Source organism: Homo sapiens, chromosome 1 (assembly GCF_000001405.40).
Source record: "Homo sapiens chromosome 1, GRCh38.p14 Primary Assembly".
NCBI lineage: Eukaryota > Metazoa > Chordata > Mammalia > Primates > Hominidae > Homo > Homo sapiens.
Genome location: NC_000001.11, coordinates 225,807,196 through 226,029,964, shown reverse-complemented (window position 1 = coordinate 226,029,964; position 222,769 = coordinate 225,807,196). Strand labels below are relative to the sequence as shown.

General features: G+C 48.8%; 6 protein-coding genes, 1 non-coding gene and 1 pseudogene across 30 annotated transcripts, besides 54 other annotated features; 6 read left to right on the top strand and 2 right to left on the bottom strand.

The window, feature by feature from the left end:
* Positions 29,738-29,787: an enhancer, noted in NCBI's record as "active region_2643". NCBI's record gives its function as "activates an Ori minimal core promoter by ATAC-STARR-seq in GM12878 lymphoblastoid cells {active_cell/tissue: GM12878}" and the evidence as "EXISTENCE:reporter gene assay evidence [ECO:0000049][PMID:35858748]".
* Positions 29,868-29,967: an enhancer, noted in NCBI's record as "active region_2642". NCBI's record gives its function as "activates an Ori minimal core promoter by ATAC-STARR-seq in GM12878 lymphoblastoid cells {active_cell/tissue: GM12878}" and the evidence as "EXISTENCE:reporter gene assay evidence [ECO:0000049][PMID:35858748]".
* Positions 29,988-30,137: an enhancer, noted in NCBI's record as "active region_2641". NCBI's record gives its function as "activates an Ori minimal core promoter by ATAC-STARR-seq in GM12878 lymphoblastoid cells {active_cell/tissue: GM12878}" and the evidence as "EXISTENCE:reporter gene assay evidence [ECO:0000049][PMID:35858748]".
* Positions 30,318-30,597: a silencer, noted in NCBI's record as "silent region_1868". NCBI's record gives its function as "represses an Ori minimal core promoter by ATAC-STARR-seq in GM12878 lymphoblastoid cells {active_cell/tissue: GM12878}" and the evidence as "EXISTENCE:reporter gene assay evidence [ECO:0000049][PMID:35858748]".
* SDE2 (spliceosome associated SDE2) lies at positions 30,622-47,263 on the top strand. Its single transcript, NM_152608.4, has 7 exons — positions 30,622-30,772; positions 34,582-34,699; positions 36,963-37,074; positions 37,398-37,567; positions 38,602-38,722; positions 41,577-42,069; positions 44,442-47,263. Exons 1-7 carry the CDS (start codon positions 30,653-30,655, stop codon positions 44,661-44,663), a joined length of 1,356 nt encoding a protein of 451 aa, NP_689821.3. The 5' UTR covers positions 30,622-30,652; the 3' UTR covers positions 44,664-47,263.
* Positions 30,658-30,767: an enhancer, noted in NCBI's record as "active region_2640". NCBI's record gives its function as "activates an Ori minimal core promoter by ATAC-STARR-seq in GM12878 lymphoblastoid cells {active_cell/tissue: GM12878}" and the evidence as "EXISTENCE:reporter gene assay evidence [ECO:0000049][PMID:35858748]".
* Positions 32,781-32,870: an enhancer, noted in NCBI's record as "active region_2639". NCBI's record gives its function as "activates an Ori minimal core promoter by ATAC-STARR-seq in GM12878 lymphoblastoid cells {active_cell/tissue: GM12878}" and the evidence as "EXISTENCE:reporter gene assay evidence [ECO:0000049][PMID:35858748]".
* Positions 32,891-32,940: an enhancer, noted in NCBI's record as "active region_2638". NCBI's record gives its function as "activates an Ori minimal core promoter by ATAC-STARR-seq in GM12878 lymphoblastoid cells {active_cell/tissue: GM12878}" and the evidence as "EXISTENCE:reporter gene assay evidence [ECO:0000049][PMID:35858748]".
* On the bottom strand, positions 65,471-65,796 carry NDUFA3P3 (NADH:ubiquinone oxidoreductase subunit A3 pseudogene 3; annotated as a pseudogene).
* Positions 70,548-70,718: a silencer, noted in NCBI's record as "fragment chr1:226146947-226147117 (GRCh37/hg19 assembly coordinates)". NCBI's record gives its function as "represses an EF-1alpha promoter that drives an FKBP-Casp9 reporter gene in an ReSE screen in K562 erythroleukemia cells {active_cell/tissue: K562}" and the evidence as "EXISTENCE:reporter gene assay evidence [ECO:0000049][PMID:32094911]".
* Positions 78,479-79,016: an enhancer, noted in NCBI's record as "H3K27ac-H3K4me1 hESC enhancer chr1:226138649-226139186 (GRCh37/hg19 assembly coordinates)". NCBI's record gives its function as "activates a minimal SCP1, AML or CMV promoter by ChIP-STARR-seq in primed H9 embryonic stem cells {active_cell/tissue: H9 hESC(primed)}" and the evidence as "EXISTENCE:reporter gene assay evidence [ECO:0000049][PMID:30033119]".
* Positions 83,735-84,314: an enhancer, noted in NCBI's record as "OCT4-NANOG-H3K27ac-H3K4me1 hESC enhancer chr1:226133351-226133930 (GRCh37/hg19 assembly coordinates)". NCBI's record gives its function as "activates a minimal SCP1, AML or CMV promoter by ChIP-STARR-seq in naive and primed H9 embryonic stem cells {active_cell/tissue: H9 hESC(naive and primed)}" and the evidence as "EXISTENCE:reporter gene assay evidence [ECO:0000049][PMID:30033119]".
* Positions 86,051-86,630: an enhancer, noted in NCBI's record as "H3K27ac-H3K4me1 hESC enhancer chr1:226131035-226131614 (GRCh37/hg19 assembly coordinates)". NCBI's record gives its function as "activates a minimal SCP1, AML or CMV promoter by ChIP-STARR-seq in naive H9 embryonic stem cells {active_cell/tissue: H9 hESC(naive)}" and the evidence as "EXISTENCE:reporter gene assay evidence [ECO:0000049][PMID:30033119]".
* Positions 87,167-87,226: a silencer, noted in NCBI's record as "silent region_1867". NCBI's record gives its function as "represses an Ori minimal core promoter by ATAC-STARR-seq in GM12878 lymphoblastoid cells {active_cell/tissue: GM12878}" and the evidence as "EXISTENCE:reporter gene assay evidence [ECO:0000049][PMID:35858748]".
* On the top strand, positions 88,745-93,362 carry LEFTY2 (left-right determination factor 2). Of its 3 annotated transcripts, NM_001172425.3 has the most exons (5): positions 88,745-89,074; positions 89,963-89,991; positions 90,094-90,209; positions 90,365-90,604; positions 92,161-93,362. In NM_001172425.3, the coding sequence occupies exons 1-5, from the start codon at positions 88,825-88,827 to the stop codon at positions 92,522-92,524; spliced, it is 999 nt and encodes a 332-aa protein (NP_001165896.1). In that variant the 5' UTR covers positions 88,745-88,824; the 3' UTR covers positions 92,525-93,362. The 3 variants fall into 3 exon arrangements, with proteins under 3 accessions (NP_001165896.1, NP_003231.2, XP_011542568.1); NM_003240.5 differs by having other exon boundaries at positions 89,963-90,209; XM_011544266.2 differs by having other exon boundaries at positions 89,963-90,209; positions 92,005-93,362.
* Positions 90,103-90,680: an enhancer, noted in NCBI's record as "H3K27ac-H3K4me1 hESC enhancer chr1:226126985-226127562 (GRCh37/hg19 assembly coordinates)". NCBI's record gives its function as "activates a minimal SCP1, AML or CMV promoter by ChIP-STARR-seq in naive H9 embryonic stem cells {active_cell/tissue: H9 hESC(naive)}" and the evidence as "EXISTENCE:reporter gene assay evidence [ECO:0000049][PMID:30033119]".
* Positions 101,075-101,727: a transcriptional cis regulatory region, noted in NCBI's record as "candidate enhancer chr1.11973 targeted for multiplex CRISPR interference". NCBI's record gives its function as "positively regulates PYCR2 gene expression with high confidence in K562 cells {active_cell/tissue: K562}" and the evidence as "EXISTENCE:mutant phenotype evidence [ECO:0000015][PMID:30612741]".
* Positions 105,169-105,818: an enhancer, noted in NCBI's record as "H3K27ac-H3K4me1 hESC enhancer chr1:226111847-226112496 (GRCh37/hg19 assembly coordinates)". NCBI's record gives its function as "activates a minimal SCP1, AML or CMV promoter by ChIP-STARR-seq in naive and primed H9 embryonic stem cells {active_cell/tissue: H9 hESC(naive and primed)}" and the evidence as "EXISTENCE:reporter gene assay evidence [ECO:0000049][PMID:30033119]".
* Positions 105,369-105,448: a silencer, noted in NCBI's record as "silent region_1866". NCBI's record gives its function as "represses an Ori minimal core promoter by ATAC-STARR-seq in GM12878 lymphoblastoid cells {active_cell/tissue: GM12878}" and the evidence as "EXISTENCE:reporter gene assay evidence [ECO:0000049][PMID:35858748]".
* Positions 105,589-105,678: a silencer, noted in NCBI's record as "silent region_1865". NCBI's record gives its function as "represses an Ori minimal core promoter by ATAC-STARR-seq in GM12878 lymphoblastoid cells {active_cell/tissue: GM12878}" and the evidence as "EXISTENCE:reporter gene assay evidence [ECO:0000049][PMID:35858748]".
* Positions 105,715-110,087, top strand: PYCR2 (pyrroline-5-carboxylate reductase 2). Of its 2 annotated transcripts, NM_013328.4 has the most exons (7): positions 105,715-105,921; positions 106,194-106,264; positions 107,582-107,761; positions 107,886-108,107; positions 108,321-108,413; positions 108,594-108,757; positions 109,345-110,087. In NM_013328.4, the coding sequence occupies exons 1-7, from the start codon at positions 105,855-105,857 to the stop codon at positions 109,508-109,510; spliced, it is 963 nt and encodes a 320-aa protein (NP_037460.2). In that variant the 5' UTR covers positions 105,715-105,854; the 3' UTR covers positions 109,511-110,087. The 2 variants fall into 2 exon arrangements, with proteins under 2 accessions (NP_037460.2, NP_001258610.1); NM_001271681.2 differs by lacking the exon at positions 107,886-108,107.
* Positions 105,989-106,118: a silencer, noted in NCBI's record as "silent region_1864". NCBI's record gives its function as "represses an Ori minimal core promoter by ATAC-STARR-seq in GM12878 lymphoblastoid cells {active_cell/tissue: GM12878}" and the evidence as "EXISTENCE:reporter gene assay evidence [ECO:0000049][PMID:35858748]".
* On the top strand, positions 107,823-107,885 carry MIR6741 (microRNA 6741). Its single transcript, NR_106799.1, has one exon. It is a non-coding gene; the product is annotated as a microRNA 6741 (primary transcript).
* Positions 112,784-113,726: an enhancer, noted in NCBI's record as "H3K27ac-H3K4me1 hESC enhancer chr1:226103939-226104881 (GRCh37/hg19 assembly coordinates)". NCBI's record gives its function as "activates a minimal SCP1, AML or CMV promoter by ChIP-STARR-seq in primed H9 embryonic stem cells {active_cell/tissue: H9 hESC(primed)}" and the evidence as "EXISTENCE:reporter gene assay evidence [ECO:0000049][PMID:30033119]".
* Positions 113,727-114,671: an enhancer, noted in NCBI's record as "H3K27ac-H3K4me1 hESC enhancer chr1:226102994-226103938 (GRCh37/hg19 assembly coordinates)". NCBI's record gives its function as "activates a minimal SCP1, AML or CMV promoter by ChIP-STARR-seq in primed H9 embryonic stem cells {active_cell/tissue: H9 hESC(primed)}" and the evidence as "EXISTENCE:reporter gene assay evidence [ECO:0000049][PMID:30033119]".
* Positions 118,351-118,540: a silencer, noted in NCBI's record as "silent region_1863". NCBI's record gives its function as "represses an Ori minimal core promoter by ATAC-STARR-seq in GM12878 lymphoblastoid cells {active_cell/tissue: GM12878}" and the evidence as "EXISTENCE:reporter gene assay evidence [ECO:0000049][PMID:35858748]".
* Positions 118,681-118,730: an enhancer, noted in NCBI's record as "active region_2637". NCBI's record gives its function as "activates an Ori minimal core promoter by ATAC-STARR-seq in GM12878 lymphoblastoid cells {active_cell/tissue: GM12878}" and the evidence as "EXISTENCE:reporter gene assay evidence [ECO:0000049][PMID:35858748]".
* Positions 118,741-118,800: an enhancer, noted in NCBI's record as "active region_2636". NCBI's record gives its function as "activates an Ori minimal core promoter by ATAC-STARR-seq in GM12878 lymphoblastoid cells {active_cell/tissue: GM12878}" and the evidence as "EXISTENCE:reporter gene assay evidence [ECO:0000049][PMID:35858748]".
* Positions 122,756-123,529: an enhancer, noted in NCBI's record as "H3K4me1 hESC enhancer chr1:226094136-226094909 (GRCh37/hg19 assembly coordinates)". NCBI's record gives its function as "activates a minimal SCP1, AML or CMV promoter by ChIP-STARR-seq in primed H9 embryonic stem cells {active_cell/tissue: H9 hESC(primed)}" and the evidence as "EXISTENCE:reporter gene assay evidence [ECO:0000049][PMID:30033119]".
* Positions 129,120-129,882: an enhancer, noted in NCBI's record as "H3K27ac hESC enhancer chr1:226087783-226088545 (GRCh37/hg19 assembly coordinates)". NCBI's record gives its function as "activates a minimal SCP1, AML or CMV promoter by ChIP-STARR-seq in primed H9 embryonic stem cells {active_cell/tissue: H9 hESC(primed)}" and the evidence as "EXISTENCE:reporter gene assay evidence [ECO:0000049][PMID:30033119]".
* Positions 129,883-130,645: an enhancer, noted in NCBI's record as "OCT4-NANOG-H3K27ac-H3K4me1 hESC enhancer chr1:226087020-226087782 (GRCh37/hg19 assembly coordinates)". NCBI's record gives its function as "activates a minimal SCP1, AML or CMV promoter by ChIP-STARR-seq in primed H9 embryonic stem cells {active_cell/tissue: H9 hESC(primed)}" and the evidence as "EXISTENCE:reporter gene assay evidence [ECO:0000049][PMID:30033119]".
* Positions 132,532-132,641: an enhancer, noted in NCBI's record as "active region_2635". NCBI's record gives its function as "activates an Ori minimal core promoter by ATAC-STARR-seq in GM12878 lymphoblastoid cells {active_cell/tissue: GM12878}" and the evidence as "EXISTENCE:reporter gene assay evidence [ECO:0000049][PMID:35858748]".
* Positions 132,782-132,991: an enhancer, noted in NCBI's record as "active region_2634". NCBI's record gives its function as "activates an Ori minimal core promoter by ATAC-STARR-seq in GM12878 lymphoblastoid cells {active_cell/tissue: GM12878}" and the evidence as "EXISTENCE:reporter gene assay evidence [ECO:0000049][PMID:35858748]".
* Positions 132,782-133,698: a biological region, named in NCBI's record as "H3K27ac-H3K4me1 hESC enhancer GRCh37_chr1:226083967-226084730".
* Positions 132,935-133,698: an enhancer, noted in NCBI's record as "H3K27ac-H3K4me1 hESC enhancer chr1:226083967-226084730 (GRCh37/hg19 assembly coordinates)". NCBI's record gives its function as "activates a minimal SCP1, AML or CMV promoter by ChIP-STARR-seq in primed H9 embryonic stem cells {active_cell/tissue: H9 hESC(primed)}" and the evidence as "EXISTENCE:reporter gene assay evidence [ECO:0000049][PMID:30033119]".
* Positions 137,799-138,514: an enhancer, noted in NCBI's record as "H3K27ac-H3K4me1 hESC enhancer chr1:226079151-226079866 (GRCh37/hg19 assembly coordinates)". NCBI's record gives its function as "activates a minimal SCP1, AML or CMV promoter by ChIP-STARR-seq in naive H9 embryonic stem cells {active_cell/tissue: H9 hESC(naive)}" and the evidence as "EXISTENCE:reporter gene assay evidence [ECO:0000049][PMID:30033119]".
* Positions 137,799-139,232: a biological region, named in NCBI's record as "H3K27ac-H3K4me1 hESC enhancers GRCh37_chr1:226078433-226079150 and GRCh37_chr1:226079151-226079866".
* Positions 138,482-138,776: a silencer, noted in NCBI's record as "tiled region #2218; K562 Repressive non-DNase unmatched - State 8:EnhW". NCBI's record gives its function as "represses a minimal TATA promoter and a strong SV40 promoter by Sharpr-MPRA in K562 cells {active_cell/tissue: K562}" and the evidence as "EXISTENCE:reporter gene assay evidence [ECO:0000049][PMID:27701403]".
* Positions 138,515-139,232: an enhancer, noted in NCBI's record as "H3K27ac-H3K4me1 hESC enhancer chr1:226078433-226079150 (GRCh37/hg19 assembly coordinates)". NCBI's record gives its function as "activates a minimal SCP1, AML or CMV promoter by ChIP-STARR-seq in primed H9 embryonic stem cells {active_cell/tissue: H9 hESC(primed)}" and the evidence as "EXISTENCE:reporter gene assay evidence [ECO:0000049][PMID:30033119]".
* Positions 139,233-139,950: an enhancer, noted in NCBI's record as "OCT4-NANOG-H3K27ac-H3K4me1 hESC enhancer chr1:226077715-226078432 (GRCh37/hg19 assembly coordinates)". NCBI's record gives its function as "activates a minimal SCP1, AML or CMV promoter by ChIP-STARR-seq in primed H9 embryonic stem cells {active_cell/tissue: H9 hESC(primed)}" and the evidence as "EXISTENCE:reporter gene assay evidence [ECO:0000049][PMID:30033119]".
* Positions 140,819-143,683, top strand: LEFTY1 (left-right determination factor 1). Its single transcript, NM_020997.4, has 4 exons — positions 140,819-141,148; positions 141,933-142,179; positions 142,327-142,566; positions 142,875-143,683. The coding sequence occupies exons 1-4, from the start codon at positions 140,899-140,901 to the stop codon at positions 143,236-143,238; spliced, it is 1,101 nt and encodes a 366-aa protein (NP_066277.1). The 5' UTR covers positions 140,819-140,898; the 3' UTR covers positions 143,239-143,683.
* Positions 142,104-142,820: an enhancer, noted in NCBI's record as "H3K27ac-H3K4me1 hESC enhancer chr1:226074845-226075561 (GRCh37/hg19 assembly coordinates)". NCBI's record gives its function as "activates a minimal SCP1, AML or CMV promoter by ChIP-STARR-seq in naive H9 embryonic stem cells {active_cell/tissue: H9 hESC(naive)}" and the evidence as "EXISTENCE:reporter gene assay evidence [ECO:0000049][PMID:30033119]".
* Positions 146,667-146,716: an enhancer, noted in NCBI's record as "active region_2633". NCBI's record gives its function as "activates an Ori minimal core promoter by ATAC-STARR-seq in GM12878 lymphoblastoid cells {active_cell/tissue: GM12878}" and the evidence as "EXISTENCE:reporter gene assay evidence [ECO:0000049][PMID:35858748]".
* Positions 146,777-146,826: an enhancer, noted in NCBI's record as "active region_2632". NCBI's record gives its function as "activates an Ori minimal core promoter by ATAC-STARR-seq in GM12878 lymphoblastoid cells {active_cell/tissue: GM12878}" and the evidence as "EXISTENCE:reporter gene assay evidence [ECO:0000049][PMID:35858748]".
* Positions 147,337-147,496: a silencer, noted in NCBI's record as "silent region_1862". NCBI's record gives its function as "represses an Ori minimal core promoter by ATAC-STARR-seq in GM12878 lymphoblastoid cells {active_cell/tissue: GM12878}" and the evidence as "EXISTENCE:reporter gene assay evidence [ECO:0000049][PMID:35858748]".
* Positions 147,585-189,409, top strand: TMEM63A (transmembrane protein 63A). 8 transcript variants are annotated; one of them, NM_014698.3, is made up of 25 exons: positions 147,585-147,661; positions 150,555-150,745; positions 152,371-152,570; positions 155,598-155,677; positions 157,912-157,978; positions 158,852-158,889; positions 161,935-162,077; positions 162,802-162,853; positions 163,283-163,391; positions 163,998-164,068; positions 167,114-167,194; positions 167,387-167,510; positions 167,614-167,747; positions 168,968-169,105; positions 170,616-170,769; positions 172,948-173,054; positions 173,227-173,313; positions 174,025-174,087; positions 176,174-176,336; positions 177,196-177,301; positions 179,886-180,053; positions 180,953-181,068; positions 181,411-181,473; positions 182,752-182,931; positions 183,033-184,429. In NM_014698.3, the coding sequence occupies exons 3-24, from the start codon at positions 152,385-152,387 to the stop codon at positions 182,923-182,925; spliced, it is 2,424 nt and encodes an 807-aa protein (NP_055513.2). In that variant the 5' UTR covers positions 147,585-147,661; positions 150,555-150,745; positions 152,371-152,384; the 3' UTR covers positions 182,926-182,931; positions 183,033-184,429. The 8 variants fall into 8 exon arrangements, 6 of the variants coding, with proteins under 6 accessions (NP_055513.2, XP_011542632.1, XP_047291100.1 ...); XM_011544330.4 differs by lacking the exon at positions 150,555-150,745; XR_949163.4 differs by lacking the exons at positions 147,585-147,661; positions 150,555-150,745 and adding an exon at positions 188,778-189,409 and having other exon boundaries at positions 183,033-183,127.
* Positions 148,057-148,176: a silencer, noted in NCBI's record as "silent region_1861". NCBI's record gives its function as "represses an Ori minimal core promoter by ATAC-STARR-seq in GM12878 lymphoblastoid cells {active_cell/tissue: GM12878}" and the evidence as "EXISTENCE:reporter gene assay evidence [ECO:0000049][PMID:35858748]".
* Positions 149,029-149,979: an enhancer, noted in NCBI's record as "H3K4me1 hESC enhancer chr1:226067686-226068636 (GRCh37/hg19 assembly coordinates)". NCBI's record gives its function as "activates a minimal SCP1, AML or CMV promoter by ChIP-STARR-seq in naive H9 embryonic stem cells {active_cell/tissue: H9 hESC(naive)}" and the evidence as "EXISTENCE:reporter gene assay evidence [ECO:0000049][PMID:30033119]".
* Positions 165,250-165,450: a silencer, noted in NCBI's record as "peak732 fragment used in MPRA reporter construct". NCBI's record gives its function as "represses an SCP1 promoter by STARR-seq MPRAs in K562 erythroleukemia cells {active_cell/tissue: K562}" and the evidence as "EXISTENCE:reporter gene assay evidence [ECO:0000049][PMID:32103011]".
* Positions 165,589-165,789: a silencer, noted in NCBI's record as "peak731 fragment used in MPRA reporter construct". NCBI's record gives its function as "represses an SCP1 promoter by STARR-seq MPRAs in K562 erythroleukemia cells {active_cell/tissue: K562}" and the evidence as "EXISTENCE:reporter gene assay evidence [ECO:0000049][PMID:32103011]".
* Positions 177,755-177,804: an enhancer, noted in NCBI's record as "active region_2631". NCBI's record gives its function as "activates an Ori minimal core promoter by ATAC-STARR-seq in GM12878 lymphoblastoid cells {active_cell/tissue: GM12878}" and the evidence as "EXISTENCE:reporter gene assay evidence [ECO:0000049][PMID:35858748]".
* Positions 177,895-177,944: a silencer, noted in NCBI's record as "silent region_1860". NCBI's record gives its function as "represses an Ori minimal core promoter by ATAC-STARR-seq in GM12878 lymphoblastoid cells {active_cell/tissue: GM12878}" and the evidence as "EXISTENCE:reporter gene assay evidence [ECO:0000049][PMID:35858748]".
* Positions 179,189-179,735: an enhancer, noted in NCBI's record as "NANOG-H3K4me1 hESC enhancer chr1:226037931-226038477 (GRCh37/hg19 assembly coordinates)". NCBI's record gives its function as "activates a minimal SCP1, AML or CMV promoter by ChIP-STARR-seq in naive H9 embryonic stem cells {active_cell/tissue: H9 hESC(naive)}" and the evidence as "EXISTENCE:reporter gene assay evidence [ECO:0000049][PMID:30033119]".
* Positions 181,564-181,613: an enhancer, noted in NCBI's record as "active region_2630". NCBI's record gives its function as "activates an Ori minimal core promoter by ATAC-STARR-seq in GM12878 lymphoblastoid cells {active_cell/tissue: GM12878}" and the evidence as "EXISTENCE:reporter gene assay evidence [ECO:0000049][PMID:35858748]".
* Positions 183,249-184,059: an enhancer, noted in NCBI's record as "H3K27ac-H3K4me1 hESC enhancer chr1:226033607-226034417 (GRCh37/hg19 assembly coordinates)". NCBI's record gives its function as "activates a minimal SCP1, AML or CMV promoter by ChIP-STARR-seq in naive and primed H9 embryonic stem cells {active_cell/tissue: H9 hESC(naive and primed)}" and the evidence as "EXISTENCE:reporter gene assay evidence [ECO:0000049][PMID:30033119]".
* EPHX1 (epoxide hydrolase 1) lies at positions 184,402-219,841 on the bottom strand. Of its 14 annotated transcripts, NM_001378426.1 has the most exons (10): positions 219,796-219,841; positions 219,350-219,553; positions 201,053-201,240; positions 198,006-198,186; positions 191,084-191,311; positions 190,619-190,748; positions 189,928-190,136; positions 187,491-187,599; positions 185,342-185,467; positions 184,402-184,819 (listed from the first exon to the last, which is right to left on the bottom strand). In NM_001378426.1, the coding sequence occupies exons 3-10, from the start codon at positions 201,233-201,235 to the stop codon at positions 184,618-184,620; spliced, it is 1,368 nt and encodes a 455-aa protein (NP_001365355.1). In that variant the 5' UTR covers positions 201,236-201,240; positions 219,350-219,553; positions 219,796-219,841; the 3' UTR covers positions 184,402-184,617. The 14 variants fall into 14 exon arrangements, 10 of the variants coding, with proteins under 10 accessions (NP_001365355.1, NP_001278092.1, NP_001129490.1 ...); NR_165625.1 differs by lacking the exon at positions 219,350-219,553 and having other exon boundaries at positions 189,928-190,060; NR_165627.1 differs by lacking the exons at positions 219,350-219,553; positions 219,796-219,841 and adding an exon at positions 204,421-204,611 and having other exon boundaries at positions 189,928-190,060.
* Positions 201,544-202,397: an enhancer, noted in NCBI's record as "H3K4me1 hESC enhancer chr1:226015269-226016122 (GRCh37/hg19 assembly coordinates)". NCBI's record gives its function as "activates a minimal SCP1, AML or CMV promoter by ChIP-STARR-seq in naive H9 embryonic stem cells {active_cell/tissue: H9 hESC(naive)}" and the evidence as "EXISTENCE:reporter gene assay evidence [ECO:0000049][PMID:30033119]".
* Positions 204,407-205,083: an enhancer, noted in NCBI's record as "H3K4me1 hESC enhancer chr1:226012583-226013259 (GRCh37/hg19 assembly coordinates)". NCBI's record gives its function as "activates a minimal SCP1, AML or CMV promoter by ChIP-STARR-seq in naive H9 embryonic stem cells {active_cell/tissue: H9 hESC(naive)}" and the evidence as "EXISTENCE:reporter gene assay evidence [ECO:0000049][PMID:30033119]".
* Positions 204,574-204,760: a silencer, noted in NCBI's record as "fragment chr1:226012906-226013092 (GRCh37/hg19 assembly coordinates)". NCBI's record gives its function as "represses an EF-1alpha promoter that drives an FKBP-Casp9 reporter gene in an ReSE screen in K562 erythroleukemia cells {active_cell/tissue: K562}" and the evidence as "EXISTENCE:reporter gene assay evidence [ECO:0000049][PMID:32094911]".
* Positions 211,334-212,160: an enhancer, noted in NCBI's record as "H3K27ac-H3K4me1 hESC enhancer chr1:226005507-226006333 (GRCh37/hg19 assembly coordinates)". NCBI's record gives its function as "activates a minimal SCP1, AML or CMV promoter by ChIP-STARR-seq in naive H9 embryonic stem cells {active_cell/tissue: H9 hESC(naive)}" and the evidence as "EXISTENCE:reporter gene assay evidence [ECO:0000049][PMID:30033119]".
* Positions 212,161-212,988: an enhancer, noted in NCBI's record as "H3K27ac-H3K4me1 hESC enhancer chr1:226004679-226005506 (GRCh37/hg19 assembly coordinates)". NCBI's record gives its function as "activates a minimal SCP1, AML or CMV promoter by ChIP-STARR-seq in naive H9 embryonic stem cells {active_cell/tissue: H9 hESC(naive)}" and the evidence as "EXISTENCE:reporter gene assay evidence [ECO:0000049][PMID:30033119]".
* Positions 219,664-219,883: a silencer, noted in NCBI's record as "silent region_1859". NCBI's record gives its function as "represses an Ori minimal core promoter by ATAC-STARR-seq in GM12878 lymphoblastoid cells {active_cell/tissue: GM12878}" and the evidence as "EXISTENCE:reporter gene assay evidence [ECO:0000049][PMID:35858748]".

Here is a 222,769-nt window from a genome sequence, read left to right as displayed (position 1 = left end):
TCCATCAGAGAATATCAAAGCAGAAGCACATAATGTTTTGGCACCTGTGGGCTTACCTGGTGGCATCATAAGCATCTAACACCAGCCCTGAGAGTTGAACATTTTAAAAATAGGTAAAAATACAGTGGATGAACAGGTGGCCTCAAGTTTCTGTGCCGCCTGGTCCTGGAGACATGGTGCTGTGCTCAGGTTGGCTTCCAGCCTACTTCCAGTCTGCTCCCTGTCTGCTTGAGCCATGTGGCCCTGCTGCTGGAGGCTTGGCATCTGAAGATGTGAAGCTTTTGGTTAAGAGGCTCAAAGTGCCTCTCAGTTGTTACATGGAATTAATAAGGGTGAGTAAGTGCCCGCGGCCTTCTCTGGGACACTTTCCCCTCTTTGGTTTGTTACAGAAGATAAGGCTAAATAAATTTTATATTGATTGCTTCCAGACACAAAGGAGGACATCAAAGAGGAGTAAACTCCTTTCTTTCCAAGTGATAGCGCCAGCCAATCTGTCTAGTCTAGATTGAGAATTATACCTTGCCGTGACAAAGGGTCCAAAGAACATAGTCAACTCATCATCCTTGGCCAGGAATAAAGTTATTGCTTCTTAAGGGGCGGAGAACTCTCTGGCCTCATATCGTTAACATACTTGCCACCTCTAACTAGACCCAGTCAGGCCCAATGAGCTCCATTAGAGTGAAACTCAGAACCTGCTAATACCGAAGTGTCAATGGACAACAGTATTTGTTTATGTGTAAAACTGGTACTTTTTTTTTTTTTTGGTGGAAAATGAGGAAGTGAAAAGAACGTGACCTTTGGAGTCACACAGACCTGGGTTTCTCTCCTGGCACCGCCTCTGACCTGCTGTGTCACATGAGCTTTCTGAGCTTTAGTTTCCACTTCTATGACACAAGGAGAAAATTCCCATCTTATAGGGAGAATTTAGTGAAAGGACTGAGCATTTTTTCTGGGAGATGATTGGATCCCTTCATCTGATTTTTTTTTTTTTTTTTGAGACAGAGTCTTGCTCTGTTACCCAGGCTGGGGTGCAGTGGCCCGATCTCAGCTCACCACAACCTCCACCTCCCAGGTTCAAGTGATTCTTGTGCCTCAGCCTCCCAAGTAGCTGGGATTACAGGCACGCACCACCATGCCCGGCTAATTTTTGTATTTTTAGCATGGACGGGGTTTTGCCATGTTGGCCAGGCTGGTCTCGAACTCCTGACCTCAAGTGATCTGCCTGCCTTGGCCTTCCAAAGTGCTAGGATTATGGGCGTGAGCCACTGCACCCGATCCCTTCATCTGAATTTGGAGAGGGCAAAAGTTTGAACTCTGGGTTGTGCCTGGGAAAGGTGGATATGAGGTGAAGATCAGATTCGGGCAACCACAGGAGTTGACAGAGTCTGCTGGCCCTGCCATCATTTAGTGACTGGTAGAAGGCTGCTGCGGTGAGAGCTGGCTTTGCTTCGATCCTGTTAAGTAAACCACCAGGATGCTTCAGTGTTTGGAGCGGCCTTCTTTGGTCACCCACTGTGACCTGGGGCAGAAAGCTTCCAATCTCGTTCCCACGGGAGTGTTAGAGTGTTATCCATGTTAGGAAAGAGAGTGGTTTTCATTTTCAGAAGAACACGAACACATTGGCCTCCAGATGAATATGCAGCTTCAAAGCTTCTAAAATAGCTGGCTATCCCTTGTCCTGAGTTTTTGCTCAAGGTTTATGACACTGCTGTCGGATGTCTGTTGCCCCATATTGGCTAGACCGGAAAAGTGGAATCTCTTCTCCCTCTCCACATCTGAAAGAGCAACACTGTCTGCTGTCCTACAGAGCCTGTCATTGATCTATGATTTGGCCTCTCACCTTAGACTGTTCTCAATAGGTAGAACAGCGCTCCACCTTCGCCCATGTGTAACATTAGGCTGTATAAACACTACCAAAGGAAACATACATTATTCAGGGAATGTGAGTGTGTAGGTCCCACGCCCACAGTGTGTCATGGACTCACCAAAGAGATGTGTTGCAAATAATGAGTGGCATCTTGTTTCAAACAATGCAAAGCCAACAATAATAGGAAAAATGACACTTCTCTGGATTCTCCAGCTAAGAAAACACAAAGCAGTTTTGGTGGATGGAGTTCAAGCCAATGACTTTTCTACCTAAATTATTCTTTTAGTTCTTTCAAGCTGGTTTTGCAAGGTTTTAAGGAAGCCACCCAGTTGTGGGTGGAGCATTTTCTTCTGGGAGCTACTCCCAGGTACATGAAATATCATTCAGAAATGAGCAAGACATGTTCACAAGGCCAAGGGCTTCTTTGGGGCCATAGTTACACTTCACTATGTGCTGTTCACACATGGATTTTTGGTTTGACTTGTAAACCCTAGCCTGTTGTTGGCAGGCATTAAAAAATATGTGTCAGCCAGGCGTGGGGTCTCACGCCTGTAATCCCAGCACTTTGGGATGCCGAGTTGGGAGGATCACTTGAACTCAGGAGTTTGAGACCAGCCTAGACAACAGGGCAAAACCCCATCTCTACACAAAATACAAAAAATTAGCCGGGTGTAGTGTCATGTGCCTGTAGTCTCAGCTACTGGGGGGCTGAGGCAGGAGAATCTCTTCAGTCTGAGAGGCCAAGGCTGCAGTGAGCTGTGATCGTCCCATTGTACTCCAGCCTGGGTGACTAAGTGAGACCCTGTCTCAAAGAAAAAAGAAAGAAGGAAAGAAAATATGTGTTAATGATGGGGAATCTGATCATTAAAAATATGCATATATGTGGAATAATAAAGTATATGATATTTATCCTTCCTTTGTTTGTTATGACAGTATTTCCCCAGAGCTTAGGTGGCAGGTATCAGAGTGTTTTACATGTAGTCCACATCTTGTATTACATGCTCATTCTCGGAGTTGGGCTTTGGCAGAGATGCTAAACACACAGATGCCAATTAGGAAACTAAAATCCAGTCATTACCCAGAGATTAAATATTTCAACACAGTGTCTCAAACTATAATTAAAGGCAGTGAGCTTTGTTACTGGGAGAACAAAAACAGAGAGAGGCAGACAACTATTTTTGGAATTGTCCTTATCTTCAACACGATCTACTCTATACATTTATCAAGTTGTTTACTGTACTTGCAACTTTACAAATCAGTCTAAATAAAACATCATAAAATGACATGTTTGCTGGCCGAGTGCAGTGGCTCATGCCTGTAATCCCAGCACTTTGGGAGGCTGAGGCAGGAGGATCACTTTTTTCTTTTTCTTATTTTTTTGAGACAGAGTCTCTCTCTGTCACCCAGGCTGGAGTGCAGTGGCATGATCTCAGCTCACTGCAATCTTTGCCTCCCGGGTTCAAGCAATTCTCCTGTCTCAGCCTCCCGAGTAGCTGGGACTACAGGCGGCCACCACCATGCCTGGCTAATTTTTGTATTTTTAGTAGAGACAGGGTTTTACCATGTTAACCAGGCTGGTCTTGAACTTCTGACCTCAGGTGATAGGAGGATCACTTAAAGCCAGAATTTCAAGACCAGCCTGGGCAACAAAGTGAAACCCCATCCCTACAAAATATTTGGTGACACACATCTGTAGTCCCAGCTACTCGGGGAGGCTGAGGTGGGAGGATCACTTGAGCCCAGGAGGTTGAGGCTGCAGTGAGCTAAGATTACGCCACCGCACTCCAGCCTGGGTGACAGAGTGAGACTCTATCTCTAAAAATAAATAAGCAGGGCCAGGCGCAGTGGCTCACGCCTGTAATCCTAGCACTCTGGGAGGCAGAGGTGGGCAGATCACTTGAGGTCAGGAGTTGGAGACCAGCATGGCCAACATCATGAAACCCCCGCCTGGGCGCGGTAGCTCACGCCTGTAATCCCAGCACTTTGGGAGGCCAAGGCGGGCGGATCACGAGGTCAGGAGATCGAGACCATCCTGACTAACACGGTGAAACCCTGTCTCTACTAAAAATACAAAAAAATTAGCCGGGCGTGGTGGCAGGTGCCTGTAGTCCCAGCTACTCGGGAGGCTGAGGCAGGAGAATGGCGTGAACCCGGGAGGTGGAGCTTGCAGTGAGCCGAGATCACGCCACTGCACTCCAGTCTAGGCGACAGAGAGAGACTCCGTCTAAAAAAAAAAGAAGAAAAAAAAAGAAAGAAACCTCCTCTCTGCTAAAAATACAAAAATTAGCTGCGCATGGTGGTGGGCACTAGTAACCGCAGCTACTCCAAAGGCTGAGGAGGCAGGAGACCGGAAGGCGGAGGTTGCAGTGAGCCGAGATTGCGCCACTACAGCCCGGGAGAAAGAGTGAGACTCCGTCTCGAAAAATAAATAAATAAACAAACAAACAAATAAGTGATGCAGCTGTGAAGTGGCCTAGGGAGAAGTAGGGAGGAAACAGGCAAAAGAAGAGATGGTAGGAATAAGAGACAGAGAGAGACAGACCTCCTCCCTGCCACCCCCAGAAAGGTTAAGAAAGAAAATTAAAAAAAAAAAAAAAAAAAAGCCAGGCACAGTGGCTCACACCTGTAATCCCAGCACTTTGAGAGGCCGAGGTAGGCGGATCACTTGAAGTCAGGAGTTCGAAACCAGCCTGGCCAACATAGTGAAACTCTGTCTCTACTAAAAATACAAAAACTTGGCTGTGTGTGGTGGCGGGCACCTGTAATCCCAGCTACTTGGGAGGCTGAGGCAGGAGAATTGCTTGAACCTGGGAGGCGGAGGTTGCAGTGAGTGGAGATAGCACCACTGCACTCCAGCCTGGGCGACAGAGTGACACTCCTTCTCAAAAAAATAAAAAATAAAATAAAATCAATCAATTAAAATCCGTAGTCTTTGCACCACATTTTAAGTGGTAGTACAGTTCAATTTTGCCCTAAATTTACTATTTGTATTTTGTTATATCTTCTAAATCAAAGTATAATTGCAAGAGTATAAAGTACACATACACTATGTGCATGTCTTGAGCATATACTAATAAAATTATTTACTTTTTTTTTTTTTTTGAGACGGAGTCTTGCTCAGTCGCCCAGGCTGGAGTGCAATGGCGGGATCTCGGCTCACTGCAAGCTCCGCCTCCCGGGTTCACGCCATTCTCCTGCCTTAGTCTCCTGAGTAGCTGGGACTACGGGCGTCCGCCACCACGCCTGGCTAATTTTTTTGCATTTTTAGTAGAGACGGGGTTTCACCGTGTTAGCAAGGATGGTCTCGATCTCCTGACTCGTGATCCGCCCGTCTCGGCCTCACAAAGTGCTGGGATTACAGGCGTGAGCCACTGAGCCCGGCCAAAATTATTTACTTTATAAATATCAAAGTTTATCATTGTAGAAATGACAGGTCATATATAACAGTATTTATCTATCTATCCAAGTCAGAAAAAATTACTTGCTGAAAGAATTAAGTTTAAAAAACCATTTCCTACTACCTAAACATTTGGTCAGCTAGCTTATGATTTCATTTGTCTGTTTTTATCCTGTTGTTTTTGCATCATGTAAGTACATTCTTAATGGCTTTTTAAACAAACTAAATGAGTAAATGTGGATAAAAGGCTTAAGAGTGCTATATAAATGTGTACATTATTATTATTTCTGACTCTGGAAATTAACAGAGCTAAGAATATTTTTAAGGTGCTGAGAACATTTTACTATATTTTTACTTATTTTTTTTTTTTGAGATGGAGTCTTGCTCTGTCACCCAGGCCGGAGTGCAGTGGCACGATCTCTGCTTTCTGGGTTCAAGCAATTCTCCTGCCTCAGTGTCCCGAGTAGCTGGGATTACAGGCGCCCGTCACCACACCCAGCTAATTTTTTTGTATGTTTAGTAGAGACGGGGTTTCGTCATGTTGGACAGGCTGGTCTCGAACTCCTGACCTCAAGGCCTGCCTTGGCCTCCCAAAGTGGTAGGATTACAGGCGTGAGCCACCGTGCCCAGCCCCATTTTACCACATTTTCTATACCCATTTTGGGATAATAACAGAACAGGTATTTCCAAGGCAATGTCAGGAAACACCACACATTTCCCTAACACTTTTTGCTGACTACACAGAGAATGGGGCAGATAACTATTGACATGTGGCAGGGAGATGTACTTACAACTACGATTTATCTGATTAATTACATTTTCTGACAACTAGCATGACGACGTCACAGTATCCAAAATGGAAACTCATGTTACAGATAATATCCAATCCATAGATAATAAAGAAGGACACCCCCTCCCCCATCCAGATACTTCTAAACTTGTTTATGTCTAAAAGGATTTTTTTTTTTTTTTTTTTTTTTTTTTAGACAGAGTCTCACTCTGTCGCCCAGCCTGGAGTGCAATGGTGCGATCTCCACTCACTGCAACCTCCACCTCCTGGGCTCTATTGATTCTCCTGTCTCAGCCTCCCAGATAACTGAGATTACAGGCACCGGCCACCATGCCTGGCTAATTTTTGTATTTTTAGTAGAGACGGGGTTTCAGCATGTTGGCCAGGCTGGTCTCGAACTCCTGACCTCAAGTGATCCACCCGCCTTGGCCTCCCAAAGTGCGGGATTACAGGCATGAGCCACCATGTCCAGCCAGGAATATTCTTTTTAAAAGACATTTTACAAAGAAAAAAAATCTCTAAAGTTTTTTCCATCTTAGTATTCTCTAATTTTATTAAGTGTGTATCACAGAAAATAGCCAAGTACAATAGAATTAAATAGGCTGCACTTTAATGATCAGAGATATTTGATTATAGTTTGGGTATTAGGTGAAAATAGGAAGTATTGTTCATCCTGTTAGGTGTGAAATTGACATTATGGTCAAACAAGAACATATGCACATTTTTAAGAGACACATACTGAAATATATATGGGTGAATTGAAATTTTAAAAAATTTTATTTATTTATTTATTAACCATGGGGTCTCGCTATGTTGACTAGCCTCCCAAAGTGCTAGGGTTGCAGGCATGAGCCATCATGCCTGGGCAATTGAAATAATTTCTAGGATTAAAACAAAAAATCACAGAGAGAGAAAGTGATAACGTGGCAACATCTTGATAATTGTTAAATCTGATGATGGGTATATGAAGGTTTATTGTTCTGTCTACTTTTGTGTAGGTTTAAAATGTTTATATAAAAAGGGTTTGTTTATTTTATTTTAAAATTTAATCTATGTGTTTATTTATTTTGAGACCAGGTTATGAGACTGGCTAATTTTTGTATTTTGGGTAGAGGTGTGGTTTTGCTGTGTTACCTAAGCTGGTCTTGAACTCCTTGGCTCAAGTGATCCAACCACCTCAGCCTCTCAAAGTGGTGGGATTACAGGCGTGAATCACCACCCCCGGCCAACAAAAAAAGTTTTAAAAATGATTCAAATAATTGGTTTAACAGTTTTGTTTTTTCATATGTAGAACATAAATTGGATAGAGAGAATTCTGCTACACTGTTTATCTGCTAAAAGGATTATTTATCTAGTTCACTAGTTCTCAAACTTGAGTGTGCTGTTTAAAACTCAGATCGCTGAGTCCAGCCCCAGAGTTTCTGATAATAAGTCTTGCAGGGGCCCAGCAATTTGCATTTCCAACAAGTTCCTAGTTGATGCTGATGCTCCAGTCCAGGGACCACGCCGTGAGAATTACTTCTCTAGGTAAACCATCTCTTCTAAGCTATCCTTCTTCATTCTTTCTGCAGCCAATTCCATTCCTTTACTATTTCACGTCAAGCATGAGCTTTACCTGTCCTTATGGGCCAGTTTCTTATCTTAATTTATTCTGGAATATACTGAGAGTCAAAATCTTGAGAATTTGATAATTAAGCCTCCTCATTGTTTGGTTCTGACTTACCCAACTTTTCAATCTTTTCTTCCTTTATTCCCCTGACTCCAGCAATATCAGGATATTTGTACTCTAAGTGAGTCATACATATTCCTACCTCAGTACCTTTACCCATTGCCACCATCCCCTCCTGAAATGCATACATTGCATTCACACACACACACACACACACACACACACACAAAATGAGTAACCAAAAGGTCCAGTCCAAATCTCCCCTTCTCTGTGAAGCTATCAGCATCCATGATGATCCTTCCCACTGAAAACTTCTCACTTTACACTAGTCATACCATCATGTAATAATTTATATTTTTTTATATTCGTGCTTTTTTTTTTTTTTGGCTTTTTGAGATGGGGTTTTGCTCTGTCACCCAGGCTGGAGTGCAGCGGCACAGTCTCAGCTCACTGTAGGCTCGACCTTCTGAGTTCAAGCAATCCTCCAACCTTAGTCTGCCTGGGACACAGGCATGCACCACCACGCCTGGCTAATTTTTGTATTTTTTGTAGAGACAGCGTTTTGCCATGTTGCCCAGGCTGGGTATTCATGCTCCTTATCTCCTCAATAGACTTGTCAGTTCCTTGAGAGCAGAGACCTTGCCTTACACAGAACTTCTTTGTGCAGCCCACAGACTTTGGCCCAGAGCTGTGTTCTTAATAGGCACTTTCATTTTCCCTGCAAACTGGGGGAAATATGTTTTTTCTAATAATGGATGGAACCTGAAGTCTACAGATATAGATAAGCACCAGGGAAAGGCTCATAGAATCCTATCATCTATGCACATCCAAGCAGTGCTATGAGAATAATTAATGATTATGCAGGTCTTTGAGATCTTCAGATGAAAGGGGCTTTAAAAGAGTCCAGAATTATGATGATGATCCATGTCACCCTTTTTTTTTTTTTTCTGAGACAGAGTTTCGCTCTTATTGCCCAGGCTGGAGTGCAATGGTGCGATCTCGGCTCACCACAACCTCCACCTCCCAGGTTCAAGCGATTCTCTTGCCTCAGCCTCCTGAGTAGCTAGGATTACAGGCATGAGCCACCATGTCCAGCTAATTTTTGTATTTTTAGTAGAGATGGGGTTTCTCCATGTTGGTCAGGCTGGTCTTGAACCCCCAACCTCAGGTGCTCCACCTGCCTCAGCCTCCCAGAGTGTTGGGATTACAGGCATGAGCCACCATGCCCGGCCCATGTCACCCTTTCAAAGCCTGAAACCAAATTTCACAGCATCCCTCAGGTTTCCTCAGACTGGGAAGAGTTCAGGGCTACTCCTCCAAGGGTGGCTAAAAAGTGACTTCTCAACACCCACCACTCAGGATTTTCAGGAAAGACAAACTTTAAAATAAGGCTGGAGATAGCAAAAGTCCCAACAAAACAAACTCTTGGCTTCCTGAGAAAAAGTGAAACCGAGATACTATGTGTTGTCCTCCAGCAGGGACAGTTGGACTCCAGACCAGTCATCTGCACCTGTCTTCCTATCTTGTCCTCTTGGCTAGTGGCACTCACAGGCTTTCGGGTGTTGGGATCTGCCTGCAGTCACCTGGATCAGAACCTGCATGTTCAGGCCAGGCATGGTGGCTCACACCTGTAATCCCAGCACTTTGGGAGGCCGAGGCAGACGGATCACTTGAGGCCAGGTGTTCGAGGCCAGCCTGGCCAACATGGCAAAACCCTGTCTCCACTAAAAATACAAAAAGTAGTTGGATGTGGTGGTGGGCACCTGTAATCCCAGCTACTCAGGAAGCTGAGGCAGGAGAATTGCTTGAACTCAAGAGGCGGAGGTTGCAGTGAGCCAAGATCATGACGCCATTACACTCCAGCCTGGGCAACAGAGCCAGACTTGGTCTCAAAAAAAAAAAAAAAAAAAAAAGGACCTGCACGTTCAAGTTGTTATTTTTGTTCTGAGTATATAAATTTTGGCCTGAGTTCAGCTTTCATGAAGCACTACGAATCAATCTCTCTCTCTCTTTCCCTCCCTCTCACTCATGGCATGGGTGAAGCCATCTCTTGATTACCACTTGAAAATCTGTTATGACCCAAGCTCGGGAATATTGCTTCAACATCGAAGCTTAGATTTTCTTCAACTTCCATTTTCCTTGATAGCAAGTTTCCTCTCTCTGTTCTCTTTGCTTTATTCCTGCATCCTTGTTTTAGTTGACTTGGGTTGGTACCACTTTACCAATAATTCACTAAACATAAAAAATGTCTTCTCTGAGTCTGTAGCTATGACTGCCTATGTTAGATGGAACTAAAAGAGCTTCAATACTTTTGCAGGCCCAGGCAAACATGGATACAGTTATAATTAAGCAGTAAATCACAACAAGATGCTGTTAGAGCATGTCTCAGATGTGTTGGCGAAAGTTGAATGTCCTCACCTGCCAGCAGGAAAGAAAAAAAAAGAATGAAAAGCCCAGCCAAGCTTAACCAGACAGGGCTTATACCCAGTATGATCATAAAGCCACTCCTGGCTTATATTTCCAGGAATGAAAAATCCATTGTACAAAGAGCCAGGGTTATATTACATACCAAATGCTAATTCCCTCTTTAGCAGATCAGGTTAAATCATTTCCTGGTTTGCAAGGGGCAACTTTGATTAGACTAATTGTGAGATTAGAAGAACCCAGACCTCTATGACTGGCATGCCAAAAAAGTACAATTTATTTAAAACAATGACCAGAAAATTACATATAAAGACTTAATTCCAGACCCTAAATTAGAAGGTGTAGGGTTTTTTTTTTTTTTGTATTTTTTTTTTTTTTTTTGAGACAGAGTTTCGCTCTTGTTGCCCAGGCTGGAGTACAATGGTGCAATCCCCACTCACTGCAACCTCTGCCTCCTAGGTTCTAGTGATTCTCCTGCCTCAGCCTCCCGAGTAGCTGGGATTACAGGCATGCACCACCATGCCCGGTTAATTTTTTGTATTTTTAGTAGAGACAGGGTTTCTCCATGTTGGTCAGGCTGGTCTCAAACTCCCAACCTCAGGTGATCCGCCCGCCTTGGCCTCCCAAAGTGCTGGGATTACAGGCATGAGCCACCACGCCCAGCTAGAAGGTGTAGGGTTTTAACCTGGATCTGCCATCAACTAATGGAGTAATTTGGCCTCATTGTACCTTGCTCTGGCCTCGGAGGCTCATTGTTGGTTTTGGTCCCTACACAGCTAATGTCAGTGTGGACATTCCTTGATTTCCAACTCAGACTTGGAAAACAAGCAAACGAGTACTGGAGGAGGCACCGACTCTCAGTCTCTAACTACCCTTTGAGCCCAATTCAGGATATGCTTTCGTGGAAGAAGGAGGTCTTTCTTCTGGGCAAATATATATATATACATGTGTGTGTGAATATATATATATATAACATATATATATATACATGTACATATATATATACACACACATATATATTCTATAATATATATAATATGTAATTTTTTAGAATGAGTCTCACTCTGTTGCCCAGACTGGAGTGCAGTGGCGTGATCTTGGCTCACTGCAACCTCCACCTCCCGGGTTCAAGCAATTCTCCTGCCTCAGCCTCTTGAGTAGCTGGGATTACGGGCCCCCGCCACCATGCCCGGCTAATTTTTGTATTTTTTAGTAGAGATAGGGTTTCACCATGTTGGTCAGGCTGGTCTCGAACTCCTGACCTCAGGTGATCCACCTGCCTCGGCCTCCCAAAGTGCTGGGATTACAGGTGTGAGCCACCACACCTGGCCCTAATATTTGTATTTTTAGTAGAGATGGAGTTTCTCCACGTTGGCCAGGCTGGTCTCAAACTCCTGACCTCAAGTGATCTACCTGCCTCGGCCTCCCGAAATGCTGGGATTACAGGCATGAGCCACCATGCCCAGCAAATATATCTGAACGATGTATCTTGGGCAAATATATCTGAATAACTTGATGGTGCCTCCTCCCCAGGCCCCTCCCTAGCACAAACAGTGGCTTCTACTGAGGCTCAGCTGTTAGCAGCCCCTTAAGCCGGAAGAAGAGATGCAACGAACCAGAGGGAAAAGAGAATCTTTAGTAAGTTATAGTTGAAACAATACTATAAATTCATGTAAACCATGGGCTAAATGGCTTTTTGTGATTTGGACTGGGACCTTCAACCACTACCTGTAACCATATTTTTGCAGGAAAATGTTTCCTGAGGTGTACACAACTGGCTTATTGACTTTGGGATACAAATTCCTCAGTAAATTGCTGACTGTGCCCTCACAATAGAATCTGATTCTGGAAGAGACCTTAGAGACCATACAGTTGAACTCCAGATTTTCTAATGCCTTCCTTTAGATTGTTCTAAGGCATGGGATCAAAAGATTTGTCACAACTATATTGCTCATAATCTGTAACATGTTCTCTAAGTGTGGTCCCCGACTATCTGGCAACGACAGCATCACCTGAGAGCTTGTTATAAATGCAGATTCTCAGGCCTCTCTCCAGACTTACAGAATCAGAGGCTCTGGGAATGGGGCCCAGCAATCGGTTTTAACAACTCCTCTGTGTGGTACTAGTTTGAGAATCACCGGTCTATAGGAAAAACGTATTTATCAAGGGAGAAAGTTGTGGGGAGATGCTTTATTGTCTACCTTGAGTGTGCTTAATATTAAATATGTGTGTAAGTAGCCATTTTTGTCCTGTCTTTGCAACCTGCTTTTTGCATGTGAAAAACAGAAATGACCTCATTTTGCCCCCTCCATCAAAAGCGGGTTGACGATGTTATAGTTGAACATTCTCTCTCTACCTGTCTTTGATCTCACGATGGAGCCAAGATTCTGCTCAGAGAAAGGTGCTCCTGCCAGTACCAGGCCTCTGAGCCCTGGAGGTCACCAGGCAAGGTGCTTCCCATACAATTCAGAAGCAGGCTGGCAAGCTGAGGTAAGGGATTTGACGGCTTGGCCACCACCTGACAGGGAGGAAATCAGCTCGCGCACTCGAGTCCTGCCTGGTCCTGCTGGGGAGCTCCCCAACTCGGGAAACACCTGGTCCACATATGGTCAGAGAGCTGAGGGCCAGGGCCTCACAAAGCAAGGACAAACATCCTCAATAACCTTCCATGGGCTGTTATCAGAATTAATGGCAAGGCAGGGGCACCCACAGGGCTCTGAGCCCTTTCAGAGAAAGCCATAGTATGAAGACTTTTCACAGAAATGCGTGTTTGTTACGTGTGGGTGACTTTTTCCTATTTATCTCTCTGCTGGACACAAATTCAACTGGGAGTTCTTGAGGAAAGGGCCATCGCCTCACTTAATATTATATTGCTAAGATTCAACCATATTGTTATCTGTAGCTGTAGTTCATTTGTTTTTTGTTTGTTTATTTTTTTCAGAGCCCACTGAAAGAATAGTTCATTTGTTTTAACTGCTGAATCACATTCCATTGTAGGAATAAAACACAACTTACTCATCTTCTCTCCTCTTGATGGGCATTTGGATTGTTTTGGGGTTTTTGTTACTGTAAACAGGAGACAAGATGTTCCTGTCTGGAAAAAGATCAGTAAGGAGCAACTTAACCTATTGATAACAAAACCCATTATGAAATATAATAATTAAAGCAATGCAGTACTGGCCTGGGGAGAGACAAACTGACCAATGGAATAGAATGGAATGGTGTGGAACTTTGGCATATGCCAGAGGTGGCATATAAAACCAGTGGGAGGGCCAGGTATTGTGGCTCATGCCTGTAATCCCAGCACTTTGGGAGGCTGAGGCAGGAGAATCACTTGAACCTGGGAGGCAGAGGTTGCAGTGAGACAAGATTGTGCCATTGCACTCCAGCCTGGGCAACAAGGGTGGAACTCCATCTCCAAAAAAAAAAAAAAAAGAAAAGAAAAGAAAAGAAAGAACATATAGGTGAATCTTTCAGACTTTGAAGTTGGAAAAGACTTCTTAAATAATACCTAAACAGTATTTAACTGAAAAGGAAAGACTGATAAATTTGACTATATTAAATGTAAGAACATTTTTCACACATAGATTTTTCTGCAAAAAAATTTCCAAGAATAAAGATTATTCTGCTACTCTTAACCACTCCCCAGTAATAAACTTTTTATAATTTGAGATTAGATTTGAATATAAATACAATTGCAGGCTGGGCGTGGTGGCACATGTCTGTAATCCCAGCACTTTGGGAGGCCAAGTCAGGAGAGTCACTTGAACCTGGGAGGCAGAGGCTGCAGTGAGGCAAGACTGTGCCACTGTACTCCAGCCCGGGCAACAGAGCAAGACACCATCTCAAAAAATAATAATAATAAATAAATACAATTGCAGTTGACTCCATAGTCTTTTTTTTTTTTTTTTTGAGACAGAGTCTCATTCTGTTGCCCGTGCTGGAGTGCAATGGCATGATCTTGGCTCACTGCAACCTCAATCTCCTGATCTCCCAGGCTCAGGTGATCCTCCCACCTTAGCCTCCCGAGTAGCTGGGACTACAGGTATGCACCATCACACTCAGCTAATTTTTTTTTTTTGAGACGGAGTCTCGCCCTGTCTCTCAGGCTGGAGTGCAATGGCATGATATCAGCTCACTGCAACCTCTGCCTCCTGGATTCAAGAGATTCTCCTGCCTCAGCCTCCCAAGTAGTTGGGATTACAGGCCAAGCCACCATGCCTGGCCAATTTTTTGTATCTTTAGTAGAGATGGGGTTTTATCATGTTGGCCAGGCTGGTCTCAAACTCCTGACCTCGTGATCTGCCCGCCTCAGCCTCCCAAAGTGCTGGGATTACAGGCGTGAGCCACTGTGCCCGGCCTCGGCGAATTTTTGTATCTTTTGCAGAGATGGGTTTTCACCATGTTGTCTGGGTTTCATAGTCTTAAAGGGAATCATTCTTTCCCCCAAACTGCAGTAACATTATTGGTGCCAAATCACCCTCTTCCCTTGACCTGGTTCATCTTAACCAAGTGTTCCCTTCTTGCTTCCTGCTTCCTCTTTCACCCCACTTAGAATAGAAACATCAGAGCCTTTACTAGCTGGAAACCATAATGGGAGAGAAAGGTCAAAATATGCTGAATTAAAACATAAGTGGGATATTATCCTCACCCAAAGATAAAAATTTGAAGTTACCAACAATAAAGAAGCTAATGGAAATTAATTAATATTCCTTCCTCAAATATTTATTTGAGCATTAACTCTCTCTTAGACACTGTGCTAGAAGCTAGAAATAGAAATATGAGATGCAGCCAGGCACGGTGGCTCAGCCACCGTGATTACTCCCAGCACTCTGGGAGGCTGAAGTGGGTGGATCATTGAGGTCAGGAGTTCGAGACCAGCCTGGCCAACATGGTGAAACCCCCGTCTCTACTAAAAATACAAAAATTATCCAGGCATGGTGGCGCGTGCCTGTAATCCTAGCTACTGGGGAGGCTGAGGCAGGAGAATCACTTGAATCTAGGAGGCAGAGGGTGCAGTGAACTGACATTGTGCCATTGCACTCCAGCCTGGGAGACAAGAGCGAAACTGTCTCAGAAAAAGAAAAGAAAAGAAAAAAAAAGGAAACATAAGATCCAGTCTCTGTTCTAAAGGAAGACAAGGAGATGCTAGGGCCAGTGTGCTTGGCACTATGTTAGAGTTCTGTAAGCTCCCAGCAGAGCACACAGGAAGGAATGGGCGGTGATAGCAGGGAGAGTGGGGAAGGTTGGGGAAAGGCAGGGATAGGAGAAGCTTGAAAGGTCCAATTTGAGCAAGGACATGAAGGTGTGAATAAGCAGCTGAACACAGAGAAGCACAGGTAGTCAGCATGGCTGAAGCACAGGGTCCCAGTGGGGAGACTGCTTGAGAACCAAGGCACAGCATGAGGCAGAGGCCAGTTTGGGTGTTTGAACTTTCTTCAGAAGCTAGAGGTGCCACTGAAGAGTTTCAAACACAGGAGTGGCATTATTATTATTATTGAGACAGTTTCGCTCTTGTTGCCCAGGCAGGGGTGCAGTGGTGCAATCTCGGCTCACTGCAACCTCCACCTCCCAGGTTCAAACAATCCTCCTGCCTCAGCCTCCCAAGTAGCTGGGATTACTGGCATGTGCCATCATGCCCAGCTAATTTTGTACTTTTAGTAGAGACAGGCTTTCACCATGTTGGCCAGGCTGGTCTCGAACTCCTGACCTCAGGTAATCCATCCACCTCAGCTTCCCAAAGTGTTGGGATTACAGGCGTGAGCCACCGTGCCCAACCAGGAGTGACATAATTATATTTGGTTTCAGGGAGATCACTATGGCTGCAGTGTGCAGTGCGGGCGGAAGGGTTTGAGGATGGTGGTAGGAAGTTCACCCAGACCGGAGCCCATGGTGGCTGAAACACAGAGTTAGCATTGGGAGAGGAAGGGCACTGAGAGAGAAGTGAAGCAATTGGATGTTGACTAGATTTGGGAGATGACAAAGCATGGGATCTAGGATGACTCTGTTTTAGATGCCCAGGTGGATAGATGGTGGTACCACTCACTGAATTACAGAATACAAAAGCTAAAGCAAGTTTACGGGGAAGATAATTAATCTTGAGATACATATGGGACATCCAGATGGCAGAGCCAGAGAGCTAAGAGGCCCACCATGGCATGCTGCAGAGCCAGGGCAAGGAAAGGGGCAGGGCAAGCCCAGAGAAACCTCTGCAGAACCTGGCTGGGAGGGGCGGATTGACAGTGGAAGAGACAAAGGGCACACGGTGGAAGAGGGTGTTTTTTTGGGGGGTTAGGACAGGGTCTTGCTCTGTCATCAGAGTTGGAATACAGTGGTGTGATCATAACTCACTGTAGCCTCAAACTCTGGGGCTCAAGGAATCCTCCCACCTTAGCCTCCCAAGTAGCTGGGACCACAGATGCATGCCACGATGCCTGGCTAATTTTGTAATTTTTTGTAGACATGCGGACTTGCTCTATGCCCAGGCTGATTTAGAACTCCTGGCCTCAAGTGATCTTCCAGCCTCAGCCTCCCAAAGTGGTAGGATTATAGGCACGAGCTACCATGCCCAGCCAAGGCTGGTTTTTAAGTTTAAGACATGTGAAACATAAATATGTATCCAGATTGTGAAAAAGAAGCCAGTAGAACTGGAATATTTGATGGAGAAATCCCATCTTTATGTCTTACATCTTGTGGATATTGAACTTTCAAAGAAAAGGTAATGATATCTGTAAGAAGCCACTCTTACTCTAAAATAAATCCTAGACAGTGTCAGAATTATAGCATAGTCCCTCTTGCCTCATCGACAGCAAACAATAATTTTGATGCACAAACAAGATATATATCCAAAATTGCAAGAATCACGCAAAGGAACGTAACTCAGAATGGCAGGCGCAGGCCTAATATCTTCATCTGCATCTGTGTTCCACCAATATCCTAACAGCATCCAGCCCTTCTCATTGGACTTTTCTATTTCGGTGGGATCTGTGATACAATCACATAGGCATTTTCCAGATTTATGCAGATAATACAGAATATCATTATAAATTCATGACATAGACATTGACGGGCTGTACATGGAACCCAGCTATAGAAAGGGAAAGGCAAAGAAAAAGAACCTGGCTAGGAGTACATTGAAGATGAAGACACACTGGAAATATTCCCACCCAAGCCTTCCGACTCGGCACTCAGTAGTGAGTGATCATGAAGGTTTCTGGCAGGAAGAGGACACTCAAGGAGATTGATCAAATGTCTCTTTTTTCCTCCTCCCTGATCTTCTACCTTCTGGACTGTGCTTTGTCTTTTTTTTTTTTTGAGACGGCTGTCGCCCAGGCTGGAGTGCAATGGCGCGATCTCGGCTCATTGCAAACTCCGCCTTCTGGGTTCACGCCATTCTCCTGCCTCAGCCTCCTGGGTAGCTGGGACTACAGGTGCCTGCCACCACGCCCGGCTAATTTTTTTGTATTTTTAGTAGAGATGGGGTTTCACCGTGTTAGCCAGGATGGTCTCGATCTCCTGACCTCGTGATCCACCCACCTCGGCCTCCCAAAGTGCTGGGATTATAGGCGTGAGCCACCGCGCCCAGCCTGTGCTTTGTCTTTGAGGACACCAGATTCCCATGAGTAAAGAGGGAGCCATTTAGTCAATTCTGCTTCCTCAGGGTCTCCTCCATTTTCCTTCGTTCGGTGCCCTTGTCTGCAGGCCTTCATCCCCTCTGGACCTTGGCAGAAGCCTGACTGGTCTTTATGCTGTGGAATCACTCAGACCCGAGTTGAAATCTTGGTTCTGATACCTTATGGCTGTGTGACCTAGGTTAAGTCACTTCACCTTTCTGAGTCTGTTTCCACACTTGTAAAACAGAGATGGCTACTCAATAAATGGTGACTAGTATTGTTGTTATTTATGCCTTCAATCTCTATCCAGGGTTCTTTTTCTTTTCTTTTTTATTTTTTTGAGACGGAGTTTCAATCTTCTCACCTAGGCTGGAGTGCAATGGTGTGATCTTGGCTCCCTGCAACCTCCACCTCCCAGGTTCAAGTGATTCTCCTGCCTCGGCCTCCCGAGTAGCTGGGATTAAAGACATGCCCAGCTAATTTTTGTATTTTTGTAGAGATGGGGTTTCACCATGTTGGTCAGGCTGGTCTTGAACTCCTGACCTCAAGTAATCTGCCCGCCTTTGCCTCCCAAAGTGCTAGGATTACAGACGTGAACCAAGTAATCTGCCTGCCTCTGCCTCCCCAAGTGCTAGGATTACAGACGTGAGCCACCACACCTGGCTCCTAGGGTTATTTTTCTAAAGCATGGATCTGACCATGTCTCCTTTCTGTTCAAAACCTGCTGTGGTCTCTCCTTCCTTATGGAGTGAGGTCCAGATGTCTCAGCCAGGTGTTAAAAGCCCAGTCTGCCTCTTCAGCCATTATCCTCCACGCTTTCACCCTTTCCCCTGCTATGTATGCTCTTGCAATAACTTCTTTCCATTCCTTGAATGAACCGCGTGCTCCTCCTCAGTGCCTTTCTATTAAGTGCATCTGTGTGTTTGTCATCAATGCTTTTATTTTTTAACCTGATCAGCCTATCCAATGCATACCCATTCAAAACCCCAATTCTTTGTCTCTCTGTCTCACCTAAGTGCCTTTGGGATGTAGCTTGTGTGTGTCTGTGGGTCTGTTACAGCATTTACTGGTCTGAGACATTTCAAGAATGATTTTTTATTTATTATGGTTTTAGAACATCTGGAGAGTAGGCCCTTACCTTTTTTATCCTGGTGTCTCTCTGTCAAGTTCCCTCCCTCTCATCCCTCTTTTCCTGCACTTAGGAGGTAAGAAATAAATGGTTGTTAAATTGAATTGAACAAGCCACTCATACTGCAGGTCTCTAAATCTTTAGAGTGAGCTGTGATGATACAGAGTTTCATCTTTACACAGCGAATTCCTTTGTGGTTATTGGCTCTGCACGTGAGCATAAAGAGGACACACAGGGTAGCTGTGTTCAGTAATTACCTTATCCTCCAAGTGGAAGAAGGTGGGGAGACTTAGCTCATCACGTCAGTCTTAACAACTAGAAAAAAAGATACAGTAAAGTGGATTTTGATGGTGTGTGGAGAAAAAAGAGTGTGGGTGTTTATGAATTAAAATGAAATGAGCTCTGGCCGGGCATGGTGGCTCATGCCTGTTATCCCAGCACTTTGGGAGGCGGAGGTGGGCGGATCACCTGAGGTCAGGAGTTCAAGACCAGCCTGGCCAACATGGTGAAACCCCGTCTCTACAAAAATACAAAAATTAGCTGGGTATGATGGCAGGTGCCTGTAATCCCAGCTAGTTGGGAGGCTGAGGCAGGAGAGTCGCTTGAACCTGGGAGGCAGAGGTTGCTGTGAGCTGAGATCTCACCATTGTACCCTAGACTGGTGACAGAGTGAGACTCCATCTCAAAAAAAAAAAAAAAAAAGAAAAGAAAAGAACTGAGCTCTATAATATCCTGAGGAATCGAAGGCAGTGCCTCTGTAATCTGCATCTCTGGTTTTTTGTGTAGAAACTCTTTAGTTAACTTATAGTTCCTTACTTCAATCTCAGACTTCTTTGAATACCAATCTTAGGGCATACTATTAGGTGTGACTTGAAAAGAAGTTCCATAGTCAATTAAGTTTGCAAAATACTGGATTAAACAAACAAAATAAAATTTCTCAGGGCTTTTACTATGTTAATAAATTTTGTGAATCTCTAAAAGAGGGCACATGGTATAGGAGTTGTTACAGAATGAATGTTTGTGTCTCTGCCAAACTCAGTTTTTTTTAAGAGATGGGGTCTCACTCTATTGTCCAGGCTGGAGTGCAGTGGCACCATCATAACTCACTGCAGCCTCAAACTCCTGGCCTCAAGCAATCCTCCTGCCTTAGCCTCCTGGGATTACAGGCTCAAGCCACCATGCTTGGTTCAAATTCACATATTGAAGCCCTAACCCCCAGTGCGACGGTACTAGGAGAGGCAGCCTTTGGGAGGTAATTAGGGTTAGAGAGGTTAGGATGTAGCGCTCATTATGGGATTAGTGCCCTTATCAGAAGAGGAACAGACTGCATCTTGCTCTCGCTCTCTCTCTCTCCCATCTGGACATGCCAGCAAAAAGGCATCTGTCTATAAGCCGTAAGAGGGCCCTCACCAAGAACTGAATCTGCCAGCACCTAGATCGTGGGACTTCCCAGCCTCTAGAACTATGAGAAATAAATATCTGTTGTGTAAGTTACCTGGTATGTTTTTCTTTCTTTCTTTCTTTTCTTTTCTGAGACAGTCTCGCTCTGTCGCCCAGGCTGGAGTGCAGTGACACGATCTCGGCTCACTGCAACCTCCACTTCCTGGGTTCCAGTGATTCTCCTGCCTCAGCCTCCCAAGTAGCTGGGATTACAGGCAGGCGCCATCACACCCTGCTAATTTTTGTATTTTTAGTAGAGACAGGGTTTCACCATGTTGGCCAGGATGGTCTCGAACTCCTGACCTCACGTGATCCTCCCACCTCGGCCTCCCACATTTCTGGGATTACAGGCGTTAGCCATTGCTCCCGGCCTGGTATGGTATTTTGTTACAGCAGCCCAAGTCAGACTAAGACAGGAGTGTTCTCAAATGTATCTGAAAATGGAATTCTTTTATAACAGCGCATTGTGGTCTAGGGTTTTCTGGAGTGCACTTTGGGAGATGCCGCTCTGATTTAACCTTCATAGAATCTGGAGCCTGTATATAGATTTGTTTCATCTCCTAACAGCAGCACATGATGCGCATTATGCCTTTCCTTCTATCAATGTCCAGAGGACTTCGACAGTGACTATGCATTTCATGTTCTTTATGAATCCTTTACACAGCCCAAATACATGGATTCTAGATTTCTGGTAAATATTCTAAGGAAAACCTTCTACTAATTTATGGAAAATGAGAGAATTTTTGTATCGTTCCTATCCTTACCTTCTTATTCAGAATGATGTAGGTTGTCTGTATTCAAAGGCTACAGGTAATTAAAAAGAAAAGTGAGGTATTTAATTAAATGTCACATTACACTAACAAGGAGGAAATTGTTTTTTGTACATAAAGCAGCTTGTCTTACCCTCTGTCTGAAATACATTAGAATATAAAAATTATCGGCTGGGCACAGTGGCTCACGCCTGTAATTCCAGCACTTTGAGAGGCTGAGGTGGGTGGATCACTTGAGGTCAGGAGTTTGAGATCAGCCTGGCCAACATAGTGAAACCCTGAATCTACTAAAAATACAAAAAATTAGCAGGGCGTGGTGGTGCTCACCTGTAATCCCAGCTACTTGGGAGGCTGAGGCAGGAGAATCACATGAACGCACGAGACAGAGGTTGCAGTGAGCTGAGATCAAGCCATTCCACTCCAGCCTGGATGACAGAGCAAGACTCCATCTCAAATAAATAAATAAAATAAAAATAAAAATTATTTGGAGGAGTGCCTAAATAGCTAAGACCTTCACTGTCTGGAACTTTTAGAAAACCTGCTGTTCTGGATAGCTGAGGTTCCCTGATTGTTAGGGTTTAACCCATAAATTCACGAATATTCAAAATTCTTCCCTTTCTAGAGAACTTTTTCTTCTTCTTCTTCTTTTTTTTTTTTTTTTTGAGACAAAGTCTCGCTCTTGTCCCCCAGGCTGGAGTGCGATGGCGCGATCTCGGCTCACTGCGACCTCCGCCTCCCGGGTTCAAGCAATTCTCCTGCCTCAGCCCCCCGAGTAGCTGGGATTACAGGCACGCCACCACGCCCGGCTAATTTTTGTATTTTTAGTTGAGACGGGGTTTCACCATGTTGGCCAGGCTGGTCTCGAACTCCTGACCTCAGGTGATCCACCCACCTCGGCCTCCCAAAGTGCTGGGATTACAGGCATGAGCCACTATGCCCAGCCGACTTTTTCTAAAATGTGTTTTGTGCTGCCTTGCCATCATAACTAGAAAACACTGAACATAACTGAGCCTTTGCATTAGACTCGGGATATGGAAAATCCCTTTAGGGCCTATTGTCGTGTGTCACATTGTTTGACCCAATACAATCTTTTCCCCAATGGTGGTGATTTGGAGTTTCTTCTCTGTGTTGATTTTTTTTTTCTTCCTTCCTTCCTTCCTTTCTTTCTCTCTCTTTCTTTCCTTTTCCTTTCTTTTCTTCTTCTTCTTCTTTTCTTTTTTTCTTTTTGAGACAGGGCCTCACTTTTTCACCCAGGCTGGAGTGCAGTGGCATGATCATGGCTCACTGCAGCCTTGACCTCCCAGGCTCAAGCGATCCTCCCACCTCAGCCTCTGGAGTAGCTGGGACTATGGGCATGCATCACCACACCCAGCTAGTTTTTTGTATTTTTAATAGAGACAGAGTTTCGCCATGTTGGTCAGGCTGGTCTCAAACTCCTGGTCTAGGATTACAGGCGTGGGCCACCACACCGGCCTGATTTTTGTCTTTAAATACAGGCGGTGGCTCACTCCTGTAATCCTAGCACTGTGGGAGGCTGAGGCAGGCGGGTCACTTGAGGTCAGGAGTTCAAGACTAGTCTGGCCAACGTGGTGAAACTCCATCTCTACTAAAAATACAAAAGTTAGCTGGGCGTGGTGGCGGGTGCCTCTAATCCCAGCTACTCAGGAGGCTGAGGCAGGAGAATCACTTGAACCTGGGAGGTGGAGGTTGCAGTGAGCCAAGATTGCGCCACTGCACTCCAGCCTGGGTGACATAGAGAGACTCAGTCTCAAAAAAAAAAAAATCACTCTGGTAGGCAGCCCTTATTTCTCATTCTTGTCCCCATGCCAGCCTCTTGCAGCCCCCATTTTGCTCTCTTCTCTTCCTGTCTCCTCACTAATTTTCTGCAGGCTGTTAAGCAGAGCACAATAGAATCTATTTTAGAATCTGTTTTATTTTATTTTATTTTATTGGAGACAGGGTCTTGCTCTGTCACCAAGGTTGGAGTGCAGTGATGCAATCCTGTCTCACTGCAACCTCAACCTCTCAAGCTCAAGTGATCCTCCCACCTCAGCCTCCTGAGTACCTGGGACTACAGGCATGTGCCACCTTGCCCAGCTAATTTTTGTATTTTTTGTAGAGGCAAGGCTTTGCCATATTGTCCAGGCTGGTCTTGAACTTCTGGACTCAAGTGATTATCCCACCTCAGCCTCCCAAAGTGCTGAGATTACAGGTATGAGCCACCACGCATGGCCTAGAATATTTTTTAAAACAAGAAGGGCCTAGAATTCTACAAGAAAATTATACAGACATTAACTGTTCAGAAGCCATTGCACTTATTTCTATTTTTAGTTTTTAAAAGTGTTTTTCAGGGTGCTACAGTGGCTCATGCCTGTAATCCCAACACTTTGGGAGGCTGAGGTGGGAAGATCACTTGAAGCAAGGAATTCAAGACCAACCTCTACAAAAAACCTCTACAAAAAATGTTTTTAAAATTTACAAAGCAAGACCTTGTCTCTACCAAAAAAAAAAATTAAAAATTAAAAAGGTAGCTGGGTGTGGTAGTATACACCTGTGGTCCTGGCTACTTGGGAGACTAAGGCAGGAGGTTTGCTTGAGGCTAGGAGTTTGAGGCTGAGTGAGCTAAGATTGGGCCACTGCCCACTCCAGCCTGGGTGGCAGAGTGAGACTCTGTTTCTTTTCTTTTCTTTCTTTCTTTTTTTTTTTTTGAGACAGAGTCTGGCTCTGTCACCCACACTGGAATGCAGTAGTGCGTCTAAGCTCACTGCAACCTCAGCCTTAGGCTCTCCTGCCTCAGGCTACCGAGTAGCTGGGACTACAGATGTGCACCACCACGCCCGGCTAATTTTTGTATTTTTAGTAGAGATGGAGCTTAGCCAAGTTGTCCAGGCTGGTCGTGAACTCCTGACCTCAAGTGATCCACCCACCTTGGTCTCCCAACGTGCTGGGATTACAGACATGAGTGACCACGCCTGGCCAAGAACCTGTTTCAAAAAAACAAAAATGTATTCCAGATAGGTGAGTTACAGAATGTTGGGTTTTTCAAATAAATTCAGTAAACTTATTCAAAGCTGAATCCTAATTCAATTGCCCAATGACCCCGGACCTTTTATATTATTTTATTTAAAAATTTTTTTTCAGAAACAGTGTTTTGCTATATTGCTCAGGCTGGACTTGAACTCCTGGGCTCAAGTGATCCTCCTACTTCAGCTTCCGCCCCTGACTTTTTATTTTTATTTATTTATTTATTTATTTATTTTTGAGATGGAGTCTTGCTGTGTCACCAGGTTGGAGTAGAGTGGCATGATCTTGGCTCAATGCAACCTCCGCCTCCTGAGTTCAAGCAATTCTCCTGCCTCAGCCTCCCGAGTAGCTGGGACCACAGGTGTACACCACCACGCCCAGCTAATTTTTGTATTTTTAGGAGAGACGGGGTTTCACTATGTTGGCCAGGATGGTCTCAATCTCTTGACCTCCTGATCCACCCATCTCGACCTCCCAAAGTGCTGAGATTACAGGTGCGAGCCACCGCGCCCGGCATTTTTATTTTGAGATGGAGTTTTGCTCTTGTTGCCCAGGCTGAAGTGCAATGGCGCGATCTCAGCTCACTGCAACCTCCACCTCCTGGGTTCAAGCGATTCTCCTGCCTCAGCCTCCCAAGTAGCTAGGATTACAGGCGTGCACCACCATACCCAGCTAATTTTGTGTTTTTAGTAGAGATAGGGTCACCACGTTGGCCAGGCTGGTCTCGAACTCCTGACCTCAAGTGATCCAACTGCCTCGGCCTCCCAAAGTGCTGGCATTACAGGTGTGAGCCACTGTGCCCGGCCAGCACCTGACTTTTTAATTGATAGGGCACAACACCTTCTATTTTAGAAATCTCAAAGAAGGCTGGGAGTGGTGGCTCACGCCTGTAATCTCAGCATTTTGGGAGGCCAAGGCAGGTGGATCATCTGAGGTTGAGAGTTCAAGACCAGCCTGGCCAACATGGTAAACCCCATCTTTACTGAAAATACAAAAATTAGCCAGATGTGGTGGCACATGTCTGTAATCCCAGCTATTTGGGAGGCTGAGGCAGGAGAATAGCTTGAACTCGGGATGCAGAGGTTGCAGTAAGTCGAGATAGCACCACTGCACTACAGCCTGGGTGACAGAGCTAGACTCTGTCTCACAAAAAAAAGAAAAGAAAAGAAAAGAAATCTCAAAGGATTCACAATCTGGAAGTCTGGCCACATCCTGTGGTAGATAGGTAAATTCTACCAATAGTCATAGTCGTAACTCTTCAACCATTCAGAAACAAATGTGTAAAATAGTCAGATGAGCTTCCTGAGTTCACACAGCAAAACATCTAGGGAATAAGAGACATTTGACTTTCAGTCAGTCTCTCTCTATTTGCCAAATAACATTTCCTCTTCGGTTGCACAGCTAAATTTAAATAAAATAATGAAGGTTATTTATTTGAGACAGAGTCTTGCTCTGTTGCCCAGGCTGGAATGCAGTGGTGTGATCTCGGCTCACTGCAACCTCTGCCCACCGGGTTCAAGCGATTCTCGTGCCTCAGCCTCCCGAGTAGCTGGGACTACAGGCATGCACCACCATGCCTGGCTAATTTTTGTATTTTTAGTAGAAGGGGATTTCACCATGTTGGCCAGGCTTGAACTCTTGACCTCAAGTGATCTGCCTGCCTCAGCCTCCCAAAGTGCTGGGATTACAGACGTGAGCCACCGTGCCCAGCCAAAGGTTATTTATTTATCAAAGATATTCAGTTAGTGGATATGATGGTTAATTTTATGTCAACTTGCTTGGGCCATCATGTGCCCAGATGTTTGGTCAAACATGATTCTGGGTGTTCCTTTGGGGTGTTTTTGGATGAGGTTAACATTTGAATCAGTAGACTGAGTAAGGCAGGTTGCCTCCCCTAATGTGGGTGGACCACATCCAATCAGTTGAAGGCCTGAATAGAACAAAATGGTTGACACTTGCCCCAGTAAAGGAGAACTCCTCCTGCCTGACTCCTTTTGAACTGAGACATCAGCTTTTCCCTGCCTTTGGACTTGAGGACTTGAACTAAAACACAGACTCTTTCTTAGTTCTCCAGTCTGCTGGCCTTCTTGTGGGAACTACACCATTAGCTCTCCTGGGTCTCCAGCTTGCCGACTCACCCTGCAGATCTTGGGACTTGTCAGCCTCCATAATCATGTGAGCCAATTCCTTATTATCTATCTATGTATTTATTGATCTATCTGTCTATTCATCCATCCATTCATCCTATTGGTTCTGTTTCTCTGGAAAACCCTAATAGAGTAGACATACACCAATGTCAACTAATTAAACTACCCCCAAAGGCCTATCACTTCTCCAGCAAGAAAATCCCTCTTTGAAATGCTTGGCTATACAGAATTCAAACAGGATCATGGATTTTTATTGACCAGAGAGAAATCAAGTTCAATGTTGAAAAAAATTCTAGTACTGAGATACTAAATTTCTGGAAGATAGGCACTATGCTAGTTTTGCTTTATAGTTTTAGTACAGTGAATAATATAGAAATTTTATTTTTTAAATGAAACAGCATTGTTTGATGGTGATGATAAGAGTAATGATAACCAGTAGGGCTTTGTAAGCTAGTGTTGTCATGATAATGCAAACAAGGTAATATCTAGAGCAACTGGGAGTGATAGAATTTATTGGCGGAAGTCCACTCTGAAGGACGGTCCTTTTGTCTTGCTGATACTACAAAGAGGTGGGCTTCTACACTCAGCACTGACTGTGAGGCCAACTTTTTATCTCTGCTCTGCACCTCTACCCTAGTGTTCTTTTCTGCCCTCTCATGCTCCTTTCCAGTGTCAGTGCTGAACACAACCCTTCTCTGCCTCTCAACTCCACCTCACCATTGTCCTGTTTTCTTCCATCCAATAAGGAAGGAGGGCGGGGCTGTGCCTTCCCTGACAGCCAGCATCTTGGGACTTGCTTCAGGCTCCACCTCCCACACCATCCACCACCCGCTGTGGACTACACAGCTCTCACCCAGATGCTGTTTTTCCATCCTAGGAGCTGACCTCATTGTCCCTGGGGCTGGAGCCATCTATAAGGCAACACTTGCCAATTTGGGGGTTTATGGCATTTTTGCATTTCTGGCACAGAAGGAGTCAGCCTGTCCCATTGTCTTTTGTCATAAATAAGGTATTAGCAACCACCTTTCCTCTCTGCGCACAAACATGGCTGAAAACACAGAAGTGCGACTTGCATGTCACACATGGATATCGATTCACTAGTTTAGGAGCGTGGCTGCTGTTTATGGAAATTGCCAGCATACAGTTCTGCTTCCTGTTCTTGCAGACCAGCATGACATTTGGCTCGATTGAGCCCCTGTCATGGGTTGCCACACAAACATTGTCTGTCTGGTGCTGTCATTTCCTGGCAGTGAACAATTATTCCACATTGCCTCAAGATGCCCTCCCAGTGTCCCTCTCACGGCAGCAGAACCAGTCCTCAAAAGGCAAATGTGTGGCCAGAGCATTCTTCTGGAGAACATAGGCAGGAACAAAGCCAGTGTGGTTTACTGGAAAGCACACCAAATATAGTCTGAGGAGCATGGCCACACTATGTAGACAATAGAGGAACTGGCCCCCCTCCCACTCACCATTTAGTTGTCACAACCACACACGTGCCTTCCTGTGCCTTCCCTGACGTCATGAGGTGGGAAAGGTAGCAGCAGTTGGCTCTTTTCCATAATCACTGATCAGCCCCGCCACATAGCACTGTCAACTGGAAGCTACCACACACCCATAGTAACCCAGCTAATAGCTGTCTTTCTAGATTTTTTTTTTTTCACTGATGTGCACTGTGTTCTTGGCCATAGCCCTAACTTTACATGCTTCAATTTCCTCATTCTTTAAAGGAATTTAATAGCAATCCAAGTTAAATTCTGCATCCTTACAATAGATTGTTATATTAGTGCAAAATATATTTCATCATATGTACATTGAGAATAATTAACTTCTACCTTAGTAATCCATCAAGTATCCAACTAATATTTACTTAATATCTACTCTGTACATGTCATGGTACTACACGCTCATTTTGAAGTTTTAACAACAAATTATATATTACTTGGAAATTTGTGTCTTTCAAAAGCTAATATCAATGGTTATTTCATATTTTAAATGACAAATACCTATTCAATACTTGGGATTCTTTAAATAATAGGAATTTAAATGCAACAGAGGGATAAAAAGCGAAAAATTCCATTCAGACATCAGGTTTTATGAGGACTAAATATAATGTTAGTAATAAATGATGTGGAGTTTCCTTACTGGAAAGTACTACTTATGCCAGGCACGGCAGGTCACGCCTGTAATCCCAGCACTTTGGGAGGCTGAGGCGGGAGGATCTTTTGAGCCCAAGAGTTCAAGACCAGCCTGGGCAACTTAGCGAAAAACTCGTCTTTACAAAAAATTTAAAAATTAGCCAGGTGTGGTGGCATGCACCTGTAATCCATCTGGAGTCTGTGGCAGATCACTTGAGCCCAGGAGTTCAAGGCTGCGTGTGCTATGATTGCGCCACTACACTCCAGCCCAGGTGGCAGAGCGAGTGTCTCAAAAAAGAAAGAAAGAAAGAAAAAAAAGACTAATCATAATAATTCCTCACAAGACACGAAGCATTATCCCGACACAAAAAATGTTTTGGAAACCCAAACTGACCTTTATACAGTTACTTGTAGGATCTCAGACCTTTGAAATGGTCATTTAAAAAAATTATTTATTTATTTGAAATAGTCATTTTTGATCACCAGAAGGAAGAAATCACAAATAAAAAAAGAAGAGGCTTAAGGCTCAGATCTGTAGATTACTTTTTCAGGAACCTGGAGGACAGAGAGCTGGGGAGCAGACTGCAGAGGGACTTGAGGTTTCTGGAGTTTGGACGGCTTACATGTAACCTGGCGACACCTTCACGCCCCAGGGTTGCCATGGCACCACCTTTCCGAAATACTGCTTCCTAGGTACAATATATCTTTTTTTTCTGAAACGGAGACTCTCTCTGTCGCCCAGGCTGGAGTGCGATGGCACGATCTCAGCTCACTGCAACCTCTGCCTCCCGGGTTCAAGCGATTCTCCTGCCTCAGCCTCCTGAATAGCTGGGATTACAGACGCGCACCACCACGCCCGGCTAATTATTGTATTTTTAGTAGAGATGGGGTTTCACCATGTTGGTGAGGCTGGTTTCGAACTCCTGACCTCGAGATCCGCCCGCCTCAGTCTCCCAAAGTGCTGGATTACAGGCATGAGCCACCGCGCCCGGCCAGTACAATCTATCTTTATTATTTTTTTTTTTGTAATTTTTATTTATCTACTGGCATCCCCATGGAGGCCCTTTCTCTCCCCAACTTTCCCTCGTGTGTGAAATAAAGACCACTGAATCTATTAACTTCCCAGGCCTTGAAATTCCATTTTCGCACATACTGCCACCGCTAAACGATTTCTGAATTTTTTGTTGTTACCCCCTCAGCTAGGAGTTCCATTTGCCAAGCATTTTAACAGCAGAGAAGGCAATTCTGTGGGCCGATGCATTTGTGTTTAGCAGGCACAGATATCTCCAAATAACCTTCCTATCTTCACACTGGTGGCTTTTGAATTGTTCAGGGTTTTAGAAATACCATAATCTCATTCTGTTAAATATTAAGGGACTCTTTCGGATTCCCTGAGCCTTAAGGTTACGTTATGCAAATCTGTCCGAGTGTGTTTCCATGGTGCAGAATAAAAGTTATGGTAGGGTTTTTTGAAGCAGCATGACTATAAACGTCACTCCTGTCACTGCCTTTCACAAGAGCCCACTTGCTGTGAAATATTTTGAAAACAGAGCTGAAGTGGAGATAACGCAGTGCACAAACAGGCGGAAATAAGAATAAACCGTGCGTGGCAGGCAGAAACCCGGAGGTTGGCTGTTTCTGGAGGGGAAGAGAAGGCTCTGTAAAGCTGGAGGAGAAACCACGCCGGCCACTGTTTAGGGGCCTCCTGGGGGTCGTTTCCCTTGCCCCCTCGGGTTGGGGAGCTCCTCTAGGCCAAGGAAGCGGCCCCCTAAAACCGCTTCCGGGACTGCAGCTTCTCTCCCCACACTCTCAAGGAGCAGAGCCTTCTCGGGCCACAATTCTCCGCGACCCAAAAATAACTACACAGATGTGAGGAAAAGGGCCAAAGCCTACAGCACAAGGTGGTTCTCAGTTAAAGCCTTATCGCTTACGGCCAGGAAGCTCGAAACCTAACCCAGCGCCAGCCTTTTATAGCCGGTCCCTCGAGCCCCGCCCTAGCAACTTCTCCTAGCAACGCCTCGCCCCGTGCTCTGCCGCCTTATCTGCCTCCGCCAGGCCTTTCCTGTTCCCCTCCCCCAGCCCGCACCGCCCCGCCGCCCGGCTCACTTGACCCGCCCCAGGGGAGGGGAGGGGTGAACGGAAGCGTGAGGGGCGGGGCGTTGGAAGATGCTCGCGTCATCAAGAGGCGCCGGGCGAGTTGCGGCGCCTGGTGTCTCAGAGAGGCTTGAGGTTCGGGTAGTCGGTGACATGGCGGAGGCCGCGGCGCTGGTGTGGATTCGCGGCCCTGGCTTCGGGTGCAAGGCGGTGCGGTGTGCCTCGGGTCGGTGCACCGTCCGGGATTTTATCCACCGGCACTGCCAAGATCAGGTGAGGATTTCGGTTCCTGTTAGGAAGGAGAAAGAGGCAGACAGGTGGCAGCGCTGGGTGCGGAGTAGGTCTGTCCGGGGCGGGGGTACGTTTATTCTCTGGGGTTTTCACTCGTTGAGGCTGAGAGTTCCTCAGTGTTAAGGTGCTTCGAATTGTTACTGAGACCTTCCTTTGCTTTTCTTTTGTGGTGGTGGTTTTGCCTTCCCACCAAGAGGGAGAAAAAAACTGTTACAGGCACTTAGTCCCGCTCACAGTTACAAATACTTTGTTTCTCTTTCTTTATCCGTAAATATAATGGTCTTCTGGCAGTTGGGCCGGCTGATTTTTAAGGCTCCAGTCTTCACCTTCTTACTATGGTTATGTGACGTGTATTTTGTCCACTCATCACACAGCCTTGTTAGCCCCAGCCTAGAGAAGTATGTCATATCCAAACCCAGGCCAAAGGATGATTGGGAAGGAAAATTGATTCTTCTGGTCAGTCGTTGTGACCAAGCATTCACACGTGTGTCCTGTTGAGGGCCTGGGTTCTTAGGGCCTGTTACGTAGAAGTGTTCACTATTAATTTGATGGTCTCATTTGTCCGTGCATATTTGTGAAAACCTACCAGGGACTTCCAGAGTTACACGTGAGCTTTTACTGAACTTTCAAGTAAGTAAGCTTTTACCAGCTATAAGATATTAAACCTGTTCAGTTGTCAAAAGAATTTAGTGGTTTCCCTGAATCTAATTTTAATGTTGGCACTTGATCTAGAACTCTGTTCTTTCCGCACCTCATCCGTGCTTTCCTCGGCTATTTCCTCTGCTTACTATTTATAAGCTTAACAAATGTTAACACTGCAGTCTAGACCAAAATTTTAAGAGACTTGGATCGATTCCGTGAAGAAGCAATGTGTGTTTGCAAATAATACGGTTTTTCACTTTCCATGTTTTCCTTCCTGCTCTGTAATCCAGTCTAAAAACTGTAAGCACAACTGTTTTTGACCATGAAAATAATTGCATTCTAATTCCTTTGAAAATAATTCTTATTTCATGAGTACAGTGTTCTTTTCTCCCCCTCCCCCACCCCCGACGGAGTTTGACTCCCGTTGCCCGGGCTGGAGTGCAATGGCGTGATCTCGGCCCACTGCAACCTCCGCCTCGCTGAGTTCAAGCGGTTCTCCTGCCTCAGCCTCCCAAATAGCTGGGATTGCAGTCGCCCGCCACCATGCCTGGCTAATTTTTGTATTTTTAGTAGAGACGGGGTTTCACCACGTTGGCCAGGTCTTGAACTCCTGACCTCGGGTGATCCGCCCACCTCAGCCTCACAAAGTGCTGGGATTACAGGCTTGAGCCACTCCTCCCGGCCTATGAGTACAGTTTTCAAACTTGCTGACAATTGATCCAAAGTGAAACCAGAAAAAATAGGATCTTAATCATGAGGTATGTTGGAAAAAAGAATTTTTAAATCGGAAGCAAGAAATATAGGCCAGGCGTGGTGGCTCACGCCTGTAATTCCAACACTTAGGGAGGTCGAGGCGGGCAGATCACCTGAGGTCAGAAGTTCGAGACCAGCTTGGCAACATGGTGAAACCCCATCTCTCCTAAAAATACACAAAAATTAGCCAGGCGTGGCGGCAGACGCCTGTAATCCCAGCTACCCAGGAGGCTGAAGCAGAAGAATCATTTGAACCTGAGAGGTGGAGGTTGCAGTGAGCCGAGATTGAGCCATTGCACTCCAAACTGGGTGACAGAGCAAGACTCGGTCTGAAAAAGTATATATAAAGAAATATAAATGAGTGGATTCAGTCAGAAACTTAAGGAACATGACCATAGCAAATATGAATAGAAACACAAAAGAATATTAGTTGAGATACTGGAACAAGTAAGAATAGCTCAAGTTCACACCTATGTTTTTAAAAACAAAACTATTCTGAGACATGATGAAGTTAGTGTTAACTCCCACTGAGAAAATAAAAATCTGCCCTGCTTTTCATCAGGCTGGGATAACAGACACAGATAAAGCCAGCTGCAAAGTTTTTGTTTTTTGTTTTTGTTTCCCCCACACTACACCGATGTACAGCTGCAGAGTTAACAGGAAATGGTGATGTGTCATAATGTCATAACGACCCCCACGAAGGTCTGCTGCTTTCTTATTCACTGAGAAACCTTGGTCTCAAAAACCATAGAATATATAAGAAATTTTGCTGTTTAAAGTTCTCTCAATAAGAGGGAACCTTCCCACTCTTGCCTTGTAGAGAAGCATTCTTGATTTCCAACCCAGGTCAGAGCTTCCCATTAAGGGTTTCTGGACACAACTTTCCACATTTATCTTAAATTTGTAGTTTCCAAGGAAAGAGGAGCCTTCACAATCCAGATCTGATGTTGACGTTTTTATATACAGTCCTGCTTTATTTTGAACCTTTTTAAACACTGCTTGATGTAAATTTCACCTCAACTCCACCCTAGCCCCAAATCTTGTAATGACACTCCTTTCTTTGGGTTGGTGAGATACCCATGACTCCTGGTGTGCAGTTCCCCTCGTTGCAGTGAATCAGTAAGTTTGACAGGTTTATCTCTGATAGCCTTAGGCTGGTTGTGCTAAAACACACATGATAATTTGTGTTTGAAGCACTTTACAATGCACAAATGGTTAAAAGCAGTTAAATTGAGTCTAAATGTTGTATCCTTTTTTCTGCTTGTGACTTCATTGACAAGAATCTTAAGTAGAAAATGCAATTTTGTTGATCAGTTGTTTTGTTTAATAAGCCATTCTGTTTGGAAATGAAGTATACATCATTTTCATGGTGTATACTTTCTGCCTTCATATTAATATCTTTTAAAATTATTTAGAAATACCATACCCATTAGACATACAAAAGGCTTCTAATGTGTAAACATTAAACAGATACAAAATGTATTACATATCTCATTTAATGTTTACAACAGCTCTTTGAGGTAGACAGTATTTTAAAGACAAGAATAGTCGTTCATGTTACCTCATTGCAGATAGCCTGAGCTCCCTTGCTCCTCTCTCCCGCCATTATATTTGTCTGGGAGAACCCCAGACAGCATAAATCCATCTCTCCACCTGTTCTGCCCTGGCATCTGGGCAGTGACTGTGATAGAGAACTATAATCACATAGCTCAGTCTCCATACATCCACCAGCCTGGTGCTGCTTGGTAATTCTGTATTTCCTTGGTCCAGAGTGGGCTTTTACTGGGTTACAGGACTGCTTAGAGTATTGATTCATGTAGGCTCTGGGGCAGCTACACAGAATCTGGGGCTGCCCAGCATCTTAGGCTATCTTCAGCAACTTTGCTCATTTTTGCTCATTTTTCATGTATTTATGTCTCCTATGGTGTACTTATATAGGTGTATTAAAAACCACACTCTTGACTCCTTCCTTCTCTACTTCTTATTCCTACCTGCACTTTTTAGGATTGAGGACTACTTTTGATGTTCAATTTAATTTTACCTGTTTAAGAAAGTCAGAAAATGGGACCTCCACAGTTATTTAATCTGAGTCCTGCATAGTCTTCTACCTTGACTCAGATTACCTATCAGAGAAGAAGAAGCAGTTTTTGTTGTCACCGCAAAGACTGAAGTTTCTTCTATATGTGATGATTAGGTAATATTGGGAAAAAATTATACCCAAAATGCATCATGTGAAATGACTTTTTCTCCTAGTAGTTTACATTTTCAATTCAACAAATATTAATTGAACACCCTCTGTTGTAACCAGAGTAATAAAAAGACAGCTAGGTCCCTTCTTGTAACAAACTTAGATTATTATCTCATAAAAGGCATTAAAAAAACAAATTTGTCTCTAGAATGTTCCAGTGGAAAACTTCTTTGTGAAATGCAATGGAGCACTCATTAACACCAGTGACACAGTGCAGCATGGAGCTGTTTATAGTTTGGAACCCAGACTTTGCGGTGGAAAAGGAGGTAGGACCTGAACATTGACTACTTAGTTGTAACACATTTGCAGTCTTTATTCATTTATTTTCATATTCTGCTGCTGACATTTGCTGTCTTTAGCCATGGTATTAAATTAACAACCTTCTTAGTCTCTTTAGTATGCCAATATTGTTTTACCTTATGAATTCTTTTATTTACTTAACCTGATTTTGGACATTTTCTCTCTTATTCTTTTGTTTTCTTTCTTTTGAGACACTGCCTTGTTTTGTCGCCCAGGCTGGAGTACAGTGGTACGATCACGGCTCACTGCAGCTTTGACCTCCTGAACTCAAGCAATACTCCCACCTCAGTTTCCCCAGTAGCTGGGACTATAGGCACATGCCACCATGCGCAGCTAATTTTTGTATTTTTTGTAGAGATGGGGTTTCGCCATGTTGCCCAGGCTGTCTTTTATTTTGGTCGAGGAAGAAATATTGTGTGATACAATTCCCACTTTGTTCAGCTGGATAGCTCTTAGGGAACCTAGGCTCTAAAACTTTGGGGGAAAATTAGATGAAGAGAGATGGCCATTATTCTGTTCAATTTGCTGAATAAAGAGTTTTTTTTCTAAATCTCCTTCTGCTTTAATCAGGATTTTGTCTCGTTTTTGTAGTTCCAAAGGAAGTCTAAAGTTACCTTAGGAAACACAATTGTTTATAAGTTGAGGCAGATTAAGGTTTTGTTTGTTTAACACAACTACTAGGAAAGATAACAAAGAGCGAAAACAATATAAACAGTTGTTGGTATTTCTCCTAATGTAGTAACATGTGATCCCTAAGCTTTCTCAAAATCTACAGTGATTTGGTTTGGTTTTCAGAGAGCTGACATCTCAGACTATATCCAGCTGTTTGAAATTGTATGATTAAGAATGAAGCGTGGGCTGGGCACGGTGGCTCACGCCTGTAATCCCAGCACTTTGGGAGGCCAAGGCGGGCGGATCACCTAGGTCAGGAGTTCGAGACCAGGCTAGCCAACATGGCAAAACCCCGTCTCTACTAGAGATATAAAAATTAGCCAGGTGTGGTGTTAGGAGCCTGTAATCTCAGCTACTTGGGAGGCTGAGGCAGGAGAATCACTTGAACCTTGGAGGTGGAGGCTGCAGTGAGCCGAGATTGTGCCACTGCACTACAGCCTGGGCGACACAGTGAGACTCTCTCAAAAAAAAAAAAAAAGAATGAAGCATGTGGCCAGGCATGGTGGCTCATGCCTGTAATCCCAACACTTTGAGAGTCCAAGGTGGGAGGACAGTTTGAACCCAGGAGTTTGAGACTAGCCTGGGCAAGATGGTGAGACCTTGGTCTCTACAAAAAAAAAAAAATAGCTAGCTGCATCGGTACACGCCTGTAATCCTAGCAACTTGGGAGGCTGTGGTAAGAGGATCCATTGAGCCCAGGAGTTCAAGGCTGCAGTGAGCTTTGATTACATCAAGCCATTGCCCTCTAGCCTGGATGACAGAGCAAGGCCCCATCTCTTAGGGGGGATAAAAAGAATGAATGAATGAAGCATGTTATATCAGCCAGTGGAGCTTAAAATTGCCTTTCCTTCTAAACTCATTGAAAAATCTCACTATATACTTTTTAAGTTCTTAATCTGAGAATCTTGGGATCTCTGTGATTGTGTAAAGCTTCTTTTTTTTTTTTTTGAGACAGAGCCTGGCTCTGTTTCCCAGGCTGGAGTGCAGTGGCACGAGCTCAGCTCACTGCAAGCTCTGCCTCCTGGGTTCACGCCATTCTCCTGCCTCAGCCTCCTGAGTAGCTGGGACTACAGGCGCCCGCCACCACGCCTGGCTAATTTTTTGTATTTTTTAGTAGAGACGGGGTTTCACTGTGTTAGCCAGGATGGTCTTGATCTCCTGACCTCATGATCTGCCCGCCTCAGCCTCCCAAAGTGCTGGGATTACAGGCGTGAGCCACTGCACCTGGCCTGGGTAAAGCTTTTTAAATATTCTAGCTGTACAGGTATTATACCGGTATGCAAATAACTAACACAAGGATAAATAATTAGGTTTGGGAAGGCTAGGTATTTTATCTCAGAACTATAAAATGAAAGGTGAAAGGCATGAGGTTAAATCAGTCTTTTTACTTTCGCTGCCTGAATTAGAACCTTGATGTTCATCTTTTCTTAAAAAAAAAAAAAAAGAAAGAAAGTAGAGATCATTGTTAATCTTGTGATACAGATTGTTTTCACAAATTCTGCTTTTATCCATCCTTGAACACATTTTAACCTGCTTTCTCCAAATACATCTGCTCAGGTTTTGGATCTATGCTCCGAGCACTTGGTGCTCAGATTGAGAAGACAACCAATCGAGAAGCTTGTCGGGATCTCAGTGGAAGGAGACTACGCGATGTCAATCATGAAAAAGCGTAAGATGCCCACCTTTTTTTGTGTTTTTGAGGAGAGACATATACTTTCCTATTAGTAGTGATTATACATATGCCACGCATATTGGAAATGGAAACTTAAAATATTTACATCCAAATTTATTATCAGATTTAACCTTTTCCATAATTTAATAATCATCTTTGGGATTAAGTTCAGTACCATATGCTAGTAGTAAGCATGGCTCACCTTTCTAAGAGAATATCACAGTATGAACAAGTGCATTAATTCGTCAGAGACATTTTATATATAAAAGTGTATATGTAATATATCTATTCAGTTATATCTCTTCCTCCCTCATCCCCAGAATGGCTGAATGGGTAAAACAACAAGCCGAGCGAGAGGCTGAAAAGGAGCAGAAGCGGCTGGAGCGACTGCAGCGGAAGCTTGTAGAACCCAAGCACTGCTTCACCAGCCCCGACTACCAGCAGCAGTGCCATGAGATGGCTGAGCGTCTGGAGGATTCCGTCCTCAAAGGTGAGAATGAGGATTCCTTAGTGTGTTCAGCTGGCACCCCTGAAGCCAGCTGTTCAGACTGCTCTACACTACGCACAAAGAGCAGTTCTTAAGCTTTTTTTAGGTTACAGATGTCTGAGAATCTGATGAAAACCTTGGCACTTTTATCCTCAAAAATGAACACAGTATTTTTTTAAAAAAGAACACATATACAACATTTGGCTTTTTTTTTTCCCCCCAAAACGGAGTCTTGGTCTGTTGCCCAGAGCTGGAGTGCAGTGGTGTGATCTCGGCTCACTGCAACGTCTGCCTCCTGGGTTCGAGCAATTCTCCCGCCTTAGCCTCCAGAGTAGCTGGGATTACAGGCACACGCCACCACGCCTGGCTAATTTTCATATTTTTAGTACAGTCAGGGTTTCACCATGTTGGCCAGGCTGGTCTCAAACTCCTAACCTCGTGCTTGGGATTACAGGCATGAGCCCAGCCAACATTTGGCATATTTAACCCCTGAATTCCATGGGGCCATGGGCCCCAGGTAAGAAAATTTTTTGTTTGTGTTTAGGGATAAGCTAAGTCTTCAGAAGATGTCTAGACCTCAAAGAATTTGCTGCCAGTTTTAAGTCAGTTTTTAATGTGAATGATTCTCATTAACTTTTGTTTTTAGCATCCAAAACATGGCAGGCCTAGTATGGGAACAATCGAATAAGAAACAATCTTTTTGCATCAAAAAGGTTATGACATAACAGGAAAAAGACAAGTGTATGCAAATAACTAACGCAGGGATAAATAATTAGGTTTGGGGAGGGCTGGGTATGAACTTGTCAGTCTCAAGGTTACAAATTGTGCAGTGGTGCTTTAAAAAATCTGCTCCTAGACTAGAATGTTTATCATTTTAAATCTGTGTAAATTTGAGATTAACTGTATAAAATGTTGGTATCTTAAGAAATTTAAATCTGGAGCTGTAGATTGCAGCTCTTTTTGCAATCCATGTTATTTATGATTTCTTTAAACTTAGTCCCTATAGTAGAAACTGAGTTGTTAAAATTTCTGGTTAGGTATGCAGGCTGCCTCCAGCAAGATGGTTTCAGCAGAAATCAGTGAGAATCGGAAACGGCAATGGCCTACTAAATCTCAAACAGACAGAGGAGCCAGTGCGGGAAAGAGGAGATGCTTCTGGTAAGTGTTTCACTTTCGTTCCCAATTGATCTTTGAGGACTGACTTGAGACATTTCCTCCTTGTTTATCTGGCATAAACACATTTTTGTGTAGTGTTTGGTGGGAGCTCAGAAAATTTCCAGAGTGCTTCAAGCTTTAGGTTTCAGTGATTGTCACATTGTACTGGTAATGGTTTCTGCTGTGAATGCCATTAATTGAATGTAAAGGATGAATTTTTTCCTTACACTGAAACATAAAAATAGCTTTATATTTGAATTACTTTTTTGGTGTTGAAGGGGTTTAACTTTTAGAAATTCTAGGTGGAAATCAAGCTGTACTTTCCAGGTGGTTGTCTGTGGTTTTTCACAGTCATCATTGAGGTCTTTGGTCACTTTGCCAGACTTCTCTTCACCACTTTCGCACTTGAGGGTAAAAAGCACAGCAGTACTTTTTCTTGTCCATTTTTCTGATAGTTCTCTTGTCCCTCTAGTTGGTCCTCTTGTTGCCAGTGACTTCCCTTGGGCCAAGTTCTTGAAAATAAGTTTATCCCCTTTGGGGATAAACAGATAATTATTAATCAAAGATCATATAACACTATGAGTTCAGCATACAATGTTTGTTCTTTCTGAAATGGGAATTAAGTGTTCCTGAGAGAAAGGGTGGTGACACTACCTGTGGTTTGTATTTTTTTAATGAGGTTTATTGAGGTATAATTTATATATAGCAAAATTCACCCTTTTTGGTTGATTGGTTCTACGACTTTTGAAAAATGTATATGTACTATATAGTCACGTTACCATCACCACAATCTAGATAGAGTGTATTTTAATGACCTGAAATAGTTCCCACGTGCCCTTTTGCAGTTAAGTCCCTTTTCCCCACCTCTAGACCCTGGCAACCATTGGTCACCAGTGTGATATTTGTTACTATGATTTAGTCTTTTCTAGGATGTCATATAGCCTTTAGTGTCTGGCTTCTCTCACTTAATATAAAGCTTTAGAGATTCATCCATGGTAGTGTATGTATCAGTAGTTCATTCTTTTTTATCACTCCGTATCGTTTCATGGTGTGAATGTACCACAGTTTGTTTATCCAGTCTCCATTTGGTAGACATTTGGGTAATTTCTGGGTTTGAGTAATTATTAATAAAGCATGGGTGTTTTTTTTGTGTGTGTTTTTTTTTTTTTTGAGACAGGTTCCTCACTCTGTTGCTGAGGTTGGAGTGCAGTGGCGCGATCTCGGCTCACTGAAGCCTTGACCTCCCAGGTTTAAGCTATCTTCCCATCTCAGCCTCCTGAGTAGCTGGGGCTAGGGTACATACCACCATGCCCAGCTGATTTTTTTTATTTTTTTGTGAAGACAGGGTTTTGCCATGTTGCCTAGGCTGGTCTCAAACTCCTGAGCAGGTGATCCTCGCGCCTCAGCCTCGCAAAGTGCTGGGATTATAGGCGTGAGCCACCGCGTCCAGCCCAAGCATAGGATTTATAAATGTGTGTGTGTGTGTATTAATATTTATTATTGGGAAACACCTCTGTAAAACAGAATAATTGTTCCTAGGATTTTCTTTATATATTTTTTCACCAATCAAATCAAGGGGCGGCACCGAATAATTTTCCTTCTTTTTTTTTTTTTTTTGAGACAGAATCTTGCTCTGTCGCCCAAGCTGGAGTGCAATGGCACAATCTCGGCTTACTGCAACCTCTGCCTCCCAGATTCAAGCAATTCTCCTGCCTCAGCCTCCCCAGTAGTTGGAACTACAGCCATGTGCCACCACACCCGGCTAATTTTTGTATTTTTAGTAGAGATGGTGTTTCACCATGTTGGCCAGGCTAGTCTTGAACTCCTAACCTCAAGTGATCCACCCACCTCAACCTCCCAAAGTGCTGGGATTACAGGCGTTAGCCACCATGCCCGGATGGATTTTCTTTATAACTATTTATTATTATTATTATTATTTTTTTTTTTTTTTTGAGACAGTCTTGCTCTGTCCCCCAGGCTGGAGTGCAGTGGTGCGATGATGGCTTACTGTAACCTCTGCCTCCTGGTTCAAGTGATTCTCCTGCCTCAGCCTCTCGAGTAGCAGGGACTACAGGCACCTGCCACCAGGCCTGGCTAATTTTTGTATTTTTAGTAGAGACGGGATTTCACCATATTGGCCAGGCTGATCTTGAACTCCTGACCTTGTGATCCACCCACCTCGGCCTCCCAATGTGCTGGGATTACAGGCATGAGCCACCACGCCCGGCCAACTATTTATTATTTTATCTAATTTCCAACCGTCGAAGGTAATGTAATGCGGGGGAAGAAAGCTTTAAGCAAAATCAATTTTGCTTTTAGAGATTCAGGACTTTAGAAAGGAGATCCTCTTGGATCTTTGGGACAGTTGGTCCCAGTCTCATTGAAATGTTTTTTCCTTCTGTTTATAAGCTCTAGAATATCTTTTTCCGAAATTTGCCTGTTCTCCATCTCAAGCTAGCAGAAACAGATTCTGTTTCCTGAACAAACTATAACTCTTTGCTTTATTTATTTATTTTTGAGACGGAGTCTCACTCTGTCACCCAGGCTGGAGTACAATGGCGCGATCTCGTCTCACCGCAACCTCTGCCCCCCAGGTTCAGGTGATTCTCCTGCCTCAGCCTCCTGAGTAGCTGGGACTATAGGTGCATGCCACCACATCTGGCTAATTTTTGTATTTTTAGTAGAGATGGGGTTTCACTGTGTTGGCCAGGCTGATCTCAAACTACTGACTTCGTGATCTGCCTGCCTTGGCCTCCCAAAGTCCTGGGATTACAGGCCTGAGCCACTGCGCCCAGCCAACTCTTTGCTTTAAATAGAAGCTACAAACGCTGTTAAACCTTTCTGTTGCTTCTGACAGGTTGGGCATGGAGGGACTAGAGACTGCAGAAGGGTCCAACTCTGAGAGTTCAGATGATGACAGTGAAGAAGCACCAAGCACTTCAGGAATGGGTTTCCATGCTCCAAAAATTGGTAGCAATGGTGTCGAGATGGCAGCCAAATTTCCCAGTGGTTCTCAGAGGGCGAGAGTAGTGAATACAGACCATGGATCACCAGAACAACTGCAGATCCCGGTGACTGACTCTGGGAGGCATATTTTAGAAGACTCATGTGCTGAGCTGGGGGAGTCCAAAGAGCACATGGAAAGCAGGATGGTTACAGAAACAGAAGAGACCCAGGAGAAGAAGGCAGAGAGTAAAGAACCCATAGAAGAGGAGCCCACTGGGGCTGGACTGAATAAGGATAAAGAGACAGAAGAAAGGACTGATGGGGAAAGAGTTGCTGAGGTAGCACCTGAAGAAAGGGAAAACGTTGCCGTTGCCAAACTGCAGGAAAGCCAGCCAGGAAACGCAGTAAGTATGTTTTGGGGTTGATACCTAGAGCCAAATCAGTTTAATCTCCACAATAAGTCATTAAAATGAAAATGTGCTTTTGCCCCTCAGCTGCTTAGTGAAAGGCTTATTTGATTTTAAGAAGTACAGATTATGGTGAAGCTTGCCTTATTCCCCAAAAACTTTTTAAGTTCTGGCATTTATACTATGTTGCCACTAGGTGGTGTCCTTGATTCCATATTGCATCAATTGTAAGATGCATGTTTTCCACATTTTAGCATGTCTAAAATGAGATGTGTATAACATATTATAACTTAATTGGTATTGTTTATTCTTAGTAATACATGAATGAGGGTATATTATGATAGATGGCATTTTAGATTTGATGAAATGTGCTCATTTTTCCCGTCACTAAATTGCTACTCAGCTTTTTCTAATGTGAGGATAGCTTGAACAATAGTTTCAGCTGAATGTGAAGACCTCTTCTATAGAAGAGGAACCTCCTTTTAAATTTATCATTAAATCTTAAGTACCCACAGTCAGCCTTTTAAAAAAGGCATCTTCAGCCAGGTGCGGTGGCTCACGCCTGTAATCCCAGCACTTTGGGAAGCTGAGGTGGGCAGATCACCTGAGGTCAGGAGCTTGACACCAGCCTGGCCAGCATGGTGAAACCCTGTCTCTATTAAAAATACAACAACAACAAAAATTAGCCGGGCATGGTGGTGCACGCCTGTAATCCCAGCTACTCAGGAGGTTGAGCCACGAGAATGGCTTGTGCCCTGGGAGGTGGAGGTTGCAGTGAGATGAGATTGTACCACTGTACTCCAGCCTGGGCGACAGAGTGAGACTCCATCTCAAAAAATAATAATAAAAAGGCATTTTCATAGTACATTCTCTCAAAAAGTTGGTTTTTCACTATCTACAATGGACTGGCTTCCAGCAAAAATCTCTGTGCTTTGATCTAATGGTTTGCTTTTTAGAATAGGTGAAACCTAAACTACTTAATTTCCTTCGATAAACACAAAACCTACCATTTGTTTAGCCAGCACCTTCCCCTGCCCCCAGTAAGTAAGTAAAAATGCATAAATTGCCCTTTCTGGTGAGACTATTGGAATTTTTTTATGCTAAGGTCCTTACAATCTCTGAATTTGTAAGCATGTAATTTTTGTGTTATGTGTATACAGGTAAGAGCTTTATCCTGACTGAAGTCTTAGAAAAATAAAAAAGGAATCATAGGATAAAACCTGATATTTTTCAGTGTTAGCCATGGAGTTTTGTTCTTGATGTTGTAGTAATAGCTGTTGTATTCCTAACAACCAAGTGTGATTCTTTAAACACACATAAGTGGCATTTTAGAATTTGGTCATAAATAAGCCAAGGTTAACTCCCAGAAATCTAACAAAACAGCTTTTTTAAGAAAACAAAGATCAACTAGAAAGATAGAGTATGTCTCCAGAGCTCTTTAATATTTTAAAACTGTGAAAGTTATTCTTTGAATATAAAAAATCACTCAAAGATAGACATTTTCATTCTTTTCAAGGTATCATTAGCAGTATTTAATTTTGTCTTTTTTTTTTTTTTAATGACAGAGTCTCACTCTGTTGCTCAGGCTGGAGTGCAGTGGTGTGATTTCTGCTCTACCTCCCAGGTTCAAGTGATTCTCCTGCCTCAGTCTCCCAAGTAGCTGAGACTACAGGCACGCTGAGACTACAGGCACGCACCACCACACCCGGCTAATTTTTGTATTTTTAGTAGAGACGGGGTTTCACCATGTTGACCAAGCTGGTTTCGGACTCCTAATCTCAAGTGTTCCGCCTGCCTCCACCTCCCAAAGGGCTGGGATTACAGGCTAATTTTGTCTTAAAGTCTATAAAGGCACTTGGTGGGTAGAACAGTTGCAAGTCTATTGAACAGCATTTGAGTTTGTTGAGTTATATAAGGGAGAGGTCTGACAATTAGTTTTAATTACTCAATTAGAATAGAAAGCATTAAGATTATGGAATTAGTAGATTCAGAGGCATGGGATTCTCATTAAGCTTTTAGGAGTGCCTGCTCTTTCTGTGGGAATAGTGTGGGGATAGGCTGGCTATATTTTACTGTTTAGATGTTTACTAGAAAAATCGGAAAAGAAAGCAATATTAAAAATCTGTTTGGGAATGCTATACTTCTGTTACTGTTCTGAATGCTTGTTTCTAAATGTATAGATGAAAAATTAGTTATTATGTGTGTTGAGAATACTTATGGAATAACATGTGGATGGATGATGATTAAAATTCAGTTGCAAGGTATGGCAAATTAAATGAAAATTTCTCAAGAAATGTAGTTGACAGTTAAAGAGTCTTTATTCAGAGGAAGGAGCCTGTTTTAAATATTTTCTTATTTTTTTCCCTCAGGTTATTGATAAGGAAACTATAGATTTATTGGCGTTCACCTCTGTTGCAGAACTGGAGTTGCTGGGTTTGGAGAAGCTCAAATGTGAACTGATGGCCCTTGGACTGAAATGTGGGGGCACTCTGCAGGAGCGGGCAGCAAGACTCTTCTCTGTCAGAGGACTGGCAAAGGAGCAAATTGACCCGGCTTTATTTGCCAAGCCTTTGAAAGGGAAGAAAAAATGAGTATCATCAGAGCTGATTCCTATTTGTTTATAGTGTCTACCATTTACAACCTGCATAATGTGGACTCTTGACCAGTATTCCTGTTGATATTAAAAGCTAACTTTTTAGTAACCCAATTCTAACTATCCCCTTTTTCCTTGTCAGGGCTGTAGAATTAATGTCTGAAACCATCTGGGCCTTAAATTTTCTTTGTCTGGTTTTCTATAGTGTATTTAATAAATATAGGGCTATTCACATTTTTTGGTTTGATCTTGGTGTCATTTAGGTAATGAATCTATCCAAGAAATCTATCCTTTTGACCCAGGTTATCAAATTTGTAGACATAAGGTTATTTATAATGGTCCCTTCTTACCCTTTTAATGTCTTTAGGAGCTGTGTTGATAATTTCCTTTTCATTATGATACTGGTAATTTCTGTTCTCACTTTCCTAATCAGGTTGGGTAGGGGTTTATCAGTTTTACTGATCTGACTTTTTATTTTATTTTATTTTTTTTGAGACAGTCTTACACTGTCTCCCAGGCTGGAGTGCAGTGGCGCGATCTCGGCTTACTGCAAGCTCTGCCTTCCGGGTTCATGCCATTCTCCTGCCTCAGCCTCCCCAGTAGCTGGGACTACAGGCTCCCACCACCACGCCCGGCTAATTTTTTATATTTTTAGTGGAGACTGGGTTTCACTGTGTTAGCCAGGATGGTCTCGATCTCTTTACCTCGTGGTCCACCCGCCTCAGCCTCCCAGAGTGCTGGGATTACAGGCGTGAGCCACCGTGCCTGGCCGACGATATAACTTTTAAAGAACCAACCTTTGGTTTTATTTTTCTCAATTGTTTATATAATTAATTTCTGTTATTTTCTTTCTTCTATTTAGCTTGAGTCTCCTTTGATCTTTTTTCTTTAGTTCCTTAAGATAAGCCTTAGGTCATTGATCTTAGACGTTATTTAAAATACATATTTAAAGCTATACATTTTCTTTTAAGCATTACTTTAGTTGCGACTTTACAATTTTATTATGTCGTATTTTTATTATTCAGTTCTAATTTTCTTTTTTTTTTCTTTTTGAGATGGAATTTCGCTTTTGTTGCCCAGGCTAGAGTGCAATGGTACGATCTCAGCTCACTGCAACCTCTGCCTCCTGGGTTCAAGCGATTCTCCTGCCTCAGCCTCCTCAGTAGCTGGGATTACAGGCTCCAGCCACCATACCTGGCTGATTTTTGTATTTTTAGTAGAGATGGGGTTTCACCACATTGGCCAGGCTGGTCTCGAACTCCTGACCTCAGGTGATCCACCCACTTTGGCCTCCCAAAGTGCTGGGATTACAGGTGTGAGCCACCATGCCCAGCCTCTGATTATTTTCTAATTTCCTCCCTCAGTTCTTCTTTGACCCATGGATTATCAGAAGTGGGTTGTCTGATCAGCAAACATTTGTTTTTTTTCCTCTTAATATCTTCTTGTTGCTGATTTCTACTTTAATTCCATTGAGGTCAGAAAATATCCTCTTTATGATTTCAATCCTCTTAGTTTTATTGAGACTCGTTTTATGACCCAATATGTTGTCTGTCATGGTGAGTGTACCATACACAGTTTAAAAGAATGCGTATTTTAGGCCAGGTGTGGTGGCTCATGCCTGTAATCCAGCATGAGATTACATGCTGAGATTACAGCTGTAATCTGTAATTTGAGAGGCTGAGGTGGGAGGATCATTTCGAGACCAGCCTGGGCAATGTATAGTGAGACCATGTCTCTAAGAAAAACAATATGTAATTTGAATTGTTGGGTTAATATGTTTTGTAATATCGATGAGATTAAGTGGTTGATAGTATTGTTCAGATCTTCTATGTCTTTACTGATCCTTTTGTTTATTTCTATCAGGTGCTGAGAAAGGATGTTAAAATCTTCAATTATGATTGTGGAATTGTCTATTTCTTAAATTCTACCAGTTTTTGTATGAAGCTCTAATAACTTATGTCTTCCTAATGTATTGACCATTTTATCATTATGAAATTTCCCTCTGTCTCTGGTAATTTGGGTTTGAAATCTACTTTATCTTATGTGAATATAGCCACTGCAGCCTTCTTAAGCTTAGTGTTTGCACAGTATACCTCTTTCTATTAATTTACTTTGTGCTTCTGTGCCTATTTAAAGTAGTTTCTTTAAACAACATATACTTGAGACTTGCATTTTTATCTGTTCTCTCTGTATCTTTTAATAAGTTTAACATTAAATGTAATTATTAATAGGTTTCTAATTTACATGTTTCCTGTTTAGATAAGATTATTTTATAATTGTATTTTAATTTATTGGCTCTTTAGCTATACTGTTTTAATAATTTTTTTAAGTTGGATGTTCTAGTGATTACAATATACATTCTTAATTTTTCAGTCTACCTAGAGTTGATGTGCCACTTCACATAAAATGTAGAAATCTTGTAAGTATGTACATCCATTTATCATACCTGTCTTTTATGCTGTAGTTGTCATACATATTAAATCTACATATTTAAATATTGTAAGTCCTGTCATAAGTTACAATTTCTGCTTTAAATAATGATATGTATTTTAAAGAAATTAAGAGGAAAAAATAAAATCTTTTGTATTTATTCACATATTTACCATTTCTAATATTCTTCATTTCTTCTTAAAGATCTAATAGCCTTTCCCTTAAGACGGAAGAACTTTCTATAGCATTTTTTGTGTCTCCTGGCAACAAATTAGTTTTCTTTTTCTTTTTCCCTTTTTTTTTTTTTTTTTGAGATGGAGTTTCGCTCTCATTGCCCAGGCTGGAGTGCAATGACACAATCTCGGCTCACTGCATCCACCATCTCCTGGGTTCAAGCAATTCTCCTACCTCAGCCTCCCAAGTAACTGGGATTACAGACATGTGCCACCACACCTGGCTCATTTTGTATTTTTAGTAGAGATGGGGTTTCTCCATGTTGGTCAGGCTGGTCTCAACTCCTGACCTTGTGAACCACCCACCTCGGCCTCCCAAAGTGCTGGGATTACCACCGTGCCTGGCCAGTTTTCTCTTTTTTAAAAAGAATCTCTTCGCTAGGTGCAGTGGCTCAGGCCTGTAATCCCAGCACTTTGGGAGGCTGAGGCGGGCAGATCATTTGAGGTCAGGAGTTCAAGACCAGTCTGGCCTTCATGATGAAATGCTGTCTCTACTAAAAATACAAAAAAATGAGCCAGGTGTGGCAGTGCGTGCCTGTAATCCCAGCTACTTGAGAGGCTTAGGCATGAGAATTGCTTGAACCCAGGAGGCGGAGGTTGCAATGAGCCAAGATCATGCCACTGCACCCCAGCCTGGGTGACAGAGTGAGACCCTGTCTCAAAAAATAAAAAGAATCTCTTTACAGATCTTGTTCCACTGTCTTCTGGCCTTCATTGTTTCTGATGACAAATCAGTGGGTATTCAAATAGTTTTTCCCTTTATAGAATGCGTCTTTCTCTTTGGCAGCTTTCAGGTGTGGTTTTCTATGTATTTATCTTGGGAGTTTGATGAATTTCTTGGCTCTCTAAATTTATGCCATTTAATCAAATATAGGAAAGTGTCAGCCATTATTTCCTCAGATCTTTTTCCTGACCCATGTTTTCTCTTTCCTGGGACTTCAGTTATAAATATACTAAGCTTCGGTCTCAGTCTCCGAGTCTCTGTCTTTTTTTTTTTTTTTTTCCACCAAACGCTTCTCTCTGTTCTTCAGATGATTTCTGTAATATAGCTAAGTTGATGGAGAGTCTTCAAGCCAAAGTTGCCTTTTGGAGGAGTTGGCATCTTGCCAGAATGGGCCTGCCTTAGTACCTGTACTGTGCACGTTGGCTATAAAGAGTCCCCAGAAAGTGTGGCCTGAGTGTGAACCCGGTGGCCCCAGAGCATCACTGAGTGATGCTCCCCACAGCAGGAGATCTGAGAGGCGTATTTTCGTGGCTGCCACAGTATGTTCTGTTGCTTAGGGAGGATTATTTTTCTAGCTTGGGTAGTTGGAAACAGTTTTCTTCAAATTATGTGGGTGCCTGTTCAGATCTTAAAAAGCACACCCAAAGGGAGAAGGGAAACATTTAGATTTAGTGAAGGTTTACTTTTTAAAATTTTTTTATTTTATTTTATTTTTAGATGGAGTCTTGCTCTGTCGCCCAGGCTGGAGTGCAGTGGCGCCATCTTGGCTCACTGCAAGTTCCACCTCCCGGGTTCACGCCATTATCCTGCCTCAGCCTCCCAAGTAGCTGGGACTACAGGCACGTGCCACCACACCCGGCTAATTTTTTTGTATTTTTAGTAGAGACGGGGTTTCACTGTATTAGTCAGGATGGTCTCGATTTCCTGACCTGGGGATCCGCCCACCTTGGCCTCCTAAAGTGCAGGGATTACAGGCCTGAGCCACCGCGCCCAGCATAGTGAAGGTTTACTTTACAAGATCAGGGTTCATCTTTGAGAGACTCAGGCAGCCATGCCCAAAGAATTTCTTTCTTTTGTGGCAGCATGAAGCTGGCTGGGCCAGTGCCCCTTTCCTAATTGGCCTGGTTATCCTCTTCAGGTTGCCAGAGCACTAGCTGGGCCCTGCTTTATTTAGCATGGGAGTGTGAGCAGCTGTTGCCCTGCTCCCTGCAGGCAAATAGACCTTGACTGGCAAAATGAAAAGACTATAGAGTTTTCTAATTGCCCCCTCTCTTGTAGCATTAAAGGCTAAAAGTAAGGAGGCTGCTGATGAGCAGAAACTGACCATCTAGCCTCTCTTCCTAGGTGGCTGTAGTTCTTCCAGCCCTCGCTGATCTGTGCGTGGGGATGTTAATGGGCTTTTGCTGTGGGTCCATTTCACTCACCCACACATTTTGTTTTGGAGATAGCTACCTTCCTCCTTCCTCTTCTAGTACTCGTACCGCAAGCTTCCTCATTATATTCCTTTTGTCAGTTCAAATGGGAGTTTGCAAGAGGGAATTAAACAAATATGCTCAGATTACCATCTTGAGCCAGCACCTGTTAGTGATTTTCAAGGTGAAAAGTACCCCCCCCCGAGAAAGTCTAGGAACACCAGGTGTTAATTCTAGGCTGGTTCTGATCAAAATCTTAAAAATGTTGACTTAAACTTTATGGCCTTATTTGTGTGCCTGAACTAGAATACAGGAAAAGATATTATGGACTCCAGGTGGCCCTGTGCCACCCACACTGTTGCTGCAAGTCACCTGCCTATTGGCCTGTTTCTGGGAGGGATCTCTGATTCAGTCAGTGCCAGTCTCATCTCTGGTATGTTTGGTACTACTTTTTCTTTGCATTCACCTTCATGAGATTTCCTTTGAGAAAAACTAAATTAATGATGCTCTATAAAGTAAGCCTACACTCAAACCATTCATAGGTCATTGATTCAGGATGGCCCCCACATAATACTGCTGAGCTGAAGGAAAGAATGTGCATGGTCATACTTCGGTTTTCCCTGGAATACAGGCCATGTGGTGTGGTGGGCCTTAGGGCAAGGGTTTTAGGGTTACTGATCTGGGTCTAAAATCCTGATTTTCCTCCTTTCTAATAGTGTTTCCTCAGACAAGCTCCATAGCCTTTCTGAGCATCAGTTTTCTGCTCCTGCTATTAAATGGGGTCATATCTACTTTTAGGGATGTTAGGGTTAAATAAAGTAGTATGTAAGGTTCCTAGCACAGTGCTTAGCAAATTTGTAGTTGCTCAGTAAATGGAAGCTATTGGAATACTCTACAGCACCATTGTCCAATAGAAATGTAACATGAGCCAGATAATGTAATTTTACATTTTCTTTCAGTCATTAAAAAGTACAAAGAATTAGCCAGGTGTGGTTGTGCGTGCCTATAGTTCCAGCTACTTGGGAGGCTGAGGTGGGAGGATTGCTTGAGTCCAGGAGTTGGAGGCTGCAGTGAAATTTTTTTTTTTTTTTTTTTGAGATGGAATCTCACTCTGCTGCCCAGGCTGGAGTGCAGTGGCATGATCTTGGCTCACTGCAACCTCCGCCTCTCGAGTTCAAGTGATTCTCCTGCCTCAGCCTCCTGAGTAACTGGACTTACAGGCACGTGCCACAACGCCCAGCTAATTTTTGTATTTTTTTTGTAGAGATAGAGTTTCACCATGTTGGCCAGGCTGGTATTGAACTCCTGACCTCAGGTGATCTGCATGCCTCAGCCTCCCAGAGTGCTGGGATTATAGGCATGAGCCACCACGCCCGGCCAATGATACAGTGAACTTTGAAGGCGTCACTGCAACTCCAGCCTGGGCGACAGAGTGAGACCTCATCTCAAAAAAAAAAAAAAAAAAAAAAAAAAAAAATTACAAAGAAGCAGGTGAAATTAATTTTAGCAATATATTTTATTTAACCCAAAAATATTCAAAATATTTCAATAATAGAAAATTATTGAGATAGTTTACATTTTTGTGCTAAGTCTGAAATCTGGTGTGTATTTTATACTTACAGCACTTTTCAATTCACAGTGGCTACATTCCAGGTGCTTAATAGCCCCGTGTGACTTTGAGCTCCTGTATTAGGCAGTGCCCCTCTAGAACACATCTTAAGGCAAGGCAGTGAGCACAGCAGAACTGTCCACCTTAATCCAAACACACGTGTACAGAGCTGAATCAAAGCCACATGAGGCTGGGAGGACTTGGGGCTTTTAGCACGCTCTGCCCTTCCCTCAGCCACCCTTGTGATAAGTGGAATATATGTAAAATAAAAGCGTTATGACCAGTCAGATGTCTTTCCTGTGGGGACTCCTTACATGCCAGGCTGGCAGAGGTGCAGAAACAAGTGCGAGAGCTGTGGTCTGTGAGTCCTAACCTTGGCCTTGCTGGTGTGGGGCTGGGTGACCTCATCTGGCAAACTGCGGTATCTGTTTAATTTTATGAATTGAGCTGTGAGGCATAGCTGAAATTTGCATGGGGGTGACAAACATACTTTAAAGCATCTTGCAAAAAAGTAGTAAGAATTAGGAGTTGTAGACAAATGCTCAATGAAAACAGGAGTGTGATACTGGGTATTGCACCATACCGTAGTGCTGGATCCCTCAGTTTACTAAGTAGATCTTTTGGTCCAATTACGGGGTAGTGTAGGAATGGCGATTAGCCTGGTATGTCCCATCTCTCCTTGTTGAAGTTCTGCTTTTTTTTTTTTTGAGATGAGGTCTCGCTATGTAACTCATGCTGGAGTGTAGTGGCACAATCACAGTTCACTGCAGCCTCCACCGCTCGGGCTGGGACCACAGGCATGTGCCACCTTGCCCGGCTAATCTTTTAAAAATTACTTGCAGAGACAAGGTCTCACTGTGTTGCCAGGCTGGTACTTAACTTCGAAGACGGCTCACAGGCTGCCTCTTCCAACTGCGAGCCTCAGTGAGGAAACAGTGGGCTTGTTGTGGAGTTTATTCTGCAGCCCTCCAGCCTGCAAACATTAATTGTGCATGTCTGATTAGTAAAACATTTGGGGGTGCACCCCACATGATGTCACTCATCTGTCAGAGCCCTCCATCGGCCTTGGAGTACAAGCCCACGCACTTGCAGTGGCCAGCAATCCCCTCTCAGGCTGCACGCCTCTCCCCTCTCTGACCTCATCTACTCCTCCTCACTCCACCACAGCCCCCGGGGCCTCCTTGCTGTTTCCTGAACCAACCAAACACACTGTGCTCCCCTGGCGTGGCACAGACTGTCCCTCCTTCCAGAACAGTCTTTTTCCAGACGTCCCCAGGGAAGACTCTCTCACCTTTCACTCGGTTTAAAATGGCAACCCCCACCCCCATCACTTTCTTTCCTGACTGGTTGGTTGTTTTGTTTTTTTGAGACAGCCTCGCTGTGTCGCCCAGGCTGGAGTGCAGTGGTGCCGTCTCAGCTCACTGCAATCTGTGCCTCCGGAGTTCAAGCAATTCTGCCTCAGCCTCCCAAGTAATTGAGACTACAGGTGTGCGCTACCACGCCCAGCTATTGATTGATTGATTGTATTTTTAGTAGAGACGGGGTTTTGCTGTGTTGGCCAGGCTGGTCTCAAACTCCTGACCTCAGGTGATCTGCCCATCTCGGCCTCCCACCGCGCCTGGCCGACAGTTTTATTTTTTTGAGATGGAGCCTTGCTCTGTCGCCCAGGCTGGAGTGCAGTGGCGCGATCTCGGCTCACTGCAAGCTCCGCCTCCTGGCTTCAAGCAATTCTCCTGCCTGAGCCTCCTGAGTAGCTAAGACTACAGGTGCGTGCCACCACGCCTGGCTAATTTTTGTATTTTTAGTAGAGACATGGTTTCACTGTGTTGGTCAGGCTGGTCTTGAACTCCTGACCTCGTGATCCGCCCGCCTCGGCGTCCCAAAGTCCTGGGATTACAAGCGTGAGCCACCGTGCCAGGTCCTGACAGGTTTTGTTTTGTTTTGTTTTGTTTTAATAGTACTTATTACCCCTTATCATATTTTTTTTTTTTAGTTAAATGTCCCTCTCCCCTCAGAAAATAAGCTCTGCCAGGGCAGAGAGTTGATCTGTTTTATTAGTGCCGGATACCTAAAATGTGCTCCATGAATATCTATTGAATGAATCCAGTGTACTAACATATTTATAAAACAACAAACAGAATTCCAAATAAATTCATCATCTCTCAACAGACCACATGACATGTCCACTGGGGTGTATGTACCTGCTTTGAAACATTTGCTTGTAGAAATGTGTGTCTTTTAGCCCGGGCGCGGTGGCTCACGCCTGTAATCCCAGCACTTTGGGAGGCTGAAGAGGGTGGATCACGAAGTCAAGAGATTGAGACCAGCCTGGCCAACATGGTGAAACCCCGTCTCTTCTAAAAATACAAAAAAATTAGCCAGGCGTGGTGGCAGGCGCCTGTAGTCCCAGCTACTCGGGAGGCTGAGGCAGGAGAATCACTTGAACCTGGGAGGCAGAGGTTGCAGTGAGCCGAGAACGCGCCACTGCACTCCAGCCTGGTGACAGAGAGAGACTCCTCCTCAAAAAAAAAAAAAAGAAAGAAATGGGTGTCTTTGAAGGTGGTTGAGGAAAATGACTGGGACTTACTGTTTTACCAAAATCTGAGAGCAACTGAAGTGAGTGCATGAGTGGCAATTCTGTAGAAAGGGATTCTGTTGAGTCGCTCAACACCAGCCAACCATTAAAAAGGTTACCTATTTCTGAGGAAGAGTCTTCCTGTAACCACTAGAGGGCGCTGTGCACTAACAAATGCCAGCCAAAGCCGTCAGGGAGAGACTGCTGGGGAAGGTGGGGAGGAGGTGGCGCGGCAGTGTTGCCTGGCAGTGGGGTAGCAGGTAGCAGGATGGCCAAATCCTGTGAGACCCACCTTTCCCCGTCCCTACACTCCCCTACACACCATAAGTGGCAGACTGATGATTAGGTGCAGCTGGCCTGGGGTGGACTAGGCCCTGTTCTTTTTTTATTTATTTTTTCTTTTTTTTGAGGCGGAATCTTGCTCTGTCGCCCAGGCTGGATTGCAGTGGCAGGATCTCGGCTCACTGCAAGTTCCGCCTCCGGGGTTCACGCCATTCTCCTGCCTCAGCTTCCCGTGTAGCTGGGACCACAGGCGCCCGCCGCCACCACGCCCGGCTAATTTTTTGTATTTTTAGTAGAGACGGGGTTTCACCGTGTTAGCCAGGATGGTCTCCATTTCCTGACCTCGTGATCCGCCTGCCTCGGCCTCCCAAAGTCCTGGGATTACGGACGTGAGCCACCGCGCCCGGCGCCCTGTTCTTTCTGATTCCTTAATTCTCAGATTTAGCTTCAGTTTTCACTGTACAGGTGGTGAATAAATCATTTAGTCTTGCTGAATATCCCATAACATTATTACTTCTGTCCTCAACAAACAACGTTATCTTTAATCATTTGCTGTTGTTTTCCGCTAGAGGAATTTCAGTGTCTGTGTATACAACCATGTCTTTATTTTTGTGTTATCAAAAATAAATCTGGGGCCGGGTGCGGTGGCTCATGCCTGTAATCCCAGCACTTTAGGAGGCCGGGGTGAGCGGATCGCCTGAGGTCAGGAGTTTGAGACCAGCCCGGCCGACACGGCGAAACTCCATCTCTACTAAAAATACAAAAATTAGCCAGGCATGCTGGTGGGTGCCTGTAATCCCAGCTACTCAGGAGGCTGAGGCATGAGAATTGCTTGAACCCAGGAGGCAGAGGTTGTGGTGAACCGAGATCACACCACTGCACTCCAGCCTGGACAACAGAGCCAGACTCCATCTCAAAAATAAAATAAAATAAAAATAAAATAAATAAATAAATCTGGGGGTATATATAGCTGTGTTGTGTATAGCTCTGACATATTTATTTGTGACTGGCCCCTGCATTTCTCCTTGGTGGGAAATGTACGTGTTGACATTAGGATTCAACTCAGTTATTACACCCAACCTGAGCTGCTCTTAGACCAGGCAGGCAAAAGAGGCCTCTGCCCAGAGTCTGCATCTAGAAAAGACAGAAACACAAGGCTAGGGGAAGAGGAGGACAAAATCCCAGCCCACACCCTGGAAATTCAGAGAAAAAGTGGCTGCTTTTGATCTAGGTTCATCTCCCCAGGTCATCCTTAGTTGGTGTTCAGGCAGACGGGGTCCAGGAGGTGCCCTTCCTCCCCAGCTCCATTCACGTGGGTGTAGTTAGTGGGGCTGCTAGAACTGCCTGGAAGTCCTGAGTGGGCACAGCAAGGTGTGGGGAGGGGACTCGTCCGCCCAGCTTCCGAGGAGTTGACAGATCCTTCAGGCCAGGCCCGGTACTGTGGCAGCGCTATTTCACGGGCTGTGTTTCTGTGGTTGCTCAGGACGATGAGGCTGTAAGGTGGGCCTCCCCGGCTCCAGGCTCCAGTTTTGTCTTCATGTGAAGAGCCTCAGGGCACATACTGACCAACATGACCAAAGTGAGCATCAAGCCTTACACTCAGAAAGTATATTTATTTGAATAAAATATCACTGTTAGACACTTTGGGAGGCTGAGGCAGGAGGATCTTTTGAGTCTGGAAGTTCGAGACCAGTCTGGGCAACGTAGTGAGACCTCATCTCTATTAAAAATATGGATAGATAAATAGATAGATAATTACTGTTATATTTTTGTATATTGGAGTTCTATGTAAGATTCTATTTACAAAAGCATTCACTGATAAAATTGAAAGTTTGCAGGCATTAATTTTTATATCACTATACAGAAATATGGATTTTGGAAAAATGGATAGCTCTTAACTGAGTAAAGTGGGAAAAAAGATGAAAAATGATTCTGAGATATAAGAATGAAATATTGCACCTGTTGTCATGTTAGAAGAGGAAGGACATAAAATTTTTGTAGAGATTGCAAAATCATTAATGCAAAAACAAAGATTATGCCTAGGAAAAAATGACAAGAAGGAAAATACAGGTTAATGTTTCCCAAAATTTTCCTTGGGGATATAAAGGTGGATTGTTTTCCCTTCTTCCCAATCTTTTATGTTATTCTAAGCTTTCTATGTTCACATTTTTTTTTTTTGAGACGGAGTCTCGCTCTGTCACCCAGGCTGGAGTGCAGTGGTGTGATCTCAGTCTCAGCTCACTGCAACCTCTGCTTCCTAGGTTCAAGCAATTCTTCTGCCTTAGCCTCCCAAGTAGCTGGAATTACAAGCATGCACCACCAGGCTCAGCTAATTTTTGTATTTTTAGTAGAGATGGGGTTTCACCATGTTGGCCAGGCTGGTCTCGAACTCCTGACCTCAGGTGATCCACCTGCCTCGGCCTCCCAAAGTGCTGGGATTACAGGTGTGAGCCACTGCACCTGGCCCAGATATACTTTTATAATAGTAAAAAAAAAAAAAAAGTTAGGGCTTTTTTGTTAGAATATGTATATCATGATGATTTAGTTCAATTTTATTCAACAAGTGCCTGCTGAGCACCTGCTCTGTGCTCTGCTCTGTACCAGCCCGGGATGCCTCCCTCACCGAGAGAACTCAAATCTAGCAAGAGCAGGTGGCTATGATGTGATTACAGTTGTTGTATACACACAGCGTACAGTAATGAAGTGCAGTCATCCGGGGAGTGGATGGAGGTGTGGCATTCCATCTGGTGGAGTGAGGCGAGGTCACTGGGGAGGTGAATTGAGCCCTGGGTTTTAAAAGCTATCTCCCAACCCAGGCAAAACATGGAGACCAAATGAGAAGGCTCTTAAGAGGAAATAGCATTTCCATGCCACAGAGCGATAAATAAATCCTCTCCTACTGAGAGGCAGTGCCCAGGGCTGGCTTAGGTGGGGAAGTTTCGCTGCTGCCTTCCCCTCATAATCTCCCTCAGACCCTCCCAAGCCTCCTCCAACACACAGTCTGAATAAAACACTGCTCAAATGCCTTATCTCATTTGCTTCACACTACAACCCTTCAACGTAGATACTGTTATCATCCCCATTTTACAGGTGAGGAAACCGAGGCTGACAAATATTAAATAAGCAGCCCAAGGGCACGCAGCACAGAGAGGGCAGAGCCGGGGCAAGGCCGAGGACTTCCAACTCTGAGTCCACGAGCTTCCGTTCCGCCTGTGGCCTCCTCGCCGCTGACCCTGCTCTGGTCCAAGCTGGCGTCAGTGGGGCTCCCCTTCTGAAGGGTGGTCCTAAAGTCCTACCGAGACCAGCTTCTCCAGACAATGCCTGTAGTGCACCATGCTCTCAGCCGGTCAGGCCCAGCCCTATCCCCAGAGAAGGAACCAGAAAGAGCCCTGTCCTCAGGACCTCTGTTTCCCCCTCTGCCTCTGTTGGCCCCAGGGGGGTTCTGGATGGGACTCCTTTCCTGAGCCTCCTCCCACCCCTTGGGAAATGAGAGCTTCTCCCCACTGTGGACTGGTAGCTTTGTGTTCAGCCCACCTGCTATCAGAGTCCACCTTGTGCCCACCCCGGGGCACAGCAGCATGGGCTGACCACTGGGACCTAGCTACAGAGAGCAGAGGCTCACAGCCCATTCAGTCTCTCCAAGCCTCAGCTCCCTTATTTGTAATCTATGGGACACAGGTCCTGCCTCATACGGTAGTTTCTGGAACGCTGCAGATGATTTCCCTAAAGCACCCATCATGGTGCCTTCCCATGCTCAGGGACTGGAATGTCGCCCTCTACCATTAGACAACCCCCCTGGGAGTCAGGAAAGAATGGAGCTCGCTGAGCCAGCCTCCACTGGAATGAGAGCCGCAGGGTCATGAGGTCTGAGGCCAGGCACCCCACACCCTGACATATGCTGGGCTTGGGGACTTGCAGTGGCCTTGCCTATTGGTTTTTATTTTTTTTGAGACAGAGTCTTGCTCTGTCATCCAGGCTGGAATGCAGAGGTGCCATCATAGTTCCTTGCAGCCTCAAACTCCTAGACTCAAGTGATCCTCCCGCCTCAGCCTCCTGAGTAGCTGGGACTACAGACGTGCACCACCATACCTGGCTAATATTTATTTATTTTTTGTAGAGATGGAGTCTTGATATGTTTCCCAGGATGGTCTTGAACTCCTGGCCTCAAACGATCTACCCACCTTCACCTCCCAAAGTGCTGGGATTACAGGCATGAGCCACTGCACCCTGCTTTGTTTTCCTGTGGGTTTTAAAATCTTGTTGTTGAAACAAATGATGTATCTTTTGTTTTGAGACGGGTCTCACTCTGTTGCCCAGGCTGGAGTGCAGTGGCAGGATCTCAGCTCACTGCAACCTCTGCCCCCTGGGTTCAAGTGATTCTCCTGCCTCAGCCTCCAGAGTAGCTGGGACTACAGGAGCGCTACCACACCCAGCTAATTTTTATATTTTTAGTAGAGATGGGGTTTCATCATCTTGGCCAGGCTGATCTTGAACTCCTGACCTCATGATCCACCTGCCTTGGCCTCCCAAAGTGCTGGTATTACAGGCGTGAGCCACCGCGCCTGGCCTAATTTCTGTATTTTTAGTAGAGACAGGGTTTCACCATGTTGGCCAGGCTGGTCTCAAACTCCTGAACTTGTGATCCACCCACCTTGGCCTCCCAAAGTGCTGGGATTACAGGTGTGAGCCACCGCGCCGGGCAAGAATTTCCTTTCTTTTTAAGGCTGAATAATATTCCATTGTATGAATAGACTCCATTTTGTTTATCCATTTGATTTGTTTGTTTTGAGATGGATTCTCACTGTCACCCAGGTTGTGGGTCCGGAATTGGTGGGTTCTTGGTCTCACTGACTTCAAGAATGAAGCCACGGACCCTGGAGGTGAGTGTTACAGCTCTTAAGGTGGTGCGTCTGGAGTTTGTTCCTTCTGATGTTTGGATGTGTTGGGAGTTTCTTCCTTCTGATGGGTTCGTGGTCTCGCTGGCTCAGGAGTGAAGCTGCAGATCTTCGCGGTGAGTGTTAGAGCTCTTAAGGCAGCGCATCTGGAGTTCTTCGTTCCTCCCGGTGGGCTCATGGTCTCGCTGGCTTCAGAAGTGAAGCTGCAGACCTTCGCGGTGAGTGTTATGGCTCATAAAAGCAGTGTGGACCCAAAGAGTGAGCAATTACAAGATTTATTGCAAAGAGCGAAAGAACGAAGCTTCCACAGTGTGGAAGGGGACCCGAGCAGGTTGCAGCTGCTGACTCAGCTGCCTGCTTTTATTCTCTTATCTGGGCCCACCCACATCCTGCTGATTGGTAGAGCCGAGTGGTCTGTTTTGACAGGGTGCTGATTGGTGCGTTTACAATCCCTGAGCTAGACACAAAGGTTCTCCACCTACCCACTAGAGTAGCTAGATACAGAGTGTCCACACAAAGGTTCTCCACCTACCCACCAGAGTAGCTAGATACAGAGTGTCCACACAAAGGTTCTCCAAGGCCCCACCAGAGTAGCTAGATACAGAGTGTCGATTGGTGCATTCACAAACCCTGAGCTAGACACAGGGTGCTGATTGGTGTGTTTACAAACCTTGAGCTAGATACAGAGTGCTGATTGGTGTATTTACAATCCCTGAGCTAGACATAAAGGTTCTCCAAGGCCCCACCAGAGTAGCTAGATACAGTGTCAATTGGTGCATTCACAAACCCTGATTAGACACAGGGTGCTGATTGGTGTGTTTACAAACCTTGAGCTAGATACAGAGTGCTGATTGGTGTATTTACAATCCCTGAGCTAGACATAAAGGTTCTCCACGTCCCCACCAGACTCAGGAGCCCAGCTGGCTTCACCCAGTGGATCCCGCACTGGTGCTGCAGATGGAGCTGCCTGCCAGTCCCGGTGCTGTGCGCCTGCACTCCTCAGCTGTTGGGTGGTTGATGGGACTGGGCGCCATGGAGCAGGGGTGGCGCTCGTCAGGGAGGCTCGGGCTGCACAGGAGCCCATGGAGGGGGTGGGAGGCTCAGGCATGGCGGGCTGCAGGACCCGAGCCCTGCCCCGCCGGAAGGTAGCTAAGGCCGGGTGAGAAATCAAGCGCAGCGCCGGTGGGCTGGCACTGCTGGGGGACCCAGTACACCCTCCGCAGCCGCTGGCCCGGGTGCTAAGCCCCTCATTGCCCAGGGCCAGCCCTGCCGGCTGCTCCCAGTGCAGGGCCCGCCAAGCCCACGCCCACCCGGAACTCCAGCTGGCCCGCAAGCGCCGCGCGTAGCCCCGGTGCCCGATCGCGCCTCTCCCTCCACACCTCCCTGCAAGCTGAGGGAGCCGGCTCTGGCCTTGGCCAGCCCAGAAAGGGGCTCCCACAGTGCAGCGGTGGGCTGAAGGGCTCCTCAAGTGCCGCCAAAGTGGGAGCCCAGGCAGAGGAGGCGCCGAGAGCGAGCGAGGGCTGTGAGGACTGCCAGCACGCTGTCACCTCTCAGCTGGAGTGCAGTGGCGCAATCCCAGCTCACTGCAACCTCCGCCTCCCGGGTTCAAGCAATTCTCCTGCCTCAGCCTCCCGAGTAGCTGGGATTACAGTTCCACACCACTATGCCTGGCTAATTTTTGTATTTTTAGTGGAGATGGGATTTCACCATGTTGGCCAGGCTGGTCTCGAACTCCTGACCTCAGGTGATCGGCCTGCCTCGGCCTCACAAAATGCTGAGATTACAGGCGTGAGCCACCGCACCTGGTCTGATTTTTTTTTTAAATGCAAATCAGACTATGTCACTCTTTTGCTTGAAGCTCCTCAGTGGCTGCCTATGGCTGTCAGGGTCAGAGCCTCACCACGGCCTGGGTTTCCTCCTGTGGCCCCTGGCTTTCGCCTCCTGCTCTATTCTTATCCTGAACTACGCCAAGCCCTTTCTCAACCCCGCCCCTTGCTCCCTCTGTCTGGAACTACCTTCCCAGGCCTTTTTGTGCCGTTCATTCTCAAGTCACCTCCTCAGCGAGCCCTCCTTAGTCACTCCCTTTCATCACCCTGTTTGCTTCCTTCCCATTATCTGGTTTCCCTGGAGGCTTATGTCTGTCTCCCCTCAGTGGAATGTGGGCCTCATGGCACAGGCCCATCGGGGTCACTGCTGTGTTCAGGGCTCAGTAAGGATGCCTCGGTGCGCTTGGATGTGGCGCTGGCCGGCTGGCTGGGGGTGCCACCTGGCGTGATTTGTTGTCACTTGCTCACTTGTCCTAGATGCTGTTTATAAAAGTACTAATAGAACCAGGCACGGTGGTTTATGCCTGTAATCCCAGCATTTTGGAAGCCCAAGGTAGGCGAATCCCTTGAGCCCAGGTGTTTGAGACCAGCTTGGGCAGCAGGGCAAAACCCTGTCTCTACTAAAAAAAAAAAAAAAAAAAAAAAAAAAAAAATTAGCCAGGCATGGTGGTGCGTGTGTAGTCCCAGCTACTTAGGAGGCTGAGTGGGAGGATCACTTGAGCCTGGGGAGGTTGAGGCCGCAGTGAGCTATAATCGCGTCACTGCGCTCCAGCCTGGGTAACAGAGTGAGACCCCGTCTCAAAAATAAATAAATAAATGATACTAATAGTAGAAGGTGATGTATGGCCTTGGAAAAGGCTGAGTTCGACGGCTAGGAAGCCTAGTTTTCCCCTCTCTTCCTCTTCCTTGCACTATACCCTGCAGATCATGGAGCTGGACTGAAGGTCTCAGTTTCTTCTTACGTCACATCAAGGAGGGTGATGCTGACAGCAGGCATCCTCTCGTGAGTTGCCAGCAGTTTTGTGAAGGTGTGGGGAGAGGCCAGTCACGGTGACTCACACCTGTAATCCCAGCACTTTGGGAGGCCGAGGTGGGTGGATCATCTAAGGTCAGGAGTTCAAGACCAGCCTGGCCAACATGGTGAAACCCCGTCTCTACTAAAAATACAAAAATTAGCTGGGCATGGTGGCGAGTGCCTGTAACCCCAGCTACTGGAGAGGCTGAGGCAAGAGAATCACTGAACCCAGGAGGCGGAGGTTGCAGTGAGCCGAGATCGCACCATTGCACTCCAGCCTGGGCGACAAAGCAAGACTGTCTCAGAAAAAAAAAAAAAAAAAAAAAAGAAGAAGATGTAGGGAGAGAGGGAAACGAAGAATGTGGGGGGGGAAATGAAGAGCTTAAAAAATAAAACTACAAAATCTTTTAGCCAAAGGGGGAAGAAAACAAGGGCAACATAAATAATTTGAAATTTTTCTCCAGAGAAATAGCAAAAGTTCCACTCATCTCCATTTAGAAGTTTGTAATGGGGAGAAACATATTCCATAAATCAAAAAGAGTAATTTATTTTCAAATTATATATGTCTGTAGAAACACATAAAATTCATAGAGAAAGATGAAGAGATCATAAGAAAAAAAAGCCCTTAATTTTTTTTTTTTTTTTTGAGACGGAGTCTCAACTCTGTTGCCCAGGCTGGAGTGCAGTGGTGTGATCTTGGCTCACTGCAACCTCTGCCTCCAGGGTTCAAGCAATTCTCATGGCTCAGCCTCCCAAGAAACTGTGACTACAGTTGCGCGCCACCATGCCTGGCTATTTTTTTTTTGTATTTTTAGTAGAGACAGGGTTTCACTCTGTTGGCCAGGCTGGTCTTGAACTCCTGGCCTCAGGTGATCTGTCCATCTTGGCCTCTCAAAGTGCTGGGATTATAGACATGAGCCACCGCGCCTGGCCCCTTACTTAATTTAGAGTAAAGGCAAAGACCTAAGTGATATTTTTATGTGTTGCAAATGTCTCCTCCTACTCTCAGCTTTCCATTTCCTTAATGGTGTCTTAAAAATTGTGTTATTGAATATAACATACAAACAGTATGAACAATGAATAAATCAGAATGTACAACGTGAATTTTTTTTTTTACAAATGAACTCTGTAACCAGCATCCAGATCAAGAAACAGAACATTATAAGAACTCCAAAGCCCTGGAGACCCCTTCTGGTCACTACCTTCCAAGGGTACCATTATCCTGACTTGTATAAATGGAATCTGAGAGAAGGCAAGTTTTCTTTTACATGTATGATGTATGTGGGATTCCCTATACGGTTTCATTCATTCATGAGTAGTGGTCATTCATTCATGTTCGTTGCTTTATAGTATTCTAGTGTGCAGCAATTCATCCACTCTACTATTGATGGATATTTGGATAATTCCCAGTTTGGGGGTATTATTAATGGTGCTGCTATGTGAAGGGGTGGCCTTCCCCTCCACACCTGTGGGTATTTCTAGTCAGGTGGGATGAGAGACTGAGAAAAGAAATAAGACACAGAGACAAAGTATAGAGAAACAACCGTGGGCCCAGGGGACTGGCACTCAGCATACCAAGGACCTGCACCGGCACCAGTCTCTGAGTTCCCTCAGTTTTTATTGATTATTATTTTTATTATTTTAGTAAAAAGGAATGTAGTAGGAGAGCAGGGTGATAATAAGGAGAAGGTCAGCAACAAACATGTGAGCAATAGAATCTATGTCATAATGAAGTTCAAGGGAAGGTACTATGACTGGACGTGCACGTAAGTCAGATTTATGTTTCTCTCCACCAAAACATCTCAGCAGAGTAAAGAATAACAAGGCAGCATTGCTGTAAACATGTCTTGCCTCCCACCATAGGGCGGTTTTTCTCCTATCTCAGAATTGAACAAATGTACAGTCGGGTTTTATACTGAGACATTCAGTTCCCAGGGGCAGGCAGGAGACAGTGGCCTTCCTCTATCTCAACTGCAAGAGGCTTTCCTCTTTTACTAATCCACCTCAGCATAGACCCTTTATGGGTGTCGGGCTGGGGGATGGTAAGGTCTTTCTCATCCCACAAGGCCATATTTCAGACTATCACATGGGGAGAAACCTTGGACAATACCCAGCTTTCCAGGGCAGAGGTCCCTGCGGCTTTCCGCAGTGCATTGTGCCCCTGGTTTATTGAGACTAGAGAATGGCGATGACTTTTACCAAGTATACTGCTTGTAAACATGTTGTTAACAAGGCACGTCCTGCACAGCCCTAGATCCCTTAAACTTTGATTTCGTACAACACATGTTTTTGTGAGCTCCAGGTTGGGTCAAAGTGGCTGGGGCAAAGCTACAAATTAACAACATCTCAGCAAAGCAACTGTTTAAAGTACAGGTCTTTTTCAAAATGGAGTCTCTTATGTCTTTCCTTTCTACATAGACACAGTAACAGTCTGATCTCTCTTTCTTTTCCCTACACTATGGAACATTCTCTCTCTCTCTCTCTCTCTCTCTCTCTCTCTCTCTCTCTCTGTAGCAATTTTACTGAACTGGTGCTGCTCCTTTTGTAGGAGGACTAACCCATAGGCACTGTGCCCAGAGTCAGCCTGAACATTCTAGAACTTGCTTTTGATCAACACCTTGTATTAGGGACAGAACTAAAGGGACAGAACTAATAGGATGTATGTATATATGAAAGGAAGTTTATTAAGGAGAATTGACTCACAAGATCACAAGGTAAAGTCCAACGATAGACTCTCTGCAAGCTCAGGAGCAAGGAAGCCAGTAGTGGCTTAGTCTGAGTCTCAAAACCTCAAAAGTCGGGAAGCTGACAGTGCAGCCTTCAGTCTGTGGCCAAAGGCCCGAGAGCCCCTGGCAAACCACCAGTGTAAGTCCAAGAGTCCAAAAACCAAAGAACTTGGAGTCTGATGTTCCAGGGCAGGAAGCATCGAGCACGGGAGAAAGATGAAGGCCTGAAGACTCAGCAACTCTGCCCTTCCATCTCCTGCCTGCTATTTCTAGCCATGCTGCCTCTCCCAGTCCACTGCCTCAAATGTTAATCTCCTCTGCTACCACTGTCACAAAAAAACACCCAGAAACAATACTTTGCATCCTTCAATCCAATCAGGTTGACACTTTTTTTTTTTTTGAGACAGAGTCATGCTCTGTCGCCCAGGCTGGGGTGCAGTGGCGCAATCTTGGCTCACTGCAACCTTTGCCTCCCTGGTTCAAGCAATTCTCCTGCCTCAGTCTCCTGAGTAGCTGGGACTACAGGTGCGCGCCATCATGCCTGGCTAATTTTTGTATTTTTAGTAGAGACGGGGTTTGCCATGTTGACCAGGCTGGTCTTGAACTTTTGGCCTCAAGTGATCTGCCAGCCTCAGCCTCCTCCCAAAGTGCTGGGATTACAGGTGTGAGCCACCACGCCCGGCCACAATCAAGTTGACACTTAATATTAACCATCACACACATGAACATATTTCTGTTGATTATATACCTATGCTGGTCACAGGATGTGTAAATATTCAGCTTTAGGAGATATTGGGAGAAATAGCAACACTTGATATACATATATATACACATATATATATACATATATATACACACATATATATACATATATATACATATATATACACACATATATACATATATATACATATATACATATATACATATATATACATATATACACGCATATATATACATATATATACATATATATATACACATATATATGTGTGTATATATATACATATATATATACACATATATATGTGTGTGTGTATATATATATATATATATATATATATATATATATAAAGTTGTTGGTTTTCACATTTTTATTGGGAGCCATGCGAGGGGCCTCTTCTGTCAGTGGAGGTGCTCACACTTTCTTCAGCCACTCCAAGCTGGGGCCCTGGGGGCCCTGGGGGTGGCTGCACATGTCCGCATGTTCCCATCATCGTGGACGGGCACTGGATAGTTGTAGGGTGTGGCCTCATTGATCATGATGGAATACTTGGTGTAGGGGCTGAGTGGGGGCAGAATTACAGTGAGGCTCCCGATGACGAAGGAGACCACCAGCACTGGCTCCTTGGCCCAGGAGTTCTTGAGGAAGGCGCCAAGTCTCACAACCATCTTGGTCTCGGCTTTATATATATATATATATATATATTTATTACAGTGGGAGTGTGTGAGTTTGTGTGTGATTAGAGATTTCATCTCACTATGTTGCCCAAGCTGGTCTTGAAGGGCTCAAGCAATCCTCCCGCCTCAGCCTCCCAAAGCACTGAGAATAGAGGCATGAGCCACCGTGCCCGGCCACATCACGTATTAACTTGCATTTCCCTGATGACTAATGAAGCCAAGCATTTTTTCCTGTTGATTGGCCACGTGGATATCCTCTTCTACCATGTGCCTATTCTAGTCTTTTGCCCATTTTGTGAGGTTTTTTTTTTGCCATTTTTTTCATTGAATTGTCTGACTGTCCTTTTCTTATTGACTTTTTTTCTTTTTTTTTTTGAGATGGAGTCTCGCTCTGTTGCAGTAGTGCGATCTCAGCTCACTGCAACCTCTGCCTCCTGGGTTCAAGAGATTCTCCTACCTCAGACTCCTGAGTAGCTGGGATTACAGGGGCCCATGACTATGCCTGCGTAATTTTTGTATTTCTAGTAGAGATGGGGTTTCACCATATTGGTCAGGCTGGTCTCGAACTTCTGACCTCAGGTGATCCGCTCACCTCGGCCTCCCAAAGTGCTGGGATTACAGGCGTGAGCCACTGCGCCCAGCCTCTTATTGACTTTTAGCAAGTTTTTCTATATTCTGGATTCAAGTCCTTTGTCGGGTATATGAATTATGAATATCTTCTCCCACACTCTGGCTTGAATTTTCATTCTTATTGGTGTCTTTTGAGGAACAGGACTTCTTAAATTTAATATAGTTTAATTACCAAGTTTTTGTAAATAAGAATAGCCTAAATCAATACTGAGAAGTCATATTATAGCTGTTATACCGGTAACAAAACAAGAAAGCTAATTTTGAAACTTCCCTGTACTGCTGAGGATTCTGGGAAACAAATACACTCATTTCATTGCTCAAGATTTTTTTTAATTTTTAATTTTATTATTATTATTACTACCATTATTATTTTTGAGGCAGAGTCTCACTTTGTCGCCCAGATTGGAGTGCAATGGCGCGATCTCGGCCTACTGCAACCTCCGCCTCCCGGGTTCAAGCGATTCTCGTTCCTCCACCTCCAGGTGGGAATACAGGCACCCACCACACCCAGCTAATTTTTGAATTTTTAGTAGAGACGGAGTTTCTCTACTACAGAGAAAGGAGAGGCAGGCCAGGCTGGTCTGGAACTCCTGAGCTCAGGTGATCCGCCCGTCTCAGCCTCCCAAGGAGCTGGGATTACAGGTGTGAGCCACGGTGCCTGGCCGAATTATTATAAAATATATAATTTTTAAACATTTGATAAGCTCTTGCCCTAACCCTTCCTCTCTTACAGGGCGTCTCATAGTCGCTGCCTGAATCCTCCGGCTTGACGTTAAGTTAGAAGAGCAGGAGTTTTTCCATTAACCAGTTAGGGACTCTGGGCAAGTCCTTTGACCTCTCTGTCCTCGGTTTCTTCGTCTGGGAGGACCCTCTGCACCCCCTGGGTTTAGAGAAGATATGACCGTTCAGCAAAAGCACCTGAAGACAGCGCTGCAGAGGCACGGTCAGCACCGTGATTCCCATGTCTGCAGCGACCCCTGCTGGCTGCCGGCCCGGGCTCGGGGTCCACCGAAGCCCGCCTCCAGCCCCTACTTCTGTGCTTCCTGGAGGGCACTGCCCAGGAGCCTGGGCAGCTGCAGGTGGGTGGGTCCTCTGAGTCCGTTTTCCCCAGTCCTCCCTTTCGTCTTCTTTCCTCCTTCCCCCGCTACAGCCTGGGGTGGGACAGGAACCCCGAGAGACCTCACACAATTCTTCCCGGTAACTATCCCCCACCCTTGGACATTGCTTGACCACTTTAGTGTGCAAGACCTTTTTCACGAATACTCTTTCACTGGCGTGCTCAGAAGGAAATTTCTTTGAATGTGTGGGTTTATGAAGACAGCTTATACAGCCAAGAAGTACTTCCTTCAGAAACTAAAAATTCCGGCCAGGCGCTGTGGCTCACGCCTGTAATCCCAGCACTTTGGGGGACCGAGCCGAGCGGATCACAAGGTCAGGAGTTCGAGACCAGCCTGGTCAACATGGAGAAAACCCATCTCTACTAGAAATACAAAAATTAGCCGGGCATGGTGGCACATGCCTGTAATCGCAGCTACTCGGGAATCTGAGGCAGGAGAATTGCTTGAACCCGGGAGGTGGAGGTTGCAGTGAGCAGAGATCCCGCCACTGCACTCCAACCTGGGCGACAGAGTGAGACTCCATCTAAGAAAGAAAGAAAGAGAGAGAGAGAGAGAGAGGGAGGGAGGGAGGAAGGAAGGAAAAAGAAAAGAAGGAAAGAAAGAAAGGAAGGAAAGAAAGGAAACTAAAAATTCTAAGACATCCCAAGGGAGGATAGGACTCTTCCCCTAGACATCCCCTCTAGGGGATGTGGCGGGTGGGGTCTGGACCACAGGTTCTGGTGCCTTGCTTCATTCTCCATCCCCACACTTCATGGAGTTGATGTTCTCACATCTCATGGTTGATCAAACGGAGTGTCCGAGTGGTTAAATAACTTGCCTAAGCTTCTAAGTAGGTAGGTGAGGTAGGTTATTGGCAGAATTTATCTGTCGAGACTTCAGAGTTTGTGCATTAAAAATAAAATAGAATAAAAATTCTTTTTTTCTGATTATTTAAAAAAAAGCTTTCAGAGATTCTGGAAAATATATAAAGAATATAAAGATGAAGCTGAACATCACCCAGATGTCCTCAACTCAGTAATAGTCATTGTTAATACTTTGGTAAATATCCTTGTTTGTTTGCTTTTCTGTGTATATTGACTGAAATCATATATTATGAGTGAAGATGATATGTGTTCCTTTTTGATTTGACATTGCATAGTATGAGCTTTCTTTATGGCATGTAAAATTCTTCCACATGTGGTTTTTAATGACTATATAACAGTTTTCTCTGTGTATGCACCATCATTTGACCTTTCTTGTTTTGTGAGGCATTTGCATTTCTTAATTTTTTTGAAATTGTATAAAATCTTTGCATATTGACCTTTGCCTGAATCTCAAATGATCTCCCTGGGACATTCACAGATAGGTTCTTACTGGCGCTAGTCTATGAATATATGTACGTATATATTTTTTGAGACGGAGTCTCACTCTGTCGCCCAGGCTGGAGCATAGCAGCGCGAGCTCGGCTCACTGCAAACCCTGCCTCCCAGGTTCAAGTAATTCTCCTGTCTCAGTCTCCCTAATTTTTGTATTTTAGTAGAGACAGGGTTTTGCCATGTTGGCCAAGCTGGTCTTGAATTCCTGGCCTCAAGTGATCTGCCCACCTCGGCCTCCCAAAGTGCTGGGATTAGAGGTGTAAGCCACCACACCCAGCCAAGGAGATCAATATTTTTAAGGTTCTTGACACATATTATCAAGATACTGCACGACAAGATGACACCTGTAAGTGTGCCTAGCAACCATCTCACTGCTCCCTCACCGATGCTATTCCCTTCTCAAAAGAAGTCTTTTTTTTTTTTTTTTTGAGGCAGGGTCTCGCTCTGTCACCTAGGCTGGAGTGCAGTGGCATGATCTCGGTTCACTGCAACCTCCGCCTCCCCGGCTCAAGCAATCCTCCCACCTCAGCCTCCCAAGTAGCTGGGACAACAAGCATTTGCCACCATGCCCAGCTAACTTTTGTATTTTCTGTAGAGGTGGGTTTCGCCATATTGCCCAGGTGGGTCAAAAGAAGTCTTTATTAATTTAGTGCCTGAACAATGCCACCTTCCACTGATTAAGGCTGTTTTTTTTTTTGTTTGTTTGTTTTTTGAGACAGAGTCTTGCTCTGTTGTCCAGGCCAGAGTGCAGTGGCACAATCTTGGCTCACTGCAACCTCCACCTCCTGGGTTCAAGGGATTCTCCTGCCTCAGCCTCCTGAGTAGCTGGGATTACAGGTGGGCGCCACCACACCCAGCTAATTTTTTGTATTTTTAGTAGAGATGGGGTTTCACCATGTTGGCCAGTCTGGTCTCGAACTCCTGACCTCGTGGTCCGCCTGCTTCGGCCTCCCAAAGCGCTGGGATTACAGGCGTGAGCCACCTCAGCCAGCCAAGGCTGTGTTCTGAGGCTTTCCACACTCCATGGATGATGGGATCCTTGCTGAAAGCAGTGGGATCAAAGAGCCTCTTGGATTCCTTATTTTATTTTGTTTTTATTATTTTTTGACACAGGGTCTTGCTCTGTCACCTAGGCTGGAGTACAGTGGTGCAAACACAGCTCAGTGCAGCCTCAACCTACTGGGCTCAAGGGATCCTCCTGCCTCAGCCTCCTGAGTAGCTGGGACCACGGGTACATGCCACTATGCCCAGCTAATTTTTTTAATTTTTTGTAGAGACAGGGTCTCACTTTGTTACCCAGGCTGCTTGACCTTCTGAGCCCAAGCGATCCTCCCAAAGTGCTGGGATTACAGGTGTAAGCCACTGTGCCCGGGTCCCTTCTTTTATTTATTTTGTTTTTTAAAGCATTTACATAGTGTTTTCCATGTTCTGGGAACTGTTTAGAGCCTAATAAACAGCAAGTGATTTACAAAACCTAGAAAAAAGACTCTATTATCCTCCTCATTCTGCAGATGTTGAAGCCAAGGCAAGGAGGGTACCCAAGACCACCTGACTCTGGAGTGGTGAACTGGGCTCCGGCCTGGGCAATGTGGCTCAGGGCTCTGTGGGCTTGGCCAGCACATGACATTGCCTGGGAGTGGGCGCAAGGCCACTCAGAAGCAGGAAGGAACAGTGCAGGCTGGAGGGGTCTCTGCTGAACGAAGAAGCCAGCATCCTTGATGTGGGTCTCAGCCACGGATTTCCTGACATCACTTTATTTCTTTTAGGCTCAGTCTTATTTCTTTTTATTTCTTTTTTTTTTTTTTTTTTTTTTTTTGAGATGGAGTCTCACTCTGTCACCTAGGCTGGAGTGCACTGGTGTGTTCTCGGCTCACTGCAACCTCTGCCTCCTGGATTCAAGTGATTCTCCTGCCTCAGCCTCCCGAGTAGCTGGGATTACAGGCACGCACCACTATGCCCAGCTAATTTGTGTTTGTTTGTTTGTTTGTTTTTGAGATGGAGTTTCACTCTTGTTGTTCAGCCTGGAGTGCAATGGCATGATCTTGGCTCACTGCAACCTCCGCCTCCTGGGTTCAAGCGATGCTCCTGTCTCAGCCTCCCAAGTAGCTGGGATTACAGGTGCCTGCCACCACGCCCAGCTAATTTTTTGTATTTTTAGTAGATACAGGATTTCACCATGTTGGCCAGGCTGGTTTCAAACACCTGACTTCAAGTGATCCACCCGCCTCGGCCTCCCAAAGTGCTGAGATTACAGGCATGAGCCACTGTGCCAGGCCATCCCAGTCTTATTTCACTGATGGTCTTTCAAAGCCAGGTCACGTTAACTGGGGCCAGTGTCCTTTAGGGTGGCAAGAATGCCACTTGCTTTGCAAGCAAGGCTGTGGCTCAGCCCTCCTGCAATGAGGCAAGAGTAGAGGCAGATCTGAAGGGATTATACCCAGGATTATACCTGTGCGTCCCTGTGCCAGGGCCTTCTCCAGGCCCACTGCTCAGTCGGTGGCAGGGCTGCATCCGTTCAGTCAACGTGGAAGGGCCTCTGACCCCAAAAGAAGGAAATTCTGAAATCAGCTGCTCAGTGGGAAGCTGATGGAAATCCACATTAGCATGGCCTGGGCCCAGCCACACTTCGTATCCTGTCCACTATCATCCTGTTAACTAAACACTGAGCTCCTCAAGGGTGGGACCCGGGCTTTGTATCCCCAGCTCTGAGGTGGCTGATGATGGATAGGTGCTCAGTAGATGTGGATTGCATGAATGAACTGTGGATGGGATTAGCCTGCTGCCCAGAAGTAGCCCATCTACTAGGATTAGGAGATTGTTTACCCATTAGATTAAGGGGCCAAAGGTGCAGCCTAGACTGGTCAGGGGGCGTGGGTTCAAATCCCAGCAGGACACCCTGACCCTGTTGACATGGCAGTCACACTGCAAGGCCTTGGATGAATTAGTTTGTGCGTTTTGGCCTCAGTTTCCCTTCCAAAGTCCTCCATTGTTTTGAGGGTAGAAATAGAACATGTGTGACAGCAAGGAGACCCAGCCCGGGTAGATGTAGATGCAAACGCTGCACACTGAGCCTTAAACGGGGATCAGGGAGCCACAGCGTTCCTCGTTCATTCCCATTCTTTTATTTTTTATTTTATCTTATTTTGTTTTTAGAGATGAGGTCTCACTATGTTGGCCAGGCTGACCTTGAACTCCTGGGCTCAAGGGATCCTCCTGCCATGGCCTCCAAAAGTGCTGTGATTACAGATGTGAGCCACTGTACCCAGTTCACTCGCATTCTTGGTCCTTCTGAAGAGAGGTGACACCATTTGAAGCTTCAGGGTTAACTTTTTCCCCCTCCTCAAAAATGATTTTCTTAGAGGGGGCTCTGCTCTTTAGATAGTGTTGCAACCTCTGGGAGGCAGGCATCGAAGCCACAAAGCTCCCTGGGGATCTGCCTGGAAATATCTCTCACTGCCTGAGGCTGGACTCTAGGAAGTTCTAAATTCTCCTCCCACCTTTGATAAATTTAAGAAAAAACCACAGTGACGTGGCAAAGGTAGAGGAAGGAACGGTCCCATCTCCGCTGCTGTGTCTTCATTGACCATGCCTTCTTTCTGAAACCCTTTCCTCTCTCGACTTTGTTTTCTCACTTTCCTGCTATTCTCCCAGGCCCCAGCTGGGACCCTCCACTCTCCCTAGAACTGGGCCCAGGTGGGGTCAGTGGGATACTCACCTTGGATGCAAAATCTAAGAGGGCACCAAAGAATTGAGTAATCATGATAAACAATATTTTAATTTAACATTTTTTAAGTGAAAATTAACACCAAAAAATCACAATGAGCAAAATATCAAAATATATATATATATTTTTTGAGACAGGGTCTCACTCTGTTGCCCAGGCTGGAGTACAGTGGTGCAATCACAGCTCACTGCAGCCTCGACCTCCCCAGGCTCAGGTGATCCTCCCACCTCAGCCTCCCAAGTAACTGGGACTATAGGCGTGCACCACCATGTCTGGCTAATTGTTTTTGTATTTTTTGTAGAGGTGGGGTTTCACCATGTTGCCAAGGTTGGTCTTGAACTCCTGGGCTCAAGCAATCCCCACCTCAGCCTCCTAAAGTGCTGGGATTACAAGTGTGAGCCACTGTGGCTGGCCCAAACTTCTTTTTTTTGAGACAGAGTTTCACTCTATCTCCCAGGCTGGAGTGCAGTGGCGCAATCTCGGCTCACTGCAACCTCCACCTCCCAGGTTCAAGCAATCCTCCTTCCTCAGCCCCCTAGTAGATGGGATTACAGGCACACGCCACCATGCCAGGCTAATTTTTGTATTTTTAGTAGAGACAGGGTTTTGCCATGTTGGCCAGGCTGGTCTCGAACTCCTGACCTCAGGTGATCTACCTGCCTCGGCCTCCCAAAGTGCTGGGAATAAAGGTGTGAGCCATCGTGCCCGGCCCAACTTTTAAATAAAGTCAGAATCCGTCTCTCTCTTTCTGTGACATTTGTTTTTGTGACATCAAGTATTACTTCTATTTGGACAATCCACAGATTTCTCTTTTAAGCCCTGACTTCCTCTCTTGAGTAAAAGTTGTGGGTCTGCAGCTGCCTTCTGAAGACCCATGGAGAGGTCCACTCAGGGAGGACCTGATGCCTTCTGCAAAGAGCCAAAGAGGAGCTGAAGCCTTCAGCCAACAGCCATGTGAGTGAATCCTGCAGGTGGATCCTCGGGCCCCAGGTAAGCCTTCAGCCGACTGCAGCCCTAGCCGACATCTTCATGGCAACCTCATGGGAAACCCCGAGCCAGAACCATGCAGCTAAACTGTTTCTAGATTCTTCATCCATAGGAATGGTGAGACAATAAATGCTTGGTGTTTAAGCCACCGAGTCAAGATAATTTGTTACACAACAATCTTTCTCTGGAGAGGTTCTGGTGGATGTCTCCAAAGGGCTTCATAAGTGTCCTTCTCCTATATCATCTGATGATGGCCTCTTCCCCCCATGGCTCCAGGTACCACCTACATGCTATGCTGATGTTGCCCAGGGTCATGGTTCCGTAACTTCTCCTCCCAGATTTCCCACAGGCTCCTCATCACTCAGACAGAACCTGATGTCTTCTCCCTTGAAATCTGGACCCGCCTCCTCTTACAGGCTGGGAGTCTCCTCTGCCACATCTACTCGGTCCTTGGTCACCATAGACTCACCTCCTGGATGGCTAGTGGCTTTATCCCATTTGCTACTGCCATGATTCAGGTCCCACAATTTTTCTTCTGTGTGACCACAGAGGCCACTCCTCCTGGCCTCCTTTCCTCCATTCCCCACAAGGCTGATGAGCGAGCTTTTCAAACCATGACAGTCTCAGAAATCCCACTGTCTTCAGAATAAAGTGGAAACTGCTGATATGGTCCCCCACTCCCATACCTCTAATGACCGCTAGGTTCAACCAAGACCTCCTTGGCTTGCTACACAGAAACATGTAAACCAAGCCATGGTGGGTCTGAGGGGCAGGGCTCAGCCAGACTGGTGGTTCCTCATGCTGGGACAATGCAAACAATCGGACCCCTGCTACCCTCCCAACGAGTGTCAGACCAGCCTCGAGCCTTTGCTCCATGGTCCTTAACTGAGGAGAGAACATGAGCGACCTGTTTAAGGTGACCATATATACGTTATCTATTTCATACCAATTTTTAGAAAAGGTGGCTCAGTGGCCAGGTGTGGTGGCTCATGCCTGTAATCTCAGCACTTTGGGAGGCTGAGGCGGGTGGATCACGAGGTCAGGAGTTCGAGACCAGCCTGACCACTAAAAATACAAAAATTAGCCGGGCGCGGTGGCATGCGCCTGTAATCCTAGCTACTCAGGAGACTGAGGCTGGAGAATCACTTGAACCTGGGAGGCAGAGATTGCAGTGAGCTGAGACTGGGCCACTGCACTCCAGCCTGGGCAACAGAGTGAGATTCCAACTCAAAAAAAAAAAAAAAAAGAAAAGAAAAAGAAAAGGTGGCTTGGCTCACACCAGTGAGAGCTGCCATCCCCATGGCCTCCAGACGGTCTCCAGACTGCCTTGCAGAGGTCATCCCATCCACCTAGCTGGAGTCTTCCTTTCTCACAGACTCTACAGGTGTTTTGGTAAAGTTTGGGCTCCTACATACAGTCCCCCAATCTGCATACCTCAGAGGTTTCTCCAGGCTCTGGGCACAGGTGGGTGCTCCTTTGTTTAGGGGAGGCTTCCTCAGGACAGAAGGAAGGGGCTACCCAGCCCTGAGGTCAGTACCCCTAGGGAAGCCCAGAAGCTGCCCATCACCCAGATTGAGAAGGGATCTGGGTGATGTCCAAGGTGGCCTCTTGTGCTCACAGCCCCCGTGGACCTCCCAGTGGATAAGGCCTCGATGCCTATGCTCCTGTCCATTGCAGTCAGCACATGGCTGAAATTCACAATGGGAGAGCTGCCCAATGGGAGTCTTTGTCCAAGAACAAGTGTTCATCATGACGACTCCCAGCTCTACTTTCTCTATGGTAATAGATGATGGCTTAGGTTGGTCCCCTTTGAAGAACTGACTGTAGAGCAAGCAAATACTTGGGGGGAACATAAAATACTTTAAGATTATAATTCATATTCTCAGAATGATTCCATAATAAAAAAGGAGCTTTGGACATTTTAATATTACTTGTGAAAATAAAAACCCAAATGTCACAGCCAAGAGGAGACAAGACAACGACATGTAATATAGTGTGATGAGTGGGATCCTGGAACAAAAAGTGGACATTAGGTGAAAGCTAAGACAATCTGGGTAAAGTGTGGATTTTGTATCAATATTGCTTCAATGATTATAACAAAGGTACCATACTAATGTAAATGTTAATAATAGAGTAAACTTATGTGGGATATATGGGAACTATCTGTACCATCTTTGCAATTTTTCTATCAATATGAAATTATTCTAAAATAAAAACTTTGTTTAAAAAACAGCAAGAGAAGGGATAAACTATAAAGATATGATATTTCAGAATGTGAGGCCAAGGGCAGAGAAAAACAAAGGAAAGGTGAAATGTAGATATTCCATCAGTTCTAGATCTAGAGAACAGAGATCATGGAGAGGAGATGAAGAGGGTTGGTAGGATGAGATAGTATTAAAAGAAGACAGAAAAGGCAGAGATTTCCCACAGTTAAAGGACTTCAGGCTGGGCGCGGTGGCTCACGCCTTTAATCCCAGCACTTTGGGAAGCCAAGGCGGGCGAGTCACGAGGTCAGGAATTTGAGACCAGCCGGGCCAACATGGTGAAACCCCATCTCTACCAAAATACAAAAATTAGCTGGGCATGGTGGCAGACGCCTGTAATCCCAGCTACTTGGGAGGCTGAGGCAGGAGAATTGCTTGAACCCGGAAAGCAGAGGTTGCAGTGAGCTGAGCTCACGCCAATGCACTCCAGTCTGGGTGACACAGCGAGACTCTATCTCAAAAAAAAAAATAAAGGGTAAGGACATGCAGAGATAGGCTCTCTCACACAAATGAATGAGTCTATAAATTGGTGGAAACTTCTTGGAGGGCAATTTGCCAGAATCTGATAACACTGTAAAATATGTACATCCTTCTCCCTAGTTCTCAGTATCTACCTTAGAGAAATACCCACCTACAGGTGCACAAAGAGGAATGCTCAAGAATTTTCATTGCAGCATTGTTTGTAACATGGAAAAAATCTAAAAGTCCATCAGGCGAATGCTTCTAATTTTTAAGACAGTTTAAGAGTCTCACTGTGTTGCCCAGGCTGGTCTTGAACTCCCGGGCTCAAGCCAAAGGAATGCTTCTCCACCTTGACATAGTATTCAGCAGTGAAAAGAATGGAATTGAACTTGGTGGGCCACCATGGAAATATCTCTAAGACATCTGTTAAGTGAGAAAAGCAAGTTGCATGGAGTTATGTGCAGTTTGATCCCAATTATGTGAAAGAGAAAAGAATGCAAAATATATATTTTGTATGTATATATAAGTACAAATTAATAGAAAAAATGTCTCAAAGGATGCATACCAGAATGATAGCAATGATTAATTACCTTGCAAGAGTTTTCAGAGGCTGGGCATGATGGCTCATATCTATAATCTTAGCATTTTGGGAGGCTGAGACAAGAGGATCACTTGAGCCCAGGAGTTTGAGACGAGCCTGGGCAACATGGAGATCAGTGGGAGCCCGGGGAGCTCATGGTGCTTCTCCTAAGGTCCAGGGGCTCTGCTCCAAGCTCCTCTCATTGTGGTGGGGGGGTTGCTCTGGGACCCTCTCCCCTTTTAGCTTTTTCCAACTCCCAGCCAAATTTGAAAGCCCTCTTCCCAGCAGCACAGTGTTGAAACTGCCCGTCGACAGTTGTAGAGATGTTGAAACATCTCTACAAAAATAAATTAGCTAGGTGTGGTGGCAGGCACCTGTTGTCCCAGCTATTCAGGAAGCTGAGGTGGGAAGGTTGCTTGAGCTCAGGAGTTTGAGGCTGCAGTGAGCTATGATGACACCACTGCACTCCATCCTGGGTGACAGAGCGAGACCCTGTCTCTAAAAAAAAAAAGAAGAAAAAAATGTAAAAGAAGAGTTTGCAGGGAGGCAGGGAAGATGAAGGGGTATTAGAATATGGACGTTTTTGTTTTATCAGGATTGTTTATTTTTATTTATGTATTTATTTATTTAATTATTGAGGCAGAGTCTCGCTCTGTCACCCAGGCTGGAGTACAAGTGGCACGATCTTGGCTCACTGAAACCTCCACCTCCTCTCAGCCTCCCGAGTAGCAGGGATTACAGGCAACCGCCACCACACCCAGCTAATTTTTGTATTTTTAGTAGAAACAGGATTTCACCATGTTGGCCAGGCTGGTCTCTAACTCCTGACCTCAGGTGATCCACCCACCTCGGCCTCCCAAAGTGCTGGGATTACAGGCGTGAGCCACAGTGCCCGGCAGTATCAGGATTGTTTAAATCTTCTACGGTGAAATTTATTTGCTTAATCTAAAAATTATATAATGTTATTAATTGGTGTTTTCAGCATTTAAAATCAATTTGTAAACAAAGGACTGAACAGAATGTAAAGGTTGTCAGACCTGAGCACACACAGGTAAGGATGTAGCTGGTAGAGGTGGTAGATGAGGGGTGCCTCATTGCCTGGCTTTACCTGGTGAAACACTGAGACATTCCCTAAAGCTTGGGGAGCAGGAAATAGAGGTTTTAGTGTATTGTTTAAATGTGCAAAATTAACAAAAAGAACTGAAATTACCAGTGCACTTATTACAATTGGTGGGGGGTAGGGAATGAAATGCCAAAGGGGGAAGGAGCTAAATTCTTGTCTTTCACAACAGGGAGCCAGTAGATATTGTCCAAGTTAAGAATCCTAACTTAGAGTTCAAGGCTAGCCTGGGCAACATGGTGAAACCTTGTGTCTACAAAAAAAAAAAAAAAAACACAAAAATTAGCCAGGAGTGGTGGTGTGTGCCTATAGTCCTACCTACTTGGGAGGCTCAGGTGGGAGGATCGCTTGAGCCCAGGAGGCGGAGGTTGCAGTGAGCCGAGATCACGCCACCGTACTCCAGCCTGGGCGACAGAGTGAGACACTGTCTAAAAATAAAAATTAAAAAAAGTATTCCTGACTTGCTTCCTTTTGACAGTTGGAGTGCCTTTTCTTTTTGGGGACCTGCCACTAACTTCCTATTTTCTGGCCCAGAAACATTTCTGTCTCTTGGCACCACCTTAGAGTTCCTTAAACACGGACTCCTGTGTGTCATTTTTTAAAAGACGGATGGAAGTCGCAACATTTCCCTGCACTTCCATCTGCCCGCTCGCCCTTTCCCTCTACTTCCCTGCCTCTGTCTGTCCTGCCCTGTGCCCAGCAGGGGACCTAGGGGGAGGAGCTAAGCAGGGGGCTGGGACGCTGCTGAGCCTGTTGCTGCTCCGCCTAGGCAGAAGAGGCCGGAGCCCCTGGCCTGATTCCACAGCTCTTTCTTTCAGGACCACCTCCCCAGAGTCCCCCCACAAAAAGGAGCCCCTCAGGCCAGTGGGCTGCGTAGATGCTGGTGGCAAAGCCTGTTGTCCCCTGCCAGCCCTCTTGTCTGCCATTTTCAAGCTACTTTTGCCTTCTGTGCCTCTAGGTCTCCCCTCCCCACTTCTGGGTATGGAGGTAGTGTGTGGATGCCACCTCCTGACTCCTCCTTCTTGCTGCCCTGAAGACCAACCTAGCGGGCCCTTCACTGTCAGCCTTGGAGGGCAGAGTTCACAGCCTAGTGGTGTTCAGGGCTTAAGGTCTTTGCAGGTCTTACACATGGACCTGGTCATTCTACCTTCTCTAGTTCAGTATTCAAAAGATCAGTGGGAGCCCGGGGAGCTCATGGTGCATCTCCTAAGGTCCAGGGGCTCTGCTCCCAGCTCCTCTCATTGTGGTGGGGGGGTTGCTCTGGGACCCTCTCCCCTTTTAGCTTCTTCCAACTCCCAGCCAAATTTGAAAGCCCTCTTCCCAGCAGCACAGTGTTGAAACTGCCCGTCGAGTGGGCGTTATGGGTGGACAGAAGCATCCAGTCGGGATGAGCAGCCCGGCCTCTGTGCAGGAGCAGGTTCCTGCAGATGGGGTCTCCTGACCCAGCCTTGACCAGCCTGACTTCCTGCTCTGCTTCTCTTCCCTCAACCAGCCCTTCCATTCCTCTCTGCCTCTTGGTTTCAGGGAAAAGCAAAGCCATTTAAAGCGCGTAGCACCGTGTACGGCTGGTTCAGACCTTCCGTAAATGTTTGTTAAATGGATAAAAGAATGAAGCTAAAAAGAAAAAAAAAGGCTGGGCGCGGTGGCTCATGCCTGTAATCCCAGCACTTTGGGAGGCTGAGGCGGGCAGGAGTTGAGGCCAGGAGGCACTTGAGGCCAGGAGTTCAAGACCAGCCTGGGCAACATGGTGAAACCCTGTCTCTACTAAAAATACAAAAAATTAGCCCGGCGTGGTGACTCGCACCTATAATCCCAGCTTCTTGGGAGGCTGAGGTACAAGAATCGCTTGAACTTGGAGGTGGAGGTTGCAGTGAGCCGAAATCGCACCACTGCACTCCAGCCTACGCAACAGAGCAAGACTGTGTCTCAAAAAAAAAAAAAAAAAAAAAAAATTGCCACACGCAGTGGCTCAAGTCTGTAACCCCAACACTTTCGGAGGCCAAGGTGGGCGGATCACCTGAGGCCATGAGTTTGAGACCTTCCTGGCCAACATGGTGTAACCCCATCTCTACTAAAAATACGAAAAATTAGCCGGGCATGGTGGCACTTGCCTGTAGTCCCAGCTACTCGGGAGGCTGAGGCAGGAGAATTGCTTGAACCTGGGAGGTGGAGGTTGCAGTGAGCCGAGATTGTGCCACTGCACTCCAGCCTGGGTGACAGAGCGAGACTCCATCTCAAAAAAAAAAAGAAAAGAAAAGAAAAAAAGAGGCACAAGTATTCTGTTTATTGTTTTGGAGGTAAACCCTCAGAACTGACCGCTGGAGTGGGGAAGGGTGGAGTGGAGATTATTGCTTACTGCTTTTCACTGTAGACTCTTCTGTGCTATTTGATTTTGTACCAAGACATGTCTTTAATTACATACACCACACGTGCACACACACATACACCCCTACCCACCCAAAAGGTTCTTTGGAAAACTCATCAGCTCCCACCAGGAACCTCTCAGGGCTCCAAAACCAAGAGGCAGGCCAAATGCTGAAGGGATAGCTTAGCGTTGCATTGCAGAGGAAGCAAAAAGTGTTTCTAGGAGGTGTCAGGGCCGCTTGGTGGCTGGAGTGTCACATTCCCTAATGAACATGCAGGAAGGGGGTCAAATACGCCAGTAGCTTCTCACAAGTGTGGATGGCAAAAGCTCGTTTCCTCTCCACGACAGCTGCAGGGCTGAGCTGTTGATGAAATGCTGCAGGTTTGGAGAAGAGGATCTACCCCAGCAGGACAGGGCTTATCCCGGGGATTCCCAAATGACTCCATATTCATTATTCTGAATTTTGTTTACTTGGCCCACCTTTCCAATTATCTGTCAGAATGTGCAAATCCTCCCTCCCTGCTTATCAGCCACACTCTGGAGATTAGGGAACAGGGTAATGACCCTCATTATCAATACCACAGCCCCCACGGATCCTCTTCCCTGGGCTGGTGAGAACGCTCCCTCTGCTTCATGGACTTAGTACCCACAGCCTAGAAGACACGATCCGAGTCTTTAACATTTTCCATCTAGAACAGGGTGATCCTAAAGAAAGGCCAAGGGAATCCTGTGAGGTCAGGAGAACTGCATCTCCGAGGGAAGGGAGGTGGTTGAAGATGTGTCCCCAGGTGAAATCAGGGTACAGGGGAACAATGTTCCTGCATACACAGTGTTATCACACACCTGGGCTTTGGCAAGCTTAGACTGTCCTGGAAGTGCATACAAGATAGAGCGCTGCTTTGGGGAAGCTGACCAGGGGTTAGGTGTCAGAATAAGAGAGACACTTCTTACCTTCTTCACTGTCTGTATTTTTTTCCTTTTTCTTTTTTTTTTTTTTTTTGAGACAGGGTCTCGCTCTGTCATCCAGCCTAGAGTGCAGTGGTACGATCTTGGCTCACTGCAACCTCTGCCTCCTGGGCTCAAAGTATCCTCTTGCCTCAGCCTCCTGAGTTGCTGGGACCACAGGTGCATGCCACTATGCATGGCCAATTTTTAAATTTTTTGTAGAGATGGGGTCTCAGTATGTTGCCCAGGCTGGTCTCAATCTCCTGGACTCAAGCAATCCTCCAGACTCAACCTCCCAAAGGTCTGGGATTACAAGTGTTGAGCGATCGCACCCAGCCTGTTTTTTCAACTTTAAAGTTGTGTTTGTTGGTTACCAGTTTCCTTAAAGAATACTGGCCTTAATCTGGACTAAAATCTCATGTCTCAAATTTTCCATTTTAAATTTCTTAGCAAAAAAGGTATGATCCATCTATTCTCTCTCTCTTTTTCTTTCTTTCAGCAAATAGCATTTGAGCACCAATTATTTTCTGTGCAGTATGCTCGGCATAATTACAGGATGGAGTAAGAGGGAATCCCTTTGCTGAGCCCGTGCTGTATGGGAGCACCTGGGCATATCTCTCTATGATGCCAGGAGAAGGTGTCATCCCACTGTGTTCATGAGGGACCAAGGGCCACCCGGAGAACCAGCGATGAGCAAAGCAGCGAGAGGCGGGAGTGGTCAGAACAGGACGGGAGGATTTTCATGAAGAAAGTGAGTGTTATGCCGAGGCTTGCCAGATGAGCTGTGATTTCAAAGGTAAAGAAGAGATGAAGGGCACGCAGGCATGGGAAAAAGAATGAGCAAAGAGATGACCATTCAGGGCCTCAGAATGCTGGGGGCGAAGGGCAGTGGCAAGGGCAGGATGTGGGGGTTGGAAAGCCAGGGTGGAACCTGGAGAAGAGCTTCCAGGTAAACTAAGGAGAAGAAACTTCTGTGATGCGGGGAGTCATGATAGTGGCTTCTGATCAGGGGCAAGATAGGAACTTCTCTGCATAAGCATGGAAATGGCAGGCTAAGTGTTCCCAGGCAGGCACAGGTCAGAATCAGCACCTTGGTCTCCTGCCTCCTATGTCAGGGGTCTTGTAGGAGAAAATTTCCGGAAGTACTGAAGCTGTGGGGAAAGATACAAAAGGGTTTTTTGCAGGAGAGTGAGGCAGAGTGGGTGGAGAAGAAACAAAAATTTAGAGGAGGGTGGAAATAATTACACTTTGATAGATCTATTGACCTACATACTGTTACCTTGGAGCATTAAATGTTATGATGCTGAGGCCGAGCGCAGTGGCTCACACCTATAATCCCAGCATTTTGGGAGGCCAAGGTGGGTGGATCATTTGAGGTCAGGAGTTTGAGACCAGCCTGGCCAACATGGTGAAACCTCACCTCTACTAAAAATACAAAAATTAGCCGGGCGTAATTGTGGGTGCCTGTAGTCCCAACTACTTGGGAGGCTGAGGCAGGAGAATCACTTGAACCCGGGTGGTGGAAGTTGCAGTGAGCCGAGATCGCACCACTGCACTCCTGCCTAGGCAACAGAGTGAGACTCTGTCTCAAAAAAATAAATGAATAAATAAATGTTTTAATGCTGAATTTGCATATAACCTGATTATGTTCAGGGTATTTAGAGAGAGAGAAAAGAAACCCCTCTGTTCACCTGTTCTTACTCTCAAATATTCAGAGAAAGCCCAGAAAATACCTCAGGAAAAAATGTTTTTCTAGTTTGTTCCCATTTGTGTTCTTTTCTCTCATCACTGGCAATCATGAAGTGGAGGAATCATCCAGAAGGGCCAGGTTATAAGTGTAATGGAATGACGGAGTTCTTCTCACCTGAATTCTCCGGCAGCTTCCTTGCCTGCTATTGGCCCCCACCTATCCTCACCCTCCCCTGCTTCTCAAACCTAATGCGCATAGAATCTTTAACACTCAGATTACTGGACACTGCCCCCAGCAAAGTCCATTCAGGAGGCCTGAGTTGGGGTCCAGGAATCTGTATTTACACAGGTTTCTCAGGTGATTCTGGGCAGAAATCACTAGCCCCAGAGACTCCCCCATGGAACATCCCCAGACCTGGTGGAAGGTGGGAGGTGCTGGAGCAGTGGGTTGTGGAAAAGCTGTCTGGGGCTAAGAGGAGGTGAGGAATGGGGAGCCCATCCCCAAAGCTCAGGGGCAGCTTGCCTCGTGGCTCCATCATGGCCAAGCTGGGTGGGTGGGATGGCTGGGACGGATAACACCATATTAGGGAGACAGGAGTGGTCCAGGGAGGACAGAGCAAGCGGAGAAGTTTGGGTTATCTGAAGGTCATCTGGGTTGGAAGAGACTTTGGTCCTAAGTGCCTCAGTCCTAACGGATATGCACACCAACAAAACAGCTGGCAGTGCAAAGCATCCACATCCTCACACAGCATCCATACAATTACACCTAGAGCATCTGCAACATAACATCTCCAAAGAAAAAAAAGTCTTCACAACATCTTAAAACCCCTAACAATAGAGGTTCAGAAACAGTCTGCATTTTTTCCACTTTAGTAATTTTTGATTGAGACAGCTTGGTTAAGTAGTATTCCCTGTTCTTCAAACACCGTCCCTCCCACCAGGACAGAAGAGGCTTTTTTTACAATTTTTCAAGCCTGACCTGACCCCACAGCCAGACTCTCCACTCAGACCCTCAGAGGCCCAGCTCCTTCCACTGCATGACAAAGGGTGGCTGCCCTCTCTCCTGACGACTAATCAGACCATTGTAAAAAGTTTCCCAATCCACATTCAAGCTCTTCTTTTGGCTGCTAGCTAATTGCCCAATTATTTTATTTCCCCAAACAAAACTCTTCAGGCTGCCGGGAATCCACATTTAGGACCCAGGCCTGTATCTTGGGCCTCAGGAGTCTGGGGGATTTGGCCTTTGTCTGTTTGTCTGCTTCTCACGCCTCCCTGCCCCCTGCCCAGACCCGACCCTGGGTTGACTGAGTCCCCAGCTTGCCTGGGGCTGACAGATGACCCTACTGGCTTCAGGGGGTCAGGGCAGGACTGGAAATAGTTTGAGGGCATGGAAAGAACTTTGGTCTGGGAGTGGGAAGACCTGACTTTATGGGGGTATTGATTGTGGATCATCGACTGTGTGTGTTTGGGGAAGATGTCATCTCTCTGAGCCTCATTTTCTCGTTTCTAAAACCCGGGGGGCAGGAGCATGGCCTGGATAGCCAATTTCAGTGCTAAGCTCTCTCTGATTCTACAAACTAGCAGGTGAAATAAAGAGGGTAAGTCGCGTCTGGCTGGACAAACCCCTCCATTGGTGCTAAATGTTCCCCAGCTCCTCCACCTAAGGGAGGTCCCCCAACATCAGGAAGGGATCTCAGTTTCCCAATCGTGGATCACTTGCCCAGGCTACCAGCGGCCCCCAGGGCCACCCTGAGCACTACGTCCCAGACACCCATCCCTGCAGGCAGGATCGGTCCTTAGAGAGGCTGGATATTGACTGTGTAGTTTCACTTCCTGTTGAGGGCTCTGCTCTAGCTTTGGTCCTGTGCTGAGGGGCCGATGCAGAAATATCAGCAAGACATCTGGGGGAGGCAGGGAATCAAGAAGGTGGGGGGTCCCTCCAGGGGGAGGCAGGGAATCAAGAAGGTGTAGGGGGGTCCCTCCACTTTGCTATCTTCTCTGGAAATGAGGTTTCAATTTAGCTGGTCTGTTACCCCAGATGTAGAAGGAGCTCCTGAATCCCTGGGGACTTCCAGAGGTTCTCAGCCCTGTGGTGTTTCATAGCTGGAAGAGAACCTCGAATGGGCATCTGCAGGTCAGGGAAGCAGCAGCAGCAGGGGCCTGGCCTCCCTCAGCCCTGGAACAGCAGGTCCCTGCTAAACCAGAACAGGGGCCTGTGAGGTCTCATTGTGAGTGTCCAGCCTTAGTGAGCTCCCAGTGGGTCTATATGTTGGGGTTCTGGGGAGGGGGTAGTGGCATGCAAGGACAGCCTGGGTGTGATATCCTTGGCACCAGTGATAAGCCACAGGGCTTCCTGTCACCCAGCAGCAAGGGTAGTGGACTATTGCATATTTATGAAACACCAGCCCAGAACAGCTTCCAGAGACTGAGGCCCGCAGGTCCCGGCTTGCCTGTAAATGTGACACTTCTGCACCTTTTGGCCTGACTTAAGACCCAAATGTTTGCATCAAGTAAGTCCTTTCCCTGTTAATCACTTGCAAAGAAAGGCAACAGCTTCTCTTTTGAAGAAAGCTACCCTTGTCACAGAGAGAACAGGAGGTCTTGTTTGGACCGGACACAGTGGTGGGAATTTATATTTCACGGGATGTTCCAACTATGGGAGATGAGTGCCAAGATGGGATTTGAATTCCTCCTTGTGAATTACACAAATCCCACGGAAATATAGATGGGAGAGAAAAGGAAAGGGAAACAGAGAAGCAGCTGAGGTCATGATTCTATGACCCCAAGGGTCTCCTTCTCCCACCCCGGGGTCAGCTGTTAGGATTTCTGTATTTCCTCTTACCTTGGTTTGTGGACACATGTGACCAAATCCCTGTTCCTTCCCTTCAGATACCCTGAGCTCTAGCATCTACTATCTGTATGACTTTGGGCTAGTCAGACAGCAGTTTTATGCTCAGTTTCTTCATCTATAAAAAGGAAATAATAACAGCAACTTCCTCCTCAAGTTATGGTGAGAATAAAGAGTTAACAATAAATATAAAACATTCAGAACAGTGCATGGCCCACAAGCACTATTAGCCATTGTGGTTATTATTTATGCTTATCTGTAGAGATGGGGTCTTGCTACATTGTTCAGGCTGGCCTCGAACTCCTGGCCTCAAGTGATCCTCCTGCCTTGGCCTCCCCGAGTGCTGAGATTACAGGCGTGAGTCACACCACACTCAGCCCATTACGTTTATTATCAGTGTTATTCTTATCCCTCCCCCTTCTCTGATGCTAAACACTCCCCCAACACACACACTGCTAAAAGCCCTTCAGACAGCAGTATCATTCTGGGGTATGCTCTCCCCAGTGAGCTAGTGGACTGGCTCATGCCACCAGCACTCAGCTGGAGCCCAGGTCATTTCCAGACACAGAACAAGGGACAGAAACCTAGAAAACAGAGGCCAAAACTGCCCAGAGGCATGGCCTGTACAAAGCCACAGGTACTGGGGGCAGATTGAGGTGGGAGCCCCCCATGCCTCCTCAAACACACACTGTAGACTGGCTGGGTTCAAATATGAGACTTCCATATACATATACATATGCATTTGCATATATATGTGGTGGCATGAAGTCCCTGGGCTTTCATCCAAAAGAAATTCCACCTTCGAGCACCAGAAGATTCCCTCTTCCTCTGCCTGAAATGTTTGAGGACAGAAGCAGGGGGATGACATGGAGAGACCTGTCAGTGACACAGCATTCCCACAAAGGGGCCAGAGTGCCCCCATTTAGAAGGTGAAGGGGGATGACATGGAGAGACCTGTCAGTGACACAGCATTCCCACAAAGGGGCCAGAGTGCCCCCATTTAGAAGGTGAAGGGGGATGCCCCTTGCCCGGCAGCCCCCTTGGCCCAGGGTCCTTGTCCTCCTCCACCATCCTTACTCATGCGACAGAACATGGGCAAGTGAGGCTGTGGAGTTTTGGGAAGAGCTTCCCCCTGCACATCCTCAAATCCCCTATGCCAGTGCCAGAAGGAGATGCCTACAGAGACAGAGGCTCCATTTAGCTCCCAAGCCCTTCATTGAGGTTGGCGAGCAGGTCACTTCCCCAGGCAGTGGTCTGACCTTGCATCTGCAAGATGCACCTGAAACTGACACCTGCCTCCTAAGGGCTGTGTGAATACACATTCAGAGCTTAGAACAATGACTGGCACATGCACTCAGGAAATGTGTGCTATTATTGTTGTTGAGAGTTTTATAAAAAGCCACGACCTGGCCCGGCACGGTGGCTCATGCCTGTAATCCCAGCACTCTGGGAGGCCAAGGCAGGCGGATCACCAGGTCAGGGGATCGAGACCATTCTGGCTGACACGGTGAAACCCCATCTCTACTAAAAATACAAAAAATTAGCCGGGCGTGGCATGCGCCTGTAGTCCCAGCTACTCGGGAGGCCGAGGCAGGAGAATTGCTTGAACCCAGGAGGCAGAGGTTGCAGTGAGCCTAGATCGCGCCACTGCACTCTAGCCTGGGTGACAGAGTGAGGCTACGTCAAAAAAAAAAAAAAAATGCAAAAAGCCACGACCCTGTGAATGCAGATTTCAGGCAGATAATAATGATAGCAAACCCTTACAGAGTGTTTACCTGTCACTAGACACTGGGTGAAACATCCTGCATGTATTAATGCATTTAATCTTCACACTAACCCTATGAAGAAGACCTTATGATCATCACCCTCTTTCTGTAGATGAGGAAACTGAGGCACTGAGAAGTTAACTCACTTGCTAGCAGGTCAAACAGTTAGCAGATGGCAGTTCTCATATTTGAACGTGGCCAGTCTAAAATGTGTGTTTGAAGAGACACAGGGGGGCTCCCACCTCAATCTGCCCCCAGTACCTGTGGCTTTGGACAGGCCATGCCTTTGGGCAGCTCTGGCCTCTGCTTTCTAAGTCCCTGTCCCTTGTCTGTGTCTGGAAATGACCTGGGCTCCAGCTGAGTGCTGGTGGCATGAACCGGCCAGCCAGCTCACTGGGGAGAGCACACCCCAGAATAATTCTGCTGTCTGAAGGGAGGACTCCTGTGCTGTGGTCACGTGACTGCAAAGGCACTTGCTGAAATTGCTGTTCCTGGGACTCCTAAAGACAGTAGAGCTGCCAGATTTGTGTCCTGACCGTGTCTAGACAGAGGATGTCATGGGGGGAGGGCAAGGACGGTGCGACAACCCTGAGGGACCCCTGGTGTGGGGAGAGGCAGGGGGTGTGCAAGGAGTGTAGGTTGGAGGGAGATGACCAAGGGGCTTCTGTGAATGTGGCCAGAACCAGCAGGAAGGCAGAATCCTTCCCGCCCTTCCTTTATGATTTGCAGACCTGGACCCAGCCCAGCCTCCAGAAGAGACTTAAAGAGATTTAAGCAGCTGGCTAGCAGGACTTTGTTTTTCACAGAATAGACTCACTTTTTCATAGAACAGGGCTGGGGTAAGGCCAGGAAAATTCAACAGGCACTAAAAATATTGTCAAGCTGCTGACAGCACAGCCAGAGGCCCCAGGCCTGGGTGGCATCCAGACAGCCCTGTCCTTTCTAGACAGCCCCCTCCTCCAGGCTCAGGGACCTGTCTGGCTGTGAGCTCCCAGGAGGTCCCAGGGGTGTGACCTCCCTCCCTCCCTCCCTCCCTCTTCCCTTCACCCCAGGCCAGCCCAGGGCCAGCTATAAAGCTGGCCCAGCCTGGCTCTCAGCACACCCAGCTGCCTGAGACCCTCCTTCAACCTCCCTAGAGGACAGCCCCACTCTGCCTCCTGCTCCCCCAGGGCAGCACCATGTGGCCCCTGTGGCTCTGCTGGGCACTCTGGGTGCTGCCCCTGGCTGGCCCCGGGGCGGCCCTGACCGAGGAGCAGCTCCTGGGCAGCCTGCTGCGGCAGCTGCAGCTCAGCGAGGTGCCCGTACTGGACAGGGCCGACATGGAGAAGCTGGTCATCCCCGCCCACGTGAGGGCCCAGTATGTAGTCCTGCTGCGGCGCAGCCACGGGGACCGCTCCCGCGGAAAGAGGTTCAGCCAGAGCTTCCGAGGTGAGACCCTCCCTCCCTGCTGGCCCCGGTCCCATGGTCGGGGGCAGGCCGGTTGTGCCCACTCTGGAGGTGTCGAAGGGCCCCTGGCCTTTTGGGACTCTGTGGGAGGCTGTGTGAGGGCCACGGTCCAAGGAGCAGTGAGGAGGAGCCGGGCCTGGGTCCAGGGTCTCCAGCTGTGCACTGAGGCCCCCCTCCAGCCCAGGGGAGGTGCACCAGGCTAGACCTGCTGGAAAAACCAAGACTTCAGAGAAGGGGAGGGTAGAGGAGAGAAAGTAGAGCTGGGGGAGCAGGTGAGTGTGTGCCTCAAGGCACTTGGTGCAGCTGGACTCCCAGGGTATGTTTTCACACTGCCACTCTGGTCTGAGCCTGACCTTGAGTAAATGGCTTTAAAATCCTCTCTCCACCATGTGCTCATCTGGAACAGGGGTATGACTATGTCTTCGCCATCTCCCAGCACTGTGAACGTCAAAGTGAGTCCTTGTGGATAGAAGCGTGTTTGGATAACTGAAAAATACCTAAGTAGACTACCTGGGTTATACCTGGCTGTCAGGGGTGCAACTGGGCCTGAATCCTCCTGCAGCCTCTCGCCTCCCTAGCTCCTCAGTGCCCAGAGCTAGAGCCAGTGCCAGGCACCTGGGTGAGGATTCTGCTCCCAGCATCTCAGCTGAGGCAAACTTGCTAGCCAGGGTCCCACAGGCCCCCCTGCCTGCTGGATGGAAATTGTTACTAAACAAGGCCCAGATCCAAGGAAGATTTGTAAACTGGGTTTGCCCCAGAGATAGAACAGGGCCGGTGTCTCCTGGCCTGGCTGCCAGCTCAGTGGCCCTGCCATCCTCAGAGCTCCGCTGGAGTCCGGGGAGGCCCTGCTGACCCTGCTCTTGTCCCCAGAGGTGGCCGGCAGGTTCCTGGCGTCGGAGGCCAGCACACACCTGCTGGTGTTCGGCATGGAGCAGCGGCTGCCGCCCAACAGCGAGCTGGTGCAGGCCGTGCTGCGGCTCTTCCAGGAGCCGGTCCCCAAGGCCGCGCTGCACAGGCACGGGCGGCTGTCCCCGCGCAGCGCCCAGGCCCGGGTGACCGTCGAGTGGCTGCGCGTCCGCGACGACGGCTCCAACCGCACCTCCCTCATCGACTCCAGGTGGGGGTCGCGCGGGCGCGCAGGGCAGGAGTAGGAGGCTGCTCGGCCCGGCTTGGGGGCGGGGACGCAGGGGGCGGTGCAGGGTCCTCGGGGCCCGTCCCAGTCCCCGCCCTCAAGCGGCGCTGGGTCTCCGTGTCGTGTGTATCATGTCTCAGGCTGGTGTCCGTCCACGAGAGCGGCTGGAAGGCCTTCGACGTGACCGAGGCCGTGAACTTCTGGCAGCAGCTGAGCCGGCCCCGGCAGCCGCTGCTGCTACAGGTGTCGGTGCAGAGGGAGCATCTGGGCCCGCTGGCGTCCGGCGCCCACAAGCTGGTCCGCTTTGCCTCGCAGGGGGCGCCAGCCGGGCTTGGGGAGCCCCAGCTGGAGCTGCACACCCTGGACCTCAGGGACTATGGGTAGGTGCAGGACTGGGCAGAAGGGAGGCAAGCAGCCACTGAGTGGTCCAGACCCCCGTCCCCAGGACTGTCTGGGGGACCGGATGGTGGCGGTGGGCTAGGGGTAGGGAGAGCGCGGTGCAGACTGTCCCAGGATGCCAGCGATTGCCCACTACATGTCAGGGTTTCTAATGGCAGAAATTGTATTGTTGGCCAGGCGTGGTGGCTCAGACCTGTAATCCTAGCACTTTGGGAGGCCGAGGCGGGCTGGATCACAAGATCAGGAGTTTGAGACCAGCCTGACCAACATGATGAAACCCCGTGTCTACCAAAAATACAAAAATTAGCCGGGCGTGGTGGCGCGTGCCTGTAATCCCAGCTACTCAGGAGGCTGAGGCAGGAGAATCACTTGAATCCGGGAGGTGAAGGTTGCAGTGAGCTGAGATCACACCACTGCACTCCATCCAGCCTGGAGGACAGAGCGTGATTCTGTCTCAAAAAAAAAAAAAAAAAAAGGAAACAAAGAAAAGAAAAGAAAAAGAAATATTATATTATTCAGGCCAGGCGCAGTGGCTCATGCCTGTAATCCCAACACTTTGGGAAGCTGAGGTGGAGGATTGCTTAAAGCCAGGAGTTTGACACCAGCCTCGGCCACACAGTGAAATCCTATCCTTAAAAAAATAAATAAAAAAAAAAAGTTTTAAAGAAACGACAAAAAAAAAATTGTAAGGCCAAGTATGGTGGCTCACGCCTGTAATCCCAGCACTTTGGGAGTGGAGGCCAGCGGGTCACCTGAGGTCAGGAATTCCAGACCAGCCTGGCCAACATGGTGAAACCCCGTCTCTACTAAAAATATAAAAATTAGCTGGGCGTGGTGGCGGGCGCCTGTAATCCCAGCTACTTGGGAGGCTGTGGCAGGAGAATTGTATGATTTATTTTATTTAAAAATATCTTTGACAATCTTCAATGGATTTTTCTATTGCCATTGACTCCATATACACGATTGTAATCATCTACTTTCACTTTACCCTTCTCCATGATTAAATCTTTGAAAAATCCTAGCTTTAGCTGTTACTAGGGGCGATGAGCTTTCCTCCTGCTTTGGTGAATTCTTTCTCATGGACAAGTTAGCTCTCTGGAGCAGATGGGGGCTGTGTAGCACAGTGGTTAAGAAGAGGCCTTGGAGCCGGTTGGCCTGGGCTCCATCTAGCTCTGCCTTCCACTGGCTGTAGGTCCTCTGGCCCATCACCGAACACCTCTGGGTGTCAGTGGCCTCAGGTGGAATGGGGATAATGCTGGAACCTACCTGAGGATGAAATGCAGACATCACCTGAGATAATACATGTGAAGTACCTAGTTCATTGTCTGGCCTATTAGGAGACCTTTAATTAATAGTAGCTGATTTATTATTTATGTTTCAGATATGTTTATTCATCTTCTCACAAATATCCAGCTTTTAGAACATAGTGAGAGCTGGATCATAAACCTCCCTCCCAGGTGCCCACTAAGCTGTGCCCCAGGCCTTCTGACTTCAGCCTCCCAGATGACCTCTGACCCTGCTCTCCTTGCCCACACAGAGCTCAGGGCGACTGTGACCCTGAAGCACCAATGACCGAGGGCACCCGCTGCTGCCGCCAGGAGATGTACATTGACCTGCAGGGGATGAAGTGGGCCAAGAACTGGGTGCTGGAGCCCCCGGGCTTCCTGGCTTACGAGTGTGTGGGCACCTGCCAGCAGCCCCCGGAGGCCCTGGCCTTCAATTGGCCATTTCTGGGGCCGCGACAGTGTATCGCCTCGGAGACTGCCTCGCTGCCCATGATCGTCAGCATCAAGGAGGGAGGCAGGACCAGGCCCCAGGTGGTCAGCCTGCCCAACATGAGGGTGCAGAAGTGCAGCTGTGCCTCGGATGGGGCGCTCGTGCCAAGGAGGCTCCAGCCATAGGCGCCTGGTGTATCCATTGAGCCCTCTAACTGAACGTGTGCATAGAGGTGGTCTTAATGTAGGTCTTAACTTTATACTTAGCAAGTTACTCCATCCCAATTTAGTGCTCCTGTGTGACCTTCGCCCTGTGTCCTTCCATTTCCTGTCTTTCCCGTCCATCACCCATCCTAAGCACTTACGTGAGTAAATAATGCAGCTCAGATGCTGAGCTCTAGTAGGAAATGCTGGCATGCTGATTACAAGATACAGCTGAGCAATGCACACATTTTCAGCTGGGAGTTTCTGTTCTCTGGCAAATTCTTCACTGAGTCTGGAACAATAATACCCTATGATTAGAACTGGGGAAACAGAACTGAATTGCTGTGTTATATGAGGAATTAAAACCTTCAAATCTCTATTTCCCCCAAATACTGACCCATTCTGGACTTTTGTAAACATACCTAGGCCCCTGTTCCCCTGAGAGGGTGCTAAGAGGAAGGATGAAGGGCTTCAGGCTGGGGGCAGTGGACAGGGAATTGGGATACCTGGATTCTGGTTCTGACAGGGCCACAAGCTAGGATCTCTAACAAACGCAGAAGGCTTTGGCTCGTCATTTCCTCTTAAAAAGGAGGAGCTGGGCTTCAGCTCTAAGAACTTCATTGCCCTGGGGATCAGACAGCCCCTACCTACCCCTGCCCACTCCTCTGGAGACTGAGCCTTGCCCGTGCATATTTAGGTCATTTCCCACACTGTCTTAGAGAACTTGTCACCAGAAACCACATGTATTTGCATGTTTTTTGTTAATTTAGCTAAAGCAATTGAATGTAGATACTCAGAAGAAATAAAAAATGATGTTTCACTCTGTGTCTGTTTTTAATTTCCAGGAGCAATAATGGGGAATGAGAGCAACACAATGATCTGAAGAAAGGACCCCCAACCTCTAGGGCGCAAGACTATAATAGTTAAATTTATATAGATGAGGCTTTCATTTATGATATTTCTATTTTCTCACACAACTCTCATTCCAAAAATATTAAACAATCACTCACGGATGTCTCCTCTTTAGTTTATGTGTTGCCAAAGCAAGCACTGCAGCCTCATTTTTTTTTTTTTGAGACAGAGTGTGGCTCTGTCACCCAGGCTGGAATGCAGTGGCACGATCATGGCTCACCGCAAACTCCGCCTCCCTCCCAGGTTTAAGCAATTCTCACGCCTCAGCCTCCCGAATTACAGGCATGTGCCACCATGCCCAGCTAATTTTTTTTTTTTTTTGAGACGGAGTCTCACTCTGTTGCCCAGGCTGTAGTGCAGTGGCATGATCTCGGTTCACTGCAACCTCCTCCTCCTGGGTTCAAGCAATTCTCCTGCCTCAGGCTCCCTAGTAGCTGGGACTATAGGCGACCACCACCATGGCCAGCTAATTTTTTGGGTTTTGTTGTTGTTGTTGTTGAGATGAGTCTCGCACTGTCACCTGGGCGGAAGTGCAGTGGCGTGATCTCAGCTCACTGCAACCTCTGCCTCCCAGGTTCAAGCGATTCTCCTGCCTCAGCCTCCCAAGTAGCTGGGATTACAGGCGCCCACCACCACGCCCGGCTAATTTTTTGTATTTTTAGTAGAGATGGGGTTTCCCCATGTTGGCCAGGCTGGTCTCGAACTCCTGATCTCGTGATTCACCTGCCTCGGCCTCCCAAAGTGCTGGGATTACAGGTGTGAGCCACCGTGCCCGGCCCTTGGTATTTTTTTAGTAGAGACTGGGTTTCACCATGTTGGCCCGGCTGGTTTCGAACTCCTGATTTCAGGTGATCCGACCGCCTTGGCCTCCCAAAATGCTGGGATTACAGGCATAAGCCACTGTGCCCAGCCTAATTTTTGCATCTTTTAGTAGAGACGGGGTTTTGCTATTTGGCCAGGCTGGTCTTGAACTCCTGACCTCAAGTGATCCGCCCGCCTCAGTTTCCCAAAGTGCTGGGATTACAGGCGTGAGCCACGGTGCCCGGCCTACCTCCTCTTTAGAAAGCACTGTAACCCCTACAATAGTGGTGATGGGCAATGGGGGTTGACAATAGTGTGGTAAGCGAGCTAACATTTCTTATCATTCACTATGAACCAGGGAACTGGACTAGGCATTGTCACATGTCACTTAATTCTTGCAGCTATCCCATAAGGTGGGTATTATTAATCCTATTTTTTAGATGAAGAAACAGCCTGAGGTAATGCGAGCATGTTGAATCTCTATCCCACAGAATGGGTTATAAACTTCTTCCTATGCCAGTCCCCAATAAGCTGCTCTGCTGATGACACAGGCATCAGGTTAAAATGTCATTTGGGAGCTGTCTTATGCAATTCCCCTCCATTTAGCTTTCCCATTGAGCTGGGTTTCCTTATGCTTGTCTATGGAGAAAGTTATACAGTCATATACCGCAAAATGATAGTTCGGTCAATGACAGACCACATACACAATGGTGGTCCCATAAGATTACAATGGAGCTGAAAAATCCCTATGGTCTAGTGACATCATAGTCATTATAATGTCCTAGCACAACCCATTACTCATGTGTTTGTGGTGATGCTGATATAAACACACTTACTGTGCTGTCAGTTGTATAAAAACATAGCACATGCTAGGCCGGGCATGGTGGCTCACGCCTGTAATCCTAGCACTGTGGGAGGCTGAGGAGGGTGGATCACCTGGAGTCAGGAGTTCGAGGCCAGCCTGACCAATATAGTAAAACCCCTTCTCTACTAAAAAAACAGAAACTAGTCAGGCGTGGTGGCGGGTGCCTGTAGTCCCAGTTACTCAGGAGGATGAGACAGGAGAAGAATCACTTGAACCCTGGAGACGGAGGTTGCAGTGAGCTGATATCACACCACTGCACTCCAGTCTGGGTAACAGAGTGAGACTCCATCTCAAAAAATAAATAAAATAAAGCACAGCACATGTAATTATATATAGTATATAATACTTGATAAGTGACTGTTACTGTTATGTATTTACTATACTTTTTATTATTTTAGAGTACTCGTTCTACTTATTAAAAAAAAAAAGTTAACTGTAAAACAGGCTCAGGCGGTTCCTTCAGGAGGAATCCAGAAGAAGGCATTGTTATCATAAGAGATGACAGCTCCGTATATGTTATTGCCCCTGAAGACCTTCTACTGGGACAAGATGTGGAGGTGGAAGACAGTGATATTGCTGATCCTGACCCTGTGTAGGCCTAGGCTACTGTGTGTGTTTGTGTTTTATTTTTTAACAAAAAACTTAAAAATTAGAAAAAAAATAAACTTTTTAATAGAAAAAGTTTATAGAATAAGGATAAAAAGAGGCCAGGCGCGGTGGCTCATGCCTGTAATCCTAGCACTTTGGGAGGCCGAGGTGGCAAATTGGCTGAACTCAGGAGTTTGAGACCAGCCAGGGCAACATGGTGAAACCCCAACTCTACTAAAATACAAAAAAATTACCTGGGCATGGTGGCGCATGCCTATAGTCCCAGCTACTCGGGAAGCTGAGACAGGAGAATCACTTGGATCCGAGAGGCAGAAGTTGCAGTGAGCCGAGATCACACCACTGGACTCCAGCCTGGGCAACAGAGCAGGACTCTGTTCCCCTCCAAAAAAATAAAAGAATAAGGATAAAAAGAAAAATATTGTATAAATCTGTACAATATGTTTCTGTTTTAATTGTTATTACAAAAGAGTTGGCCAGGTGTGGTGGCTCATGCCTGTAATCCCAGCACTTTGGGAGGCTGAGGTGGGCGGATCACCTGAGGTCGCGAGTTCAAGACCAGCCTGACCAACATGGTGAAACCCTTTCTCTACTAAAAATATAAAATTAGCCGGGCATGGTGGTGCATGCCTGTAATCCCAGCTACTCGGGAGGCTGAGGCAGGAGAATCACTTGAACCTGGGAGGCAGAGGTTGCAGTGAGCTGAGATCGCACCATTGCACTCCAGCCTGGTGACAGAGTGAGACTCCGTTTCCAAAAAAAAAAAAGAGTCAAAAAGTTTCTTTTTAATTTAACGTTTATAAAAAAGTTACAGTAAGCTAAGGTCAATTATTAAAGAAAGAAAAATTTATTTTTACAAATTTAGTGTAGGCTAAGTATACAGTGTTGATAAAGTCTACAGTAGTGTACAGTAATGTCCTAAGCCTTCACATTCACTCATTACTCACTCACTGACTCACCCAAAGCAACCTCCACTCCTCCAAGCTCCATTCATGGCAAGTGCCCTATAGATGTTGTGCCATTTTAAAATATTTTACACTATATTTCTACTATATCTTCTCTATGTTTAGGTATGTTTAGATACACAAATACTTACCATTGTGTTACGATTGCCTACAGTATTCAGTACAGTAATATGCTGCACAGGTTTGTAGCCTAGGAGCAATAGGCTACACCACATAGTCTAGGTGTGTAGTAAACTCCACCGTGTAGGTTTATGTGAGTGCGCTCCATGATGTTTCCACAGCAATGAAATCGCCTAACAATGCATTTCTTAGAACACATCCCCATCGTTTTTTTTTTTTTTTTTTTTTGAGTTGGAGTCTTGCTCTGTCACCCAGGCTAGAGTGCAGTGGTGTGATCTCAGCTCACTGCAGACTCCGCCTCCCAGACTCAATCGATTCTCCTGCCTCAGCCTCCCAAGTAGCTGGGATTACAGGTACCCGCCACCGCGCTCAGCTAATTTTTGTATTTTTTAGTAGAGGCAGGGTTTCACCATCTTGGCCAGGCTGGTCTCCAACTCCCGACCTCATGATCCATCTACTTTGGCCTCCCAAAATGCTGGGATTACAGGCATGAACCACCGCACCAGGCCAATATCCCCATTGTTAAGTGAGGCATGGCTGTACTTCGGGATAAAGGACTCTCTATTTCTTACCTGCAAAGCTAATTAATACTAACTAAATAATAAGAGAAAAATAGGCTGGGTGTGGTGGCTCATGCCTGTAATCCCAGCACTTTGGGAGGCTGAGGCGGGTAGATCGCTCTAGGCCAAGGAGTTCTAGACCAGCCTGGCCAACATGGTGAAACCCCATCTCTACTAAAAATACAAAAATTAGCTGGGCATGGTGGTGCACACCTGTGATCCTAGCTACTCAGGAGGCTGAGGTAGAGAATCACTTGAACCTGGGAGGTGGAGGTTGCAGTGAGCCGAGATTGTGCCACTGCACTCCAGCCTGGGTGACAGAGCCAGACTCTGTCTCAAAAAAAAAATTAAAATCATAACAGAAGAAAAATAGAGCTAAAAAATGTCTAAAGAGGGCCAAGATTTTCCAGTTGGGGTATTGTAAATACCAGGGCATATGGTTGCTTTGTGTACCAGAAGGATATCAATATCCACCTGAAGAACTCTACCAGTTACACAGTGATGTATCTGTGGCTCTAAAAGATCTGTGGATTCCCAGGCAGTCACATGCAATCAGTGACAAAGATGGGCCTGCTCACACCAGGCTGAGTGTGAGCTAAAAAAAAAAAAAAAATGTAGGAGATTGGCTTCATTTCAAAATGTAAGGCGTGCTCATTAGGATAGGGAGACAGTGTGGTAGACAGAACGCTCTCCCCAAAGACACCTGGGCCCTAATCCTTGCAACCTGTGACTGTTATGTTACATAGCAAAAAGGACTCTGCAGATGTAATTAAGGTTACAAACCTTAAAATAGGGAGATTATCGTGGATTATCTGAGTGTGCCCAATCTAATCACATGAGCCCTTCAAAGCAGAGAACTTTCTCTGGCTGGAGGCAGGAGAGATGAGGTAGAAGGGAGAGGTCAAAGAGATCTGAAGCATGAGAAGGACTTGCCCTGCCATTGCTGGTCTGAAGATGAGGGAAGCCATGAGCTAGAGAATGTGAGTGGCCTCTAAAAGGTGGGCTGACTCCCAGCTGATAGCCAGCAAGGAAAGGGGACCTCAGATCTACACCCACATGGAAGTCGAATTCTGCCAACACTTGAATGAGTCTGAAGGTGGATCCTCCCCCAGAGCCTCCAGATAAGAGCCCAGATTATCAGCTGACATGGGGATTTGTCTTTATGAGACCTGGAGCAGAGAAACCAGCTGAGGCTACTCAGACTGTTTTTTTGTCTTGTTTTGTTTTGTTTTGTTTTGTTTTGTTTTAAAGACAGGGTCTCACTGCCACCCAGACTGGAGTAAAGCACGATCATAGCTCACTGCAGCCTCTATCTCCCAGGCTCAAGTGATCCTCCCACCTCCCTCTCCCCAAGTAGCTGGGACTACAGGCTCATACCACCATACTGGCTAATTTTTACAATTTTTGTAAAGACAGGGGTCTCCCTACATTGCCCAGCATGGCCTCAAACTCAGACTTTAAATCTACAAAATGTGAGATAAAGTTGTTTCATTTTAAGCAGCTAAATTTGTGATGAATTAATACAGCAGCAATAGAAAATTAATACAGACAGTAAGCCAAATCCCATTAGAAGTAGGATGTAATTACAATTTTTTTTCACTTAAAAGATGAAATAAAGGGCCAGGTGCAGTGGCTCAAGCCTGTAATGCCAGCGCTTTGGGAGGCCAAGGCAGGCAGATTGCTTGAGCCTGCGAGTTCAAAACCAAACTGTACAACATAGTGAGACCATCCCCATCATCTATACTTTAAAAAATACAAAAAATTAGCCAGGAGTAGTGGTTGTAGTTCCAGCTACTTGGCAGGCAGAAGTGGGAGGAGTGTTTGAGCCTGGGAAGTTGAGGCTGCAGTGAGCTGTGATGATGCCACTACACTTTAGCCTGGGTGACACAGCAAGAACTTGTCTCAAAAAATAAATAAATAAATAAATAAATAAATAACATTAAAGATAATTTTTAATGTATTGCAAACCACCCATAATCCCACCATCCTAAAACAAAATTATTTTGGTTTTTGCATATCACCTGTTTCCATGCAGCATGAGTAAATACTTATTTTAAAAACCAAGGTTTTGGCTGGGCACGATGGCTCACGCCTGTAATCCCAGCACTTTGGGAGGCCGAGGTGGGTGGATCACGAGGTCAGGAGATGGAGACCATCCTGGCTAACATGGTGAAACTCTGTCTCTACTAAAAAAAAAAAAAAACAAAACAACAAAAAAAATTAGCCAGGCGTGGTGGTGGGCACCTGTAGTCCCAGCTACTCGGGAGGCTGAGGCAGGAGGATGGTGTGAACCCGGGAGGCGGAGCTTGCAGTGAGCTGAGATCCCGCCACTGCACTCCAGCCTGGGGCGACAGAGCGAGACTCTGTCTCAAAAAAAAAAAAAAAAAAAAAATCAAGGTTTTGGCCAGGTATGGTGGCTCACGCTTGTAATCCCAGCACTTTGGGAGGCCAAGGTGGGTGGATCACCTGAGGTCAGGGGTTCGAGACCAGCTTGGCCAACACGGTGAAACCCCGTCTCTACTAAAAATACAAAAATTAGCTGGGTGTGGTGGTGCACACCTGTAGTCCCAGCTCCTCAGGAGGCTGGGGCAGGAGAATTACTTGAACCTGGGAGGCAGAGGTTGCAGTGTGCTGAGATTGCACCACTGTACTCCAGCCTGGGTGACAAAGCTAGACTCCGTCTCAAAAAAAAAAAAAAGTTTTTCTTATCTTTCTTTTTTTTTTAATTATACTTTAAGTTCTAGGGTACTTGTGCACAACGTACAGGTTTGTTACATATGTATACATGTGCCATGTTGGTGTGCTGCACCCATTAAGTCATCATTTACATTAGGTATATCTCCTAATGCTATCCCTCCCCCCTCCCCCTACCCCACAACAAGCCCTGGTGTGTGATGTTCCCCTTCCTGTGTCCAAGTGTTCTCATTGTTCAATTGCCACCTATGAGTGAGAACATGCGGTGTTTGGTTTTTTGTTCTTGCGATAGTTTGCTTTTTTTTCTTTCTTTTCTTTTTCTTTTTTTTTTTGAGACAGGGTCTCACCCTTTTGCTCAGGCTGGAGTGCAGTAGCAGGATCTTAGCTCACTGTAACCTCCACCTCCCAGGCTCAAGTGATCCTGCCACCTCAGCTTCCTGAGTAGTTGGGCCTACAGGCACGAACCACCACACTCGGCTAATTTTTTATTTTTATTATTTATTTATTTTTATTTTTTTATTTTTTGGTAGAGACAGGGTTTTGCCATGTTGCCCAGGATGGTCTCAAACTCCTGAGCTCAAGTGATCCTCCTGTCTCAGCCTTCCAAAGTGTTGGAATTACAGGCATGAGCCACTGCGCCCGGCCAAAATCAAGTTTTAATGTGCTTATTGCATGGGAAAAAGAAGTGAAGAGAGTTATTCTCCAAAAGGGTCACATTTGTTCTAAATCTTTGTGTGGTGGAATTGAAAACAATGTTTTTCCATTTGTTCTCTTTCTTTTTTGTTTTTTCGAGGCAGAGTGTCACTCTGTCGCCCAGGCTGAAGTGCAGTGGCACGATCTCAGCTCACTGTAACCACCGCTTCCTGGGTTCAAGCGATTCTTGTGCATCCGCCACCAGAGTAGCTGGGAGTACAAGCGCAGGCCATGATGCCCGGCTAATTTTTGTATTTTTAGTAGACAGGGTTTTGCCACGTTGGCTAGGCTGGTTTGGAACTCCTGTTTTCAAATGATCGCCTGCCTTGTTCTCCCAAAGTGCTGGGATTACAGGAATGAGCCACTGCACCCAGCCTTCCATTTGATCTCATTTCTAATTTTTCTAAAATAAACATGGATTATTTATGCAATAACAAAAAGAATGCAAAAATGCACTCAAAAATGCGCCTCTTTGGAGAGGCTCCTAGGACAGGGAGGATTGAGGGCCAAGGCACTTGCCATCTGTTTATCTGGGAGCAGCACAGGCTTCTCTCTCATTTCCTAGGTCATCTCAGTTCTTAGGAGAGACTGGCCTGCTGTTTAGAGATAGGAGAGACTGGCCTGCTGTTTAGAGGGAGGCCCTGAGGCCCTGATAGTGAAGAAGCAGAAGTAGACAGAAGTGAAGCAGTATCCATTTTGTCTGAGACAGCTGGAGAGGGCCATCAGGCAGGACAGAGGGGAGTGAAGAGGGAGGAAGGGTACAAACAGCAGAACCTGACTGGTGGATGAGAGGATGGGAGTAGAGGGGTGAAGGTGGGCAGTCCTGGCAGCTTTGTGGACGTGTCTGCTCCGAGACAGCAAAAGGATAGTGGGTGCCCAAGGAGACAAGTGCCAGCAGGGACTGAGCATGTCCCATGGCAGGATGGCAGTGCAAGGCTGGGGTGTCCTTTAGGGTGGCTGGATGGGAACGAAGGGCTTCCCCTCTCCTCTCCTCAACTTCAGTTCAGAGGAACTCCACAGGCATCAGATGTGACTGCCTTAGAAACCAAGGCAGTGGCCACAGCACCAAGGAAATGGGACGTTAGAGTCAGCAAGGTCATTAAAAGAGAATAAAATGGTCTTACCTATATTTAAAATAGGTAACAGGCTGGGTGCGGTGGCTCATGCCTGTAATCCTAACACTGGGAGGCCAAGGAGGGAGGATTGCTTGAGGTCAAGAGTTCAAGATCAACCTAGACTAACATAGTGAGACCCCGTCTCTATTTTATATATATATTTTATATATACATATATTTGGGTTTTTTTTGTTTTCTTACTTTGTTTTTATTTTTTGTTGTTTTCTTTTCTCTTTTGCTCTTTTTTATTTCCATCTTATATTTTTAAAAAATAAAATATAATAGATTTTGTATATATAAACTTTAAACTTTGGAGATGAAAAAATAATAGATCAAAACTACCACAAAAAAGAACAGTTTGTGGTCAGTGGCTCACTTGCTGCCCTAAGTCCAAACTGAGGGGAGCAAGTGCTTTTGCTACTCCGTGTCTTATGTGGCCAGTCCTGGCTGGGGATGAAGCCAACACTGGGGGTCACCAACATGGCCTCTTTTTTTTTTTTTTTTTTTTTTTTAGACAGAGTCTCACACTGTCACTCAGCCTGGAGTGCAGTGGCACAATCTTGGCTCACTGCAATCTCCACCTCCCAGGTTCAAGCAATTCCCCTGTCTCAGCCTCCTGAGTAGCTGAGATTATAGGTGCCCGCCACCACATCCGGCTAATTTTTTGTATTTTTAGTAGAGATGGGGTTTCACCATGTTGGCCAGGCTGGTCTCGAACTCCTGACCTCAGGTGGTCCATTCGCCTCAGCCTCCCAAAGTTCTGGGATTACAGGTGTGAGCCACCGCACCCGGCCATCCTTTCTTAGGCTTTTGCAGTTCTCCCATTTCACCCTGGCTCCCGGAAGCGGAAACGGGAGATATCAACGCAAGGCAACCAGGTAAGGGATGGGTGTATGTAAGGGGTCAGAAAGGAGTGAGACACAAGTGTCCCCCACACCTCACTCCAAAACACACATTCAGCTTCAGCACAACCTCCTGTATTGCAGGTCAGATCCAGAGCTCCCCACAACAGACCACAGCCAGGAAAAGCAAAGGGCCCTGCAGTGCCCTGGTGGACTATGGGGAGGGTGAGTATCCTGCAGAGGAGCAGGCAGCATTAGGAAGTTGTGAAGGAGGGTAAACCCCCAACTTCCTCACTACCTGACAAAGACTCCTCTACAACAAAAGGGAGGCCAAATGCAGGCAAACAGAAATGAGACAAAGAGAAGAGGGGAAGTGCTGGCAGCGCAGTGTTCTAGTTCCATTCCTGAGGTCCTGCTCTCTGTAGGTGCCCCTTCTGGTCTGTGAGCTCCCCTGTGCCTCTCCCAAGCGCTGTACAGAAGCCCCCCTTTTCCTTCAGCCAGTTTGGTTTCTGCTGGGTTTCTGGTTTCAGAGCTTTACGCTGGTAACCATTAGGCTATGCTGCAACATGGCAGCTATGGGAGCTCTTAAAGCCCCAAACCACTGGACCTTACAAATCTCACTTCTGGGAGTCATGTTAAGAAAATAATGAGTCAGGCAAAGATTTTATCACAATAATATGAACAAAAATTTAAAAAATTGAAGGCCAGGAGTGGTGGCTCATGTCTGTGATCCCAGCACTTTGGGAGGCTGAGGCGGGTGGATCACCTGAGGTCAGGAGTTGGAGACCAGCCTGGCCAACATGGTGAAACCCCATCTCTACTAAAAATACAAAAATTGGCCAGGCGTGGTGACACATGCCTGTAATCCCAGGTACTCGGAAGGCTGAGACAGGAGAATCGCTTGAACCCGGGAGATGGAGGTTGCAGTGAGCCGAGATCATGCCACTTCACTCCAGCCTGGGTAACAAAGACTCCGTCTCAAAAATAAATAAATAAATAAAAATAAGAAATAATAATAAATTGATGTTTTATGAGGACAGGAACTTGTCTGTTTTGTTCATAGCTATACTCCCAGAACCTGGCTCAGTAAGTTATCTATTATATAAATCAATAAACCTAACATTGACCTTTGAATGGTTAAATCAGTAAGGTACATACATATAATAAGTAGTCATTAAAACTGTCTTAAATAACTTTTCAGTGACATTGGAAAATGCTCATGTCTACTAGAGAAATTTCAAAACTACATGTACATCATTTATTTCCAATGATGGAGAAAGTAGATATGCATAGGACATGATAGTGTAAGGAAATACACCAAAAATGTTTGTAAGAAACTATCTTTGGGAAGTATGATGTGGATGATTTTATTTTTACTTTTATCTCCAAACTTTCTTCAATATGTCTGTATTACTTTTCGAATTTAAAAAATACAGAGGCCAGGTGCTGTGGCTCACGCCTGTAATCCCAGCACTTTGGGAGGCTGAGACAGGCAGATCACCTCAGGTCGGGAGTTCAAGATCAGCCTGACCAACATGGAGAAACCCTGTCTCTACTAAAAATACAAAAAATTAGCCGGGCGTGGTGGCGCATGCCTGTAATCCCAGCTACTCAGGAGGCTGAAGCAGGAGAATCGCTTGAACCCGGGAGGTGGAGGTTGCAGTGAGCCGAGATCGTGCCATTGCACTCCAGCCTGGGCAACAAGAGCGAAACTCTGTCTCAATAAATAAATAAATAAATAAATAAATAAAACATAGCATTATTTTGCTTAATAGTAAATATTATATTTGGTCCTCACTTTAAAGGGTGCACAAACTGAGGGCCTGGGGACTTGCTCAGGGAAGTTCACAGAAAGCAGCCCCTTGCCTGGGAGTGGGGGTGTGCATTACACGGAAAGGACTAGAAAAGCTAGCAGAGAGACCATGGGAACTAAGGGTCCTCAGCTCTTCTGAGTCCTCTAGGAACGCCACCTTCTTCCTCTCTACTTCTGTCATTTGTTCCCTGCGGCCCCTTATATTTACTACTGATAGAAAAGGAAACATCACATTGGTGGAGCTTTTAAAAGCAAGAGACAGGTCGGGCGCGGTGGCTCACGCTTATAATCCCAGCACTTTGGGAGGCCGAGGCGGGCGGATAACCTGATGTCAGGAGTTGAAGACCAGCCTGAACAACATGGTGAAACCCCGTCTCTACTAAAAATACAAAAATTATCCGGTCGTGGTAGCGGGCGCCTGTAATCCCAGCTACTGGGGAGGCTGAGGCAGGAGAATCGCTTGAACCCGGGAGGCGGAGATTGCAGTGAGCCGAGATCGTGCCACTGCACTCCATCCTGGGCAACAAGAGTGAAACTCCGTCTCAAAAAAAAAAAGGCAAGTGACAGCAAGGGGCTGGGGGGTGCGGGATCGCGGAAGAGTCGGAGACTCGAACTTGTCCTTCTTGTATCTAGTTTGGACAAATTCGCGAGAAACACTCAAGTTCAAGTGAATAAGCCGCGGCTGACCACCCTGGTGCCGCCTCGCCGCCACCTGGTCTGAACCTCGCCGCCACCTGGTCTGAACCTACGCCAGGAGGGCCTCGTTCATCCCCGCAAATCGGCAACCTGGAGAATTCCTGTGGGCCTTGAGGGGCATCTGATGGCCAGCGCCAGAAATAATATTAGCCAGGCCTGGGCCAGGCCTCAGCCCTGAGCCCGAGGTGGCTTAGGGACGGCGACCTCAGCCTTGGGGTGGGGGGGGGGGGTGGGGGCGGCCGGGCGTCCTGGGCCGGCGGGCGCCTGGAGCTCACGCCAAGCTGCCACAGGGGCTTCCGGGACTCCAGCCCGGAGTTCCGCCCTCCAGTCGCGAGCGGAGGAGGCGGGCACGCGGCCTGGCTCGGGCCGCGGATTGGCCTGCCCCGAGATCCTGGCCACTGATTGGTCGCCCGGACGGGGCGGGGCCACGTGGCCTAAGGCGCCATCAGCCGCCCGGGAGATATCCGCCGGGGGAGAATAGGGTTGCACCATCCCAGAAGCTGCTGTTAGCTCGCCGGTCCTCGGCACGCCGCCCGTTCGCCCCTGCGCTGTCCGCCCTTCCCCTAGCGTTACTTCCGGTCCCTCGCTGAGGGGGTTCGTGCGGCTCCCAGGAGGCGTGAACCGCGGACCATGAGCGTGGGCTTCATCGGGGCCGGCCAGCTGGCCTATGCTCTGGCGCGGGGCTTCACGGCCGCAGGCAAGCGCGTGGAGGCGGGAGGCGGCTTCGCGGGCGGTCCCGAGGCCCGAGGGGGCCTCCGTCCCACCAGCATGAGCGAATGAAAGGGGAGTTTGCGTCCGGTGGGGTAGATGAGACTCTGGTTGAGCAGCAAGTGCGTCTTCTGTCCTCGTAGAGGGTTGAGGGGGAGAGGGAGACTGGCACTGTTAGGACGGCTCTGGGTTTTAGAGCCAGGGAAAGCGTGGTAACGGGCTGGGCCGCGACCCCTAGTTGAAAAGCTCTGTCTTCTGCAGGCATCCTGTCGGCTCACAAGATAATAGCCAGCTCCCCAGAAATGAACCTGCCCACGGTGTCCGCGCTCAGGGTAGGTGGAGCCGGGCGGAGTGGGAAGCGGGTGGAGGCCCAGGAAAAGGATGACCTGAGATGAAGTGAGTCTGGCCGGCCCCTGCGCCCAAGTGCTGGTCTTTGGCCGGCGGTGACCTTTACTCCAGGAACGTGACAATCTTTCCACCTTCTCTTGGGCAGCTCAATGTGGTGGGAACACCCAGGGAGACATAACTGGGGGTCAGATCCAGACACTGGAGTGGTAGAGGATTAACTGAGGTGATTATGTGATGAAAGCACCTGGCACATAGTAGGTACCTAATAAATACTCATTTTTTAAATTTTTTTTCAGACAGGGTCTTACTCTGTCGCCCAAGCTGGAGTGCAGTGGCGCGATCTCAGCTCACTGTAACCTCCGCCTCCCACCTCAGCCTCCCACCTCAGCCTCCCGAGTAGCTGGAATTACAGGCATCCACCACGCGCAGCTAATTTTTGTATTTTTGGTAGAGAATACTGTTGGCCAGGCTGGTCTCGAACTCCTGGCCTCAAGTGATCTGCCCGCCTTGGCCTCCCAAAGTGCTGGGATTACAGGGGTGAGCCACTGCGCTCAGCCATTTTTCTTAATAGACGAGTTGTATGACCTTAAAGTACTCAGCCACTTTGAGGCTATTTCCTCATTTACAACAGTGGCCACTTTGCTGTTATTCTGAGTCGTGAATGAGCATATTGGGAAGAATCTGGTGAGTTAGTTGTTCTGTTCTCCAAAAACATATTCCAAGTCTTCACCCAAAACCTGTGCTCTGTGGGAGAGGATGGCTGATGAGGCAGGTGACAGGCAGTGTCTGTGCCTAGGGTGGGCTGATGTCCCTAGCACTGGAGGGTCCTGCTTCTCAGTTTGGAGTCATAGAGGGATGGATGGCTTCCAGCCTAGCCCTGGACCACATGGAGACTGTGCGGTCCCCACGAACAAGCGGCCAGGGTTAGGATAGGGCCTGACTCAGCTGTGCTTTTAACGACCAGGTATTAGCATTTCCCTTTGCCCTGCCACTTTCACCATAGGGCCTTCTTACCTGGCAGAGGAGTGCCTTAGATACCAGAAGATTGGCAGGGAAGAAGGGCAGCCACTTCCTGGTTACCATGGAGAAGCTTGTCATGCTCCAAGCCTGTGCTTACTTGTCCAGTAGCAACAATGGGAAACTGTATTATTTGGGGTAGGGGTAGAACCCTGAGGGCATAAAGCTAAGAATTCCAGGCTGCATCTGGCAGAATCGGTTTGGCAGGGGTTCAGCTGCTCCCTGGGAGGCCTTGGCATAGCCAGGCTGCTCCAGCACTGTGAGCTGGGAGTCTCCTCTTGCAGAAGATGGGTGTGAACCTGACACGCAGCAACAAGGAGACGGTGAAGCACAGCGACGTCCTGTTTCTGGCTGTGAAGCCACATATCATCCCCTTCATCCTGGATGAGATTGGGGCCGACGTGCAAGCCAGACACATCGTGGTCTCCTGTGCGGCTGGTGTCACCATCAGCTCTGTGGAGAAGGTGCCCATCTCAGCCCTGATGCCCCTTGTGTGAGGGGAGGGTTGACCCACGAATGGCAGCTAATGGGTGGGTGCTGGTGGGAGCCGTGCCCTGGCCACTCATTCGGCTCTCTCCCTCACCCTAGAAGCTGATGGCATTCCAGCCAGCCCCCAAAGTGATTCGCTGCATGACCAACACACCTGTGGTAGTGCAGGAAGGCGCTACAGTGTACGCCACGGGCACCCATGCCCTGGTGGAGGATGGGCAGCTCCTGGAGCAGCTCATGAGCAGCGTGGGCTTCTGCACTGAGGTGGAAGAGGACCTCATCGATGCCGTCACGGGGCTCAGTGGCAGCGGGCCTGCCTATGTGAGGCCCTCATTTGCTCGCTCAGCCTTCTAGGAACCCAGGCAGCAAGATGGGCTGGCAGGCAGGCTTGGACTGGGGGTGGCGCCCACCTCTTGGGCACAGCTGGCTGGTACAGGATGCTGACCCTTGGAGCTAGTTCTAGTCATCAGAAAGCAGACCTAAGGAAAGGCCCTTCAGTGCCTATGGCCTGGGGCTTAGTGAGTGTCTCCACAGGCATTCATGGCTCTGGACGCATTGGCTGATGGTGGGGTGAAGATGGGTTTGCCACGGCGCCTGGCAATCCAACTCGGGGCCCAGGCTTTGCTGGTCAGTATCTTTCCCCCGCATGTTCAGGACCAGGGTGTAGAATGGGGGTTCTTGTGCATCACTGAACTGAGGTGGGAGTTGGTTGGGAAGCTGGGGTAGCAGTTGGGCAGGAGCAGTGGGTATGGGAAGCCTGTTCCAACGCACACCAGCAACTTTCTCCTAATGTGCCCTTCCCCATAGGGAGCTGCCAAGATGCTGCTGGACTCGGAGCAGCATCCATGCCAGCTTAAGGACAATGTCTGCTCCCCTGGGGGAGCCACCATCCACGCCCTGCACTTTCTAGAGAGTGGGGGCTTCCGCTCTCTGCTCATCAATGCAGTTGAGGCCTCCTGTATCCGAACACGGTGAGTCCATCCCGCGGACTTCTGTCCCAGACCCTTCAGTCCTGGTTGGTCCCTGGGCTGGGTTGAGCACCATTTGCGGAACCTGCTGTCTTGGGTCCCATTTAGCAGTGTTGGAGTCTGTGCTCTGTTAATAACCACAACTTAGTAGATTTTGTTTACCTAAGAGTTTGCAAGCCTTACTTCACTTAATTCTCACTGCATTTCAGATAACCAGGATTAACTTTGACTTGTAGATGGGAAGTTGAGGCTCAGAGATAATTTTCCCAAGGTCAAACAGTTAAAAAGTGATGGAGACAGGATTCTAATTTGAATCTATGACTCCAAAGCCTGTCACTCTTCCCGTGTGATCACAGATACCACTTGGGGCTCTGATCAAATGAGATAAATAAGCAAACCCTAACTTAGGTAACTAATACTTCTTAGAAGTACTAGTTGGGAAGTACTAGTTGGGAAGCGTTTGTCTTGGGGCTCTAATTTTTGGTGGTGTCACATCAACAAGCTTGAGGGTTGTGTGGATAGTGGAGACTCAAAGCTCTGGCCCCAGGGTTTATTGCCTTCCTTTAATCCTTCTGGGGTTTTGTCTGCAGAGAGCTACAGTCCATGGCCGACCAAGAAAAGATCTCCCCAGCTGCCCTTAAGAAGACCCTCTTAGACAGAGTGAAGCTGGAATCCCCCACAGTCTCCACACTGACCCCCTCCAGCCCAGGGAAGCTCCTCACAAGAAGCCTGGCCCTGGGAGGCAAGAAGGACTAAGGCAGCATCTGTCCCCTCTGTGATTCAGAGCCCTTAGTTGAGAGCCCCTGCCGCCCCTGCCACCCCCCTGCCCCGCTCCCACCATTGCCCCTCCTCAGCTGTGCAAGGAGAAAGCATGCTTAGGAAGTTTTCAGGTCCTTGTGATAAAACCTCCTTAAATCTGTTCAGACCAAGCAATGCGAGCTTCCTCTCCTGTCCCATGTTGGAAGTTGCTCTGAAGGGGTGGTAGATGCTGGAAGCCAGACACAACCCTGCGTACGCTGCTCAGTTGGTGGAGACTGGGGCTGGGACTGGAGTCAGCCCAGCTGGGAGGAGGGGCTGGGGAGGATCTGCAGCTGAAGCCCGAGGCAGGGTTGGTGTGATGCCAAGGCAAAGTGGTGAGGAGAAAACAGGAAACGGGCTTTCTCTGAATTGGTAAATGGGAAAGAAGTGAGCAACTTAAGATTGTCACAATTAATCACAAGTGTACAGGATTAGACTGGGTTTATATTTAACTCTTGCTTCATAGGTGTACCATTTAAAGAGTGTTATTTAATGCTAAGTTTAACTGCTTTAATAAAGTTTATTTTTAAATATCTTGCTTTTGTTAGGCTTAATCTTAAATAATCATCCTGGAGAACTTGATGCCCTTGTGAGGTCCTCCCTGCTTCTCTGCGAGAGCACTGTCCAAGGGCTAGAAGTAGGGATGAGAGGAATAAGGGGCCAGGCCCTTGGTCTGGATCAAGGTGTTGTTCTAGAATGAGCCAAAGCTAATGGCAGGGAAGAGCCAAGTGGGCTGCATGGGTTGTGGGTCAGCAGCCCAGAATAAAGGGGAAAGCCGTCTGCTTTGATGTGGGGCAGGCACTGTGCTGAGCATTTGATCCTCACAGCTGCCCTCTGAAGGAAGAACTGTTCTTTTCTCACCGTATAGATGTCGAGGCCAGCCAGGCGCAGTGGCTCACGCCTGTAATCCCAGCACTTTGGGAGGCCGAGCCAGGCGGATCATGAGGTCAGGAGATCGAGACCATCCTGGCTAACATGGTGAAACCCCGTCTCTACTAAAAATTAAAAAAAAAAAATTAGCCGGGCGTGGTGGTGGGCACCTGTAGTCCCAGCTACTCGGGAGGCTGAGGCAGGAGAATGGCGTGAACCCAGGAGGCGGAGCTTGCAGTGAGCCGAGATCACGCCACTGTACTCCAACCTGGGCAACAGAGTGAGACTCCGTCTCAAAAAAAAAAAAAAAAAAACCATCTGGAGGCCTAGAGGGATAAGCAACTTACCCCATTTGTGCTGCCGGTCAGTGGTGGGGCTGTCTGTGTTCTTAGCTATCAATTCTGCAGCCTCCCAGAAATAGCTGGGCATGCCATCCACATAGCCAGACATCCAGTGTTTCTCTAGGCAGGCCGGTGTGTGCCTGGTACTTGTTCCTACGAGCTGCCTGCCTGTGCAGCAGGGCTGTTTGAAAAGGCATGCGAGGCCGGGCGCAGTGGCTCATGCCTGTAATCCCAGCACTTTCGGAGGCCGAGGTGGGCAGATCATGAGGCAGAGAGATCTAGACCATCCTGGCCAACATGGTGAAACCCTGTCTCTACTAAAAATACAAAAATTAGCCAGGCATGGTGGTGTATACCTGTAATCCCAGCTACTCGGGAGGCTGAGGCAGGAGAATTGCTTAAACCTGGGAGGCGGAGATTGCAGTGAGCCAAGATCGTGCCACCGTAGTCCACCCTGGCAAAAGAGCAAGACTCCATCTCAAAAAAAAAAAAAAAAGAAAAAAGGTATGGGCATTGGCATCAGCATCAGCTCTGGGTTCAAATCTTAGATTCCCCTGCTTTCTACTCCACAGCCCGGGAGAAGTTACCAAATTTCTCACAGCCCGGGAGAAGTTACCAATTTCTCTGATCTCAGGGTTTCATCCCTTATAAATATGGAGCCCATGTTTCATCAGGGTGTTAAATGAGACCATGTGGCAGTGCTCAACAGAACATCTGGAACACCATGGCCCCTTCGTGTAAATGGTGTTCTTCCTTCACCCTCCTGCTGAGAAGAGAGTGGAGCCTTGTTCCATTCCACTGAGTCAGGGCAGCCCCAGCTCTAACTCCAAACCTGAGAGCACATGGGAAGTCATTCTTCTGGGCCAACACAGCAAGTGCAATACTAAAAACTCATTTAAAGTCCCCAGTATGTGGCCGGCCCTTTGCAGACACTTCACACATACTCTCATGGCCTTAGGAGCTGGGTATATTTTTTTTTTTCCCCAGAAAAGTGAGGCTCAAAGAGGTTAAATCCAAGTTGCCCAAAAAGATTTGAACAGACATTTCACCAAAAAAGATAAACAAATGGTGAAGAAGCACGTCAAAAGATGCTCAGCCTTAAAATAGTTATTAGGGAAATGCAAATCAAAGCCCAATGAGATACCACTTCACACCCACAAATATGACTGTTCTTGGTTTTAAAAAAAATAGCAAATGTTGGCAAGCACGTGGAGAAATTGGAACCCTTGTGCATTGCTGGTGGGGATGTATAATGATGCAGCCACTTTGGGAAACAGTCTGGCACTTCCTTAAGAGATTAAACAAGCTGGGTGTGGTGGTGCACGCCTGTAGTCCCAACTACTCGGGAGGCTGAGAAGGGAAGATGGCCTGAGCCCAGAAGTTCAAATCCAGCCTGGGCAACATAGCAAGAGCCTACCTCTAAAAAAAAGAGTTAACAAATGACTCAGCAATTTCGCTCCAAGTTATACAGTGAAGAGAAAGACTTGCGTATGAATGTTCATGACAGTGTTATTAAGTAGCCCCAAGGTAGAAACAACCCAATTGGTCATCAGCTGGTGAATGGGTAAATATGTTACACCCACACAATGGAATACTCAGCAGTAAAAGAGATGCGAGTACAGACACATGAACCTGTAAGACATGCCAAGTAAAAGAAGCCAGTCACAAAAGGCCATGTATTACATGATTCCATTTATATGAAATGTCCAAAAAATGCAAATCTATACAGACAGAAATAGAAGTTGCCAGGGACTGTGGTGGCAATGGGAAGAGCGCAGAGTTTCTGTTGGAGCCATGGCAATGATGTAAAATAAGATCACGGTGATGGTTTGCACAGCTCCATACATATGGTCATTGAATTGTACACTTAAAAGTGGGTGAATTTTATGGCATGTAAATCATACACGATAATGTTTTTAAAAATGAAATAAGCTGCCCAAGTTTTAATTAGCTAGGAAGTGGTGCCAGGATTCAAATCTGTTATCTGATACCAAATCCTATCCTCTCTGTGCTAGGCCTGCTGGCAAGTCATCCTAGATGACAAGAGATTGTTGCCTGCATTTTCCTCTCCTCCATCCCCTGCAAGACCACCCCTTTTTCCAGGCCTAAATATACCAACATACATTTACTGAGGACCTACTGACTGCCAGGCCCCATCTTATGTCTTGGTGCACGGGGTCACCCTGGCTAAGATGTGTCCTCACCTGCCGAGCACTGCTGCCCTTACCTTCTGAACTTCAGTCAGGTATGATCAGGGCCAGATGGGAATGAGGGTGGTTGAGGCCCTGGTCCTGCTTCAGGGAGAGGAGGAGAGGGCCATTCCTTGGAGAAAATTTCCAGTCATCTCTCCCCAAGACCTCAGGCCTGTCTGGGGAGGCCAGGAAGTACCCAGGACTTCCGCCTCCCAGCTTCCCACCTTCTCACAGGGCTGATGAGCCTTGGGGCCAGAGCTGCCGGCAGTCAGTGAGGGCTGGCAACTCCCCGAGGTGGTCAAGAGAGCCCCCAGTGTGTCAGGCCCCAGACAGAGGCACTAGAGCTTGCATTCTAGGCCCATCAGGTGTCCAAGCCACCAGGAAAGCAACCAGATACCCCTGCAAGAGCTGGCATTGAGGGTTAGCGCAGCCTTTTCACTAAGGATTTGCTGAATGCTCCTCTCAGTGCCCTGTGAGGCCTGGGTGTGCCCTAGGCAGTCAGACTGTCCTGGCCCAGCGCGATGGCTCACGCCTGTCATCCCAGCACTTTGGGAGGCCAAGGCAGGCAGGTCACTTGAGCCCAGGAGTTTGAGACCAGCCTGGGCAACATGGTGAAACCCCGTCTCTACAAAAAAAAAAAAAATGCAAAAATTAGCCAGGTGTTGTGGTGCATGCCTGTGGTTCCAGCTACTCGGGGTAGAGGTAGGAGGATCGCTTGAGTCCTTGAGGCGGAGGTCGCAGTGAGCCAAGATGGCATCACTGCACTGCAGCCTGGCCCACAGAGCGAGACCCTGTCTGAACAACAAAAGACTGTCCTTGTTCAGAGTTGTACAAGGGCTGAGAACAGATGTGGACACCGCAATGTGACAAATACGGGAAGCGAGAGAAGGCAGCCTGGAGTGGACTGAAAGTAGGGGAGCGTGCTGTTGGGAAAGACAGCCTCAGCCTTTCTGCCCCCTCTGAAAGGCCACATGAGAATGGGCCTGGAACATTCCTCACAAAGAGCTAAAGTGTTCTCAAGCCTGTGGTGGACTTGTCACTTTGCATGGGCGCGTCTTTCCTGTTTAGACTTGATGTATATTCCTTTAGTCTGCTTAAGTGTGCATCACATGGCACCTGGCCAAGCCCACCACTATATCTGTTCCCACTGGGGAGGGGCAAGGTCCTTCTGCTGCAGCACAGAGAGGTGTGTGCAGGCCCATGGCCCTGGGTTACCGCTGGGAGGGACCTGCTGGCCATGGGGACCAACACCCACCACTGAAGCTGTGTTCGCTGCTCTTTTCTAGTATGAGTAAAGTGGAGTAGCCCGGGCTTGACTGTGCTGTTGCCCCTGGCAACTCCAGTTACGAGACTCAGTGAGCAGAAGTGCTAGGATTTCTGCTCCTGATAATAGGCAACAGATGCCACTTGCGCACAGGAACCAGCCCCCTCTCCCTGTTCCCAGCTCCCTGCACTGCCCTCTTCTCAGGACCCCTGAGCAGCATAGCCTTAAGTACCCCCCAATCCCGATTTCCCAGTGGGTGTCTCTTAGGACCCCAGAAAAACGCTTCCTTACCTATTGCCTCCATGTTACTCTCCTATAAAATGGGGCAAACTATTGCCCCAACTATTAATGATCATTACTTCGGGGAAGTAGGATTGAGATTGACTTTTCACTTAATTTCTTGATTTCTTTATTTTACTTTAGATTGTTGATTGCAGTAAGCCGGCATGATTTTGGTGGTTAAAAGATCTAAAGATTTTTCCCACTGCTCCCACTCGTGGGGCATGCTAGAAAACAAATGCACCCTCCCTCATCTCCTGCATCCTTCTTTCATCCCCCTGTCTGTGCGTGTCCCCTGCAACTGTTACTAAGCAACGCTCTCCAAAGAAACACCGAGAGTCAGCCTCAGCCCAAGGGGCTGGCTGCGCTTTCCTTCACTGTTTCAAGCAGGAGAGCTAGTCCTTTCTGCACATCTGAGCAAAATACTTGTAAAGCCTTGACTTGTATTCACTTTTACCAATAAACTAGATGGAACACAGAAGTGGATATTGTGATTATATGAAGTCCATAGCATTTTGAAAATGAAATACCCCGCTTTTCAAGGTCCAAGCCAGTGTGGGTAGTATACTACCTTTATGTAAGAAAGGGGGAAAATACAAAATTGGATAAAGAAATTCTAGAAGGATATACCAGAAACCACTAAAACAGTACCTGGTTGTGGGGGGCAGTGGGAATGTGGCAGATAGGGGCAGGGCAGGAGGGAGACCTTTCATTACAAACCTCTTTGTATAGTATTGATTTAGGAATCACATAAGGGGATTGCTTAGTTACAAAATGCATTTGGACAGCCTTTAGAGGGGCCAGGCTGCCCTGGCCATGCGGTACTGAAGCAGGATGCGTGGCCCCACGTGGTCAGTCAAGGTGGGAGCACGTCCTGTGTGCCCTACTTTGGCCTCGAGCTGTGTCTTGGACACTCCTGCAGGAACACTTAGCATGAGAGCTGGGCTGCAGGCCATCTTCCCAATCCTAGTGCATGGTACCCAATAAACACAGCTGAACAAATGCTTGAATGAATGACAGCTCTTCTGCTTGAATGTCAGGTTGGGCTGTTGCCTGAGTGCCCAACGAGGTCTCTGGTGTATTGGGGTGAAAACTCTGTGCAACTCCTAGACTGTCCTTGGACCTGGTCATTCCTGGTTTGGTTTTTTAAAGTATTTATTTTTTTGTTTATTTATTTACTTATTTATTATTTTTTGACACGGAGCTCAGGCTGGAGTGCAGTGTAGATCTCTGCTCACTGCAACCTCCACCTCCCTGGATCAAGCAATTCTCTAATTTTTTTGGTATTTTTAGTAGAGACGGGGCTTCCCCATGTTGGCCAGGCTGGTCTCAAACTCCTGACCTGGTGATCTGCCTGCCTTGGCCTCCCAAAGTGCTGGGATTACAGGCATGAGCCACTGCGCCTGGCCCTGGTTTGTTTTTGACTTTCTTTTATTCAATCAGCAGGTGTTGATTGAGCACTGAAGGGCTGTGCTTGTGCCCGATTGGCTGGGATGTGGGGAAGCCTAGTACGTTTCTGTCCTGGCCACTTTGCCTCATGGGTGCTCTATGAGTGTGCCTGCTCCTCCCCCCGTGTGTTGCCCAAGAGCCTGTTCAGTACATGGATACTTCAGAGGCATCCTCCCAATTCTTACAGCTTTAGGCTTCTTCAGGTAACAGGGAAGTACCTCAGGAATATTCAAGTAAAAAGGGATTGGGATGGTTATCAAATTTATAACAGTTTTCCATTTTAGGAAGGATTATGTGGATAAATGTTCTGTCCTCCTTGAAAATAAGTGACTGAAAACACATGCTGGTGGGCTGCAGCAGAGCATGTGAGGTTTGGCTGGACATCAGAGACTTGTCAATTGAGGTACTTTGATATTGAGCGACCACGAGAGGCTGAGAAACCAGTGTGGGGTCCGGCGTGGTGGCTCACGCCTATAATCCCAGCACTTTGGGAGGCTGAGACAGATGGATCACTTGAGGTCAGGAGTTTGAGATCAGCCTGGCCAACATGGTGAAACCCCGTCTCTACTAAAAATACAAAAGTTAGCCCAGTGTGGTGGTAGGTGCCTGTAATCCCAGCTATTCAGGAGGCTGAGGCAGGAGAATCACTTGAACCCGGGAGGCTGAGGTCGCAGTGAGCCGAGATCGCTCCACTGCACTCTGGCCCAGACGACCGAGCAAGACTGCATCTCAAAAAAACAAAACAAAACAAAAAGAAACCAGTGGGGGTATGTACCTCTCAGTTACTGCTCCACCCTGAATTCTAAGATATGTGAATATGAAATTAGAATTTCATGTGTAGTATCTTTTCAATTAAATTACAATAAAGATTGCTTTCCTTCTGCCAGTGTAGTTAATGAACTTCTGGTAACAGTAAGAGCAAAGGCCTGAGTTCTAATCCTCACTGCTCAGGTGACTTCAGGTAAGTCATTAGTCTGCTTTGGTTTCAACTTATTATTTCATTAAAATGGGAAATAGATAATACTTGCTCATCCTTCTCTCAGGGTGGTCAGTTGCTTTGGGCAAAGCCTTTGGGTAACCTGGGTCACTGTGCAGCCGGGAGGCCCCTGGGCAGGTGACCATGTTGCTTTGACACAATCCCTCCCCCTTCTACAATCCCACACACTGCAAGCTTTCCTCTTTCCTAAGATGGGAAGCCCAGCCAATGCTCCTTGTCAAGCAACTTCACATATATGACTTGAGGCGTAGAAGCTTTAAAAACAAACACGTGTCTTCTTTTTATGCACCAGATCTGGTTTTACGCATGCAAGGCCCATGATCTCATTTAATCTTTAATAATTATGATGTAGTTATTTGGAAAACTCAGGCTTGGACAAGTTGGGAGCACAGCCAGTGAGGGGAAAGGCCTGGGTGCCAATCCAGGTATGTCTAAAACCAAGACCCGTTTTACAGTGCACTGACCTGACCTTCCATGTGCAGGCACTGCTGCCCTCACTGCTCTCACTGAGGGGTCCTCTGGCTGGAAAACAAGGAATGATCCCCCAAAACTAGGCTAGGTGAGAAGGTGGAGATGTAGGCAGAGGGTGATGCTGTGGGGATCCCTGGATAGGTGCCTGGGAAGAAGGCCCAAAAAACAGGGGGGGATGGGGACTGGCCTCCATATAGCCTGCAGTGGTGTGGGGACCTTGCCTGAGTCACTGGGAAACCCACTCAGAGAAGCAAATATTTTAATTTTTTTGTTTTGTAGAAACAAATATAACCATCATTACTATCTGCTCTTTGAATTAAGGGAAAGGAACAAGAAATGAGCATTTATAAAGTTATGCCATTGCCCGGATCCCCGCATAATGCTCCCTTTGCCCTAAACAGTGTATCTTTCTGCTGAACCCCACGGCCTTCCCCAGTGCCCCGCTGTCTTGCTCACGCCCCATCTCCGGGGCTGCCTCTTCTCTCCCCAGCTCCTTCCTGGGCCATTGGTCCTTGGCATCCTGGACTGTCAGTTATTTTCTCATGAACACAAGTCTTTGCTCTATAGTAGCGCTTCTGGGCTGACAAGGGGCTGTCACTCGTCGCATCCAGCAGGAGTCCCACGGCGATCTGGAGGCACGTAGGGAGGGGGCATCCCCATCCCTGTCCCCATCGCCATTCCCGTCCCCCATAGGAAGAACTCAAGGCACCCATCCAAGATGACTGGGGAAGCCGGTGTCAAAATCTCAGCCTCCAGACTCGAGTCTTCTTTCCCGTTTTCCCCACTCAGCTCACAGAAGAGTTCCTAAGAAGACCCTTGAGGACAGCATTGTATTTTTAGTAAAGACGGGGTTTCACCATTTTGGCCAAGATGGTCTCTATCTCTTGACCTCGTGATCCGCCCGCCTAGGCCTCCCAAAGTGCTGGGATTACAGGCGTGAGCCCCCGCGCCTGGCTAGTGGTTCCTAAAAAACGTCCCTTCGCGGCTCCAAGCGGTCCCGGCCGCCCGCGGCCGAGGAGGACCTCCCCGCGCCGCCAGAGGGCGCCAGGCGCCACAGCCGAACTCCCCAGGCCGCCAGCCCCGGCCTGGTTGGAGAGAAACCGGGTGCAAACCCCAGCCCCGGCTGGGTGCCCACCTGCTAGTTGTGGCAGGTCATTTCCTGAGTTCACATAGCAAAGCAGCTCAGAGTTGGATCTAGGGGAAAGCGCTGGAATCCACGCTCCGCTTCCCCACGCAGCCTCGCCTGTGGCCCCAGCAGCGCCCTCTGCACATGGGAGGTCGGGCAGCTTAGCGGAGCTCCCCGGCCAGGGACTCAGGCCTCACCAGGGGCCCGCGTGTCCAGCCTGACGTGGGCCATCTGAATCGAAATACACCCATCTTGCTCAAGACGAGGCCTAGAGAGTCAGTCACTTTAACGACAGGTGACCTTGGGTGAGTTATTCAACCTCCAAGAACTTATCTGTCAAGTGAGGGTGAGAAGGATCCCCACCTCATGGGCTGAGATGAGGATTCAATGAGATAAAGGCTGGGCTTGGTGTCTGGCAGGACAGCGCTAATAACCAGAGGTTGCTGTGGTGTTGATTATAACTGTTAGGGAAACTGAGGCCTGGAGAGGTTAACTGGAAAGACAGGACCCAGCACCGGAAGTGGGTCAGGCTCCACTCTGGGAGGGTTCAGGGTCCTTGTTCCCCAGGGCACCGCTGGCTCCAGACCTGGTTCCCAAACCTAATTGATCATCTGCCTTTTTAAATTAAGGGAAATAGAGAGGAAACTAGCATTTATTGAGTTCTGTTTCCAACCTTATTACCCTTGACTCCTCAAAATGCTTTTTCTATCTGAAAACCAGACCTGTGCTTAACTGTACAACCCACTGTTACTAGTCACCTCATTTTCTCCACCAGAAATGCCTTCTCCTTGTCTTTTCTGCCTCTCTGAATGTGACAGACCCTCATCTCCCACCCCAAAGCTTGGAATCAGAATCTCTGGAGGTTCCACTGGAGATGCTGACCCTCAGCTGGGTGTGGGGCCACTGCCTGTGGAGCTTGATGAATCCTTGTTAAATTGAATTGAGCTGGTTGTGGCCTGCAGCCAACATTCCTAGGTGTCCAAAGAGATAGACCAGAAAGAAGGTGAAGAGGAAACACTGTAATTACCAGTCAATATATATTTATTTAGATCATGGGCACATAAAATGCAAATTATTCATGGACCAGGACCCCCTATGTTAGGGTGTCAATATCCCGACACATTCAGGGCCAGCCCTGGGAAATGGAGTTCCAGGCAAAGAGAAGCCTCAGGGCATTGTGGAGGTAAGGCTGGTGGGGAGGATAGAGAGAGAAGCTGGACTTCCTATAAACTTGAACTTCCTCTGCTGTGTAAAAATTCAGTGGGGTGAGGTGCAAAAAGCACCTGCCTCAACCCGCCCTGCTTGCATGCACACATTCATTCATTTATTTCAATCCTCACCTATTGAGTGTCCACTGTGGGCCAGACCGGGTGCTACGCATACAATCAGACCTGATCACTTTATTCCCCACTGGAGTTCCTGGTCTGGTGGAGGAAATCAGGATACAAAGAAGTGATTGCAAATTCCATATGACAAGTTAATAAATGGTGGCAGTGAGGAGCACTGGGAGAAGGGAGGAGGTGTTCAGGAAGACTTGGCAGAGAATGTCAGGTTGGACATGGGTTAGAAAAGATGAGGGGAGTTTTCCAGCTGGAGAAGTGTTAAAGGACCAGGGTGCTGAGGAGTGGCACCCTGGGTGATGGGCACTGCTTGTGCCCAGGTAGGGTGGCGGGAACCAGTGCCCAGTGTTGGTAAAGTCCTTCATATGATGGAGTGAAGAGTGAGTGTGTGCTGGGTGTGTGTGTGACTGGACAACAGGTGAGTCTGAACAATGAAGATGCTGGACTTGGCACAGTGGAAGGCAGCTGAGGCAGCAAGAGGTTAATTTGTTTTGTTTTGTTTTGTTTTGTTTTGTTTTGTTTTGTTTTGTTTGAGAAAGTCTTGCTCTGTTGCCCAGGCTGGAGTGTAGTGGTGTGATCTCAGCTCACTGCAACCTCTGCTTCCTGGGTTCAAGCGATTCTCCTGCCTCAGCCTCCTGAGTAGCTGGGACCACAGGTGTGTGCTACCACGCCTGGCTAATTTTTGTATTTTTAGTAGAAATGGGGTTTCACCATGTTAGCCAGGCTGGTCTCGAACTCCTGACCTCAGATGATCCGCCTGCCTCGGCTTCCCAAAGTGGTGGGATTACAGGCATAAGCCACCGTGCCCAGCCTAAGAGGTTTTTAAGTAGGGAGGGATCAGCCCTAATTTTTGCTTAAGAAAGAAAACTCCAGAAATGTTGGAAAACAGTGCCTTGAGTCTTGCAGCCATTTGGGTATAAAAGATGAGGGAAGCCAGTTGAAGAGGGTAATCCACAAGGCTTAAAGAGCCTTGGCTTCCCCCAGTGTATCCCCCTAATATCAATTGCTTGTTTAAAATTCAATTTGTTTAATGCACAGATAAGCTAAAACCTCCACCGTCTACAGGGTTCCTGTTGTTTGCTCAGTGCAGAGCACAATGGCTATTGTTTAGCAGGTATTTAATGAGGATTGTTGAGCCATGAGATGAGGGCAGGTGAGAGAGAAGCAGGTGTGGAAGCCAGGCCAAGGCTTCTGCTTGGTGACACCATTAACTGACCTGGAAAATCCTGGAAGGGGATAGGTTTGAGAGGAATAATAAAAATAAAAGCTGCGTTCATGGAGTGCCAGATACAGGTCAAAGCTGGAGCTGGACTTCCCCAACCTTCCCCAGTCCCCACAAACAACCCTATCCAGTGCGTGTTTCTATCTGACGCCCGTTTTCACAAATGAGAAAAATGAGGCTCATTGGGGTTGCCCAGGGCCGAGATGAGATGAGCAGCATGGCTGGAGCCTGCGCTGAACCCCATTGCCATCGGGAGTTCCTCTTTAAGGGGAGGTGGGCCCCCCATTTTCAGACCGTAGGGAAAGAGGCAGGGCCTCAGAAGAATCTGGAGGCACAGATGTGGGTTTGCAACCTGGCACTGTGACTGTGGACTTGGAGCTGAGTCCACATCAGTGTAGGCAGAGTGGCACATCACATTCCTGGGCTGCTACAGCAAAACTGTAATGACCAGGCCTGGGTCGCTTAAGCAACAGAAATGTGTTTGTCAACCTTGGCACGGTGGTGGCTCATGCCTATAATCCCAGCTACTCAGGAGGCTGAGGTAGGAGAATTGTTTGAGGCCAGGAGTTCTAGACAAGCCTGGGCAACATGGTGAGACCCCTGTCTCTACCAAAGAAAGCCAGGTATGGTGGCTTATGCCTGTAATCCCAGTGCTTTGGGAGGGAGGCCAAGGTGGGAGGATTGTTTGAGGACAGGAGTTTGAGACCAGCCAGGGCAATACAGCAAGACCCCATCTCTACAAAAAATAAAAGAAAAAGAAATTTATTTTCTCACAGTTCTGGAGGCTAGAAGTTCAAGACCAGGGACACCAGTCATACTGGATTAGAGTCCATCCTAGTGACCTCATCTAACTTAATTTTCTCTTTAAAGGCCCTATGTCCAAATAGACACATTCAGAGGTACTGAGGGTTAGAGTTTAAGCATATGAATTTTGGGGGTCCACAATTCAGCCCATGTCAAGCAGCCTGGAGATCATGAAGAGTCAAGGGATGAGGGAGAAGAAGGAGACAGAGGGCCTGGGGAAGCAGGGGGAGGATTTCAGCACAAGGGTGGAGTGGAGCCTCCAGCTGGCCTGGGTGAGAGGGGCAGGGTGAGGAGGGCCACGTTCCTGAACCCAGACCCCTGGATAGGAGGATGCTCAGGAGAAGAATGAGGCTGCATGGCAAATGCACCCGTCAGGCAGACCTACTTCAGACGAAGGTCAGTGTGGCTGTGGAGGCCCCGCTGGTCATCCCCAGCCAGGGCTGTGGTGTCTTCATCATGGAGAATACAGGCCGCTCCCCAGAGCTGTGGTGTGCAGGGCTCAGGCCGCACTGACCCCTTCCCTGCTGGGCTGAGCAGCTGGAAATCCAGGCTGCAGGGGAGCCATTTCCTCAGGGAGCCCTCCCACTCCTCACACAGAGTCTGCTTCAGGCCCAGGCCACACCTGGAACAAAGGCGGTCACGACCACCCCTGAACCCCTGGCCACAGGACCCAGAGCCCCAGTTCAACCCCCACTGTGAACCACTGTGAGCACTCCTCATCTTGCCCACCTCTGAAGGGGCCAGCTTTGTTCTTTTCCTTCTCCTTGCCGCCTGTCTGGAATCGGCCTGTGGCGGCTCCCATCTGGTGGCCAAAGGACCTTGGGCTGTAAGATAGGAAAAGGCTGAACTCTGTTGTTGGACACATTCTGGGGGCTTCCAGGTACCAAGCAGGAGGATCAAACCTTCCCAGGGACCAGCATCTTTCATTAACAAAATCCAAAACCATGTCACAGGACCCTCAGGAGCCTACTCCGTGGGCATGGGGCAGCCACAGAGCCAGCCTTGGCCTCGGTGCTGCCCTCAGTCAGCTCGTGGTCCGGGAAGGGATCATACACACTGCCACAGTCACAGCCTCACACTTACACATGGACACACCCACACATGCTCCCACACGCATGTGCACACACACACACGCACACACACACACCATAGGATGCTTCTGTTTTATTTGACACCAAACTAACACATCTTGGAAACTTCTTATGGAAACACCAACAGTAAACATGGAAAGTGGAAATAAAACACACACCCGAGATGATTCCTAATTAGCGGAAACAGCCCTAGTCTAGATCCAGAGACCCTGGAGGGACACGAACGTGGTGCAGGTCAAATTCCCCGTTGTCCAGCGAGGGTCATGGGCTGCCCAAGGCCACACAGCTCACTGCCCTGTGCCATGTCCAATCCCCTTGCAGCCTCCCTCAGCTCATGCTCAAGTCACACAGGCCTCCCCAGGCCTGCCCTGTCAATGCTGACCCACAAACAGGCTCACATAATGCTCCCTCCCAGGGGCACAGCAGCCTTGGCTTTGATCTGAGGTGGGGCTTTCCTGGCCTGAAAGTTGATGTGGCCAGCCTTCAACCTGTCCCCCATATCACCGTCTGCTTTTGGAGACCCAGGGCAGGAAGCTGAAGCCTTATGTGGGAAAATGAGGGCTGGTCCCACGGCAGCCCTGGGGACCAGCTCTCTCCTTCGCTTTATGTATTATTTCATTTTTAATTACAGAACCAAGGTAGCAGAGCCTCTCAGGCTGAGCCAGAAAATAATCAGCTTTTTAATTTGATTTTTGTTCTCCCAAAGGAGAACAAGGGGCTCCAGGGGCACCATGAGGCCTGGACCTTGGAGATATGGTTAGATCCTCTAACCTATAGATGCTTGACTCCAGGCTGGCTCACCATCTACAGTGGGGTGACCTCCGCAGGCCCCAGTTTCTCTCTCTTTAAAATGAGCGGTTGGACCAAAGCTTCCTCTCAGGTCCCTTCCAGCACCAAGCCTCTCTGATCTCTGAGCAGTCCTCACCCCACATGCGTGGCTTTGCAAATTTTCCGACCTCTCTTCCATTTCTGAGCTTTCATCTTTTTCTGTAACGGCATAAAAATATCCTCCTTACCTCCCTGTCCCTGATTCTAGCGCCAGTCTGTGGCTGTCCAGGGGTGGGGTGGGGAGGGTCTCTTCCTGCCTCTCTCAGTTCTTTTCTGTCCCCTCTGGCTTTCCCCTTCTCTCCCCAAACCTCTAGCCACTAGTTATTTCCCAGAGTTTTTCCTCTGTGCTCCCCTCAGTATCATCTCTGCTCTTGTACCTCTGTAGCTGTGCCTGGCCATCTACTCTCCCTGCTCTCTTACCTCCTGCCAAAGACCCCACATCTGACCTTCTGCAGAGTCCTGGATGTGGCCCCTGGACTTCCCATCAGTTCTTCAGACTGTCCCTGTCCAATCTTCTTTCCACTCCCCACTCCCGCACCTGCCTGTCCTCCCTTCCCTGCCTCAATGAATGGTGCCCCCTCCACCCTGCCTGATCTATGCCATGGGTCCAGGCAAGTGCAAGGTCTGGCCCTGGGACCAGAAGGATGGGCCTTGACTCAGGGCGAGGAAGGACCCTCTTCCTAGCTTCCCCCAAATAGCTTGATCCACCTCCCTTCTCAGTTACACTGTGCAGCTTTCTTGCTCTGAAAGGTTGGAGACATTTACTGTTTTTGAAATTGTAGGATCTCTGTTCCTCAGACCCAAGGTGCAGAATGTCTTGGTTATGAGTCGGTGACAAAGCCCTGCCAAATCCAGGTCTCCAGACTCCACCCCAGGGGTCTCCCTGGTCTGACACTGCAAGCTGTGCTCCTCCCCAACCTCCCAACATCTGGACTCGCTGGGAGCTCCCTGGAGCTGGAAGCATGGGCTGGTTTCAGCAAGGACCTGCTGTCACTGGGCTGAGGAGGACAGGCCACTGGTGCTGCCCCCTCACAGGAAGGTCCATGAACAATGCACTAGGTGCCTTCCTGTCAGAAGATGCTCTGGGAATTCCTGGGTGGCCAGAGCCCTCCACCCTGGGTCTAGGGAAACCAACCCTTAAAAGCTAGCCAGGCGCGGTGGCTCACGCCTGTAATCCTAGCACTTTACAGGGCTGAGGCGGGTGGATCACTTGAGGCCAGGAGTTCAAGACCAGCTTGGCCAACATGGTGAAACCCCGTCTCTACTAAAAATACAAAAATTAGCTGGGCATGGTGGTGGGCGCTTGTAGTCCCAGGTACTCGGGAGGCTGAGGCAGGAGAATCCCTTGAACACAGGAGGCGGATGTTGCAGTGAGCCCAGATTGCACCACTGCACTCCAGCCTGGGCAACAGAGCAAGACTCCATCTCTAAATAAATGAATGAATAAATAAATAAATAAATAAATAATAGCTTATTTCCAGAGAAGGAGATGGAGTGGAGCCCACTTCTTATTAAGACACAGCCGGCAGATGCTGGTCAGCCCAAGAGGGGAGAACTAACTGGTGTTCTGTGTGGACTCTGAATCCTGTTCCTTGCCAGAGCTGAGCCTTGGATGGCACAGAAACTTCCCAGTCCACACCAAGGATTGCTGACTGAGAAACAATCCGGCCTGCAGGCATGGGCCTGGGGCTCAGAGGGCTCTGGACAGCTGACTTCTGGTTGGGAAACTGATTACCCTTCTCAGTCCTGGGAGACCTTCCTTGGCAGAGGCCTGGCAGCATTTAGCACCAATGGGGGTTAATCCAGAGAGAAGTCCCAAGCACCCCTTTTCTCTCTCCTAGTGATTTAGAGCTGAAAGGAATCATCTCGTCTATCTACCTCATTTTACAAAAGAATTGAAATCCAGAGTTCACCAAGCTTGCACAGTGAGAATGCCCATCTTTTAATTCATTCGACAAATATTGATGAAGTGTCTACCATGATACCTCATTGTGCTGGTCATTGTTCTAGGCACAGGGACATAGCAGGAAACAGGTTAGACAAATTTTCTGAGCTCCTGGAAGCAACGCTCCAGCGGGGAGGCAGTCAATAGATGGTTAAAGAAGTGGAGAAGAAAATCTTAGATAGTACTAAGTACTATGAGGAAGATAAACCAGAATGATAAAGAGAGATAGTAATTGGTAGAGGCAGGAAGGAACATGTAGATATGTATGCATGGATAAGAGAGGCCTTTCTGAGGAGGTGACATCCGATCCTGAATGATAAGAACAAGTTAACACGCAAAGATCTGGGCACAGACCCTTGCAAGTAGAGAGAACAGCTTGTGCAAAGGCCCTGAGGTGCAACTGGCATGTCACGTTTGGGGAGAGTAAAGAGGCCTGTGTGCATTGTTCTCAGGGAGCAAGTGAGGAGAGGAGGAGAGGTAGGACCTGAGGTGGAGCAGGCAAACCTGGCCCAGGTCAGCTGGGCTTTAAGGACATGGGAAGAAATTTGAATTTTATCCAACGTGTAATAAGAAGTCACTGGAGGTTTGTTTTTTTTCTCTAGTAGACTTTATTTTTTAGAGCAGTTTTAGGTTCACAGCAAAATTGAGAGGAAAGCACAAAAAATTCCTATATACTCTCTCCCCCTATATGTATAAACTCCCCCACTATCAATGTCCCCACCAGCCTGGTACAGTTGTTAAATTTGATAAACCTACACAGACACATCATTTTGTTTGTTTTTTTGTTTGTTTGTTTTTTGAGACAGAGTCTTGCTCTGTCACCAGGCTGGAGTGCAGTGGCACAGCCTCGGCTCACTGCAACCTCTGTGCCCTTCAGGGTTCAAGGGATTCTCCTGCCTCAGCCTCCCGAGTAGTTGAGATTACAGGTGCCCACCACCACACCCAGCTAATTTTTGTATTTTTAGTAGAGATGGGGTTTCACTGTGTTGGCCAGGCTGGTCTCAAACTCCTGACCTCAGGTGATCCACTCGCCTTGGCCTCCCAAAGTGCTGGGATTACAGGCATGAGCCACCACGCCCGGCCACAGACACATGATTATAACCCAGAGTTCAGAGTTTACATTAGGGTTGGCTCTTGGCGCACATTTGATGGTTTGAACAAATGTATAAACGCATGTGTCTACCAGTACAGTAACACACAGAGTAGTTTCACTGCCCTAAAAATTCTCTGTGCTCTGCCGGTTCATCCCTTCCTCCTCTCTAGCCCCTGGAAACCACACATTTTTTTACTGTCTCCATAGCTTTGTCTTTTCCAGAATATCATATAGTTGCAATCATATATATATGGCCTTTCCAGATTGACTTCTTTCACTTAGTAGTATGCATTTAAGATTCCTTCATGTCTTTTCATGGCTTGACAGCTCATTTTTTTTTTAGCATTGAATAATATTTCATTGTTTGGATGTACCACAGTTTATTTACCCATTCACCCAATGAAGGACATCTTCCAAGTTTTGGCAATTATGAATAAAGCTACCATCAACATCTGCGTGCAGGTTCTTGTGAGGACATAAGTTTCCAGCTCATATGGTACTTGGTAAGTACCAAGGAGCGTGATTGCTGGATCATTTGATAAAAGTATGGTTAGTTTTGTAAGAAACTGCCAAACTATCTTCCAAAGGGACTGCCATTTTGCATACCCACCAGCAACGAGTGAGAGTTTCTGTTACTCTGCCTGTTACTTCATCAGTGTTTGATGTTGTCCATGTTTTGGATTTTGGCCATTCTAATAGTTGTGTAGTGATAGTTCATTGTTGTTCCCCACTGACATATTCCTTAATGACAAATGATGGTTAGCATCTTTCTTTTTTTTTTTTTTTTGAGACTGAGTCTCGCTCTGTCACCCAGGCTGGGAGTGCAGTGGCGCCATCTCAGCTCACTGCTGCTAGCTCCCACTCCTGGGTTCACGCCATTCTCCTGCCTCAGCCTCCCGAGTAGCTGGGATTACAGGCGCCCGCCACCATATCCGGCTAATTTTTTTGTATTTTTAGTAGAGACGGGGTTTCACCGTGTTAGCCAGGATGGTCTCAATCTCCTGACCTCGTGATCCGCCCGCCTTGGCCTCCCGAAGTGCTGGGATTACAGGCTTGAGCCACCACGCCCGGCCAATGGTTAGCATCTTTTTTTGGTTTTGTTTTTTGTTTTGTTTTATTTTTTTGAGACAGAGTTTCGCTCTTGTCACCCAGGCTGGAGTTCAATGGCGTGATCTCGGCTCACTACAGCCTCCGCCTCCTGGGTTCAAGCCATTCTCCTGCCTCAGCCTCCCAAGTAGCTGGGATTACAGGCGCCTACCACCACACCTGGCTAATTTTTTGTATTTGTAGTAGAGATGGGGTTTTGGCATGTTGGCCGGGCTGCTCTCGAACTCCTGGCCTCAGGTGATCCACCCACCTCGGCCTACCAAAGTGCTGGGATTACAGGCATGAGCCACCGTGCCTGGCCAGTTAGCATCTTTTTATATGCTTTCTTGCCATCTGTATATCTTCTTTGATGAGGTATCTGTCCAGGTCTTTTGCCCATTTCTTAATTGGGTGGTTAGTTTTCTTATTGTTGAGCTTTACAAGTTCTTCAGGCCAGGCACAGTGACTCACACCCGTAATCCCAGTACTTTTGGAGGCCAAAGCAGGAGGATCACCTGAGACAGGAGTTCAACATGGGCCTGAACCCCATCTACAAAAAATACAAAAATTAGCTGGGCACAATGGTGCACCCCTGTAATCCCAGCACTTTGGGAGGCTGAGGTAGGAGGATCACTTGAGCTCAGGTGGTTGAGGCTGCAGTGAGCCATGATTGTGCCACTGCACTCCAGCCTGGGCAACAGAGTAAGACCCTGTAAGACCCTGCTTCAAAAATTCAAAAAACAAACAAACAAAAAAACACAGAAAAAAAGAGTTATTTGTATATTTTGAATAACAGTTCTTTATCAGATATGTCTTTTCCAAATATTTTCTCCCTGACTGCGGCTTTTCTCATTCTCTTGACAGTGTCTATTTCTTTTTCTTCTTGAAAGGTATAACTGAGGGAATGACAGTGTCTTTTGCAAAGCAGAGGTTCATTTTAATGAAGTCCAACTTTATATCAATTATTCCTTTCATGGGTCAAAAAATGTCATTGCCAAACTCAAGATGATCTATGTTTTCTACTATGTTCTCTTTTTGGAGTTTTATAGTTTTGTGTTTTACATGCAGGTGTATGATCCATTTTGAGTTAATTTTTGGAGAGCTTTGATTAATGGAATATGTTTTCTGATTAAAGTTTGTCACAGACCACTGTTGACTCCGAGGATGGAGAATGCGAGCAGGTGGAGGCAGTTGCAGTTGCCCTGGCAGGTGATGGAGGGTCACGAATGGATATAAAATGTGTTTTCGAAGTGAGACCAAGACACCTGCTGGGGACTGACTCTGAGGGATGTGGGATAGGAAGTATTCAAGAATGAGCCCTGGCCAGGTGCAGTGGCTCATGCCTGTAATCCCAGCACTTTGGGAGGCCAAGGCCGGTGGATCACCTGAGGTCAGGAGTTCGAGACCAGCCTGACCAACATGGTGAAACCCCACCTCTACTAAAAATACAAAAATTAGCCAGGAGTGGTGGCATGCGCCTATCATCCCAGCTACTTGGGAGGCTGAGGCAGGAGAATCGCTTGAACCTGGGAGGTGGAGGTTGCAGTGAGCCGATATCTCGCCATTGCACTCCAGCCTGGGCAACAGAGCAAGACTCTGTCTCAAATAATAATAATAATAATAATAATAATATAATAATAATAATAATAACAACAACAACAACAACAATAAGCCCCAGGGCTGGGTGCAGTGGCTCATGCCTGTAATCCCAACAGTTTGGGAGGCCGAGGTGGGTAGATTGCCTGAAGTGAGGAGTTCGGGACCAGCCAGACCAACATGGTGAAACCCCACCTCTACAAAAATATAAAATTAGCCAGGTGTGGTGGCACACGCCTGTAATCCCAGCTACTTGAGAGGCTAAGGCAGGAGGATTTCTTGAACTCCGGAGATGGAGGTTGCAGTGAGCTGAGATCATGCCATTGCACTCCAGCCTGGGCAACAAGAGCAAAACTCTGTCTCAAAAACCAAACAAAACAAAAACAAAAAACAACAGAATGAGCCCCAGGTCTGGAGACCTGGCTGGGTGTACTGAGATGGGAACAGGTGGCAGTGGAAGGGCATTCGGGTAGATGATTCTGGTGCCCATTGGAGAGGCCAGGCTGGCAGTGGGAGCCCAGGAGGCAGCTGTGAATGACTGGCATGTGAAGTGGCACTTGGTATAGAGGAGAAAAGAGAAGCAGGCTCTTTTCTTGACCTCTGGCTGTTTGTAACACGCAGTTCACACCCTGGGACCCTTCTGGCCAGGGGTTGGAGAGAGGGTAAGACACTATTAATTCACAGGACTGATTGGGTGTGGGCCAGGGCAAGGGAGATCAGTAGGGGCAGACTGAAGGCAAAGCCCCCAGACCTATTATCCCTCTGCAAACAGAGACCTCTTTCCTGAATGTGGATTTCCAATGGGTTCAAGAGTTTTGCTGGGGAAATAAAATAATTGGGCAATCAGCCAGAAGAAAGCGAATGTGGATTGGGAGACTGTTTACAATGGGCTGTTGCATCCTCAGGAGGGAGGGCAGCCCCATCCTTTGTCATGCAGAGGAAGGAGCCTGGCTTCCTAGGCCTGTGGGTGGGTGGGGGTGGGGGATCTGGCTGGTCTGCAGGGTCAGATAGGGCCCAAAAGGCCAGGAATTGTGAAGTCATCCTGAAGCCACATCTGCCATCCTGGAGGGCAGCAGGGGGCAGGAAATGGGAGAACGAGAGGAAGCTCACCACCCCCACTGAGGGCCCAGCCCTGGGACTGAACTTGAGGACATGATGCAGGGAGGAGGAGGAGGACCAGGTAGGAGGGCAGATGAGGAATGGGACCCTGTGCCCTCAGCCACCCTCCTGCCCCTGATAGGCCAGGATGTGACTCCAACCAGAGGCCAGGTTGCCAGGTGAGGGCCATGGGAAAACACAGAGGTCAGAGGTCATCGTGGGGCCTCCATGGGTGGGGATGAGCTGGACTCAGGCCTAGGCTCTGAGGTCAGCAAAGCTAAGAGTCCAGGAGTGGAGTGGCTTCTAATTCGGAGCCCAGCATCTGGGGTCTCCAGGGTGGCTTTTGTCCCCTCCCTGGGCAGGGGCAGACACTACTGAGAGTGCTCAGGAAATACCCCAAGGCCAGTCCAGGTGTCTTGGGCTGCCCCAACCCACACCATCAACCTCCCTGACCCCAGGCCTGAGGGCCCATGTGGCTCCTTGGGGTTTCCAGACATGCCCTGTGTGGGCCCTCCCTGTTGTCCTTGAGTAGCTCAGACTCCCATGGAGGACAGTGGGGAACGAGGCAGGAATAAAGACCCATGTTTCAGGTCATCCAGCCCCTTCCTGGCAAGAGTGAGTTCTCAGTTCAGTCTCCAGTGTGCCACTCACCAGCTGTGTGGCCCTGGACAAGTCGCTGACCCTGCCTCTGATAGGCCGTCCACAAGTCAGTTGGTGAAGCCGGGAGTGGCTGGATTCCGAAAGAAGGCGAGAGAGGACGCTTTGCAGCCAGGCCCCAGTGGTGGCTGGACCTTGTTGCCCAGGATGGCTCCGTGTGGTTGCCTGGCACGCATGTAATCCTCACTGTGCACTCGGGGCATAGATAGAATTGATGCCCCATCTCATAGTCAAGGAAGCTGAGGCACTGGCAGATGATGAATTTGTCCAAGGTCACCTAGCTAGGATTGCTCCTCCCCTGCCCCCCTACAGTGCTCTCGTTAACAATCTGCGACCTCGGGCAAGGATCTTAGATGCTCTGGGCCTCCTTTATGAAATGTCAACAATGCCTTCCTCTCAGGGCATGGGGGACAGCGAAGGAGAAAAGGAGAGGTAAGTGAAGCGAGGGGAGAAACCAGGCTTCCTGAAGGTGACTGTGGAACCAGCCACTGCAAGGGCAGCTCGGGCACCTGTGGGCTCTGGAACTCGCCTTTGCGGAGTGCCTGCCTGGCCCAGGTCCCCACACTGCACCTGTACTTCCTGTTGTTGAGGTTGCCCCTGTCTCTTCAGGTTCATTCAGGATACTGAAAAGGGGCAGAATCATCAACAAATATTTGCTTAAGTAATTGAAAAGAAAGGGAGGCCGGAAGAGGAGCTTATGGAGATGAATGGCTTCTAGAATTTCCTTCTTCAAGGCAAGATTTGAGGACAGGGACTGGTTTATGTGAGTGTTTTCCTTTTTGAACATTTTTTTTTTTTGAGGCAGGGTCTTGCTCTATTGCCCAGGTTGGAGTGTAGTGATGCGATCTCGGCTCATTGCAACCTCTGCCTCCCAGGTTCAAGGGATTCTCGTGCCTCGGCCTCCCAAGTAAGCTGGGATTACAGGCACCCGCCACCACGCCTGGCTGATTTTTTGTATTTTTAGTAGAGACAGGGTTTTACCATGTTGCCCAGGCTGGTCTCGAATTCCTGACCTCAGGTGATCTGCTCACTTTGGCCTTCCAAAGTGCTGGGATTACAGGTTTGAGCCACCGCACCCGGCCTTCTTTGTCATTTCTCAATCCTGGAAAGACTTTTCTTTGAAAAGGGAAAGGAGGTGTTTTTGGATGGAGATGCTGGGAAGTAGCAGCTTTCAGGAGGCGTGGAAGGAGGGAAGTCGAGGCTAAAGTGTCAGCTGTGGAGAGAGTGGCAGGAGCAGCCGTCAATCATGAAATCACTTTTGCTATGGCACAAGGCAGTATGCACGTTTATGCTGCCACAGAGATGTGGTGGAATCAAAACACCGTCTAGGTGTTTTCCCCAACAGGAAGTGGTTCACTGATAGGTGGAGCTGAGGTATGACTTAAGCCACAAAGAGAACAAACAAACCAAACTTCACTGCATGAGCCTGGGCAGCTGGGGGCAGCTCCCTACACACAGGGCAGGCCTGGATCTAGGGAGATTGGGAAGCCAGTGGCACCTACTTCATCTGCCAGGGGACAACTTGCTTCTGTTGCTGCCAGCACTGGGTGGTGTTGAAACGCTGGGCTGGACTGTGGTCGCTTAGGCAGCAGACAGACTTCCCAATGAGGCCCTGGGGCTAGGAGGGCAGAGTGTTGGTGGGATAGGTCCCTGAATATAGGGGACACAGGTCCTCTTATAATTTCCACCTACAGCTCTCTGCATGCCTGAGGGTATTTCCTGAAAAGTTTGTATACAATGACTGCAAATAATCAAAATGAGTAACTGTAGAAGAAAATCGGAGGTGTAAATATTAGAAACGAGGAGCAGAATTATCACTATTAATTAGCAAATGACTTTTTTCCTTCCCACAAAAGCAAACAAATCCATCTCTACACACTCTACTTCTGCATGGTTTTGAATTTTAAACAAATGGAATCGTATTCATCTTTCATGTCTGGCTTCTGTTCAATGTTCTGCTTGTGACATTTGCCAATGTTGTAGACAGTTTCGGTTCATTTTCTTTGCCATAAAGTATTCCATAAGACTATACTACATTTTATTTGTGCTTTACAGTGTCGATGGATATTTTTGGTGAGTTGCTTCAGTTTGGACTCTTATAAACAATGCTGCTGTATCATCAATCTTATGCATGCATTTCTGTCCAACTGAATGAAATGACTGTGCCTTTTTTCTTTCTTTTTTTTTTTTTTTTTGAAATGGAGTCTCACTCTCTTGCCCAGGCTGGAAGTGCAGTGGCGTGATCTCGGCTCACGGCAACCTCTGTGCCCCACCCCGCCACGGGGGTTCAAGTGATTCTTCTGCCTCAGCCTCCCGAGTAGCTGGGATTACAGGTGCCCATCGCCACACCCAGCTAATTTTTGTAATTTTAGTAGAGATGGACTTTCACCATGTTGGCCATGCTGGTCACGGACTCCTGACCTCAGGTGATTGGCCCACCTCGGCCTCCCAAATTGCTGTGATTAGCGGCGTGAGCCACTGTGCCCGGCCCCTTTTTTGTTTTTAAGAGACAGGGTCTCGCTCTATTGCCCAGGCTGCTGTATTGCAGTGGTGCAATCATGGCTCATTGCAGCCTCGAACTCCTGGGCTCAAGCAATCCTGCCACCTCAGCCTCCCGAGTAGCTGGGAGTACTACAGGTGTGTGCCACCATGCCTGGCTGATTTTTTTTATAGTAGAGATGAGGTCTTGCTATGTTGCCCAGGCTGGTCTTGAACTCCTGGCCTGAAGCCATCCTCATACCTCAGCATCCCAAAGTGTTGGGATTATAGGCATGAGCCGTGGTGCCTGGCCATTGGGTCTTAAGTTTACCTGGTATCTTGAACTGTAGTAAATACTGCCAAGTTCTCTAGTGTGGTGTAGCACTTTACGCTCTCACCAGTGATATCTGAGAGTTCTCACTGCTCCAGATATTCATCAAATTGGTTTTACTCAACATCCATTATATTATTATTATTATTATTATTATTATTATTATTATTTAGAAATAGGGTCTCACTCTGTCACCCAGACTGGAGTGCAGTGGCACAATCATAGCTCACTGCAGCCTTAAACTCCTGGGTTCAAGTGATCCTCCTGTCTTAGCCTCCTGAGTAGCTAAGTGCACACCACCACACCTAATTTAAAAATGTTTTTGTAGAGATGGGGTCTTGCTATGTTGCCCAGGCTGGTCTTGAACTCCTGGCCTCAAGCAATCCTTCTGCCTTGGACTCTCAAAGTGCTAGGATTTAAGGCATGAGCCACCATGCTTGGCCCGTTCTCGATTTTTTTTTTTTTTTTTTTTTGAGATGGAGTCTTGCCCTGTCGCCCAGGCTGGAATGCAGTGGTGCGATCTTGGCTCACTGCAACCTCCGCCTCCTGGGTTCAAGCAATTCTCCTGCCCAGCCTCCCAAGTAGCTGGGATCACAGGCGTGCGCCACTACACCCAGTTAATTTTTGTATTTTTAGTAGACACGGGGTCTCACTACGTTCGTCAGGCTGGTCTCGAGCTCTTGACCTCGTGATGCGCCCGCCTCGGCCTCCCAAAGTGCTGGGATTACAGGTGGGAGCCACCGCGCCCAGCCCGTTCTTGATTTTTAAAAAATTCTATTATGGATACTTCGTTAACATGATAAAATGTATTTAGCTCAACCGTAAAGCTCATACTCAATGGGGAAATAGTAAAGGAGTCCTATTAAAACCAGGACAAAACAATGCTATCCATTATCATCACTTTTATTGAATATTGTTCTAGAAAAACTACTAAATGGAGTTAGACAATAGAAAAAAAAATTCCAGAGGAATAAACTTTGAAAAAGAGGAATTAAATTATTAGTAGCAAATATTAAGATTTTGTACCTAGAAAATGCAAGAAATCAACTAAGAACTGTTAGGTACAATAAGAAGTTCCAGTAAAGTCTTCTATGCACCAATTTTGAACTCACTTTACTGGAATGTCTTATTGTTTGTAAGAAGTTTGAAGAGGACTTCTATGTACCAATTGGTACCACAGCCTGAAATCTTCAGGCTGGGCACAGTGGCTCATGCCTGTAATCCCAGCACTTTGGGAGGCCTAGGCGGGTGGATCACTTGAGGTCAGGAGTTCAAGACCATGAAAACCTGTCTCTACTAAAAATAAAAAATAGCCAGGTGTGGTGGTGTGTGCCAGTAATCCCAGCTACTCAGAGGCTGAGGCAGGAGAATCACTTGAACCTGGGAGGTGGAGGTGGCAGTGAGCAGAGATCGTGCCACTACACTCCAGCCTGGGCGACAGAGCGACTCTGTCTCAAAAAAAGAAAAAGAAAAAGAAATCAAGTCTTTAATGACACAAATAACACTTAAGCAGTGTGATGGTATAAAAAAATCCCATCTTCAATACAAATGAAAAGCAAACTACCCAGGAGTTGATTTAACAAGTTATTTATAAGATGTTTTAACAAGTTATATGTAAGACATAAGACAAACCATGAGGAAAGGCAAACTGTGTTCTTAGATGAGAAAATGCCAGTGCTTCCTAATCTGTGAATTTAACATAATTCAATAAAAACATTAGAGTATGACAAAAAAAAAAAACAGCATAAACAAAGTATAAAACACAAATTATACATGGGAGAAATATTTGCAATGCATATAACAGAGAAAAGGCTAATGTCCCTGATATATAAAGTGTCTACATATCAATAAGAAAAAACAACTCAGTAGAAAATTGACACAAGGTATGAACAAACAGTTCTCAAAAACAGAAATATAAGCTGAGCATGATGGCACACACCTATGTTCCCGGCTTCTCCAGAGGTTGAGACAGGAGAATTACTTGCACCCAGGAGTTCGAGACCAGTCTGGGCAACACGGCAAGACTTCCTCTTTACAAAGCATAAAAAATTTTGGCTGGGCACGGTGGCTCATGCCTGTAATCCCAGCACTTTGAAGGGGCGGAGATGGGCAGATCATCTGAGGTCAGGAGTTCGAGGCCAGCCTGGCCAACCTGGTGAAACCCCATTTCTACTAAAAATACAAAAATTAGCCGGGCGTGGTGGTGGGCACCTGTAATCCCAGCTACTTGGGAGGCTAAGACAGCAGAACCTCTTGAACCCTGGAGGAGGAAAATCTCTTGAACCTGGGAGGTGGAGGTTGCAGTGAGCCGAGATCCTGCCACTGCACTCCAGCCTAGGCAACACAGTGAGACTCTATCTCAAAATAATAATAATAATAATTCAGCTGGGTGTGGTGGTGCACATCTGTGGTTCCAGTTACTCGGGAGACTGAGGCGGGAGGATCCTTTGAGCCCAAGAGGTTGAGGCTGCAATGAGCTGAGATGGCACCACTGCACTCCAGGCTGAGCAACAGAGTGAGACCTTGTCTCAAAAAATAAATAAATAAAAATAAAATAAAAATGTGCAGATGAGGAACAAAAAGAGACTGACATTCTTCCATATTCCCTTTCCTATCTTTTGAAAGTTGTGCTATTTGTATTAATTACAAACAAAAACAAAAACAAGGCCGGGCGCGGTGGCTCAAGCCTGTAATCCCAGCACTTTGGGAGGGGGAGACGTGCGGATCACGAGGTCAGGAGATCCAGACCATCCTGGCTAACATGGTGAAACCCCGTCTCTACTAAAAATACAAAAAAATTAGCCGGGCGCGGTGGCGGGTGCCTGTAGTCCCAGCTACTCGGGAGGCTGAGGCAGGAGAATGGCGTGAACCCGGAAGGCGAAGCTTGCAGTGAGCCGAGATTGTGCCACTGCACTCCAGCCTGGGCGACAGAGCGAGACTCCATCTCAAGAAAAAAAACAAAAAACAAAACAAAACAAAACCAAAAAAATTCAGTTTCAACACCAGAGGACAAAAAAGAAAAAGGAAACAAAATAAAAAGAAAAAAAGAAAAGAAAAAAGAAAAAAAAGAAACAATGTTAACACACAATTTAAAAAATTTAAACATTTAAAAAATTACTAACAGTATAAGAGACTCCTACTATTTATTGGTCACCTAGTGTGTACCAAGAGGGTGTGCTAGGCACCCTGTAGACATCTCAATTAATACAAACACTGCAAGAAAAATACATTATTCCCATTTTATAGGTGGAAACGTATTGTATTGAAGAATGTGGAAAACCTGCCAGTGGCTGGGTGTGGTAGCTCACACCTGTAATCCTAGCACTTTGGGAAGCCAAGGCAGGAGAATGGCTTGAAGCCAAGAGTTCAAGACCAACTTGGCCAACATAGTGAGACCCCCGTCTCAGAAAAAAAAATTTAAAAATATGACAGGGCGCGGTGGCTCATGCTTGCAATCCCAGAAGTTTGGGAGGCCGAGGTGGGCAGATCACCTGAGGTCAGGAGTTTGGGACCAGACTGGCCAACATGGTGAAACCCCCGTCTCTACTAAAAATACAAAAAAATTAGCCAGGCATGGTGGCGGGTGCCTGTAATCCCAGCTACTCGGGAGGCTGAGGCAGGAGAATCTCTTGAACCCAGGAGGCGGAGGTTGCAGTAAGCCAAGATCACACCATTGCACTCCAGGCTGGGCAACAAGAGCGAAACTCCATCTCAAAAAATAAATAAATAAATAAATAAGAATAATATTAAAAAATTAATTTGAAAAAGTAAAAGAAAACCTGCCAGAGGCCACACAGCTAGTAAATGTGAGTGGCATAGCAAGGTTTGAACTCACTCTTGCCAAGAAGGGTGTCATGTTGGACCCCCAAGCAGGCAAGCTGGGAGGGCACCACCTTGGAGAGACCAAAGAAAAGACCCAGAGACAGCAGGCAAGACATGAGCTTTATTCAAGGGACTTACGCACAGGGGGAAGTCCAGGAGCGGCAGGCTGGACAGGAGCAACCGCTGCCATTTGTGAAAAGTGTGCAGGTCATGTAGAAACCTTCACATTGCAACATTTGTTTGTTTGGTTGGCTTTTTTTGAGACAGGGTCTCACTCTGTCGCCCAGGCTGGAGCGCAGTGGTGCAATCTCGGCTCACTGCAACCTCTGCCTCACAGGTTCAAGCGCATCTCCTGTCTCAGCCTCCTGACTAGCTGGGACTACAGGCGTCTGCCACCAAGCCCAGGTAATTTTTGTATTTTTAGTAGAGTCGAGGTTTTGCCATGTTGGCCAGGCTAGGCTCCAATTCCTGACCTCAAGTGATCCGCCCACCTTGGCCTCCCAGAGTGCTGGGATTATAGGCGTGAGCCACCACGCCCAGCCCAAAACCACATTGCAACTTCCATCTAGCAACCTCTACTTAGCAGCCTCCACCTACCTCAAAACAATGGACCTCTGTTCCTTGTACAGCCTGTGTTCCAAGTAACAGGCCAGGGGCCTGACATTCTTCATAGTTAAACATAATTAAACATCCAGGTTGGCCGTTCCCACGGTCCATAGCCTGGAACACTGAACAAACATCACCAAGGGACAAAGGGTCCTTCCCAGGCCATGCTTGAGTTGTTGCTGTCTGGCAAGATGTGCCCACCACACAAAGGTGCTGGATGAACTGAAACGGGTCCCTATTCCTGGTTTGTTTCCCACCCTCCTCAGCCCAGACAGAGCCCCAGGGAAGGACCCCTGATGATGCCAGAGTCTGAGCTACTTTGGGAGAACAGGAAGTGCCCACACAGGGGGTGCCTGGAACCACCAAGGAGCCACATGGGCCCCCAGGCCTGGGGTCAGGGAGGTTGATGGTGTGGGTTGGGGCAGCCCAGGACACCTGGACTGGCCTTGGGGCATTTCCTGAGCACTCTCAGAAGTATCTGCCCCTGCCCAGGAAGGGGGCAAAAGCCACCCTGGAGACCCTAGATGCTGGGCTCTGACTTAGAAGCCACTCCACTCCTGGACTCTTAGCTTTGCTGACGTCAGAGCCCAGGCCTGAGTCCAGCTCATCCCCATCCATGGAGGCCCCAGGATGACCTCTGACCCCCATGTTTTCCCATGGCTCTCACTTGGCAACCTGGCCTCTGGTTGGGGTCACATCCTGGCCCACCAGGGGCAGGAGGGTGTTCGAGGGCAAAGGGCCCCACTCCTCATCCACCCTCCTACCTGGGCCCCCTCCCCCTCTCCCCAGTATGGCCAGACCACTGCCCTCCAGTGCCCTTAGCTCTGGGCCGAGGGCCAGGTCCAAATGTGCTCTGAGTCAGGGTAGGGATCACTCATTCCCTTGCCCCGCTCTCCTCCCTTAGATAGAAGATCTGGTTCTGGGGCCACTTTACCATCTCAAGCCCAATCTGGGCAGACCCAGGTGGGGATGGTTGGGGAAGCCAGGCTCCGTCTTCTGCATGACAAAGGGTGGGGCTGCCCTCCCTCCTGGCAACACTTCAGACCATTGTAAACAGTCTCCCAATCCACATTTGTTTTATTTTTCGTTGTCAGATCTAGCAAATAAAAATATAGGACTCTGGTGAAATTTGAATGTCAGGTAGACAATGAATAATTTTTTTGGTATAATTATGTCCCAAATAGTGCCTTGTATTTTATCTGGTAGCCCTACCCCTGGCTGATCACCCAAATGTTTTATTTCCCCAGCAAAACTCTTCAACCAGCTTACAAATCCACATTCAGGATAGGGGTCCTCTGTCTTGGGGGATTGTCCCCCTGCCCCAGCCTAGACCTGATCACCTGGATTGAGACCACCTGGCTCCCTTTAGGGCATAGATCAAAACTAGGCTGTAAATAATTTGAGTGTGCCAAGAACTTTGTGAATTGCAAGACCTGACTTTATATGGACATTGATCATTAACTTTGTGAGCTTCGGGAAGTTGACACCTCTGAGCCTCGGTTTTTTTTCAGCTCAAAAATTGGGAGAGGTTGCCGTGAGCCGAGACTGCGCCATTGTACTCCAGCCTGGGCAACAAGAATGAAACTCTGTCTCAAAAGAAAAAAAAATTGGGGGAGAAGGTAGCCTGGATATTCCTTTCAACTCTAAACTCTAATTCTGTGAACAGCAGGGATGAGGGAGAGGATGAGGCTCCTTCCTTATTGGACAAAACCCCGTTGGAACTAAATGCTCCTAGGCTCCCTTGCCTAGGAAGGTCCCCCCAGAACAGTGGGAAATCTGGTTTCACAACTGGGGACCACCAGCTCAGGATCTCATGAGGCCCCGGGACCCTCTGAGCACGGGCCCGGATGCTCATCCCTGCAGACTGGATTGGCCCTTAGAGCCCTGGCGTTGCCTGAGCCATTCTGGTTCCTGTCAGTTGTTTGGTTGCAGCAAGGAACAAGACTCTAGGTCCACTTACCAGCAGCTGGGGGAACTGAGCCTCTTGCAGAGAACGAGAGCCCCACCTCTACTCTAGGAAATGAGCTTTTTAATTTAACTGGTCAGGCCTCAACCCACATTAGGGGTTCATGACCATTGTATAGACAGCTGTAGCCAGCTGTTCACAGCCCAGACAGACTTGCCCTATCTAGACAGCCCCCTCCTCCCAGCTCAGGGACTCGTCTGGCTGTGAGCTTCCAGGAGGTCTCAGGGGTGTGACCTCCCTCCCTCCTTCCCTCCCCACTCCCTACCTCCTCCCTCCACCCCAGGCTATAAAGCTGCCCAGGCTTGGCTCTCAGCACATCCAGCTGCCTGAGACCCTCCTGCAGCCTTCTCAAGGGACAGCCCCACTCTGCCTCTTGCTCCTCCAGGGCAGCACCATGCAGCCCCTGTGGCTCTGCTGGGCACTCTGGGTGTTGCCCCTGGCCAGCCCCGGGGCCGCCCTGACCGGGGAGCAGCTCCTGGGCAGCCTGCTGCGGCAGCTGCAGCTCAAAGAGGTGCCCACCCTGGACAGGGCCGACATGGAGGAGCTGGTCATCCCCACCCACGTGAGGGCCCAGTACGTGGCCCTGCTGCAGCGCAGCCACGGGGACCGCTCCCGCGGAAAGAGGTTCAGCCAGAGCTTCCGAGGTGAGGCCCTCCCTCCCTGCTGCCCCTGGTCCCATGGGGCAGGTCAGATGTGCCCACTCCGGTGGTGTCAAAGGGCTCCTGGCCTTGCAGAGGTCTGTGGGAGGCTGAGTGAGGGCCACGGTCTAAGGGGCAGTGAGGTGGGGCCGGGCCTGTGAGGATGGCGGGGCCTCAGCATGCAGCGGTGCATGCAGTCAGGACTCCGGGGGTCTGTTTTCGTACTGCCACTCTGGTCTGAGTTCTACTTGGAGCATATTGCTTTAAAATCATCTCACAACCATTTGCTCACATGGAACTGGGGTATAACTATGTCTTGCCCATCTTCCAGCATTGTGAACATCAAAATGAGTCATTGTAAATAGAAGCGTGTTTGGGTAACTGAAAAATACTGCACTTGAGTAGACAACCTGGGTTATACCTGGCTGTCAGGGGTGCAGCGGGCCTGAATCCTCCTGCAGCCGGCCTGAATCCTCCTGCAGCCTCTCGCCTCCCTAGCTCCTCAGTGCCCAGAGCTAGACCCAATGCCAGGCACCTGGGTGAGGATTCTGCTCCCAGCATCTCAGCTGAGGCAAACTTGCTAGCCAGGGTCCCACAGGCGCCCCTGCCTGCTGGATGGAAATTGTTACTAAACAAGGCCCAGATCCAAGGAAGATTTGTAAACTGGGTTTGCCCCAGAAATAGAACAGGGCCGGTGTCTCCTGGCCTGGCTGCCAGCTCAGTGGCCCTGCCATCCTCAGAGCTCCCCTGGAGTCGGGGGAGGCCCTGCTGACCCTGCTCTTGTCCCCAGAGGTGGCCGGCAGGTTCCTGGCGTTGGAGGCCAGCACACACCTGCTGGTGTTCGGCATGGAGCAGCGGCTGCCGCCCAACAGCGAGCTGGTGCAGGCCGTGCTGCGGCTCTTCCAGGAGCCGGTCCCCAAGGCCGCGCTGCACAGGCACGGGCGGCTGTCCCCGCGCAGCGCCCGGGCCCGGGTGACCGTCGAGTGGCTGCGCGTCCGCGACGACGGCTCCAACCGCACCTCCCTCATCGACTCCAGGTGGGGGTCGCGGGGGCGCGCAGGGTAGGGGGAGGGCGCTGCTAGGCCCGGCTTGGGGGCGGGGACGCGGGGGGGCGGTGCGGGGTCCTCGGGGCCCGTCCCAGTCCCCGCCCTCAAGCGGCGCTGGGTCTCTGTGTCATGTCTCAGGCTGGTGTCCGTCCACGAGAGCGGCTGGAAGGCCTTCGACGTGACCGAGGCCGTGAACTTCTGGCAGCAGCTGAGCCGGCCCCGGCAGCCGCTGCTGCTACAGGTGTCGGTGCAGAGGGAGCATCTGGGCCCGCTGGCGTCCGGCGCCCACAAGCTGGTCCGCTTTGCCTCGCAGGGGGCGCCAGCCGGGCTTGGGGAGCCCCAGCTGGAGCTGCACACCCTGGACCTTGGGGACTATGGGTAGGTGCTGAGGGTCAAACTGGTAAGCCGGAATAAAGAGACAGGCAATTACATTTATTTTGAAATGGACAACTTTTCAGAGTGCTGTGGGAATGAATGAGACAATGTATACAATTCTTCCTCTGACTCTTAGGAGATCCTCAGTAAATATCGGTTATTAATTTTCAAGTTATTTCTAGCTGTCCATCCTATATCACAAACATCCAGCTTTTTGAAGTTGAGAGGTGGATCATAAATCTCCATCCCAGACGCCCTCTGACCTCAGCCCTCCCAGCTGACCGCTGACCCTGCTCTCTTTGCCCACACAGAGCTCAGGGCGACTGTGACCCTGAAGCACCAATGACCGAGGGCACCCGCTGCTGCCGCCAGGAGATGTACATTGACCTGCAGGGGATGAAGTGGGCCGAGAACTGGGTGCTGGAGCCCCCGGGCTTCCTGGCTTATGAGTGTGTGGGCACCTGCCGGCAGCCCCCGGAGGCCCTGGCCTTCAAGTGGCCGTTTCTGGGGCCTCGACAGTGCATCGCCTCGGAGACTGACTCGCTGCCCATGATCGTCAGCATCAAGGAGGGAGGCAGGACCAGGCCCCAGGTGGTCAGCCTGCCCAACATGAGGGTGCAGAAGTGCAGCTGTGCCTCGGATGGTGCGCTCGTGCCAAGGAGGCTCCAGCCATAGGCGCCTAGTGTAGCCATCGAGGGACTTGACTTGTGTGTGTTTCTGAAGTGTTCGAGGGTACCAGGAGAGCTGGCGATGACTGAACTGCTGATGGACAAATGCTCTGTGCTCTCTAGTGAGCCCTGAATTTGCTTCCTCTGACAAGTTACCTCACCTAATTTTTGCTTCTCAGGAATGAGAATCTTTGGCCACTGGAGAGCCCTTGCTCAGTTTTCTCTATTCTTATTATTCACTGCACTATATTCTAAGCACTTACATGTGGAGATACTGTAACCTGAGGGCAGAAAGCCCAATGTGTCATTGTTTACTTGTCCTGTCACTGGATCTGGGCTAAAGTCCTCCACCACCACTCTGGACCTAAGACCTGGGGTTAAGTGTGGGTTGTGCATCCCCAATCCAGATAATAAAGACTTTGTAAAACATGAATAAAACACATTTTATTCTATAATTTTGTAATTTTCTATTTTATTTTAATTAATTAATTATTTTTGAGACAGAGTCTCACTCTGTCACCCAGGCGGGAGTGCAGTGGCCCAATCTCGGCTCACTGCAGCCTCTGCCTTCCAGGTTCAAGCGATTCTCATGCCTCAGCATCTTGAGTAACTGGGATTACAGGCATGTACCACCACGCCAAGCTAATTTTTTGTATTTTTATTATTATTATTATTGAGACAGCTCTGTCGCCCAGGCTGGAGTACAGATGGCGCTATGTTGGCTCACTGCAAGCTCTGCCTCCCGGGTTCACACCATTCTCCTGCCTCAGCCTCCCGAGTAGCTGGGACTACAGGTGCCTGCCACCATGCCTGGCTAATTTTTTGTATTTTTTAGTAGAGACAGGGTTTCACTGTGTTAACCAGGATGGTCTCAACCTCCTGACCTCGTGATCCGCCTGCCTCGGCCTCCCAAAGTGCTGGGATTACAGGCGTGAGCCACTGCACCTGGCCTAATTTTTTGTATTTTTAGTAGAGATGGGGTTTTGCCATGTTGCCCAGGCTGGTCTGGAACTCCTGACCTCAAGTCATTCGGCAGCCTCAGTCTCCCAAAGGGCTGGGATTACAGGCACAAGCCACTGTGCCCGGCTGTAATTTTCCATTTTAATCAAAGCTCTGCAAATTGAGGAAGGAGCAGAAAGTTCTACAGCGATTAGGTCAACCTGATTGTAAAACTAAGGAAGGAGCTTGAGTTGGCCAAGACTTGGTAAAGATCTTGGTTAGGTAATACATGAAACTAGGATTAAAATGCTTTCAGGGCCAGCACGATGGCTCACTTCTGTAATCCCAGCACTTTGGGAGGCCGAGGTGGGCGGATCACTTGAGGCCAGGAGTTCAAGACCAGCCTGGCCAACATGGTGAGAGTGCATTTCTACTAAAAATACAAAAATTAGCTGGGCATGGTGGTGTGCGCCTATAATTCCAGCCACTCGGGAGGCTGAGGCATGAGAATCGCTTAAACCCAAGAGGCGGAGGTTGCAGTAAGCTGAGATCACACTACTGCACTCCAGCCTGGGCAATAGAGTGAGATTCTGTCTCAAAAATAAAATAAATAAAAATAAAATGCATTCTGATTCTAGAATCTATGGTACCTGCCCTCCCAGAATTGATACAGAAATTTCTTTTTTTTTTTTTTTGAGACGGAGTCGCCCAGGCTGGAGTACAGTGGCAGGAGTGCAGTGGCGCGATCTCCGCTTACTGCAAGCTCCGCCTCATGGGTTCACGCCATTCTCCTGCCTTAGCCTCCCGAGTAGCTGGGACTACAGGTGCCCGCCACCACGCCCGGCTAATTTTTTTGTATTTTTAGTAGAGATGGGGTTTCACCATGTTAGCCAGGATGGTCTCTATCTCCTGACCTTGTGATCCGCCCACCTCGGCCTCCCAAAGTGCTGGGATTACAGGCATGAGCCACCGCGCCCGGCCAATACTGAAATTTTTTTGTTCTTGACACTTTGACTTTCCTGGGCATAGTGACTGGGCTTTATTCCAATCCTACTTGCATCAAAATAAAATCTGTGATCAAAATTATCATCTATACTTAGAGAAGAAAATAAAGCTTCAGAGGATCTGGAATTTATAGCTGTAAGAGCTGTGCAGCTGGGCGCGGTGGCTCACGTCTATAATCCTGAGGATCACCTGAGGTTGGGAGTTTGAGACCAGCCTGACCAACATAGAGAAACCCCGTCTCTACTAAAAGTACAAAATTAGCCGGGTGTGGTGGCACATGCCTATAATCCCAGCTACTTGGGAGGCTGAGGCAGGAGAATCGCTTGAAGCCAGGAGGTGGAGGTTGCAGTGAGCTGAGATCACACCACTGTACTACAGCCTGGGCGACAGAGTGAGACTGTGTCTCAATAAGTAAATAATTAATTAAAAATTAAAAAATAAAATAGTGATTTTACAAGCACTTCACACAACTGACATAACAAAGGCTGTGGCTATCTCAACTCACATATCGATCCATCAAGGCCTTCTCTTGATTTTGAAATAACCTTAACCTACTCAAGAACAAATTTAGAAATCCTTTCTCTCTCTGAAATCTTTGTCAGTGGCTCCAGCATTCTAATTACCAAGACCGGAACCTTGCACTTGCCTGGACCCATGGCACAGACCAGACAGGTGGGGGCACCATTCATTGAGGAAGGAAGGAGGACAGGCAGGTGCGGGAGTGGGGAGTGGAAGAAAGATTGGACAGGGACAGTCTAAGGAGCCAACGGGGAGTCCAGGGGCCACACCCAGGACTCTGCAGACCGTCAGATGTGGAGGTAAGAGAGCAGGGAGGGGGGATGGCCAGGCGCAGCTATGGAGGGACAAGGGCAGAGATGATACTGGCGGGGGGCATAGAGGAAAAACCCTGGAAAATAACTAGTGGCTAGAGCTTTGGGGAGAGAAGGGGAAAGACAGATGGGACAGAAAAGAACTGAGAGAGGCAGGAAGAGACCCTCCCCACCCCACTCCTGGACAGCCACAGACTGGCGCTAGAATCAGGGACAGGGAGGTAAGGAGGAATTTTTTTTTTTTTTTTTTTTTTTTTGAGACAGAGTTTCGCTCTTGTTGCCCAGGCTGGAGTTCAATGGTGAAATCTCAGCTCACCGCAACCTCCGCCTCCCAGGTTCAAGCGATTCTCCTGCCTCAGACTCCCTAGTAGCTGGGATTACAGGCATGTGCCACCACACCCGGCTAATTTTGTATTTTTAGTAGAGACGGGGTTTCTCCATGCGGGTCAGGCTGGTCTCGAACTCCAGACCTAAGGTGATCCGCCCACCTCGGCCTCCCAAAGTGCTGGTATTACAGGCATGAGCCACCGCGCCCGGCCATAAGGAGGATATTTTTATGCCGTTACAGAAAAAGATGAAAGCTCAGAAATGGAAGGGAGGTCGGAGAACCTGCAAAGGCATGCATGTGGGGTGAGGACTGCTCAGAGCTCAGAGAGGGGTGCTGGAAGGGACCTGAGAGGAAGCTTTGGTCCAACCACTCATTTCACAGATAGGGAAACAGGGGCCTGCGGACGGGTTGGTTTGCTCCTTGATTCCCAGGGCGCGCGGTCCTCCCCGAACCCAGCCTCGCTTCCCGCGCAGCGCCCAGCAGTCCCTGGCGCGGCGGGCCGGCCCTGCCCTCGCGAGCTTGCGGTCCGGTTGTGGAGGCCACCGGCTCCCTGGAAACATTTGGCTCCCGGCCGGGAGGCATGCCGCGCTCTCGGACCTGGGCTGGAGTAGGTGCCCTTGGCGGCCCTGGCTCGAGCAGTAATGGACTAGCCCCAGGGGGCGTTGGAAATGCTGCGACCCGCCCCCACATTTTTGCCCGAACGGAGACCCTCCGGGCTTTCACGGTCCGGCCTTCTACAGCGGCGGGGGAGCCGTGGCCTCTTGCAGGGCGCTCCGCGCGGTTCCCGACTACCCGGAGCCGAGGTGCGGGCTGAATCCTGCTGAGCTCCCCATGCTACCACCCCCGCAACCCCACTCTCCCGGGGCGGGTCTAAGAGCTCTTCGGGGAAATTCAAAGCACTACAGGGACCAACGTTTGCAGATGCTCTCCCTGCGCCGCGACCACCCTGTGCTTGGCCCAGTTCTCCCGGAGGCGTCCAGAGACTGGGCTCGTGCCGGGGGACGGAAGAGGGTGCGCCCCGGCGGATCCCTTCTTGGAGCCTGGACGTGAGCTGGCCGGTCCGGGGCTTGCAGACCTCCGGGAGGAGCTGCGGGGCTGAGCGGCGACCAGGAGGCCAGGCCGGGGCAGAGGACCGCCGAGGGCCACCGCGGGAGGCGCAGTCAGCTGCGTACAGGCTTGCGCCGCCGCGGGCCAAGACTCCAAATTGGGAAAGGGGTGGCCGCAGCTCTGCGCATGTGCAGGAGGCGCCGGAGTTTCACTTTGTAACTTTTAAGTGGTCGGAACACGCCCCGCGCTGCTGGGTCCCGCCAGACACGCCGCCGCCGCAGGTACAGGGGACAGGGGGCGTGAGGAGGGGCAATGCACCCTCCGCCTTTCCCGGGACGTGCGCGCCAGGTGTCCGGTTCCGGAACGGCTCCCAGCCTACGCAGACCCCAGAGCCCCCGACCCCAAGCAGGGGGTGACGACGCGGGATTGGGTGGGAGGAGAGGGTCCGGGCAGCGCCTCCATTCCAGCCCTGCGCTCCTTGGGAATTCCTGGCGGCTTTTCAGGACTTTCCTCTCCGGCTTTTCGCTTTCAGGGCTGGTATCTCCTTCTTCCCCACCCCTCTCTTTGGGATTTGTCGGCGGAGTCCGACCTCCCACCTAACTAGGAGTGCAGCTATGGGCTCCTCGGACCCTATACGAGGCCGGGCTGGGAAAGGGCCAAGCGTCCGACTCTCCTGACGCCAGGAAGGCAGAGGCCACCCCTCGGGCTGTTCCTGGGTGACCACTTCCTGCAGCCTTGGCGGAGTCCTGAGGAGGGAGGCTGGGGACTCGGGGACTGGGGGGAAGGGCGGGGGCGGAAAGGGTGAGGCGAGCTCTGCTAAGAAACCAAATCCGCAAAGGTTCCAGCACCTGATAAGACTAGCTACCTGAGGCCCTGGAGGGGCCTTGGTCATTCAGCCCCAGGCAGGTGGTGTCCTCTTCAAGGGCAGGGGTGGACAGCGTGGCGGACCCACTGACCCTCCCTTGACACCTCTCAGGTCATCCTCAAGTCTGCTGTGCCTTCAAGGGGGATATGAACGGAAGCCGAGGCTCCTTTTCCCTTCACACGCCCCTCTCCTTTGTTTAGTGTGGGGGCAAAGGTCTCTCCTAGCTGTTCGTTGGGCTCTAACAGAGAAGACGTCAGGTGGGATCCTGCCCTTGTGTTTCCCATTAGCTGGAGGGGCGACTTAAAATAAAGGCAGACAGCTTCTAATTGCTTGCTAGGGCCGGGTCCTGGGCTAAGTGCTTTACAGGTGTTGTTTGGGATCTGTGCCTCCCAACAGCTCCGTGAGAGAAAGTCATCACTCGCATTTCCTGGCGAAGGAAGCCAAGGCACAGAGTGGTTAGGCTGCTTGTCTGAACTGCGTGGTGCTGAGACCCTAACTCCAGAGCCTGCTCACATAATCCCTGAGCCACACTGCCTCTGGTTTCAGCCAGGGGCTGTGTCATTTCCTTTGTGCTCCAGGGTAGGAGGTAAACAGTTGTCCAGGTTACTGGGTCCTGTTTGGTGTTGCCATAAGGAGAAGTTTGTACTTTACTTTGCAACCTTATTCTGCATCTGAAAGACCAGAGTTAGCTCCTGAGGCAGAAGGCCTGGAGCTGCTTGTAGTTTCGCTATTGTCATCACAGGATTGAAAGATTTGGTGATGATAAAATTACCCTGAATTTGTACGGGCCTTCTTGCAAGAACGAACAATATCCATATACTTCCTGCAACATTCTGCTGGTATTTCTAGAGCTTGTCAAGTTGACCACCAGGCCAGTCCTTGCTGCCAATGGAGACTGGCAGTGGATTAGCATAGGTAGTTTACTTTGGCAAATTTAGACCAGCTGTTGGATTTAGCCCTCTCCCACTGGCCACAATCAGACGCTTGCCTGCACATGGGTTGAACTTTGGGTTGGGAGCGTGAAGTCACCTGCTGCCCACTCTGGCTCTTGGGCCTCAGCAGTAATTCTTGGCTTTCCTACCCTCGGCATATTGAGTAGGAATAAGGGGATGAATGGAGAATTTCTGGAAGGCACAGGTAAGTGCTAGGCATTCACATACATCTAGGATGACTGAATATTGCCAGGGGTTCTCAGCCAGGCAGTGCCACTTCAACCACAGTGCCTAGCTGCTGGTTTGGCCTCCTCTATACAGCTGCCAGCTGGGTGCTCCCCTCCCCCTGCCTTCTCCTCAGCCTGGCAGCACTGTCCCATGGTGTCTGTGTTCCCAGCTGCCTGCTCAGAGCGTGCCTGTTTGTGAAAATGCAGAGGAGCTGTCCCATGGAGAGCCAGAGGGACGGAGCTGTTTCAGGGGGATCTGGACTTTATGTGTCTAATGGGCAGGGACAGGCTGGGACTGAGCTGAAAGGTCTGAGAGAGATTGTGGGTCCCCAGAGCTCTACCCTAACCTGGGTGCTCATCGGAGAGGGCAGACAGGACTGGCCACCTGACCTTACCTCCGTCTCAGGCTGATAGTATTTGCTAGCCACCTCCCTGAGTTCATATCAAACTTTGTCAAACCACCCTGGGAAGCCTATTTGGCAAGAGACAAGTAACTTAGAGGCATGACTGGGGCTGGAGGGAGGGGGAAGAGGAGCCGCAGGTGTTTCCCTCCGCAGAGGCCTCTCTCCTCTGCAGCACTGGCGAGGGTATGCCACTCCCAGCACCACCACAGCACCCTCCCCTTTCCAGGGACAATGCTCTCTCTGTGAGCATTTTATGGGGATGTTTTTTCTTTCCACTTCACATTTCAAGCCTTCCTTGTTCATGCTGCTGTGTTCCCTTTTCCTGATTCTAGCTCTTGGGGAACCCTGGGGAGCCTCCCCAGTAGCATTGGCCCTTGGGGCCCAGGTGAAGTCCTTTGCTTGGGGCCCTACCGTGAGCCCACAACCTCCAGGGTTTCTGTGGGAGAGGGCTGCTCCCCTAGACCCAGCAGGTCCCTGAGCCATTGGCAAAGAGGAGAGAGGCTGGGGCCACAGGTGGTGCTGGCCGAGGAAGGAGGAGTAGGGTCGCACAGAGGAGCACTGATGGATGGAGAACCAGTTCTGGGAGTTTGGGGAGAGATCAAGGCAGGAGGGAGCCCACTGGGCAGAACCTAAAGGTCCATATGGGCAGCATGCATACACAGGTGTGTGCTGGAGGGTTTCCATCCAGACCCCTACACTGGAAAAGGGTGGCTCCCATGTGATGCTTGGTGTCTGTGATCCTTCAGGAAAGTCTACAGTTTGGTACCCCAGGACTCGCTGGTCAGGAAAGCCCTGCAGGACATGAGTGTTAGGCCCGACGCCTGGCCCTTGGCAGCTTGGGAGGTGGCTGGGGCTGCTTTTGCCTTTGCCAGAGACAGCTCCAACTGAGGACCTCTCCAACGGGCCCATCCACAGTCCTTCCTTCCCCTAGTGTCTGGTAAGTGTGGGGACAGGAAGGAGGAGGGGTAGGTGGTGGCCTTGAAGTGTTGGGCTGGTGTGTTCCATTGGGTGGTGCCACTGGGGGATTTTAAAGGGAAGCCAAGAACATCTGTGTTCCAGAGGTCACTCTTGTGACACTCTGTTCAGAGTCAGCAGCCCCATGACTCTGGCATCACAACCCCCACTACCTCCAGCCATTGCCAAGTCTCTTAGAAGGTTGAGAAAGTCACTTGGCTGTCTGTGGGATGCTCCCATGTTCTTGGGCTTTCCACTCATTCATGCTTCCTGTGCTTCGTGTGTGTGTGTGTGTGTGTGTGTGTGTGTGTGTGTGTAGGTAGGTAGGTAGGTAGGTAGGTGTCCATGTGTGATTGTCCCCAGCACTCTAGGCCTAGGGGTTACCCAACATACACACCTCACCAGCACTACTGGTATCCAAACATCTGTTTGGGTTCTCTATATCTTTTCTTCTTGTTCTCAAGATCTTTGTCCCTGTAACAGCTAGAAGCACCAGACTTAGCAGAAAAATCCCCTGGGAATTCTAGATTTACCAGATTTGGGCAGGTAGGATCTTAAGCAAGTCCAGGCTGAATATGTGTTCTGGCCCTTCAGCCACAGCATGAGAACTTGGACACTAACTCCCGGTCCTCTGGTGTCAGGGGACAGACACTGGAGATTTCTATTAGCTTCACCAGGGGCGCCAGGAGCCTCAGGAAGGAAAGGTCAACAACCCAGCCTGGAGCAGTGTTTGCTTTGGAAATGCTGGGCCTTGCAGTTAGACTGATGGTACCCAGGAGGGGTATGTGTGTGTGAAAGCGCAGAGCTAGGGGACCCAGAGGTCCCTGAGGAGGCCCTGGGACTCCTGACTCCCTCCCCGTCCCTACCCTAGACCACCCCCTTTACTTTCTCCTCTGTGGCAAAGTAAAAAGAGAAGTGGCATCTGAGAGTCAGGATATTGGGTTTGGGATTCAATTCTGCCCTGACCAGCTCCTTAACCTTAACTTTGGGGCAAGTTATTAAACCTCTGAGGCTTGGTTTCCAAGTATAGCAGATGGACCCATCTCTGAGGTCCCAGCTCTGACATTCTGTGAGCAGTGGGAGTGAGGTGTTGTCTGTGGCTCGTGGATGGACCATCGTGAATACTTGGATGTTCCCTTCTTCCCTGGTTGTTTATCCCGGTGTTTTCCTCTTCCTGCCTTTGTGTGCCTTTCTCCCTCTCCTCTGCCTGTACTCTAGATCCGCCAGTGGCTTCTGCAGGAGTGACTTTCCCAACACGAGTCCTCGAGGCTAGAGGAACTTTAGGACTTCTTAAGACAGCAGCTGCAGCAACTCTGTCCCTCCTTTGCTCCATGTCGCCCCCTCTGGGGATCTGCCCACTGTGTCCTGGATGAGCCATCCACTCTGACCATCTGATCCCCTGAGATTGTCCCACAATGCAGCCATTCTCTGTGGACACTGCCAGGCACGCAGAGGTCCAATGTCTGGCTCTCCCGGACTCCTTGCTGCTGGCTCACTGCCCGATCAGTCCCTGGGAAACGCCTGCCTTTGGCTCTGCCAGCACTGGTGGGAACCTGCAAGAAATTTGAGCCCTGAACGTCTGCCTTGTCCTGTTGTCCTGTGCTCCAGGGAAGACAGGCGCGATGATGGACTCCCCGTTCCTGGAGCTGTGGCAGTCCAAGGCAGTGTCCATCAGGGAGCAGCTGGGACTCGGGGACCGGCCCAACGACTCCTATTGCTACAACTCGGCCAAAAACAGCACCGTGCTCCAGGGGGTCACCTTTGGTGGCATCCCCACTGTCCTGCTCATAGACGTCAGCTGCTTCCTGGTGAGAGCCCTCATGAGTCGTGTCCCACTGCCTCAGTTATTTGTTTAAATGCCCCACCCAGGGCCTTCTGGGAAACTTAGATGAGAAGTCAGACATAGCTGGGTTTAAATCTCAACTCTGCTGCTTACCAGCTCTGTGACTTAGGCGTGTTACTTAGCTTCTGTGCACCTCCCCTTTCTGCTCCGGAAATGGAGATCATAATTCCTATCTCAGAGAATTTTGGAATTTGGATAAGGCCAGAATACTCATATAGCTATGCCTGTGATTACTACCGTGATTGCAGAGCTCTCAGCCTGTCGTATCTTTAAGGCCCTTGGGAAGGGTCATCTCAAGGGGTTGAGACATGTGACTGGAGAGTACGGACTAGAATAGAGCAGCTGCAGTTCCCAAGTGTCACCTCCTGTTCCCCTCTGGCATCCCTGGGGTTTTTAAAGAATCAGAAGCTGGGCCAGGTACGGTGGCTCATGCCTGTAATCTCAGCACTTTGGGAGGCTGAGGCGAGTAGATTGCCTGAGGTCAGGAGTTCGAGACCAGCCTGGCTAACATGGTGAAACCCTGTCTCTACTAAAAATACAAAAAATTAGCCGGGTGTGGTGGTCGGCGCCTGTAATCCCGGCTACTCTGGAGGCCGAGGCAGGAGAATTGCTTGAACCTGGGAGGCAGAGTTGCAATGAGCCGAGATCACGCCACTGCACTCCAGCCTGTGCAACAAGAGCGAGACGCTGTCTCAAAAAAAACCAAAAAAACAAAAAAAAGAATTAGAAGCTGATTCTTAGAGCGTACCTTCAGCAGGTGGCCTTTCTTTAACGTAGATCTCCTTGTTCACAAAGATGCCCCATGGCATTGTTCTTCCTTATGCAGACTCAACGTTGGCTGGCTGAGATTTATTGGGGTTAAAGTGCCCCTTCTTTTCACAAATGCCATGGGCTGGCCAGTGCCTCTTGATACTGTCTCCTAACATGTGGCAGAGACCATCTGAGTGAAGGGGGCAGATGGCTCTGATGGAGTAAACATCCTTGGACTGCTTGGAGCTGGAGACTAGGCTCGGGTGGGGAACATGGGGAGGGTGGCTTAGGGTAGCAAGGAGGAGTGGGCAGGGGTGTGGGGGTGGATTTCAGAATTGGTGGGATTAGAGGAGGGTGGCCTTGGGTCTTCAGGGTGGGGAGAGTTTGGCCAAGGTGAGGAGTACAGAGAGGGGGACCTGGGCAGGGACCCTAGCTGGGCTGGGTGGGTATTGTTGCAACAGTGTTGGCTGAGAAGAGAGTCACCCTCTATTGTGCTGCTGAAGGTGAATTTTTTTTTTTTTTTTTTTTTTTTTTTTTTTTTTTTTTGAGACAAGGTCTCACTGTCACCCAGGCTGAAGTACAGTGGCATAATCACAATTCACTGCGACTTCCTCCTCCTGGGCTCAAGCAATCCTCCCACCTCAGCCTCCTGCATAGCTGGGACTACAAGCACATGCCACCGTGTCTGGGTTATTTTTGTATTTTTGGTAGAGATGGGATTTCACACCATGTTGCCTAGGCTGGTCTCAAACTCCTGAGCTCAAGCGATTCACCAGCCTTGGCCTCCCAAAGTGCTGGGATTACAGGAGTGAGCCATGGTGCCCGGCCAGGGGTGGATTTTTATTGCAGTAAGTTTTGGGGGTGGGGGAGGGGGGACACATAAGAGCCAGAGGGCCCTGGAGAGCATGGGTTTGTGGGAAGTGTCTGCACTGCACAGGCCAGGGCGGCAGCCGCTGTGGACAGAGAGGGCAGGCACCTGCTGAGCAGGTTTCGTGGTTTTCCTACAACATGACTCACCTGCCTTTGAAAATATGTCACCAACTTCCTGATTCACCTGAAGAAAATTCCACGAGAACTCAGTGCCTCTGGGGTTCAGGTCTTCTGGATTTCCTTTAGGAAAACAAAGCCTACCTTCAAAACCCCCGTTTCTGATCAGAGCAGGCAGGGATGTGCTTACTAAGATGTATTTCTCTACCTCCCTGAACCTCAAAGAGAGGGACCCTGTCTAGGGAGGGAAGAGAGGCAGGAACATGGCATGGAGCCTGCCAAGGTGGACTGTGGGGAGTGAGGACAGTCTAGAGTGTACAGATGTCTAGAGCTAAGCGGCTTAGTCCAGCCCTGAGGTTGCCATTGGACACAAGCTTGCTGAGGTGTCCCAGCTTACGGAGGCCAAGCCAGCCCGAGCACAGGTTCTCGTGGTGCCTTGCTGCCTGCATGCATGCTCTCTGCTGGGGGATTGCAGGGCCTGCGGGGCCTGCCTTCAGGGGAATCAAACTCAGAGGAAAAAACTGACCGTTTCTGGCTCAGCCTGAGGAGGCTCTGCTACCTTGGTTCTGTAATTTAAAATGAAATTTTCTGGCCAGCATGGTGGCTCACGCCTGTAATCCCAGCACTTTGGGAGGCTGAGGCAGGTGGATCACCTGAGGTCAGGAGTTCGAGACCAGCCTGACCAATATGGTGAAACCCTGTCTCTACTAAAATACAAAAATTAGCTGGGTGTGGTGGCGGGCACCTGTAGTCCCAGCTACTCTGGAGGCTGAGGCACAAGAATTGCTTGAACCCGGGAGGGGAAGTTGCAGTGAGCCGAAAGAAAAAAATTTTCTGTAAAGTGAAGAAGGATGCTGGTTCCTGGGGCTGCTCTGGGGCCAGACCTTACCCTCCTGCTCGGGGCCACTGAAGGCAGAGCAGGGCCCGAGACTGGGCCTTGTGGTGTTACCGCTGCCTTGAGAGCAAGAGACAGGGCTGACGTGCAGAACTAGGCAGGCTCCAGGCAAGCTTGGCGTCAGCGCTGGCAGCCTTGGTGGCGTGGGCACAGGTGACAGGAGCCTGGTGAAGGGGGTGAGCAAAGCATCCGGGCTACTGAGCTGCATGGCCTTGGGCACTTCAGTGCCCTCTCTGGGCCTGGGTGTTTTCCTTCTAGCCCTGCTGAGTGCGGGCAGGTGGGCTTTACCCCTGAGACCGCTGTGTCTTCTAATGAGAAGCCATCCAATATGCTTTTACTTGGTTTCTTTTCTGTTTTTAGTTCTTAATCTTGGTGTTTTCTATTATAAGAAGAAGATTCTGGGACTATGGCCGCATTGCCCTGGTGTCAGAAGCAGACAGGTAAAGACATATCGCCTAGGCTGTGAGCATGCGTGTGCGTACGTGTGAGTGTGTATATGTGCGTGAGTGTGTATATGTGCGTGTGTGCATATATGTGTGTATAGTGTGTGTGTGTGTGTCCCTGGAATGGGCTAGGGGCTTATGAAGCCCTCCATGTGGGCAGGACCCACACATGACACTGCTATGAGATTGTGTTCATTAAGTGTATCTACCTGGCCTGTACCAATAGCTGTTCTCTTTGCTCTTCACCACAGACCCATGAGGTCAGCCTCGCTACCCTCATTGTGCTCACAAAACAAAAAACAAAAACAAAAACCCAGGCTCAGATGCTCAGCTCCCTCAGGGCTTCTGTTGGGCCAAGGCTATGAACCTTGTTGGCTTCAGACTGGTTGCTTTAGATACTGAGGGCTTTCGTCATCCTCTGAAGAGGATGCCCATTTTCTTTCTCACCTTGAGTATTTTTAAGTGATCATCTTTGAAATTAATTAGCTTGGGGCCAGGGCTGAGTGAGGATCAAGGGCAGCAGAGCCATCAGGGAACTGCCCCACCCTCCTGCCAGGTCAGCGCCGGGTTTGGATGAGTCTGTTACAAAGCACAGGCTCCCTCGGCCAGGCTTCAGGTCCTTCCAGTTCTGCGTGGGGCTCCAGGATTCTCTGTTCATGTCGCCTGAAGGGTGACAGTGAATTCTGGATCTGCACAACCTGACGTTCCAGCTCCAGCTGGCTGTTTGCACCCAGGATCTTGTGTCAGATGTGGTAATAGGAAGTGAGTGATGAAAACTCAGGGACTGGCCCCAGCTGCCACCCAGAGCCCCAGAGGGGCTCTGGCAGACCCTCCACTCTCGGGCGCCTCCTGACATGTGGCCTGTGCGGCAGGGTCCTTTGAACTGGGAAGAGGAGGTGTACCTGAAAATGCACCATCTTTCCCCGTGATCCCTGCTCTGGGATTTGCTAAAGCCTGAGGTGATGATGACCTTGGACTGTTGGAGAGAAACTTTTGGGACATCTGATGCCTTTACGGCACATTCAGCTGGAAGTGGGGCCATGTACTCTGGTTGAAAAGACCACCTGGGGATCAGAGGGCCCTGCTGTATCCCTGGCTGTGCGACCTTGGTCAAGGCCCCAAACTTAATAGGGTCGGTCTCCTTCTGTCCTCTCTTCCCCATGAGGTCACGGTGAAGGTCAAAAGGGACAGTGTCTCTGCAAAGGCTTTTAAAGTTAAGTTTCGTCATGTGTTTTGTCTTTAGTAGGGGGGCAGTAGAACCAGGAATAGGAGACTAGAGAAAAGGAGTCACAGCCAGGCATGTTGGCTCACACCTATAATCCCAGCACTTTGGGAGGCCGAGGCGGGGGTGGATCATGAGGTCAGGAGTTCAAGACCAGCCTGGCCAAGATGATGAAACCCCATCTCTATTAAAAATACAAAAATTAGCCAGGCATGGTGGCGGGTGCCTGTAAGCCCAGCTACTCGGGAGACTGAGGCAGAGAATTGCTTGAACCCGGGTGGCAGAGCTTGCAGTGAGCCAAGATCACCCCACTGCACTTCCAGCTTGGGTGACAGAGCCAGACTCTGTCTCAAAAAAAAAAAAAAAAAAAAAAGAAGAAAAGCAGTCACATATACGTATTGCAAACACCTCAGATTTATAGCGCATGGGGTGTTTTTATGGGGGTACTCGCAAGAAAGGATCTGATTAAAATGCCACAATATAAAGTGCCATCATTTGTCCACTCTAAAACATATGTTTTGACATTTTCTCATCTCTGAAATTGGAAGGCATCTTGTTATTGATGGGTGGTCATAGTTTATTTGGCAGCATTTTTTCTTTAGTGTTTCATAAAATAATTGTGCAAATTACAACCAGTGGTATCTTAGATTTGATAAAATGTAGTATTTATTCCAAGTTTTATTTGATAATATAGGGAAATATGCTATAAATAGGCAACACTTTGAAGTCAGTTTAGCTAGACGAGTCACAGTGGTGTGGTTTCTGGGTGTTGACCCCTTGCTATTCATCCCGTATAACATAGAGTTTTATACCATGCCTGGGAATGGTCATTGTCCTTGTCTCTATCTTTCACAGAGTGAGTTATATTTTGTCCCAGCCATCGAGGGCTGGTAGCTTTGGTTCTGAGCTCCAAGAGGCAGCAAAATACTGGATGTGATCTTTTTGACTTGTTTGGCTTTTTTTTTTTTCTAAGAATTATCTGTCATTTTTTTTCTTTTTGTGTCTCTAGCGAGTCCAGATTTCAGAGATTGTCATCGACTTCCTCCTCAGGTCAACAAGACTTTGAAAATGAGCTGGTTGGTATCTAAGGCCCAGTTGTGGTCATGGCCAGGGGGTGGGGACTGGCAGTCATGGTTTTGGGGAGGGAGCAGGGCGGATCTTGAGCGGCAAGTGCTGGAGAAAGTGCTTTTCTGCATCGACGAAGGCACCTGAACTTGGGAAATACCACAGGAGGGATGGCAGCTGGATGACCCGGGACCTTGAGACTGGATGAATTTGCAGGCAGGAAGGGGTACGGAATCCCTTGGGCTTCCCCAGCACTTCTCTCTCTTACACCTATGGCTTTGTATGACAGTTAATTATGGACTTGCTGGCTGGATTATGAGCCAGATGTGGGCAGGAGCCCTGCCCTCTCCAGCCCTGTTTCCCAGCGCCTGATGCATAGTAGGTGTTTAGTCATTGTTGAATGAATTATTGAACAAATATTTGTCTTTCCTAGCTGGATAACAGCCCAGCTTTAGGGGTATTAAGTTTAAGAGATGTGAAGGACAATAAAACCTGCAGACACCCTTTCCCCCTAACACCCACTCCAGCGGACCGTCCAATCCATTAGGCTTGTTTCCTCTCTTTTGCCTCACCTCTTGGTCAGTGATTGTAAACAATCAAACAGCAGCCCACATCACTTTGCCCAGAGCTGCCCTGAGCTTTCATCAGCTTTTGATCTAAGTTTTGTGATTTGACCACGAAGTTGTCAGGAGATTTTAGCAAGAGTTCCAGGCATGTGGTGTATATTGTGAAGTACTGGGCTCATGCTTGCTGAATATGGGATAAAAGCACTGTTTTTTATACAACAGGAGGTTAAATGGTTATTTAATGTCAAAGACAATGGTTACATCTGCCTCTCAAAGACACAAATGTTGGAAGCTAATCCCTGTTCTCTCCGTTTCCAGGGATGCTGTCCCTGGCTGACTGCCATCTTCCGTCTGCAGTGAGTACACCCGGGGGCAGCTGCTGGGGGGCCTTTGGGCTGGTTTTTTTGGGTGTTTGGCCAGTCAAGAGGCAAGAGCCAAGATGCTTGATCTTAAGATGGTGTCTCTTAGATACTTTTTAGTTAATGTCCAAAGCAGTATGTGAGGGCTGAGAATCAAGGTGACCAGGCAGCCCCTGGGGTCAGGGGCAGAGGAAGGAGGCCTGTAGGATTGGAGCCTCCATGCTGGAGGGCACACAGTGCCTGCTGGAGCCTGGGGCTTCCCAAATTGAGCTGGATCCCAAGAGTTCTTGAAGATAGAGATGAACTTTATTTATTTCAACATATTCAGTGGAAATCATATGTTCATCTCTCATAATACTGCACAAACTAATTAAAGCTATTTTTTTGCTTTAATTATTCAACTTAATATTTAACACCAATTAGATGTCAATGGACGCTCTCATAGGCAGGTTTGCATGTCTTTGAATTAGTGAAAAGTGAAGAAATATAATACATTCAATTCATTTGGTTACAAGTTTTCTTTTTTTCAATGGGGCCCATGGAGAGAAAGCTAAAAGATTATTAAAGGTGATTAAGAGCCAGTTAGTTACCTCTCATGTGGTGTAGGGAGCCAGGAGGCGGGGGGGGGCGGGGACTGATGTGAGTCTTGGTTCTCACCTGCTGCCATATTCCATTGAATCTAAGAAGTTATTGTTGTAAGATGCATGTTTTTTTTTTTTTCAGACCGAGTTTCGCTCTTGTCGCCCAGGCTGGAGTGCAATGGCACGATCTCGGCTCACCGCAGCCTCCGCCTCCCGGGTTCAAGCAATTCTCCTGCCTCAGCCTCCAGAGTAGCTGAGATTACAGGCATGCGCCACCATGCCCAGCTAATATTTTTGTATTTTTAGTAGAGACAGGGTTTCTCCATGTTGGTCACGCGGATCTCCAACTCCCGACCTCAGGTGATCTGCCTGCCTCGGCCTCCCAAAGTGCTGGGATTATAGGCATGAGCCACCGCGCCCGGCCCAGGTGCATGTTATTTTATATAGCACTAAGAACAAGAAAATGTTGTCAGCTAAGCTACCATCAACTATAACGATAGCGTACACCTCATTTCAGAGGAGTTGAAATATGGCCGGCTGCGGTGGCTGACGCCTGTAATCCCAACGCTTTGGGAGGCTGAGGCAGGCAGATCACGAGGTCAGGAGTTCAAGACCAGCCTGGCCAACATGGTGAAACTCCGTCTCTACTAAAAATACAAAAATTAGCCAGGCTTGGTGGCGGGTGCCTGTAATCCCAGCTACTCGGGAGGCTGAGGCAGGAGAATCGCTTGAAACCGGAAGGCGGAGGTCGCAGTGAGCCAAGATCACCCCACTGCAACTCCAGCCTGAGTGAAAGAGCAAAACTGTCTCAAAAAAAAAAAAAAAGAAAAGAAAAGAAATATGAAAATGATATCTTAGAATTGATGAAATGTGGTGGTTATATAATGAAATATGGTGGTTATAAGGATGAAATGTTCTGGGCCTCAGTTTTCCCAACTGTAAAAGGAGGCTGAGGATAACATATGCTCAGCCTAATTCAAAGGAATGAATACATGTGAGAGCATGTTGTAAATGTTCGGTTTGGTAGGAGTTGTTCCCAGGGGAACTGGCAGGAGACAGAGCCCCATGGGAGACAGTCAACTCTGGTCTGGAACAGGAGGAAGCAGGAGGCGAGTTAGTTTATTTAGAAATGAGAACAATGTAGTTAATTGCAAAGCTTTGTCCTCTAGATAAATAGTAATCAGGACTCATATGAACAGGCATATTTCTGAGCATCTGCTGATACCACGTACAGGACTAGGTGTTTGATGCTTATTATCTCTTGAGCCCCTGCTAAGCTGATGAGGTAGGCAGTGGGCAGTTTCCTTGCTCGAGGTCAGAGGCGGGTAAGCTCCATGACCTGCCCTCAGGTGGAGGCCGCTGCGCTGGATTACACTGTGGTCTGACTGCAAAGCCCACGCTGACATCTTTCACATCTGCCTTTTTATGATGCAGCCCTTGCCCCCCTGAGCTCTTCCCAAAGCACTGCTTTCCCAGCCTAGAAGTAGCGCCTTCAGGGAGTGGGAAAGAGCAGAGTGCCCTGCCCCTTCTCCCTCTGTAGCACAGAAGTCTGGCTTGTGTGAACCTGGAAATTTCTGAGTCCCCAGTGGACCCAGAGCCTCCAAGTGTAGCACTCCAAGGGTGGGAAAGGGTGGAGCAAGTCACCTCCCCATCTCTGGGGACACAGGGAGGAGGCCAGGGTGGTAGGATGGACTGGGACTCTTGGCTCCACCTCAGGTCTCCATCTGAGGGGGAGACAGGAAACAGGTGGGGGCCTGGGGCCTGGGCATATTCCCAACTTTATTCTTTTTTTTTTTTTCTTTTTTGAGATGGAGTCTCACTGTGTCACCCAGGCTGAAGTTGCAGTAGTGGGATCTCGACTCACTGCAACCTCCACCTCCCAGGTTCAAGCAATTCTCCTGCCTCAGCCTCCTGAGTTGCTGGGATTATAGGCATGTGCCACCACACTTGGCTAATTTTTTTTTTTTTTTAGTATTTTTTAGTAGAGACAGTTTCACCGTGTTGGCCAGGCTGGTCTCGAACTCCTGACCTCAGGTGATCCACCTGCCTCAGCCTCCCAAAGTGCTGGGATTACAGGTGTGAGCCACTGCGCCCAGCCCTAACTTTATTCTGAATGTGATTTCTTAGAAGCAGGACAGGGCTGTGAGATGACTGTATTTACGTACCTTTCCCACACACGTAACTTGGGCACAAATGTTTCTAGCAACATCAGATGGAGTGCTGGTATTCCTTTACCTCGAGTATGGTACAGGGGCTAAGACGGGCTCTGGAATTTATATCATGTGAGATCCTGAAAGTTATGCAAATTTCCTGTGCCTTTATTTCCTCATATGTGAACAAAAATGTGGGGATAGCGATCGAACCATCTCATAAGAGTGTGGTGAGGATGATATGAGACACTTCATGCAGAGCCCCGAGGCCTGTTCCACTGCTCATTAAGATTCCTCTGTGTCTTGGCCAGTGATGACCAGATCCTGGAATGGTGTGGGGAGGACGCCATCCACTACCTGTCCTTCCAGAGGCACATCATCTTCCTGTTGGTGGTGGTCAGCTTTTTGTCCCTGTGTGTCATCCTGCCTGTCAACCTCTCAGGGGACTTGCTGGGTAATGACCCTCCTCACCCTTGTCTATGTTGTAATGGGGCAGAGTGGCAGTCCTAGGGAAAGGGCTCACTGTGGTAGACCAGAACCCCAGGAGTCATGCCCCACTTCAGATGTAAGATGGTCTCAGGGTGACTCTGAACATTTCTATCTGATTAAAGATCTGGAGCAAACCTAGGCTAAAACTGGGGCCCCAATATCAATGTCTGGTTCTATTTAAATAGGGAAAAAAGCCCCCCAAGATTTACAGAATCAGGGGCTATCAGAGAGTCTTTTATACTTTCCTGCCCTCACCCAAATTAGGAGGTCACAATTAATGGACCCAGAAGATATCCATGATACTTAATTAAAATCAGGGTGTGGCATTATATCTAAGGGCAACTGCAAGAATCCACCTTCCAAAATGCCACCATGAATCCACTTAGGATACCCAGTGGTTCCCAACGTTGGTTTTGTAACAACATAGGATGTTTTTAGTTTTCTCAAAACAAAATGAATTCACATTATGCCTTTACCTGCAATGGAAGGTTGAGAAGTTATCAGGGAGCATTTTGGTTTCAAGCAGAGGCCTTGATGGTGTAGCTCTGGAAAGACCAGTCAGACGTTGTCTTCCTGCTGGTCCAGACATGCTCCTCCTCCCCAGAGCTCCACAAACCAAGGCTGATTGGTTACGCCCCCTCCTGCTTCCCCACATGACCCTGGAACTAAGTATCTGTGCTTCTCTGCAGACAAAGACCCGTATAGTTTTGGGAGGACAACAATAGCAAACCTACAGACTGAGTGAGTATGGAGCCCGTGGGGATAGGTGCTGATGGGTGAGATCAAGGAGAAGGCAGGTCAGGAGCCCGGGGCAGGCCAGAGGTACTCCAAAGGGGGCCGGCTGGTATCTGAAGGCCCCTTGCAGCTAGTGAGTTGTTGAGCTGTGGGCATGAACACGCCACAGGCAGACACTGTTTTGCCAGGGTTTTAAGAAACACGGAGGGTCCTGTGGATCTGGAGTTCATTTGTCAGGACAGGGATGGGGACCCCTCTGAAGTATTCACTGTGGGCTGAGGGGTGCTGGCCACACAACCTCTGTGGGAGGCATCTCTTGCAGTGAAGCTGTTGGTCCTCAGTTCAGTGCCCACTGAGGGTAACCAGGCCCCAGCTCTGCACCCCCAGCTCCCTGCCTGGGATCCCAGCCCTGATGGCAGGTGGTTTCCCTCTCAGCAATGACCTCCTTTGGCTGCACACCATCTTTGCTGTCATTTACCTCTTCCTCACTGTGGGTTTCATGCGGCACCACACTCAGTCCATTAAGTACAAAGAGGAGAACCTGGTGAGTGAGGCGGGACTTAGGGACATGTGCTGGGAGGGACTCAGGTGGGAGTCGGAGTGGAAGGGCCTCCCAGGCTCTGCCACAGGCCCTGACTGCAATGAGCTCTGGGAGGGCCTCAGGAGCCCCGCTTGCTTATTCTTGCTCACACTTGGCACCATCTTTAAAAAAAACAGTTTCCTGGTGGATTGTTTCAAGATTTGGACAGTTACTGGTGCTAAGTAAAGAAATTTGGGTTGAGAGCAGCCCTTTCTCTTTGCCGCCCACAGCTTCACAGGGGAGGGGAGCTTCTGTGGCTTGGTTCCAGGCCTGGGTCCTCCTCTGATCTGCTGTGTGACCGCATTTGAGTCACTTCCCCTCTTTCTCAGTCTCCTGCCATGCAAAGAAGGCTCATAGAGTTGCTTTGGAAGTGGATTCTTTGTACAGCCTGGAAGAAGACGCTGTGTAAATGACATGCTTTGGGGGCTCCCCCGGCCACAGAAGGAGAAAACTGGAGCCTTCTGATTTCCTGTTGTTTACTTTCCAGAGGCTGGAGTTGGGTAGGAAACCTGAGCATACCGGCACACTGGCTTGTGGGTGACTTCTCTCCCTGCTGTATTTCCCGGACAGGTGAGGCGGACCCTGTTCATCACAGGACTCCCCAGAGATGCCAGGAAGGAGACTGTGGAGAGCCACTTCCGGTAAGCAGGTGGGGTGGGAGGGGAGCTGAGCCCCCTCCACGTAGGACCAACACAGCCCCACCCGCAGGGCGAGCACCTTAGGTGAGCGCCTTCTGTCTCTCGCTTGGGTATCCAGGTGAGATCTGAGAAGGACCTGGCCCTGCCACACGTGTATGGAGTGGCTCCTGTGTGCCAGCCCTGCTGGTGCTGTGCAGTGAATAGCGCCCTGGTGGCCTATCCTCTTCAAGCAGCCTGTGCACAGTGTCCAGAGCACAGACCAGGGTGTAGGTGCGAATAAACGTCTTGAGAGCATACGGGGGAAAAAATTGTTGACCCCGGGGTTCTTAGCATCACCTTTGCAGAATAAGAGAGACGTGAGCTGAGCATTTGTATGGACCCACAGGGCTAGGGTCTCACAGGTGGAAGGACCTCGGGGCCATCTCTGCGTTTGTTCGTTTGTCCACCCACTGAGCGGGTGTCTGTTGAGTGAGCACTGTGTCTGAGTCCAGGCTCTCCCTGGTAGAACCTCCTTTCCAGCGGCTCCCTTTGAGTATCTGCACCACCAATTCCTGCAGATGGAGGCTGGAGGAAAGTCTTTCCTGTGAGGAGATTACGTGTGCAGCCAGGGATGCGGGGAAAGGCCCAGAGCATCAGGAAAGGTGGCGGTGGGGTGCAGGGGGGCAGGGCAAGCAGTCCGGGAAGGCTCCCAGGACCCCATGCTGGAGGACCTGAAGGCTGGGCTGAGGAGCTGACATTTTATTCTTTCTTCATTCCTTTTTTTGTAATCTTATTTTTTTAGAGACAGGGTCTTGCTCTGTTGCCCAGGCTAGAGTTCAGTAGTGCAATAATAGCTTACTGCGGCCTCAACTCCTGGACTTAAGGCATCTTCCTGCCTCAGCCTCCCAAGTAGCTGGGACTGCAGACACATGGCACCACACCCAGCTAATTTTTAAATTTTTTATGGAGATAGAGTCTTGCTATGTTGCCCAGGCTGGTCTCGAATTGCTGGGCTCAAGTGATCCTCCTGCCTTGCCCTCCCAAAGTGCTGGGATTACAGGCGTGAGCCACCATGCCCGGCCTCTCTTCATTCCTTATCAATACAGCAGCCACTAATTTGTTGCATGGACTAGGAGTTGGCTGCACTTTAACTTTGCACTATTTGTGAAGAAAGCACTTGCTAAGCAAATTGCTAGACAGGATCGTAAACTGAATGTTTAAAATTTGAAAAACTTCTTCAGAAACTCTAAGTATTTTAGAAATATTTACTAATATGTAAATACTCAATACCAGAATCATTTTTCTGTATTTCCTTGAAGCAACTCCTCAAAGTTGCCTGCTAGGCAACACCTGGAAACAGTAATTCCACTTAATGTATAACTTTAAAGAGAAAAAAAAAGTCTCCTCATTCTCATACAAACATTGCATGACTCATGCTTTCCCCTATTTTAAGAGGCCTTTTTAGTGAATGCTGTTGCAGTCCGTGGGGATTGATGTATGAATTTGCCTTTCAAGCAGGGATGCTTAAATTGCAGTTTTCTTCCTCACAGCTCTTATTGAGACCAGAAATTGTCCTACTGTTTAATTTCATGATTGATATACCTATGGGCTGTCTCTCTCACTAAAATGTAAGCACATCCAGGCCCTGTTACCAGCACCTAGAACAGTGCCTGGCAGGTGGTAGGTGGGGATTTACATGGTTCTGGAATCCCCTGGAATTGTATGTATAATTTTGCGTGTATGGTGAGGGGGTATTGCATGGTGGCCATGAGCATTGACCTTGGAGCCAGGTTGCCTGTATTCACCTCCTGGCTCAGACACTCACTAGCTGTGTGATCTTGGGCACAAGCCACTTACCTCTGTCGGCCTCAGTTTACTCATCTGTAAAATGGGGACAAAACCTCACAGGTTATGATGAGGATTAAATAAATAAATATATGTAACAATACCTGGTCAATAGTGAGTATGTATTTTGCTGGGTTTTTTTTTTTTTTTTTTTTTTTTTTGAGACGGAGTCTCACTCTGTTGCCCAGGCTGGAGTGCAGTGGGGCAATCTTGCTCACTGCAACCTCTGCCTCCCAGGTTCAAGTGATTCTCGTGCCCCAGCCTCCCAAGTAGCTGGATTACAGGTGTGTGCCACCACACCTGGCTAATTTTTGTATTTTTAGTAGAGACAGCGTTTCACCACATTGGCCAGGCTGGTCGCAAACTCCTGACCTCAAGTGATCCACCCGGCTCAGCCTCCCGAAGTGCTGGGATTACAGGCATGAGCCACCGCACCTGGCCTTGCTGGTTGTTAATATGTGTGTAGATATTTTCTGGTCTGAGGGTCCTTTGCTTTCATTAGACCCTCTGAAAGGTCTGTGACCTTAAAAAAGGCTACCTGAATAGGATTTCAGTGATGGCTCAAGGTAGATACTGACCTAGCACAAACAATAAATCTGTTCCTTTGGGTCTTTAGAGGGGATAGTGATGTGTTCATTTTTCCCCAGGAGAAGTGCCAGCTGATTCCAAGCCAAGTGGGTATAAACTTGTCAGTTCCAGGCAGTTAGCTTCATACTACTAAAAAAGGCTAGCGGGGTGCAGTGACTCACGCCTACAATCCCAGCACTTTGGGAGGGTGAGACAGGAGGAGTGCTTGAGGCCAGAAGTTCGAAATCAGCCTGGGCAACATAGCGAGACCCCGTCTCTACAAAAAATAAAAATCAGCCTGGTGGCATGTGCCTGTAGCCCCAGCTACTCAGGAGGCTGAGGTGGGAGGATTGATTGAGCCCAGAAGGTTGAGGCTACAGTGAGCCATGATTGTGCCACTGTACAGCAGCCTGGGTGACAGAGTGAGACCCTGTCTCTAAACAAAACAAAACAAAACAAAAGCCCTCTTTGTATTAAATTTCAAAATTTCCCCCTTTTGGAGGATAAAAGACAAAGAGAAGAGAGGTCTCCGCTGGCACAGAAACCAGCAGCGAGATCACTCTGCCATCCTTTCCCTTGGATCCGTGGGCACGTCTCCTGCTTGGGGTGTTTTCTTTTCCAACGGTGTCTTTTGCCTCCTTCTCTCCCTGGCCACAGGGACGCGTATCCCACGTGTGAGGTGGTTGATGTGCAGCTGTGCTACAACGTGGCCAAACTGATCTACCTGTGCAAGGAGAAGTGAGTGGTGGGCGGGCCTTGCAAGATGCCCCCTCCTTCCTTGCTGGCCTCGCATCTCCCAGCTAGGAAGGGAGGCGGGAGGCCCTGGACCCCTCCTTCTCCCCTGGCGTTCGATGGTTGAACTGTGGGTATGGGGGTCCCTGCCACAGGATTCTAAATCTGAGGTTTGTGCCCCCGCTCCCACCCCTACAGAAAGAAGACTGAGAAGAGCCTGACCTATTACACAAACCTGCAGGTGAAGACAGGCCAGCGGACCCTCATCAACCCCAAGCCCTGTGGCCAGTTTTGCTGCTGTGAAGTGCTGGGCTGTGAGTGGGTAAGGGTCCCACCCCCCGGCTGGGAGCAGAGGCATTGGCATCGGGGTGCCCCAGATACCAGCATGGGGCCACGTCATCCCAATGGGATGTGTCTTGTGGCAGGAAGACGCCATCTCTTACTACACACGGATGAAGGACAGGCTGCTGGAGAGGATCACAGAGGAAGAACGCCACGTCCAGGACCAGCCCCTGGGAATGGCCTTCGTCACCTTCCAGGAGAAGTCCATGGCCACCTAGTGAGTGTAGGCACATCCAGACCCCTTCTTGGCTGACTCCCTGTTCCCCTCCAGATAACTCACTGTCCCTCTCGAGTGGAGATGGTACTGCTGACCCACCATCCCTGGGATTTATCTGTGGTGTTTCCTTCTCCTCCCTCAGCTACCCACACTCACTTTCAGCCAGCCCAGCCCATGTTTGTGTAACAGGCGGTGGGGGTGTGGGCAGCAGCCACGGAGTGGGTGATTCTGGCTGACCCCCTCGAGCTGATGTGGCCTGGCCCCACTGCTGGGCTCTTCCCTGCTGCCCTGGACCCATCCTGTTGGCTTCATGTGCCAGCCTTGCCCCAGGGGAGATGGAGGCACCCTCCTTTCAGACATCTGCTCTGGGCCACAGATCCTTCTGTCTGTGGCTCCCCACCTTCCCACAAATGCAAAGCTGTGGGGAAGACCCCTGGGGCACGCTGGGGCGCTCACTGCAGTGGGGAGCTTGACCCTGGGGAGTGGCTTTTCACAGTGGCCCTTGGCATGGGACTCTAGGCTCTCATGCCTGTGGTCTCAGTGTCATCTCGCCTTAGGAGCAGCACAGGGTGGGTCGGGAGAGGGGTGTGGAAAGGTGTCCAGCCACTGCCCCAGGCATTGTGACACTAGGAATGGACTCACACAGGACTTCCTGCCTCCTTGCAGACACTGGGGCAGGAGGAAAGGGGAAGGCATCTGAGGCAGGAGTAGAGGGGCTGCTGGGCTCCTTACGGGAGGTTAAAGGAGGAAAAGCTGTGACCTGTTGAGATGGTGAGGGTCGAGGTGGGAGCCCTGAGGAGGGAAGCTTGGGAACAGGCAATGTGTAACGTGGTCTATTGCTACACTTGGGCCTGGGGAAAAAGTGACAGAATGAAAAGTTGAGCCACTGGCCTGGCAGTAGCACTGATCAGAGCTCCAGCTTAACAGGCAGGGTGGAGGGGGATGGCCCTATGGAAGAGCAGTGTGTTGCCCTCAGTTTCCTTATCTGTAAAATGGGAATCGTACTCCCTTTGTTGCTGGTGGTTGCGAGGATTAAACAAAATTCTCCACACACTGTGCTAGCGTGGCACCTCTTACATAGCGTTACTCATAATACACTAATCACAACAAAGCAAAGGTCCTATGCCACTGCCTCCCACTCCTACTCAGTCCCCACTTGCCACATGTGTGCTTGGTAACCTGAGTAGCCTGGGCCTGGCTGTTGCTACATTTCCTTGCAGCATCCTGAAAGATTTCAATGCCTGCAAGTGTCAGAGCCTTCAGTGCAAAGGTGAGCCCCAGCCGTCCTCCCATAGCAGGGAGCTCTATACCTCCAAGTGGACAGTCACCTTTGCTGCTGACCCTGAGGACATCTGCTGGTAAGCTCCTAGACCAAGGAGAGGTGGGAGAGAGGCCTGGGTTCCTGGTGGGAGCTGCCCATCACCTGGAGCACAGGTGTGACCTGGCAGTCAATGGAGATCTCCACACATCTGCAATTCTGTGGGCTGTGATGCTGTGATGTGCTCGGTGTGGCCCAACTGGGGTATCTGCCCAGCCCTTCCCTCCAGTGTTCCTCCCTAGCATTCAAGTGCTACCCAGCAGAAATATAATGCCAGTTCTGCATCTAATTTTAAATTTCCTAATAGCCATGCTAAAAAAGTAAAAAGAAACAGTTGAAATTAATTTTAATAATGTATCTCGCCCAATATATCCAAACTGTTATTTCAACATGCAATTTTTGAAAAATGTGAGATGTTTTACATTCTCTTTTTCACACTTAGTCTTCAATATCTGGTGTGTATTTTACACTTCTAGCACCTCTCAATTCACACCAGCCACATTTAAAATGCTCAGTAGCCGCATGCAGCTTGTGCAGCCTTACTTAGGTCCAGTGTCAGCCTGGGGCCGTGCTGGGGAGCTGAGCTGTGTCCATGGGGGCCCTGGTGAGCCTCCAGTGCTGTGCTGAGGGTAAGGGCACCCAGCGCAAGCCCCAGCGCAGCTGCCTGTCCAGCCCTGCCTCAGCTCCTTGCACAGAATGAGCTTGAAGTGCTCCCCTCTGCTCGGTTCTAGTTCTGCCTCTGACAGTTTTGCTCTTTGGTTCACAAGGCTTCCTAAACTCAGGATTGCTTTGTGGGTCTGTTCTTTGGGATGAGAGGCCAGGGCAGGTGCAAGCTATGCCTTCACTCCTTTGTCCCTGCCTTCCTCCTTCCTGTACCCCAGCTACAGCCCCGTTGGGAAGAATGTGTCGTTAGTCACAAAGCATTGCAGATGTGTCTAAGAAATGCCACGCTGGGGCCGGGCGTGGTGCTCACACCTGTAATCCCAGCACTTCGAGAGGCTGAGGCAGGCGGATTGCCTGAGCTCAGGATTTCAAGACCACCCTGGGTAACATGGTGAAACCCTGTCTCTACTAAAAATACAAAAAAATTAGCTGGGTGTGGTGGTACACGCCTATAGTCCCAGCTACATGGGAGGCTGAGCAGGAGAATTGCTTGAACCTGGGAGGCAGAGGTTGCAGTGAGCCGAGATCACACCACTGCACTCTAGCCTGGGTGACTGAGCAAGACTCTGTCTCCAAAAAAAAAAAAACAGAAAAAGAAAAAATAAATGCCATGCTGGAGCCTTGTTTGGCCTGCTTGGGTGCTCATGCCATCTCTTTGGGTAGGTTCTGGCCCCCAGACTTTAGCTGGGGAGCCACATCTGAGAGAATAATTGTTCCCTCTGAGCTCTTGGGGACCTAAGATTTGGTCTTTCTGTAGTTGAAGGTCAGTGCAGAGAACTTGCCCCCAGGCTAGTCTCTTGGTCTGCCTAAATCTGACCTTCTGACCCACCTAAGCCACGAGCACTGGGAGACAAGCCTCGAGACCTGTATCCCCTCTCCCGCTGCAGGAAGAACCTCTCTATCCAGGGCCTCCGCTGGTGGCTACAGTGGCTGGGCATCAACTTCACCCTCTTCCTGGGGCTATTTTTCCTGACCACACCCTCCATCATCCTGTCCACCATGGACAAGTTTAATGTCACCAAACCCATCCATGCGCTGAATGTGAGTAACTGTTCTGCAAGGCCCCTCCCAGGATAGCTGGTGAGAAGAGGGCTTGGTGGGTGGGGAAGGAGTGGGGACAGGAGTGGGGTGTGTGCGGGGAACTAAACCAGTGGGTCATGTTGCTCAGCTCACATCCTTGCTTTTAAGCCCTGAGCAGGCATGGCCACATTTATTACAAAGTCCTTATAGTAATGCCATACACACACACACACACACACACACACACACACACACACACACACACACATTATATGTATATATACACACACATGCATACATATATATTTTAATAGACTATCTAAATACTGAATGGTAGGGATCATTTGAGTTGAATGTGGTATATTCAGGTTGGTAGACTATCAAGCATCCATTCAAAATTGTATAGATTTTGTGGCACCCATGCAGGGCTCCTGACAGAAGCAGGGATGTACCAGTGAGGCATGTCTATCATGGACACTACGGGGAGGGGCCAGGAAGGAAGGAAAAAAGCTTCGTTGATTGGGGTGGCAGGATCACAAATTATTTCTTTTACATTTTGGTTGCTAATGACCTTGTTATAAAACTATTTTGGGGCCGGGCACGGTAGCTCACGCCTGTAATCCCAGCATTTTGGGAGGCCAAGGTGGGCGGATCACCTGAGGTCAGGAGTTCGAGACTAGCCTGGCCAACATGGCACAACCCCATCTCTACTGAAAATACAAAAATTAGCTGGGCGTGTTGGTGGGCGCTTATAATCCCAGATAGTCAGGAGGCTGAGGCAGGAGAATCGCTTGAACCGGGAGGTGGAGGTTGCAGTAAGCCGAGATTGCACCACTGCACTCCAGCCTGGGCGACAAGAGCGAAACTCCATCTCAAAAAAAAAAAAAAAAAAAAAAAACAAACTATTCTGTATAGGTAATGAACGATTTTCAAAAATCTTAGATGAATCAATGAGATAACAGCCAAACACTCACTCAACTGGCATCTACTCAAAAAGCTATTGGTTTCTCATGATTAGCTTTGCCAAACCATCTCCCTAGATTATTTTTCTTTTTAAATTTCACTTTGCATTTGGTTAATCATTCCCTGGGAAAGCACACGGGGCAGGTGGGCCTCCTTGTCTTCACTTTGCCATTCCCTATCTGATGAATTCTGAACCTCAGTTTTTCATCCAAGAACTGGAGTTAAAACACCTGCACTATTATACAGGGCGTGAGGCTGTTGTCATGATAATCAATGAGCTGATGTGTGGTTGAAGCTCTTATCTGACTCCATAGATAGTTTTAAACTACCTAAGTATAAATTCAGCAGCTTTGCTTAAGATTTAAAGCAGGTATTATAAATATGCATTCCTTTGCCAATCTTTTAATAGAAGGACAGGCCTATTCTTTTGAAGATGGATCTGCTGATGAGAGCTCCCCTTTGTCTACTTTACATCAACCACACCCTTATTTCATTGTTTTGTGATTCCAGTGTTGGTTTCTTTAAAGTAAAGGAAGAATTTAGATATTTGCCGAGCCATTCTGAATATAGAAACTTCCTAGATCGCATATCCCTTGATCTTTTATCGTTAATTTACTCTCATCTAATTAACAGCGTTTTGTTTTTTTTTTTAGAAATTGACTTTTATTAAGTCTTTCCAAAGTAGCCAACTTAGTTTTCAAAGAAAATTTCTCTCTATTTTTATGTTCATCTAATCAGTGACAGTAATAAGTCAATCAGCTCATGTAATCCCAGTAACAAACAGCAGGATTGTGGACACACACAGTGGAGCCCTGATATGCTGCAGCTGGACAGTGGGAGCTGAGCAGGCAGGGCACCCCCCCCCCCCCGCCCCGCCGGCCAGGACTCCAGGCCTTCGGTGTTCAGTCTTGCCATGGCATCAGTCATTGGTTTTGTATAGGGAGCAGAGAAGGTTATTTAATCTGGTTAGTCAGATAAGTGGAGTTTACTCGTATGTGAAATTGCTTTCTTTGCTGTGCTGTGAGGAGCTGTACAAATATAAGGTGCTGTTACTGATTATTCAGCCAACATTTATGGACTACCAACTCTGTACCTGGCACAGTTTTGGTTCTGGGGTCAGAGATGACAAACTCCTACCCTGGGAGTCCACTGAGCGACCATACCAATAGGTCATGGCCTCAGAGCCGCGTGGCCCACGGCCCCTGTGACTCTCTCTGCTGTGGACCTTTCTCCTAGAACCCGATCATCAGCCAGTTCTTCCCCACCCTCCTGCTCTGGTCCTTCTCGGCCCTGCTCCCCTCCATTGTCTACTACTCTACACTGCTGGAGTCTCACTGGACCAAGTGAGTGCCCGGGAGCCCCGAGGCCCTGCCCCTAAGAAGGATATCTCTGACCGCTCCCTTGTCCACACCCTAACCCCCCAGCTGCTCAGGCAGTGGGCACATGGCAGGGGCCTCACTGGGGGCACATAGAGCATTTGGGGGACTGCGAGTGCTCACCTTTGACTTCCTGCAGGTCGGGGGAAAACCAGATCATGATGACCAAAGTCTACATATTCTTGATCTTCATGGTGCTGATCCTGCCCTCCCTGGGTCTCACCAGGTATATGCCACCACCTTCTGCTCTAAATTCAGAATAAGAGTCACATCAGGAGAGCACTGTCCCCAGGAGAATGCAAACGGTTTGGCAGCAGAAGCAAACCTCTAACAATATCTAAGCCTGTCGCAACCACTCGGCGTGCAGTAGGGCTGGGTCATTGATTCTTCTGGCAATATGATTGATTGTTCTTCTTTAAAAAAGAAAAAAACACCATATTGGTCAGGCTGTTCTTGAGCTCCTGACCTCAGGTGATCCACCCGCCTCGGCCTCCCAAAGTGCTGGGATTACAGGCGTGAGACTCTGTCTCAAAAAAAAAAAAAAAAAAAACCAGCTTGAAAATTTTGTGGCCAGGCACAGTGGCTCACGCCTGTAATCCTAGCATTTTGGGAGGCCGAGGTGGGCAGATTGCTTGAGCCCAGGAGTTCCAGCCTGGGCAGTCTGGCGAAACCCCATCTCTACAAAAGAGAAAAGAAAATGAAACTTATCAAGGACCTTCCACTTAGGGAAGGCCTCATCATGGCTTTATTTATCTCAAGGAAGGAAGTTTCTGTTAAAGCAGACTGTGACAGGTCATGCCGTAGTAAGTGGCATCGTTGAGAACAAAAGTCAATCTCGAGCTTTGGCCTGTTTTTAGAGCAAAAGAAAATGAAAGCATGTGTAGTGACAATATGGAATGCTGGAAATAAACTCTTAGGGGGTTCCTTTGTTTTTCAGTCTAGATTTTTTCTTCCGGTGGCTCTTTGACAAAACTTCCTCGGAGGCCTCCATCAGGTTGGAGTGAGTATTGCCAAGTTGAGTTCTGGAGCCATGGCCCTGGGTGAAAGTCCCACAGGGGCTGGGGCTGCAGTGGGATGGGTGGGGGCGGTCGTAGCCTATGCTTCTGAACAGGCATCTTCCTCCCCAGACAGCAGGGCTTGGGGCCTCACCTCCACCCTGCCAGGTTTCTGGTAGACACTGTGGGAGCTGACCCACTTTGTGCTATGCTTGCAGAAATGTGGTTAATTTTTTAGGCCAGAACTCAATTAGCAGCTGTCTCATTCATTGAAACTTACTGAGCACAGAGTCACATGGGGAGAAGGAATTGCTGGGTCTCAGTGGTGCCAGGGAGTGGGGAAAGGAGAATAATAATTAAAGATGGCAGCCAGGATGCCTCTGGGCTCTGGGGATTATTTTTGCCAGAATAGAATTAAATTTATTACTGATGTATCCTTGTTAGTATTTTAAACTTATACCATGCCACTTAATAGTAATAGCTATTGTTTAAGAAGGCACTATGCTAAATGCTTTATGCATCTTTTTCTCACTGTATCTTTACAATGAGCTATGAGGAAGATACTATTATTCTCTCCATTTTACAGATGAGGAGACTGAGGTTTGGAGACGTTGAATAACTTGCCCAAGTTTATCCAGCTGGTTAAGGAACAGAGCTGGGATTCAACCCCAGCCCCTACAGACTATACATTAGGTCTTAATATAGGTCCAGAGGCTTGGCATTGACTTTCCTAAAAGAATGTGCTTACCTGTAAGGATGGGGCGAGTTATTTTAAATGAGTTCTTGCTGAGTAAGCTGATGAGTTGGGAGCTGATGACTGTGACAGACACACATACATACAGCCAGCAATAGTCTAGGTTGACAGTGACTTTCAGATTGACAAGTCCAGTGACCAGCTCAATCCTCATCTTATGATCTATCAGCGACATCTGACACATTTATCCGAGCCTTCCTCCTCGAAGCTCGGCCTTGGGTCTCTCATCTCGCAGCATCCTCTTGTCACCCTCCTTGGTGGGTTCTCTCCCATCTCCCCAACTCTAGATTTTGGCTGCCTGAAGGCTCAGCCCCCAGTTCTGGGTCCACACTGCCTCTCTAGGTGACTTCAGCTGAACCCACGGCTTCCATGCCATGATACTGCTCCTGAATTAACTTATGCGGACAACATCCACATTTATGCCTCTAGCCTGCACCTCCAGGCTGGTAACCCAACTGCCCACCTCAAACTCTAGCTGGAGTTTTACTGGGTACCACGGATGTTACCTGCCCAAAACCAAACTCTCGACTTTTACCCTCAAATCTGCTACTCTACAACTTTCCCCATTCCATATTGTTTTTCTACTTGTTTTGGCAAAAAACCTCAAAGTTCACCTTGTTTCCTTTCTATCCCTCCCATGCCATACCCAGCCTACCAGAAAATCCTGACAACTCTCTCTAAAGTAGATCCAGAATCCCTTCATATCTCACCACCTCCATCACAACCGCCCTCATCCCACATGGGGATGACACAGTGGCCATCTGTGTAGTCTCCCTGACCCCATTGGAACAGATCCCTTGTCCTGGGCTGGCCCCCAGCCCCTTTCAGCCTTGTCTTCTGCCTCCCCTCGCCCACTGCTGTCCAGCCCCTGGATGTGCAGCAGACGAGGACATCCTCAGGTGTCTTGTATGTTGTTCCCTTTCCCTGGAATCCTGTCTTCCCAGGTTTGGGGATGACTTGCTCCTTCACCTCTTCACATTTCTGCACGAATATCACCTCGTTAGAAAGGCTCCTCCAACCCCTGTATGACATAGGAACCCTCCCTGCTTTGTTTTCCTCTAGTGCTCACCGTCCCCAGCAGATGGAATATTTGTTTGTCTGCTTGTTTGTGCCCCCAGCTAGAATGTGAACTTCAAGAGAGTGGCGCAGGGGCTTTGTTCTATTCTCAGTGCCTAGAAAGGTGCTTGGCACACAGATGTGTTTCCCAAATATGTGCTGAATGAACGGAAGAGTATACAGCCCTCCCAGGGGCTTTCTGCTCCTGCCCAGCCTAGGGGCCCCTCCTCTCCCTCCAAGAGCGGCTCTCAGCTCACAGACCTGGGCCCTGGTTTCCCCAGGTGCGTCTTCCTGCCTGACCAGGGTGCCTTCTTTGTGAACTATGTCATCGCCTCGGCCTTCATCGGCAATGGCATGGAGCTGCTGCGGCTGCCAGGTCTCATCCTCTATACCTTCCGCATGATCATGGCCAAGACGGCTGCTGACCGCAGGAATGTCAAGCAGGTGCCATCCCCTGGGCCCAGGGCTGTGCCTCTGACTCCCTCCCATGTCCCCCTTCACTGACCCGAGGGCCTCTCACCCCCACTACCCCCACTAGTGGGTAGCATTTACCTGACTACCCACTAGTGCAGGCACTGGGCTAAGTGCTTCTCAAACCCGGGTCCAGGCAGGCGTGGCCTCCTCCAGCCTCCTCTCTAGCTCACAGGCTGGAGGAGAGAGCTTGGGACTTTGGCATTTGAAACGGTTTGATCGCACACATACATACATACAACTCAAACCAACAGACTCTTTTTCTGTAGGCACCCATTTGCATAAATTCTTAGCCAAACCCCAGATGTCAAAGGCATTTTCGGCTTGTGGCATTTATTCCAGGATTCCCTGAACTGGAGGGTGTGGCTTTCTCTTTTATTCTCCTCTGCCATGGTGGGCACTGTGCGAGGAAAGTGGGAGAAGTGCTGCATTCCTTCATTTCATTCTCAGCCCCCTTATGAGCTGGGCACTGCTAGTATCCCGATTTCACAGAGGCATGAACTAAGCTGGCCCAGGATCCCCTGCTAGAAGGGCTGGAGTCACTCTACACCTCTTCCCTGACCACCTCTTCCCTCCAGGGGCTCACATGCCTGTTGGGTGGAACGAAGGGAGCACTAGCAAACACGCATCACCATGCCTCGGGAGGGCTGGGTGCACTGAGTGAAGCAGGGCAGGCTGGGAGGGATGGGAAGGACCTTGGGAGGCGGGGAGCCACGCATCTCCTATTTCCAAAGTCCTCCTCCACCCTGCTCTCCCATCACCACTTAGAGAGCACAAAAGGGTGTTTGAGGTGGAACAAGTCCATGAGCTCCTCACCACCTCCTCCTCCCAGAACCAGGCCTTCCAGTACGAGTTTGGAGCCATGTATGCATGGATGCTGTGTGTCTTCACTGTCATCGTGGCCTACAGCATCACTTGTCCCATCATCGCGCCATTTGGTGAGTGGCCCTGGAGCCTGTCCCAGGGTACATGGGTACATGGACGGCTGATTGCACCAAACCTCTCGGGGACAGCTATCACCAGGGCACAATGGAGTTCCCAAAACCACAGCCACAAGAGCCACAAGCTGCTAAAGACTCACGTGACACCAGATTTCACTCATTTCTTTCTTTTTTTGTTTTGAGACAGGGTCTCATGCTGATGCCCAGGCTGGAGTGGCATGATCTTGGCTTACTGCAACCCCCACCTCCTGGGCTCAAGCCATCCTCCCATCTCAGCCTCCTGAGTAGCTGGGATTACAGGTGCCCGCCACCATGCCTGCCTAACTTTTTGTATTTTTAGTAGAGATGGGGTTTCACCATGTTGGCCAGCCTGGTCTTGAACTCCTGACCTCAGGTGATCCACCCGCCTCAGCCTCCCAAAGTGCTGGGATTATAGGCATGAGCCACAGCACCCGGCCTCATTCATTTTTAAATGAATTCCTCCCACTGGCCCTCAGCTAGGACCTCTCTTAGTATTTCTGGTCTGAGGTTCTCTGCCCACTGACTATGTCGTTCATGGTTGATTTCTTTAGCAGCAAGTAAGACAGTGCCAGAGTCACAATCAAAGCTCTCGTGCTGCTTTCACTCTGGCAGATGCCTGCCTCCACGTGGATTACCACATTTCTCACCTCATCCTACAAGGCAGTTCCTGTTTCTATTCCCCCTTCACACAAAATAACTTCGTATGTTGTTAGTAAGCAGGAGAACCAGCCTTTGAACTCAGGACTGTTTAAAGACCAAGGTCCTGGCCACTGAAATAAAACATCTGCAACTGGCAGATTAATGAAAGGCTCTAGAAGGAAACAAAAAACCCAAGAGACTGCTGGCAGTGATAGCTGAGTTTTAGGGGGAAAAGTTGTTTTAGTTTTCCCTGTATACTTTCTTGTGTAGTTTTAAAAATCTACAGTATTTACACTTTCAAAACAAAATTTATTTTTTAAAAAAGAACCTGGGGCTGGGCACGATGGCTTATGCCTGTAATCCCAGCACTTTGGGAGGCCTAGGCAGTGCATCACCTGAGGTCAAAAGTTCAAGAACAACCTGGCCAATATGATGAAACCCTGTCCCTACTAAAAATACAAAAATTAACTGGGCATGGTGGCAGGCGCCTGTAATCCCAGCTACTCGGGAGGCTGAGGTAGGAGAATCACTTGAACTCAGGAGGCAGAGGTTGCAGTGAGCCAAGATTGCACCAGTGCACTCCAGCCTGACCAATGAGCGAGACTCCATCTCAAAAAAAATAAAAAATAAAAAAACAAAAGAACCTGGCATAATAGAAAAGGCAGCACCCACTTTCTGTTGGTCCCCTGTGTGCTCCTGTGCCACCCCTGGGGTAAGACCCTTGGGCCTCATTCTCTGTTGACTGTGATGAGGGCAGGGATCAGCCGGGTGGGAGAAGGCCAGGGGTGTGGGAGCACTGACATACAGGGGCTCAGCATGGGAAGGGCTGGGGAGGAATTGAGGCCAGGCATCCAACTGTGAAACAGCCTCTTTCCAAGATGATTCTGGAATGTTAGTGTTCTGTGGGGACAGGATCACAGACACTGTGACTCCCTTGGTGCAGGGTCTGTCCCACAGACCCTGACCCAGCGACGGATGAAAGACATACACTGCCGGGTGCGGTGGCTCTCGCCTGTAATCCCAGCACTTTGGGAGGCAAAGGTGGGCGGATCACGAGGTCAGGAGATCGAGACCATCCTGGTTAACATGGTGAAACCCTATCTCTACTAAAAATATAAAAAATTAGCCGGGCATGGTGTCAGGCGCCCGTAGTCCCAGCTACTTGAGAGGCTGAGGCAGAAGAATGGCATGAACCCAGGAGGCGGAGCTTGCAGTGAGCCGAGATCGCACCACTGCACTCCAGCCTGGGCAACAGAGACTCTGTCTCAAAAAAACAGACAGACAGACATACACTGACAGATATTTTGCCTGTCAGTGCGGCTAAGGGGCTCTGCAGCCTGAGTCTGCAGTGTAGTCCTCAATGCCAGGCGAAGTTCGCATTTATTTAGTACAGACTAAATGACAAAGGTCTCGAGTAAACACCACTAGAGGGTAATTAACATTGCCGACCCCCTGAATAGCGAGCAATCATGCACCAGTGGATGATCAAAGGTTGGTCTTAGGACCACATGAGTAAACAAGCTATTTAGGTAAACTCCCCCACATTCCTATGTATCTGCACCCTAAGCTTTTAAGAGAATTCAGCTGCCTTCAGCCAAACCCTTTACTGAAGCTATGCAAACCTCTCGGCTTTCCAAGAAGGTTTGTGTCTATTTCCTATAACTTTATCTTAAATTTTCTCCCACCACCCTGACCGATCCCCTACACCTTGGGGTCACAGATAAGTGAGGAAGTGGGTAGGAGAGAGAAAGTGAAAAAAAACTAGTAGCCAGAGGTGCAGGATGCCTCATTTTGTGTTCAGGCAGTAGAGCAGCAGCCCCAGCCCTGGCTCCTTGCCAAAATAGCCGCCCCGGAGAGGAAGAGGACAGAGGTGTCTGTGTGGCCCTGCGAGGTCTCCAGCTCACAGCCCCATCCCCTGCAGGCCTCATCTACATCCTGCTCAAGCACATGGTGGACCGGCACAACCTCTACTTCGTCTACCTCCCAGCCAAGCTGGAGAAGGGGATCCACTTTGCCGCTGTGAACCAGGCCTTGGCAGCCCCCATCCTGTGCCTCTTCTGGCTCTACTTCTTTTCCTTCCTGCGCCTGGGTGAGCAGCCCTTCTGACCTGGGGCCAGCCCTTGGCCTCCCAGCCCTGCATCCCCACCAGCCAGTCAGATCCCTCATTGCTTTCACAGCATCAGCATGGCATCCAGTCAGAATGTGGTGCCCAGAGTGAGGGCTGGTTAGGTGTCCCATCAGAACGTGGTACCCAGAATGAGGGTTGGTTACATGTCTAGTCAGAATGTGGTGCCCAGAGTGAGGACTGGTTAGGTGTCCAATCAAAACATGATACCCAGGGTGAGGGGCTGGTTGGGTGTGGTGTTGACAGCCTGGCTCCTAAGCTAGCCCGAGTGCAGGTGTAACCCTTGTGAAGGCCTGGTCAATTGTCCCATACATCCCTGGAGAGAAGATAGTGCCTTTATCAGCTGTGCAGGGACTGAACCAGAGGAAATGGGGAAGCTGATCCAGATTTGCCCTTTGAGGCTGGTGGTTGGGCCCAGCTCCTTGTACCTCCTGGCATGGAAGAGGTGGGGACGTGGAGGAGAGAAAACTGACACTCCTGGGGGAAAGACACGTCTGCCCCGGTCAGACTGGGGGTGTGGGAGGGTCCATCCTCTCTAGCCCAGGGCACTGGAGACTGGAGGGAACGGACCAGCAAGGAGGCTGAAGAATTGCCATTGACTTGGCACCCCAGTGCCTGAAATCTGACCAGGGATGATGCCAGTCATTCAGTGGGTCCCTCTGTGTGTTCCTGGCTGTGAAGACACCATCCTTGCTGCTGGAGTTGAGGGGTGGGGGTGGGGGGTTAGGCCTTACCTTTATTTTCTGCCTGAGGGAGAAGTCACGGGCAGTTTCCACACCAGGTGCGGCCCCTTCCTCAGCAGGGTGAGGGTAGGTGGTGGCCCCTCCCTGCCCACCCCAAGGCTAGCCACCCTCTATCACCAGGTATGAAGGCCCCCGCCACTCTGTTCACCTTCCTGGTGCTGCTGCTCACCATCCTGGTCTGCCTGGCTCACACCTGCTTTGGATGCTTCAAGCACCTCAGCCCTCTGAACTACAAAGTAAAGGCCCCCGACCCCACTGCCCGGTCAAGCCCTGGGAGGAACAGATGGTGGGACGGGCTCGCTGTCAACCCCGCCCACCCTTGTCTGTATCAACACAGCAGCAGCCTTCTCCAGATTCTGCTTCTCCATGGGAAAGGCGTGGGTGGTTGGGTGCCATGTGTAGCTTCCCTTCCTCCCCTCATCCCTGCACTCCCCCACCCCATCCTCTCTCGGGCTGCTGGGGAGCTTGGTGCCAGCTGGTACTATTATTCCGGGTGTTAATAGTCTGTGTGTTTGGAGGGTGTTTGTTCACAGAGATCAGTTTTGTTTATCATCGCAAGTTTTTGCTGTTATCTGCAGACAGAAGAGCCTGCAAGTGACAAAGGAAGTGAGGCAGAGGCCCACATGCCCCCACCGTTCACAGTAAGCTGTGCCCCTCAGCCTCTGAGCTTGTCGCCCTTTTTTTTGCTTTGGTTGTAACAGTCCCAACCAGATGGGCCCCGGCAAATCTTTGATCATCTCTTGCTAAGATCACATGGCAGGCAAGTTTGTGAATTAATGGCAGAGAAGGAATCCTGGTCCCCCTGGGTATTTTAACCTGCATATTTGAAACTGTTGAGGAGATAGAGTCTTGTCTCGATTCATGGCCATCCCCCTTGGTTTCAGTTCCCTGCTCTCTTTCCTTCTCTGCATATTTAATGCCTGGTGAGTTTGGGGCTTTAGTGAAGGCACATGGTAAGGCGCTAGGGTTTGACAAAGGTTTGTCATCAGCGATGCACCTGCCTGTGCGAGGTCCTCCACTAGGCTCCAAGAGGGTGTCAGGCAGACTTCCCTTTGAATTCAAGAAATGAACATTGCACCTGCTTCAGAGGAAGACCCCATGGTAGAGAGACACAGGGCTCCTTGCCTTCCTAGTTCTCTCTGCACACAGCCTCCAGGGTCCTGCTCCTAGGGTGGGGCTGGGAAGGGAAAGCAGAGCCCCAGGGTTCCAGAGCTGTAGTCACCAGCCTTCCTGACAGCCGTGGCCAGGACAGAGCCGACCTCATCTGCAGGGTTCTTTCTGGTGGCTGCCTCCCAGGTGTCAGGCTCTCTTATCGGTGTCTGTCCTTGGACAAGTTCCAAACAAGGGAGGGCCTCAGAAGGACTCATTACCCAGCGACACACCTGTGGCTATGCTGGCCAAGCAGGGAACATGCAGGACAGGTGGATGATGTCAAGCCCTCACAGCCAGGGTCTCAGGAGGAGTATGGCAGGGCTCTGTGCCTGGGGTCAGTGGCTGGAGCCTGGGATTGGGAGGAAATGAGACTCAAAATGAGACTCACACAGATATGTTGAGCATCCCAGGGGTCCCAGGGCAGCGTTCTAAGCCCCCCTATATAGGTAGACTTGTTTCTTCTACAAAGTGAGAAATCCTCCTAGGATCCAGGGCTAGGAAGTTTAGTTTCCTCTGAGAACTGCTCTCTTGTGCTTCCTTCTGTGATCATGAGAACTGTATAACTGTGCTTTCTCTTTTGCCCTGGCTGCTAGGAAATTCTGCAGGTGTCATATTTTCGGTCTTAATGTCCTAAATGGATGTCGGTGTTTCTTCATATGTCCTTTATGGCCACTGTCTGTGTCCTGTTGGGAGAAGGGCAGGAGGGGAGGGATGCAGTGTGGAAGCTCATGCCTGTCCAGGCCAAGCACAAATCCATTTGCTGACAGCCCTACGTGCCTCGGATTCTGAACGGCTTGGCCTCGGAGAGGACAGCACTGTCTCCGCAGCAGCAGCAGCAGCAGACCTATGGTGCCATCCACAACATCAGCGGGACTATCCCTGGACAGTGCTTGGCGCAGAGCGCCACGGGCAGTGTGGCTGCTGCCCCCCAGGAGGCCTGAGGCTGGGTGAGCTGCTGGCTGGGCCAGGCTCAGGGGAGCCTGTGGGGTGAGAAGACAGGTGAAGCGGCCTGACTCCCAAGTTCATGACTTCTTCCCATCTGTTTTAGGTCTCACTGCTCTGAAAAGACACAACCAGAATGGCCTGGGGCTCAGGCCCTTGGCTGAGTGGGAATGCGTTGGGACTGCCCAGCTGAGCTATCAGGTGCCCATCTTTTCTGGTCCCAGCAGTGGTGAGGAGAGCACAGGCAGGCCTCGCCCCTCCCTTGCTCACCCAGTTTCCCCTCCGGCACAAGCTTCCAGCTCTGCAGCTGGGGTGACATCCCCAGTGGTTTGTCGCCAAGACCATGTGGTGGACTTTTCGCCCCCCAAACTGATGAGTCCGGGAGAATATATGGAGAGAGAGATGTAACAAGGGGAAGGCCTCCTCCCTTCTGAGCACACACACAACCGATAACCAAAGAGATGCTGCAGTCCAGGTCTGAGGTCCCGCTGGCATCCAGCTCCCTGCTCCATGGCCAGTCCCTCCCCAGCCCAGCAGTCCCTCCAGGCTACATCCAGGAGTAAGCTATGGGGAACAGGTTGGGAGGTGGCCAGTGCTCCTGCCAGCTGTGCACACATCTCTGTATCCCGCTAGAGTTCTGTGTTTTTGTATCATGTTGTCAGGGACGCTAGCTGGGTCAGGGTTACCCCATAGCAGGCAGGGACAAGGACCACTCATAATATGCCCATTGGACCACAGTTAAGATCCAGCCTCTCTCACCTCTTCAGGGCTGAGTGCATGAGTCTGCACCTCCAGGCAGGCTCTGTGCAGTACTCACCCCCTCCGTCTGCTCCCTCCAAGGTGTGGGGGTGGGCAGTGCTCAGGGCCTCCTCGGAGCCAAAGGACAGCATGGTCGGCACAGAGGAAGGGGTACCTGGGCTGGGTGCAGGGCCATCCCACTGCCCTTGAGCTGTGGCTCTGGCAGGAAGGAGGGGCAGCCCATCCCTCTTCTCCCTCCTGGGGATTCTGGGGAATGGGATGCAACTTAAGACTTCTGCCTGAGAAGCCTCCTCCCTGCTGCCTCCAGGGGGCACCAAGGCACAAGCCTGTGCAGTAGGGGCGGGATGGGGGTGTGGAAGAGCAGGTCCAGGCTCCTAGCACAACTGGCCTGGGGCCTTGGCACCTCTGTAGGCCCTGCCTGTGCCTGTCCGCTGGCCTGGGGGGCCTGGGCTTATCTGGGCCTTCTCACTCAGGGACTCTCTTGACGCTGACTTGCCCCCGCAGTGGTGGCCAGTGCTGCCTCTGCTCCAAGCTGCCCCTGCGCTGGGAGGGGTGGGGGCGGTGCCATTGGTCTGGTGCAGCATAGCCCTGGCCAGTGGCCTCATCCCCAGCAGGCCTCCCGTGCCTCTGCCAGCAAGGAGGGGCCGGCCAGCTCTGCTTGCACAGGGGGCCCCATGTGGGGTCAGCGCACGCTCATGTCACTGAGTTCCAGCCGCTTTTAGAGTAAAGTCGTTTATCATCAAAGCCATGTTGCTTACCACACGGAGTTGGGGGTTGGGGAGTGAGCTTGGAGGGGTGAGGGGGTGAGCGTGGGCTCCCAGCATGGGCAGGGGACGGAGGCAAACTCATTCCTCAGAAAAGGGGTATCTTCCCCAAGAAAAGCCTGGAGGGCACTTGTGGGGGGAGGTGGCAGGCGGGGGGAGAGGGGTGGGTCATTGCCGCTCCAGCACCGACAGGAACTTGCGGATGTCCTGGGCGAGCAGCTCCGGCTCCTCAAAGGCCGCAAAGTGGCCCCCACGAACCATGTAGGAATAGGAGATGAGCTTTGGGTACTTGAACCTCACCCACTTTTCAGGCGTGTGCAATAGCTCAAAAGGGAAGGCAGAGAAGCCAGTGGGCACATAGACCTTCATCCTGGAAGTGAAAGAGCCGACGGAGGGGTGAGGCTGTGGCCCTGCGCCCCTCCGTCCTGCACAGCAGGGGGTTAAAGCGCCTGGGGGTGAGATCAGCTGGCCCACCCACAAGGAGCCATAAAGAAAAGGACAAATCCAGGGTCTCAACCGCTCTCCCCTCACTGAGGGCCTTCTCTTTTCTGGGAGGGCCACCCAGGCAGGGGCATGGGACAGCCTCTAAATCCCCACCTTTGAGGGTTTCCATGTGAGACTTGGAAATCCCAGAACCATCAGTGCCACTCCAGACCAGCATCCTAGACTGGGGAGCGGTACTGAGGGCCGCCCGGGAGCCAGGCACCTGGTCCCTCCATGAGGGCTTTCTCCAAACACCTCGACCTTTAGTGTTCCCATCCAAGGGCCCCTGGGGCACCTGCAGGCAAGGCTATACTTATCCCACCACCAAGTGCCCTTCGTGGAGCCCAAGACTGGCCGTCCCCCTGCCTCCAGCCTCAGAGGCCCCTGTTCTCGGCTCAGCCAGGCTCACCGCTCATGCTTCTGGGTCATCCAGCCCTGTCCCAGGTTCTCCTTGTAGAAGCGCTGGGAGGAGATGATGGTGCCTGTTGTCCAGTAGAGCATGACGTTGGTCAGCAGGTCGTCCAGGGAGAACTTCCTGGGAACGCAGAACACAAAGCCCCACTCTCAGTGCCACATGCAGTTGTGTGACAAAGGGCAGCCAGAAAGTCCTACAAATGCCAGGCCCTGCCCATGCGGCTTCCCTCCTCAGACCTCATGCAACGTGTGTGGTATCCTCGTGTCACAGGCAGGCTGCGCCCAGGGCACTAGACTGGAGCGCATGGATTTAGTTGAAGTGTCTCTTATCACCCCAAGGTCCTCCCCCCACCCACCTTGCCTCTACACACCTGTCCCCTCTCTCCTGCCACTGACCTCTCCTCCCTCCCCTCAACCCCTGCACCGTGAAACTGCTCAGGGCACCAGCTACTGTGGTGACCACATACCAGGCAGCATGTTCTAAGCTCCTTACCTTCTTTTAATTCATGTTTTCCTCTCAACAGCCTATGGGACATAGGTACTATTATCTCCATTTTACTTATTAAGTGGAGAATCCAAACCTAGCCAGCTTGGGTCCAGGATGCATACTCCACAGCCCCCACCCCACCTTCCACTTTCCCCAGAGCACGCCCTCCCAACCCTACCTTCCTCACTCAAACCCTGAATCTCTAGCAACAGCAGCAGGGAGCAGGGACAGAGATAAAGGGAACAGCCTTTTCAATGTGATTTTGGTGGCAAAATGAAAACTGGTCAATGAAAACTAGTTCCAGTATACACATCACCTCTGTGAACTGGATTTCTGCAAGTTGGCCAAGTGCTTCCATCTCCCTTTCAGCTCTGCCCGCAGCTTGAAAACGACCACGACCACCATTTCCACCCTAGTGTATTCCTGTTCTTTCTAGAACACAGATCTGATCCTGTCTACCTCCTGCTCAGGGATTTGGTGCTCCCTGTAACCCGGGGCCAGAGCTGCAGGAGTGGCCTAGTGGGATAGTCTGGTGGGGCCTCACATCTTGCTCCAGGTATCCGTGTGCAAGGAGCAGGCCAGACCCCCTGCCAAGGTGGTCTTGCAGAAGCTCCATCAACCCCTGTGTCCTGCTGAATGTAGGGCAGGGGAAACAGATCCCAGACGAAGGCCCTGCTGAGGCTCTTGGAGGAGGTGAGGACCTGCCTGCAGGAATGAGTTTGCTTTTGATCTGGCCCCAGTGTACCTGCTTCAGCCTCTGGACAAGCCACCCTTTCCAAGCACCCTTTCCTTGCATTTTTATTGCTTTTCTCTTTGCCTAAGTTTCTCTCCTCCATCCAGCAAACTCCTACTTATCCTCCAAGGCCCAAATCAGATACATTCTCCTGGTCATTTCCCCTCTCTGCCGCTTAGACAAAGAATCCTCCTTCCACTGGACTCTCACAGTCCTTTGCGCATTCATTCAACATCTATGTACTGGGCTCTCCCACTGTTCACCCGGCATTGTTCTAGGTGATGGGGCTACAGCATGGCCAAGACAGAGTCCCTACCCCCAAGGCAGGATTCAGTCTCATTTTACTGTCTTTCCCATCCCCAGCACTGTCTGGTCCTGTGTGTCACTGAAGGAATAAAGGGATGGGCCCTGGAAAGGGTGGGTCAGAGCTGACCTTGGTGAAGCCTGAGTCAGGCCACAGAGCTGGGAGTCAGGCATGTAGAGGATACAGCCTCTAAGGCTCTGAGAGATTAACAGCCTCCTGTCTTTCTGCGACCACCCTCCTGGAACACGCAGTCACGTGACCCTGATGCCAGGCTCTCCAGGGAATCAGGAGGAAAAGCCCAGGTGCTCTTGACAATAATGTGGTGCCTGCTGCCCTGTGGGCTCCCTAATCCCCAGAGGGGCCTGTTCAGCAAAAGGAGCACAAGCAGGTGAGCCTGCATCCTAGTCTTGACCATGCACTGTGAGGCTGGGAACAACCCACCAGGCCACCTCACCCAAAAAATGCAGCTACGTTGGTCACAGGGTGAGGATTTGTAAGAAAGCCAACAATAGAATTTGCTGAGTGCCCCATGCAGAGCAACCAGACAAGGGGATGAAGAGGGTGAGGAGGTTGGCTGCTGGGACCAGGGTCATGACTGCAGGGGCAAACCAGGGCCTCACCTTTCCAGGCCTCCATCCTCCAGGTATCGGAATTCCGTATTGGTCCAGGTGGAAAACTTCTCTAGAATATAGGCAGCCAGACCCACAGGAGAGTCATTCAGAGCAGAGCCTGGCGGGGAGCGGGGAGCAAGGGAGAGACTCAGGCCTGGGGACCAGAGAGCTGGAGCTTCAGGTGTGATGTGTGGCACTGGCCGCAGAGGGCGGGGCTGTGTGCAGGAAGCCACGTTCGAGCACAGGCCTGCCTTAACTCCTGGGTGCTCACATGCCTCGCTTCCTTAACTCTGCCTCGGCATCCTCATCTGATAAACAGGGACGATACCTTCCCACTGTCTCCCAGGGCCTGGCACACTGCCTGCTCAGCTTCCTTCAAACTGAAGGGCCTACGCCTCTGCATTTGGTGGGGTCCCAATGAGAAGTGCTGTTTTTAAAAAGGCGGGGTTTTTCAGTCTATGTGCTCTGATTCATGAAAAATGAGAAGCCACCTAAAAAAGTCTAAAATAGGGGATCAGTTACAAATATTGATATACTCATAAGCCAAAATACTGTACAGTCATTAAAAATGGCTGGAACAGGCTGGGGGCATTGGCTCATGCCTGTAATCCCAGCACTTTGGGAGGGTGAGAAAGGTGGATCACCTGCGGTAAGGAGTTCGAGACTATCCTGGCTGACATGGTGAAACCCCATCTCTATTAAAAATACAAAAAAATTAGCAGGGCATGGTGGTGCATGCCTGTAATCCCAGCTACTTGGGAGGCTGAGGCAGGCAAATTGCTTGAACCCGGGAGGTGGAGGTTGCAGTGAGCCGAGATCGTACCACTGCACTCTAGCCTGGGCAACAGAGCAAGACTCTGTCTCAAAAAAAAAAAAAAAAAAGGCTGGGACAGTGGGACAGGCTGGGTGCGGTGGCTCACACCTGTAATCCCAGCACTTTGGGAGGCCGAGGCGGGTGGATCACCTGAGGTCAGGAGTTCGAGACCAGCCTGGCCAACATGGTAAAACCCCGTCTCTACTAAAAATACAAAACATTAGCCAGGCATGGTGGCAGGTGCCTGTAATCCCAGCTACTTGGGAGGCTGAGGCAGGAGAATTGCTTGAACCTGGGAGGCGGAGGTTGCAGTGAGCTGAGATCACACCACTGCACTCTACCCTGGGCAACAGAGCCAGACTGGGTCTTGAGAAAAAATAAATAAATAAAGCTGGGACAATGGCATAAATGAATCTCACAAACATAATATTGAGCAAAAGAAGCCAGACTCAAGGGTATATACTCTGTGATTCTATTCATAGGACTTAAACAGGCACAATCAAAACCATCTCAGTCAGAAGTCAGAGCGTGGTACCTGGGAGAGAACCCCGAGGGGCATCTGGAGTGTTGGGGCCATGTTGGTGATATGGACGTACTTCACTTGTGAAAATTCTCACCAAAATGTTCACAAGTTCTTTTGAAGGAGAGGGGATGTGGGGAGGGAGAAGAGGTTATATGAGATTGTCTTTAATGTTTTGTACTTTTTGCATTTTTAAGCTTTTTGACAACATGTATTTTATAATCAGAGAAAAATGCTGACTTTTATAAAGTGCCATTATTATGATTATGAGCTGCCTCGTGTGTGTGGGCATGGGTTTGCCATGAAAACTATGAAGAACTTTGAGATGGGCAAGACAATTCCTGGGTGTCTTCTGGACAAGATCTAGGGAGTTACCTAGCAGACCTTCCGGACTGACGTGATGCTACAGGGGTCCCATCTTTCCTTGTCATTGAGCTATTTTACAGTTCTGTGAATTGTAAAGAACTGAGGGTAATGCGAATGACTCTTGTTCATAGAGGCAAATGAATTTTGTCCCATGGAGATTTAATTGATATTACTCTGTGGATGTTGACAAGTTTTGTGTCTGTTAGCAAATTAATTTCAGTGTTCTTATTTGTCTTTGAATTGTTTCTTTTTAAAATTTTACTGGTTCCTTTATAAATTTACCTTTTTGAAAAAGTATTGTCCTTTAACAGGACCCTGGTGGCAGACATGGTTGCTGGGCCCTCCCTCACTGCCTGGGAACCTCTTCCCCAAGGCCCCAGGGCACCCTCTCCCCTCTCCCCTGCAGCCCCAGAGCTGCCCACTCCCAGGATTCCTCCTACCTCACCCCCTCCATCCCTCTGCTTCTCAGTGTAGGATATAGACTCAGGGGTGGGAGATCAGGGGTGAAAGCCACTATGAATACTGAGTCGGCTAAACAGAGTTGCTAAATTGGCCTGGGAATCTGCTGAGGGTCCATCCTCTTGATTCTATGGGAAAATGCAGTTTAAAGATCTAAAGAGCTGGGAGGTCCTTACAAGAGGCTTCCTTCTGTGGGCAGCATTGGGGTGGGGTGGTGAGGTTACCCCGCGGGTGTCTCCCTGCCCCAGTGGAGCCGGCAGTGGGCGAGGACCCCTGAGCACACTCACCTACGGTGTCAGGCTTGGTGCACTGGATGTGCATGTAGCCGCTCTCCCTCATCAGGCTGTAGAATACCTTCTCCTTGACGGGGTACAGCAGCTCCACATCCCTCTCAGTGAGGCCAAGAAACCTCCCGAAACGCTGTCCCAGGAGGAGGGTCAGGGTAGAGAAGTTGCTTAAAACCAAAGCCATGTTCAAGTGCAGGCCTTTCACGTGGCTGAAGGCAGAGAGAGGGGCCGGGGTGAGGCTGGGCTGGTGTCAAGGACAGGGAGAGAGGAGAGATGGCGGAGGAACAGGCCTCAGGGCTGAGGAGCGAGCACAGAGCCAGCCTCTTTCAGCACTGGCCCCACTGGGGAGGCCATGGGAGTTGGAGAAGGGAGGTTGGGGGAAAAATACAGTTTCTGGGGAGTTCTGCTCAGGGCTATCCCAGAGCTTGGTCCAGCAGAGAGGTCTAATGCCTGACCTTCCCCTCCTATCACAGGCCTTCTCTGCCTGGGAACCTGACCCAGAGCCGCAACCCTGGGTTACAGACAGGAGGATCCAAGTCAACGTGCCTCAGGCACTGCTGAGTGACAGGTCACACTCCCTCCTCTCCCCTGGGGGGTCCTTGGCCCACCCTGCACACAGGTCCACTTCTTAGAGGACACACACACACACACACACACACACACACACACACCACCCCAACAGTGACCTCACCTGGGCACCAGCTGGGCCATATTAGTGCAGATCAGGGACCCCCAGTCCCCTCCTTGAATGTAGAATTCCTGGAAGCCCAGCCGCAGCATCAGCTTGTAAAAGATCCTGGCGGTGGCCACCGAGTTGAACCCTGGCAGTGATGGGGAAAGGCATGGAGTCACGGAGTCACAGGCAGATTGCTCCTTGGGCCCTCTGGTGTTCTATGAAATTTCTCAGGCCCGCCTACCCCCAGGTGGAGGTCAGAAAAGCTCACAGAGGCAAGAAGGAATCCTGGAGCCCAAATATAGGGGTGGCATCTCCAGCCCCGGAGGGCGGTGTGTCTGGGGCCGGCCTCTCAGGCCCCTCCTTTCCCAGCTTCCTCGGGCCAACTCCCTGCTCACCCCGCCGGAAGGAGAGCCTGGTGGGAACACCGGGCCCACCCTTGGCGAGGACGGGGCAGTTATGGAACCTCTAGCAGCCCCGTACCCTTCTTGGAGGATGCCTCTGAGAAGCCATAGCCAGGGATGGAAGGGCAGATGACTTCAAAAACGTGCTCATCGCTCAGGCCATGGTTCTTGGGGTCAGTCAGGAGTGGGATGATCTTATAAAACTCGTAGAAAGAGCCGGGCCAGCCGTGCACCATCAGCAAGGGCTTCGGGGTATGGCCTGCGGGCAGCTGGGGGGGCTTCACGTGGATGAAGTGGATGTCCAGCCCTGGGGGGACAGAGCACAGTCAGGGTGGAGGGAGAGAGAAGACCCTGCACGGTCAGGCTCTGGCACCCCCCAGAGCCTAGATATTGAGTCCTGCCACCCTTAGTGCCCCCGCCGCCCCTTCATGGTATTGACAGTAATAAGGGCTGACACTGGTTTCACACTCACACTGTGCTCCAGGTGCACAGATGTCCTCACTCAGCCTTCACAACCTCCCTGCAAGGGAGCTACGATTATTGCCTCCCGGTTTCCTTAGAGGTGCCCCCTGACAGCTGGGCCAGGTCTGTACAGCCACTGCTGGGTTTCCAGGGCTCAGGACAGCTCCTGGCTCACAGCAGGCCTCCATAAATACTTGTTCAATAATTTAAAATCTGGAGGGTAGGGAGAAAGCCCCACGTATCCAGCAATACAGGATTAATCAAGTATAGTTTGACAGTATACTGGAGTCCAGTACAGTCATCTAAACTGACAAGGTAGATGTATATTTATTTAACATAGAAAACTGATCAGAAGATATTGCTGGGAGGTAAAAGCAAATGATCAAGTCATATCCATTGTGTGACCCAGTTTTTATAAAAAGTCATCTATGCTTATACTGTACTTATACTATGTATTGGTGAATTTTAAAAGTCTGGGAGGATAAACTCCAAGAATGTAAAAAGCAGTTCTCCTGAGCAGTAGATTCCAGTGCTTTTAATTTCTCTTTGAGTTTTATGTACTTTCCAATTTTTCTACAATGAACAGGTATTAAATGCATAATTTTTTTCATACACATTGACAAAATGTCACCTTTTTCTGATTACCAAATGATATTTTCTTTAAAGTGGAGTATTTTTGGGCCTGGTGTGGTGGCTCACGCCTGTAATCCCAGCACTTTGGAAGGCTGAGGCGGGTGGATCACCTAAGGTCAGGAGCTCAAGACCAGCCTGGCCAACATGGTGAAACCCCGTCTCTACTAAAAATACAAAAAAATTACCCGGGCATGCTGACAGGCGCCTGCAATTCCAGCTACTCGGGAGGCTGAGGCAAGAGAATCGCTTGAACCTGGGAAGCAGAGGTTGCACTGAGCCGAGATCACACCACCACACTCCAGCCTGGGCAACAGAGCAAGACTCCATCTCAAAAAATTAAAATAAAATAAAGTGGAAGATTTTTTTTTAAGTGCAATGCTGAAAACATCATCATAGCCAAGGGCAGGTGAATGGATTCTTGTCTCCTCTGGACTGACTTGGGGCCTCTGCATATCAAAAGAAGGCAGCCCCTTCCCAGGCCAGTGCCCTGGACAGCACCTGGGGCCTTACGGCATTCACAGTGAGGGCGGCTGCCATGCTTGGAACTCTCTGCCACCAGGGCTGGTGCAGTCAGCATGGTCTAGCTAATGTTCTGTTCTGTCGTTAATATATTATACAAATAATACATGTTTACTGTAGAAAACTTAGAAAACACAGATAAGCCAAAGGGGGAAGACTCACATGTAATCCCACTCTCTAAAGAAAACATGGTGTTGTCTGTCTAAACTTTATTTTGGAACAGTTTTAGATTGCTGAAAAACTGCAAAGAATCCAGAAAACTCCCATATACCTCACACCCACCGGGTTTCCTCCATTATTAATATTTTATGTTAGCATGGTACATTTATTACAATTAACGAACCAGACTGAGATATTATTAACTATAAAGTCCATTGATTTCCTTAGTGTTTACACTTTTTATTATATGGCGAGAACACTTAATATGGGTCCTACCCTTTTAACAGATTGTAAGTGTCCAACACTGACGGCGCTCTGCTGTACAGCCCATCTCTAGGATGTATTCGGCTGGCAGGACTCAAACTTTACACAGCAACGATCAGCAATGCCGTTTCCCCTATTCCCCAGCCCCTGACAACCACCCTTCTCCTCTCTGCTTCTGCTGAGTTTGACTATTTCAGATTCCTTCTATAGGTGGAATCATGCGGTATTTGTCCTGTCCCTGGCTTACTTCACTTAGCATTATTTCCTCAGAGTTTATTCATGTTGTCACACATTGCAGGATTTCCTTTTTTTTTCTTCTTCTTTTAGAGATGAGGTCTCACTGTGTTGCCCAGGCTGAAGTGCAGTGGCACAATCACGGCTCACTGCAGCCTCAACCTCCCAGGCTCAAGTGATCCTCCCACCTCAGCCTCTCAAGTAGCTGGGACTACAGGTGGGCAACACCATGTCTAGCCTATTTTTGTTATTTTTTTTTGTAGAGAAGGGGTCTCGCTATGTTGCCCAGGCTGGTCTCAAACTACTGGGCTCAAGCCATCCTCCCACCTTGGCCTCTCAAAGTGTTGGGATTACTGGCGTGAGCCACCACACCCGGCCAGGATTTTCTCCTTTTTAAAACCTGGATAATGCTGGTATCTACACACAACAAAATATGAGCCAGATTTCCTCAGTTTTTCCCCTGATATCCATTTTCTGTTCCAGGATCCCATCCAGGACTCACACACCACTGAGCTGTCATGTCTCTTTAGACCCTTCTTGGCTGTGACAGTTCAAACTTTTTAAAAAGACTTAGAGAACATAACTTTTAACAAAAATAGAACCATACATACATTCTATTTTAGAATCTCTTTTTTTTTAACTTAACAATGTATCCTGGGTGTCCTCCTATGTTGCCAAATTTACTCCTATTCTAAAGGACCAAGGCCAAGAACAGGCCTCCAGCCCCGGGCAGGGTGCCAGAACCACACATGGGTAAGTCCACGATGAATTCAATGCTGGAAACTGGCTCTTTTGGAGCCGTTGTACCTGAGGGAGGTTTTGTACCATAAATGCCCAATGTCAGCTGGGTGTGGTGGCTCACACCTATAATCCTGATACTTTGGGAAGCCAAGGTGGGAGAATTGCTTGAGCCCAGGAGTTTGCGATCAGCCTGGGTGACATGGTGAGACCTTGTCTCTACTAAAAATGTAAAAAAAAAAAAAAAGGAAAGAAAAAACAAAGGCCGGGTGCCGTGGCTCATACCTGTAATCCCAGCACTTTGGGAGGCTGAGGCAGGTGGATCACGAGGTCAGGCGATCAAGATCATCCTGGCTAACACGGTGAAACCCCGTCTCTACTAAAAATACAAAAAATTAGCTGGGCATGGTGGCGGGCGCCTGTAGTCCCAGCTACTCGGGAGGCTGAGGCAGGAGAATGGCGTGAACCTGGGAGGCGGAGCTTGCAGTGAGTCGAGATTGCGTCACTGCACTCCAGCCTGGGTGACAGAGCGAGACTCCGTCTCAAGAAAAAAAAAAAAAAAAAAAAAAGCCTAGTGTGGTGGTGCATACCTGTGGTCCCAGCTACTTGAGAGGCTGAGGTGGGAGGATCGCTTGAGCTCAGGAAATTGAGGCTGCAATGAACTGTGATCACACCACTGCACTCCAGCCTGGCTGACAGAGTGAGACCCTGTCTCTAAAAAAAACCCAGTCTCATGAAGAACCCTGAAAGGGTCCAGTGGGGTAAGGCTGGCAGCTGCCAGGATGGAAAGGGCCCTTTACTGCCTCCTGCCTCTGGGCCTTTGAACATGCTGTTCCCCTTTCTTGGACCACCTTCCCCACACACCTGGCAAAGTCCCACTCATTTCAGCTTAGATGCCACCTCCTCCAGGAAGCCTTCCCTCACATTCAAAGGAAGATTGTGGGGCTCATGAAGCTCCCAGAGCCTCCTCCTTCAGAACACCGCCACTATGTGCTGGAATTGCCCCTGAAGAGCCTATGAGCTGTGAAGGAGGGACCCTGTCCTCTCTATGCGTCCCCAGCCCCAGCAGAATGCCTGGGTACAGCAGGCGCCCTGTTAGTTTCTGCTGGATGGACACTGAAGAGCTGGGACAACACAGGGATCCAAGTCAAACTCAAGGAAGCCAGGCAATTTCGTGCCAGGAATCCAAACAGGAACCTATGGTAATTGCATACAGCAGTTTGGCTGGGATTAAGTGGCTTGGATCCTCTTGTTAGGCTCATAATAGAAGATATCAAATTACTGTAAAGAATACAGCAACACTCAAGAGAAGTCCAAATTTGATCCAAAAAATCATTCCAGATTTTTTTTTTTTTTTTTTTTAGTGTTCTTGGCTGAGCTCCAGGATGGGCTCTAGTTCCAGGACACACACCACTGGGATTTGACTTAGCTTTTCTCTGGCTCATTCTCCCACAGGCCTGGCCTGCTTGCATCAGAACAAGGATGTTTGCTGCCCTGGCACCTCCAAGTCGAGGTTTCCGTCCATCCTTCCTTTCTCCCTTTTTTTTTGAGATGGAGTCTTGCTCTGTTGCCAGGCTGGAGTGCAGTGGCGCGATCTCGGCTCACTGCAACCTCCGCCTCCCTGGTTCAAGCAATTCTTTTGCCTCAGCCTCCCGAGTAGCTGGAACTACAGGCACGTGCCACCATGCCCAGCTAATTTTTGTATTTTTAGTAGAGACGGGGTTTCACCATGTTGGCCAGGATGGTCTCGATCTCTTGACCTTGGGATCCACCCGCCTCGGCCTCCCACAGTGCTAGGATTACAGGTGTGAGCCACCGCACCCGGCTTTTTTTTTTTTTCTTTTTTTTTTTTTTGAGACAGAGTCTTGCCCTGTCACCCAGGCTGGAGTGCAGTGGCGCAATCTGGGCTCACTGCAAGCTCCGCCTTCCGGGTTCACGCTATTCTTCTGCCTCAGCCTCCCAAGTAGCTGGGACCACAGGCGCCTGCCACCACGCCCGGCTAATTTTTTGTATTTTTAGTAGAGACGGGGTTTCACCAAGTTAGACCAGGATGGTCTCGATCTCCTGACCTTGTGATCTGCCCGCCTTGACCTCCCAAAGTGCTGGGATTACAGGCGTGAGCCACGGCGCCCAGCCTGTTTTTTTTTTTTTTTTTTAAAGACAGAGTCTCATTCTGTCGCCCAGGCTGGAGTGCAGTGGTGTGATCTCAGCTCACCACAAGCTCCATCTCCTGGGTTCACGCCATTCTCCTGCCTCATCCTCCCGAGTAGCTGGGACTACAGGCACCCGCCACCACACCTGGCTAATTTTTTGTATTTTTATTAGAGACAGGATTTCACCGTGTTAGCTACGATGGTCTCAACCTCCTGACCTCGTGATCCACCTGCCTCAGCCTCCCAAAGTGCTGGGATTACAGGCGTGCGCCACCGTGCCCAGCCTCTCTCTCTTTTTTTAAGAGATGGGGTCTTGATCTGTCACCCAGTGCAGTGGTGTCCTTGTAGCTCACTGCAGCCTTGAATTCCTGGGCTCAAGCAATCCTCCTGCCTCAGCCTCCTGAGTAGCTGGGACTACAGGTGCATGCCACCACACCCAGTTAACACTATAATTTCAATTTCCTTTTTTTAGGAACTTTAGTTTATCTGACTGACCAACATGTCTTTCATACACTTTAAGTAATTCCTAGAATTTTAACAAATTAAAATCTTCACTGTTCCTTGAAAAGGCCAAATTATCTTAAAACATTAAAAATAAGATTCCTAACATGTACAATTTCTTCAATATAAAAAATTAACAAGCTGGGCACAGTGGTGCTCGCCTATAGTACCAGCTATTCAGGAGGTCTGAGGCGAGAGGATTGCTTGAGCCCAGGAGTTCGAGGCTGTGGTGAGCCATGATCACGCCTGTGAATAGCCGCTGCACTCCAGCCTGAGCAACACAGCAAGACCTTGTCTCTGAAAAAGATTAATTGTATGGCAACCCACAGAGTGGGAGAAAACATTTGCAAATATAAGAGATTTTATTCAGAATATATAGAGAACTCCTAAACCCTAATAAAACACCCAAAAAATGGACAAAAGACATGAACAGACATTTCTTCGGAGAAATTACAAAGAATCCAATAAGTACCGCATAAAAAATGCTCAACATCAGTAATCATTAGGAAAATGCAACTCAAAACCACAATGTGATACCATTTCATACCCATTAGGATGACCATTACCGAAAAAAAGAAAGGAAAAAAATATTGGCAAGGATTTGGAGAATCGGGATTCTGAGGCATTGTTGGGTGGGAAAGTAAAATGGTGCAGCTGCTGCGGAACGCAGTATGGCGGTTCCTCAGAAAATTAAACGCAGAATTACCGTATGATCCAACAAGTCCACTTCTGAGTATAGATCCAAAAGAACTGAGAGCAGAGTCTTTTCTTTCTTTGAGATGGAGCCCAGGCTGGAGTGCAGTGGCGCGATCTTGGCTCACTGCAACCTCCGCCTCCTGGCTTCAAGCAATTCTCTGCTTCAGCCTCCAGAGTAGCTGGGATTACAGCTGCCTGCCAACACACCTGGCTATTTTTTGTATTTCTAGTAGAGATGGGATTTCACCATCTTGGCCAGGCTGCTTGAACTCTTGACCTCGTGATCTACCCACCTCAGCCTCCCAAAGTGCTGGGATTACAGTTCTGAGCCACCCCACTTGGCCTGGGTCTAAATCTCATCTCCATCCTTCCTCTCAAAGATTGCCACATCATTGGACTGGATGGTGCATTTCTTTGGTTTTTAAATTGCATGTATGTGTTCCTGCCTAGCTCTAAAGATGGACAGATTTGTTGTGACTGCAATATTTTTGCATTTAGTAAGGTTACAACGTATAAGTACATCTCAGTCACCTATAATTGGGTTCTGAATCTCTCCAACTTTATCTGACTGTAAGTCACATTGTGGAAGAAGGCTGTTCTCATGACATACATCCCTCTCTGGCTGGCGTTTTGCAAACATACCTTCAATCTTAGTCTTGAAGTGAGGGTATCTGTTGAGAATCTCCACCTGCTTCTTCCAGTCAAATTCATTCCGCCAGTAGGAGATGACTTTCTTCAGGTAGTTGGAGTTGAAGCCATAGTGGAAGCAGCTGTCCTCCAAAGGTGGGGTGAAACGGAACTTATCGATCCTCTGGTGTAAGTCCTGGAGCAAAATTCAGGACCCCAAGTTGAGAGGGATGGGAAGGACAGAGCACAAGAGCAAAGTCTGTTTCCAGAAAACACAGCAAACCCTGCAGCCACAAGATACTGCCCTCTGGGAGTGGCAAGGCAGTTTCCCACATCACTGGCTACTCCCAAAGCGGATGTGTTCTTCACTTCTTCCTTCTTCACTGTAGACTTCGCATTTCTTTTTTCTTTTTTCTTTTTTTTTTTTTGAGATAGGGTCTCACTCTGTTGCCCAGGCTGGAGGGCAGTGGCGTGATCTCGGCCCACTGCAACCCCCACCTCCCAGGTTCAAGCCAGTCATGCCTCAGCTCCCAGAGTAGCTGGGATTACAGGTGTGAGCCACCATGTCCGGCTAATTTTTGCATTTTTAGTAGAGACGGGGTTTTGCCATGTTGGCCAGGCTGGTCTTGAACTCCTGGCTTCAAGTGATCTGTCTGCCTTGGCCTCCCAAAGTGGTGGGATTACAGGTGTAAGCCACTGCGCCCAGCTCATCTTTTACTCTTTAAGTGTATACACGATACTCATCTTTAATTTACCCAGGCGTCTCTACAGCGGGAGTCGGCAAACTTTTTCTGTAAAGGGCCAGATAGTAAATATTCTAGGCTTTGCAGGCTGCAGTGACTCCACTGTCTTCATAGTGTGAAAGCAGCCACAGCCAATGCACAGATGAATGGGGGTGGCTGTGTTCCAATAAAACTTTATTTATGGACAGCCATAGCCAATGCACAGATGAATGGGGGTGGCTGTGTTCCAATAAAAATTTATGGACACTGAAATCTGACTGCTATATAATTTTCACGTCACAAACTATTATTCTTCTTTTGATTTTTTTCCCCCTAACTATTTAAAGAGGTAAACACTATTCTTGGCATGGGCGCTGTGCTAAAACAGGTAGCAGGCTACATTTGGTCTATGGGCCTGGTTTCCTGACCCCTGATATACAACATTGAATGATACATTATAACTGAGTTGGGATAAAAATTACAGGCCAGGCCCAGCACGGTGGTTCACGCCTGTAATCCCAGTGCTTTGGGAGGCCAAGGCAGGTGGATCACTTGAAGTCAGGAGTTCGAGACCAGCCTGGCCAACATGGCGAAACCCCATCTCTACTAAAAATACAAAAATTAGCCAGGCATGGTGACAGGTGCCTGTAATGCCAGCTACTTGGGAGGCTGAGGCAGGAGAATCGCTTGAACCCAGGAGGCGGAGGTTGCAGTGAGCCAAGATCGCACCACTGCACCCCAGCCTGGTGACAGAGCAAGACCCTGTCTCCAAAAACTAAAAAATTTACAGACCAGGAGAGAGGGTGCAAGTCTCATTGGCATGTATTAGGCTAAAAGGCCAGCCCCAGAGGGAGGAAGTTCATGTCAGCTTAGAGAGCCTCTCAAGCATCACCATTCCCAGGCTTCTTCCCAAGTGTTTCAGTTACCCCCAAACAGATTTTGGAAATCTCAGACTCCCTTAGGAGTCTAATTCCCTAAAGGAGCTTTCCTTAGGGCTCAGCCTTGGCCCTAAATAGCAAGGCTGCAGCAAGCAAGTCCTACCCAGGGAGCCTCAGCCTGGTTGCTCTTGGGTTTAGCCCAGCTTCTGCTTTTAAATCTCTTCCTCCTTGGAACTCTCATGACTTTTATCCATGCTTTTTGTGACATTTATCCTTATGCATCTGTTTCTTTTTTTGAGATGGCATTTCACTCTTGTTGCCCAGGCTAGAGTGCAGTGGTGTGATCTTGGCTCACTGCAGCCTCTGCCTCCTGGGTTCAAGGGATTCTCCTGCCTCAGCCTCCCGAGTAGCTGGGATTATTATAGGTGCCCGCCACTATGCCCGGCTAATTTTTTGTATTTTTAGTAGAGACGGGGTTTCACGATGTTGGCCAGGCTGGTCTTGAACTCCTGACCTCAGGTGATCCACCGCCTCAGCCTCCTAAAGTGCTGGGATTAAAAGCGTGAGCCACCGCACCTAGCCTATCTTTATTTATCTTTTAGTCTACTTTTCTTTGTGCACATTCCTTTTCTCATTCACTGGACTGTATGCTGTTGGACGGAAGGGGCTGTCTCTTCTCCCAAGCACTCACTGGGCCTGCACACAGTAGGTGCTCAAAACCCACGGAATGAAAGAAAGGATTGGCAGGGCCATGCCAGGCCTGCCTACCGTCCTGTCCCCCACTCAAGCCTTGCTCCTCCCCGAGAATGCATTCTCAGTTCACCCCACCTGCCCAGTCACCTCCTTCCTGACTCTATCCCTGTGCAGAGGAGGGGCAGCAGCTTCAGGATTAGATTGGACTTCAAATCCTTCCGCATGTTAGCTAGGCCGCCTTGAACGAGTTGCTTTATGCCCCTGAGCTTCAGCTTCTGCATCTGCAGTTTGGGAACAACAATCCTCACCCCGCGGGATCACCGTAGGGATTGAATGTGACCAGGAATGGCTGACACACAGCCGGTGCCTAACCAGTAGCATCCCTGCCTTCTCAGTGCTTCCTGGGTCTCTGACGGGAACCTGCTCACTTTCTCCCACAACCTCACTCCCAAGGCTTCAGGCAGGGCATAGAGGAGGTGATGACAGCTGCTTTCTGTGACCTTTGATACAGGTTACCCCATCTCCTGCCTGAGCACTGCTGGGCCTTGGGTAGGGAAAGGAGAAGAGAGAAAGTGGGAGGGCTGGGCATCCCTCTCCAAAGCAACCTGCACCTGCCCAGCAGAGGAAAAGCAGACTGAAACACACTCCCAAGTAGGATGGACCATTCCCAAGCCCCCGTCCCCTCCCGCATCTGGCCTAAGACCCAACCCCTGTCTTCGACACACCACCCTCTCCACTGCCCAGCCCGGCCCGGCCCAAGGTGCCTTACGTGGATCTCCTCATCTGACGTTTCCACCTTGAAAGGGCGGATGCTGTCGTCCTCCCTGGCTGCGGACCTCGTGCCTGGCCCCCACCACCCATCTTCAAGTGGCAAAGTTTCCTCTTTGTCCCGGGAGATGAACCAGTAGATGGCAAAGCCCAGCACTGAAGTGAGGAGGATTTCTAGCCACATGGCTCCTGCAAGATGAGGGGAAGCCATTAACAACGGAGCCCGCCCAGCCCGGCCCTGACAGCCCAGAGACTCTGATCCCCAGCAGGCTCTTTCCTGCTGCGCTCCAACCCTGTCCCTGATTTTATTTACACTTGACCTAATATATACATATTATATATATATATACACACACTATATACATATTATATATAGTATAAATATTATATATATATGATCTAGAAAAATGGAAAAACAACAGACAATGAGACAAAATCACCCACAATCCTACTAAGCTTTGAAAACTGTTCATCATCCTGGGAAAATAGGAACCTGGTTTGGCTTCTGCACAGCCCTGGGTAGGGGGTTTTGGGAGCTACATTTCTGAGGCCTCATGTTGTTTTTTTTTTTGAGATGGAGTTTCACTGTGTCACCAGGCTGGAGTGCAGTGGCACAATCTCAGCTCATTGCAACCTTTGCCTCCCAGGTTCCCACCATTCTCCTGCCTCAGCCTCCCGAGTAGCTGGGACTACAGGCACGTGCCACCACACCCAGCTAATTTTTGTATTTTTAGTAGAGATGGGGTTTCACCATGTTAGCCAGGATGGTCTCAATCTCTTGACCTCGTGATCCGCCCGCCTCGGCCTCCCAAAGTGCTGGGATTACAGGTGTGAGCCACGGCGCCCGACAGCCTCATGTTTTTTGCATGTCTGAGAAGGCTTCTGTCCATGACCTCTGGGTTCCCTCCCCCAGGGGAGAGGAGCACCTTTCCTGAATGGTGGCCCACAGCCCCTGCTCTGTCCTTCTTGGAGAGAGGCTTATCCTCAGGGCAGACGGGGTAATGGGGAGGCCCAAGTGCTGGGAGAGTAAGTTCAATTTGGGGTTGGGGGACACTGCTAGGAAGCCCAGCCATGGCCACACAGCTTAGCTGTGTAAGAGCTTTATTGAAACATAATTCATATACCATACAATTCGCCCATTTAAAGTGAACCCTCCAGTGGTTTCTAGGATATTCACAGACATGTGCAGCCATAGCCACAGTCAACTGTAGAACATTTTCATCGGCACGGAGAAACTCCATACCCTTCAGCTGTCGCTCCCCTACTGCCCTCCACGTTAGGTCCTAAGCAGCCTCTAATCTACTTTCTGTGTCCATAGTGTTGCCTGTTACATTTCACATCAACTCAGTTGTCTTTTAATCCCCATTTGTCTGACTCCTGTGTCTTTTTTGATCAGAAGAGGAAGAAACCATAGTCTTGGCAAAGCACTATCAGGCAGATACCAGCCCAGCATTGTTATCTAGCTCTTCATCTTCCTCATTCCTAGGGAAGTAACCCATAGACTGTTCTTGTTCAGAGTAACCTGCATGAATATGCGGGCCGTCCTTATGCCTGAGTCAGAGGAGGGTCTCTAGATGCACTGCAGTTAGGACCCAGACGGAGGAGAAAGCATCGAGTTCTGACAAGGCCCCTGCAAACCACGCCCCAGCAGCGCCCCTCGCTCTGTCTTGGAAACCCAAGGCAGGAGGTGGTCCCTGCTGGGAACCCCACCACTTGCATGTCCTCCATTGGCTACATGTCAGATGTTTGGGACTCTGCTGGGGGGTTGCAGAGGCCCTGGAGTTTGCTCCTGTCAAGAGCTGCCCCTCTAAACCTAGAATTGGGCTACTGGGGGTCGTTCTATGAAATACTTGTCCACAGTGGTCCAGCGATAGAGCTCCAAACAGAAATCCACCCAGGGCGATGGCTCTCGCCTTATTCCTGCAGTTCTGTAGGAAATCTAATCAGGAAAATCAGCTTGGCACCCCCCACCTCCGCGTTTCTATCAGTGATCCCAGTGAACTCCCAGCTTCCCACCCTCAGGCCCTAGAGTCATCTCCAATTCTTTCCCCACAGCCCATCACCAAGTCCTCATGCCATCAGATTCAGCCCCCTGTGTGCCTCGCCCCCTCCCCTGGACCAGAGCCCTTATCACCCCACATGTGATTATGGAGACAGCTTTCAAGAGAGGAAACCCACAACCTCTTCTCTCATAGTCACCAGCATACTTCTTAGAACCGACTGCAGCCTTCGTCCTGGGAATCATGCCCAGGTGTCCACCCTTGAACTTCCAATCTATCTCCCTCTCTGGATTGTGAAACTCTAAAGTGCCTCAAGGTCTCACTGATCAACATTTACTCAGTCTACCATGTGCCAGGGGGCAGGCCTTCGCTATCCCTGCTGGAGACACGTGGGACACGTTGATGCATGTTCCATCTCCAGCCAAGCCAGGCCATTGCTTTCCCTTTTTTTTTTTTTTTTTTTTTTGAGACAGAGTCTCAAAGAGTGCAGTGGTGCGATCTCGGCTCACTGCAACTTCTGTCCCTGGGTTCAAGAGATTCTCGTGCCTCAGACTCCTGAGTAGCTGTGATTACAGGTGCATACCACCACCTCCTGCTAATTTTTGTATTTTTAGTAAAGACAGCGTTTCACCATGTTGGCCAGGCTGGTCTCAAACTCCTGACCTCCAGCGATCCGCCCACCTCGGCTTTCCAAAGTGATGAGATTAGAGGCACGAGCTGCTGTGCCTGGCCCTGTGGCTTTCATCTTTCAATCCCAAGCAGTAACAGTGCCTGGGCCCCAAGGACCCTATGTCAGCTGATCAGATGGGCAGCTGGGACCACACTCCCACAATAAAAACAAGGCAGGGAATACCTGGAAATGAGTTCCTCTTATTTAAGTAATTCAGAAAAGAAAAAACATGCATCAGCTTCTTTCATTTCCAGAAAGACGTTATGTCTCTGCCAGGAAATCCTGCCCTTTAAGAAGATGGAGAAAAGTCAGCTAAAAGCCCCTGCGGTATTGAAAGCAGGACTAGGGGTTAGGGACTGGGAGACACATGGGAGCGTGTGGGAGGCAGCCGAAGGCAGAGAGCAGAGCTTCCCCCAGCAACAGGAGCAGCTGAACACACTTCACTGGGCAGGCAGATCCTACCACAATAAACCATAGCTTGGGAAGGCAGGGCTGTGCCCGTCCTGGGCACTGCCTTGACCCACAGTGCCCAGCACTGGTGACTGGCCCAGCACAGCGAAGAGCTCCACCAATATTTTATGCACTAGAAGCTAGTAAGACACATTTTGCATGATGTTGTCAAGGAGGCTGCGAGCATAATATTAGAACAATAAAGAGGGATCACCCTCCCCAGTGAACTTTACAAACCACCCTCCTTACCTGTACCTCAGCACAGGGAGAAGCACTGCTGTCGCTTCCCTCTAGGATATAAATGTGCAACTTTCCCCTTTCTGGGCAGAAAGATCCCAGTGCTTTCACCTGTCCACCAGGCTCCACGTTCTCACCCTCTGATTACTCCTTGGGAAAGAGAGCTGTGGAGCTCTGCACCTGGCGATGCTCTAAGGGCCTGTGAGAGAGGCAGGGCAGGCTGCAGGCACTGGCCCCCACTCCCCACGGCCTTCTGACAATTGCACAGTCCTGCCAAGTCAGCCAATCTCATGTGTGCACAGCGTGGTTATCTCCCCTGGACTCTGCACAGCAAACTGAACCACGCTGACCTGAGAGATACAGGGCTGAAATGATCAGTGCTCGAGTCCCATCTAAAAGAAGGGAATCTGGGACAAGGGGCATTATGATGGCCCCCACCAGCACTACCAGGTGTATCACCCAGGAAGAGGAGGGCAAAGTGACAGATTCAAAGAGAATTTTAAAAACACGATCTCTTGCATTCTAATTAAGATAACAAGAATATTAGTACTTGCTTGGCTCAAGGATGGTGCCTTACAGCCACTGATCTCAGATTACAAATAGGCTCTACTGCAGTGTGTTACTTTGCCACCTAGTAACAGCCCTTTATTTAATAGCAGGTGGTTAATGCACCAAAGAAAAGTGTTCTTGATTAGCCTGGTGTGACAGCAGGTGTTGACTGTGTGGGGGTGGGTTTCCAACCCCGCTGCCGCCTTGCGCTCCCACATGAACAGTCCTTCTTCTTGCTGCAGGCAATATTCACTTCCACCAGCCCAAGCCCAAGGAGCCCACCCTGGGGAGGACGGAGGGGGTCACCACGGCTCCACACCCCCCCGTCTGCTTTGTCGGAGAGCTGGCCAGGCAGAGTGGCGCCCTCTTGACTGAGCCTCAAACCTTTGCTTTCCTCTTACTCCAAATAAAGCCGCCTGGCGAAGGAGCTCGGAGGCCTGATGGCAGCCTGCTGGGCGCTTGACAATTCCTAGACCCTGGTAAATGTAATCCATGGTACATGCAAATCCACCCACTAAAGAGCCACAACTCATCAAACTTGACTTTCCTTTTCACTTATTTAAGGCAAGAATCGGAGTAGGCAAGGGGCTTAGCCTAAATCACACTGCAGTTGTGAGGATTAGAATCTGTGGCCACAGCACTCACTCCTGGTCTGTCACTGGGTGTGTTGCACCCCAACTCCCCTTCTTGTTCCCTCTCAGCACCTGTTTGCAGCCTTGAGTCTTCAGGCCAGAAGGGACTCCTAGGGCACAGACGTCTCCCAGGCCTGCATAGCTTTTCTCAAAAAATGTAATAATAAGAAACAACACCCTCCCCTATCTGGTGGGTCAGCCAGTCCTGGGAAGGACTGCGGGGGCGGCGGGGGTGGGCGGTCTTAGAGTCTGACCAATGAGTCCAGGCACCCACTCTCTATCTGCCTAACCCTGCCCACACATTCTGCTGCAGTTCGAGACAGGGAGAATTGCAGATGCCCACCGCCCAGGCAGGGAGGATCTAGAGAGTGCCAGGCACCCAGCAGGCTGTCCTCAGGCCTCTGGGCTCCCTCGCCAGGGCTGCGGCTTTATGTGGAGTAAGGGGAAAGCAAAGGCTCGAGGCTCAGTCAAGAGGGCACCACTCTGCCTGGCCAGATCTCCGACAAAGCATGGGGGTGTGGAGCCGTGGAGACTCCCTCTGTCCTCCCCAGGGTGGACTTCTTGGGGTTGGGCTGGTGAAAGCGAACATCGCCCAGAGTGAGAAGGACTGCTCACGCAGGAACCCAAGGCGGCAGAGGACCTGGGGTGGGCTGGGGAGGGGGTGGCACTAAGCAGATGAGAACCCTCCCCTCCCTCTCATGGCCTCCCTCTCTCATGGCCACCCAGCACTCAAGAGGACAGAGCAGGGCTGCATCACCCCTACATCCACCGGGTGGGCCAGTTGATAAGTCACTGCCACTGGGCATGGAAGCTGGAGAGGAACTCAGCAGCCTCGAGTCCAAACCCCTGCTCTACAGCCAGGGAAAGAGGGGGCCGAGTGACTGAGTCTGGGGAAGCTTGATGGCCAACTTGGGTGATGCCATTTAAGGAGCCAGCCTGGGTTTCCCGGAGACTCCCCATCCCATGGCTCCCTGCAAAACAGCAACTCTGACAACCTTTGACTTTAGAAATGAAAACATCTTGGAGGTTACAATACGAGGGCTTTGGCCCAGTGTGGTAGCTCATGACTGTAATCCCAGTACTTCGTGGGGCCAAGGTGGTGAATCACTTGTGGCCAGGAATTCAATATCAGCCTGGGCAACATAGCAAGACCCTCATCTTAAAAAAAAAAAAAAGTAATAAAGGGGCTGCTTGTTTGCTTTCCTCTTTGGGTCGTTCAAATCTCGGCTCCACTGTTTACTAGTTGAGGGGCTCTGGGCAAGTTATGAAACCTCTCTAAGCTCAGTAGCTGCATCTGTAAAATGGGGATAATAATGTTGAACTACTTATTATCAACATGTGTGTTCCTTCCTCTTCCCCTAAATCCCTAATTACCGTGGAGCATCTCTGCCTTGTAACAGACCCCAGAGGAGCCCCTGTTCTTGTTATTTAGCCCACACCCCAAGGTCCCGCTGCAGCCGTGTGCACATAAACAGGCTGGACGTGAGGGAGTGCATGGCGTCAGGCACCGTGGTCTGGCAGCATCTGCTCTCCTCTCCATGTGCCTTCACCAAGGACATGATTTGGGAGGATGACCAAAGCACAAGGCTATGTACATCTTCGGGTATCAGCATTTTGCAAGATATGTCCCTGGGGTAATCTCCACCCCTCTTTTCCATCTGTTCGGAGAAGGTGCATTCTCAGCATCAAGGGGCAGAATTCTGGTGGCTAAGCCTTCACCTTTCCAAGGAGAGCTATATTTATCTCTTCCCTGTGGTCAGCTCCTGCTGATGTAGCAAACATTAGAACTTCTTCAAAACATCAAAGTTTAGGAGACACCATGAAAAACTGAGAAGTAAAACAATACAAAATGAGAGTGCCTGCTTTATTTTGCTAGCACCTGAAATCAGAGCTTCATTGATCTGCCTCAAAAGTTCCAGAGATATATTTTATCTGATTCGAGTTTTTGTTTTGTAATGCACTTTTCCAGAATACTGACAAGTTACTGGGCTGAGAGTTTGTGCAGGAGGGGGTTGGAGGGGAAGCCTTTCAGAATGAAATCATTTTTTTCTCGAAGCCAAGGTACTCTTCCCAACAAAATGGTTCACTTGCCTAGTAAAGAAAATACAATTTTTGTTGCAAACCAGCATGATTTTTTTTAAAAACGTGACTGGAAGATAGTGGTCATTTAGCTACAAGATACTGAGCTCAGAGGGGAACTTGATGAACATTTGGCTCCTACTGTAAGAAATGGGATTGCATACATTTTAATTCCAATTCTACACTGAAGTCAAATTTTGGGCATGCATTTGTGAAAGGTGGAAGAAAATCTCACTAAGTTCAAGGTGAAGAAGTTAGATGAGCAATCAATGGTCTTTACCCTTCAAAGATGGACTAAATGTAAACTGTTAGAAAACAACAAATGATACAAGTAGAGTACTTGTTAGTTTACTTGTGTTTATCTTTCTGGATCTGAGGTATAAAGGACCATTTTAAATACAGGAGAGCAAATAAAGTAGGTGCTTTGTTCTTTGGCACAGTTAAAAGGTAAATCACCTGTAATCCCAGCACTTTGGGAGGCCAACGCAGGTAGATTACTTGAGCCCAGGAGTTTGAGACCAGCCTGGGCAACATGGCAAAACCCCATCTCCACAAATAATAAAAAAAAATTAGCCAGGCATGGTGGTGCATGCCTGAGGTCCCAGCTACTCGGGAGGCTGAAGTGGGAAGATTGCTTGAGCCCAGGTGGTTGAGGCTGCAGTGAGCTATGATCACTGCACTCCAGCCTGAGAGGAAGAACCTGTCTCAAAAAAAAAAAAAAAAAAAAAAAAGAACCAAAAAATGAAAAACAGGCTGGGTATGGTGGCTCACACCTGTAATCCCAGCACTTTGGGAGGCCAAGGCGAGCAGATCACTTTAGGTCAGGAGTTCGTGACCAGCCTGGCCAACATGGTGAAACCCCGTCTCTACTAAAAACACAAAAATTAGCTGGGTGTGGTAGTGTGCACTTGTAGTCCCAGCTACTCGGGAGGCTGAGGCAGAAGAATCGCTTGAACCTGGGTAGGCGGAGGTTGCAGTGAGCCGAGATTGCCCCACTAGACTCCAGCCTGGGCAACAGAGCAAGACTCCATCTCAAAAAAAAAAGAAAAGGTAGATCAGTTTAATAATTTAATGGAACTTAATATTTGTTACACTGGGGTAAAAATAAAAGTTTGCTTTTTAAAAATTCTCTTAAGTGATGTCACTAAGTCAAGTTTTAAAACATACAATTCATTTTAAGATTGATACTTAAAGTTCAAATGAACTCTTTTTCTGTTATTTGAATGTGGTTTTTAAAGTGCCAAGAAGTTATTTGTTTTTTAAAGTAAATAAGAGATTTGGATTGGCGCCTTGGAAAAGCAAGTATAAACATGTTTTTGGACCAGAGGTTGGTTCAGCAACACTGAGTGTAACTACTGGCTGGGTACTGTGCAGGCACCAGGACTAACACACAACCCTGTAACTGTAGGAGCTCACACTTTAGCAGGGCAGACAAACGGATAACAGATAAACACCCTTCCAGTTATAGACACATACTATATGCACACAGATGGAAGAGAAGTGTGCACAAGCAGAAGTGGTTAGGTTTTGCCACAAAGTTTTCACAGAGAAGGGGTCATTGAGCAGGGTTTTTAAGTATGAATAGGAGTTTACCAGGAGAAAAATAATGGTGGAATGGGAATAATCCAGGCAGAAAGAAGAGCATGTGGAATGGAATGGGATGGAAGTGAGGAAGCGCATGGCATGAATGAAAAAACACAAGAGTCTCATAGGCTATTTTCGCATAAGAGTTGATGATTCCACATTTCCGAGTGTAGTTGTCTCATTTATTACTATACTATCTCTTTTATAAATTGCTACTTCATCACGAGCTGACCCAGGAGTTTTAACTTAGAAATCGTGTTTACAATTCAGATTACCCTTCTGTAAATTACATGCTGAAAAGAGTGAGCTAAGAAAATATACTTGGGGACAGGCGTGGTGGCTCATGCTTGTAATCCCAGCACTTTGGAGGCCAAGGTGGGCAGATCACCTGAGGTCAGGAGTTCAAGACCAGCCTGGCCAACATGGTGAAACTCCGTCTCTACTAAAAATACAAAAATTAGCCGGGCATGCCTGTAATCCCAGCTACTCAGGAGGCTGAGGCAGGGAGAATTGCTTGAACCCAGGAGGCGGAGGTTGCAGTGAGCCAAGATCACACCACTGCACTCCAGCCTGGGGAACACAGCAAGACTCTGTCTCAAAAAAACAAAAAAAAGAAAGAAAGAAAATATACTTGGGAATGTGAGGATTTTGTGGTTGAGTGAAGAAAGGTGGCCCAGACAGGAGATTACTCAGAACTCAAAGGTTCACCGCAGCTGTCCTTGATGAGCTGGTGGCTGCGGCAAATACGCCATCAGATTGGGATGTTGAGGCAGACTGCTAGCAATGTTCTCTCCTTCTTCCTTAGCAAAGGATTTTTAATTTTAGTTGGAGAAGACCAGCCAAACACTTGACATTTCTTGGCCCCCTGGCAGCTAAGTATGACAGAGTGATTAAGTGCGGACAAAGAGTTATAAATGTATTAGAGCAGAGCCACCTGGGGCCCAGACAGTACCTTGTGTCAAAATTTTCTCCAGTGCATCTGAAATCGCACTGTGATCCTGTCCCCCTAAACTTTGTCTTCTCTTGGTGTTCCCTCCCTCAGTAACTGACATTACCCGCCCTGCTACTGCCAAGCCAAAAACCCAGGCAACGTCCTTGAAACCCCTCTCCTTCACTCCGCCACAGATATCAGTAAGTTCTGGCAGCTGAACTTCCAAAGTACATCTCAAATCCATCTCCAACCCAGCCCAGGTTCCTGTGGCTCTCCCCTGGACTACTACCCTGCCCGGTCCACTCACATCTGCTCTACCCCTTCCAACACAATGGCCACTCTGAAGCCACAGCAATCTTTTTAAAACATTTTTTTTTTTTTTAGATGGAGTCTCTCTCTGTCCCCAGGCTGGAGTGCAGTGGCACGATCTCGGCTCACTGCAACCTCCGCCCTGGTTCAAGCAAGTCTCCTGCCTCAGTCTCCTGAGTAGCGGGGACTACAGGCGCATGCCACCATGCCCAGATAATTTTTGTATTTTTTTTTTTTTTTTTTTTTGAGACGGAGTCTCGCTCTGTCGCCCAGGCTGGAGTGCAGTGGCGCAATCTCGGCTCACTGCAAGCTCCGCCTCCCGGGTTCACGCCATTCTCCTGCCTCAGCCTCCCAAGTAGCTGGGACTACAGGCGCCCGCCACTACGCCCGGCTAATTTTTTGTATTTTTAGCAGAGATGGGGTTTCACCATATTGGCCAGGATGGTCTCAATCTCCTGACCTCGTGATCCGCCCGCCTCCGCCTCCCAAAGTGCTGGGATTACAGGCGTGAGCCACCATACAAACCTTTTTTTTTTTTTTTTTTTTAATGGAGACAGGTTCTCACTATATTGCCCAGGCTGGTCTCAAACTCCTGGGCTCAAGTGATCCTCCTGCTTTAGCCTCCCAAATAGCTGGATTACAGGCATGAGCCAGGCCAGAGTGATCTTTTGGAAATGCAAATCTGATCATGTATATCCCATCCCCTGCGAAACCCTTAAAGAGCTTCCCATTGTCCTTGGGTTAGTGTGGCCTTCAAGGCCTGTGTGATCTCACCACTCCCCTAGCCCCTCAGAGTGCTACTGGTATCAATATTATGGAGAAACAGTTTACTTGAAAGCTAAGTGAGAGTTTTAGGGCTGGGATCTCACGCTGCCCCCCGATCTTTCAGTTTTGTGCTCACCATGCTGTCTTACTGTGGGGCTTTATGAAGGCGAATCCCTCTGTCGAAAAGCTATTCCCTCCCCTTCCCACCTCCCTAACTTCTATCCACCTTTCAGATTTCAGACTGACTGTCCCTCCTCTGGGTAGCCTCTCCTGACCTATCCCAGCAAGGCAGATCTCTCAGTCCTAGCCTTCGTCGAGCTCACATTTGTCAGGGTGATTATGTGACTGACAGCTGGACGGAAGCTCCTGTAGGCCACTGACCATGTCTGCTTTGGCTCCCATCTGGACTCTCAGTGCCTGGCATTCTAGTAGAAGCTTAATTATTTGTTGAATGAATGAATGAATTTAAAAATTCTTTGAATGAGAGCATAGAAAATTAATCAGAACTTTTGAACAAGAAGAGCTGAATTCCCCTTGAGGAATAATAAATATAACCTACTTAGCCTAGTTGGTAGAGACAGACCATAAGATGCAGGAAGAGGGCTGAGTAGGTGGCATGAGGCACTATAACGCCCCCTGACCCCAAAGAAGACTGGAGAACCAGTATCCTAGGCGCACTACAAATATCAGGGTTTTGGGTCTAAAAAGATGGGGTCAGACTCAGATCCGGCCACACAAAGTAAAGGGCAGGTCTACCGCCTGCCCAAAGACTCCCCTCCCCCAACCCAAGCAAGCAGTCAGAACCTCACCACAAGAAAGTGCTCCTAAAATCGCAGTAAAGTGCTAGCCGGCCATGACTCAGCACTTGCCATGTGCCCGGCCTTGGCTAAGTGCATTGCAGGGCAGAATGCCCAAGTATTTTTCCAGAACAAAGGCCATGAGGTGGACCCAGCCCTGCGACAGTTGGGCAGGCCTGGCTCTGACTGTGTTTCTCTAATAGTGACTGAGACTCACAGCAGCGTGAAAAGCCAGTGCTTCTCCTGGGGGAAGTCTGCCACTTTGGGGAGGAAAGTGTGGGGGCAGAGAGGGTAAGGGAAAAACTATGGCATGACCTGCCCCTCAGATGCCAGGCCAGAGAGGTAGGTGGGCTTGGAGGGTCTGCTGCTTCTGCAGGCCTGGTCCCAAGCCTGCCCCCATACTGCCCTCCCCAGCACCCCAGCCTCATCACTCCTCCCTGGGGAAGGCGAAGGGAACATCCAGTGGAAAGGGAAAAACGGATGGCTTCCCTCCCATTCCTGGCCTGCCTGCCAAGCGGACGCAGGATGGGAGCCTGGGAGCGTTCCTGCTGTGAACTCCCTGTCAGCAGCTACCCAAGCCTTGGGGCTCCCAGGGGCTTCCCAAAAGCCATCCTGAAGCTCCCAGCCCCACTCCCTTGGCTGGCCCAAGAGTGACGGAGGCAAACCCTGGGGGGAACTCCCAGCTTCTCCCTCAGCCATTGTCCCTGAACCCCAGGGACCCCTGGAGACTCAGGATGGAAGAGGCCGGATGCAGGCAAGCTGGGATTGTGCACCAGGCCAATGGCCGTGTTTATCTCTGTGCAAGCGCCGGAGCCAAGCCCTGGGAAAACAGCTTAGAGCCAGAAACCAAGGGAAAGGAAAAATGCAGTTTACAAGCAGGAAAAAAAAAGCTGGGGGAGAGTAAAAGAGCAGTAAAAAGTGTCAGGAGACAGCCTTCTTGGGGGCAGGAGTGCTGTTCTGGGGCATATCGCCCTCTGTGTGGGAGGGAATTCCCTCCACCTCCATGCTATCTACATGTCTGGAGAGATAGAAAGAAAACAATTTGGGATTGGCACTGGGATGCCAATGTGGTTGAGGGAGCCCCGAGCCAGCCCGCGGGCAGTTAGGCCCTCACTGCCTGCTTTGCTGCCTGGCCCTGCTGCCTGCCAGCCATGTAGCCTCAGGTCAGTGACTCCACTTCTCCAGGCCTCCGTGGCCCCATCTGCTGTGGAGGGTCTGGAGAGGGGAAGGGGAAGGCCACGCGGGTGGGCTGGCCAAATCCTGTGCACCTTCGGAGAGGGGACGGCTACTTCCACACTCTTTAAAGGCCACACAAACTTTAAGTTACAGAACTCAAGAAGACCGAGAGATGCCCCACATGCTGCAGGGCTCATGAGCTCTTGGCCTGGAGTTTCATTTGAGGTCCCATTCCATCTCACATTCTGCCAATTAAAATTAGAGCTGTTGAGTTGCTTCCATTGGTTCTAAATTACCAGAGAAAAAACTCAAGCAGAACCCAGTTCACCACCTATAAAGAAAAAGCATTGCCCTCTATGCAATTTCAGTCCTTGACATTCTCTTTTTTTAATCTTTTAAAATTAAAAAAAGTTAGAATAACTTGTTTTTTCTTTTAATTTTAAAGACAGAGCCTTGCTTTATTGCCCAGGCTGGAGTGCAATGGTGCAATCTCAGCTCACTGCAGCCTCGACCTCCCAGATTCAAGCAATTCTCATGCCTCAGCCTCCTGAGTAGCTGGGATTACAGGCACCTGCCACCACCATGCCCGGCTGATTTTTGTATTTTTAGTAGGAAAGGGGTTTCGCCATGTTGGCCAGGCTGGTCTCAAACTCCTGTTAAGCGATCCGCCTGCTTTGGCCTCCCAAAGTGCCGGGATTACAGGCATGAGCCACCATGCCGGGCCAGTCCTTGGCATTCTCTACTTGAGTGGAGAGAGGCTCCTATTCCAGGGGATAATAGGAGCAGATCATATAACACACTTACCGGAGTTCCTTCCCACCATTAACCACACTCTGCACCTCCCCCTTCTCCCCAAGGTGTCTTTTCCTCAACAATGTGCTCCACGATCTGGAAGCTTCCTTGCAGTGTGTAACAGGAGAGCACTGAAAGCCGGGCCTCATGGAGGAACCTGAGCCTGCCGTCTCATCTAGCAGAGCAGCAAGAGGACTAGGGGTGCTTCCTGTAGGGCAGCCCGAGGACCAGGGTCCGAGTTCTGGGTTGTTTGGTCGTGGTGAAGGTTAGTTTGTTTGTGGCAATGCTTAGGTTTCAAAAAGGAGTTTAAAAGTCCCAAAAGACTAAAAATATTTATGGGGTTCAATCAACAGTCCTGAAGGCAACTCTGAAATTAAGATGTTCCATCTCGACCGGGTGCCGTGGCTCACGCCTGTAATCCCAGTACTTTGGGAGGCTGAGGCAGGTGGATCGCTTGAGCCCAGGAGTTCAAGACCAGCCTGGGCAACACAGTGAAACCTTGTCTCTACAAAAAAAAAAAAAAAAAAAAAAGAAAATTAGCTGGGCATGGTGGTGCACGCCTGTAATCCCAGCTACTTGGGAGGCTGAGGATGGCTTGAGCCTGGTGGGGCGGAGTTTGCAGACAGCTGAGATGGCGCCACTGCACTCCAGCCTGGACAACAGAGCCAGACCCTGTCTCAAAAAAAAACAAGACAAAAACAACGATGTCCTGACAGGGTATCACTATGACCCGGATAGCAGCCTTCCTGGTAGGGTCTGGAAGTCCTGCCTCAGTGAGGCACACATGGAACCGGAAGAGGGCAGGGTTGCTTCTTCCACCTGGTGGCTGTGCCCCGACCTGGTGGCTACATTTGCTGGGCCCACTGCTGTTTCCCCACAGGAACAACTTGGCAGCAAACAGGTCCTGCCACAGCCAGAAAAACTGGAACGTGGGAAAGTATATTCATTTCCCCCAAAGAGCTGGTAAGAGTCAGTCTTCTCTTATCACTGCAGGATATACCCATACCTGGAAAGATGGCCTTGGGGCTTGGCACTGGGACCAATGTATTTCTCTTACTTTCCTAAAGTCTCTCCGAAATTAGCCAAGTCTCACCAGTTCTAGCAGAAAGAGGGCTACAATTTTGTAGGACCGGAAAGTCACCCCTCAATGCGGCCAGTGTCTCTCGTTCCACAGGGAAAGCAAATTCCCAGGCTGAGTTGCCAGAGGACAAGCTGAGGTGGTGGCCTTTGGTGAGGGCTGGAGGGCCAATGGCTGCCTGCTCCTGGCCTCTCACGGCATGGCTCTCTGACCCTTCAGGGATGCACTGAGACCTCCTGCTCCCGGTCACCAGCCTCCCACAGCCTTCAAGAGTCACAGTCCAGGCTGCTCCTGGACTAAAGCCAGCCAGGCGGGCCCGTGGCAGAGACACTCAGAACACGGCCTAGACTTCAGGATGTGTCTGGGCACCCCCAACCGCTGTGAGGAAGGCTAGAGAAGCCCTGAGCTGTGACACTGGGGTGGGAAGACTTAAACACACCATCTCCCATACTACAACCATCTTAAGAAGAGGTAGTTTTTCTTTTTAAAAATTATTTGAGACAGGGTCTCGCTATGTTGCCCAGGGTGGTCTTGAACTCTTGGGCTCAAGAGATCCTCCTGCCTCAGCTTCCTAAAGTGCTGGGATTACAGGTGTGCTCCACCACTCCCAGCTAATTTATTCTTTATAGAGACGAGGTCTCACTTTGTTGCCCAGGCTGGTCTCAGAACTCCTGGGCTCAAGTGATCCACCCACCTCAGCTTCCCAAAATGCTGGGATTACAGGTGTGCGCCATCTTGCCCAGCCACTTTTTCTGTTTTAAAAAGAATTAAAAATGAAGCTCAGATATGTGAAGTAGTTAATCCAGCTCTTAAGTACCAAAAAGACATTCAAATTCAGTCTCTATTCATCAAACTTCCCAAATGCTAAAGGCAGCAAAAACTCCTGCTCCCGACCTAAGAACAAGGCCTGTGATCCTAGTTTGTGGAGTAGCTGGAGAATTTTCCAGAAGTCTCTTTAACTCCTCAGAGAAAAGAACACTTTCCCCTCTTCTGCAAGCTTGCTCAGTTAGGCCTTGGAGAGCCTAATGGGTGTGGCTGTGCGGGGGCTGGACCATGCACTAAACCACACCCACCCACCAGGCAACAGACGGAAAGACACAGACAGCAGGGCGGGTGGGCATGAGGACTCCACACCAGGTCTCTGAACCCATCTCCTGGAATGCCGTAGGTCAGGCTGTGGCAGTCAAATGGCTGCTTTCTGCTGAGAAAGGATGAACTATGACTTCCCCTGGGAAAGTAAATAAACCTTGACAATAGGGGAGGCTGCTCAGTGTGAGCTTGGTTTGCACAATCGTGTGCTCAGTTATATAACGGAGGATTGGATTGCGCAGTTTTCTCCTTGTTGAGAGGAAGCTCTTCCTGGAGCGCCCACCAGCTCCTCCCTCCTCAGGAGAGGGGTGTGGCTGGATCCTTGGCAACGCTTTGGTCCCCTAACGGGGGAACTGCTGGGGTGCCTTCTCCCTCCTGCAATCCCCACCTTATCCCACAGCCCCTTGGAGACTCTGCTCCTAAGCCACTAGGTCTGGGTCAAGAACCACACACAGGCAGCCCAGGGGGCCAGCTGGGCTGGGCAGTGACCCTCCTGCCTTGACTCAGGGCTCTTGAACTCTTAAGATTTTGCCTCCCCTACCCTGTGGCCAGGGCCTTCACTCTAGTTGAAGTGTCTTCACTGGACCCAGCAGAGGCTACAGGGCCCACTGAGTCCCTTCAAAACTTACTGTTTCCCTCCTACACATTCCTTTCCTGAAATCCCTTCAGACTTTGCCACAGAATCATCACATAGCAGAGCTGCAAGAAGGCCTGCAGATCGCTGAGCCTAACCTCATTTTACAGATGAGGTCCAGAGAGGGGACACATTAATGGCAGAGCTGGGACATGAGCCAAGTCTTTTTTCCAGCCCAATCCTCTTCCCACATCACTGTATTACCTCTCAAAGGAATGAATTGCTGTTGATGGGATTTATGGCCCTAGCAGAGGTGGGTTTTCAGTATGAGATCCTAGGCACCCCTCGAATCACTATCTGTCTATCCCATCTGTGCCCACTCTGTCCCCGAGTGGGTGGGCTTCGAGCTACTTCTTCAGCAGGGGTGACCAGCTCATGCTTGGTCCTCCCTTATTTGGTACACCCAGCTGTGATCCATGTGGTTGAACCTCTTGGCGTAAGAACTGAGAAATGAATCTCGGTAGCCCCTGCTTTCACATGTCTGGGCCTGGGCCAAGATACCAGAACGGGAATCAAGGTGCCAGGTGAGCAATCACCAAGCCTGGGTATCAGGTCGACAGGAGGGGCACTGTGCATTGGTGAACCTGGGCTCCCTGAAAATGCCAGTTATGCTTAAGACATCAGGCAGGAACCAGGACACCCCAGGAGAGTCACTCCACCTCCTGCAGTGGTCAAGATGCCCTTTCTGCAAAGGTCCCTCTGCCCACAGAGCCCTCATTCAGGGCTTCCTGAAGATGTTCCCAGCCGCGTAAGTCCATGCCAGCTAGTGTGCTTCAGGCACAGCTGAGAGGCAGGAGGCATCACGCAGAGAGCATGTGGCTTGTCACAGATGGTGCTGAGGTTCACCCTGGCTGTCTTGCTGAGTAGTTATTTTCTGTGGAAGGTCCTTCCTTTCCTGGAATTGGGAAGAAGGCCGCAGAAAGCTCAGGAGTCCCCTCACTTACAGACTGAGCTAGTTCAGTTTATCCAGTAGGTCACTCATCAGCTTGACCCACACTCTGCAAACACAAACATCAGGCCATTCAAGCTGGGCACACTCCTGCCCCCAGCCTTTGCACCTGCACCCCAGGCAGCAGCTTGGCTGCTCCCTAACTCTTCAGGTCTATGCCAGTGCCACCCTTCAGTGAGGCCTTCCCTTTCCACCTGGCACTCCTCTCCCCTCTTTAAAGTTTTATTTATCTCCATATTACACATCATCTTCTAACATACTTTATAGTTTACAAATGTATTTTGTTTATTATCCCTCTGCCCCTAGAACTGCAAATCCCACGAGGGCATGCTCCCCGCTGTGCCTCAGTTCCACAGTGAGCAGTTCCTAAGTACCGCCCATGCCTCCTCAGCGCCTCCTAGGTGTGGAAATTTGGGAAAGAAAAACTGCTTGGAGAGCACTCGCAGAGTTTTTGCTGCTAAGTCAGACCAAGTGGGGCCAGTGAAAGGCCCCCTATTATCCCCCAAACCTAGCTCCCTGAAGGAGGCAACCGTTACACCAGAAAACAATGTTACTTTCTGGAGAAGTGTGGCTTCCTGAAAATGTTTATTTTAAATTATGCTGGATGCAGAGGAGGCTGCACAGTGGTACCGAAACAGCCACCAACCCCAAGGTCCTCAACAATTTTCCACCAACAGCTCATCAATCCCAGCAAAGGGCTGTCCTGGAAGCGGGCCTGCCAAGTGCATGGGTCCCCCTCACCTCCCACCTCCAGCCACAAGCTGAGCCCTCACAGAACTTCCAGGACAACGAGTGTTGCCTGTAGGGGCGGATCCAGGCTTTGCGGAACCTGAAGTTTAAACAATGGGAGGTGGGCTATGGAGGGGGCATTCAACTTTAAGAAAAAAAAGTCAAAATTAGGATTACAACATTGCTAGGCACCCCACCTCCAAGATCTCGGGAGCCGCCAGGGCAAGGAAGGAGCCAGAAGCTCAGAGAAAACCGACATCTGCCAGGGAGGGAGGCAGGCGGCCACTCGGTCTCCGCGGCGCTTTTGCTCAGGTTGACCACATTCCCTGGCTTCAACTACAAGGTGAACTCCCGGGCAAGTTTCCTGTTCTACAAGAGGAGAGGGCTGGCCTTCAATCCCGAGACCAGAGCGAGGGGGTGCCGGGCGGCGGCTGCGGCAGCAGATGGAGATGAAAGCGCATTTCAACTAAAAGGTGTGATCAGTGTCAGGCCTCTGAGCCGAAGCTAAGCCATCATATCCCCTGTGGCCTGCACCTACACATCCAGATGGCCGGTTCCTGCCTTAACTGATGTCATTCCACCACAAAAGTGAAAATGACCTGTTCCTGCCTTAACTGATGACATTGTCTTGTGAAATTCCTTCTCCTGGCTCATCCTGGCTCAAAAGCTCCCCTACTGAGCACCTTGTGACCCCCCCCACTCTGCCCGCCAGAGAACCCCCCTTTGACTGTAATTTTCCTTTACCTACCCAAATCCTATAAAACGGCCCCACCCCTATCTCCCTTGGCTGACTCTTTTCGGACTCAGCCCGCCTGCACCCAGGTGAAATAAACAGCCATGTTGCTCACACAAAGCCTGTTTGGTGGTCTCTTCACACGGACGCGCATGAAAATCAGTGTTCCGACTTGGGTGACAAATTAAGTGCATTTCACCGCCGAGCGAGCCACGGCCCTGGAAGCAGAGCTCGCCCAGGCCAGGGGACGCGGTGCGCTCTCGGGGTCGCGAGCCTCCCTCCCTGCGGCGTCCGCCCACAGTCTGGGACGCGGAATTCCCTGCGAGAAGTCCGCGGTCGCCTGCAGGCTCCTTCCCCCAGTAGGCGGCACGCGCAGTCTCCTGGCCGGGGCAGGAGCTGGGGGCGGACCAACTACAAGTCCCTCTGCACCCCTGCGGGCCGACCGCAGCCCCGACCCCTCGGCGCCCCGGCCCGCCGCCCACCCCGGCGGCCGAGCCCGCGCGGAGCCCGAACCGCGTCTGCGTCCGGGGAGTGCGGGCCCGGCCGGCCCCGGGCGCTTACGGTCTCGGCTCGCAGGCTCCGGCGGCGGCAGGCGCGCGATCTCTCCGGCTCCCTGGCTCTCCTCGGCTAGTTTTCAGCAGCCCCGGCGCAGTCTCCGCCCAAGCCCGGCCTCCGAGCGGGGCGTTCCCCGGCCTGGAGGACCCGGGAAAGTCTCTAGGCCTGCCTAAGGCTCCACCTCTGCCAGGGATAAAACGGGCTACTTAAAGGGCGGTCCGCGGCCCCGCGGCCAGAAATGGAGAGAAGCGTTTGGCAGCTCCTACAGCAGTTTGATCCCGTAACTTCGTCAGTTGAATCTAAAAACAAAAATCCAAACTTGCATGATGTATGTCCTTTTTTTTTTTGGAGACAGAGTCTCACTCTATCACCCAGGCTGGAGTGCAGTGGTGCGATCTCGGCTCACTGCAGCCTCAAGCGATCCTCCCACTTCGGCCTCCAGAATAGCTGGGACTACAGACTGCGCCACCACACCTGGCTAATTTTTTAAGTTTTGTAGATACGGGGGTCTCACTTTGTTGCCTAGGCTGATCTTGAACTCCTGGGCTCAAGCGATGCACCTACCTCCGCCTCCCAAAGTGGTGAGATTATGGGCGTGAGCCACTGCACCTGGCGGTGTATGTCTTTTTAATTTCATCTTTCTAGCAATTCATTCTTAGTATATTTAACAAACATATTGGTCCGTGACATGCTTGGAAATCTAAAAACAAATTAGTGTCTTTATACAGAGAATGTGAGAAGCAATGGTCTGAAGCACTCTTGGGGGTCTTCATGGTGAGGACCAGTATAGGATGCTGAGTTCAATGCCAGGGGAGCAACCTCTTAGTGAATCCCCTCCCGCTTTGGAGAGAGCTCAGGGCCCAGGCGGGTGGTTGCTGGGGCTCTTTTAGCTTCCGTGAGAGCGTTGATCCCCAGCCCCTCATCGTTAGAAAGCCTGTCCCATCGCCTCTGCCATCACCCCTCCTTAGCTTCTCTCTTCACCTGCTCAGAGGTGCAGTTCTTTCAACCACCAGCATCCTCACGATCTCGGTGGACAGACTACAGCTAGGAGGCCACATGCAGGGCCCGTGGCTGGAGTTCTAAGCTTCTGACTGTCACCTTGCACACTTCAGGATAAGGTTCACCACCACCCACCTTCCCTTGGCCTCCAACCTTTCTGCTCACCCTGGCCCAAGAATTCTGGCCGGCAGACGCACTCACCTCACTCCCACCTCCAAACTTTTGCTCTTGCAGTACTGCCGGACAGGGTGCCCTCCTCCATCCACATGTAGAGTCCTCTTGTCCTTTAATTCTACACCCTCCTATAAAAGCTTTCTCTTGCAACTGCAGTCTCTGACATCTCTGTATTCCTTTCAGAACCTGCAGTCTGGGAGAGTTCTTTCCCCTCCCCTCCAAATAGTTCACACAGAAGCTCTGCCTCTGGCCACTTCACCAGGGGACCCAAATTCGTTACTCTTAAAACTGCAGTGATGGTGAAACAGGTAGGAGTCAGGACTTAACGCCAGAGGTGGGGCTTGGACACCAGATTGAGGACCAAATTGAGGACTAGCTAAAACAGGGACTGGGTGGAAGATGAGCATAAGATATGCCCATCATATCAGTGTGCCATGTCAGTTTACCAGGGCACGCCCCTGGAGTTATCACCCCCCTTCCATGGCAATGACCCGAGGACCCAAAAGTTACTACCCTTTTCCTAGAAATGTCTGCATAAACTGCCCCTTAATCTGCATGTAACTAAAAGTGGGTATCAACATGACTGCAGAATCGCCCAGAGCTGCTGCTCTCAGCACACTGCCTGTGGGGCAGCCCTGCACTGCAGGAGCAGGCCCCCTCTGCTGCTGCTGGACACCGCCACCTCCATAAAAGTTGCTGTCTCACACCACGGGCTCTCTCTTGAATTCTTTCCTGGACAAAGCTAAAAACCCTGCTGGGCTGAGACCCAATCTGGGGTCTCAGCTGCCCTGCATCAAAACTCTTCTAAAATTAGATATTGGTGATGGTTACATCACTACAAGTCTGTAAATATACCAAAACCCGTGAAATTTTACACTCTTAAAGGGTGAGTTTTATGGGTATGTGAATTATGTCTCAATACAGTTGTTATTTTATTTATTTATTTGTTTGTTTTTGAGATACAGTCTCACTCTGTTGCCCAGGTTGGAGCGCAATGGCACAATCTCGGCTCACTGCAACCTCCGCCTCCCAGGTTCAAGTGATCCTCGTGCCTCAGCCTCCCAAGCCGCTGGAATTACAGGCACTTGCCACCACACCCAGCTAATTTTTGTATTTTTAGTAGAGATGGGGTTTCACCATGTTGGCCAGGTGGGTCTCAAACTCCTGACCTCAAGTGATTTGCCTGCCCTGGCCTCCCAAAGTACTGGGATTACAGGCGTGAGCCACCAGGTGTGGCCAAAGCTGTTGTTTTTCAAAAACTGCATTAAAATGGCAACCTCTTGTATCCTAATACCCTCCTACTTGGTTAATCATCCATCCAGCGTTGGGCTGCGAAATCTAAAATAGTGCAAGATATTTCTAAGTACAGTCTACATATGGGCAGTGTAGAAACAAATGCATCAGAGTCCAACTCAGCAGGGCAAAATTTAGACAGATTTTCACTGCTTTTGGCTAAAAGCCATTGAAAGGTTTACGGGGCAAAAGAATGGGTACAGTGTGCTCTTTAGAATAAATTATATTGTGTAAAAAATCAGAGCAAGGCTGTTGTTCTGCATAAACATCTGGAGAGTTTCCAGGTACATCAGGTAGAATGAAATAATGTGTGGGAGGCAATCTTGGATAAAAATTGTAGATCAATTCCTGATTCAACAAAAAGGAAACAACATTGTTTCTGCCAAAAATGCACAATATGGATAGAATCATGAGGAAACATTGCACAAACCCGACATTAACATTCTACAGGCTGGGTGCGGTGGCTCAGGCCTGTAATCCCAGCACTTTGGGAGGCCGAGGCAGGTGGATCACC

Coding starts and splice junctions, on each gene's coding strand:
- SDE2 (NM_152608.4), top strand. CDS start 30,653: ATGGCGGAGGCCGCGGCGCTGGTGTGGATTCGCGGCCCTGGCTTCGGG. Junction 30,773..34,581: donor ACCGGCACTGCCAAGATCAG/GTGAGGATTTCG, acceptor ATTTGTCTCTAG/AATGTTCCAGTGGAAAACTT. Junction 37,568..38,601: donor GGAGGATTCCGTCCTCAAAG/GTGAGAATGAGG, acceptor ATTTCTGGTTAG/GTATGCAGGCTGCCTCCAGC.
- LEFTY2 (NM_003240.5), top strand. CDS start 88,825: ATGTGGCCCCTGTGGCTCTGCTGGGCACTCTGGGTGCTGCCCCTGGCT. Junction 89,075..89,962: donor GTTCAGCCAGAGCTTCCGAG/GTGAGACCCTCC, acceptor TCTTGTCCCCAG/AGGTGGCCGGCAGGTTCCTG. Junction 90,210..90,364: donor ACCTCCCTCATCGACTCCAG/GTGGGGGTCGCG, acceptor ATCATGTCTCAG/GCTGGTGTCCGTCCACGAGA.
- PYCR2 (NM_013328.4), top strand. CDS start 105,855: ATGAGCGTGGGCTTCATCGGGGCCGGCCAGCTGGCCTATGCTCTGGCG. Junction 107,762..107,885: donor CCATCAGCTCTGTGGAGAAG/GTGCCCATCTCA, acceptor CCCTCACCCTAG/AAGCTGATGGCATTCCAGCC. Junction 108,414..108,593: donor TCGGGGCCCAGGCTTTGCTG/GTCAGTATCTTT, acceptor CCTTCCCCATAG/GGAGCTGCCAAGATGCTGCT.
- LEFTY1 (NM_020997.4), top strand. CDS start 140,899: ATGCAGCCCCTGTGGCTCTGCTGGGCACTCTGGGTGTTGCCCCTGGCC. Junction 141,149..141,932: donor GTTCAGCCAGAGCTTCCGAG/GTGAGGCCCTCC, acceptor TCTTGTCCCCAG/AGGTGGCCGGCAGGTTCCTG. Junction 142,180..142,326: donor ACCTCCCTCATCGACTCCAG/GTGGGGGTCGCG, acceptor GTCATGTCTCAG/GCTGGTGTCCGTCCACGAGA.
- TMEM63A (XM_011544330.4), top strand. CDS start 152,385: ATGATGGACTCCCCGTTCCTGGAGCTGTGGCAGTCCAAGGCAGTGTCC. Junction 162,854..163,282: donor ATAGCAAACCTACAGACTGA/GTGAGTATGGAG, acceptor TTTCCCTCTCAG/CAATGACCTCCTTTGGCTGC. Junction 177,302..179,885: donor TCCCATCATCGCGCCATTTG/GTGAGTGGCCCT, acceptor CATCCCCTGCAG/GCCTCATCTACATCCTGCTC.
- EPHX1 (NM_001291163.2), bottom strand. CDS start 201,235: ATGTGGCTAGAAATCCTCCTCACTTCAGTGCTGGGCTTTGCCATCTAC. Junction 190,749..191,083: donor AGAGGCATCCTCCAAGAAGG/GTACGGGGCTGC, acceptor CATCACTGCCAG/GGTTCAACTCGGTGGCCACC. Junction 185,468..187,490: donor GAGGATGGAGGCCTGGAAAG/GTGAGGCCCTGG, acceptor CTGCGTTCCCAG/GAAGTTCTCCCTGGACGACC.